Below are 288,358 nucleotides of genomic sequence, written 5' to 3' on the forward strand. Positions count from 1 at the left end.
GGGTCAAAACTAAAGAACAGTACAAAACAAGAGAACACACATGGTTAATGTTCTGAAAAAAGTATATACATATATACAGTTGATGTTGGAAGTTTACATACACCTTAGCCAAATACATTTAAACTCAGTTTTTCACAATTCCCGACATTTAATCCATAAAAAATTCCCTGTTTTATATCAGTTAGGATCACCATTTTATTTTAAGAATGTGAAATGTCAGAATAATATTAGAGAGAATGATTTATTTCATATTTTATTTCTTTCATCACATTCCCAGTGGGTCAGAAGTTTACATACACTCAATTAGTATTTGGTAGCAGTGCCTTAAAATTGTTTAAACCTCTTAGGGATCCCTTAACGCTCCAAGCCCGTTAGCGGGATAGATTTGACAACATCCAGTGAAATTGCAGAGCGCCAAATTCAAACTACAGAATTAATAAATATTCAACATTCACAAAAATATAAGTGTAATACATCAAAACAAAGCTTAACTTCTTGTTAATCCAGCCGTTGTGTCAGATTTTTAGAAGGCTTTACAGCGAAAGCACACCATGCGATTATCTGAGGACAGCACCCCGCAACCAGGCAGGTACGACACAAAAGTCAGAAATAATGAAATAATAAATGCTTTACCTTTGAAAATCTTCAGCTTTTTGCAATCCCAAATGTCTCAGTGACACAATGAATGGTCATTTTGTTTGATAAATTCCTTCTTTATGTCCCCAAAATGTCCATATATTTGGCGCATTTGATTCAGAAAGAAACCGGTTCCAACTCGCCCAACATGACTACAAAGTATCTAATAGGTTACCTGTAAACTTGGTCCAAACATTTCAAACAACATTTGTAATCCAACCTCAGGTACCCTAAAATGTAAATAATCGATCAAATTTAAGACGGGATAAACAGTTTCCAATATCGAAGAAAAACAACACGGACTGCACTCTTGTTCACGCGCACCAAAAGACTAGAGACCTTCTGAGTGACACATAGAAAGAATAGGACTACTTCTTCATTTCTCAAAAGAAAAGCATCGAACAATTTCTAAAGACTGTTGACATCTAGTGGAAGCCATAGGAACTACAATCTGGGCCCTAATAAATCAGGTTTCCCATAGAAAAGCAGTGGAAAACACAATGACCTCAAAAAATGTTTTCCCTGGATGGATTGTGCTCGGGGTTTCGCCTGCCAAATTAGTTATTTTATACTCACAGACATTATTTTATCAGTTTTAGAAACTTTGGAGTGTTTTCTATCCAATACTACCATGCATATGTTTTTCCTAGCTTCTGGGCCTGAGTAACAGGCAGTTTACTTTGGGCACGATTTCATCCGGACGTGAAAATACTGCCCCCTATCCCGAAGAAGTTTTAACCTGGGTCAAATGTTTCGGGTAGACTTCCACAAGCTTCCCACATTAAGTTGGGGGAATTTTGGCCCATTCCTCCTGACAGAGCTGGTGTAACTGAGTAAGGTTTGTAGGCCTCCTTGCACACACATACTTTTTCAGTTCTGCCCACACATTTTCTATAGGATTGAGGTCAGGGCTTTGTGATGGCCACTCCAATACCTTGACTTTGTTGTCATTAAGCCATTTTACCACAACTTTGGAAGTATGTTTGGGGTCATTGTCCATTTGGTAGACCCATTTGCGACCAAGCTTTAACTTCCTGACTAATGTCTTGAGATGTTGCTTCAATATATCCACGCACTTTTCCTTTTTCATGATGCCATCTATTTTGTGAAGTGCACCAGTCCCTCCTGCATGAAAGCACCCCCACAATATGATGCTGCCACAGTTGGGATGATGTTCTTCGGCTTGCAAGCCTCCCCCTTTTTCTTCCAAACATAATGATGGTCATTATGGCCAAACAGTTCTATTTTTGTTTCATCAGACCAGAGGACATTTCTCCAAAAAGTACGATCTTTGTCCCCATGTGCAGTTGCAAACTGTAGTCTGGCTTTTTTTATGGTGGTTTTGGAGCAGTGGCTTCTTCCTTGCTGAGCGGCCTTTAGGTTATGTCAATATAGGACTCGTTTTACTGTGGATATAGATACTTTGTACCTGTTTCCTCCAGCATCTTCACAAGGTCCTTTGCTGTTGTTCTGGGAATGATTTGCACTTTTCACACCAAAGTACGTTCATCTCTGGGAGACAGAACGCATCTCCTCCCTGAGCGGCTTGACGGCTGCATGGTCCCATGGTGTTCATTTTCCTGAGCTTTCGCATTCAGCGTAACACAGGCGAATAGCACTGTCCATGACCATAATCCCCAAGTCTAACAATATTTTACCGACATGTTTAACCTCTATGGGCTAGGTGGGACGCTAGCGTGCCACCCGTGGTGCACTCCATCAACAGCAGGTGCATTTCAAGAGCGGCAAATTTGAATCCAAATAAATGTCAAAATTCAAATTTTTCAAACATACAACTATTTTACACCCTTTGAAAGATAAACATCTCCTTAATCTAACCACGTTTTACGATTTCAAAAAGGTTTTACGGCAAAAGCATAAATTTAGAGTATGTTAGGACAGTACATTTACAAGAGTTGTGTGTAATGTTTTGTCAAGTCAAAGACAGGGTCACCAAAACCATAAAACCAGCTAAAATGATGCACTAACCTTTTACAATCTCCATCAGATGACACTCCTAGGACATTATGTTAGACAATGCATGCATTTTTAGTTCTATCAAGTTCATATTTATATCCAAAAACAGCGTTTTACTATGGCATTGATGTTGAGGAAATCGTTTCCCTCCAATAACCGGCAGTCAAGTCAGCGTCACAAATTAAATAATTAAAATTAGAAAACATTGGTAAAATATTATATTGTCATTTAAAGAATTATAGATTTACATCTCTTGAACGCAATCAACTTGCCAGATTTAAAAATAACCTTACTGGGAAATCACACTTTGCAATAATCTGAGCACTGCGCCCAGAAAAATACGCGTTGCGATACAGACTAGACGTCATGTTGGGGAGATCTAAAATCGAAAATACTATGTAAATAATCCATTACCTTTGATTCTCTTCATCAGATGTCACTTCCAGGTATCACAGGTCCATAACGAATGTAGTTTTGTTCAAAAAAGCTCATCATTTATGTCCAAAAATCTCCGTCTTGTTAGCACATGATCTAAGCCAGCCGGACTTCTCGTCATGAACGAGGGGAAAAAATATATTTCCGTTCGTTCAAACATGTCAAACGTTGTATAGCATAAATCATTAGGGCCTTTTTTAACCAGAACATGAATAATATTCAAGGTGGACGAATGCATACTCTTTTATAACGTATTGGAACGAGGGTACCCAACATGAACTCGCGCGCCAGGTGTCTAATGGGACATCATCGTTCCATGGCTCTTGTTCGGTCAGATCTCCCTCCAGAAGACTCAAAACACTTTGTAAAGGCTGGTGACATCTAGTGGAAGCAATAGGAAGTGCCAAAATATTCCTCAGCCCCTGTGTTTTTCAATGGGATAGGTTTAAAGGTAAACAACACATCAGGTTTCCACTTCCTGTCAGAAAATGTCTCAGGGTTTTGCCTGCCAAATGAGTTCTGTTATACTCACAGACACCATTCAAACAGTTTTAGAAACTTTAGAGTGTTTTCTATCCATATATAATAAGTATATGCATATTCTAGTTACTGGGTAGGATTAGTAACCAGATTAAATCGGGTACATTTTTTTATCCAGACGTGCAAATGCTGCCCCCTAGCCCTAACAGGTTAATTATTCAAGGATCCTTTCTCTTCTCTGTGCTGGAGTTCGTTTATGAAAACAAAAGAAGCCATGCACCCTTGATGGGCTATCAGCAGGACAATAGACTCTTACCAAGTCCACCAATTGCATTGTTTTCTAACCACGTCTGGATGGATCCATAACAAATTACTATGGGAATAAATATCACTGAATGACAAAAAATTTGAATTTAGTAAGCTAATGAAGGCAACAAATTCTTGCTTAAAGGAACATCCAAAGTCATCCAATTGTTATAATAGGATTTGACCACACATCTACCCACGTGTGGTCAACTATTTCAGCACCATTTTGCGCTGCTCTGAGACAAGCATGGTGTCTGGTCTTGATAAATCAATGAGATTTTTATTTTCTCTGAATCTCCATTTGGGTATTGGTTAGACTACAATTAGGGTGTGAAAATGTTAGGATTATTTTGCTCTTCATTCACAGTCACTTAGTAGCCTGCTACCGACTGGTCACGTTGTACAGCACCATATTTTCCTAACGGAACCATTGAGGGTTTCGTTTTTCTTGGAATAGAAACACCATAATATTAAAACCTGTTGGGGCTAGGGGGCAGTATTTGCACGGCCGGATAAAAAAACGTACCCAATTTAATCTGGTTACTACTCCTGGCCAGTAACTAGAATATGCATATAATTAGTAGATTTGGATAGAAAACACCCTAAAGTTTCTAAAACTGTTTGAATGGTGTCTGTGAGTATAACAGAACTCATATGGCAGTCAAAACCCTGAGACAAATCCTGACAGGAAACTGAAATCTGATGTGTGGAAATCACTTCAAACATTTGCCATTGAAACACACAGGGGCTTATTAATCATTTAGCACTTCCTATGGCTTCCACTAGATGTCCCCAGTCTTTACAAAGTGGTTTGAGTCTTCTCCGGTGAAAACTAACCCAAAGAGAGGCTGTGGAGCTTGGTCACAGGTGGAGGGCCATTTACTACAATGACGCGGCCGCCCATGGCTACCCTCCCCTTTCGAAACATTTAGTAAGACAATGCATTCATCCGCCTTGAATATTATTGAAGCTCTGGTTGAAAAAGGCCCTAAAGATTTATGTTATACAACGTTTGACATGTTTGAATGAACTTAAATATATTTTTTTTGCACATTCGTGACGAGAAGTCCCACGCACCACGGTACATTTTGAGTAGCCTTCGGAACGCGCTAACAAGAAGGAACTATTGAGACATCAATTATTAACTTTTTCAAACAAAACTACATTTGTTGTGGACCTGGGATTCCTGGAAGTGCCTTCTGATGAAGATAATCAAAGGTAAGGGAATATTTACAATAGTATTTTTGATGGTTGATGTTTCCAAGATGGCTCTAACATGTATAGCCTAGCCTATTTTTCTGGGCATACCACGTCGTTTATTGCAAAGTGTGATTTCCCAGTAAAGTTATTTTTAAATCTGGCAAAGCGGTGGCATTCACGAGATGTTAATCTATAATTCTTTGAATGACAATATTACATTTTAACAATGTTTTCGAATAGTAATTTTGTAAATTGTAGCGCTGTTTCACCGGAAGCATTTGAGGGAAAAGATTTTCTGAACGTCACGCGCTGATGTAAAATGCTGTTTTTATATATAAATATGAACTTTATCGAACAAAAAATGCATGTATTGTGTAACATGATGTCCTAGGAGTGTCATCTGATGAAGATTGACAAAGGTTAGTGCTGCATTTAGCTGTGTTTTGGGTATTTGTGATGCATCTAGTTGCTTTGAAAATGGCTGTGTGATTATTTCTGGCTGGGTTCTCTCCTAACATAATCTAATGTTTTGCTTTTGCTGTAAAGCCTTTTTGAAATCGGACAATGTGGTTCGATTCAGGAGAGGTGTATCTATAAAACGGTGTAAAATAGTCATATGTTTGAGAAATTGAAGTTATAGCATTTATGAGGTTTTGCATTTCTCGCGACGCGATTCCACTGGCTGTTGATTAGGGTGGGACGCAAGCGTCCCACTGGCCCAGAGAGCTTAAGCAAATTAATTAAGCAAAATTTCTTAAAATCAATCCTATGTTCTTACAAAAAATGTTTTTAAATTCTCTAGTACAGCCAATATTAAAAACAGTCAAATGCGTCTCAAAGATGCCCTCTGGTGGTCAAACTAGCACTAACTAGCATTAATGGCAAAAATGGCTGACACTTAAATAATGTGCCATGGAAATCTGCGGCAGCCCGCAAGCTGTGCTGCAATACGCCACAACTTTTAAAGGAAGAACCACTGTACTTAAAACCGGAAATCAACCAATCTTCTGCTGTTCACGCAATGGAAAGGTCAAATGCTTTACTATGTAAAAATTGTAAGTGCATGGGTTATGGAGAAAAACAACATTTTGCAGTTGGAGATAGGGGTGAGGGCTAGTGGGTCAGGGCAGGTGTGATGCAGTTGATGTTTGTACAGTATGATGTCGTTGTGTGTATGTGTGTTTTGTATTGATGATAAAATATAAAATACAATCTTATAAAAAGTAGAATGTCAAAACTTGCTTCAGAATCACTCCACCTAACAGTTTGGAATACAAAAGCTGAATATTATACACCATTCCCCAAAGAGGACCTCGAAGTTCCCCTGTACTCCCCTACACCCGCCCTCCATCCCACCCTCTTTCCCTCCATTCCTTACTATTGTAATGTGGAAGGAAAGAGAAAAGTGTTGAGAGCCTTGTTTTCAGCAGCTGCTGTGTGTGTGCCTGTTGAGGTTTTCCTAATTACCTCCCAAAGGAGCTCTGCTGCTGTCAGATAGAAAGAGAGGGAGAGGAATAGAGAAGAAGAGAGAGAGGTTAGAGAGAGGAGAGAGAGATGTGCATGCAATCCCTCTAAGCCCTGTGCTCCATGTTGGCTGTCACTTCAGCTATCTTAGTATAACGTGTACATCTCCAGTATGCGCTTTAAAAAAAATATAGGCTTCTCCAAAGAGGCTAGATCTAATGGGTCATAAGATAAGCATATAATAACTCTCATCATGCTGTGTTACTGTAGTTTGTGAAATGTTTATGTCAAAATCAGAATAATGGCATAACCAATTATATTTGTAGAACATTTCTCTGCAGGTCTAAGCAAGCAATGTCATGACATGATTGCTAAACCTCCGGAGGCCATATCGGTCTTGACCAGACCATGGTCAGAACACCAGGGTTCCTCTTAAAGTAGCTAATATGTATCGAGTGTATGTATGGTTCTTTGAGATATCATGTGGTATTTGAACATGACTGTGTCAACAGACTAGCTCACTCACTCTGAAACTGGTCTTCACGTGTCACTTTTACCTTCCGTTGGCATTGTTGTTAGCATTGTTTTCAGCCTGCGACACCAGAAGCAGCTAACAGAGGCAGAAATCAGAAGCACAAGACACTATCAGTTGAGAGCACTTCAGAGAAACACTTGAAATTGACTTGAAGCGTAAAATAACACTTGCTTCACTGACGTATTACTTCTGCGGCCAGTGTAGCAAGTGTCATTGATTACAGTTTTAACTGTGGATCACAGGCATGAGAAAAATGCATGTGCAACGCTTGGGCAAATCGTTTTGTGTCGTATGCCACTTACTTAACCCAGAGGACACATCCACTCAGGGATTCCAATATACAGTTGAAGTCGGAAGTTTACATTAACCTTAGCCAAATACATTTAAACTCAGTTTTTAACAATTCCTGACATTTAATCCAAGTAAAAATTCCCTGTCTTCGGTCAGTTAGGATCACCACTTTATTTTAAGAATGTGAAATGTCAGAATAATAGTAGAGAGAAGGATTTATTTCATTTTTTTCTTTCATCACATTCCCAGTGGGTCAGAAGTTTACATACACTCAATTAGTATTTGGTAGCATTGCCTTTAAATTATTTAACTTGGGTCAAACGTTTTGGGTAGCCTTCCACAAGCTTCCCACAATAAGTTGGGTGAATTTTGTTTGGCCCATTCCTCCAGACAGAGCTGGTGTAACTGAGTCAGGTTTGTAGGCCTCCTTGCTCGCACATGCTTTTTCAGTTCTGCCCACAAATTTTCGAAGGTATTGAGGTCAGAGCTTTGTGATGGCCACTCTGATACCTTGACTTTGTTGTCGTTAAGCTATTTTGCCACAACTTTGGAAGTATGCTTGGGGTCATTGTCCATTTGGAAGACAGATATGCGACCAAGCTTTAACTTCCTGACTGATGTCTTGAGATGTTGCTTCAATATATCCACATCATTTTCCGTCCTCATGATGCCATCTATTTTGTGAAGTGCACCAGTCCCTCCTGCAGCAAAGCACCCCACAACATGATGCTGCCACCCCCATGCTTCACGGTTGGAATGGTGTTCTTCGGCTTGCAAGCCTCTCCCTTTTTCCTCCAAACATAACAATGGTCATTATGGCCAAACAGTTCTATTTTTGTTTCATCAGACCAGAGGACATTTCTCCAAAAAGTACGATCTTTGTCCCCATGTGCAGTTGCAAACCGTAGTCTGGCTTTTTTATGGTGGTTTTGGAGCAGTGGCTTCTTCCTTGCTGAGTGGCCTTTCAGGTTATGTCGATATAGGACTCGTTTTACTGTGGATATAGATACCTTTGTACCTGTTTCCTCCAGCATCTTCACAAGGTCCTTTGCTGTTGTTCTGGGATTGATTTGCACTTTTCGCACCAAAGTACGTTCATCTCTAGGAGACAGAACGTGTCTCCTTCCTGAGCGGTATGATGGCTGCGTGGTCCCATGGTGTTTATACTTGTGTACTATTGTTTGAACAGATGAACGTGGTACCTTCAGGCGTTTGGAAATTGCTCCCAAGGATGAACCAGACTTATAGAGGTCTACAATTGTTTTCTGACGTCTTGGCTGATTTCTTTTGATTTTCCCATGATGTCAAGGAAAGAGGCACTGAGTTTGAAGGTAGGCCTTGAAATACATCCACAGGTACACCTCTAATTGACTCAAATTATGCCAATTAGCCTATCAGATGTTTCTAAAGCCATGACATCATATTCTGGAATTTTCCAAGCTGTTTAAACCTGTTAGTGACCCCTTAACACGCGAATCCCGTTAGCGGGATTGATTTGACCACAGCCAGTGAAAAATCAGAGCGCCAAATTCAAAACAGCAAAAATCTCATAATTAAAATTTCTCACACATATAAGTATTATACACCATTTTAAAGATAAGATTCTCCTTAATCTAACCACATTGTCCAATTTCAAAAAGGCTTTACGGTGAAAGCAAAACATTAGATTATGTTAGGACATCACCTAAACAAGAAAAGCCATACAGCCATTTTCCTAGCAAGGAGAGACGTCACAAAAACCAGAAATACAGCTAAAATGAAGCACTAACCTTTGATGATCTTCATCAGATGGCACTCATAGGACTTCATGTTACACAATACATGTATGTTTTGCTCGATAAAGTTCATATTTATATCCAAAAACCCCATTTTACATTGGCACGTAATGTTCAGAAATGTTTTCCCTCCAAATCTATCGGTGAATGAGCACAATGAGCACACATATTACAGAAATACTCATCATAAACTTTGATCAATATACAAGTGTTATGCACAGAATTATAGATACACTTCTCCTAAATGCAACCACTTTGTCAGATTTTAAACAAGGTTCACGGCGAAAGCACAATTTGCAATAATCTGAGTACAGCCCAGAAGACACCAACAACAAGCAAACAGAAACTTGCCATCTTGGAGTTAATAAAACTAAGGAATTACATTATAAATATTCACTTCCCTTTGATTATCTTCATCAGAATGCACTCCCAGGAATCCCAGCTCCACAATAAATGTTCGATAAAGTTTATCTTTATGTCCAAATACATCCATTTTGTTCGCGCGTTCGGTTCACTATCCAAATCCACAACGCGCATGCTTACTTAGTCCAGACGAAAGTCAAAACAGTTATACTACAGTTTGTAGAAACATGTCAAACGATGTATAGAATCAATCTTTAGGTTGTTTTTAACATACATCTTCAATAAAATTCCAACCGGACCTATTCGTTCTCTTTAGGAATGAATATGAACTCAGCTCGCTCCCAAAGGCGACGCGCGTGACTGAACCCATGCCTTATAATGGGACACCTACTTCCTTGGGCTGTTATTCCCTTCAACTTCCCCATACAATCCTCAAACAAGGTTCTAAAGACTGTTGACATCTAGTGGAAGCTTTAGGAAGTGCAAAATGAACCCTAAGTCACTGTATACTGTAAAGGCAATCTCTTGAAAAAACTACAACCTCAGATTTCCCACTCCCTGGTTGGAGTTTTCTCAGGTTTTTGCCTGCCATATGAGTTCTGTTATACTCACAGACATCATTCAAACAGTTTTAGAAACTTCAGAGTGTTTTCTATCCATATCTACTAATAATATGCATATTCTACCTCCTGGGCCCAAGTAGCAGGCAGTTTAATTTGGGTATGTTTTTCATCCGGCCGTGAAAATACTGCCCCCTATCCTTAAGAGGTTTTAAAGGCACAGTCAACTTAGTGTATGTAAACTTCTGACCCACTGGAATTGTGATACAGTGAATTATAAGTGAAATAATCTGTCTGTAAACAATTGTTGGAAAAACTACTTGTGTCATGCACAAAGTAGATGTCCTAACCGACTTGCCAAAACTATAATTTGTTAACAATAAATGTGTGGAGTGGTTGAAAAACAAGTTTTAATGACTCCAACCTAAGCGTATGTAAACTTCCGACTTCAACTGTATATTCATGTTAATAATGTTCAAATGCAAACATACCGTATATGTGTCAGAAAACGCAATTGTTATAGTGTAATCAGCTGTAAAAATGTGAGGGAGCCCAATGCTATTTCATCAGATGGGGACCCTATCGAGTCTAGCATTTTTTGGGAGACAATTATTGTCATAGCATGCAAAACATTTTCACTTCTATACTGTATAATGAAAACGTACAGTTATGAGTATAATTACTGTTCCCTGATGGAGGGAAGGAGGTATAACATACTGAGGGCAGTCAACAACCAATCATATTCACCAGAAGAAAACTGAATTCATGCCCAACTGGCCAAAGGATGCCAAGCGCGCCCTTTAGAAGCTCCGTCTTCCTGGCTATAATACCAGGTTTCGCATGAATTTTCTCAATTCAGTACCACTCTTCAGTGAGCCCAAATCCCCTGACGGCATGTGGCTAAAATATGTTATACCTCATTCCTTCCTTCAGGGAACAGTGGTTATATTCATAACTGTAAGGTTCCCTTTCAGTCGGTCACTCGGTATAACTCTATGGAGGCCGGATAAATGCGCAACCTGCGCACTGCCTAACACCTACTCCCGGACCCAGCCATAAGAACACTATGAGCCACACTGGGAGCAGTTACATCCAAGCGATAAAACCTCAAACAGGTATGTGGTGAACCCCAACTCGCTGCAGCACAGATATCACCAATCGTCATGCCCATGAACAATGCCCAAGAAGCCGCAACACCCCTAGTGGAGTATTTAGCCTTTTATTAGCCAAAGCTGCAGCTCTTCATGGGGTCCACACAAAACATGTCAAAATACATAACATTAATAGATAATTACAGCTGAAGGACAGAACTACACTAAACAACAATACATAAACGCAACATGTAATGTTCTGGTCCCATATTTTGTGAGATGAAATAAAAGATCCCAGCAATTTTCCATTTGCACAAAAGCTTATTTATCTCAAATTTTGTGTGCAAATTAGTTTACATCCCTGTTAGTGAGAATTTTATCCTTTGTCAAGATAATCCATCCAACTGATAGGTGTGGCATATCAAGAAGCTGATTAAACATCATGATCATTACACAGGTGCACCTTGTGCTGGGGGCAATAAAAGGCCACTCTAAAATGTGCAGTTCTGTCACAAAACACAATGCCACAGATGTCTCAAGTTTTGATGGAGCAATTGGCATGCTGACTGTAGGAATGTCCAACAGAGCTCTTGCCAGAGAATTGAATGTTCATTTCTCTACCATAAGCCGTTTTAGTGAATTTGGTAGTACGTCCAACCGGCCTCACAGCTGCAGAACACGTGGACCTCCACATCTTGCTTCTTTACCTATCGTCAGAGGGGGGGATGCAGAGGAGTATTTATGTCTGTAATAAAGCTATTTTGTAGGGAAAAACTCATTCTGATTGGCTTGGCCTGGCTCCCCAGTGGGTCGGCTCCCAAGCGGGTGGGCCTATCCCCTCCCAGGCCCACCCATGGGAAATCCATAGATTAGGGCGTAATTTATTTATTTCAATTGACTGATTTCCTTATATGAACTGTAACTCTGCAAAATCTTGGAAATTGTTGCATGTTGCGTTTATATTTTTATTCAGTATACATCAATTAAATACAATATAAAACAACAATACATAGCATTAATAAACAGGTATAGAGCTACTGTACATACATTTAAAATAAGAATACACAATCATATTATTATGCCTTAGCAATCCATGCAACATGTACTCATAATAATGGCTATACTGTAGTCATCCACTTCATTCGAGTTGCTTACTGTTACAATTGCAGGCCCTGAGTACCCGCAAATAGTACCTGCAAAACACCAGTCTCAACTTCAGCAGTGAAGAGGTGACTCCGGGATGCTGGCCTTCTAGGCAGAGTTCCTCTGTCCAGTGTCTGTGTTCTTTTGCCCGTGTTAATCTTTTATTTTTATTGGCCAGTCTGAGATATGTCTTTTTCCTTTGCAACTCTGCCTAGAAGGCCAGCATCCCGGAGTCGCCTCTTCACTGTCAATGTTGAGACTGGTGTTTGCAGGTACTATTTAATGAAGCTGCCAGTTGAGGACTTGTGAGGCTTGTGAGGTTTCTCTAGCTAGACACTCTAATGCACTTGTCCTTTTGCTCAGATGTGCACTGGGGCCTCCCACTCCTCTTTCTATTCTGGTTAGGGCCAGTTTGCCCTGTTCTGTGAAGGGAGTAGTACACAGCGTTGTACGAGATCTTCAGTTTCTTGGCAATTTCTCGCATGAAATAGCCTTCATTTCTCAGAACAAGAGTTTCAGAAGAAAGTGCTTTGTTTCTGGCCATTTTGAGCCTATAATCGAACCCACAAATGCCGATGCTCCAGATACTCAACTAGTCTAAAGAAGGCCAGTTTTATTGGTTCTTTAATCAGGACGCCAGTTTTCAGCTGTGCTAACAGATGCAAAAGGATTTTCAAATGATCGATTAGCCTTTCAAAATGATAAACTTGGACTTGCTAACACAGGAGTGATGGTTGCTGATAATGGACCTCTGTACGCATAAGTAGATATTCCAAAAAAAATCTGCCGTTTCCAGCTACAATAGTCATTTACAACATTAACAATGTCTACACTGTATTTCTGGTCAATTTGATATTATTTTAATGGACAAAAAGTTATATTTTCTTTCAAAAACAAGGATATTTCTAAGTGACCCCAAACTTTCTAACGTAGTGTATATATTGAAATAATTTATGTCCAAATATGGATGTAGCACCTAGAGATTGTTAAGTCAATCAAAAGTGTGCAATTTTGAGCATGTGTCCATTAGGCAAATTGATCTTTTTTCTTATCAGCGTGAATTAGATTGAGCAATAAAAGCCCCACTTTAATTCCATAGGCTGGGATCTAAACTATACAGCTGTTGCAAGAGCACATTTTTTCACTGGCTGTCCACTGGTTTCAAAAACAAGTCTCTGACTTGTGGTCAGACTCACTCAGGTAGAACAAATTTAAACTTGCGCCTTTTTTCAATGCTGATTTGAATGTCATTGAGAAATCAAAGAAGTGTCAAAGATTTTTTTTCGCAACCATCCTTTTGGAATTTAAAAGTAATCTTCGAAGTAATCATCAAGTTTTTAAAAAGTATCTGCAATCTGATTACAATATTTTTGCTGGTAACGTAACGGATTACAGTTACCGTTTTATTTAATCCATTATATGTAATGGATTACATGTAATCCATTACTCCCCAACTTTAGAAATGCCTCAGTGCTAGCAAAACAGTCCGTAGCTCTAGGTAATTGATATGCAGCGCCCTACGCACTGTTGACCAAATCTCCCATTCCGAGTAGCCCACACACAGCGCTCCCCATCCCAGTAAGGATGCGTCTGTCGTGATCACCCTGCAGAACACTACCCCGTCCATGAGAACCTCCTGCAACAGCAATCGCGGCCCCCTCCAAGGGGTCAATGCCCTTAGGCATTGGAGAGATGCGTCCAAATGAGTAGCAATCACCCAGCGCTGAAATAGAAGCGTCAACAGAAGTCCCAGCGGCACCACAGCTATCATATAGGCTATCAGACTCAATAACTGCAGGCACAAGCGAAAAGGCAACCAATGCCCCAGCTGAATCCGTGCCAGACAGAGCAGGAATGCGTCCCTCCTCTGTTGGGACAAAACGCATGATTCAGAACTGAGTCCAGAACGAGGCTTAGAAACTGAATGCGCTTAGCTGGAGTCAAACAACTTTTCTTGTGATTCACTATGAACCCCAGAGACTGAATATGGGAAACCAGCGTGGCATTGTGGAACTCCACCTGTTCCCTCGACTCCGCTAAGACCAGCCAATCGTCCAGATAATACTCTGATCGCCTGGCACTGCACCATAGAAAATGTGCAGGGCGACAGGGAGAGCCCAAAAAGCAGCACCATAAACTCATAGGCCCACCCTTGAAAAGATCCCTCCGAAACTTTCTGTGGGGAGGATGTAGAGCCACATGAAAATACGCATCCTTCAGATCTATGGACAGAAACAAATCGTTGGCACGCACCGACTGCAATAGCTGGCGAAGTGTGAGCATTTTTAACTTGCAAACCTTAAGGTGCTTGTTTAAAACACGCAAGCCCAGGATGGGACGCAACTTTTCATTGCTCTTGGGAACTAAAAACTACGGGCTGTAATAACCACTCTGTACTTCTGACACAGGGACCACCCGATGGCCTGCTTTTGAAAATAGCACACTGCCAGTCTCCCATACATTATCTCCTGAAGGGGCAGAGGACCACCATGAGGGACTGGCATAATTAGGTGTTTTTTATGCTTGTTTTCATATCCAACACTCTTGAAAACTGTGTGTCAGTGTGGAGAAGGAACTGTGTTTATTATCCCCACACCTTGATGATACCGCACTCTCAATACCCCTGAACACCGAGGGACTTTGGGTAGAAACAATTTGCTTTCGTGGTACCGCTGTTCTGATACCCGGTCCATACTGGGTTTGGGGACTTCGGCAACCACTATCTTGCCTCCATTGACCCGAGAAACTTGGGAACACTGTTGCCACAGTAAATGCTTGGGGCTTCCCCGGCTCCAGGGTCTTATTCCATTCCTGCAGCAAATCAATATGATACATCTGCAGCATTGTGACAACATTTAACTACCAGATCGCCACACCCTTAGGCTAGTACACTTTGTCCAGCTGATCCGCCAAGAACCGGCACTGTTTATTCAGATGCACCATGTTAGGATTAGCCCCTTGTTAGCCTCTGGAGCTAAGTAACACTCCGGCTTCCCATCCATCTGTGGTGTGCAAATGAGCTCTGCCTCCTCCATACCCTCTACATTCATGAACTCTCCAAAAGCACCAGCCTGGCTGAATGAGGGGAATCCCAGGTCGCCTTTAGAACATTGGGTGAAATCTTTAAAACAGGGGTTAGCGACACCTCACCTCTGCTGGGACAGGAGGTAAATACCAATCCTGGAGGAACTCCGTTGCGGGGGAGAAGACGGCCCTACGACAGAGATCCATCTCCCGGCTAAATCCAAAGCCGGGGCTTTAGGCTGCCCCGGACTGATGTCATCCAATTAATACTCTGAAGACCCTCCAGAGCCAACCAGGGATAGTATATCTTCCCCGGAATCCAGATTCTAAACACTTTCAGAGAAACTGGAATGAGATGGTTAGCCTTTTTGAACTTACTCTTACCACTGCCCACAGACTACACCAGCAGAGCAGAAAGTAGTGGGTTTTCAGAAAATACAAATCCTACCCAAGCAAGGAAGCATTAGCTACACAAGTAGAGCAGAATGTAGTTAGCAAACACAAAAACAGGTACCAAGACCCAAAACTCGCAACATCTAGAGGACGAGTACACTCTCCCCACTAACAGACACCTAAGTCAGATCCGAATCTTGTAGTCTTCGTGTGCTTGAAAAGTTTATAAATTGCGTGACAAGTTCTTCCTTCAGGTGAGCTAAAGGGAGAAGAATTTAGGAAATTAATGTGAGCCCCGCCATTATAGCTAGGAAGGTGGGGCTTCCGAGGGTGGGCTCCACATCCATTGGCCCGTTGGGCGTGATTTCAGTTTTCTTCTGGTGAATATGATTGGTTGTTGACTCCTTATAGTATGTTATACCGAGGGACTGACTGAAAGGGAACAACTCAATTCATTCATGTCCCTCCAGAACATGTTTTTTCCACACTCAATTTCAATACAGGTAGTCCTGCATATTTCTAAAGTGTAGGAAGTCTCTTTCCTGTGGACTGCTTAGGTTTGGGTGGTCCATCGTTTGTGCCACCCAAACAGAGAAGCGAGGTGAGAAGCAGAAGAATAATACGAAAATCAGTTCTGAAAAATCTCAAGGTAAATTTCAGCTTTGTAAATTCACTCATGGAAATGAAATGGGCCCTATTTATTTATGTCAGGGTTATTACATTGGCGGTGTATTATTTCTCCGAGCCCCTTGCAGCCGGCATTAGTAAATGTGTGCTGACAGCAGAGGTTACCTTGAGCCAGCCGCTGGACCCGGGGGCTGTATGTCTTCATTTACCCTAGTATCTGCAGATGCCAGGAAAAAGGGAAAGTTATTTTCTGTGCCTAGCCCGCGGGGAAAACTGAGGCTAATGATCTTGGCCATGTTGATTGTTACCTTGCTCCTAGAATAGCAGTGCTTTTAGAGGAGCTGCATGAGTGTATAGAGAGAGAGAGACAGAAAGGACAGAAAGAGAGAGATTGAGAGCGAGACGAGAGAGAGGGGGGGTGGCACACTGGCCCACCGCTAGGGTCGAAACCTCTGAACCCTGGTAGCCCAGAGACGTCAGGCCACTCTGTGATTGCTCTGCACATATGGGTGCCCCTATTAATCATCTGTCTGACTGCTATGTGGAAAGACTTTGGAGATCACGCTTTACATGAAGGTAACATGTAGTTACAGTGGTTCCTCCATTAAAAGTTGTCATACTGTGGCGCACCTTGCGTGCTGCCACAGCATTCTGTGGCACGTCTTTGAATTGTCAGACATTTTTTCTGTTACTGCACGTTATTGCTAGTTTGACCACCAGCGGGCATCGTTGAGAAGCATTTGATAGTATTCCGTATTGGCATTACCAGAGCATTTAAAACCTTTTTTGTAATAACATAGTATATGGGATTGATTTTAAGAAATGCGGCTTAATTAATTTGATTAAAATTATGGTGTTTCTATTCAGAGAAAAACTAAAAAACGAAACCTTCGTTAGGATGGAATGGACGTCGGGAGTAGGCTACAGGATTGGAGGATTCTAAATTGTTCCAATATTTCTGTGAATTGGAAATTTATTCCCATAGTAATTCGTTATGGATCCATAACTAAATCAACATCTGCATTTTGAAAGAGTATTTTTTTATCCTTTTTTATTAACGAAATGTGTTTATTCGTATATTAGGCAACTGTCCAGTCTACAATACATACTGTAGTAAACATGGGAATGTGCCTAATTCCTTACATAAGGGAGAGCAGGCCATGACTGTACTTTAGAATGCAGGGCACGCGGAAGACCGGTGTTATTTCATAGTTGTGATGTCTTCACTATTATTCTACAATGTAGAAAATAGTAAAAGTAAAGAAAAATCCTTGAATGAGTAGGTGTCAAATTTTGACTGGAACTTGCTTAAATAATTTGATTAATATTATGGTGTTTCTATTACATGAAAAATAGATAACTCTGGGTTTCTGTTAGAATGGAAAATATGGCGCTGTCCAACGTGACAGTTGGACAGCGCCAACTGTCTGGGCTATTTAGCTAAAGAACCCCTGTGTCGTGCGGACGAGAGACACAGGGGTTCAAATCCTCGATGGGGAGGAAGGAGTAGGCTAAATTGTTTGCCTTCATTAGACAATTTTGTTGCAATATTTCTGTAAATCAGTGATATTTATTGCCATAGTAATTCGTTATGGATCCATAACTAAATCAACATCTGCATTTTGAAAGAGTATTTTTTTATCATTATTTTATTAACGAAATCTGCTTATTAGGCTACTGTCCAGCCTACAATACATACTGTAGTAAACATGGGAAAGTGCCTAATTCCTTACTCAACACTAGGGAGACTCATTTCGCCTATGGTAGACCTACGATATATCAAAACATATTTTCAACGACGTGACTCCCTGCCAATAATTACATTTAAAGGATTGGAGGACTCTAAATTAATATCTAAGGGGCATTTTCCGTTAGGATCTGTGAGAATATCTAAGGGGCTTTTATATAATTCTAAATGAGTTAATAATAATCGCTTTGTTTAAAAAGTAACAATATTTTGGAGATTTCATTTTCATTTAATCTAGTGTGAGGCGAGAAACGCAATTCTTTAACATGGGTGAGACATTCTCACTAATTTGTAAATAAAGCCAGTTATTTAGAATTATTTATTTCTGGAGAAACATAACTTGATTATTTAGCAGACATCACTTGCTTATATTCAGTCAACACATATCTTAAGAATTGAACATTTTCGTTTCTCCATGCTTGTTTCAGAGCAGCGCGAAACGGTCCACAGCGGGAACCCGCCACATATGTTTACTCTGCCTGTCGGAGAGCTCACAGGTGTGCCTGGCATGGATTGTGACTCCATCTTGGTCCTTGCCCTTTCCAATGCGTCAATGATTCCAATGATTCGTCTGACAAACAAAGTACATTGCATCCTGCAGGCCCAGGCATGGATCAAAGCTGGTGAGACATTCAATAACGTCATCTTCACAGACGAATCAACCGTGTCCCTTGAGCAATTTGCTACAGAAAAAAGGAAGAAGATCAAGAAGATAAACAAAAGCATAAAGATGTTGATGAAGAAATGCTGTTTTGAGTTAGAAATGAGTACTTAAGCATCGAATACATGGCAAGTTGAGGGATTTTCACAACAGTAGCCGGGCTGTAAAAAAATCTATTGTCTTGCTAATAGAAAACATTTGCATGATGGGCTACATTCTTTATTGTAAGCACAATGTCACACATATTTTGTATCTTCTTTCCAATTACTTTTAGAGTTTGGGATTTACAAATGTGCGCTTTTAATTATCGGTTACATTGTTTTAGTTAGAACGTGCAGACTTTTTTTTCTTTAAATGATTGTTTTATGTAGGATGCTACATTTTTGACCAGTTGCAATTGTAAGTAGGCCTAATAAAACAAATCCTACTTCTACTAGGCTGTTGAGCCTCATAGCCTACCTCAGCCAGTTATGTTATTTTATATAGGTCTAGGCTCCGAAGAAATAGACTCCAATTAAGCCCTGTTGTTTGTAAAGTCAAAATAATATGAAGATTATTGAAATTAATGTGTAGGTTCTCACATTTTAGTCATTTTAGCAGACGCTCTTATCCAGAGCGACTTACAGTAGTGAATGCATACATTTCATGCATTTTTTTTGTTTGTTTTTTTGTACTGGCCCCCCGTGGGAATCGAACCCACAACCCTGGCCTTGCACACACCATGCTGGTGTTGCAAACACCATGCTCTACCAACTGTTGCACACCATCTGTTGGTGTGCAACACTTGTGTATCTCTCATGTCACACATCAAATTGAAACATATTGTCATTCTCTGCAGAGGAACGTTATTGTATTTGGCGCGAAGAAAGTGTCCACTTTAGGCCAGGGATTATAGGCCTGTTGAGGGAAAGCTCTAGTGTAAATCCCTGTAAAATGGATACCTTCTATACAGGGTTCTAGCGTGATCTGCCCAGAAGAGTGTAGCCTACCGTCTATAGAAATATAATGACTATGAGGGCAGTTTCTAATTAGCAAAGCTGGTTTCATGAATTACAAAGAGTTATGGGATATTAGAACCCCGTTGTCTTAACCTTGTAATCTTCAACTTACATGTTAACTAGCCGGCTAGATGGATTTTGTCTTTTTCGTGGCATTATCTTAAATTGCAATTTTATTCCACCAACCTTATGATCTGCTTCAGACTGCTTCCATTCTGCCTAAGCAACGTAGCTACTGTAACGGCCGTCGTTCAAATGAGACCAAGGTGCAGCAGAGGCTGTGTTCATCTTACAAGAAGTTTAATGAAAAAAGAGAACACAATACAAAACCAAACCAAAAAACTACCAGCCACAGTTCTGTCATGAAAGAAACTAAACAGAAAACAATCACCCACCAACCCCAAAGGAAAAACAGGCTGCCTATGTATGACTCCCAATCAGCAACAACGAGCTACAGCTGTTCCTGATTGGGAGCCACACACGGCCAACCAAAGAAACAAACCAACATAGAAAAATAAACATAGAACGCCCACCCATGTAACACCCTGGCCTAACCAAAATAGATTAAAAAAAAACCTCTCTATGGCCAGGGCGTTACAGCTACAATGCTTGAGCTGGTCCCATGGTTGATTCAGAGTGGTAGACCCTCTGCATTATTGTGACTCCATTGTCTTAACCTTCCCATCTTAAACCTAAGCATGGGAAAACTCAAAATGTCTGACAGTTAGTGGAGGCTCTTCAGAGGAGAGCGAATTTCATAAATATAGTGAAAAATTAAAGGTATCCTTTTTAGATATACAGTTGAAGTCGGAAGTTTACATACACTTAGGTTGGAGTCATTAAAACTCGTTTTACAACCAGTCCACAAATGTCTTGTTAACAAACAATATTTTTGGCAAGTCGGTTAGGACATCTACTTTGTGCATGACACAAGTAATTTTTCCAAAAATTGTTTACAGACAGATTATTTCACTTATAATTCACTGTATCACGATTCAAGTGGGTCAGAAGTTTACATACACTAAGTTAACTGTGCCTTTTAAAACCTGTTGGTGATAGGGGGCAGTATTTGCACGGCCGGATAAAAAAACGTACCCGATTTAATCTGGTTACTACTCCTGCCCAGTAACTAGAATATGCATATAATTGTTTGATTTGGATAGAAAACACCCTAAAGTTTCTAAAACTGTTTGAATGGTGTCTGTGAGTATAACAGAACTCATATGGCAGGCCAAAACCTGAGAAGATTCCAAACAGGAAGCGCCCTCTCTGACCATTTCTTGGCCTTCTTTGTCATCTCTATCCAAAACAAAGGATCTCTGCTGTAACGTGACATTTTCTACGGCTCCCATAGGCTCTCAGAAGGCGCCAGAACGTTGAATCATGACTCTGCAGTTACTGGCTGAAAAACAGAAGCGCATTTGGTAAGTGGTCGATCTGAGAACAATGAGACGGGTGCGCGCGTGCACAAGACAACTCCATTTTTTAACGAAAACAGGGTTTCCCGGTCGGAATATTATCGCTATTTTATGAGAAAAATCGCATAAAAATTGATTTTAAACAGCGTTTGACATGCTTCGAAGTACGGTAATGGAATATTTAGAATTTTTTTGTCACGATACGGGAGTGCATTCTGATGAAGAACAGCAAAGGTAATCCAATTTTTCTTATAGTAAATCTGAGTTTGGTGAGTACCAAACTTGGTGGGTGTCAAAATAGCTAGCCTGTGATGGCCGGGCTATCTACTCAGAATATTGCAAAATGTGCTTTCACCGAAAAGCTATTTTAAAATCGGACACCGCGATTGCATAAAGGAGTTCTGTATCTATAATTCTTAAAATAATTGTTATGTTTTTTGTGAACGTTTATCGTGAGTAATTTAGTAAATTCACCGGAAGTGTTCGGTGGGAATGCTAGTCACATGCTAGTCACATGCTAATGTAAAAAGCTGTTTTTTGATATAAATATGAACTTGATTGAACAAAACATGCATGTATTGTATAAAATAATGTCCTAGGTGTGTCATCTGATGAAGATCATCAAAGGTTAGTGCTGCATTTAGCTGTGGTTTTGGTTTTTGTGACATTATATGCTAGCTTGAAAAATGGGTGTCTGATTATTTCTGGCTGGGTACTCTGCTGACATAATCTAATGTTTTGCTTTCGTTGTAAAGCCTTTTTGAAATCGGACAGTGTGGTTAGATAAAGGAGAGTCTTATCTTTCAAATGGTGTAAAATAGTCATATGTTTGAGAAATTGAAGTAATAACATTTCTAAGGTATTTGAATATCGCGCCACTGGATTCCACTGGCTGTTGACTAGGGTGGGACGCAAACGTCCCACCTAGCCCAGAGAGGTTAACAGCTTGGAAAATTCCAGAAAATGATGTCATGGCTTTGGAAACTTCTGATAGGCTAATTGACATCATTTGAGTCAATTGGAGGTGTACCTGTGGATGTATTTCAAGGCCTACCTTCAAACTCAGTGCTTCTTTGCTTGACATCATGGGAAAATCAAAAGAAATCAGCCAAGGCGTCAGAAAGAAAAGTCTGGTTCATCCTTGGGAGCAATTTCCAAACGCCTGAAGGTACCACGTTCTTCTGTACAAATAATAGTATGCAGGTATAAACACCATGGGACTACGCGGCCGTCATACAGCTCAGGAAGGAGACGCATTCGGTCTCCTAGAGATTAACGTAATTTGGTGTGAAAAGTGCAAATCAATCCCAGAACAATAGCAAAGGACCTTGTGAAGACGCTGGAGGAAACAAAAGTATCTATATCCACAGTAAAACGAGTCCTATATCGACATAACCTGAAATGCCACTCAGCAAGGAAGAAGCCACTGCTCCAAAACCGCCATAAAAAAGCCAGACTACGGTTTGCAACTGCATATGGGGACAAAGATCGTACTTTTTGGAGAAATGTCCTCTGGTCTGATGAAACAAAAACAGCTCATTAATGACGATCATTATGTTTCGAGGAAAAAGGGGGAAGCTTGCAAGTCAAAGAACACCATCCCAACCGTGAAGCATGGGGGTGGCAGCATCATGTTGTGGGGGTGCTTTGCTGCAGTAGGGACTGGTGCACTTCACAAAATAGATGGCATCATGAGGACGGAAAAGTATGTGGATATATTGAAGCAACATCTCAAGACATCAGTCAGGAAGTTAAAGCTTGGGTCTTCCAAATGGATATGGGTCTTCACCATGGACAATGACCCCAGGCATACTTCCAAATTTGTGGCAAAAAAGGGCTTAATGACAACAAAGTCAAGGTACTGGAGTGGCCATCACAAAGCCCTAACCTCAACCCTATGGAAAATGTGTGGGCGGAACTGAAAAAGCGTGTGCAATCAAGGAGGCCTACAAACCTGATTCAGTTACACCAGCTCTGTCAGGGGGAATGGGCCAAAATTCACCCAACTTATTGTGGGAAGCTTGCAATGCTACCAAATACTAATTGAGTGTATGTAAACTTCTGACCCACTGGGAATGTGATGAGAGACATAAAAGCTGAAATAAATCATTCTCTCTACTATCATTCTGACATTTCACATTCTTAAAATAAAGTGGTGATCCTAACTGACCTAAGACAGGGAATGTTTACTAAGATTAAATGTCAGGAATTGTGAAAAACTGAGTTTAAATGTATTTGGCTAAGGTGTATGTAAACTTCTGACTTTAACTGATATATACACTTCTCAAAAAAATAAAGGGAACACTTAAACAACACAATGTAACTCCAAGTCAATCACACTTCTGTGAAATCAAACTGTCCACTTAGGAAGCAACACTGATTGACAATACATTTCACATGCTGTTGTGCAAATGGAATAGACAACAGGTGGAAATTATAGGCAATTAGCAAGACACCCCCAATAAAGGAGTGGTTCGGCAGGTGGTGACCACAGACCACTTCTCAGTTCTTATGCTTCCTGGCAGATGTTTTGGTCACTTTTGAATGCTGGCGGTGCTTTCACTCTAGTGGTAGCATGAGACGGAGTCTACAACCCACACAAGTGGCTCAGGTAGTGCAGCTCATCCAGGATGGCACATCATTGCAAGCTGTGGCAAGAAGGTTTGCTGTGTCTGTCAGCGTAGTGTCCAGAGCATGGAGGCGCTACCAGGAGACAGGCCAGTACATCAGGAGACGTGGAGGAGGCCGTAGGAGGGCAACAACCCGGCAGCAGGACCGCTACCTCCACCTTTGTGCAAGGAGGAGCAGGAGGAGCACTGCCAGAGCCCTGCAAAATGACCTCCAGCAGGCCACAAATGTGCATGTGTCTGCTCAAATGGTCAGAAACAGACTCCATGAGGGTGGTATGAGTGCCCGACGTCCACAGGTGGGGGTTGTGCTTACAGCCCAACACCGTGCAGGACGTTTGGCATTTGCCAGAGAACACCAAGATTGGCAAATTCGCCACTGGCACCCTGTGCTCTTCACAGATAAAGCAGGTTCACACTGAGCACATGTGACAGATGTGACAGAGTCTGGAGACACCGTGGAGAATGTTCTACTGCCTGCAACATCCTCCAGCATGACCGGTTTGGCGGTGGGTCAGTCATGCTGTGGGGTGGCATTTCTTTGGGGGGCCGCACAGCCCTCCATGTGCTCGCCAGAGGTAGCCTGACGGCCATTAGGTACCGAGATGAGATCCTCAGACCCCTTGTGAGACCATATGCTGGTGCGGTTGGCCCTGGGTTCTTCCTAATGCAAACAATGCTAGACCTCATGTGGCTGGAGTGTGTCAGCAGTTCCTGCAAGAGGAAGGCATTGATGCTATGGACTGGCCCGCCCGTTCCCCAGACCTGAATCCAATTGAGCACATCTGGGACATCATGTCTCGCTATATCCACCAACGCCACGTTGCACCACAGACTGTCCAGGAGTTGGCAGATGCTTTAGTCCAGGTCTGGGAGGAGATCCCTCAGGAGACCATCTGCCACCTCATCAGGAGCATGCCCAGGCGTTGTAGGGAGGTCATACAGGCACGTGGACGCCACACACACACTACTGAGCCTCATTTTGACTTGTTTTAAGGACATTACATCAAAGTTGGATCAGCCTGTAGTGTGGTTTTCCACTTTAATTTTGAGTGTGACTCCAAATCCAGTCCTCCATGGGTTGATAAATTGGATTTCCATTGATTATTTTTGTGTGATTTTGTTGTCAGCACATTCAACTATGTAAAGAAAAAGTATTTAATAAGATTATTTCATTCATTCAGATCTAGGATGTGTTATTTTAGTGTTCCCTTTATTTTTTTGAGCAGTATATATATATTTTTTAAGAACATTAACTGTGTGTAGGTAGATGTCGAAAGATAGATACAAACGATTTGTTGCAATTTGGGGAGGGGGGGTCACACGTAGCTCAAGTTGGGGAGGGGGGGATTTCACACCTAGCTCGGCTATTAAACAATCCTTTAGTAAAGGTTGAATATTCTATTGGTCAGCTGATTGCCCATCCTGCTAGCTTGTGAAAACTAATAATAATACTTTTCCACATGTTAAAGTGTTTTTAGCCACAATCGGCCCCAACCCCAATTAATGCATTTGCGCAAAGTTGATAGCGTGCTGGACTTTGGGCTAGAATGTTGAGGTTTTGAAACCTGCTCCCTGCATGTTTCATTACATTATTATTCCAGTCTCAGAGCAAATAGCCAGGATTGTTAGTCCCATCTGGTTCCTCGCTATCTTCCACTCGTCATTCAGCACGCTCGTGGAAAATCTGGCAGGATGTACTGTTTTTTATACTGTATATATGAATTACAAAGCAGCCTTTACTTAAATCATGTTTCTAGTTTATTGCATAGTTACAATGTGTAATCATTGATGTCCCAGGAGCAGGAGTGGGAAACACTGTTGAAGTGTATAATTGTATACATGCATGCAGCCACAGCATCATTCACAGAATGGAGTTTGAAACACCTGGTATTGGATATGACAGAAAAAAAACTTGCTAAATTGTGATTTTCGTAAATTAACTTTATGACAAAAAAATATGCACAATCGTTTGTCTCAACATTAACTAACATATTCCTCTCAATTGTACATTTTTTACTTGACCCGTTATGACGTTATAACTACTTACATTTGCTTCCCCCGTAATGTTATGTCAGCTATCTTTGCTGAAGAAAGTCACCAGGGAGCGGTGGCTCGCATCAAATTCGTCATTGGAACCACTCGATATGATTGGTCATATAAAAACCTTGGGACCCAAATGCATAATGAGTGCTCTAACTCCCCCTTGTGGTGGTCTGGAGCAATGAAGCCGTGACACTGGGTACCTCTAAGTCCTGTGGCGTAAGCTCACAACTATTAAAGGAGGAACCACTGTACCTTGAATATTGTAATGTATTTGTGTGATAACAAGCAGTAACTACACCGGTCACTAATTTAAGTTTCCTTTCATGAATTAAATTGTTTTACTTTATCAATAGTTTATGCACATTTAATTAGGTATTCCTTTTAAATGAATAGAAAGTGATGCCTTTTTGGGAAAGAAATGACAGGGAACATAATAAATGACAGGGAACAATCTGATGACCTTGGCATTTTTTTTCAAGTGACTATAGAAAAGGCTGCGCCCATTTTGTCAGGAGCAATGACCTGAAACATCAGCATATTATGTAACCATATAGCTTTTGTCACATGCACCAAATACAACATGCTTACTTACAAGCCCTAAACCAACAATGCTGTTGAAGTAATATGGTTCATCAGGTTCAATAATCAGGTTCATAATAATCAGGTTCAATAATCAGGTTCATCTGCCTTACCTAAAGCAGATTATTGTGGGAAGCTGCTATAGACCACCAAGTGCTAACCGTCAGCATCTGGATAACGTGTGAAATCATTGATAATGTATGTAATATCAACAGAGAGGTATGTTTTCTGGGTGATTTAAATATTGACTATGTTTCATTAAGCTGCCCACTCAAGAAAAAGCTTCAAACGGTAACCAGTGCCTGCAACCTGGTTCAGGTTATCAGTCAACCTACCAGGGTAGTTACAAACACTGCTTGAAAGCAGTGTCCAGATCTATCGGATGTAGTGTTCACAATATAGTAGCCATATCTAGGAAAACCACATTTCCAAAGGCTGGGCCTAATATAGTGTAGAAGAGGTCATACAATACGTTTTGTAGTGATTCCTATGTTGATGATGTAAAGAATATTTGCTAGTCTGTGGTGTGTAATGAGGAGCAACCAGATACTGCACTTGCGCATTTATGAAATTGTTTATCACAGTTACTAATGAGCATGTACCCATTAAGAAAATTACTGTAAAAAAATGTAAATACCCGTGGATTGATGAGGAATTGAAAAGTCTGGCTGCACAACCGATAGGGAAACGTACTGCAAATTGAGAAATCATGTGACTAAACTGAATAAAAATAAGAGGAAACTACACTATAAAGATAAATGACAAAGATTGATAGTAAAAAGCTTTGGAGCACCTTAAATTACATTTTTGGAAAAAAGGCAAACTCAGCTCCATCATTCATTGAATCAGATGGCTCATTCATCACAAAACCAACTGATATTGCCAACTACTTAAATTACTTTTTCATTGGCAAGATTAACTAACTTAGGCATGACATGCCAGCAACAAACGCGGACACTACACATCCAAGTATATGACCAAATTGAAATATTGAATTCTGTAAAGTGAGTGTCCGCGTAAGAGGTGGAAAAAGTATTGTTGTCTATCAACAATGACAAGCCACAGGGGACTGACAACTTGGAAAATTACTGAGGATAATAGCGGACAATATTGCCACTCCTATTTGCCATATCTTCGATTTAAGCCTACTAGAAAGTGTGTGCCCTCAGGCCTGGAGGGAAGCAAAAGTCTTTCCACTACCCAAGAATTGTAAAAATAAATAAACTTTACTGGCTCAAATAGCTGACCAATCAGCCTGTTACCAACCCTTAGTAAGGGTTGGTAACACAAAATTATTGTGTTTGACCAGATATAAATGCTATTTTACAGTAAACAAATTGACAACAGACTTTCAGCATGCTCATAGGGAAGGACATTCAACAAGCACAGCACTTACACAATTAACGGATGATCGGCTGAGAGAAAATGATAATAAAATGATTGTGGGGGCTGTTTTGACATTTTTTGCTCATAGTTTGCTGCTGGAAATACATATGTGTTATGGCTTTACAACCCTGCTATATTGTAGATAAAGAGTTACCTGTCTAACAGAGGGTGTTCTTTAATGGAAGCCTCTCCAACATAATCCAGGTAGAAACAGGAATTCCCCAGGGCAGCTGTCTAGGCCACTTACTTTTTTCAATCTTTACTAACGATATGCCACTGGCTTTGTCACATCTGCTCCTGCAACACCCTCTACTGCCCATCCTGTGTCTCCTTGACCTGCCGCCACTCACCCAGTACTCTTTCCCTCTCCCTCTCTGTGTGTGTGTGCGTGCGCGTGCGTGAGTGATTGTGTGGGCGGAGACAGGAGTGCTGGAGTCAGAGCAGATCCCCACCAGCTGCAACCTGTTCCATAATCAAGACTTCTACAAATACTCTGTCCTGACACTTCCACACTGCGAGATCATAATCTCTGCTCAGTCAGTCTACGTTTCTATCCATTTGTTTATATTCAGATCCTGTTGTGCCTGTTTTCCTTGCCTGACACTGTTTTCCTCTCCGCTACAGTTCTGCCTGCTCTGACTCTGACCCCTGACTCCCGTCCCACCCCTCATCATCCTGCTACTCTGTCCTGAATTCCCCACTCTAGTACTCCCTTGGATTCCCCTCCGGACCTGCTTACCCTGTCTCAACCCCTCTCGACTAAGCCTCTGCACCTGGTTTCCAGCAACCCGCCCGAGCTTCCCCTGACCTGCACCTCATCTCCCCGGGTTTCAATAAATACCTTGGTTATTTCATCCCAGTCTCCTTGTCTGAGTCTGCTCTTGGGTTCCTCTCCGCGTAACAGGCTTTGAGTAAAGCCAGCGTGTCTATGTATGAGGATGACTCAACACTATACACGTTAGCTACTACAGCAACTGAAATTACTGCAACACTTAACAACGACCTGCAGTTAGTTTCAGAATGGGTGGCAAGAATAAGTTAGTCCTAAATGTTTCAAATGTTCTTCAGCTTGCAAGCCTCCCCCTTTTTCCTCCTAACATAACGATGGTCATTATGGCCGAACAGTTTTATTTTTGTTTCATCAGACCAGAGGACATTTCTCCAAAAAGTATGATCTTTGTCCCCATGTGCAGTTGCAATACGTAGTCTGGCTTTTTTATGGTGGTTTTGGAGCAGTGGCTTCTTCCTTGCTGAGCGGCCTTTCAGGTTATGTCGATATAGGACTCGTTTTACTGTGGAAATAGTTACTTTTGTACCTGTTTCCTCCAGCATCTTCTCAAGGTCCTTTGCTGTTGTTCTGGGATTGATTTGCACTTTTCGCACCAAAGTACATTCATCTCTAGGAGACGGAACGTGTCTCCTTCCTGAGCGGTGTGATGGCTGCGTGGTCCCATGGTGTTTATACTTGCGTACTATTGTTTTATTGTTTGTACAGATGAATGTGGTACCTTCAGGCATTTGGAAATTGCTCCCAAGGATGAGCCAGACTTGTGGAGGTCTACAATTGTTTTCTGAGGTCTTGGCTGATTTCTTTTGATTTTCCTATGATGTCAATCAAAGAGGCACTGAGTTTGAAGGTAGACCTTGAAATACATACACAGGTACACCTCCAATTGACTCAAATGATGTCAATTAGCCTATCAGAAGCTTCTAAAGGCATGACAGAATTTTCTGGAATTTTCCAAGACGTTTAAAGGCACAGTCAACTTATTGTATGTAAACTTCTGACCCACTGGAATTGTGATACAGTGAATTTTAACCTCTCTGGGCTCGGCGGGACGAATTCGTCCCACCTACGCAACAGCCAGTTGAATCCCGTGGCGCGATTTTCAAATACCTTAGAAATGCTATTACTTCAATTTCTCAAACATATGACTATTTTACAGCATTTTAAAGACAAGACTCTCGTTAATCTAACCACACTGTCCGATTTCAAAAAGGCTTTACAACGAAAGCAAAACATTAGATTATGTCAGCAGAGTACCCAGCCAGAAATAATCAGACACCCATTTTTCAAGCGAGCATATAATGTCACAAAAACCCAGAAGACAGCTAAATGCAGCACTAACCTTTGATGATCTTCATCAGATGACACACCTAGGACATTATGTTATACAATACATGCATGTTTTGTTCAATCAAGTTCATATTTATATCAAAAACCAGCTTTTTACATTAGCATGTGACGTTCAGAACTAGCATACCCCCGCAAACTTCCGGGGAATTTACTAACAATTTACTAAATTACTCTCACAAAAAACATAACAATTATTTTAAGAATTATAGATACAGAACTCCTTTGTGCAATCGAGGTGTCCGATTTTAAAATAGCTTTTCGGTGAAAGCACATTTTGCAATATTCTCAGTAGATAGCCCAGCCATCACGGCTAGCCATTTAGACACCCACCAAGTTTAGCCCTGACCAAAGTCAGATTTACTATTACAAAAGTTTGATTACCTTTGTTGTCTTCGTCAGAATGCACTCCCAGGACTGCTACTTCAATAACAAATGTTGGTTTGGTCCAAAATAATCCATCGTTATATCCGAATAGCGGCGTTTTGTTCGTGCGTTCCAGACACTATCCGAAATAGTAAAGAAGTGTCGCGCGCATGGCGCAATTCGTGACAATAAAATTCTAAATATTCCATTACCGTACTTCGAAGCATGTCAACCGCTGTTTAAAATCAATTTTTACGACATTTTTCTCGTAGAAAAGCGATAATATTCCGACAGGGAATCTTCTTTTCGGCAAACAGAGGAAAAAATCCCAAAGGCGGGGGCGGTCAGGGTCACGCGCATAAGCCCAGTGTCCCTTGATCGGCCACTTGAGAAAGGCGATAATGTGTTTCAGCCTGGGGCTGGGATGACGTCATTCTGTTTTTTCCCGGGCTCTGAGCGCCTATGGACGACGTGGGAAGTGTCACGTTAGAGCAGAGATCCTTAGTAAATGATAGAGATGGAAAAGAAGTTCAAGAAATGGTCAGACAGGCCACTTCCTGTAAAGGAATCTCTCAGGTTTTGACCTGCCATTTGAGTTCTGTTATACTCACAGACACCATTCAAACAGTTTTAGAAAATGTAGGGTGTTTTCTATCCATATGTAATAAGTATATGCATATTCTAGTTACTGGGTAGGAGTGGTAACCAGATTAAATCGGGTATGTTTTTTATCCAGCCGTGTCAATACTGCCCCCTAGCCCTAACAGGTTAATGCCATTTTTCTAGTAAAAAAGCGATAATATTCCGACCGGGAATCTCCGTTTAGGTAAACAGAAGAAAGAAAACAAAGCATGGGGTCGACGCGGGCACGAGCCTGAGTCTCACAGTACTGTAACCAGCCACTACCCAAACGCGCTACTTTTTTTCAGCCAGAGCCTGCAAAGCCACGATTCAGCTTTTTGCCGCCTTCTGAGAGCCTATGGCAGCCGTAGGAAGTGTCACGTAACAGCAGAGATCCTTTGTAATGGATAGAGATGGCAAAGAAGGCCAAGAAATGGTCAGACAGGGTACTTCCTGTTCAGAATCTTCTCAGGTTTTGACCTGCCATTTGAGTTCTGTCATACTCACAGACACCATTCAAACAGTTTTAGAAACTTTAGAGTGTTTTCTATCCAAAGCCAATAATTATATGCATATTCTCGTTACTGGGCAGGAGTAGTAACCAGATTAAATCGGGTACGTTTTTTTATCCAGCCGTGTCAATACTGCCCCCTAGCCCTAACAGGATAAGTGAAATAATGTGTCTGTAAACAATTGTTGGAAAAATTACTTGTGTCATGCACAAAGTAGATGTCCTAACCGACTTGCCAAAACTATAGCTTGTTAACCTCTCTGGCGCAGGTGGGACGAATTCGTCCCACCTACGTAACAGCCACTTGTATCCAGTGGCGCGATTTTTGAATCGTTTGAAATACTATTACTTCAATTTCTCAAACTTATGACTATTTCACAGCTATTTAAAGACAAGACTCTCGTTTATCTAACCACACTGTCCGATTTCAAAAAGGCTTTACAACGAAAGCAAAACATTAGATTATGTCAGGAGAGTGCCCAGCCAGAAATAATCAGACACCCATTTTTCAAGCTAGCATATAATGTCACATAAACCCAGAAGACAGCTAAATGCAGCACTAACCTTTTATGATCTTCATCAGATGACACACCTAGGACATTATGTTAAACAATACATGCATGTCTGTTCAATCAAGTTCATATTTATATCAAAAAACTGCTTTTTACATTAGCATGTGACGTTCAGAAAAAGCAAACTTCCGGGGAATTTACTAACAGTTTGCTAAATTACTCACGATAAACGTTCACAAAAAGCATAACAATTATTTTAAGAATTATAGATACATTACTCCTCTATGCACTCGATATGTCCGATTTTAAAATAGCTTTTCGGATGAAGCACATTTTGCTATATTCTAAGTACATAGCCCAGCCATCAAGGGCTAGCTATTTAGACACCCGGCAAGTTTAGCACTCACCAATATCAGATTTACTATTATAAAAGTTTGATTACCTTTTGTTGTCTTCGTCAGAATGCACTCCCAGGACTTCTACTTCAATAACAAATGTAGGTTTGGTCCCAAATAATCCATCTTTATATCCAAATAGCGTCGTTTTGTTCGTGCGTTCTAGACACTATCAGAATGGTAAACCACGGTCGTGCGCATGGCGCAGAACGTGACAAAAAAATTCTAAATATTCCATTACCGTACTTCGAAGCATGTCAACCGCTGTTTAAAATCAATTTTTATGCAATTTATCTCGTAGAAAGCGATAATATTCCGACCGGGAATCTGCAATAAGCTAAACAGCCTAATGAAAATACTCCACGGGGGCTAATCGCGCACGCGCCTCATTCCATTGTCACTTAATGGGACACTTGGATAAGGCGATAATCTGTTTCAGCCTGAGGCTGCCTCGTCATCCTTCAGGATTTTCCCGGGTCCTGAGAGCCTATTGGAGCCCTGGGAATTGTCACGTTACAGCTAAGATCCTTACTCTTCAATAAACAGATGCAAGACGCACGACTCCTTGTCAGACAGGCCACTTCCTGCATGAAACCTTGTCAGGTTTTTGCCTGCCGTAGGAGTTCTGTTATACTCACAGACATCATTCAAACAGTTTTAGAAACTTTAGGGTGTTTTCTATCCAAACCTGAACAATAATATGCATATTCTAGCTTCTGAGTTGGTGTAGGAGGCAGTTAAAAATGGGCACATATTTTTTCCAAAATTCTCAATACTGCCCCCTAGCCCAAACAGGTTAAGAATACATTTGTGGAGTGGTTGAAAAATTAGTTTTAATGACTCCAACCTAAGTGTATGTAAACATCCAACTCCAACTGTACACATTTTTATTTATTTGAATCTTGTTTAACTAGGTAAGTCAGTTAAGAACAAATTGTTATTTTCAATGACGGCCTCGGAAGAGTGGGTTAACTGCCTTGTTCAGGTGCAGAACGACAGATTTTTAACTTGTCAGCTCGGGGATTCGATCTTGCAACCTTTCAGTTACTTGTCCAACACTAACAACTAGGCTACCTGCTGCCCCACATGCATACACACACATGATATCATCCGCACTATACACACACGTACACATGGATTGTGTTTTGTAGATATGTGGAAATCGAGTATGGACCTGAGGGCAAACACTTAGTGTGTTGTGAATTCTGTAATGGATGTTTTGTAATGTTTTAAAATTGTATAACTTCTTTAATTTTGCCGGACCCCGGGAAGAGTAGCTGCTGCTTTTGGAATGGGGATCCATAATAAATGCAGTTCAATAAATAGATTTAAAAAATAATAATTATAAACTAAAGTAAAAAAATTAAATAACAATAACGTGTATTGCTGGATTCTGTGTTAATACTTGGAACACTGCTATCCTAGAGACTGGTTTTTACATCAGAAGTTAATGGTTATCTGTAGGAGCCAGATGGCTTTGGAATGTGCTGGGTGGATGGGAGAAAGTCACAGGATTGCTATAGGGGATACAGATGGACATCTGTGGATTAGGCAAATGAGAGGTTGAGGTCAGGTCAGATCCCCTTAAGGGAGCAATTTTGGTTTATTACCCTATTACTTCATCTTCCTGTCGAACCATAATAGATGTAAGGATTGGAGAGAAGGAGGAGTGCCTAAATTGGAGTATATATGCTTGTGGTGGTGGAAACATGTTTTGTTTAATGCAGCTGTATTGATCCTCTGGGAAGCATTACACTTGGTTAAGCTTTCATAGTGTCTGTTGAGTTATTTACTCTGAGAATTAGAACCTAACACTATATACAGGGGGTACAGGTACCGAGTCAATGTGTGGGGGTACAGGTTAGTCGAGGTAATTTGTACATGTAGGTAAGGGTAAAGTGACTATGCATAGATAATAAACAGCAAGTAGCAGCAGTGTAAAAACAAAGGGGGTTAAACAGCTTTGTGCAGACAAACTCATGAACATGATCTGTTGTATCACAACTGATGTGTCAAATGCATTGTACATCAGCGTTACAAAACCATTATTGAACTAAGCTATTGGTTAACCACTCTGGAGTAAACATTTAGATGTTTTTGGCAAAAAGGAAAATCCTTGACCTTTCCCTCATTCACATTAGCATTTTTCCCAGAATTACCACATCTACTGTAGCTCCCTTGCCCTCAGGATCTCCCCTTCATAACAATGGCAGAGGTGCAGACCATTGTGGATGGAGGAGCTGCGCTAGAATTTTAGCCCCACTGCCTAAATGAAGGGTTATTAGAGGTAAACACAGGCTGACAGTTTGTCCACTAAACCTGCGGGTGGACATTAACTGAGGAAGCTAATGGAGACATTTGTAATCAGGCTCTCCTGCTTGACGCTGATCTCTTACTCCCGGCTCATCGGCCTGTTTCAACACATTTGTAATGGGAATTCTACAGTGGAAATGTTTCACTCTGGTTAAATTACAATCCATATACTGTATCCCTGCAGCTCTGGCAGCAGACTCCTTCTCCTAACCCCAGCGGACTAACTTACTTTCCCTCCCTGCTGGCGATTCATTCAACATGCTAAACCCCAACTATCTCGCCTTTTTTGCCCTTTTCTTTATCTTTTTGTCTCTTCTCTCTGGTCTCCGGGTCCCCACGGCAGCCGCAGGTGCATTCAGGGGCACATAGGGACTGCCAAGGGCCCTGAATGGAGCCCTTTATAGGTCCATTCAATGGCTCCCTGTTCCCGCCATCATAGGAAACCACTATTATGGCTGTTATGATCTAGAGCCCTGGCATTTGCTCCCCTAGTGACGCTGGCTAAGGGACATGCTGTGGGGTTTATGATGGTACATTTTAATCAGGCCCCAGTTAGGGGGAGTGATGAGCTCTACAGCAGAGTCTCACAACTCAATCGCTGGTTGAAAACTGTTTTCTGCCCCTCCCAAAAGATAGAATTTGTAGATAATTGGCCCTCTTTCTGGGACTCACCCACAAACAGGACCAAGCCTGGCCTGTTGAGGAGTGACGGACTCCATCCTAGCTGGAGGGGTGCTCTCATCTTATCTACGAACATAGACAGGGCTCTAACTCCTCTAGCTCCACAATGAAATAGGGTGCAGGCCAGGCAGCAGGCTGTTAGCCAGCCTGCCAGCTTAGTGGAGTCTGCCACTAGCACAGTCAGCGTAGTCAGCTCAGCTTTCCCCATTGAGACCGTGTCTGTGCCTCGATCTAGGTTGGGCAAAATTAAAAATGGCGGTGTTCGCTTTAGCAATCTCACTAGTATAAAGACCTCCTCCATTCCTGCCATTATTGAAAGAGATTGTGATACCTCACATCTCAAAATTGGGTTACTTAATGTTAGATCCCTCACTTCCAAGGCAGTTATAGTCAATGAACTAATCACTGATAATAATCTTGATGTGATTGGCCTGACTGAAACATGGCTTAAGCCTGATGAATTTACTGTGTTAAATGAGGCCTCACCCCCTGGTTACACTAGTGACCATACCCCCCGTGCATCCGGCAAAGGCGGAGGTGTTGCTAACATTTACGATAGCAAATTTCAATTTACAAAAAAAAAAAAAAATGACGTTTTCGTCTTTTGAGCTTCTAGTCATGAAATCTATGCAGCCTACTCACTCACTTTTTATAGCTACTGTTTACAGGCCTCCTGGGCCATATGCAGTGTTCCTCACTGAGTTCCCTGAATTCCTATCGGATCTTGTAGTCATAGCAGATAATATTCTAATTTTTGGTGACTTTAACATTCACATGGAAAAGTCCACAGACCCACTCCAAAAGGCTTTCGGAGCCATCATCGACTCAGTGGGTTTTGTCCAACATGTCTCTGGACCTACTCACTGCCACAGTCATACTCTGGACCTAGTTTTGTCCCATGGAATAAATGTTGTGGATCTTAATGTTTTTCCTCATAATCCTGGACTATCGGACCACCATTTTATTACGTTTGCAATCGCAACAAATAATCTGCTCAGACCCCAACCAAGGAGCATTAAAAGTCGTGCTATAAATTCTCAGACAACCCAAAGATTCCTTGATGCCCTTCCAGACTGCCTCTGCCTACCCAAGGACGTCAGAGGACAAAAATCAGTTAACCACCTAACCGAGGAACTCAATTTAACCTTGCGCAATACCCTAGATGCAGTTGCACCCCTAAAAACTAAAAACATCTGTCATAAGAAACTAGCTCCCTGGTATACAGAAAATACACGAGCTCTGAAGCAAGCTTCCAGAAAATTGGAACGGAAATGGCGCCACACCAAACTGGAAGTCTTCCGACTAGCTTGGAAAGACAGTACCGTGCAGTATCGAAGAGCCCTCACTGATGCTCGATCATCCTATTTTTCCAACTTAATTGAGGAAAATAAGAACAATCCTAAATTTCTTTTTGATACTGTCGCAAAGCTAACTAAAAAGCAGCCTTCGCAAATGGAGGATGGCTTTCACTTCAGCAGTAATAAATGTATGAACTTCTTTAAGGAAAATATCATGATCATTAGAAAGCAAATTACAGACTCCTCTTTAAATCTGGGTATTCCTCCAAAGCTCCATTGTCCTGAGTCTACACAACTCTGCCAGGACCTAGGATCAAGGGAGATACTAAAGTGTTTTAGTACTATATCTCTTGACACAATGATGAAAATAATCATGGCCTCCAAACCCTCAAGTTGCATACTGGACCCTATTCCAACTAAACTACTGAAAGAGCTGCTTCCTGTGCTTGGCCCTCCTATGTTGAACATAATAAACGGCTCTCTATCCACCGGATGTGTACCAAGCTCACTAAAAGTGGCAGTAATAAAGACTCTCTTGAAAAAGCCGAATCTTGATCCAGAAATTATAAAAAACTATCGGCCTATATCGAATCTTCCATTCCTCTCAAAAATTGTAGAAAAAGCTGCCTTCCTGAAGACAAACAATGTATACGAAACGTTTCAGTCTGGTTTTAGACCCCATCATAGCACTGAGACTGCACTTGTGAAGGTGGTAAATGACCTTTTAATGACGTCAGACCGAGGCTCTGCATCTGTCCTCGTGCTCCTAGATCTTAGTGCCGCTTTTGATACCATCGATCACCACATTCTTTTGGAGAGATTGGAAACCCAAATTGGTCTACATGGACAAGTTCTGGCCTGGTTTAGATCTTATCTGTCGGAAAGATATCAGTTTGTGTCTGTGAATGGTTTGTCCTCTGACAAATCAATTGTAAATTTCGGTGTTCCTCAAGGTTCCGTTTTAGGACCACTATTGTTTTCACTATATATTTTACCTCTTGGGGATGTCATTCGAAAACATAATGTTAAATTTCACTGCTATGCGGACGACACACAGCTGTACATTTCAATGAAACATGGTGAAGCCCCAAAATTGCCCTCGCTAGAAGCCTGTGTTTCAGACATAAAGAAGTGGATGGCTGCAAACTTTCTACTTTTAAACTCGGACAAAACAGAGATGCTTGTTCTAGGTCCCAAGAAACAAAGAGATCTTCTGTTGAATCTGACAATTAATCTGGATGGTTGTACAGTCGTCTCAAATAAAACTATGAAGGACCTCGGCGTTACTCTGGACCCTGATCTCTCTTTTGAAGAACATATCAAGACTGTTTCAAGGACAGCTTTTTTCCATCTACGTAACATTGCAAAAATCAGAAATTTTCTGTCCAAAAATGACGCTGAAAAATTAATCCATGCTTTTGTTACTTCTAGGCTGGACTACTGCAATGCTCTACTTTCAGGCTACCCGGATAAAGCACTAAATAAACTTCAGTTAGTGCTAAATACGGCTGCTAGAATCCTGACTAGAACCAAAAAATGTGATCATATTACTCCAGTGCTAGCCTCCCTACACTGGCTTCCTGTTAAGGCAAGGGCTGATTTCAAGGTTTTACTGCTAACCTACAAAGCATTACATGGGCTTGCTCCTACCTATTTTTCCGATTTGGTCCTGCCGTACATACCTACACGTACGCTACGGTCACAAGACGCAGGCCTCCTAATTGTCCCTAGAATTTCTAAGCAAACGGCTGGAGGTAGGGCTTTCTCCTATAGAGCTCCATTTTTATGGAATGGTCTGCCTACCAATGTGAGAGACGCAGACTCAGTCTCAACCTTTAAGTCTTTACTGAAGACTTATCTCTTCAGTAGGTCCTATGATTAAGTATAGTCTGGCCCAGGAGTGTGAAGGTGAACGGAAAGGCTGGAGCAACGAACCGCCCTTGCTGTCTCTGCCTTGCCGGTTCCCCTCTTTCCACTGGGATTCTCTGCCTCTAACCCTTTTACAGGGGCTGAGTCACTGGCTTACTGGTGTTCTTCCATGCCGTCCATGGGAGGGGTGCGTCACTTGAGTGGGTTGAGTCACTGACGTGGTCTTCCTGTCTGGGTTGGCGCCCCCCCTTGGGTTGTGCCATGGCGGAGATCGTTGTGGGCTATACTCGGCCTTGTCTTAGGACGGTAAGTTGGTGGTTGGAGACATCCCTCTAGTGGTGTGGGGGCTGTGCTTTGGCAAAGTGGGTGGGGTTATATCCTGCCTGTTTCATCGGATGGGGCCACAGTGTCTTCTGATCCCTCCTGTCTCAGCCTCCATTATTTATGCTGCAGTAGTTTATGTGTCGGGGGGCTAGGGTCAGTCTGTTACATCTGGAGTATTTCTCTTGTCTTATCCGGTGTCCTGTGTGAATTTAAATATGCTCTCTCTAATTCTCTCTTTCTGTCTTTCTCTCGGAGGACCTGAGCCCTAGGACCATGCCTCAGGACTACCTGGTATGATGACTCCTTGCTGTCCCCAGTCCACCTGGCCGTGCTGCTGCTCCAGTTTCAACTGTTCTGCCTGCGGCTATGGAACCCTGACCTGTTCACCGGACGTGCTTGTTGCACCCTCGACAACTACTATGATTATTATTATTTGACCATACTGGTCATTTATGAACATTTTAACATTTTAACATCTTGACCATGTTCTGTTATAATATACACCCTGCACAGCCAGAAGAGGACTGGCCACCCCTCATAGCCTGGTTCCTCTCTAGGTTTCTTCCTAGGTTTTTGGCCTTTCTAGGGAGTTTTTCCTAGGGAGTTTTTCCTAGCCACCGTGCTTCTTTCACATGCTTTGCTTGCTGTTTAGGGTTTTAGGCTGGGTTTCTGTACAGCACTTTGAGATATCAGCTGATGTACGAAGGGCTATATAAAAATAAATTTGATTTGATTTGATCTGCCTGGACAAGCTAGATATGTAACTACAGCACCCGGGGCATGATAACAGAATGGGAATGACCAGGGAAGCAAGACACCCTGCTTAGCTAGGATTTATGGGGAATATGATCAGGGAGAACAATTTGTCAGCACATTGTCGCTACTAGCTACAATACCAGGGCTGACTGTATGGAGAACCAACTGCCTGGCTGGGAACTTATAGCTACTGGGTCGTTCCATTTGACTGCACCCCTTTTGATTTGAACGAAACTTTTCATACTTTTTTCCATTGGTAGAAGTGGTCAGAAAGTGACGGTTGAGTTTGATATCATTTAAAAGCTTACAAACAGGAGTGTCAAACTATTTAATAATTTATATAATTTTTTTATAACAATTTGTACAAAAATGTAACCTTTGACATCAATTATCTAAAAACGTGTAAACTTCTCATATGTTGTAGCTTTAAACCCTAACTTACATAATCTGAGGTGTATGTATTGTGCCCACCATCGATTGAGACACAGCATATGCTTGAATACACGGTGGGTTTCATTTCAATCATAGAAATATAATTCATAGAATGGGCCTATCCCGTCAGACCAATGACTGTATATATGAGTGGTATGATGATAGCAGCACAAAACATAGTACAGACATTATTGGGCACAGACAACAGCACAAAGGCAAGAAGCAGCGAAACAGCCACAACGGGCAGTAAGAGTGTCCATGATTGAGTCTTTGAATGAAGAGATGGAGATAAAACTGTCCAGTTTGAGTGTTTTTTGCAGCTCGTTCCAATCCCTAGCTGCAGCAAATTGAAAAGAGGAGCGACCCAGGGATGTGTGTGCTTTGGGGACCTTTAACAGAATGTGACTAGCAAAACGGATGTTGTATGTGGAGGATGAGGGCTGCAGTAGGCATCTCAGATAGGGGGGAGTGAAGCCTAAGAGGGTTTTATAAATAAGCATCAACCAGTGGATCTTGCGACGGATATGCAGAGATGACCAGTTAACAGGGGAGTATAGAGTGCAGCGATGTGTCCTATAAGAAGCGTTGGTGGCAAATCTGATGGCCGAATGGTAAAGAACATCTAGCCGCTCGAGAGCACCCTTACCTGCCGATCTATAAATTACGTCTCCGTAATCTAGCATGGGTAGGATGGCCATCTGAATCAGGGTTAGTTTGCAGCTGGGGTGAAACAGGAGCAATTACGATAGAGGAAACCAAGTTTAGATTTAACCTTAGCCTGCAGCTTTGATATGTGCTGAGAGAAGGACAGTGTACCGTCTAGCCATACTCCCAAGTACTTGTATGAGGTGACTACCTCAAGCTCTAAACCCTCAGAGGTACTAATCACACCGGTGGGGAGAGTGGCATTCTTCTTACCAAACTACATTACCTTTGTTTTGGAGGTGTTCAGAACAGGGTTATGGGCAGAGAAAGCTTATTGGACACTATTTGCTGTAGAGCGTTTAACCTCTATGGGCTAGGTGGGACGCAGGCGTCCCCCCCGTGGTGCACTCCATCAACAGCAGGTGCATTTCAAGAGCGGCAAATTTGAATCCAAATAAATGTCAAAATTCAAATTTTTCAAACATACAACTATTTTACACCCTTTGAAAGATAAACATCTCCTTAATCTAACCACGTTTTACGATTTCAAAAAGGTTTTACGGCGAAAGCATAAATTTAGAGTATGTTAGGACAGTACATTTACAAGAGTTGTGTGTAATGTTTTGTCAATTCAAAGACAGGGTCACCAAAACCATAAAACCAGCTAAAATGATGCACTAACCTTTTACAATCTCCATCAGATGACACTCCTAGGACATTATGTTAGACAATGCATGCATTTTTAGTTCTATCAAGTTCATATTTATATCCAAAAACAGCGTTTTACTATGGCATTGATGTTGAGGAAATCGTTTCCCTCCAATAACCGGCAGTCAAGTCAGCATCACAAATTAAATAATTAAAATTAGAAAACATTGGTAAAATATTATATTGTCATTTAAAGAATTATAGATTTACATCTCTTGAACGCAATCAACTTGCCAGATTTAAAAATAACCTTACTGGGAAATCACACTTTGCAATAATCTGAGCACTGCGCCCAGAAAAATACGCGTTGCGATACAGACTAGTCGTCATGTTGGGGAGATCTAAAATCGAAAATACTATGTAAATAATCCATTACCTTTGATTCTCTTCATCAGATGTCACTTCCAGGTATCACAGGTTCATAACGAATGTAGTTTTGTTCAAAAAAGCTCATCATTTATGTCCAAAAATCTCCGTCTTGTTAGCACATGATCTAAGCCCGCCGGACTTCACTTCATGAACGAGGGGAAAAAATATATTTACGTTCGTTCAAACATGTCAAACGTTGTATAGCATAAATCATTAGGGCCTTTTTTAACCAGAACATGAATAATATTCAAGGTGGACGAATGCATACTCTTTTATAACGTATTGGAACGAGGGTACCCAACATGAACTCGCGCGCCAGGTGTCTAATGGGCCATCATCGTTCCATGGCTCTTGTTCGGTCAGATCTCCCTCCAGAAGACTCAAAACACTTTGTAAAGGCTGGTGACATCTAGTGGAAGCAATAGGAAGTGCCAAAATATTCCTCAGCCCCTGTGTTTTTCAATGGCATAGGTTTAAAGGTAATACAACACATCAGGTATCCACTTCCTGTCAGAATTTGTCTCAGGGTTTTGCCTGCCAAATGAGTTCTGTTATACTCACAGACACCATTCAAACAGTTTTAGAAACTTTAGAGTGTTTTCTATCCAAACCTGAACAATAATATGCATATTCTAGCTTCTGAGTTGGTGTAGGAGGCAGTTAAAAATGGGCACATATTTTTTGCAAAATTCTCAATACTGCCCCCTAGCCCCAACAGGTTTTAACCATTTCCAAGAACATCTTGGGGTTAAACCCACAGAGAGAGAACTGTTCCTTAAAGTAACTAACTTTGGCCTTCCGGATAGCCTGAGTGCACTTATTTCTCATTTGCCTGAATGAGAGCCAGTCGGCCTGAGTATGTGTGCGCCAAGCCTTTCACCAAATGGAATTCTTGAGGTGGAGTAACTCTGCCAGATCACTGTCAAACCAGGGGCTGAACTTGTTTTTCATTCTCATATTCTTTATGGGGTGTGTTTGCTAACAATACCACTGAAAATATCAAAAAAGATGGTCCAAGTGTCTTCGACAGAGGGGATCAAGCTGATTCTATACCAATTTACAGAGGCCAGGTCATGAAGGAAGGCTTGCTCGTTAAAGTTTTTTAGTAAGCATCTATTACAAATCAGGACAGGTCGTTTCACTGAGCAGCCATTATGAATACAGGCTGTGATCACTAAGATCATTGCGGAAAACACCAGACTGATATCTATCAGGATCGTTTGTGAGGATAGCATCAAGTAGAGTAGCCTTTTCTAGGTGTTTGGAGTCATACTTTGTGGGATTAGTAATAATCTGAGATAGATTTAGGGAGTCCCATTGCTTTAGGACTTGGTCAGGTTGTTTAAGCATGTCCCAGTTTAGGTCATCTAACAGGGCAAATTTAGACTTAGTGTAAGAGGCCAGGAGAAAGGTTAGTACGGTACAGGCTGTTGCTGATGGTGGACGATAACACCCAGCAACAGTCAACAAAGAGCTATTTGAAAGTTTAATGCTTAAAACCAGCAAATCAAATTGTTTCGGGACAGACATGGTGGAGACAACTGAGCACTGAAGGCGTCCCTTTGCCACTCCACCACCTTTGGAAGATCTGTCTTGCCGAAAAAGGTTATAACCAGAAAGGTTAACATCAGTGTTCAAAATGCTCTTTCTTAACCACGTCTCAGTAATGACCAACACGTCTGGATTGGAGCTGTGAACCCACTCTTCAATTGATCAATTTCAGGTAATGGAAGATTAACCGGGTAATTTAAATCAACGGATATCCCCATTCAAGTCAACATTCTCTGATGTCTGGAGCTCCAAACATCTTTGTGGTACCATCTGAAAGTTGACATTTAATTGTATTCCCATTTTAGTACATTTATCAGCTAAAACATGACACCCACCCTGGCATGTAAAATAGGGTCTAAGCAACAAGTTTACGTGTTTTTAGATCATTGACGTTAAATGTAGAAAAATTACAACCAAAAAATTATAGAAATTAAAAAATAGTCTGACAACCCTTTTTGTAAGCTTTTAATTTAAACTCAAACTCAACTGTATCATATTTTTCCAGTGATGAAGTCATGGATGTCTCATGGTATGGTGGGGTATGGAAAATGGGTCAACTTTGGGCACCTCTATCTCCTAAATGTTTTGTCATTCAGGTCCAAAAAAAGTAACTTTCTGGCCACTTCTACCATAGGCAAATATGCATAGAAAATGTATTTCAAATCAAAAGGGGTGCGGTCAAAAAGTTATTGAAATGAATTGGAACTACCCTACTGAAGGTCTCTGCAGTAAAGTAGTCCTTATGTGTAGAACTTTCGACACTGGCTCAGAGGATTTGATAGTGCAGCTGACAATGACAAATTTACTCTGATTTCCAATAGTGCATGAGACGCCTATCAATTATTGATAGTGTGGCGGATGAATCAGAATTAGTTGGGTAACATAGATAATTAAGATGCTTTATTTGTATAATATGCTTATGTGAGATACTTGTCATTAGAATGGCGTGCCCTTTGGACTCTGGTGTTGACAGTTGTACTTTTCCCTTAGCTAGGGCTCAGTCACTTGGGGCCCAGAGAGGGGAGAAGTCAGAATGAAACATTGTCTTCATATGTGAATGTGTCTTTACCTATTCTTAACCTGTTGGGGCTACAGGTTAGCAATGAACCCCGAGTCGGGATTGCTAACAAGGCTGGAAATTCAAAACATCAAAAATCTAATAATTTCAATTTCTCAAACAATCAACTATTTTACACAATTTAAATGATAAACATCTCCTTAATCTAACCACATTGTTCGATTTTCAAAGAGGCTTTACGGCAAAAGCATAAAGTTAGATTATGTTAGGACAGTACATAGCCACAAAAGTACAAACATCCATTTTCAATTCAAGGTCAGGCGTCACCAAAAGCAGAAACCAGCTTGAATTATGCACTAACTTTTGTCAATCTCCATCAGATGACACTCCTAGGACATTATGTTATACAATACATGCATTTTTTGTTCCATCAAGTTCATATTTATATCCAAAAACAGCATTTTACAGTAGCGTGAAATTCAGATTTTTTTCTTCTCAGAAATGCTTCCGGTGAACATAACAAAATTACTATTCGAAAACATTGGTAAATTATAATATTGTCATTCAAAGAATAATATATTATCATCTCGTAATTGCTACCGAATGGCCAGATCTCAAAATAACTTTACTGGGAAATCACATTTTGCAATAAACGGGGTGCTATGCTAAGAACAACAGGCTATGCTATACAGTTAGCATCATCTAAAATCGATAATAACATTGTAAATACCCCCTTACCTTTGATTATCTCCATCAGAAGGCAGGATCCCAGGTCCGGAAGGCATTCCAGGTCCGGAACAAATGTGGTTTCTTTTGACAAAGTTCATAATTTATGTCCAAATAACACCAAGTACTTAGCGTTCATTATGCTCCCACAAAACGTGGTTGGGGGGCTGGTAAAATCACGCCGAAAAGCAAAAAAAAACCTAGTAAATAATCTATTTATGTTCGTTCAAACATGTCAAATGTTGTTTAGCATTAATCTTTTGGTCCATTTTTAACGTTAAACATCAGTAATATTTTCACACAACCTATCCTATGTCTAGATAAAAAATGATGACAAACTCACGTTTCTCAGATTTATGCGCAGGCGCAAAAAAATGAAGTGATGACATGTCAACTTCCTTGGATTCTAATTTGCTCTCTGTTTATCATAGACGCTTCAAACAACTTTATAAAGATCGTTGACATCTAGTGGAAGCCGTAGGTGTTGCGAAATGAATCCTTTCTCACTATGGTATCTATAAAACAATGACACTAAATAGTACAGTCACAAAATTCACATTTTTTTGGATCTATTTTTCACAGGTTTTTGCCTGCAATATGAGTTTTGTTATACTTACAGACACCATTCAAACTGAAAATTCAGAGTGTTTTCTATCCGAATGTGTTAATAATATGCATATCCTAGCTTCTGAGTTGGTGTAGGAGGCAGTTAAAAATGGGCACATATTTTTTTCAAAATGTCTCAATACTGCCCCCGAGCCCCAACAGGTTTTAAACCATGTGAAGGGATGGCGTGAATAATGGGGAACCAATTACTTGTCTCCACAATGTCTGTGCGCAAGTCACTCCATCCTTTTCTATGTTGTGAGGTGTATATGGCAGTGTCTGGGACCATTGTATGTCCTCTCTCTAGATCTTGCACTTATCCTGGGATAGTGTCTGACCTAGAGGCTCACTCCCCTCAGTGAGCTTGTCCAGGAGTGGAGTCATGAGGGGGTTTACTCGAGATGGGAGTATCTAGAGTTGTCAATTGATTTATGCCATTGGATGAGCTAATGGTTCTGTTCTATACCGTACCAAGGAGAGACGGTTTCAGTTTGGGGTAGGAGGACTAGATACTGGTCTATACAATGAACACTGTTGATACAGCAGTTGCTGTCTGCTATGTTTTATAGATATCTTTCATACAGAACTTAACCTTTGTGAACTGTTCCTAAGATCTGTTGTTCGTCATGTACGTTGAGAGGGGTGGGTCTTGGGTATAAAAGATCTTTGTACTTTTGTGTAATCACTTTTCAATGGCATCATTGAAGGTCAAGTGCTTTTGCAAAAGCATCTTAATTATTAGAGATGTAGTTTTAAGTATAACTGACTTGTTTGTGAAGTATGTAACTCTCCTCATTTGGTAATGCAGAAATTAGCCACCACAATAGTTATCATCAATAAATATCAATAGGCCAAGAAGAATCACCTGGAATTCCGTATGGTGTATGTTTTCTCCAACCAGATGGCTGTCACAGCCTATGATGATGAAGAGTGACAGCAGCAATTGATACAGTATGTCCACAAAGGACACAAGAACATGCTAGGTAAATCTATTTTCATGATCAGTGGGTTAATCCTGTAAGGAATTATGGCAGTCCACCCCACCTTATATATTCATGAAGGTCATTCTTCACCAGTTTCAGGAAATGCTTCCAAGTCCTCATTGCCAATGCTGTTTTGAATGAAGGTGCAATTCGTTAATTATTAATTGATACATGCACTTATGCCCCACAGAGATGATGATGATAGGCCTTCAGGAATTCCAGAAAATTCCAAATGGAAGAAGTCCTCTAACATTCGTCTTTGCGTCTGAAAAACAATGTAAGGAACGTAAAAATTACAGCGTTGTTGTACACTAATGGGCCAAGACAATCTATTGATGTTAACCACATACTGGACACGAGTATCCAAGCGTATCTGCACTGATCCTTTATAAAAAAGACAACAACAAAGGGACAGTTCTCCTTTACCAGATGCATTACCCCATAACTCCCATATGGACGAAGGGGTCTTAGCGCTGGCACTCTCACTCAATCTAAATTGCCTCTATGGATTTACAAAATGTACTGATCCTGCCAAAGATTCCATTGCTTTATTAAGTCTCTTATGGGGATACCACTGAAGCAACATGTAATGGACAGGCTGCCAGAGGAGAATGTGAGGAATGGGTGTATTCATTACTCGCTCTTTGTTGATGCAGTTGTAAAGTGGGCCGCGAGATTAAGTGACAAAGTTTGTGGACTGCTCAAATATGTTTTTTTAGGGAGAATTTGAATGACTGAGTGAGTAGGCCAACGAAGAGACCTTGATGCTTCACACCCTTACATGCAACATATTGATGTTCAATGTCACACTTCAATATGTTTGAACAAGGCTGAGCAGTTCATCTACTGCATGTCTCTATGCAGACATGTCTTTATATGCTTAATTAGAGATATGACCAACATCTGTGCTAGTAAAATTGTGCTATATTTGGTAACAGTCATGCATAAATGCCAGATGCTGTGCCAGTTCTGTGAAATGGAATAGCTCATAAAAATTACACTGTTGAGCAGGCAGCAAAATACCAGTTATCAAGGGCAACCTGGTTCCTGGTTGCTTAAGATCCTGATATTGGACATGAACTGTAGGCATAATCAATGTAATTGTGGTGTGGTGGTAATAAATGGCTCATTAGCTGCAGACAAATTCAGTATTACTTCTTCGGGATCGGTGTCCCGCTAGCAGTACAATTTCCGGTCCAACTGGAGGGCGTGTAATTCAAATAAATTATAATAGTTATTATAGTGGTTAGACATTTAGGTACATATACGTGTCTTATATCGGCTGAAAGCTTAAATTGTTGTTAATCTAACTGTACTGTCCAATTTACAGTAGCTATTACAGCGAAAACATGCCGTGCAATTGTTTAAGGACGGTGCACACATCAAAATATATTTTCCACTGGCACAGGTTTCATACATTCACAAATAAAGATTAAATATTCACTTACTTTTGAAAATCTTCCTCTGATTTGTCATCCAAAGGGTCCCAGAGATAACATGTAGTGTCGGGTTGTTAGATAAAATCCTTTTTTATATTCCAAAAAGTCTGTATAGTTGACGCTATTGAATTGAGTAATCCACTCGTTCAACTTGCAGAGAAAGGAATCCGAAAATCTATACCTAAACTTTGTTTCAACAAGTCAAAATATGTTTGTATTTACTCCTCAAACAGCCTAAAATGTAATCAAACTATAGTATATATTTCTGAAAGAAGTATGTTCAATAGGAAACTGATTTTAGTAGGTGCGCAACTTCATCATGGCGCGTGATGACACAGATTTTGAAGACTGTGTCTTCATACAAAAACTATTATTCCTTATTCATTTTTGAAGTTACAAGCCTGAAACATTGAACATAGATCGCTGACACGCTGTGGAAGCAATAGGAATTGCATTCAGGGAGCTATTTTACAATATGAGCTTTCTCTTGCATTTCTAAGATGATGGTCTCTGACAAAAAATAATTATTGTTGGTTTTTCTTTGGATTTTCTTTTCTCCTACCATATCTATTGTGTTATATTCTCCTACATTATTTTAACATTTCTACAAACTTCAACGTGTTTTCTTTCAAATGGTACCAATAATATGCATATCCTAGCTTCAGGGCCTGGCTACAGGCAGTTCTCTTTGGGCAGGTCATTCAGGCAGAAATGGAGAAAAAGGGGCCTGATGCTTAACAAGTTAAATATTGTCGCCCATTAGATTTGACATAAAAATCCACACATCCATGCCATTAAGCAAGCACTGATAGTACAGTAGGGCGAGCAAAGGATTGAGGCAGCAACTAAAGAGTAAATCCTTCAAATGTGTGCTTTCAACATAATTAATGAGCTTTTAGTTAAATAAAGGTTAAATAAAAATAAAATACTGGGGGTCACAGTGTTTAAAGTTGGCCAAGATTATTAAAAAAAGACTAAGTGAATCTGCTCAGCCTTCCTTTCTGGTTCCCCCGTAATAAAACATGGACATGTCCCTGTGCTGAACTCATCATTTCTATAGCAAATCAACTACATGGCAACACTCGGTTAGCATTAGCTATATGCTAACACACAGTTAGTATCAGCTATATAGCAACACTCAGTTACCTTCAGCTATATGCTAAAACTAAAGCAAATAAACTACATGCTTATACTCAGCTATGTTCTAACATTCAGTTGGCTGCCTCACTCCCTGTTTTCTATTGATCATATCACTATGGCTACGGTTTCAGATAGTGAATCACTGTAAATATGTCTCCATTGATTTGTTTTGGTGTCTGCAACTATGACCAACGACTCACTAAGAGGACGTAACATGACACTCAATCGTGTCTCCGAAGCCAAGGAATTTGAACCCTCGGAGTGAATGTAAACATCGTTCTAAAAATTCTGCCAATGATTATCAAAAGGGAACATTCAAGGTTGGGAAATATAATCAGTGTTGACATGTCAGGATGTGTGGCTCTGAATCAAGATGCTTCTTATGGTTTCATATTTCATAAGCTATGGTTCAAGCATTCTGCAATTAGGAGACAAACACCAGCAACATAATGTACAACATCAATGGACGTCTTCAAATTCAAATAATCAGAAGAATCCATTTCAGTGCAATCCTGTCCTTCAGGACTCAATGGCTTATGCTGTGAGATCATCTATGCCCAGGTAAACATTTCAATAAAATAGAAAATACTACATTTAGTATTGAAACATATCTGACATCAATAGATTCTAAGAAACAATGCTGCAATCTAAGAATCTAAGTAAGGATGTTTCTCTCACAGAGGATGTTTTGTCATGCTGATAGAATTTTAGATCAAATCAGTACACATTACTTTGAATGTCAACAAGGCAAGCCACTTAATGGAAATTACGTAAACACCGAGCACTATGCCAGCCAATTACATTTGACAACATGGAAGAAGCACTTGCTCTGAGATTAAAAACGTGTTTACAAAGTGTCAAGCTTTGATGGGATAAAAATGCTTTGACACCAAGAGCTGTTAGTCTCAAATAGTGTCCAAAAATTCTGAAAAGGCATTCACATTGTCATCAAGAATGTATTTCAGACCTTTTGAAACGCTTTGCGGAGACAACACAAATGATGTGAGAAACATTGTTGTTTCTCGTAAAAACTTGTAAGGGTCGTGAAGCTGTCTCTGTGTTTTACGTATCCCGCACTGATGCTGGAGACTGCGCTTTGCCGACGGAGACAGGAAATATAGTGCTGTCAACGTCCTCAAGGGAAGAGTCAAACAAGGATTTAAAGAACGGTGAGTCTGCCTGATCAACACATACCAAACTTTCTCCACAGCGCTCTCCCTTTGTTCCCCACCTTCCACCATGAATTATTCATATGCAGAGCATCCATTTTAATATGAATCACTTTGGCAACGGGACAGTGACGTTATTAGGCTGTGTTAATGAATCCATCCTGCTCGCTAGCTGGCTGGCTGACGCCAGTTTCCGTTTGTTTTTGTTTCAACGAAGGAGACCATGCTCTGAAGTATGTGACTGACATTTTGTAAGGCTATGGCAGAGATGTAGGAAGGTGGTTCAAAATAGGTCTGCAAAGCACTGATGTCAGAGAGTCTTTGACAGTATACTCAGAGCGGTGGGTGTGAAAATGACTTCAGTGAGCTCCTTCCACAAAGGAAGGAAGATTGAGGTTGCATGTGTGGAACAAAAATAAGGGTCAGAGTAAAAGGGTGACCCTTTCCTGTAGTTGTTAGCTGAGTATCACGGACAAGGCGCCAATCATCAAGTTGACTTCTCCTCGAAAAACCTCCACAACATGTTGATCTACAAGTAGGAGAGTGATTCAACAACTCCATTGTTTTTTTTCCCCCCTCCACCGTTGCAGTGACGTGATTGTTTTTTTTGTTCAACATGTCTCTGAATAGCATTGTATGGGTTTTCGTCTCAAGGAATTTCGAGGAGCACTCAAAATTCCTTTGAAATCCCTGGCCTCGCATAGCCCCACTCGGCATTGGTAAAAAAAAATCTCTGATGTGCTAATGGTATACTTTGCACTCATGCATGACAAGATGTTTTAATTGACTCAGCCTTTATTCAAACTTTCTGCTTACTACTTGGAGAGTGCTGTGTATCAGTGGACATGTTTAGACTCCTCCAAAGGGAGAAAAAGCAGCATTAGAAAGAAGAGGCAGAGGTAATCAGTAATGCAGTTTCCTATGTCGATTTTTCTTCCCCACACCTGCTGAGTTCAGTCGGCAGAATTTGTTGAGTGGAATAATTATCTTCGATTTTTTTAAATTATTCTTCATTAAATAAACAAAGAGCTTTTTCCTTTTTTTAACGGGGAGTGTGTTGAAATGCAGCCATGTTCCACTCAGACGCTCATGGCGACATAATTTCTATGTATTCATGCCACATGGTGAGAGGGCCCTCCTCTTGTTTCAAAGACAGGGAGGTACATTCCTCTTGTTTAAGGGTGATGAGAATCCCTGAGTCTGGTGGAGTCACATCAGTCTCTCTGGCTGTGTTTTCTGATCCGGTGGTTTTGCGTTAATAACTCACCCCCCCACACATAGTGGCAGCCCTCCCTGTCAGGGATCAAGCTACACAAGAGAGGAGAGAGAAGATTGTGTGCTGGAGATGAAATAAATCATGGACTTGTATAAGGGCAAATCACTGGGCTAAAGAAGTTGCTGGCCCATATACCATATTCTGTTTTGTCCTTATGTTAGGCCCTGATCTGGCTATGCCATATGGCTGTGGGTTACACTTGGTAATTTGGCAGACAAGATTTGTTTATAATTCCCGTGGCATTATTTGATAATGTTTTATAGTAAGAAGAATAGAATTGAGCATAGCTGAATAAAATAGGAAGGATATTTTTCACAAACGACTTCTGAGAGAGTGCGCACATGCTGTGTTTATAAGCGCACAGGGCGAGACCCAGATGCAGACACGGGAGGCAGATAGTTAGAGTCTCTGATATTTATTATAATCCAAGGGGCAGGCAAGAGAATGATTGTGGACAGGCAAAAGATCATAACGAGGTCAGAGTCCAGGACTTGAACCCACAACCCTAGCATTACAAACACCATGCTCTAGACTGGAGTTATGTCATCAGAGCACGCAACAGAACATTGTAATGTCTACACTTGGTTTATTGTTTATCCTGTTAGGGCTAGGGGGCAGTATTGACACGGCTGGATAAAAAACATACCCGATTTAATCTGGTTACCACTCCTACCCAGTAACGAGAATATGCATATACTTATTACATATGGATAGAAAACACCCTACATTTTCTAAAACTATTTGAATGGTGTCTGTGAGTATAACAGAACTCATTTGGCAGGCAAAACCCTGAGACATTTTCTGACAGGAAGTGGATACCTGATGTGTTGTATTACCTTTAAACCTATGCCATTGAAAAACACAGGGGCTGAGGAATATTTTGGCACTTCCTATTGCTTCCACTAGATGTCACCAGCCTTTACAAAGTGTTTTGAGTCTTCTGGAGGGAGGTCTGACCGAACAAGAGCCATGGAACGATGATGGCCCATTAGACACCTGGCGCGCGAGTTCATGTTGGGTACCCTCGTTCCAATACGTTATAAAAGAGAATGCATTCGTCCACCTTGAATATTATTCATGTTCTGGTTAAAAAAGGCCCTAATGATTTATGCTATACAACGTTTGACATGTTTGAACGAACGTAAATATATTTTTTCCCCTCGTTCATGAAGTGAAGTCCGGCGGGCTTAGATCATGTGCTAACAAGACAGAGATTTTTGGACATAAATGATGAGCTTTTTTGAACAAAACTACATTCGTTATGGACCTGTGATACCTGGAAGTGACATCTGATGAAGAGAATCAAAGGTAATGGATTATTTACATAGTATTTTCGATTTTAGATCTCCCCAACATGACGTCTAGTCTGTATCGCAACGCGTATTTTTCTGGGCGCAGTGCTCAGATTATTGCAAAGTGTGATTTCCCAGTAAGGTTATTTTTAAATCTGGCAAGTTGATTGCGTTCAAGAGATGTAAATCTATAATTCTTTAAATGACAATATAATATTTTACCAATGTTTTCTAATTTTAATTATTTAATTTGTGGTGCTGACTTGACTGCCGGTTATTGGAGGGAAACGATTTCCTCAACATCAATGCCATAGTAAAACGCTGTTTTTGGATATAAATATGAACTTGATAGAACTAAAAATGCATGCATTGTCTAACATAATGTCCTAGGAGTGTCATCTGATGGAGATTGTAAAAGGTTAGTGCATCATTTTAGCTGGTTTTATGGTTTTGGTGACCCTGTCTTTGAATTGACAAAACATTACACACAACTCTTGTAAATGTACTGTCCTAACATACTCTAAATTTATGCTTTCGCCGTAAAACCTTTTTGAAATCGTAAAACGTGGTTAGATTAAGGAGATGTTTATCTTTCAAAGGGTGTAAAATAGTTGTATGTTTGAAAAATTTGAATTTTGACATTTATTTGGATTCAAATTTGCCGCTCTTGAAATGCACCTGCTGTTGATGGAGTGCACCACGGGTGGGACGCTTGCGTCCCACCTAGCCCATAGAGGTTAGACACCCGGCAAGTTTAGCACTCACCATAATCATATTTACTATTATAAAAGTTTGATTACCTTTTGTTGTCTTCGTCAGAATGCACTCCCAGGACGTCTACTTCAATAACAAATGTTGGTTTGGTCCAAAATAATCCATCGTTATATCCGAATAGCGGCGTTTTGTTCGTGCGTTCCAGACACTATTCGAAATGGTAAAGAAGTGTCGCGCGCATGGCGCAATTCGTGACAATAAAATTCGAAATATTCCATTACCGTACTTCGAAGCATGTCAACCGCTGTTTAAAATCAATTTTTACGCCATTTTTCTCGTAGAAAAGCGATAATATTCCGACAGGGAATCTCCTTTTCGGCAAACAGAGGAAAAAATCACAAAGGCGGGGGCGGTCGGGTCATGCGCATAAGCCCAGAGTCCCTTGATCGGCCACTTGAGAAAGGCGATAATGTGTTTCAGCCTGGGGCTGGAATGACGACATTCTGTTTTTTCCCGGGCTCTGAGCGCCTATGGACGACGTGGGAAGTGTCACGTTAGAGCAGAGATCCTTAGTAAAAGATAGAGATGGAAAAGAAGTTCAAGAAATGGTCAGACAGGCCACTTCCTGTAAAGGAATCTCTCAGGTTTTGACCTGCCATTTGAGTTCTGTTATACTCACAGACACCATTCAAACAGTTTTATAAACTTTAGGGTGTTTTCTATCCATATGTAATAAGTATATGCATATTCTAGTTACTGGGTAGGAGTGGTAACCAGATTAAATCGGGTATGTTTTTTATCCAGCCGTGTCAATACTGCCCCCTAGCCCTAACAGGTTAACACTACAAACAAAAGGAGCTGATCAAATGCATGCGAAGGGAGCTTAAAGGGACCAAATTCGGTCTCAATGACCAATTTCCAAGGGAGATAAACGAACGTCGTAAGAGACTGTATCCGGTACAAAAACAACAAAGGGAGAATGGTAAGCGTGCCTTTATCATTGTGGACAAACTCTTTATAGATGGACAGCTATTCCGAGACAGCTCCATAACACCATGGCTGTACTAAATTCTACAGGGACTTCAGGTTACGAAAAAAAAGAAGGTATGGGAACTGTAAAAATAGCTGAACATTATGAAGTGGATATAAACACACACATACTCAATTACATGCTTGCTTACACATACACACACACACACCTGATCTTGCTCTTCTCTCACACACTTTCTCTCTTTTCTTCTCTCCCTCTCTCTCTATTGTTGAGAACGGTTTTATAATTTAATGTGTTTATTGTTTGTCTCTTTTTTATGTATTTGTCTACAAGTTTATATATGTTTACAACAAGCAAGGGGAAGATATCAGAATAGGGGCCTTGGGGAATAATGACATATTGTACGGAATACATTTGTACTGTAGTGAAGCCTTTTCTAGAGTAATGCAAGGTCTCTTTCATGATCATGTGAAACGGCAATTGCTGTGGAAATGCTGGGATGAGGTTTTCAATTATGTTAACCTGTTATGGATAGGGGGCAGTATTTTCACAGCCGGATAAAAAACGTACCCGATTTAATCTGATTATTACTCCTGCCCAGAAACTAGAATATGCATATAATTATTAGCTTTGGATAGAAAACACTCCAAAGTTTCTAAAACTGTTTGAATGGTGTCTGTGAGTATAACAGAACTCATTTGGCAGGCCAAAACCTGAGAAGATTCTGTACAGGAAGTACCCTGTCTGACCATTTCTTGGCCTTCTTTGCCATCTCTATCCATTACAGAGGATCTCTGCTGTTACGTGACACTTCCTACGGCTCACATGGTCTCTCATAAGGCGGCAAAAAGCTGAATCGTGGCTTTGCAGGCTCTGGTTGAAACAAAGTAGCGCGTTTGGGTAGTGGCTGGTTACAGTACTGTGAGATTCAGGTGCGTGCCCGCGTCGACAGAATGCTTTGTTTTCTTTCCTCTGTTTACCTAAACGCACATTCCCGGTCGGAATATTATCGCTTTTTTACGAGAAAAATGGCATAAAAATTGATTTTAAACAGCGGTTGACATGCTTCGAAGTACGGTAATGGAATATTTAGAAATCTTTTGTCACGAATTGCGCCATGCTCGTAACCCTTATTTACACTTCGGATAGTGTCTAGAACGCACGAACAAAACGCCGCTATTTGGATATAACGATGGATTATTTTGGACCAAACCAACATTTGTTATTGAAGTAGCAGTCCTGGGAGTGCATTCTGACGAAGAACACCAAAGGTAATCAAACTTTTGTAATAGTAAATCGAAGTTTGGTCAGGGCTAAACTTGGTTGGTGTCTAAATAGCTAGCCGTGATGGCTGGGCTATCTACTGAGAATATTGCAAAATGTGCTACTGTTTTTCAGCCATGGCCTGCAAAGTCATCATTCAACGTTCTGGCGCCTTCTGAGAGCCTATGGGAGCGTTAGAAAATGTCACGTTACAGCAGAGATCCCTGTTTTAGATAAAGAGGATCAAGAAGGCCAAGAAATAGTCAGAGAGGGCGCTTCCTGTTTGGAATCTTCTCAGGTTTTGGCCTGCCAAATGAGTTCTGTTATACTCACAGACACCATTCAAACAGTTTTAGAAACTTTGGAGTGTTTTCTATCCAAAGCTAGTAATTATATGCATATTCTAGTTTCTGGGCAGGAGTAATAATCAGATTAAACCGGGTACGTTTTTTATCCGGCCGGGAAAATACTTCCCCCTATCCATAACAAGTTAAATGACTATTGCAGCTGGAAACGGCAGATTTTTTATGGAATATCTACATAGGCGTACAGAGGCCCATTATCAGCAACCATCACTCTTGTGTTCCAATGGCACGTTGTGTTGATCATTAGAAAACGTTTTTGCAATTATGTTAGCACAGATGAAAACTGTTGTTCTGATTAAAGAAGTAATAAAACTGGCCTTCTTTAGACTAGTTGAGTATCTGGAGCATAAGCATTTGTGAGTTCGATCACAAGCTCAAAATTGCCAGAAACAAAGACCTTTCTTCTGAAAGTCATCAGTCTATTCTTCTTCTGAGAAATGAAGGCCAACATCCCATAGTCGCCTCTTCACTGTTGACGTTGAGACTGGTGTTTTGCAGGTACTATTTAATGAAGCTGCCAGTTGAGGACTTGTGAGGCGTCTGTTTCTCAAACTAGACACTCTAATGTACTTGTCCTCTTGCTCAGTTCTGCACCGGGGCCTCCCACTACTCTTCCTAATCTGGTTAAAGCCTATGTAGATATTCCATAAAAAATACTCAGTTTCCAGCTACAATAGTTATTTACAACATTAACAATGTCTACACTGTATTTCTGATCAATTTGATGTTATTTTAATGGACAAAAAATGTACTTTTCTTTCAAAAACAAGGACATTTCTAAGTGACCCCAAACTTTTGAACGGTAGTGTATATGCCACTATAATTACACTTAACCTACAGTTAACATGATCAGAAATGTTAAAACACCATAAGATTATGCACCTGGTAGACAACAGTATTCCATGTCCTCGCATCAATGTTAACATTTACCTGTCCTTAGTATTCATCCTCATCCACCTCAGATGTGATTCCCTTTTGGACAATAAAATGTGAGAGGAAAATAACTTTGATTTGTCTGGGCGGCTGTCTTTAAATTTCTTTCGAGCAATTCACGGTGGCGCAATCATCTTTTAATGGCCTGGCTTTGCAGGAGCGCGTAGTGGCCTTTGGCTGATAGTCCTGCCCAGTGATTCGGCTCTGGATTACTCTGGTCTCAAGTTACATCCACAGGCTATTGACTTCAGCCACAGACACTATCCAATCAATATTTGAGAGTGCACTATAGCAGTTGTAACACCATTGCAATTTCATTGATCCCTCTTCAATTCCACATAAGGTTAGAGAAAGAATAAAGTTTTCTTTGAGTGAAACTAGACTCCCAAGGCTATAGTTTATAGGCAATTTTCAGCCAGCGGGAACAATCTTCTGAGAGTGGTCTTACAGCTTGTAGCTCTGTTATCATCGCATAGTTGTTCACATTTCTGAAAATCCTTACCTTTTTGTAAAGGGAGCCTGTCTCTGAGAACTTGGCTTGTGGCTTACTATAAAGATATTTTTACAAAGAAAACACCCCATTGTAAAGTATTTCAGGTTAGTTTTGTCTTTGAATATACATAGTGCAATCATTTCTAATGTTTGTGGGCAAGAAAACAGTCTATGACACACCAAATGCAAGTGATCAACATTTAGGCCATGCCAGTTTGCGACATCATATGGTTCTAACCAGCTAAATAAATCTTTGCATGTTGGCTAGGGGGCAATTCCATGGTAACAGAGTGATGCTGAGAGTCAGATTTCTCACTTTAAAAGGCATGTCAAACAAAAACAAAGTTAAACAAACCATACAACTCTATACACAAGAACTGCTTTTAACAATTTCTAAAGAAAATTTTGCAAAAGCACATTTACTTGAAGAACAGTACAGATGCTAAGTTTGGTAACAGAATGATATCACAAACAGCCAAAACCGCCATAATGTTCTTCAATGGACATTGTAAAAAATCTAGGTCTGTCTCATTCTGTTACTGTAGAATTGCCCTAGGTTAAATACCTATTTCTGAACTCAAAACCCCTTTCCGAAAAATATGTGATACTCGTTTTATTGACCAACATGGTTAGATAGCTGATGAACTAGCCTCAGGATGCAATACCAGACAAACAACGTTGTGATGCTGACCGAAAACCATCAAAACCTCATTCAGTCGGAGTCTGACACATCACCTTGTTTTTCCCTCTGTGTCATAGAGAAATGTGCTGCTCCTCAACAGCATATCGATGTGTAGAGCACCATGAAATGATGTGTCAATACAGTACTCCATGTGAGCGAAGCCACCTGTGAATAATGTGAAACCCTAGCAGAGGCAGAAAGGATCTTGACACATTATATTGCTAAGTGTGTGAATTGGACCATATTGTTGTCCTGCCTGAGCATTTGAAATGCAACCAGTGCTTTTGACTGTCAGGGAAAACGTATGTGAGTACAAAGTACATATTTTCTTAGGGATGTAGTGGAATAAAAGTAAAAGTTGTCAAAAATATAAATAGTAAAGTACAGATACCCCAAAAAATGACTGAAGTAGTACTTTAAAGTATTTTTACTTAAGTACTTTACACCACTGGTCAGTAAGCACAATCCACTCAATGGAAAACGAGATGCTGTTTATAAAGTACATTTTCTGGGCTGCCAGATGTGTATTTGCATTTAGGAACAACCCTTAATGTAGGCTGGCATGTAGAAAAGGCAATCAAGAAAAAAAAATTGTAACATACCATACAATTCTGTCTGCTAGTAAAAGCATTTAGCGGTATATAGAATGTTGGACAATGCATTGCATAATGATGAGCTACTGTACTCAATAGTACAGTTACTGCATATTTTATAATATAGTTGTTATAATATACAGTTTTGTTCAGTACTGTATATTAACTACCTTTGCATTATTAACAATTTACAGTGGGGGAAAAAAGTATTTGATCCCCTGCTGATTTTGTATGTTTGCCCACTGACAAATAAATGATCAGTCTATAATTTTAATGGTAGGTTTATTTGAACAGTGAGAGACAGAATAACAACAAAAATATCCAGAGAAACGCATGTCAAAAATGTTATAAATTGATTTGCATTTTAATGAGGGAAATAAGTATTTGACCCCCTCTCAATCAGAAAGATTTCTGGCTCCCAGGTGTCTTTTATTCAGGTAACGAGCTGAGATTAGGAGCACACTCTTAAAGGGAGTGCTCCTAATCTCAGTTTGTTACCTGAATAAAAGACACCTGTCCACAGAAGCAATCAATCAATCAGATTCCAAACTCTCCACTATGGCCAAGACCAAAGAGCTCTCCAAGGATGTCAGGGACAAGATTGTAGACCTACAGTAGGCTGTAATGGGCTACAAGAACATCGCCAAGCAGCTTGGTGAGAAGGTGACAACATTTGGTGTGATTATTCGCAAATGGAAGAAACACAAAAGAACTGTCAATATCCCTCGGCCTGGGGCTCCATGCAAGATCTCACCTCGTGGAGTTGCAATGATCATGACAACGGGGATGAATCAGCCCAGAACTACACTGGAGTACCTTGTCAATGATCTCAAGGCAGCTGGGACCATAGTCACCAAGAAAACAATTGGTAACACACTACGCCGTGAAGGACTGAAATCCCGCAAGGTGCCCCTGCTCAAGAATACATCCCCCTGCTCAAGAATACAAGGTCTGAAGTTTGCCAATGAACATCTGAATGATTCAGAGGACAACTGGGTGAAAGTGTTGTGGTCAGATGAGACCAAAATGGAGCTCTTTGGCATCAACTCAACTCGCCGTGTTTGGAGGAGGAGGAATGCTGCCTATGACCCCAAGAACACCATCTCCACCGTCAAACATGGAGATGGAAACATTATGCTTTGGGGGTGTTTTTCTGCTAAGGGGACAGGACAACTTCACCGCATCAAAGGGACGATGGACGGGGCCATGTACCGTCAAATCTTGGGTGAGAACCTCCTTCCCTCAGCCAGGGCACTGAAAATGGGTCGTGGATGGGTATTCCAGCATGACAATGACCCAAAACACACGGCCAAGGCAACAAAGGAGTGGCTCAAGAAGATTCACATTAAAGGTTCTTGAGTGGCCTAGCCAGTCTCCAGACCTTAATCCCATAGAAAATCTGTGGAGGGAGCTGAAGGTTCGAGTTGCCAAACGTCAGCCTCGAAACCTTAATGACTTGGAGAAGATCTGCAAAGAGGAGTGGGACAAAATCCCTCCTGAGATGTGTGCAAACCTGGTGGCCAACTACAAGAAACATCTGACCTCTGTGATTGCCAACAAGGGTTTTGCCAGCAAGTACTAAGTCATGTTTTGCAGAGGGGTCAAATACTTATTTCCCTCATTAAAATGCAAATCATTTTATAACATTTTTGACATGTGTTTTTCTGGATGTTTTTGTTGTTATTCTGTCTCTCACTGTTCAAATAAACCTACCATTAAAATTATAGACTGATCATTTCTTTGTCAGTGGGCAAACGTACAAAATCAGCAGGGGATCAAATACTTTTTTCCCTCACTGTAGGTTAAACACTATGAATCAAAATGTCATAAAAACAAACATTTACTCCTATAACCCTTGTATTTGTCCTCTGTTTCTCTGAGCAAGTCGACACAGGAAGTGAAAAAAAACACTGCCTTAGGGATGTAGCAGGGCCTCCAGATTGGGCCGCCATTGAAACGTGCCCAGCCAAGGTGACGTGGCGCCACACTAATCTGTATCTGTGCTGATGGAGAGGATAAGGTTAGAGAAGACCTCAGGTGCAAGACCCAGAGCAGCTGTTCCTGGGCCAGCTACACATTTGCTGGCTGCGATCGGACAGCCCTCTCCAGCTGAGCATGGGTCTGTTGTCTGTGCTATATTTGATACGGCTGTGGTTAATTAATAGGCTTCTATTAATAAGAATGGGAGCTGTTAGAGATCTCTTTCCTCACAGCTCCCTGTTGTAGAGTAGAACAGCCTGACAGCCATTTGCACTGCATTATTGATGAAGCCAATGGCTCTCAAAGAATTAGAGTTTTGTTTCTTTCTCTGTATTACCATTACATTTCTTGGTAATTTTTACTTGATTGTATCACATACATTTGCATAATTGTTTTAAGACTTTATGTAAAACCTGGTGGGGTCATGGTATGAAAAAAGGTTTCACTTCCTTTTGCTATCCATTCTGAGTTGCTGATATCCTCCTGGGGTTGGATGAAGCTGTGCTGTGATTTAGCCAATGCAACAAATGTCCCTTGTCAGACTCCCCCAGTTTAAGCCAATGGTATGAGTGCTAAGTTGAAGAGTGTGGGCAGTTGGCTAATGGACACAGTCAATTAATTCCTAATACAGAGGTGAGCGAATTTCAGGACATCTAGAGACAACATTACCCTCCCAAAATCCCCTCCTCAATCGGTCCAGCAGCAGTCTTCAATTTGGTCAGTGATTCCGTTCAGCTGACTGGCTCCACTTACCTTTTGTGACCCATTAAGGAATCAGGAGAAGCTATGGTGATCTGGGGCATTTCTGGACCGCTAAGTGGTTGAGTGAGCACAAGGATTTTCTAACTTCATTTTGACAAAATGTATGTTCCCGTAATTGATGACCCACCATTCCTAGACGTCTGAAAATGTTGTGATTGCTAACTGAGGTATAAAGCACAAAATTGGCTCAACAGAAGGAAATGTGGTAACAGCTGAGTCAAAATGACTGGTTGACAAGCGGGCTGACCCTTATCTAAAAAATGAATGGGCAAATAACAGTCATTATGTAGCCTACAGCTGATGTATTAGTTTGATACAACAGCGACTGGCTCCAGAAACAGGAAAATCATCCATTAGAACATTTGGCAATCTGATTAACATCTTTCACTCATCCACACATCCTTGTACTGCCGTTCCTAGATCAGAATCACATGTTTACTTGATGACAGTTGGCTCTGCCCATGCAAGGACTAGCTGCCCACGACAGGCACTGTTGAGCTGACTCCATAAGCCTGCCTCGGGGTATGGTGCAGTACTGTTGTTGCCATGGCGCAGAGATAACCTCTCATAAGGATCATTTGTCTCCTGAATTTCTGTTCAGAACACCCGCTGGCCAAGCCTTATATTCTCTCAATAACATTTATATGGATTTAAAGCCCTCAATCCTGTTGTAATTCTCTGAGTGCCAAGAAACTATTCCAGGGTTTTGGCAAGTTGTATTTGGTATAACTGTTTTAAATGGAGGGCCCTGGGTCATCAACATGTTAATATTGTCTGCTCTGGCTCGTCAAACCATGTTAATTCGGTCTTTGATGTTAGCTATTAGTTAGGCTTATTGTCAATTTCATGGAGAGTAGTTTAGTAGTCCTATTACAGTGCCTTCAGAAAGTATTCACACACTTTTTCCACATTTTGTTGTGTTACAGCCTGAATTTAAAATGGATTAAATTGAGATGTGTTCTTACTGGCATGCACACAATACCCCATAATATCAGTGGTTTAATGTTTTTAGAATATTTTACAAATTAATACAAAATTAACCTGTTGGGGGTAGGGGGCAGTATTTACACGGCCGGATAAAAAACGTACCCGATTTAATCTGGTTATTACTACTGCCCAGAAACTAGAATATGCATATAATTATTGGCTTTTGATAGAAAACCCCCTAAAGTTTCTAAAACTGTTTGAATGGTGTCTGTGAGTATAACAGAACTCATATGGCAGGCAAAAACCTGAGAAGATTCTGTACAGGAAGTGGCCTGTCTGACCATTCCTTGAGCTTCTTGCCTCTGTTTATTGAAGACTGAGGATCTTTGCTGTAACATGACACTTCCTACGGCTCCCATAGGCTCTCAGAAGGCGGGAAAAAGCTGAATGATGTAATTCCAGCCCCAGGCTGAAACACATTTGCGCTTTTGGCAAGTGGCCGATCAGAGGACAATGGGCTTAGGCGCGTGCACGAGTCGACCCCATGCTTTATTTTCTTTCGTCTTTTTACCTAAAGGCAGATTCCCGGTCGGAATATTATCCCTTTTTTATGAGAAAAATGGCATAAAAATTGATTTTAAACAGCGGTTGACATGTTTCGAAGTACGGTAATGGAATATTTAGAATTTTTTTTGTCACGAAATGCGTCGTGCTCGTCACCCTTCTTTAACCTTTCGGATAGTGTCTTGAACGCACGAACAAAACGCCGCTGTTTGGATATAACTATGGATTATTTGGGACCAAACCAACATTTGTTATTGAAGTAGAAGTCCTGGGAGTGCATTCTGATGAAGAACACCGAAGGTAATAACATTTTTCTTATAGTAAATCTGACTTTGGTGAGTGCTAAACTTGCTGGGTGTCTAAATGGCTAGCCCTGTGATGCCGGGCTATCTACTTAGAATATTGCAAAATGTGCATTCACCGAAAAGCTATTTTAAAATCGGACATATCGAGTGCATAGAGGAGTTCTGTATCTATAATTCTTAAAATAATTGTTATGCTTTTTGTGAACATTTATCGTGAGTAATTTAGTACATTTTTTGTAAATTCACCGGAAGTTTGCGGGGGGTATGCTAGTTCTGAACGTCACATGCTAATGTAAAAAGCTGGTTTTTGATATAAATATGAACTTGATTGAACAAAACATGCATGTATTGTATAACATAATGTCCTAGGTGTGTCATCTGATGAAGATCATCAAAGGTTAGTGCTGCATTTAGCTGTCTTCTGGGTTTTTGTGACATTATATGCTAGCTTGAAAAATGGGTGTCTGATTATTTCTGGCTGGGTACTCTGCTGACATAATCTAATGTTTTGCTTTCGTTGTAAAGCCTTTTTGAAATCGGACAGTGTGGTTAGATTAACGAGAGTCTTGTCTTTAAAATGGTGTTAAATAGTCATATGTTTGAGAAATTGAAGTAATAGCATTTCTAAGGTATTTGAATAACCCGCCACAGGATTCCACTGGCTGTTACGTAGGTGGGACGATTTCGTCCCACTGGCCCTAGAGAAGTTAAAAGCTGAAATGTCTTGAGTCAATAAGTGTAAGAACTGATGCTGGAGATGAGAAGCAGGTACAGTGAGTTGAACATTTAACTTCTTGGTGACAGGGGGCAGTATTCCGAAATATAGATGAATAACGTGCCCAAATTAAACTGCCTGCTACTCGGGCCCAGAAGGTAGGATATGCATATTATTAGTAGATTTGGATAGAACACACTCTGAAGTTTCTAAAACTGTTGGAATGATGTCTGTGAGTATAACAGAACTCATATGGCAGGCAAAAACCTGAGAAAAAATCCAACCAGGAAGTGACTTGTAGTTATTCTATCTAATCCCTATACAAACTGCAGTGTCTGTGTGGTCATTTTGCACTTCCTAAGGCTTCCACTAGATGTCAACAGTCTTTAGAACCTTGTTTTATGCTTCTACTGTTACTGGGCAGAGAATAAGAGCTGACTCAAGCCTGGGACCAACGAGTTGTTTACTGCGCTAGCACACATTCCTTCTTTTTCCTCTGTAATGAATATGCTATTGTCCGGTTGGAATATTATCGAAGATTTATGATAAAAAGACCCTAAGGATTGATTGTAAACATTGTTTGACATGTTTCTACGAACGGTAATGGAACTATTTGACTTTGCGTCTCTGGTTTTGCGCTTGCGCGTTATGTTTTGGAATAGTGATCTGAACGCGCGAACAAAACTGAGGTATTTGGACATAAATATGGAGTTTATCGAACAAAACAAACATTTCTTGTGAAAGTGGGAGTCCTGGGAGTGCATTCCGACGAAGATCAGCAAAGGTAAGTGAAGATTTATAATACTAATTCTGAGTTTAGTTCACTCAAGAACTTGGCGGGTAACTGTATAGCTTGCTTTGATGGCTGAGCTCTGTACTCAGAATATTGAAAAATGTGCTTTTGCCCGTAAAGCTATTTTAAAATCTGACACAGAGGTTGCATTAAGGAGAAGTGTATCTATAATTCTTTCAATAACTGTTGTAAATTCTATCACCGTTTATGATGAGTATTTTTGTAAATTGATGTGCTCATTCACCGGAAGTTTTGGAGGGAATACATTTTCTGAACATCATGCGCCAATGTAAAATGGGGTTTATGAATATAAATATGAACTTTATTGAGCAAAACACACATGTATTTTGTAACATTGAGTCCTGGGAGTGTCATCTGATGAAGATCATCAAAGGTTAGTGATTCATTTTAGCTGTATTTCTGGTTTTTGTGATGCCTCTCCTTGCTTGGAAAATGGCTGTGTGGTTTTTCTTGTTTAGCCGCTGTCCTAACATAATCTAATGTTATGCTTTCGCCGTAAAGCCTTTTCGAAATCGGACACTGTGGTTGGATTAAGGAGAATCTTATCTTTAAAATGGTGTGTAATACTTGTATGTTTGAGAAATTTGAATTAGCGTCCCACATGTCCCAGAGAGGTTAATGAACGGACAAGTGACAGAACAACAACAGCGTCAGAACAAAACGAGGGAACAAAATGACAATAACGCTGAAGCGAGGAACAACTTCGGGAACAGACAGATATACAGTAAGGGATGTAATGAAAGCAGGTGATTGAGTCCGTAGTGCTGGGCAGCCTTGCACCCTCAAGCACCAGGGAGGGAGAGCGCATTCCTGGAAAAAAACCCTCACCAATGCCCATTACAGCCCAAAAGGAATGTGGACAAACTCAAACATCTTCAGGCCCGAGCAAGAGAATCCCCCAGAGCCAGAACGCTCTGCTTAAAGACATTGTTTAAAAAAATTCTTCTTCCTGATTTTTTGTTTTTAGCAACAAGGGAGGACTTTGGTGCATCAAGTGACACTGAGACAAATGACACTGAGAAGTCCGGACTAGGGCTGGTCACGACCGTATTATGGCGCCATAGTGAAATGGCAGCAGTTTTACAGGCGCCCAATCAATTGCGCTATGTGGGTTTTTTTGTGTTATTTGTAACTTATTTTGTACATAATGTTTCTGCCACCGTATCTTACGGCAAAAAAGAGCTTCAGGATATCAGGACAGCGATCATTCACCTCTGATTAGACAAAGATTTTTTCTTCAACAAGCAAGACGCACAGGATATTCTCCAAACACCCGACAGAGCCAACATCCCCGTTATTTGTAAGAGGAAGTGATGCAGGTACAGAGGACAAAGAGCCAGATGCCTGGTCAGGACCCGGAAAAGGCAAGTGGGAAAGCTGCCATTACCATCAATACTACTCACCAACATGCAATCATTGGACAATAAACTAGATGAGGTACGATCACGAATATCCTACCAAAGGGACATCAAAAACTGCAATATCTTATGTTTCACGGAATCGTGGCTGAATAACGACATGGATTTTCAGCTAGCGGGATATACGCTGCACCGGCAAGATAGAACAGCACACTCCGGTAAGACGAGGGGGGGCGGTCTGTGCATATTTGTAAACAACAGCTGGTGCACGAAATCTAAGGAAGTCTCTAGATTTTGCTCGCCTGAAGTAGAGTATATTGTGATAAATTGCAGGCCACACCACTTGCCTAGAGAGTTTTCAGCTATACTTTTCGTGGCTGTTTATATACCACCAGAGACAGATGCTGGCACTAAGACCGCACTCAGTCAGCTGTACTGTATAAGGAAATAAGCAAACATAAAACCACTCACCCAGTGGCGGCGCTACTAGTGGCTGGAGACTTTAATGCAGGGAAACTTAAATCAGTTCTAGCAAATTTCCATCAACATGTTAACCTGTTAGGGCTAGGGGGCAGTATTGACACGGCTGGATAAAAAACGTACCCGATTTAATCTGGTTACTACTCCTGCCCAGTAACTAGAATATGCATATAATTATTGGCTTTGGATAGAAAACACCCTAAAGTTTCTAAAACTGTTTGAATGGTGTCTGTGAGTATAACAGAACTCATATGGCAGGCAAAAACCTGAGAAGATTTCATGCAGGAAGTGGCCTGTCTGACAAGGTGTCGTTCTTCTTGCCTCTGTTTATTGAAGACTGAGGATCTCTGCTATAATGTGACACTTCCTACGGCTCCCATAGGCTCTCAGAAGGCGGCAAAAAGCTGAATCGTGGCTTTGCAGGCTGTGGCTGAAAAAAAGTAGAGCGTTTGGTTAGTGGCTGGTTACAGTGCTGTGAGACTCAGGCGCGTGCCCGCGTCGATTGAATTCTTTGTTTTCTTTCCTCTGTTTACCTAAACGCAGATTCCCGGTCGGAATATTATCGCTTTTTTACGAGAAAAATGGCATAAAAATGGATTTTAAACAGCGGTTGACATGCTTCGAAGTACGGTAATGGAATATTTAGAATTTTTTTTGTCACGAATTGCGCCATGCTCGTGACCCTTATTTACACTTCGGATAGTGTCTTGAACGCACGAACAAAACCCCGCTATTTGGATATAACGATGGATTATTTTGGACCAAACCAACATTTGTTATTGAAGTAGCAGTCCTGGGAGTGCATTCTGACGAAGAACATCAAAGGTAATCAAACTTCTGTAATAGTAAATCTGAGTTTGGTCAGGGCTAAACTTGGTGGGTGTCTAAATAGCTAGCCGTGATGGCTGGGCTATCTACTGAGAATATTGCAAAATGTGCTTTCACCGAAAAGCTATTTTAAAATCGGACACCTCGATTGCACAAAGGAGTTCTGTATCTATAATTCTTAAAATAATTGTTATGTTTTTTGTGAACGTTTATCGTGAGTAATTTAGTAAATTCACCGGAAGTGTTCGGTCGGAATGCTAGTTCTGAACGTCACATGCTAATGTAAAAAGCTGGTTTTTGATATAAATATGAACTTGATTGAACAAAACATGCATGTATTGTGTAACATAATGTCCTAGGTGTGTCATCTGATGAAGATCATCAAAGGTTAGTGCTGCATTTAGCTGTCTTCTAGGTTTTTGTGACATTATATGCTAGCTTGAAAAATGGGTGTCTGTTTATTTCTGGCTGGGTACTCTGCTGACATAATCTAATGTTTTGCTTTCGTTGTAAAGCCTTTTTGAAATCGGACAGTGTGGTTAGATTAACGAGAGTCTTGTCTTTAAATTGGTGTAAAATAGTCATATGTTTGAGAAATTGAAGTAATAGCATTTCTAAGATATTTGAAAATCGCGCCACGGGATTACACTGGCTGTTGCGTAGGTGGGACGATTTCGTCCCGCCTAGCCCAGAGAGGTTAACCTGTTAGGGCTAGGGGGCAGCATTTGCACGTCTGGATAAAACAAATGTACCCGATTTAATCTGGTTACTAATCCTACCCAGTAACTAGAATATGCATATACTTATTATATATGGATAGAAAACACTCTAAAGTTTCTAAAACTGTTTGAATGGTGTCTGTGAGTATAACAGAACTCATTTGGCAGGCAAAACCCTGAGACATTTTCTGACAGGAAGTGGATACCTGATGTGTTGTATTGACTTTAAACCTATCCCATTGAAAAACACAGGGGCTGAGGAATATTTTGGCACTTCCTATTGCTTCCACTAGATGTCACCAGCCTTTACAAAGTGTTTTGAGTCTTCTGGAGGGAGATCTGACCGAACAAGAGCCATGGAACGATGATGTCCCATTAGACACCTGGCGCGCGAGTTCATGTTGGGTACCCTCGTTCCAATACGTTATAAAAGAGTATGCATTCGTCCACCTTGAATATTATTCATGTTCTGGTTAAAAAAGGCCCTAATGATTTATGCTATACAACGTTTGACATGTTTGAACGAACGTAAATATATTTTTTCCCCTCGTTCATGACGAGAAGTCCGGCTGGCTTAGATCATGTGCTAACAAGACGGAGATTTTTGGACATAAATGATGAGCTTTTTTGAACAAAACTACATTCGTTATGGACCTGTGATACCTGGAAGTGACATCTGATGAAGAGAATCAAAGGTAATGGATTATTTACATAGTATTTTCGATTTTAGATCTCCCCAACATGACGTCTAGTCTGTATCGCAACGCGTATTTTTCTGGGCGCAGTGCTCAGATTATTGCAAAGTGTGATTTCCCAGTAAGGTTATTTTTAAATCTGGCAAGTTGATTGCGTTCAAGAGATGTAAATTTATAATTCTTTAAATGACAATATAATATTTTACCAATGTTTTCTAATTTTAATTATTTAATTTGTGACGCTGACTTGACTGCCGGTTATTGGAGGGAAACGATTTCCTCAACATCAATGCCATAGTAAAACGCTGTTTTTGGATATAAATATGAACTTGATAGAACTAAAAATGCATGCATTGTCTAACATAATGTCCTAGGAGTGTCATCTGATGGAGATTGTAAAAGGTTAGTGCATCATTTTAGCTGGTTTTATGGTTTTGGTGACCCTGTCTTTGACTTGACAAAACATTACACACAACTCTTGTAAATGTACTGTCCTAACATACTCTAAATTGATGCTTTCGCCGTAAAACCTTTTTGAAATCGTAAAACGTGGTTAGATTAAGGAGATGTTTATCTTTCAAAGGGTGTAAAATAGTTGTATGTTTGAAAAATTTGAATTTTGACATTTATTTGGATTCAAATTTGCCGCTCTTGAAATGCACCTGCTGTTGATGGAGTGCACCACAGGTGGCACGCTAGCGTCCCACCTAGCCCATAGAGGTTAAATGTGCAACCAGAGGGAAAACAATTCTAGATCACCTGTACTCCACACACTTCCTCGCCCTCCATTTGATAAATCCGAACACAAATCTATCCTCCTGATTCCTGCTTACAAGCAAAAATTAAAGCAGGACTCGGTCTATTAAAAAAGTGGCCAGATGAAGCAGAGGACTGTTTTGCTATCACAGACTGGAACATGTTCCGGGATTCTTCCGATGGCATTGAGGAGTACACCACATCAGTCACTGGCTTTATCAATATGTGCATCGAGGACATCGTCCTCACAGTGAGTGTACATACATACCCCAACCAGAAGCCATGGATTTCAGGCAACATTCGCACTGAGCTAAAGGGTAGAGTTGCCGCTTTCAAGGTGGGGGACTCTAACCCGGGAAGCTTACAAGAAATCCTGCTACGCCCTGCGACGAACCATCAAACAGGCAAAGCGTCAATACAGGGTTAAGATTGAATCATACTACAAGGGCTCCGACGCTCGTCTTATGTGACAGGGTTTGCAAACTATTACAGACTACAAAGGGAAGCACAGCCGTGAGCTGCCCAGTGACACGGACCTACCAGAAGAGCTAAATCCCTTCTATGCTCGCTTCGAGGCAAGCAAAACTGAGGCATGCATGAGAGCATCAGCTGTTCCGGACGACTGTGTGATCATGCGCTCCGTAGCCGACGTGAGTAAGACCTTTAAACAGGTCAACATACACAAGGCTGTGGGGACAGACGGTATTACCAGGACATGTGCTCCGGGCATGTGCTGACCAAATGGCAGGTGTCTTCACTGACATTTTCAACATGTCCCTGATTGAGTTGGTAATACCAACATGTTTCAAGCAGACCATCATAGTCCCTGTGCTGAAGAACAGAAAGGCAACCTGCTTAAATGACTACAGACCCGTAGCACTCATGTCCGTAGCCATGAAGTGCTTTGAAAGGTCAGTAATGGCTCACATCAACACCATTATCCCAGAAAGCCTAGACCCACTCCAATTTGCATACCGCCCAAACAGATCCACCGATGATGCAATCTCTATTGCACTCCACACTGCCCTTTCCCACCTGGACAAAAGGAACACTTATGTGAGAATTCTATTCATTGACTACAGCACAGTGTTCAACACCATATACCCTCAAGCTCATCACTAAGCTAAGGATCCTGGGACTAAACACCTCCCTCTGCAACTGGATCCTGGACTTCCTGATGGGCCGCCCCCAGGTGGTGTGGGTAGGTAGCAACACATCTGCCACTCTGATCCTCAGCACTGGAGCTCCCCAGCGGTTCGTCCTCAGTCCCCTCCTGTACTCCCTGTTCACCCACGACTGCATGGCCAGGCACGACTCCAACACCATCATTAAGTTTGCAGACGACACAACAGTGGTAGGCCTGATCACCGACAATGACGAGACAGCCTATAGGGAGGAGGTCAGAGATCTGGCCGGGTGGTGCCAGAATAACAACCTATCCCTCAACAAGACTAAGGAGATGATTGTGGACTACAGGAAAAGGAGGACCGAGCACGCCCCCATTCTCATCGACGGGGCTGTAGTGGAGCAGGTTGAGAGCTTCAAGTTCCTCGGTGTCCACATCAACAACAAACTAGAATGGTCCAAACACACCAAGACAGTCGTGAAGAGGGCACGATAAAGCCTATTCCCCCTCAGGAAACCAAAAAGATTTGGTATGGGTCCTGAGATCCTCAAAAGGTTCTACAGCTGCAACATCGAGAGCATCCTGACTGGTTGCATTACTGCCTGGTACGGCAATTGCTCGGCCTCTGACTGCAAGGCACTACAGAGGGTAGTGCGTACGGCCCAGTACATCACTGGGGCTAAGCTGCCTGCCATCCAGGACCTCTACACCAGGCAGTGTCAGAGGAAGGCCCTAAAAATTGTCAAAGACCCAGCCACCCCAGTCATAGACTGTTCTCTCTACTACCGCATGGCAAGCGGTAGCGGAATGCCAAGTTTAGGACAAAAAGGCTTCTCAACAGTTTTTACCCCCAAGCCATAAGACTCCTGAACAGGTAATCAAATGGCTACCCGGACTATTTGCATTGTGTGCCCCCCCAACCCCTCTTTTTACGCTGCTGCTACTCTCTGTTTATCATATATGCATAGTCACTTTAACTATAAATTCATGTACATACTACCTCAATTGGGCCGACCAACCAGTACTCCCGCACATTGCCTAACCGGGCTATCTGCATTGTGTCCCACCCACCACCCGCCAACCCCTCTTTTGCGCTACTGCTACTCTCTGTTCATCATATATGCATAGTCACTTTAACCATATCTACATGTACATACTACCTCAATCAGCCTGACTAACCGGTGTCTGTATGTGGCCTCGCTACTTTTATTGCCTTGCTACTCTATATAGCCTGTCTTTTTACTGTTGTTTTATTTCTTTACCTACCTATTGTTCGCATTAATAACTTTTTTGCACTATTGGTTAGAGCCTGTAAGTAAGCATTTCACTGTAAGGTCTGTTGTATTCGGCGCACATGACAAATACATTTTGATTTGATTACCGGCACACTGGCAGTCAGGAGTCATGACCACAGTCAAATTCCATGTGACCTTTGCGTAACGAGGCTTCTCCAAAACTGTGCTCTGATGCCAATGATGGTCATTAGTAGGCTATCAAACTTGCTAACGGCCAGTAGCTAAAGGCCTGCTACTCAGCCCTCTCTTGTCCCTCTAATCATTCTGACATCAATGCAAATGCAATCAAAAATCAAACACTTCATGGATCCTCTGTTGCGCAGCGAGAGCCAGCTCCTCATAGTTGGTTGACACATTGAATGAAGTGCAACATTTCTATAGGCTATGCTATTAAAAAGAGGATCTCATCAGCTTTTTATAGGCTAGGCCTACTATATTTATTTCTCAACTTTCCTAATATTAAGCACATTGCTATGCTTTACAACTGGAGTAGCATGAAAACGAACCACAGAAAAGTGTCCTCCATTCTCTGTTCAAGTGCATACAGATCACGTCTTTTTTCCCCCTGCCCCGACAGGTGCATGATAATGGCCCATTCTAAATCAAAACTAATTTCACACATATTATTTAGTATATGTAAAGACAAAATCAAATTTAGAACAGTCTGATGAAGGAGAATGATGCCCAGCCTGTGCAGTATAAGGCAAGAAATAGCGCATACATTTTTTGCTACTTTTTCAAATCATAGTCACATGCATCATGTAGCCTGCCTAGACCATAGGCCTATATGTTTTAATAGGGTTTGTATAACAACTAAAGTGGCCAAATAACTCTAAAAGTAGCCTATAGACCTAGGGCTTTTGGAACTGGGTTGGAGAGCCCATAACCCAAAGAGCTTATAGTGAAACATCTGTTCTTATAAGCCCAATCATTGCGCAATCGCGTGTGAAAACAGTTTTGACTGGCTACTATTTAAAAGAGGATCCCAGCTTTTCTCTACGGTATTTATTGCTCAATTCTTAAAAATGAAGCACATTCACATTAATCTGCTTTACAGCCAGTGTAGCCTAACTGGCATATTAAAAACATAACTGCAGGAAGCGCTTCCTCCATTAGCTATTCGAGTGCAGGCTACTGATAAAAACATTTTTGTGGGCCATTTTAAATAAAAAATAATTCCACACATACAGTACCAGTCAAAAGTTTGGACACATTTACTCATTCAAGGGTTTTTCTTAATTTTACTATTTTCTACATTGTAGAATAATAGTGAAGACATCAAAACTATGAAATAACACATATGGAATCATGTAGAAACCCAAAAACTGTTAACCTTTTCATACATGAGTTCCAAATATCTCTAACAGGTCACCCCAGCATGAGTTTTTTTATGCACGTGATGTTAGAATGTTCTCTCCATTCCAGAATGTGATTGTTACGCATCAGTACATTTAATCCGCGCTGGACCTCAAACCAAGGCACGCAGCCTGTGTTTATTTATAGGCTGTTTCAACTGGTCAATTTAAAATGATTTTCAAACAAGTTTTTATTTTCAAAGAACAGTTTGAATTGAGGTGTGTTCCGCCTCCTCATTCATTCACATAAAAATAGTAATTTTTACTTTTGCGGACAATTCCTTTTTTTGACATTTCTGACCCGGACAAAATTCCCCAAGCACTTCCCAATTGTTTGTGCAGTTCAAGTCTGCAGACATTTGCACATCTCCAATCAGAACAGGATCTGCACACACGTGTTCACATTTTCCGTCTGTTGCCCGCATCACAGTCATTGTTGTTTTCATCAATAATAATAACTTTGATTGAAATGCACACATTTCCAATGTAAGTGTCTTATTACGTTATAATACTTTATGTATGTCGTTTCTACTGTAGCTTACTGTATGTATGGAGCATAATATATTTGTGTATATTCCTTATAACCACGGACACGCGAGTTAACGTAACTCATTTCATAACCTTTATGGTGTTATATTCAATCATGCTTAGGTAGCTAGCTACATTCTTCTATTAGCTCTGTAAAACAATGCTAATTGTGGCAGAGAAGTATTAGCTTGTGTTGTATTTTGAGCTACCCTGGCCTTATGACTCCCAAGTGGCGCAGCGGTCTACGGCACTGCATCTCAGTGCTAGAGGCATCACTGCAGACACCCTGGTTTGAATCCAGGCTGTATCACAACCGGCCGTGATTGGGAGTCCCATAGGGCGGCGCACAATTGGCCTAGCGTTGTCCGGGTTTGGCCGGTGTAGGCCGTCGTTAATAATTTCATGTTAAATTACTTGCCTAGTTAAATAATGGTTAAATAAATAAAAAATATATGACCATGGTTTGTTTTCATTTGGCCTATTTAGCATAGCTCTGTCCTGCCTTGCCTTGCCCCCTTCTGGAGCTCAAAAGTTACTTTTTCTTACTGTTATAACTCAAATTTGTGATTTTGTCAATGCAGTGTTTATTATGTTACTTCTTTGTAATATTGTTTTATTTCTCTATCCTTATATTGTATTCTAATTACTAATAATTCCTCTTTATTCTGTACTTTCAGAATCCACAAACAGTATTTGCCAATATCATAACTGGAACTGGAGCTGGACATCATTCGAGCTGAAGATTGAGACCAGCTTTTGTATGCCAGCGTACACTCCTTAACAGTTTTACTGGATGAAAACACATAGTCCAATATATAATACTTGTCTATTTTATTGCAGTATTGGTGGTGGTTGGTTGAACAACAACAAAAACTTACTTTACTAGAGGAAAGAAAATGAATATGCATAACCCATATTTCATATTCATGCAGTGACTGAACAACAACTGCATTTCCACCCCCACCTCTGAAAGGCATAGTATCATGGCAGGTCACCTGTCAAGTCACCTGTCAGGTCAGTCAGTCACTAATTGAGGCAGATGTGCTCAATAGTGTTTGAGCATATGATACTCGCCAAAGCATGGTGAAATACATAGAGGAGTATCACAAACTAAACACATGTATTTTGTCAACTTCCTCTGCTTACTTCTCCTGGTGCCAGACAGGCAGACTTTGCAGTGCCTCCGTGTGCGAATACCTTGAGCAGCAGTTTGAGGGACTTTGCAGGGAAAATGCCGTGCAGTGAAGCGTATGGGGATTGTTCGCAGCAGGACGACCCCCAGTGGATGGGCACCGAGAGGTGTGGTGCTCCTCCAGCAGCTCTCTCATGATGTTCTCTCTGTACATTTGCTAGCTATTTACTTTACATATGAGGGAGTGGGGAGGATGAGGGAAGGGATAGGATGACGAGGCAGTGGGTAGGTGGGTGAGATATTGGTCATTGAGAGCAGCAGTGTCGATCAGATGGAAAAATATCTTCGTATGCCACTTGGTCGTTTCCCAAGTGCATTCCACAAAGCTGTTCATCATGTCCGCCTTATCCACTGCCCCCATTTTGAGGTTATAGTCAAGCACACAGTCTGGTTTGATTTTTTCTCTCTCCCGTCAGGTGGTCCACTTTCCCTGTGGCTGACATGGTTGCTGTATGGACAGTGTAGAGGACATGGAAGTCTCGTTTGTCATGCCACTTTACTGCCAGCTGTTGACCGTTCTCCTTGAACTCCACCTCCCCTCTCTGCATCTTCCTGCATCCGAATGCCGGCATCCCCCCTTCCTGTTCGACCTAACTGTGCCACAGGCCCCTGTGCTGTTGGAGAGCAGATGCTGGAAGAGTTTGGGACTGCTGTACTAATTGTCCACATACAAAGTGTGTCCCTTGCCGAGATGATGAGCCAGCATGGTCATAACCACGGACCCGGACACCCCAAGCCCCTTATAATGTTGGATGTCAGTGGTGGACCCTGTGTAAACTATAATGTCCTGGAGAAATCCTATCTTCACGTCGCACATGAATGACAAAGAACTTGACCCCAAACCTGTGCCTTTTGGAGGGAATATATTGACGGACCACCAGCATGCCTTTCCATAACATCAGGGACTCATCAATGCATAGGTTCTTGTAAGGCACAAAGACCCGACCAAATGCTGATGTCAAGCTGGTAAGAACGTTTCTTATTTTGTATAACGGGTCATTTAGGATGGCAGTAGCATTGTTGACGAAATGCAGGCATCGCAGCAGAACTAGGAAGTGGTCTTGGGAAAAGAGGGTGGCAAAGAAGGGAGTTGCAAACATAGGATCTGTGCTCCAGTATTCTCTTAGGGAGTTCTTCTTTACTATCCCCATGAGAAGGACTGTCACCAGGAAGGTATACATTTCATTAATTGTGGTTTTTACCCATTTAGCGAGTTTCCCCCCCACTGTCTCTCTCTTCTCCTGTAGCTCCAAGGCATAGTGATTAGTCTACTCGACTATGTCTCCCACCAGCTCCTCTGTCAGAAACAACTTGAAGCACTCTGCCTCAGATGGAAATGGCAAGGGGCATTGCAATCCAGACTGGGACTCATCAAAGGAAACAGCAGGGCCAGGAGGGGTGAGATGGCTGGCGGCCTTCCAGCTACCACAGAACTCCTGTACTTCCACTGTCGGTTTGCCTCCATCACCATCAGCATCTTCAAAGGGACCTGGGACTTCGTCAGAGAACAAGGGGTCATCAGATTCAGGGTTCTCAATGGCTACAAGGTTAGGGGGCAGCTCCTCACTGTCACTGTCATGGTCAGAATTTAAAAAAATCTCCAGAATTTCCACATTTGTGAGTTGTCTCCTTTTGAAAGACATTGCTAATGCTACAGCTTAGCTCACTAGCTACATACATGAACAACAACACTGAATGGCTCAGAGTGGGAATGAGAGGTTACGTGATTGACTACCAGCACACGCTACTTGTATCAATAAATCACAATCAGAAAATATTTTGTGTGGTAATTATTTACATATGTACTGTTTTATTCACATATTTCCAAGTACCGGTTACAAATCATGCATTCCGATTCTTGCATAGATTGTAATGGGCACATATTATGTGTGTAAAATACATTTTTGAAGGTTGTACTGATTATGATGAGCTAAGCTAATTCCAGCTGTGTGTGGAGCCATATTTGTTGACATGCAATACATTCTGGGTTTCACGTAATCGTCTGTCAGACCAAAGATGTTATAACAAAATGGGTTAACTCATTTTTTGAGAACTTCCGGAAGTGAATGGTGGGATGTGAACAATGATAGATGACATACCCCCTTCAACATGCATACTATAAACAGACCAAACTCATCTTGTCTTCTCTTATAATCTTTGGTTTCTGTGAGAGAAAAAAGCATGGCAGCGCGCAGAAACTACCCATCGTGCTTTTCCAACAATCTTGAAGGAGTTCCCACATATGTCGAGCACTTGTTGGCTGCTTTTCCTTCACTCTGCGGTCCAACTCATCCCAAACCATCTCAATTTGTAAGGACAGACGCTGGAGACGAGAAGCAAGTACAGGGAGTGAACATTTAATAAAACACGGACAGGAACAGAATACGGACAGTGTCTGGACAGGGGGAAACAAAAACAACAATAACGGCTGACACGGGGATGAAACAGAGGGGAAAGGTAATCAAAACATGAAGGAGTCCAGGTGAGTCCAATGAGCGCAGATGTGCGTATTGATGGTGACAGTTATGCGTAATGAAGGACAGCCTGGCTCTCTCGAGCGCCAGAGAGGGGAAGCGGGAGCAAATCAAATCAAATGTATTTATAAAGCCCTTCTTACATCAGCTGTTGTTACAAAGTGCTGTACAGAAACCCAGCCTAAAACCCCAAACAGCAATCAATGCAGGTGTAGAAGCACAGTGGCTAGGAAAAACTCCCTAGAAAGCCCAGAAACTAGGAAGAAACCTAGAGAGGAACCAGGCTATGAGGGGTGGCCAGTCCTCTTCTGGCTGTACTGGGTGGAGATTATAACAGAACATGGCCAAGATATTCAAATGTTCATAGATGACCAGCAAAATAATAATAATCACAGTGGTTGTCGAGGGTGCCACAGGTCAGCAGCTCAGCAGTAAATGTCAGTTGGCTTTTCATAGCCGATCATTCAGAGTATCTCTACCACTCCTGCTGTCTTTAGAGAGTTGAAAACAGCAGGTCTGGGACAGGAAGCACGTCCGGTGAACAGGTCAGGGTTCCATAGCCGCAGGCAGAACAGTTGAAACTGGAGCAGGAGCACAGCCAGGTGGACTGGGGACAGCAAGGAGTCATCAGGCCAGGAAGTCCTGAGGCATGGTCCTAGGGCTCAGGTCCTCCGAGAGAGAGAAAGGAAGAAACAGAGAAAAGGAGAGAAACAGAGATTTAGAGCGAGCATACTTCAATTCACACAGGACACCGGAAAAGGCAGGAGAAATACTCCAGATATAACAGACTGACCCTAGCCCCCCGACACAAACTACTGCAGAATAAATACTGGAGGCTGAGACAGGAGGGGTCAGGAGACACTGTGGCCCCATCCAACGATACCCCCGGACAGACCAAACAGGCAGGATATAACCCCACCCACTTTGCCAAAGCACAACCCCCACACCACTAGAGGGATATCTTCAACCACCACTTACCATCCTGAGACAAGGCCGAGTATAGCCCACAAAGATCTCCGCCACGGCACAACCCAAGGGGTGGCGCCAACCCGGACAGGAAGATCATGTCAGTGACTCAACCCACTCAAGTGATGCACCCCTCCTAGGGACAGCATGGAAGAGCACCAGTAAGCCAGTGACTCAGCCCCTGTAATAGGGTTAGAGGTAGAGAATCCCAGTGAAGAGAGAGGAACCGGCCAGGCAGAGACAGCAAGGGCGGTTCGTTGCTCCAGTGCCTTTCCGTTCACCTTCACAGTCCTGGGCCAGACTACACTCAATCATAGGACCTACTGAAGAGATGAGTCTTCAATAAAGACTTAAAGGTTGAGACCGAGTCTGCGTCTCTCACATGGATAGGCAGACATTTCCATAAAAATGGAGCTCTATTGGAGAAAGCCCTGCTTCCAGCTGTTTGCTTAGAAATTCTAGGGACAGTAAGGAGGCCTGCGTCTTGTCACCATAGCGTACGTGTAGGTATGTACGGCAGGACCAAATCGGAGAGATAGGTAGGAGCAAGCCCATGTAATGCTTTGTAGGTTAGCAGTAAAACCTTGAAATCAGCCCTTGCCTTAACAGGAAGCCAGTGTAGAGAGGCTAGCACTGGAGTATTATGATCAACTTTTTGGGTTCTAGTCAAAGTTCTAGCAGCCGTGTTTAGCACTAAATGAAGTTTATTTAGTGCTTTATCCAGGTAGCCGGAAAGTAGAGCATTGCAGTAGTCTAACCTAGAAGTGGCAAAAGCATGGATACATTTTTCTGCATCATTTTTGGACAGAACGTATCTGATTATTGCAATGTTACGTAGATGGAAAAAAGCTGTCCTGGAAACAGTCTTGATATGTTCATCAAAAGAGAGATCAGGGTCTAGAGTAACACCGAGGTCCTTCACAGTTTTATTTGAGACGACTGTACAACCATCAAGATTAATTGTCAGATTCAACAAAGATCTCTTTGTTTCTTGGGACCTAGAACAAGCATCTCTGTTTTGTCCGAGTTTAAAAGTAGAACATTTGCCGCCAGCCACTTCCTTATGTCTGAAAAACAGGCTTCCAGGGAGGGCAATATTGGGGCTTCACCATGTTTCATCGAAATGTACAGCTGTGTGTCATCCGCATAGCAGTGAAAGTTAACATTATGTTTCCGAATGACATCACCAAGAGGTAAAATATATAGTGAAAACAATAGTGGTCCTTAACAAGCGCATTCGTGAAAAAGCACTGTCGTTGCACCAATGTGTACCTAACCATAAACATCAATGCATTTCTTAAAATCAATACACAAGTATATATTTTTAAACCTGCATATTTTGTTAATATTGTCTGCTAACATGAATATCTTTTAACTAGGGAAATTCTGTCACTTCTCTTGTGTTCTGTGCAAGCAGAGTCAGGGTATATGCAGCAGTTTGGGCTGCCTGGCTCGTTGCGAACTGTGTGAAGACCATTTCTTCCTAACAAAGACCGTAATTAATTTGCCGGAATTGTACATAATTATGACATAACATTGAAGGTTGTGCAATGTAACAGAAATATTTAGACTTAGGGATGCCACTCGTTAGATAAAATACGGAACGGTTCTGTATTTCACTGAAAGATTAAATATTTTGTTTTCGAAATGATAGTTTCCGGATTTGACCATATTAATGACCTAAGGCTCGTATTTATGTGTGTTATTATATTATAATTAAGTCTATGAATCGATTTTTGATAGAGCAGTCTGTCTGAGTGGTGGTAGGCAGCAGCAGGTTCGTAAGCATTCATTCAAACAGTGCTTCAAGCATTGCGCTGTTTATGACTTCAAGCCTATCAACTCCCGAGATTAGGCTGGCAATACTATAGTGCCTATAAGAACATTCAATAGTCAAAGGTATATGAAATACAAATGGTATAGACTGAAATAGTCCTATAATTCCTATAATAACTACAACCTAAAACTTATTACCTGGGAATATTGAACACTCATGTTAAAAGGAACCACCAGCTTTCATATGTTCTCATGTTCTGAGCAAGGAATTTAAACGTTAGCTTTTTACATGGCACATATTGCACTTTTACTTTCTTCTCCGAAACTTTGTTTTTGCATTATTTAAACCAAACTGAACGTTTCATTATTTATTTGAGACTAAATAGATTTTATCGATGTATTATATCAAGTTAAAATATAAGTGTTCATTCAGTATTGTTGTAATTGTCATTATTACAAATATATAAATAACAATTGGACGATTAATCGGTTTGGCTTTTTTTAATCCTCTAATAATCGGTATCGGTATCAGCGTTGAAAAATCATAATCGGTCAACCTCTGAATCAAACCCCCTATTATTTTGCATGTCTTAAACAAGGGATACTCAGGGTCCCAGACACAATTCAGGTCTATTTCAAGATGTCAGCCAGCCTGCTCTGACGGAGCTCAGACCATACGGGTTGATGCAAGGCCCAGGGTTATTGAAGATATTAAGATTATGGTCAACAGATTACCTCCGTTCACTGAAAAGTAATTTGCCTCCCCTTCTGGCCAGACAGGCTGTGTCGAAAGCCCTGTGTTCGCATCTGGCAACCCATTAAATTAATAATCTCCCTTCTCTCACCGTCAACGGGCAAATCTCCCTAGACAGGTCTGAGTGACCTCACAGCTCCACCAAGCACAGACAGTGTGGTCGCTAGATTGGGTGAAAAAAAACACAACCTTACACACATGGAAGAATGTGGGATCTAACTGTTATAATTAAAATGCACTTGTGGAGACAGTAATTCATCACCAGAGAAGCGGCATGCTTTCTTCCTAATTATTATGTAGTATTGTCTGTGATCAACAGTAAGTAAGTACGTTTTTCTCTGAGGCAATTATCTCTCCACTCTGTTTATTTATTTCACTGTTTTGAGAGATTAGCCTAATACATATGTATGATTAAAGTAGCCAGGTCCTTTGTTACTTCATGTAGAACTAATTAGAATTTAATGACAGCTTTTTATGGTTGAAAATCTGGCAATTAATCACTATTCTATGAATAATATATGACTACATTTATCACTTATATTATGGTAATGTACAGGAATTTATGAATTGAACTGCTGACAAACCTCTAATTTATTGTGGAGTGTGTGTCTAGAATGTCTTGTTCACAGTGCCCTGGGATGCTGCAAATGGCCGAGACCATTTCAGTTGCTCTTGTTGAGGTAGAAGTTAAGCCATTTTACAGTGGCTTTTGTCACTGACCGTCTCAACTCTCAGAGCGTACAAAGTATTAAGTTGGCTCTGATGGCGAAGAGCAATCAAAGACAAAAAGGCCTGAACAAAACAATGAAATCTCTCTCATCTCTACCTGTTGACTAGGCAACAACACATCCGTCACGCTGACCCTCAACACGACGGCCCCTCAGGGGTGCGTGCTTAGTCTCCTCCTGTATTCCCTGTTCACCCACGACTGCGTGGCCACGCACGACCATCATTAAGTAGGCATGATCACCGACGACGATGAGATAGCCTATAGGGAGGAGGTCAGACACCTGACAGTGTGGTACCAGCACAACAACCTCTCCCTCAACGTGAGCAAGACAAAGGCGCTGATCGTAATCTACAGGAAAAGGGTCTGTAGTGAAACGGGTCAAGAGCTTGAAGTTCCTTGGTGTCCACATCACTAAGGACCTATCACGGTCCAAACACACCAAGACAGTCGTGAAGAGGGCACGACCACACCTATTCTGCCTCAGGAGGCTGAAAGGATTTGGTTTGGGACCTCAGATCCTTAAAAGTTCTACAGCTGTACCATCAAGAGCATCCTGACTGGTTGCATCACCGCTTGGTATGGCAACTGCTAGGCATCCGACCACAATGCGCTACAGAGGGTAGTGCATACAGCCCAGTACATCACTGGGGCTGAGCTCCTTGCCAACCAGAACCTCTATACCAGGCGGTGTCAGAGGAAGGCCCTAAAAATTGTCAAAGACTCCAGCCACTCAAGTCATAGATTGTTCTCTCGGCTACCGCACGGCAAGCGGTACCGGAGCACCAATTCTGGGACCAAAAGGCTCCTTAACAGCTTCTACCCCCAAGTCATAAGACTGCTGAACAGTTAATTAAATGGCTACCCGGACTATTAGCATTGACCCCCTTATTTTATTCTAATTTATTTTTTGCACAGACTCTCTTGCACATGCTTAATGTACACTCACTGGAGTCTAACCACACACACACACACACACACACACACACACACACACACACACACACCACACACTCCTTCACACATGCTGCTACAACTCTGTTTATTATCTATGCATAGTCACTTTACCCCTACCTACATTTACATATTAACTCAATTACCTTGACTAACTCACACCCCTGCACACTGACTCTGTACCAGTAGCCCTTGCATATAGCCTCGTTATTGTTATTTTAATGTGTTATTATTTAGCACTTTTTTCTTTCTTCATTTAAAAAAAACTGCATTGTTGGTTAAGGGCTCTTAAGCAAGCATTTCAAGGTAAAGTCTACACCTGTGACAGTAAAATCTGATTTGATCAAATGGTCAGGTCAGGTGGCTAAATCCTTTACCATTCCACTCTGTCTACACTTCATAGAATCACTCAACATGCTGTCGCCACTGGGGAATTCTAACTGTGGCCAGATCTAACATGCAATGTGTAACACATTAGTCTGAGGCCAGTCGATATCACAGCACTGGCTGTGATTGACTCTGTGGACCACCGTTCTTCAGCATCAGCATGTTTCGGCCACAGTTTTATAATTACCCATTTGACCTTTTCTGAACAACGTTATTCATCCAATCAAGGGTGCAGACCAGACAAAAAGCCACCAGAAATAATTTGATTGTCCTCAGTATATTATCAGTCCGTTACTTGTTTTCATAAAGTAATGATTAACCTCTTGACGTTACCCTACGATAGGGGGCACCACAGCGCATTTTGGAAAAAATTCGTGCCCATTTTCAACGGCCTACTAATCAGACTCAGAAGCTAGGATATGCATATAATTAATACCTGTGGATAGAAAACACCCTAAAGTTTCTAAAACTGTTTGAATGGTGTCTGTGAGTATAACAGAACTCATATGGCAGTCAAAACCCCGAGACCGATTGAACCAGGAAGTGGAATTCTGAATTGTGGACTCAACTTCACGTCGTTGCCTATTATTCACACCGTGAGATATCGTTCATTGAGTACTTCCTATTGCTTCCACAAGATGTCGCCAGTCTTTACAAAGTGTTTTGAGCCTTCTACTGTCGAAACTCAGTGAATGAGACGCGTTGGAAATTGGTCACAGGGGGAGGGCCATCACCATTATGACGCCGGCGGCCCTGTCTACCCCCACCTTTGGAAACGTTTTGAAACACAATGAAATCATCCCCCTCGAATCTTATTGGCTCTCTTGTTGAAACAGGCCCTGAAGATTTATGTTATACAACGTTTGACATGTTTGAACGAACCTAAATGGGAAAAAAATGTTTTATTTCGAAACGGCTGTGGCGCGCACGGCAGAGTAGTTGGATACACCGTTCGGACGCGCTAACAACAGCAAGCTAATGGAACATAAAGGATGGACTTTTTCGACCGAAAATACATCTGTTGTGGACCTGGGATTCCTGGAAGTGCTTTCTGATGAAGACAACTAAAGGTAAGGGATTATTGACAATATTATACAACATTAGATGTGATATGCGATTGTTCCAAGATGGCGCCGAGCTGTATTTACTAGCTCATTTTCTGAGTATCGCATCCCCTTTTATCGCTAAGTGTGATTACCCAGTAAAGTTATTTTTAAATCTGGTATGACAGGTGCTTTCAAGAGATATTCATCTATAAATCTTAGAATGACAATATTACATTTTAAACATGTTTTCGAATAGTAATTCAGTAATTTGTAGCTCTGTTTCCCCGGATTGCATTTGACGGGAAAATAGTTAGTCAACGTCAGACGCCGATGTAAAATGCTGTTTTCATATATAAATATGAACTTTATTGAACAAAAGAATGCATGCATTGTGTAACATGATGTCCTAGGTGTGTCATCTGATGAAGTTTGTAAAAGGTTAGTGCTGCATTTAGCTGTTTTTTGGTTATTTGTGATGCATGTGGTTGGTCGGAAAATGGCTATGTTGCTGCTTTTACGATGGACTCCTCTAACATAATCTAATGATTAGCTTTTCCTGTAAAAGCTTTTTGAAATCGGACGACGTGGGTCGATTCAGGAGAGGTGTATCTATAAAACGATATGCGACAGTCCTATATTTGAAAAAATATATATATATTACATTTCGTTATGCTAATGTCGCTACGAGTTTTCCCTGGATTTTGATCCCGCTGACGGGACGAGACGCTGAAGAGGTTTTAAGTGTGTTCATGGAAAGTTTCATTTATGGCAGATAATTCTATCCTTTCAGGACTTTGCCTTATAAAAGAAGCTCTACCAGTAGCTTAATTTGTGTCTCCATCCTAACCTTCAGATCTAAAAACTCAGATAGTGTTTTAGTTTGTGAAAAGGATATTTCACTCTGTGATCAAAGGATACTTCACCCCAAGATCTAAGTTTGTCAGGAGTTTCTTTAACCTCATAAGTAGAACGGATTTCATATTCCTCGCCAGCTGTTGTATCATGCATGCAAAGAAATCTGCAGGCCTCATTTAAATGAATGACATAGATGGGCACAAACTAATGGATTTGTTGTATATACAGTTGAAGTTGTACGTTTACATACACACAGCCAAATACATTTAAACTCAGTTTTTCACAATTCCTGACATTAAATCCTAGTAAATATTCCCTGTCTTAGATCAGTTAGGATCACCACTTTATTTTAAGAATGTGAAATGTCCAAATAATAGTTGAGAGAATGATTTATTTCAGCTTTTATTTCTTTCATCACATTCCCAGTGGGTCAGAAGTTTACATACACTCAATTAGTATTTGTTAGCATTGCCTTTAAATTGTTTAACTTGGGTCAAACCTTTCAGGTAGCCTTCCACAAGCTTCCAAAAATAATGGCTGAATGTTGGCCCATTCCTCCTGACAGAGCTGGTATAACTGAGTCAGGTTTGTAGGCCTCCTTGCTTGCACACACTTTTTCAGTTCTGCCCACACATTTTCTATAGGATTGAGTTCAGGGCTTTGTGATGGCCACTCTGATACCTTGACTTTGTTGTCCTTAAGCCATTTTGCCACAACTTTGGAAGTATGCTTGGGGTCATTGTCCATTTGAAAGACCCATTTGCGGCCAAGCTTTAACTTCCTGACTGACGTCTTGAGATGTTGCTTCAACATATCCACATCATTTTCTGTCCTCATGATGCCATCAATTTTGTGAAGTGCACCAGTCCCTCCTGCAGCAAAGAACCCACACAACATGTTGCTGCCACCCCCATGCTTCACGGTTGGGATGGTGTTCTTCGGCTTGCAAGCATCCCCCTTTTCTCTCCAAACATAACGATGGTCATTATGGTCAAGCAGATCCATTTTTGTTTCATCAGACCAGAGGACATTTCTCCAAAAAGTACGATCTTTGTCCCCATATGCAGTTGCAAACCGTAGTCTGGCATTTTTATGGTGGTTTTGGAGCAGTGGCTGCTTCTTTGCTGAGCGGCCTTTCAGGTTATGTCGATATATGACTCGTTTTACTGTGGATATAGATACTTTTGTACCTGTTTCCTCCAGAATCTTCACAAGGTCCTTTGCTGTTGTTCTGGGATTGATTTGCACTTTTCACACCAAAGTACGTTCATCTCTAGGAGACAGAACCCGTCTCCTTCCTGAGTGGTATGTTGGCTGCGTACTATTGTTTGTACAGATGAATGCGGTACCTTCAGGCATTTGGAAATTGCTCCCAAGGATGAACCAGACTTGTGGAGGTCTACAATTTTTTTTCTGATGTCTTGGCTGATTTCTTTTGATTTTCCCATGATGTCAAGCAAAGAGGCACTGAGTTTGAAGGTAGGCCTTGAAATACATCGACAGATACACCTCCAATTGACTCAAATGATGTCAATTAGCCTATCAGAAGATTCTAAAGCCATGACATCATTTTCTGGAATTTTCCAAGCTGTTAAAAGGCACAATCAACTTAGTGTATGTAAACTTCTGACCCACTGGAATTGTGATACAGTGAGTTATAAGTGAAATAATCCGTTTGTAAACAATTGTTGAAAAAATTACTTGTGTCATTCACAAAGTAGATGTCCTAACTGACTTGCCAAAACCATAGTTTGTTAACAAGAAATGTTTGGAGTGGTTGAAAAATGAGTTTTAACCTGTCTGGGCTAGGGGGCAGTATTTTCACGGCCGGATGAAAAACGTACCCAATTTAAACAGGTTACTACTCTGGCCCAGAAGCTAGAATATGCATATTATTAGTAGATTTAGATAGAAAACACTCTGAAGTTTCTAAAACTGTTTGGTGTCTGTGAGTATAACATAACTCATATGGCAGGCAAAAACCTGAGAAAATTCCAAGCAGGAAGTGGAAAGTCTGAGAATTGTAGTTCTTCTTTTGATTCTCTATCGAAACTACAGTGTCTGTGGGGGACGTTGCACTTCCTAAGGCTTCCATTGGCTGTCTAAAGCCTTCAGAAAGTGGTTTGAGCATTTTCCTGTCACTGGGCAGATAATAGGAGCTCCGTTTCTGAGTGGACTGCCTGGCAACAAAGGGATTGGATATGCTCGGTCCCGCGAGCGCACCCCTCCTTCTTTTTCTTCTTGAATGAATATGCTATTGTCCGGTTGGAATATTATCGCAATTTTACGTTAAAAATACCATAAAGATTTGTATTTTTTACTATCTAATTTTGCTCTGTGTTAGGCTCAAAATCAGGATCCCACCATTTTAACTTATCTATGACAAACAACAAGACTTCCACGTTATGCATAAGCAAGATGACAATTCCATGATGGTTTGTCACATCCTGACCCTTGTAAGAGGTAATTTGCCATAGTAGATTGGTCAGGGCGTGACAGGTGGTTGTTTTGGGTGGTTTTGAGTTTTCTATTTATGTGTGGGGTTTCTCTAGATTTCTATTTCTATGTTTTGTTTTCTATGTTTTGGCTGGGTATGGTTTCCAATCAGAGGCAGGTGTCGTTCGTTGTCTCTGATTGGAAGCCATACTGAGGCAGCCTGTTTTTCCTTTGGGTTTTGTAGGTAGTTGTTTTCTGTTTTGTCGATGTACCTGACGGAACTGTTGGCTGTCGTTTTTGTTATTTTTGTTTAAGTGTCATCATAAATAAAGGAAATATGAGCACTTTACAAGCTGCGCCTTGGTCCCCTTTTCGACGACCCCTGTGACAGAACTACCCACCGTAAAAGGACCAAGCAGCGTGAGAGAAGGTACCTGGAGTCGTGGACGCGGGAAGAAATCCTGGATGGGAAGGGACCCTGGAGCCAGGCTGGGGAGTATCGTCGCCTGAAGGAGGAATTCGAGGAAGCGACGATATTATGAGGCGCTGTATCCTCCAATAGGCAAGGCGGAGAGGCAGCGCATACGGGGAGTTTGTCGAGTGTATCGGAGAGAGCCATGGAGTAAACAGGAGCCAGTCTGGGAGTCAAGAGCGGAGCTCGACGCTAGATTCCGGAGAGAGGTACTGGCGGAAAGGGCACTGCGGAACTGGCATGCAGAGGGGCGAGCAATGCAGTATGGTGTGATGCGCACTCTGTCACCCATACGCACTTACAGTTCGGTGCAGTCGGTACAAGCTCCTCAACATTGCCGTGCGAGAGTTGGCCGGCAGCCAGGAAGAAGTACGCCGGCTCAACGTATCTGGTCTCCAGTGTGGCTGTTCGGCCCAGGATATCCTACACCTGCTCCACGCATGGTACCCCGCATTCCCCAGCACAGCCCAGTTCGTCCTGTGCCAGCGCCCCGCCCTTGCTGGGCTAGAGCCAGCATCGAGCCAGGACGGGTTGTGCTAGCCCTAAGTGCCAGACCTCCAGTAAGCCTCCATGGCCCAGTACGTGGGGAGCCTGCTCCGCGCACTCTTCCTCCAGTGCGCCCCACTATCCCAGTCAGCCCGGAGCCTCCAGCGACGCTCCTCAGCCCGGAGACTCCAGCGACGCCTCTCAGCCCGGGGTCTCCAGCGACGCCTCTCAGCCCGGGGCCTCCAGCGACGCCTCGCAGCCCGGAGCCTCCAGCGGCGCTCTTCAGTCCGGAGCCTCAAGCGGCGGCCTGCAGCCCAGATCCTCCAGCGGCGGCCTGCAGCCCAGATCCTCCAGCGGCGGCCTGCAGCCCAGATCCTCCAGCAGCCGCCTGCAGCACAGAAAGGGAGGGAAGGGAGGGTGACAAACGTCTATGGCGGCTCATATGCTACACCCAGACCCTCCTCTCCCTCCGATAATGATCCACAGGCCAGTGTTACAGAAGCGGAAGGATCTGCGGGCGGAACGGGGGTTAAGCCCTGAGCCGGAGCCACCTCTGTTGCTGGAGGATCGGAGGGAGAGGAGGGTCTGGGTGTAGCATATGAGCCGCCATAGACGTTTGTCACCCTCCCTTCCCTCCCTTTCTGTTTGGGGTTGTTTTTGTTGGTTTTTGTTTGGGTGCAGTCGGGGTCTGCACCTTTGGCGGGGTAATGTCACGCCCTGACCCTTGTAAGTGTCACGTCCTGACCAGCAGAGGGCGTATTGCTTAGTCTTGGTCAGGATGTGGCAGGTGGTTTGTGTTTGTTAAATGTTGTGTTGGTGATTGGGACTTCCAATTGAAGGCAGGTGTGTATAGTTGCCTTTGATTGGAAGTCCTATATAGGTGTGTGTGTTTTTCTTTGGGGTTGTGGGGAATTGATTTTGCACTGCGTTTTGTATAGCCTGCAAGACTGTCCATGTCGTGAGTACTGTCTAGTGTTGTTTTTCAAGTGGATGCCTTACATGTTTTGTCAGTAATAAACATGTGTCCACAATCCCGCTGCGCCTTGGTCCTTCTCTCTCCCATGCGACATATTCGCCGAAGAGTACAACATTTTCTGTGACAGTAAGAGGTTATTTGCCATAGTAGAGTGGTCAGGGCGTGACAGGTGGTTGTTTTGGGTGGTTTTGTGTTTTCTGTTTATATGTGGGGTTTTTCTAGATTTCTATGTTTTGGCTGGGTATGGTTTTGAATCAGAGGCAGGTGTCTTTCGTTGTCTCTGATTGGAAGCCATACTTAGGCAGCCTGTTTTTCCTTTGGGTTTTGTGGGTAGTTGTTTTGTCGATGTACCTGACGGAACTGTTGGCTGTCGTTTTTGTTATTTTTGTTTAAAACCTCTTACATCTAGATGTTCCGCTAGCGGAACACCTGCTCCAATATCCAATGATAGGCGTGGCGCGAATGACAAATTCCTCAAAAATACTAAAACTTCAATTTTTCAAACATATGACTATTTCACAGCATTTTAAAGACAAGACTCTCCTTTATCTAACCACACTGTCCGATTTCAAAAAGGCTTTACAGCGAAAGCAAAACATTAGATTATGTCAGCAGAGTACCCAGCCAGAAATAATCAGACACCCATTTTTCAAGCTAGCATATAATGTCACAAAAAACAAAACCACAGCTAAATGCAGCACTAACCTTTGATGATCTTCATCAGATGACACACCTAGGACATTATGTTATACAATACATGCATGTTTTGTTCAATCAAGTTCATATTTATATCAAAAACCAGCTTTTTACATTAGCATGTGACGTTCAGAACTAGCATACCCCCCGCAAACCTCTGGTGAATTTACTAAATTACTCACGATAAACGTTCACAAAAAAAACAAACAATTATTTTAAGAATTATAGATACAGAACTCCTTTGTGCAATCGAGGTGTCCGATTTTAAAATAGCTTTTCGGTGAAAGCACATTTTGCAATATTCTGAGTAGATAGCCCAGCCATCACGGCTACCTTTTTAGACACCCACCAAGTTTAGCCCTGACCAAACTCCGATTTACTATTATAAAAGTTTGATTACCTTTGGTGTTCTTCATCAGAATGCACTCCCAGGACTGCTACTTCAATAACAAATGTTGGTTTGGTTCAAAATAATCCATCGTTATATCCAAATAGCGGCGTTTTGTTCGTGCGTTCAAGACACTCTCCGAAGTGTAAATAAGGGTCACGAGTATGGCGCATTTCGTGACAAAAGATTTCTAAATATTCATTACCGTACTTCGAAGCATGTCAACCGCTGTTTAAAATAAATTTTTATTAAATTTTTCTCGTAAAAAAGCGATAATATTCCGACCGGGAATCTGCGTTTAGGTAAACAGACGAAAGAAAACAAAGCATGGGGTCGACTCGGGCACGCGCCTGAGTCTCACAGTACTGTAACCAGCCACTATCCAAACGCGCTACTTTTTTTCAGCCACGATTCAGCTTTTTGCCACCTTCTGAGAGCCCATGGGAGCCGTAGGAAGTGTCACGTAACAGTAGAGATCCTCTGTAATGGATAGAGATAATCAAGAAGGGCAAGAAATTGTCAGACAGGGCACTTCCTGCATGGAATCTTCTCAGGTTTTGGCCTGCCAAATGAGTTCTGTTATACTCACAGACACCATTCAAACAGTTTTAGAAACTTTGGAGTGTTTTCTATCCACAGTTAATAATTATATGCATATTCTCGTTTCTGGGCAGGAGTAATAATCAGATTAAATCGGGTACGTTTTTTTTCCGGCTGTGAAAATACTGCCCCCTAGCCATAACAGGTTAAGTGTCATCATAAATAAAGGAAATATGAGCACTTTACACGCTGCGCCTTGGTCCCCTTTCGACGACCCCTGTGACATGGTTAATTTACCAATAGAGACCTAAAAAGTAATTTAGCAGTTTAATGATTGCAGGTCCTCCTCCTCTATTCCATCACTTTCTGCTATTGTTTACTTCTGTTTCCCTCATATCCTGGCCACTGACTGTGAGAATAGCTGTAAAACAGAATATATTCCCTGAAATATTTCAATTTGGGATGAAAGACGCTTTCTTTTTACTATAAGTGAACTGATTGGCTTGCCTAATTGTCAAAGCTGTGGGTAACTGGTGAAAGGAGTCAGGCGCATGGACAAGGTATTTAATTCAAGAAAACATAAACACAATACTGTGGTGCTGAAAAATACCCGTACCACGAAATAAACGGGCGTAATAACATAACCCGGTAACAATATACCAGCCGTCAGATACAGCCTTATAATAAAACAAACACACACACAAACATGGGGAAACCAGAGGGTTAAATAATGAACATGTAATGGGGGAAGACAAAACAAATGGAAAATGAAAAGTGGATTGGTGATGGCTAGAAGGCCGGTGCCGCCGAACGCCGCTCGTACAAGGAGAGGGACCGACTCCGGCGGAAGTCGTGACAGTACCCCCCCTTTGACGCACAGCTCCAGCAGTGCGCCGACACCAGCCTAGGAGACGACCCTTAGGGCGAGGCGCAGGGCGATCTGGATGGAGACGGTGGAAATCCCGCAGCATCGAAGGGTCCAATACGTCCTCCACCGGCACCCAGCATCTCTCCTCTGGACCGTACCCCTCCCACTCCACGAGGTACTGAAGGCCCCTCGCTCGACGCCTCGAGTCCAGTACGGATCGGACTGCATACGTCGGGGCCCCCTCGATGTCCAGAGGGGGCCCCGACGTATGTCCAGAGGGGGCCCCTCCCGCACCTCAGTCTCCTGGAGTGGACCAGCTACCACCGGCCTGAGAGGGAGACATATGGAACGAGGAGTTAATACAGTAATCTGGGGAAGCTGTAAACTGTAACAAACCTCGTTCACTCTCCTCAGGACTTTGAATGGCCCCACAAACCGCGGACCCAGATTCCAGCAGGGCATGCGGAGGGGCAGGTTTCGGGTCGAGAGTCAGACCGGGTCCCCCGGTGCGAACACCGGGGCCTCACTGCGGTGGCAGTCTGCGCTGGCTTTCTGACGCCTCACGGCCCGCTGAAGGTGCACATGAGCGGCGTCCCACGTCTCCTCCGAGTGCCTAAACCAATCATCCACCGCAGGAGCCTCGATCTGGCTCTGATGCCATGGCGCCAGAACCGGCTAGTACCCCAGTACGCACTGGAAAGGGGAGAGGTTGGTAGAGGAGTGGCGGAGCGAGTTCTGGGCCATCGCTGCCCAGGGTATGAACGCCGCCCACTCCCCCGGCCGGTCCTGGCAATAAGACCACAGAAATCTACCCACATCCTGGTTTACTCTCTCCACCTGCCCGTTACTCTCAGGGTGAAAACCTGAGGTAAGGCTGACTGAGATCCCCAGACGTTCCATGAACGCCCTCCAGACCCTTGACGTGAACTGGGACCTCGACCAGATACTATGTCCTCAGGCACCCCGTAGTGCCGGAAGACGTGTGTGAATAGGGCCTCCGCAGTCTGTAGGGCTGTAGGGAGACCAGGCAAAGGGAGGAGACGCCAGGACTTAGAAAACCGATCCACAACGACCAGGATCGTGGTGTTACCCTGTGAGGGAGGCAGATCCCTCAGGAAGTCCACCGACAGGTGCGACCACGGCCATTGTGGAACGGGTAAGGGTTCTAACTTCCGTCTGGGCAGGTGCCTAGGGGCCTTGCACTGGGCGCACACCAAGCAGGAGGAAACAAACCCTCACATCCTTAGCCAAGGTGGACCTCCAGTAACACAGCGCACTGTCCGACCGATGCCCGGATGACCAGAGGAGGGTGACGTGTGGGCCCAATAGATCAAACGGTCGCAGACAACAAACGGAACGTACAGACGCCCAGCTGGACACTGGGGGGGAGTGGGCTCTGTACGTAACACCCGCTCGATGTCCGCGTCCAGCTGCCAGACTACCAGTGCCACCAGGCAAGAGGCCGGGAGTATGGGAGTGGGATCCATGGACTGCTCCTCTGTGTCATACATCCGGGACAGTGCGTCTGCCTTCACGTTCTGGGAACTTGGTCTGTAGGCCAGGATGAAAACAAAACGGGTAAAGAACATGGCCCACCTTGCCTGGCGAGGGTTCAGTCTCCTCGCCGCCCGGATGTACTCCAGATCGCGGTGGTTCGTCCAGATGAGAAAAGGGTGTTTAGCCCCCTCAAGCCAATGTCTCCATGCCTTCAAAGCCTTGATGACAGCCAACAACTCCCGGTCCCCCACGTCATTGTTTCGCTCCGCCGGGCTGAGCTTCTTGAAAAAGAAGGCACAGGGGCGGAGCTTGAGTGGCGTACCCGAGCGCTGCGAGAGCACGGCTCCTATCCCAGCCTCGGACGCGTCCACCTCCACTATGAATGCCAAAGAGGGATCCGGATAAGCCAGCACGGGAGCCAAGGTAAACAGAGCCCTCAGCTGACCAAAAGCCCTGTCCGCCTCAGCTGACCACTGCAAACGCACCGGTCCCCCTTCAGCATTGAGGTAATGGGAGCCGCTACCTGACCAAAGCCCCGGATAAACCTCCGGTAGTAGTTGGCAAACCTTAGAAACAGCTGCACTTCCTTTACCGTGGTGAGAGTTGGCCAATTACGCACGGCTGTAATGCGGTCACTCTCCATCTCCACCCCTGAAGTGGAAATGCGGTACCCTAGGAAGGAGACGGACTGTTGGAAAAACAGGCATTTCTCAGCCTTGACGTACAGGTCATGCTCCAACAGTCAACCAAGCACCCTGCACACCAGGGACACATGCTCGGCGCGTGTAGTGGAGTATATCAGAATGTCGTCGATATACACCACTACACCCTGCCCGTGCAGGTCCCAGATAATCTCATCTACAAAGGCCTGGAAGACTGATGGAGCATTCAGCAACCCGTACGGCATGACGAGGTACGAATAGTGCCCTGAGGTGGTACTAAATGCCGTCTTCCACTTGTCCCCCTCCCGGATACGCACCAGGTTGTAAGCGCTCCGGAGATCCAATTTTGTGAAGAAGCGCACCCCGTGCATTGACTCGATCGCACTGGCTATGAGAGGCAGCGGGTAACTGTACCTCACATGGATTTGGTTGATGCCTCAATTGTCAATACACGGGAGCAGACCTCCATCCTTCTTCACAAAAACGAAACTCGAGTAGGCGGGTGAAGTGGAGGGCCGAATGTACCCCTGCCCCAGAAATTCGGAGACATATGTTTCCATAGCCACCGTCTCCTCTTGCGACAGGGGATACACGTGACTCCTGGGAAGTGCTGCGTCTACCAGGAGATTTATCGCAAAATCCCCCCGTCGATGGGGTGGTAATTGAGTCGCCTTCTACTTTTACAGAAGGCGAGAGCCAAATCGGCATATTCAGAGGGGATGCGCACGGTGGAGACCTGGTCTGGACTTTCCACCGTAGTAGCACCGACGGAGACCCCTAAACACCTCCCTGAGCACTTTCGTGACCACCCCGTAAGAACCCTCTGTTGCCACGAAATAGTGGGGTCATGACAGGCCAACCAGGGTAGGCCCAGCACCACGGGAAACGTAGGAGAATCAATAAGGAATAGACTGATTCTCTCCTTGTGACCCTCCTGCGTAACCATGCCTAGTGGAGCGGTGGCCTCCCTAATTAGCCCTGACCCTAATGGTCAACTATCTAGGGAGTGCACAGGTAATGGCATATACACAGGAACAATGGGGATCCCTAAAGTATGGGCAAATAATCTGTCAATAAAATTCCCAGCTGCACCTGAATCTACGAGCGCCTTGTGCTGGGAATGCGGGGAAAACTCAGGAAAATGAATAAACAAAAACATGTGAGCAACAGGAGGCTCTGGGTGAGCCTGGTGCCGACTCACCTGGGGTGACACGAGAGTACCCTGCCTGCTGCCTCGACTCCCAGAGGAACCTCCCCAGCACCGACCGGCAGTGTGCTCTCTGCGGCCACAGATGGTGCATGGAACGGCCCATCCGCTGGTCGCCCTAACTGCAGCACTTCCCAGCTCCATGGGCGTCGGAGCGGTGGTGCTGGGGGATGGATCCAACAGACCACGATCTGGACGTCTGCAGGTAGCCAGCAGGTTATCCAGCCGGATGGACAGGTCCACCAGCTGGTCGAATGTGAGAGTGGTGTCCCTGCAGGCCAACTCCCGACAGACGTCCTCGCGCAGACTGCACCGGTAGCGATCGATCAGGGCCCTGTCGTTCCATCCCGCGCCAACGCGAACTCCTGTGCGCTCCTCGTCCCCTGCCTCAGGTGGACGAGACGTTCACCTGCCGCTCTACCCTCAGGCAAAAATTCATAGACTGCCCAGGGTGAAATCCTTGAAGTGGTCCAACAACGCTTCTTCTTCCCCCCATACTGCGTTGGCCCACTCCAGGGCTTTCCCTGAGAGGCAGGAGACGAGGGCGACGACACTCTCTCAGCCCGAAGGAGCCGGGTAGACGGTTGCCAGGTAGAGCTCTAGCTGGAGCAAGAACCCCTGACAACCCGCCGCCGTTCCATCATACTCCTTCGGGAGGGTGAGCCGTATCCCACTGGGCCCGGGTGAAGGAGGGGTAAGTGATGGTGAGACTGGTGGTGCTGGTGGAGCTGGTGGAGACGCTCGAGGGACTCCTCTTCTCTCCCAGCGCTCCATGGTTTGTAGCACATGATCCATGGCCCTGCCAAGATGCTGCAGCATGGCAGCGTGCTGCTGGACTCGCTCCTCAACCCCTACTGCTGGGGCACCTGCTCCTGCTGACTCCATTCCTTTTAGGTGCGTGTTTCTGTCAAGGCTGTGGGTAACTGGTGAAAGGAGTCAGGCGCAGGAGAGCTGAGATGCGTGGACAAGGTATTTAATTCAAGAAAACACCAGTATAAACACAATACTATGGTGCTGGAAAAATACCAGTACCACGAAATAAACGGGCGTAATAACAAAACCCGGTAACAATATACCAGCCGTCAGATACAGCCTTACAATAAAACAAACACGCACACAAACATGAGGGAAACCAGAGGGTTAAATAATGAACATGTAATGGGGGAATTGAAACCAGGTGTGTAAAAAACAAAGACAAAACAAATGGAAAATGAAAAGTGGATCGGTGATGGCTTGAAGGCTGGTGACGTCGACCGCCGAACGCCGCTCGAACAAGGAGAGGGACCGACTCCGGCGGAAGTCGTGACACTAATGAAGTGTGTGAACAAGCATTCCTTAGCTGTAGTTGGTCGTGGAATTTATAGATGTAGTTAGGAGATTTGTTTTAAATCAGAAATAATATAGAAAAGGGACTGACAACGGATTTGTGTCTGAATTTCTGCTGCAGTAGTTTGTGTCGGGGGGCTAGGGTCAGTCTGTTATATCTGGAGTATTTCTCCTGTCTTATCCGGTGTCCTGTGTGAACTTAAGTATGCTCTCTCTAATTCTCTCTTTCTTCCTTTCTCTCTCTCGGAGAGATAACTCCTTGCTGTCCCCAGTCCACCTGGCCGTGCTGCTGCTCCAGTTTCAACTGTTCTGTCTGCGGCTATGGAACCCTGACCTGTTCACCGGACGTGCTACCTGTCCCAGACCTGCTATTTTCAACTCTCTAGAGACAGCAGGAGCGGTAGAGATACTCTCAATGATCGGCTATGAAAAGATGACATTTACTCCTGAGGTGCTGACTTGTTGCACACTCGACAACTACTGTGATTATTATTATTTGACCATGCTGGTCATTTATGAACATTTGAACATCTTGGCCAGGTTCTGTTATAATCTCCACCCGGCACAGCCAGAAGAGGAGGGCCACCCCTCATAGCCTGGTTCCTCTCTAGGTTTCTTCCTAGGTTTTGGCCTTTCTAGGGAGTTTTTCCTAGCCACCGTGCTTCTACACTTGCATTGCTTGCTGTTTGGGGTTTTAGGCTGGGTTTCTGTACAGCACTTTGATATATCAGCTGATGTAAGAAGGGCTATATAATACATTTGATTTGAATTTCACCGTGATGGTAAAACAAGTGTTTACGTACTGTAAGTGGAAATACATATATTTTTGCAAACACGCTTTTGGAAATTCTTAAAAGGGACACAATGTTTCATTTTGAGGAAGTTACTTAAATAAGTTATTGATTAAAAATTAGACAACTTGCATCCAACACCTTTTCTGGTACTTGCAAAACAGCCCTTTCCCCATCCCCACAGCATACATTAACATTAAAGAACCAATACATATAAACACAGGCATTGCAGTTTCACAGTTTCTCCTCTCCATATCAACACTGTTAGATCTGACAACAAGGCACTGGCTCCATTTTCATCCCAAGCCCTTTTCCCACATTTAAGACTGGTTCCTCCCATATACAAACACTGAGAGATACCGTACTAATGTCTATTCACATCAATACACCGATTATTTTTTTCTCTGGGTTTACCCTCCTCTTCATTCTGTGACCCCACCCTCTCATCACGCTGCATGCTGGGTAAATCTTGAGTGTGTGGCGACACTCTGATGTACTGCACAAAGTCCTGAGTCGCACCCTCCCTCCAAATTGCCTTCGATGTACGAATTGTAAAATAAAAAATGTAATCAAGAAAAGAGCCTGAAAGCAACACAGTATGGGTGGCAGTAGTAAATCTAAATCATGGAAACCTAATTAGAGCTGATCCATTATGGTCCCGACGACGGGTGACTTATTTTTGTGCGGTTGCATTATTTATCACTGTTATAATTTTTGTCTCGTTGGATCGCGCCATTCTTGCAGCCACCCGTTTCACAAAATATGGATTATGCACTTTCCAGTGTAACAAGGGGAGATATCATGCTGATGAATTAAGTGGCTGTGTCATTTATGGAGTATAAATGGAATGAATCCCAGAATAGAGGAGTCTTTCATCTTTTCAGATAAGACTGTCCTGATTACATCTAAATGTAGAGCAACATTTAGAAGACTATCAATCAAGCCTACGAAAGGAATGATGCCCTATAATGGCTGTCTCCTTTAAATTTCCTGTTACACCTCTCTCAGCTAATGTTCCCATCCTCGTGTCCAACCACCCTCCACTTCCCCCTCCCATCCATGTGGGCCGTGCCACACTGTGCCAAGTTCCCTCCCCCCTGGGAGCTCGCCTTTGCATCTAGGGCTCTTTGAGTATCTTTTTAGCCTCCAATTCCAATACATTTGTTCCACTCTACCAGATCTCATTCATTTTTGTTCTCTAAGCGTCGTGCCCCACGCCTCCCTTGGGGCATGCGTTTGAAATGCTGCAAGTCTCTTTTTCCCCCCAGTACAGTAACTGGGGCACTCAACCTTAAAACAAACTAAAGGCCTTACCACACAGTACGTCTTAATCAGTGTATTACAATTATTACATGTAACGCTCTGGGATTTGACCAAATAAAAATCTTGACATCAACCTGGCCATATTGTACGATTTGCCTCAGTTCTGTTGTCACATTCTGGGATTGTCTTGCGAGGTTACGTCAACTGTGACGTAGGCTACGTTAACTGGGCGTAACAAGCATGGCGTTGTAAGAACAACAACAAGCTGTTGCTATGTTGATGATTGACAGACACTGCTCCTCCTACCTCTGTGGCTCCTTATAATGAAAAGTTCAAATTGAAGAGGCACATCACAACATGGAAACGCTTAATGCCGAAATAAAGCACCATAGCTCGAATGCGATATGCACCTCCACAAAACATTGGCATTACTCAATACAAGCATTGCAATTTTGACATTCCAGGTGTGTTCATGTTATTTGTAACTACACAAAGCCCATTACTTGCGCCAAGTTTTTATTTTACAATGTTTGAACTCTATAGACAAATTTAGAATAAAAAATGCATGGCGTCATTGCAGGCCGTGTTCCTATTGGTCAGTCACTGGGATCGGCTCGTAACACCAGCCACACTACACGATAAAGAACATACATTTCTGACACTGCCAGAACTTTATCAGAGCCTACGACCGGTGGTACTTAATCGTCAGAACTAGACCCTGTCATACTGAACAAGCCGAGATGTCCGACAATCGTTTATGACCTAAGAATTTGCCCACGATGTGGAGATTTTGTCTGGGGTGGCAAAGTGATCCGTTTACAAAGGAGACGTTTTGTCAATGTCATGACTTATTTGCTCCTCTCTAGTCTCTTGCATTTTTGGAGGGATGATACATTTTTCTGTGGCACCAGGAAAATCAAAGTGTGTGTGTGCATTTGAATGAGTGTGCGTATGCACGTTTGAATGAATATGTATGTGTGTGTGTGTGTGTGTGTGTGTGTGTGTGTGTGTGTGTGTGTGTGTGTATGTGTGTGTGTGTGTGTGGAGCTGGCAGGAACAGGAGAAATGAATTGTATTAGAGGCTGGTTCACATCATTGATGATGTTTGTCCCAGATTAAATCCCCAAAGGAGGGGCGATTAGAATGTGTAGCTGTTAAGCTTTGTCATGTCACACTTTTCTCATCACATGTAATTCCTACACACTGCCTGGTATTCATAGAATACCATACCGCTGGTGATTATGGTTTCTGTAAATACTATATGTACATGTAGAGTGCATGCAATGATATGAATGAAATATCATGCCAAATGTTTTTCATATTTTTACCAGCATGTTGCTTATGATGACTATGGATCATCATGATGCATTAATTTAATGTTGTGTCTTTCACCAGGTCCTCAAGCCCTGTATATTGCATTGGTAAACCAGCTCATAGATATTCCATGTTCAGCACCCCGCTGGGTAACGCACAGCAGCCATTTTCAACAAGGACTCTCACTATACATAAATTCATGAGGGATCACAGCCAATTCCAACATGGAAAAGAAAATAAAGCTAGACATAAGATTTAGAGGTTTAAAATGTTAAAGGGGAAGTTTGTTAGACGGTGAAGAACCATTTAAAATACTGAACTTCCCCTTTAACACTGTTTCACTCTGCATCTTAAATCGCCACAGCAGGCCAGGATATTTCTGTTTAACAGCCAAACCAAATGACAGCACCCCACACTGCACAGTATATCCATGTCACTACTGCTTCGGGGCATCGGAGGAAAGGGTGCCTCCAACTGGCCTGCTAACACCACTTTCAGCAGGAATTTGATTTTGCCTGAGGGCCACCCATCAAAGTATTAACAGGGCCCAAGCTTGTTTAGCCCTAGTAATTTTCCAGCAGAGATGGTGTCAACTTCTTTATATTTCTCTGAAGCAGACTCTAGAGGCGAAAGAAAAGCACACCTATTTAGGCGAGGTGCTGGCTAACGGAGTAGAACACTTGAGAGCCGCACACTCTAGGAGCTCAGATGCAATCATTTAATAGCCAACGTTTTTGACAGACAAGCAGACTTGCCTCTCACCTCAGAGAAAACACAAACCGCAAACAGCATACTTATGTCACATGTGGAATGAGGCAACAGTAATATGGCTAGACTCAAGTAACAGTAATAAGACTGAAGTAAAAGCCTAAATGTCATCTGGCCCAAAACGGAGCTCATGACACCGTCATCATAATTCAGTCATTTGTTGTAGGTTACTGAAGAGGGATGCTTATGGAAAGAGACATTTTGTTGACCTTATTAATTCAGCTTTTTTACAGCGAGTTTTCTAAGCATTTGACTGAAAGAAAACAAGGGATGTTGTTGGACAGAGTACCGTATGGTTGTAGATTTAAAGGGGAAGTCTGTCCAATTTACAAATAATATTTAACTGGCAAGTAATGAAATCTATGGATCCTGAGTTTGCCAATGATCATGGTCGATTATTACTCACCACCAATATGGCTTACATTAGCCTACTTTCACACAGATTAGCATTAGCTTAGAATCATCACTTCATTACATCATAGGACCCGAAGTACAGTAGCATGCTCCAAACAGCATAGATAAATCCATTCAATTTCAGTTTCAATAAAACACTCAAGCTTGCCCAGTTAAAAGAGATCTGCATCATTGCATCCTGACCATAACATTTCACATTATTTTTTTTTAACATTTTAGTCATTTAGCAGACACTCTTATCCAGAGCGACTTACAGTAGTGAATGCATACATTTCAATCCATTTCAAGCATTTTTTTTTTTGTACTGGCCCCCCGTGGGAATCAAACCCACAACCCTGGCGTTGCACACACCATGTTGGTGCTGCAAACACCATGCTCTACCAACTGAGCCACAGGGAAGACACTCCTGAAAACAGCGATCCTGAAATCAGCTGTCCTTAAAACAGTCTCTTGATTGGCCTCCCTCGGGCAGAGTCTGCAGTTCAACCCTTAAAGCTTGAGTACACTGGGATGACATAAGACGATCTAATACATTTGGAATCATGCAAAGCTTATTCTGCCATCTACAAACTGTGATTGTTGCGGAACTCCCAGAGATGCAGGTGCGTCCCTTTAAAGATCAACAGTTGAATGTCAACCTCTGATTACGAACCTGGTGTCTGTAGTTAGAGCAGACCCAGACGGAACAACATGTGGGTTTCTTATATCAGACATCAAGAAATACCTTATTTACATAAATATTCAGAACCTATCGCACGCTATCTAACAGCAGTTGTTTGTATGGAAATGTTTTGTAGCCTTTATTTTGTCTCATTTCAACAGAAGTAAATGAACTTGGCTAACTTTCGCCAGTTGATGTATCATTAGAGAGACAGCTGGCAAGAAGTTGGCTAATGTTATCAAGCTAGCTAGCTCACTAACGTAATCTATTATTTTGCATCACTCACACTAGAACTGAATCAAATGACAAAACCAGTGGCCAAACGATTGAAGACCGATATTCTTTTTCAGTGCGATGTGAGGTTTTATTAGTCAGCACAGCAATGTAATGTACTGAGCTGTCAGTTTCCCGAGCTAATTCCCTACTTTTCACACTGACATAGTAATAAACAGCTCTACAGGCTTCAGTGTCACAGTAGCTACAGGACAGAAACGTAAGGTTAAAGCTATGGTCTGGCATCTGGGAATAATGGTTATTTAAATTATTGAACCATAGATTCCATTCTTGGATAATATAAAGTCTAAATGTACACCAAAGTAATTATTTTTCACGCCTCATCTTAGGAGGATCTTTTGGTCAGGCAGCCAGGGAAGACCAGTCTGTGACAGAGCTGAGGGGAATTTTTGCAGATACAACACTTTATTCTCTCTGTGCAGCAAACACTGGACAAGCCAGATGCTTGAAATATTGAAACTATTAAAAGGCAGTCTGACAAACCACCAAAGTTGATTTCCAAACTGTATCAAGAGTTGAAAGAGGCTTTTCCTGATGACACAAAACATGTCAAACAAAAATGTGAGGAAGACCTGGTAGGAGCTATTGATGAATGGATACAGATATGTTTGAATGCCCAGTCATGTTCATGTACTGTAATCTCAGACAAAGTATTGCAGTTTAAGACCATCCACAGAACACACTTTATGCCAGTGAAACTGAATAACATGCACTGAAATGTCATTCCTGTGCTGGGGACATGTCATCCCCCTGTGCAGGGGACATGTTGACATACAGTATCAGTCAAATATATGGACACACCTACTCATTCAAGGGTTTTTCTTTATTTTTTACAATTTTCTACATTGTAAAATAATAGTGAAGACATCAAAACTATGAAATAAAACATGGAATCATGTAACCCAAAAAATATATTTTAGATTTTAGATTCTTCAAAGTTGCCACCCTTTGACTTGATGACAGCTTTAAATTCTCTCAATCAGCTTTATGAGGTAGTCACGTGGATTACTTCTCAAACAATCTTGAAGGAGTTCCCACATATGCTGAGCACTTGTTGGCTGCTTTTCCTTCACTCTGCAGTCCAACTCATCCCAAACCATCTAAATTGGGTTGGGGTTGGGTGACATTGGAGACCAGGTCAGCTGATGCAGCACTCCATAACTCTCCTTCAAATAGCCCTTACACAACTTGGAGGTGTGTTTTGGGTCATTGCCCTGTTGAAAAACAAACAATAGTCCTACGAAGTGCAAACCAGATGGGATGGCGTATCACTGCAGAATGCTGTGGTAGCCATGCTGGTTAAATGTGCCTTGAATTCTAAATAAATCACACAGTGTCACCAGCAAATCATCAAATCAAATGTATTTATATAGCCCTTCTTACATCAGCTGATATCAAAGTGCTGTACAGAAACCCAACCTAAAACCCCAAACAGCAAGCAATGCAGGTGTAGAAGATCGGTGGCTAGGAAAAACTCCCTAGAAAGGCCAAAACCTAGGAAGAAACCTAGAGAGGAACCAGGCTATGAGGGGTGGCCAGTCCTCTTCTGGCTGTGCTGGGTGGAGATTATAACAGCACATGGCCTAGATGTTCAAATGTTCATAAATGACCAGCATTGTCAAATAATAATAATCATAGTAGTTGTCGAGGGTGCAACAAGTCAGTAACACAAGAGTAAGTGTCAGTTGGCTTTTCCATAGCCGATCTTTGAGAGTATCTCTACCGCTCCTGCTGTCTCTAGAGAGTTGAAAACAGCAGGTCTGGGACAGGTAGCACGTCCTGTGAATAGCTCAGGGTTCCAGCAGGTCTGGGACAGGTAGCACGTCCGGTGAACAGGTCAGGGTTCCATAGCTGCAGGCAGAACAGTTGGAACTGGAGCAGCAGCACGGCCAGGTGAACTGGGGACAGCAAGGAGTCATCAAGCCAGGTAGTCCTGAGGCATGGTCCTCGGGCTCAGGTCCTCCGAGAGAGAGAAAGAAAGAAAGAGAAAGAGAGAATTAGAGAGAGCATATTTAAATTCACACAGGACACCGGAAAAGACAAGAGAAATACTCCAGATGTGACAGACTGACCCTAGCCCCCCGACACATAAACTACTGCAGCATAAATACTGGCGGCTGAGACAGGAGGGGTCAGGAGACACTGTGGCCCCATCCAATGAAACCCCCAGACAGGGCCAAACAGGTTGGATATAACCCCACCCACTTTGCCAAAGCACAGCCTCCACACCACTGGAGGGATATCTCCAACCACCAACATACCATCGCGGGACAAGGCCGAGTATAGCCCACAAAGATCTCCGCCACGGCACAGCCCAAGGGGGGGCGCCAACCCAGACAGGAAGACCACGTCAGTGACTCAACCCACTCAAGTGACGCACCCCTCCCAGGGACGGCATGGAAGAACACCAGCAAGCCAGTGACTCAGCCCCCGTAATAGGGGTAGAGGCAGAGAATCCCAGTGGAAAGAGGGGAAACCGGCCAGGCAGAGACAGCAAGGGCGGTTCGTTGCTCCAGCCTTTCCGTTCACCTTCACACCCCTGGGCCAGACTACACTTAATCATAGGACCTACTGAAGAGATATGTCTTCAGTAAAGACTTAAAGGTTGAGACTGAGTCTGCGTCTCTCACATGGGTCGGCAGACTATTCCATAAAAATGGAGCTCTATAGGAGAAAGCCCTGCCTCCAGCTGTTTGCTTAGAAATTCTAGGAACAATTAGGAGGCCCGCGTCTTGTGACCGTAGTGTACGTGTAGGTATGTACGGCAGGACCAAATCGGAAATATAGGTAGGAGCAAGCCCATGTAATGCTTTGTAGGTTAGGAGTAAAACCTTGAAATCAGCCCTTGCCTTAACCTGTTATGGCTAGGGGGCAGTATTTTCACGGCTGGATAAAAAATGTACCCGATTTAATCTGGTTACTACTCCTGCCCAGTAACTAGAATATGCATATAATTATTGGCTTTGGATAGAAAACACTCCAAAGTTTCTAAAACTGTTTGAATGGTGTCTGTGAGTATAACAGAACTCAAATGGCAGGTCAAGTGGCCTGTCTGACCATTTCTTGAACTTCTTTGCCATCTCTATCTTTTACAAAGGATCTCTGCTCTAATGTGACACTTCCTACGTCTTCCATGGGCGCTCAGAGCCCGGGAAAAAACAGAATGTCGTCATCCCAGCCCCAGGCTGAAACACATTATCGCCTTTCTCAAGTGGCCGATCAAGGGACTGTGGGCTTAGGCGCGTGCCCTGGCCGCCCCCGTCTTTGTGATTTTTCCTCTGTTTGCCGAAAAGGAGATTCCCGGTCGGAATATTATCGCTTTTTTACGAGATAAATTGCATAAAAATTGATTTTAAACAGCGGTTGACATGCTTCGAAGTACGGTAATGGAATATTTAGATTTTTTTTGTCACGAATTGCGCCATGCGCACGACCCTGATTCACCATTTCGGATAGTGTCTGGGACGCACGAACAAAACGCCGCTATTCGGATATAACGATGGATTATTTTGGACCAAACCAACATTTGTTATTGAAGTAGCAGTCCTGGGAGTGCATTCTGACGAAGACAACAAAAGGTAATCAAACTTTTATAATAGTAAATCTGATTTTGGTGAAGGCTAAACTTGCCGGGTGTCTAAATAGCTAGCCCGTGATGGCTGGGCTATGTACTTAGAATATTGCAAAATGTGCTTTCACCAAAAAGCTATTTTAAAATCGGACATATCGAGTGCATAGAGGAGTTCTGTATCTATAATTCTTAAAATAATTGTTATGCTTTTTGTGAACGTTTATCGTGAGTAATTTAGTAAATTGTTAGCAAATTCCCCGGAAGTATGCTAGTTATGAACGGCACATGCTAATGTAAAAAGCTGTTTTTTGATTTAAATATGAACTTGATTGAACAAAACATGCATGTATTGTATAACATAATGTCCTAGGTGTGTCATCTGATGAAGATCATCAAAGGTTAGTTATACATTATGTTATACAATACATGCATGTTTTGTTCAATCAAGTTCATATTTATATCAAAAACCAGCTTTTTACATTAGCATGTGACGTTCAGAACTAGCATACTTCCGGTGAATTTAGTAAATTACTCACGATAAACATTCACAAAAAAGATAACAATTATTTTAAGAATTATAGATACATTACTCCTTTATGCACTCGCTATGTCCTATTTTAAAATAGCTTTTCGGCAAAAGCACATTTTGCAATATTCTGAGTAGATAGCCCAGCCATCACGGCTAGCTAATTTGACACCCACCAAGTTTGGCCCTCACCAAACTCCGATTTACTATTAGAAAAATTTGATTACCTTTGCTGTTCTTCGTCAGAATGCACTCCCAGGACTTCTACTTCAATAACAAATGTTGGTTTGGTTCAAAATAATCCATAGTTATGTTCAAATATACTCTGTTTTGTTTGTGCGTTCAAGACACTATCCGAAGGGTAAAGAAGGGTGACGCGCCCGACGCGTTTCGTGACAAAAAAAAATCTAAATATTCCATTACCGTACTTCGAAGCATGTCAACCGCTGTTTAAAATCAACTTTTATGTGATTTTTCTCGTAAAAAAGCAATAATATTCAGACCGGGAAACCCTGTTTTAGTTCAAAGACGAAAAAATAAAAACATGGTGTCGCCTCGTGCACGCGCCTCAGTCTCATGGTTCTCTGATCGACCACTATCCAAATGCGCTACTGTTTTTCAGCCAGGGCCTGCAAAGACATCATTCAGCGGTTTGCCGCCTTCTGAGAGCCTATGGGAGCCGTAGGAAGTGTCACGTTACAGCAGAGATCCTCAGTTTTCAATAAAGAGAGTGTAGAAGCCCAAGAAATGGTCAGACAGGGCACTTCCTGTAAGGAATCTTCTCAGGTTTTTGCCTGCCATATGAGTTATGTTATACTCACAGACACTATTCAAACAGTTTCAGATACTATAGGGTGTTTTCTATCCAAAGCCAATAATTATATGCATATTCTAGTTTCTGGGCAGTAGTAATAACCAGATTAAATCGGGTATGTTTTTTATCCGGCCGTGCAAATACTGGTCCCTACCCTAGAGAGGTTAATGCTTCTTGGTTGGGGTCTGAGCAGATTATTTGTTGCGATTGCGAACGTAATAAAATGGTGGTCCGATAGTCCAGGATTATGAGGAAAAACATTAAGATCCACAACATTTATTACATGGGACAAAACTAGGTCCAGAGTATGACTGTGGCAGTGAGTAGGTCCAGAGACATGTTGGACAAAACCCACTGAGTCGATGATGGCTCCGAAAGCCTTTTGGAGTGGGTCTGTGGACTTTTCCATGTGAATATTAAAGTCACCAAAAATTAGAATATTATCTGCGATGACTACAAGGTCCGATAGGAATCCAGGGAACTCAGTGAGGAACGCTGCATATGGCCCAGGAGGCCTGTAAACAGTAGCTATAAAAAGTGATTGAGTAGGCTGCATAGATTTCATGACTAGAAGCTCAAAAGTCGAAAACGTCGTTGTTGGTTTTTTTGGGGTAAATTTAAATTTGCTATCATAAATGTTAGCAACACCTCCGCCTTTGCGGGATGCGCGGGGGATATGGTCACTAGTGTAACCAGGGGGCGAGGCCTCATTTAACACAGTAAATTCATCAGGCTTAAGCCATGTTTCAGTCAGGCCAATCACATCAAGATTATGATCAGTGATTAGTTCATTGACTATAACTGCCTTTGAAGTGAGGGATCTAACATTAAGTAGTCCTATTTTGAGATGTGAGGTATCACAATCTCTTTCAATAATGACAGGAATGGAGGAGGTCTTTATACTAGTGAGATTGCTAAAGCGAACACCGCCATCTTTAATTTTGTCCAACCTAGATCGAGGTACAGACACGGTCTCAATGGGGATAGCTGAGCTGACTACACTGACTGTGCTAGTGGCAGACTCCACTAAGCTGGCTAACAGCCTGCTGCCTGGCCTGCACCCTATTTCATTGTGGAGCTAGAGGAGTTAGAGCCCTGTATATGTTCGTAGATAAGATGAGAGCACACCTCCAGCTAGGATGGAGTCCGTCACTCCTCAACAGGCCAGGCTTGGTCCTGTTTGTGGGTGAGTCCCAGAAAGAGGGCCAATTATCTACAAATTCTATCTTTGGGAGGGGCAGAAAACAGTTTTCAACCAGCAATTGAGTTGTGAGACTGCTGTAGAGCTCATCACTCCCCCTAACTGGGAGGGGGCCAGAGACAATTAATCGATGCCGACACATCTTTCTAGCTGATTTACATGCTGAAGCTATGTTGCGCTTGGTGACCTCTGACTGTTTCATCCTAACATCGTTGGTGCCGACGTGGATAACAATATCCCTATACTCTCTACACTCGCCAGTTTTAGCTTTAGCCAGCACCGTCTTTAGATTAGCCTTAACGTCGGTAGCCCTGCCCCCTGGTAAACAGTGTATGATCGCTGGATGATTAGTTTTTAGTCTAATACTGCGGGTAATGGAGTCGCCAATGACTAGGGTTTTCAATTTGTCAGAGCTAATGGTGAGAGGCTTCGGTGTCTCAGACCCCATAACGGGAGGAGCAGAGACCAGAGAAGTTTTGGCCTCCGACTCCGACTCGCTTAATGGGGAGAACCGGTTGAAAGTTTCTGTCGGCTGAATAAGCGACACCGGTTGAGCATTCCTACAGCGTTTCCCTCCAGAAGCCATGAGAAAGTTGTCCGGCTGCGGGGACCGTGCGAGGGGGTTTATACTAACGTTACTATCTGTACTTACTGGTGGCACAGACGCTGTTTCATCCTTTCCTACACTGAAATTACCCTTGCCTAACGATTGCGTCTGAAGCTGGGCTTGCAGCACAGCTATCCTCGCCGTAAGGCGATCGTTCTCCTGTATATTATAAGTACAACGACTGCAATTAGAAGGCATCATGTTAATGTTACTTAGCTTCGGCTGTTTGAAGTCCTGACAAACCATGTCCAGATAAAACCTCCGGGGTGAAAAAGTTGAATGAAAAAAGTTGAGTGAGGGAAAAACTAAAAATATACGGTAATGAAAAAGTAAAAACCGTGAAGTAGTCAGGTAGCAAAGTAAGATCGGCAACAAAACGCACAGCAGCACGTAAACAAGTCTGCAAGTTGTGACCGGAAACAGGAAAAAAGCCCCCCCACACCATCACAACTCCTCCTCCGTGCTTCACGGTGGGAACCACACATGCAGAGATCATCCGTTCACCTACTCTGCATCTCACAAAGCAACGGTGGTTGGAACCAAAAATCTCAAATTTGGTCTCATCAGACCAAAGGACAGATTTCCCCCAGTCTAATGTCCATTGCTCGTGTTTCTTTGCCCAAGCAAGTCTCTTATTATTATTGGTGTCCTTTAGTAGTGGTTTCTTTGCAGCAACTCAACCACGAAGGCCTGATTCACGCAGTCTCCTCTGAACAGTTGATGTTGAGATGTGTCTGTTACTTGAACTCTGTGAAGCATATATTTGGGCTGCAATCTGAGGTCCTCATGAGAGCCAGTTTCATCATAGCGCTTGATGATTTTTGCGACTGCACTTGAAGAAACTTTCAAAGTTATTGACATTTTCCATATTAACTTACCTTCATGTCTTAAAGTAATGATGGACTGTCGTTTCTCTTTCCTTATTTGAGCTGTTTTTGCCTTGATATGGACTTTGTCTTTTACCAAATAGGGCTCTTCTGTATACCACCCCTTCCTTGTCACATCACAACTGATTGGCTTAAACGCATTAGGAAGGAAAGAAATTTCACAAATGAACTTTTAACAAAGCACACCTGTTAATTGAAATACATTCCAGGTGACTACCTCATGAAGATGGTACAGAGAATGCCAAGAGTGTGCAAAACTGTCATCAAGGCAAAGGGTGGCAAATTTGAAGAATCTCAAATATAAAATATATTTGGATTTGTTTAACACTTTTTTGGTTACTACATGATTCCATATGTGTTATTTCATAGTTTTGATGTTTTCACTATTATTCTACAATGTAGGTCCTGTGTGCCTCAGTTGGTAGAGCATGGTGTTTGCAACGCCAGGGTTGTGGGTTTGATTCCCACGGGGGACCAGTACGGAAAAGAAAGATGTATGAAATGTATGCATTCACTACTGTAAGTTGCTCTGGATAAGAGCGTCTGCTAAATGCGTGAAATGTAAATGTAAAACTCTTGAATGAGTAGGTGTGTCCAAACTTTTGACTGGTACTGTTTGTTATGGTCTTGTCAAGGCTGGCTGAAATATGGCAAAGAGTTTGATCTTTTACCTCAGCATGTCTACCGACTCTCCCTTTTCCCTGTTTTTGTTTGCATTGAAATGTTGATACTGGAGACTGTTGTCAGAAGAAACTGTGTAACCAAGCATATATAGCGGCTAAGAAATGCATTGCCATTAATTGGAAGGTTGGTTATCCTCCCACAATGTCACAATGGATGGCAGAAATGTCAAGTTATGTATCACTAGATTTGCTTTATTACAAGATTAAGGGTATACTGGGCCTTGGCCTAACACCTGAAACCAATAATGAATGTTTCACTAAGATCCCAAAGTTGCGTGGGGTGTGTTGGGCTGGGTCCTGCAGGGTGGTGGACCTTTAGGAACAGGATGGCTGACCCAGCTATATTGTATGCAAGTAAAAAGAGCTCTACAGTACTATTAGGCCTATGAGATTAATTATATGGAGAATGTGCTGTTTTTGTTTGTTAAAATGTGTGTAGGTGTTTTACTTATTTATTTTTAACCTTACCCTGGGAAATCATTTTAAAAAAGGTGGGAAGGAAATTGTGTTGGGAGTTATTGACAATACTGGTGGGGGTCGGGTGTGCAGAAGATGATATAGAGGATGTCTTAATAAAGACAATCAAAGGTCTTTGTACTTTATTTTTTTATAGAGTTGTTCATTTGTTAGGGTATTAGTTAAAGGTGAATTACCTTTGATCTATACTGAACAAAAATATAAACCCAACAGCAACAATTTCAACAATTTTACTGAGTTACTGTCACGCCTGCTCTCACTCCAACTCCCCCTCCCTGGCGCTCGAAGGCGCCAGGCTCCCCAGCATCACGCACACCTGCCACCATCAGTACGTACACCTGCCTTTCCCCGTCACGCGCATCAGCGTATTATTGGACTAACCTGGACTCAATCATCTGTTTATTACCTCCCCTATATTTGTTCCATGCTGCGGCATTGATTGTCGAATGTCATTGTTTTGCCCGTGTGCTGACGCTGTGCCTGTCTTGATTCATGTCCGTTTCTTGATAAATGTTGACTCCCCGTACCTGCTTCTGATCTCTGGCGTCGGTTCTTGCAGAATGCTGCAGCCATCTAACAAAGCATTGGGGAGTGCTGGCGTTACGGTTGGTGGCGACGTCTTGTCCAGGGGCCGCCGCCGATGGAACCGGGGGTGCCTAAGCCAGCTCGAGAGGTTTTCTTGTCCCAGTTGGCTCGGCAGGCGCCCATCCCACGTCAGGCCTCAGCCGGATTGCCAGGGTTTTACAGTAATATCTAACAAGTAATCTAACAAATTCACAACAACTACTTTATACATAAAAATGTAAAGGGATGAATAGAATATGTACAGTTGAAGTCGGATGTTTACATACACTTAGGTTGCAGTCATTAAAACTCGTTTTACAACCACTCCAAAAATTTCTTGTTAACAAACTATAATTTTGGCAAGTCAGTTAGGACATCTACTTTGTGCATGACACAAGTCATTTTTCCAACAAATGTTTACAGACAGATTATTTCACTTATAACTCACTGAATCACAATTCCAATGGGTCAGAAGTTTACATACACTAAGTTGACTGTGCCTTTTAACAGCTTGGAACATTACAGAAAATTGTCATGGCTTTAGAATCTTCTGATAGGCTAATTGACATCATTTGAGTCATTTGGAGGTGTACCTGTGGATGTATTTCAAGGCCTACGTTCAAACTCAGTGCCTCATTGCTTGACATCATGGGAAAATCTAAAGAAATCAGCCAAGACTTCATAAAATAAATTGTAGACCTCCACAAATCTGGTTCATCCTTGGGAGGAATTTCCAAACGCCTGAAGGTACCACATTCATGGGATCACGCAGCCATCATACCACTCAGGAAGGAGACTCGTTCTGTCTCCTAGAGAAGAATGTAATTTGATGTGAAAAGTGCAAATCAATCCCAGAACAACAACAAAGCACCTTGTGAAGATGCTGGAGGAAACAGGTACAAACGTATCTATACTGCTCAAAAAAATAAAGGGAACACTTAAACAACACAATGTAACTCCAAGTCAATCACATTTCTGTGAAATCAAATTGTCCACTTAGGAAGCAACACTGTTTGACAATAAATTTCACATGCTGTTGTGCAAATGGAATAGACAACAGGTGGAAATTATAGGCAATTAGCAAGACACCCCCAATAAAGGAGTGGTTCTGCAGGTGGTAACCACAGACCACTTCTAAGTTCCTATGCTTCCTGGCTGATGTTTTGGTCACTTTTGAATGCTGGGGGTGCTTTCACTCTAGCGGTTGCATGAGACGGAGTCTACAACTCACACAAGTGGCTCAGGTAGTGCAGCTCATCCAGGATGGCACATCAATGCGAGCTGTGGCAAGAAGGTTTGCTGTGTCTGTCAGCGTAGTGTCCAGATCATGGAGGCACTACCAGGAGACAGGCCCGTACATCAGGAGACGTGGAGGAGGCCGTAGGAGGGCAACAACCCAGCAGCAGGACCGCTACCTCTGCCTTTGTGCAAGGAGGAGCAGGAGGAGCACTGCCAGAGCCCTGCAAAATGACCTCCAGCAGGCTACAAATATGCATGTGTCTGCTCAAACGGTCAGAAACAGACTCCATGAGGGTGGTATGAGGGCCTGATGTCCACGGGTGGGGGTTGTGCTTACATCCCAACACCGTGCAGGACGTTTGGCATTTTCCAGAGAACACCAAATTGGCAAATTCGCCACTGGCGCCCTGTGCGCTTCACAGATGAAAGCAGGTTCACACTGAGCACATGTGACAGACGTGACAGTCTGGAGACGCCGTGGAGAACGTTCTGCTGCCTGCAACATCCTCCAGCATGACCGGTTTGGCGGTGGGTCAGTCATGGTGTGGGGTGGCATTTCTTTGGGGGGCCGCACAGCCCTCCATGTGCTCGCCAGAGGTAGCCTGACTGCCATTAGGTACTGAGATGAGATCCTCAGACCCCTTGTGAGACCATATGCTGGTGCGGTTGGCCCTGGGTTCCTCCTAATGCAAGACAATGCTAGACCTCATGTGGCTGGGAAGGCATTGATGCTATGGACTGGCCCGCCTGTTCCCCAGACCTGAATCCAATTGAGCACATCTGGGACATCATGTCTCGCTCCATCCACCAACGCCACGTTGCACCACAGACTGTCCAGGAGTTGGCAGATGCTTTAGTCCAGGTCTGGGAGGAGATCCCTCAGGAGACCATCCGCCACCTCATCAGGAGCATGCCCAGGCGTTGTAGGGAGGTCATACAGGCACGTGGAGGCCACACACACTACTGAGCCTCGTTTTGACTTGTTTTAAGGACATTACATCAAAGTTGGATCAGCCTGTAGTGTGGTTTTCCACTTTAGTTTTGAGTGTGACTCCAAATCCAGACCTCCATGGGTTGATAAATTGGATTTCCATTGATTATTTTTGTGTGATTTTGTTGTCAGCACATTCAACTATGTAAAGAAAAAAGTATTTAATAAGATTATTTCCTTCATTTAGATCTAGGATGTGTTATTTTAGTGTTCCCTTTATCTTTTTGAGCAGTGTACAAATACCTCATAAATGCTATAACTTCAATTTCTCAAACATATGACTATTTTACACCATTTTAAAGACAAGACTCTCGTTAATCTAACCACATTGTCCGATTTCAAAAAGGCTTCACAGCGAAAGCAAAACATTAGATTATGTCAGGAGAGTACCCTGCCAAAAATAATCACACAGCCATTTTCAAAGCAAGCATATATGTCACAAAAACCAAAACCACAGCTAAATGCAGCACTAACCTTTGATGATCTTCATCAGATGACACTCCTAGGACATTATGTTATACAATACATGCATATTTTGTTCAATCAAGTTCATATTTATATCAAAAACCAGCTTTTTACATTAGCATTTGATGTTCAGAACTAGCATACCCACTGCAAACTTCCGGTGAATTTACTAAATTACTCACGATTAACGTTCACAAAATACATAACAATTATTTTAAGAATTATAGATACAGAACTCCTTTATGCAATCGCGGTGTCAGATTTTAAAATAGCTTTTCGGCGACAGCACATTTTGCAAAATTCTGAGTAGATAGCCCGGCCATCACGGCTAGCTATTTTGCCACCCACCAAGTTTGGCCCTCACCAAACTCAGATTTACTATAAGAAAAATTGGATTACCTTTACTGTTCTTTGTCAGAATGCACTCCCAGGACTTCTACAACAAATGTTGTTTTGGTTCCAAATAATCCATAGTTATATTCAAATAGCTCCGTTTTGTTTGTGCGTTCAAGTCAGTATCTGAAGGGTGACGCGTGAGCGCATTTCGTGACAAAAAAAATTCAAAATATTCCATTACCGTACTTCGAAGCATGTCAAACTCTGTTTAAAATCAATTTTTAAGCTATTTTTCTCGTAAAATAGCGATAATATTTCAACCGGGCGACGTTGTATTCATTCAAAGACTGAAAGAAAAACATGGAGTCATCTCGTGGATGCGAATCTCCAGTGTCATTGTTCCCTGCCTGACCACTCACAAAAACTCCTGCTGTTTTTCGCCCAGAGACTGCAGAGACGTCATTCCACTTTCTGGCGCCTTCTGAGAGCCAATGGAAGCCTTAGAAAATGTCACGTTACAGCAGAGATGCTGTATTTTTGATAGAGATGCCACAGAAGGAGAACAAATTGTCAGACTGGGCACTTCCTGTATGAAATCTTCTCAGGTTTTGGCCTGCCATATGAGTTCTGTTATACTCACAGACACCATTCAAACAGTTTTAGAAACTTTAGAGTGTTTTCTATCTAAATCTAATTATATGCATATTCTCTTTTCTGTGCAAGAGTAGTAACCAGTTTAAATCGGGTATGTTTTTTATCCGGTCGTGCAAATACTGCCCCCTAGCCCCAACAAGGCCTACTGCTTAATAGGAAATGATCAACACAATACAGTGTTAACATACTGTACGTTAACACATTGCAATCATAGTTTCATCATTTCACAAAGTATTTCTTTTAGGGGCAATGTTTCATTTAATTTCACTTCATGACGTCAACACATTACATGTTATTCAGCCACAACGTGCACTTATACAACTTTGTTACAGTATACACATTTAATTTTCAATTTAAACAGACCTCTTAAAAAATCTACAGGTTTGCTTACACTTAACCTGAGGGGGGAACTACAGCCTTCAGCTCACAGATGAGGCAAAGTCACCACAGTAATCAACAGTCTAAGTGTATTCATACGTCATTAACCTTCAACCTTATCCACCAACTCTCAGTGGCTGTCTGATGGACATTAGCCAAGTGATCTTAGTCACAGCGTTTGCAATATGTCACAGGTCAGGACTTTTAACTTGCTGCTTGGTACACACACACCTACAAGACTGTGCCCACATACCAGGCTCAAGACTCATTTGTCAGAGAAATATAGTTTCTTTCACAGACCAGATAAGAGCTACACTGCTCAATCTTGGCCTGTTCGACAATGATCACTTTTACTAACAGAAAAAGTACTTGTATAACTACCTCAAAGTGTGGAATCTGGAATCATATCATCAAAATGAAAAATGGATTGTATCTGGGTTTCAAAGGAGATATGGTTTTGTGGTAGCTGTTGCCTTTAGTTTTTTCTGTCCTTTGAATAAAGTGAGTCCACAGTCACAGATACACAAACAGGGTGTTGTGGTTAACTCAGATACCTTATGAAATTATGTCGAAGGGATCAGGAAAGTGCCAGCTCCAGCTCACAAATCATTTTCTATTTGTGTGTGTTCTGGGGCCAATTTCAGATTTTATCTTTACTTCCTCTTTTAAATAACACAATTTTCAAAGCACTATAATTTAGTGGCTCAAGCCTTGGAAATATCATGTCCTAAAATGTATTTATGTAAACAATATTTACTTGGTTTCCCTCCTTACTTCCCTCCGTTCCAATTGAACGGTTGCCAAGGCGATGCTTTTGGACGCTGTGTATGATTGGATCAGCGTAGATCTCTCTTGGTCTCCAGTAATTGTGGCCCTGCATCCTTTCTCCCTGCTTATCTCCTGCATCTCCAACAGCAGTTTAATGGGGATTTTGAACTGTGACCTGTAAAGGGCCCCAGATTACACACTTCTGTCAGCCCTCGTTACTGCATTTCCAACAATTGTCCTGTTTTCCGCAGCCTCTGCTGTATATTTTAGAGCTGAAACGGCCACTTGCAGTGGCCAGCATCAATTCAATTAACTGGAAGGGTTGGCCAAGGGCCAAGCTGAGGCCTCGGTGGCACTGGGAGAGCCACATGTAACAGCCAGCACAAAATACATGTTTTAAGTGAGAAGTAGGCCTGAAGCCAAAAAAGAAATAAAATGCATATGCGTACCACAATGTCTACTCCACCCATGCTCTACCAAGGATTTCCAGCACACAGCATTGACGTACTACAGTAGCTTTGTCAGTCTATTGTACTTCAAACAACGTGTATGCAGGTTGCTTAGGATTCAAACCTTCTCCGCCTAATTCATAGAGGAGGTGCTCTCACAATAATATGATTTGTATCGCATACAATGGTGTATTATGATGATTTAAGATACACTTTACATATTTCAATAAAAAGACCAAAAGCATAGCAGACAATTTGTAAAACCTCACAATAGTACAATATTTGTATTAATTTTCATGGAGAGAATATCTCTTGAAAATAAATATTTAAATGGTTAACATTTAACAGGAATTATAATGGAATATTTTTTTATCTAAAGTTTAGCAATATCAATCAACTTTAGAATCACAAACAAGAACCACCCCCCCCTCAAAAAAAAAAAAATATATCACTATGGCTCGAGAGACATCCCAAAAATACTGTATATCACTATGGCTCGATTCAGTTGACGTGCAAAACATATTCTCCTTAGCAGCTATAGCAGGTTTTATATTCTCATATTCTCTCCTTTCCTCTCATCTTGATTGCGCTGCATGCCACTGATTTAAGAAGCCAGATTGACTCGCTGCTAGGTATTTGACTTTGTCTACTCCACTCGTGTTAACAGTTATTTTCTGCCAAAGGAGTGGCAGCTCCTGCCACATGCTTGTCAATGAGCAAAGACTTGTGGTGTCAATATCTCTTAGTCCTGGGCCAGATACACATCTAAATGGCAGCAGGAGCACGGGCTCCATTAATAAATTTAATCTGATCTTAATTTATATATATAGTTTTCCCACACTACTTTAATTTATGCATGTCCAGACATCATATTTAGCCTCACAATTAAGTGTTTTTAAAATGTTATTTTCAGGACAACCAGGGATACAAAACTATTTGACATAAACAGTTTTATTGACAAAAAAATAAGATCTGCCAAGCTAAAATCTCATAAAAATGAATTTGTAAGAAAATGTTTCCTTAGTGGAAAATGAATATCCAACTACTCAGTGACAACAGTGTGGAGTTTGTGACAGTAACTATGTGAGCTTATTGCATTATTATAGACACAAAGTGCTGGGATATCCTATGATTGTCTACTGTATGTAGAATAACTCCTTACCTTCTAACGAATCTTGTGATTGTCATAGAGCAAAACATGTGCGTGTTTGTGAGAGTCTCAGCTTTTCATAGATGGGATCAGAATAGTTTGTAGCTCAAACTATTCAGACTCTACAGACGTTTGTGTGATAAAAACAGGATCCGCCCTTTAATCACAAACACCGCTCTAGCTCAAGTCTGTAGCTCAGGGGGGTTAGAAGGGGTTCTTCTAAGAGTTAGAAGTCCAAAACGTGCCGGAGTATTAACAGAGAAACTCGGTCAGACAGGGGTCTCCTTTTGAAAGGCCTGTCACTTATGCCGGGTGTACACTATACAATCTTGGCCTCGATTTAGCTGTCCCAGGCAAGTTTTTCGAGATCAGAGACAAAATCCCCATGTCATTCCCTTCTCGGGGTTAGCGACTGTCCCCGATGCTCATTTAATGTGATCGGGTAAGAGACACAATCTGAGGACTACCGATCTCGTCTTTGAGCAGTCCCCAACATGTTTGATTTTATCGGCACAAAATCTGCAATGCTCTTGTAGTGTGACAAGTTTTTAGAACGGTTATCAGAAATAGCCAATGACAGCTACGTAGATATGTTTTTAGAACGGTGCTCAGAAATAGCCAAAGAGAGCTCGCCAGATGTCACAACGTCCACAGAAGTTGGCGCCACTCCCCGGTCGGGCGGTGCTCGGCGGTCGTCGTCACCGGCCTACTAGCTGCCACCGATCCATGTTTCATGTGTTTGTTAGTTATGTCTGTTTTGTGCACACCTATTTTGTGTTTGTAATTGGTGGGAGGGTATTTAGTTTGTCAGTTTCTTGTTTGGGGTTGTGCGGGATTGTTTCGTGTCTGCTGTTTGTAGGTTGGGGAATTTATTTTCCTGTCATTTTTAAATCTTATCGTTTAGGCGTTAGGGTTGCTGGGCTGCGTCCCGAATATTTTAGAAGATTGTGCTGGTCTTCCGTTATTGGAATTTTCCCTGCCTTGTCGGCTTTATATTTTGGACTGGTTTTTCCCCTTTATTAAAATACTACGTGTTTCACGTACCTGAGTCTCCTGTGCCTGACTTCACCCCTTCCTGCAGAACTATCTTATGACACCAGAGAAGAAGCCATTGAGATGATAATTTTTTCGCATTCACCTAAAATGTGTAGATTCTTGAGCAGGAGCAATGAATACTACTAGTATGCATTTGTACTTGCTTTTAACCAAAGCCAAAGTGTAAAATTGTTACTGCTCTGAAGTGCACAAGCAATGTTATTAAATTCGAAATGTTGGCTAGACATTTCAACTCTGTATGGCAAGCGTGAATGTCTGACTGAAAACTTTCATGAGGCTTCTTTGAGCGACAGCTCATTATAGATATGTTATATCTAATCACAATATTGTTTTTGCGAGACAGCGTGGTATCAACATTCCTCACAACTAAGTGAAGAATCTTAGTGTGTGACCCCCGTCTGTGCCAAATCGTTTAGTGTGCGCACCACTACGCTTGCAAGACAAAACAAAATACAGGAAAGACGGTTGTTTAATGTGAGAGGCTCAGCAATGTTAGTATTTTAAAAGTCGTGTAGTATCCACCCAGCTTCAGGGCATGCTGTGTGGTATAACAATGAGGCAAGGTTGCATGTGTCTGAAACCACTGCAATATATCGTAACTGTTTAACCTGTTGGGGCAAGGGGGCAGTATTTGCACGGCCGGATAAAAAACGTACCCGATTTAATCTGGTTACTACTCCTGCCCAGTAACTAGAATATGCATATAATTATTGGCTTTGGATATAAAACACCCTAAAGTTTCTAAAACTGTTTGAATGGTGTCTGTGAGTATAACAGAACTCATTTGGCAGGCCAAAACCTGAAAAGATTCCTTACAGGAAGTGGCCTGTCTGACCATTTCTTGCCCTCCTTGATCATCTCTAACAAATACAGGGGATCTCTGGCATGACGTGACACTTCCTACGGCTCCCATGGGCTCTCAGAAGGCGGGAAAAAGCTGAACGATGTAATTCCATCCCCAGGCTGAAACACATTAGCGCGTTTGGCAAGTGCTCTATCAGAGGGCCATTAGACTGAGGCTCGTGCATGAGGGGATAGCATGCTTTTACTTTCGCTCTCTTTGTAATAAAAACGATTTCCCGGTCGGAATATTATCGCTTTTTTACGAGAAAAATGGCATAAAAATTGATTTTAAACAGCGGTTGACATGCTTCGAAGTACGGTAATGGAATATTTAGAAATTTTTTGACACGAAATGCGCCGTGCTCGTAACCCTTATTTACCCTTCGGATAGTGTCTTGAACGCACGAACAAAACGCTGCTATTTGGATATAACAATGGATTATTTGGGACCAAACCAACATTTGTTATTGAAGTAGAAGTCCTGGGAGTGCATTCTGACGAAGACAGCAAAGGTAATAACATTTTTCTTATAGTAAATCTGACTTTGGTGAATGCTAAACTTGCTGGGTGTCTAAATAGCTAGCCCTGTGATGCCGGGCTATCTACTTAGAATATTGCAAAATGTGCTTTCACCGAAAAGCTATTTTAAAATCGGACATATCGAGTGCATAGAGGAGTTCTGTATCTATAATTCTTAAAATAATTGTTATGTTTTTTGTGAACGTTTATCGTGAATAATTTAGTAAATTCACCGGCAGTGTTCGGTGGGAATGCTAGTCACATGCTAGTCACATGCTAATGTAAAAAGCTGGTTTTTGATATAAATATGAACTTGATTGAACAAAACATGCATGTATTGTATAACATAATGTCCTAGGGTTGTCATCTGATGAAGATCATCAAAGGTTAGTGCTGCATTTAGCTGTGGTTTGGGTTTATGTGACATTATATGCTAGCTTGAAAAATGGGTGTCTGATTATTTCTGGCTGGGTACTCTGCTGACATAATCTAATGTTTTGCTTTCGTTGTAAAGCCTTTTTGAAATTGGACAGCGTGGTTAGATTAACAAGAGTCTTGTCTTTAAAATGGTGTAAAATAGTCATATGTTTGAAAAATTGAAGTTTTTGCATTTTTGAGGTATTTGAATATCGCGCCACGGGATTACACTGGCTGTTGAGCCCATAGAGGTTAAGAGGGCTGTAAGGGAGACAGGATGTAAGGCACTCAAATGTAATGAACTTTTTCTATAATGTCTAACTTTGTTTTTGATAGCTAAATCAGTCAAGCTGTTAATAATACAGTTAATTATAGCTTGGCAGGCTCTTTCCATATTTTTTATCATCTTTATTTCAATATCAATTTATTAAAAGAAAACTGTCCGTCGATTGGATTTCAACATTTGTCACTAGATGCTGTCCTGAAGAGAAAAAACACTCCAGTTTTTTTTGCCTGCCTCGTGTGGCCAACTTTGCCAACATATTCTGTAACTTGTACGGTCATCACCTTGTACCTGAATTTCATATAATTTCCACAAGAGAAAGTTAGGTGTATTCCTGTTTGTGCAAACCAAGCGTCCCACCTAGCCCATAGAGGTTAAAGGTAAGGTTGCAGAATATATATTCCACAAATTTAACAGCGTAGATTGATTATATTCCATCCAAACTGTCTTTGTGCAAAAGTTTATACAAAAAATAATAAGAATTATACACTTCTATTTTCGCAATTTGAATTACATTTGTCAAAAACTCATAAACAAACAATACATTGCGGCTTTGACATCAAGAAATGAACAGACTGCTGGTGGCTTTGATGCATTCGTATTATTCCTCAGTGTTCCGGTGATTGAGGCGAATCGGGTAAGTAGGTACTAAAGTTAGTTATTTCACCTTTATTTAGGCAGCCCAGTTGAGAACAAGTTCTCATTTACAACTGCGACCTGGCCAAGATAAAGCAAAGCAGTGCGACACAAACAACACAGAGTTACACATGGGATAAACAAACGTACAGTCAATAACACAATAGAACAATCTATATAGAGTGTGTGCAAATGTAGTAAGATTAGGGAGGTAAGGCAACAAATAGGCCATACTGCCAAAATAATTACAATTTAGCATTAACACTGGAGTGATAGATGTGCAGAAGATGATGTACAAGTAGAGATACTGGGGTCCAAAGGAGCAAAAAAATAAAAAATAACAATATGGGGATGAGGTAGTTGGGTGGGCCATTTACAGATGGGCTGTGTACAGGTGCAATGATCGGTAAGCTGCTCTGACAGCTGATGCTTAAAGTTAGTGAGGGAGATATAAGTCTCCAGCTTCAGTGATTTTATCAATTCGTTCCAGTCGAGATCTGGAAGGAAAGGCGGACAAAGGAGGAGTTGGCTTTGGGGAAGACCAGTGAAATGTACCTGCTGGAGTGCGTGCTACGGATGGGCGTTGCTATGGTGACCAGTGAGCTGAGATAAGGTGGGGCTTTACCTAGCAAAGATTTATAGATGAGCTGGAGCCAGTGGGTTTGGCGATGAATATGAAGCGAGGGTCAGCCAACAAGAGCATACAGGTCACAGAGGTGGGTAGTATATGGGGCTTTGGTGACAAAACGGATGACATTGTGATAGACTACATCCAATTTGCTGAGTAGAGTGTTGGAGGCTATTTTGTAAATGACATCGCCGAAGTCAAGGATCGGTAGGATAGTCAGTTTTACGAGGGTATATTTAGCAGCATAAGTGAAGGAGGCTTTGCTGCTTAATAGGAAGCCGATTCTAGATTTAATTTTGGATTGGAGATGCTTAATGTGAGTCTGGAAGGAGAGTTTACAGTCTAACCAGACACCTAGGTATTTGTAGTTGTCCACATATTCTAAGTCAGAACCGTCCAGAGTAGTGATGCTAGACAGGCGGGCGGGTGTGTGCAGCGATCGGTTGAAGAGCATGCATTTAGTTTTACTTGCATTTAAGAGCAGTTGGAGGCCACGGAAGGAGTGTTGTATGGCATTGAAGCTCGTCTGGAGGTTTGTTAACACAGTGTCCAAAGAAGGGCCAGAAGTATACAGAATGGTGTCATCTGCATAGAGGTGGAACAGAGAATCACCAGCAGCAAGAGCGACATCATTGATATATACAGAGAAAAGAGTCGGCCCAAGAATTGAACCCTGTGGCACCCCCATAGAGACTGCCAGAGGTTCGGACAACAGGCCCTCCGACTTGACACACTGAACTCTATCTGAGAAGTAGTTGGTGAACCAGGCGAGGCAGTCATTTGAGAAACCAAGGCTGTTGAGTCTGCCGATAAGAATGTGGTGATTGGCAGAGTCGAAAGCCTTGGCCAGGTCGATGAATACGGCTGCACAGTATCGTCTCTTATCGATGGCGGTTATGATATCGTTTAGGTCCTTGAGCGTGGCTGAGGTGCACCCATGACCAGCTCGGAAACCATATTACATAGCGGAGAAGGTATGGTGGGATTCAAAATGGTTGGTGATCAGTTTGTTAACTTGGCTTTTGAAGACTTTAGAAAGGCAGGGTAGGATAGATATAGTGTCTCCCCCTTTGAAGAGGGGGATGACCGCGGCAACTTTCCAATCGTTAGGGATCTCAGAATGAAAGAGGTTGAACAGGCTAGTAATAGGGGTTGCAACAATTGCGGCGGATAATTTTAGAAAGAGAGGGTCCAGATTGTCTAGCCCAGCTGATTTGCAGGGGTCCAGATTTTGCAGCTCTTTCAGAACATCTGTTTGTCATGTTATGTTGCTATAAAAAAATTAAGATAGCCAGCTATCTAAGTACACCGGGCCATGCAAAACAAACTATCCCACTCGGATCTAGCATGGTGTTTGGGGATGGAATAAGCTAGCAAGCAAACTACAACTAAAACACTGTACGTTTTGCAGAAATGAATGGTCAAATGAATGGTCAAATACCAATCGGATTAATGTAATTGTTTATTTCAAGTTGTCTTTGTTTTTGCTGAACTGCTTGATCCTTATTGGCAGATATAATGCAGGATATCATTGTAACATTCGCCAATGTTTGTGTTAGCCATTATACCTGGATTTACTGTTACTGCTGCTAGTAACATTAGCCCTCAGATGTGTTTAACTATAGCTACCATCAGCCAACAACAGAGTTTAAGCCAGATTGATTATAGACCTTAAATGTCTACTATGATGGTAAAGGTTTATTTTGATTTTGTGTAACTGTACGAGAAATGTTGCTGTGCTGAACTGCTAATAAGTTATGTGTTTCAAGGCTGCTAGTGGTTAGCTAGTAGAGGTAAGCCAGCAGAGGGTGTAAAACGGGCTGTATAAGTGCTACAACAATTTTTTGGGCCAATACAGAAAAAATAAATCACAGGCTATATAGAGTGCCAAAATATATTTTTCTAAAACAATGACGACTCGGTATGATGTGGGTCTTTTAGTTGGAAGGATGAAACCAATCAGAATGTTTAACAGCAAATACGTTATGCAATCTTCCCTTTAAGCTGTTTATAAAACTCTAAATAGCCTGCTTCATGCTGACTTTATTCCAGAAGAGTCCGCCCCTTCACTGAGGAATGCTCCAACTAACAGGACTGGATGTGTGTGGAACTGATTATGTTTACGGAGAGAGAGAGAGATAGCCTCAAGATACTAGGGACAAACAGTGGGGAGGCTTGTGGGAGACTACAGATGTCAACCAGACATGTCAACTGTACTGTGACACTTTTGTCTACCATGACACGTCTTCATGATATTTTAACCTAACAAGAGGAAGCAGAGATAGCCAACATAAAAGGATGGCATCATAAGCCCCGTTTCCAAATTAGGGGCCAAATTATGGCTGGCTCAAATAGAATCTTCAAATTTGAGCTGGGTCAAGGGAAACCCAGACCAGCGCAGCCCAGTTTCACAACTGGTGCCAGCTGGATTAGAATTTGGGCTGGTGATGCTGTTACTATGCAACCACCAGCTGATCACTGCTGGATGCTGACAACGTTTATCTAGCTCGTCTGGGCTTGTTACTGATAGCTAGCACATGGACAAGCAATACTACAGTAGTCAGACATGACACAAATTACCACCACAGCTGGTTCCTTTCTTCATTTTTTCACTACACAATAAACGTTTATTAGAACAGCCAGCCCTCTAATGCCAGCTATCCAACGTTAACTAGCAAATCAGAGTTTAAATGCTAGCTAAGCTAGCTAACGTGAACTAGCAGGAATTTTAGCTGGCCAGGTCGTATTGAAAGTTAGCTAGCTAGCTACATAATATCAAACCTGACATCTGGTTTGCTTGGTTAGCTAGCTAGCTAATAGCCAATGCCATGGCAAGCAAGGTAGGAATTAAGCTAGCTAGCCTGTTATGCTAGCGATGATGCTAGCAATTTAGCTAGTTAATGTTACTAAGCTAAATACATGGCTCATGAGTCTGACTTGCACTGTCAGGACCATGGGGTAACATTAATTACAGCATAGTGAGGGGGAATTCAAGTCTTCAACATCTTGCTAGCTAGCTAGCTAGCAACATGACATCATTTCAAATTTCTGGAAGCAGTGGTGGAAATACAATTTGAGCTAGCCCACCAAAGCCAGCCCAACCCGGGTTGACAAAGAGCCAATGGAAATGGGGCTATAATGGCCATGTGGTATAGAGCAATCAGTTCTTTATACGTTGACCAGACACATAATTACTGAGAATATAAGTTATTATAACTCTAATGAAAATGTAAATATAGAAGTGATAATAATAATATATATAATGTATATAAATATATATATAAATATATGCTTGCCTACGGAGCTGTGAGGGGAACGGCACCTCCATACCTTCAGGCTCTGATCAGGCCCTACACCCAAACAAGGGCACTGCGTTCATCCACCTCTGGCCTGCTGGCCCCCCAACCTCTGAGGAAGCACAGTTCCCGCTCAGCCCAGTCAAAACTGTTCGCTGCTCTGGCACCCCAATGGTGGAACAAGCTCCCTCACGACGCCAGGACAGCGGAGTCAATCACCACCTTCCGGAGACACCTGAAACCCCACCTCTTTAAGGAATACCTGGGATAGGATAAAGTAATCCTTCTAACCCCCCCCCCCCCCCCCCTTAAAAGATTTAGATGCATTATTGTAAAGTGGTTGTTCCACTGGATATCATAAGGTGAATGCACCAATTTGTAAGTCGCTCTGGATAAGAGCGTCTGCTAAATAACTTAAATGTAATGTAAATATAATTCCATTTGATGGGGAATACAATTCTTCTCAGATATAAATTAAACATTCGTTATTTTCCTGATGCTAGTGCAAACAACAAAACAAACACAAAAAACAAGAGAGCGGGAGATGTTTCGGAGAGGGAATGTAGGAAATCAGAAGGCGCAGAAGAGGGTAGCTAGTGAGTCATTTAAGGAGGAGAGATGGGTCTGGCCCCTGTAGACGCCATCCTCCCATCCTTCAGCCCTCCACCTGCCACGTGGTTTAAGGGGTCTTCCATGTTGCTGGCCCTAATTGGGGCACCTTCCACGGGTTTGGGGAGACAGAGGGTCCCAGACCCATACAGGGAAGCTAGCATCATGCAGTTGGTGGCGAGAGAAGCACAAAGAGAAAATATAAAGGGCCCCATATCAAAGCCTCCTCCAAGCAACATGAAACAAAGTTGAGGCTGGGAAAAGAGCAAGCTTCTGAGACTATTTACTCTTCCAACTTGACTGCCTACCTGCCTGCGCTGAGAGGATAAGGAGAGACGAGCTGAATAGTAACAAGGCAGTGAGCCTCCACTCTCTGTCTCTCTTTTTTTTAACTCTCTCTGTCCCTCGCTCTCGCCTCCTCCTCCCATGCAGCTGGTTTGTGTTCATCTCCGTCTCTAATGATCCACTTAAATTCCATCTCTCCATCAGAAGTGTGCTGTGTTGCGATATGTGCCCCGGTTCACCAGAATATGTTCTGGCGGGGAGGTCAACAGTCCATGACCCTTGCTATATCCTAACATTCCCCCGATTAGTCAGTCTAGATGGGTGTTCCGCTTTGCTTCCCCCACCACCCCTTAACGGAATATTTTACCCCCCTTTCTCCAGGAATGTCCAGGCCCTGTTACGTGGGGCCCAAGGTGAGATGGCGGCCAAACATTTCTATTTGCCACTGTGGGGACTTGTGTGCTTAAGGGATTGATTAAGCCTCCCATCAGGCCACTGTTTGCACACTTTCTGATCCCCTAATAGGAATGGGGGTGGCCAGGGAAAGAGCAAAGACATTTAGCTGGCTAGGGGTGTATGAAGGGAAAAAGCTTTTTGAAAAAAATATCCCCATCTCCTCCTCTTTCCAAAGTTTCATTACACCATTTTATTTGAAATGAATACAGTTCATCTCATTTCAAACAATCTACTAAATAAGCGAAGCCTTTAGGCTCTCTGGTCAGAGAGCTGGGGAGTTTTCTGAAATTTCCTCCTTTTTTACATTGCCATATATCCTGTAAAATAGTGAATTAAGTGTAAAATGGGCAGTTTCTCCCCTAAAAAAAAACTCCTAATGCTGACAGAATGAACTGCTTTAAGTTAGAAGGGCTGATGAAGAGACATTTTTAGTCAGGAGCATACTTTGCCATTCAACTCCCTAATTAACCATCATGAGGTCCTGCTTCCAGAATATCCACTAGCATAATGTGGGCTTACATAAAGAACTAGGTATGCACTGTTACATGGAATGTTATTACTTGCAGATGAGTGAGAGAAAAGAAGAACACTAAAGTAGATTAGTAGGTTTGAATTGAACACTTCCTCTATTGAATGTGCTGTTTCCGACGTGTGCTGTTTCCGACAAGGACTTGGCTTGTGTGTTTCCATAGTTGAGAAAGGCATTCAGACACAATAATACTGTAAGAGGTGCGTTCAAGGCCTTGAACTGAAAGCGCATTCTAAAGTGTTGGCACAACACATTTAAGAGCTAGTTACAATTGTTTGTTGACACTACTGTGCCGTGCATTTATTGTCTTAAACCTACAGGAACAAAAACTATCTTTGCAAAAATAATGACTTATGTAGAAGAATTAGAGCATAAACTACAAATGTAATCCTGCTGTGTAACTCTTTGTACTGAAACGGGTGTTTAAACTTGGAGGATGGTGGGGATGGCATAGAGCTAGAACATCATTCGCTCTCTGTCAGTATTAGCCAGTGTAATGAAAGAGAGCGGTGGTTGTGTGTGTGAAGGCAGGAGGGCAAGGAGGCCATCCACCATGACATGAACGCCTGCCAGGCTGAAGAAAGAAACGCCAAGAAAGCAATGGAAAATGACTGTCAATCACTCTGTCAATCTACTGTGTGTGTGTGTGCCTATCCATCTGTTCATCCATGCATCCTTCCATCAATCTTTCTGTCTGCATTGTATGTGTGTGTGTTTGCATGTGTACGTGCATGTGTATGTAAATGCATGCGAGTAAACACACGTGGACATTTGTGATCGCAACAGGGTTGGTAATGTTTCCATGTTGGTACAAGTCAGATGTTAAATCTGTTGAGGTGTAAGGGGCAGTATTTTCACGGCCGGATGAAAACGTACCCAAATTAAACTGGTTACTACTCTGGCCCAGAAACTAGAGTATGCATATTATTAGTAGAGTTGGATAGGAAACACTCTGAAGTTTCTAAAACTGTTTGAATGGTGTCTGTGAGTATAACAGAACTCATATGGCAGGCAGAAACCTGAGAAAATTCCAAGCAGGAAGTGGCCTGTCTGAGAATTTGTAGTTCCTCTTTTGATTCTCTATCGAAACTACAGTATCTGTGGTTACGTTGCACTTTCTAAGGCTTCCATTGGCTCTCTAAAGCCTTCAGAAAGTGGATTGAGGTGTCTTCTGTCTCTGGGCAGAGTATAGTAGCTCAGTTTCTCAGTGGTCTGCCTGGTGACAAAGAGATTGGATATGCGCGTTCACTCGCGCACGCTGTTTTTTCTTTTACTCTTTGAATGAATACATTATTGTCCGTTTGGAATATTATCGCTATTTTACGAGAAAAATACCATAAAAATTGATTTTAAACAGCGTTTGACATGCTTCTAAGTACGGTAATAGAACATTTAGAATTTTTTTGTCTCAAAATGCGCTCGCGCGTTACCCTTTGGATAGTGACCTGAACGCACGAACAAAACGGAGGTATTTGGATATAACTATGGATTATTTGGAACAAAAACAACATTTCTTGTGGAAGTAGCAGTCCTGGAAGTGCATTCTTATGGAGATCAGCAAAGGTAATACAATATTTCTAATAGTAATTCTGAGTTTAGTGTGCCCCGAACTTGGCGGGTGTCAAAATAGCTAGCCGTGATGGCTGAGCTATGTACTCAGAATATTGAAAAATGTGCTTTCGCCGAAAAGCTATTTTAAAATCTGACATAGCAATTGCATAAAGTAGTTCTGTATCTATAATTCTTAAAATAATTGTTATGTATTTTGTCAACGTTTATGATGAGTAATTTAGTATTTTCTGAACATCACACGCCAATGTAAAAAGCTGTTTTTTTATATAAATATGAACTTGATTGAACAAAACATGCATGTATTGTATAACATAATGTCCTAGGAGTGTCATCTGATGAAGATCATCAAAGGTTAGTGCTTCATTTAGTTGTGTTTTGGGTTTTTGTGACATATATGCTTGCTTGGAAAATGGCTGTGTGATTATTTTGGTCTATGTACTCTCCTAACATAATCTAATGTTTTGCTTTCGCTGTAAAGCCTTTTTGAAATCGGACAATGTAGGTTAGATTAACGAGAGTCTTATCTTTAAAATGGTGTAAAACAGTCGTATGTTTGAAAAATTGAAATTATTGCATTTTTTTGGTTTTTGTATTTCGCGCCACGCTGTTCCATTGGATATTGGCTATTCGCTAGCGGAACGTCTAGCCTCAACAGGCTAAACTGAGTTTTTATGGATATAAAGAAGGACTTTATCGAACAAAGGACCATTTTTAATGTAACTGGGACCTTTTGGAGTGCCAACAGAAGACTTTTGTGTCACAACTCGCTGGTTGAAAATGATTTGTTATGCATTTGTGTGCTGGGCCCTGTCCTCAGATAATCGCATGGTTTGCTTTCGCCATAAAGCCTTTTTGAAATCTGACATGGCAGCTGGATTAACAACAAGTTAAGCTTTATTTTTATGTATTGCACTTCTGATTTCATGAAAGTTAAATATTTATAGTAATTTAATTTGAATTTTGCGCTCTGCAATTTCACCGGATGTTGGCCAGATGGGACGCTAGTGTCCCAATGATCCGCAAGATGTTAACACAGTGTCGAAAGAAGGGCCAGAGGTATACAGAATGGTATCCTCTGCGTAGAGGTGGATCAGAGAATCACCAGCAGCAAGAGCGACATCATTGATGTATACAGAAAAGAGAGTCGGCCCGAGAACTGAACCCTGTAGCACCCCCATAGAGACTGCCAGAGGTCCAGACAACAGGCCCTCCGATTTGACACACTGAACTCTATCTGAGAAGTAGTTGGTGAACAAGGCAAGGCAATCATTTAAGAAACCAAGGCTGTTGAGTCTGCCGATAAGAATGTGGTGATTGACAGAATCGAAAGCCTTGGCCAGGTCGATGAATATGGCTGCACAGTAATGTCTCTTATCAATGGCGGTTATGATATCGTTTAGGACCTTGAGCGTGGCTGAGGTGCACCCATGACCAGCTCGGAAACCAGATTGCATAGCAGAGAAGGTACGTGGGATTCAAAATGGTCAGTGATCTGTTTCTTAACCTCTACCTACTCAACAGCCAGTTGAATCCTGTGGCGCGTTATTCAAATACCTTAGATATGCTATTACTTCAATTTTTCAAAAATATGACTATTTTACACAATTTTAAAGATAAGACTCTCGTTAATCTAACCACACTGTCCGATTTCAAAAAGGCTTTACAACGAAAGCAAAACATTAGATTATGTCAGCAGAGTACCGAGCCAGAAATAATCAGACACCCATTTTTCAAGCTAGCATATAATGTCACATAAACCCAAACCACAGCTAAATGTAGCACTAACCTTTGATGATCTTCATCGGATGACAACCCTAGGACATTATGTTATACAATACATGCATGTTTTGTTCAATCAAGTTCATATTTATATCAAAAACCAGCTTTTTACATTAGCATGTGACTAGCATTCCCACCGAACACTGCCGGTGAATTTACTAAATTATTCACGATAAACGTTCACAAAAAGCATAACAATTATTTTAAGAATTATAGATACAGAACTCCTCTATGCACTCGATATGTCCGATTTTAAAATAGCTTTTCGGTGAAAGCACATTTTGCAATATTCTCAGTAGATAGCCCGGCATCACAGGGCTAGTTATTTAGACACCCAGCAAGTTTAGCACTCATCAAAGTCAGATTTACTATAAGAAAAATGTTATTACCTTTGTTGTCTTCGTCAGAATGCACTCCCAGGACTTCTACTTCAATAACAAATGTTGGTTTGGTCCAAAATAATCCATCGTTATATCCAAATAGCGGCATTTTGTTCGTGCGTTCTAGACACTATCCTAAAGGGTAAATAAGGGTGGCGAGCATGGCGCAATTCGTGACAAAAAAATTATAAATATTCCATTACCGTACTTCGAAGCATGTCAACCGCTGTTTAAAATCAATTTTTATGCCATTTTTCTCATAAAAAAGCGATAATATTCCGACCGGGAATCTGCTTTTAGGTAAACAGACAAAGGAAAAGAAAGCATTCGGTCGAAGCGGGCACGCGCCTAAGCCCATAGTACTCTGAGTGGCCACTTGCCAAAAGCAATAAAGTGTTTCAGCCAGAGCCTGCCTCGATATCGTTCAGCTTTTTCCCGGGCTCTGAGACCCTATGGAAGCCGTAGGAAGTGTCACGTTATTGCACAGATCCTGAGTCTTCAATAAAAAGAGCCAAGATGAAACACTACTTCTCAGACAGGCCACTTCCTGCTTGAAATCTTCTCAGGTTTTGGCCTGCCATATGAGTTCTGTTATACTCACAGACACCATTCAAACAGTTTTAGAAACGTTAGGGTGTTTTCTATCCAAAGCCAATAATTATATGCATATTCTAGTTACTGGGCAGGAGTAGTAACCAGATTAAATCGGGTACGTTTTTTATCCAGCCGTGTCAATACTGCCCCCTAGCCCTAACAGTTTAACTTGGCTTTCGAAGACCTTAGAAAGGCAGGGTAGGATAGATATAGGTCTGTAGCAGTTTGGGTCTAGAGTGTCTCTCCCTTTGAAGAGGGGGATGACTGCGGCAGCTTTCCAATCTTTGGGAATCTCAGACGATACGAGAGGTTGAACAGGCTAGTAATAACTGCCAAAGGTCCTTCAACAAAGTACTGAGTAAAGGGTGTGAATACCTATTATTATTATTATTTTTTTATAAATTTCCCAAAAATTCTACAAACCTGTTTTTGCTTTATCATTATTGACTATTGTGTGTAGATTGAAGAGGGACATTTTTTTTATTCAATCAATTTTAGAATAAGGCTATAATGTGACAGTTTGGAAAAAGTGAAGGGGTCTGAATACTTTACAAATGCACTGTATGTGTATATCAGGAAATGTACAAGGTGAACTTGTAATTACACAGAGTTTACAAAACACCTCCCTAATATTGAGTTGCACCCCCCTGCCCCCTTTTGCCCTCAGAAAAGCCTAAACTTAAAAAAAGAAAAAAAGAAAAAAACATTCATCAGTAATAAGGTCCTCAATCAGCTTTCTGAATTGCCCTAGAGAAACCAGAATATCAAATTTAACAACATTTTGAAGATTGTTCCACAAATAAGGTACAAGAAAACTAAAAGCTGATTTACCTAACTCAGTAGAGACCAAAGGAATTTCCAGAGTTAGCCACCCCTGAGACCGGGTGTGGTAACTTGTATTTCTAAAGTTTAGTACAGTGGGACTTTTTGTAAAAGGACTTTATAAATGAAAACATAGCAATGTATCAACCTACATACTGGTAGAGAATGCAGTGATGAGTACTAAAATTGTCGCCTGTAATAAAGCGCAATGTGCTATGATAAACTCCATCTAACGGCTTTAATGAAGTGGCAGCTGCATTCATATAGATTATGTCGACATAGTATAAGACCGATAGGAACGTGGACTGAATAATCTGCATTCTACTATTTAGCGAGTCAAGACCTATTTTTATAGAAGCCGATATTTTATTTTTTGCTTCTTAATTAACTCATCAATATGCTTCTTAAAAGACAGTTTTTCATCTATCAAGATGCCCAGATATTTGTAAGCAGGTACACAATTAATATGGACACCATCCAGAGTTATTTTTATGTGCTCTAGAGAACAACATATACTTAATTTAACCTGTATTCAGTACTAATTTCAGGTCAAAAGTTTAAAGTTTTTCTGTAACACAATGAAGGCAGAATTTAGTTCAGATGGAGTCTGGTCAACCGTGGGAGCAATAGCATAAACAACAGTGTCATCGGCATACAAGTGCAAGTTCCAATTTTTACAGACAATGTTTCCCACATTTATGTCTATTTGGATGGATGTCCATTAGCCTGGCTGACTCGTGACACATGCGACTACACAGCGAGCTGTGACTTACTGGTCTGGAAACTCTGGCTTGTAAAAGCGGCAGGTTAGCTCAAATTTGAAATTGCTTTGAGCAACTTTTTGATTGGTTCTCATATGCACGCTATTTGCATGCTCCATGCTTCCTCATCAATTTGCTACGCCGCACTAGAGATGTAAACAGGCCAAGCTAAAGTTAGGTTAGGGTCTCCCTAAAACTGTTGGGAGACAAGTCAGTGATAGAGCTTTCTGAAAAGGAATAGAGACGACACTATGACATAGTAACAAACAACTTAGGGATTTAATTAAAATAGGAGCAACTTGGCATTTCGAGCATTTGTGCGAGGGGAGGATGTATTAGCGGTCTTGCCAACAGGCTTTGTGGAAAAGCTTCATTTACCAGCTAGCTAACTAGTTCTAGTCTTCAAGTTAAGCTAACAAGAGGTAGGCCTGTGCGTTTTGCAAATTTCTTTAATAAAAAGTAGACCTATGGCATACCCCCTCAATTTGCGTCTTGGTTTTAACTTAACACGGTGGTAGGCTATTTAAAGAGTGCATGGTGGGTGGAGGAATTGACCGACAAATCTCAGGATATAGCAACCTATAGCCTAATTTCGTCTGTCAAACCGTTAGGCATTCCTATTATTTCTTAAATAAGAAGAAATAGGCTCCAACACAAAGCCCTCTTATTGTTAGTAAAGACTAATTAAAATGAAAAGGGTTGAAAGGAATTATGCGTACTCGAATTTGCCTACTTTCAGCACCATGAGCTGTCCATAAATCACACACAATGGCGCCGGAGGGGAGGGCTGCCGTCTTATCAGCTCTTAACCAACCATGCTATTTAAAAAAAAAAAAATCACGTTGTTCGCAACTTGTTCTGAACATAATGTTGCTGCTACCGTCTCTTATGACTGAAAAGAGCTACTGGACATCAGAACTGCGATTGCTCAAACTGAATGAAGAGTTCTTCCAGCTAACAGTACACATTAACTTGACATTAGGTCTATGCAGTTTTACTACACGATAAAAAAAAATAAAAGCCACGTTTGACATGATTACCTAGACATACAGAACAGCTCCAATAGGCAGATGTGTGATATATGGCAAACCAATACAAACTCATCGCTCGGCATGTCCAGTCTACTCATTTATCTCAGCCAATCATGGTTAGCGGGAAGGTTGCTCACTTTTTCTGTGGCTAAACCAACTGGGCTCATAATTTAACAATTTTATTTGTATTTACAGATGGCATACAAGTTTGATATTAAGGCACATGAAAGTTCACATGTTTGAGAAGGTATTTCTGCCAAAAAACACATTTTGATAAAAATAAAAAAATAATGTTCAAACAGCTATCCTGTGAAGTCGTGACTTGCGACATACGCCTAATTTTCCGGAATCGGGTCACATATGTGAACAACAGCTGGTGCACGATATCTAAGGAAGTCTCAAGGTTTTGCTCATCTCTGGTAGAGTATCTCATGATAAGCTGTACCTAGAGAGTTTTCATCTGTATTTTTCGTAGCTGTCTACATACCACCACAGACTGATGCTGGCACTAAAACCACGCTCAATGAGCTGTATATTGCCATAGGCAAACAGGAAAACGCTCATCCAGAGGTGGCACTCCTAGTGGCCGGGGACTTTAATGCAGGGAAACTTAAATCAGTTTTACCTTATTTCTATCAGCATGTTAAATGTGCAACCAGAGGAAAAAAATTCTATACCACCTTTACTCCACACACAGAGACATGTACAAGGCTCTCCCTCACCCTCCATTTGGCAAATCTGACTATAATTCTATCCTCTTGATTCCTGCTTACAAGCAACCATATCTTACGGCAAAAAAGAGCTTCTGGATATCAGGACAACGATCACTCACCTCGGATTAGACAAAGATTTTTTCTACAACAAAGACAATGCACAAAACATTCTCCAAACACCCCACAGGACCGACATCCCCGTTATTTGCAAGAGGAAGCGACGCAGGTACAGAGGACAAAGAGCCGGATGCCTGGTCAGGACCAGGTGAAGGCGACTGGGAAAGCTGCCGTTACCGTCAATACTACTCGCCAATGTGCAATCATTGGACAATAAATTAGACAAGGTACGATCACGAATATCCTACCAACAGGATATTACAGTTTTTGATGTCCCATGTTTCACGGAATCGTGGCTGAATGACGACATGGATATTCAGCTAGCGGGATATACGCTGCACCGGCAAGATAGAACAGCACACTCCGGTAAGACGAGGGGACGAGCGGGCGGTCTGTGCATATTTGTAATCAACAGCTGGTGCACAAAATCTAAGGAAGTCTCTAGATTTGTTCGCCTGAAATAGAGTATATTGTGATAAATTGCAGGCCACACTACTTGCCTAGAGAGTTTTCAGCTATACTTTTCATGGCTGTTTATTTACCACAACATACAGATGCTGGCACTAAGACCGCACTCAGTCAGCTGTTTAACCTGTTAGGGCTAGGGGGCAGCATTTGCACGTCTGGATAAAAAAAATGTACCCGATTTAATCTGGTTACTAATCCTACCCAGTAACTAGAATATGCATATACTTATTATATATGGATAGAAAACACTCTAAAGTTTCTAAAACTGTTTGAATGGTGTCTGTGAGTATAACAGAACTCATTTGGCAGGCAAAACCCTGAGACATTTTCTGACAGGAAGTGGATACCTGATGTGTTGTATTGACTTTAAACCTATCCCATTGAAAAACACAGGGGTTTAGGAATATTTTGGCACTTCCTATTGCTTCCACTAGATGTCACCAGCCTTTACAAAGTGTTTTGAGTCTTCTGGAGGGAGATCTGACCGAACAAGAGCCATGGAACGATGATGTCCCATTAGACACCTGGCGCGCGAGTTCATGTTGGGTACCCTCATTCCAATACGTTATAAAAGAGTATGCATTCGTCCACCTTGAATATTATTCATGTTCTGGTTAAAAAAGGCCCTAATGATTTATGCTATACAACGTTTGACATGTTTGAACGAACGGAAATATATTTTTTCCCCTCGTTCATGACGAGAAGTCCGGCTGGCTTAGATCATGTGCTAACAAGACGGAGATTTTTGGACATAAATGATGAGCTTTTTTGAACAAAACTACATTCGTTATGGACCTGTGATACCTGGAAGTGACATCTGATGAAGAGAATCAAAGGTAATGGATTATTTACATAGTATTTTCGATTTTAGATCTCCCCAACATGACGTCTAGTCTGTATCGCAACGCGTATTTTTCTGGGCGCAGTGCTCAGATTATTGCAAAGTGTGATTTCCCAGTAAGGTTATTTTTAAATCTGGCAAGTTGATTGCGTTCAAGAGATGTAAATCTATAATTCTTTAAATGACAATATAATATTTTACCAATGTTTTCTAATTTTAATTATTTAATTTGTGACGCTGACTTGACTGCCGGTTATTGGAGGGAAACGATTTCCTCAACATCAATGCCATAGTAAAACGCTGTTTTTGGATATAAATATGAACTTGATAGAACTAAAAATGCATGCATTGTCTAACATAATGTCCTAGGAGTGTCATCTGATGGAGATTGTAAAAGGTTAGTGCATCATTTTAGCTGGTTTTATGGTTTTGGTGACCCTGTCTTTGACTTGACAAAACATTACACACAACTCTTGTAAATGTACTGTCCTAACATACTCTAAATTTATGCTTTCGCCGTAAAACCTTTTTGAAATCGTAAAACGTGGTTAGATTAAGGAGATGTTTATCTTTCAAATGGTGTAAAATAGTTGTATTTTTGAAAAATTTGAATTTTGACATTTATTTGGATTCAAATTTGCCGCTCTTGAAATGCACCTGCTGTTGATGGAGTGCACCACGGGTGGCACGCTAGCGTCCCACCTAGCCCATAGAGGATAAGGAAATAAGCAAACAGGAAACAACTCACCCAGAGGCGGCGCTCCTAGTGGCAGGAGACTTTAATGCAGGGAAACTTAAATCAGTTCTACCAAATTTCTATCAACATGTTAAATGTGCAACCAGAGGGAAATACAATCTAGATCGCCTGTACTCCACACACAGAGACGCGTGCAAAGCTCTCCCTCGCCCTCCATTTGGTAAATCCGACCACAACTCTATCCTCCTGATTCCTGCTTACAAGCAAAAAATAAAGCAGGAAGCACCAGTGACTCGGTCTATAAAACAGTGGTCAGATGAAGCAGATGCTAAACTACAGGACTGTTTTGCTATCACAGACTGGAACATGTTCCAGGATTCTTCCGATGGCATTGAGGAGTACACCACATCAGTCACAGCCTTTATGAATAAGTGCATCGATTATGTCGTCCCCACAGTGACTGTACGTACATACCCCAATCAGAAGCCATGGATTACAGGCAACATTCGCACTGAGCTAAAGGGTAGAGCTGCCACTTTCAAGGTGCGGGACTCTAACCCGGAAGCTTCCAAGAAATCCTGCTATGCCTTGCGACAAACCATCAAACAGGAAAACGTCAATACATGGCTAAGATTGAATCACACTACACCGGCTCCGACGCTCGTCTTATGTGACAGGGCTTGCAAACTATTACAGACTACAAAGGGAAGCACAGCCGCGAGCTGCCCAGTGACACGAGCCTACCAGATGAGCTAAATCACTTCTATGCTTGCTTTGAGGCAAGCAACACTGAGGCATGCATGAGAGCATCAGCTGTTCTGGATGACTGTGATCACGCTCTCCGTAGCTGACGTGAGTAAGACCTTTAAACAGGTCAACATACACAAGGCTGTGGGGCCAGACGGATAACCAGGACATGTGCTCCGGGCATGTGTTGACCAACTGGCAGGTGTCTTCACTGACATTTTCAACATGTCCCTGATTGAGTCTGTAATACCAACATGTTTCAAGCAGACCACCATAGTCCCTGTGCCCAAGAACACAAAGGCAACCTGCCTAAATGACTACAGCCACGTAGCACTCATGTCCTTAGCCATTAAGTGCTTTGAAAGGTTGGTAATGGATCACATCAACACCATTATCCCAGAAACCCTAGACCCACTCAATTTGCATACCGCCCAAACAGATCCACAGATGATGCAATCTCTATTGCACTCCACACTGCCCTTTCCCACCTGTACAAAATGAACACTTATGTGAGAATGCTATTCATTGACTACAGCTCAGCATTCAACACCATAGTACCATCAAAGCTCATCACTAAGCTAAGGATCCTGGGACTAAACACCTCCCTCTGCAACTGGATCCTGGACTTCTTGACGGGACGCCCCCAGGTGGTGAGGGTAGGTAGCAACACATCTGCCACACTGATCCTCAACACTGGCGCTCCACAGGGGTGCGTGCTCAGTCCCCTCCTGTACTCCCTGTTCACCCACGACTGTATGGCCAGGCATGTCTCCAACACCATCATTAAGTTTGCAGACGACACAACAGTGGTAGGCCTGATCACAGACAACGACGAGACAGCCTATAGGGAGGAGGTCAGAGACCTGGCCGTGTGGTGCCAGAATAACAACATATCCCTCAACGTAGCCAAGACTAAGGAGATGATTGTGGACTACAGGAAAAGTAGGACCGAGCACACCCCCATTCTCATCGACGTGGCTGTAGTGGAGCAGATTGAGAGCTTCAAGTTCCTCAGTGTCCACATCAACAACAAACTAGAATGGTCCAAACACACCAAGACAGTCGTGAAGAGGGCATGACAAAGCCTATTCCCCCTCAGGAAACTAAAAAGTTTTGGCATGGGTCCTGAGATCCTCAAAAAGTTCTACAGCTGCAACATCGAGAGCATCCTAACTGGTTGCATCACTGCCTGGTACGGCAATTGCTCGGCCTCTGACTGCAAGGCACTACAGAGGGTAGTGTGTACGGCCCACTACATCACTGGGGCTAAGCTGCCTGCCATCCAGGACCTCTACACCAGGCGGTGTCAGAGGAAGGTCCTAAAAATTGTCAAACATCCCAGCCACCCCAGTCATAGACTGTTCTCTCTGCTACCGCATAGTAAGCAGTACCGGAGTGCCAAGTCTAGGACAAAAAGGCTTCTCAACAGTTTTTACCCCCAAGCCATAAGACTCCTGAACAGGTAATCAAATGGCTACCCAGACTATTTGCATTGTGTGCCCCCCCCAACCCATCTTTTTACACTGCTGCTACTCTCTGTTTATCATATATGCAGAGTCACTTTAACTATACATTCATGTACATACTACCTCAAATGGGCCGACCAACCAGTGCTTCCACACATTGGCTAACTGCATTGTGTCCCGCCACCCACCACCCCCTCTTTTACACTACTGCTACTCTCTGTTCATCATATATTCATAGTCACTTTAACCATTTCTACATACTACCTCAATCAGCCTGACTAACTGGTGTCTGCATGTAGCCTCTCTACTGTATATAGTCTGTCTTTTTACATTTACATTTTAGTCATTTAGTAGATGCTCTTATCCAGAGTGACTTACAGTAGTGAATGCATACATTATTATATTTTTTTCCCCCTACTGGTCCCCCATGGGAATCAAACCCACAACCCTGGCGTTGCAAACACCATGCTCTACCAACTGAGCCACATGGGACCTTTTTTTACAGTTGTTTTATTTCTTACCTTACCTATTGTTCACCTAACATCTTTTTTGCACTATTGGTTAGAGCCTGTAAGTAAGCATTTCCCTGTAAGGTCTACACCTGTTGTATTCGGCGCACGTGACAAATTTTAATTTGAATTGATTTGAGCTTCAAGTTCCTTTGTGTCCACATCAACAACAAACTAACATGGTCCAAGCACACCAAGACAGTCGTGAAGAGTGCACAACAAAATCTATTCCCCCTCAAGAGACTGAAAAGATTTGGCATGGGTCCTCAGATCCTCAAAAGTAAATTTTTCTGCTAGTAAGCGCAGTTGGGCTGCTAAACACTCCCTTGTCTAGACTAGATTTGACTAAGTCATAATTGTGTTTGACACTGGTGTTAGGTGATGACCTATAACCACTGTCTACTTCCAATTCTGACCTAGAATCTTGACACTTACTTTATGTTACTCAAATCTGGCTTATTGTGAGGTAAATAACTCAGATTAATAGGCCTACGTCATGGGCAAGAAACATATTGGTTTCAATAAAATCTATTATAGTAGTAGCAAGCTATCAAAGTTGACCTCCGGTCCTCCTCATCTTCGCGCTCTCCTTCACAAACTGAACAGAACATAGGCTAGCACAAGAGAGTGCATTTTTTGGACTATGCCTAATCAAATATTATATTCTGAAAAATCCTTTGACTCCTCCTGAACTGCCACTGTAGGCCTACACAGCACAGCCATGGGTTAGGCAGGACACCAAAAAGTTTTTGATTAGCAAGACCAGAGCAGGCCGTGGCTTGGGATTGGAATATCTATTGCAGTGTGTAATGCAGCCTAGTTTTATTTACACCATCCCAGCAGCTGTCTTAGAAATATTACTTTGCTCTGTGCTTGTCCGAGCATGCACTTCATAGCCTATAGTGTATGGATTATTTGATTAATACCAATCTACCAATCAACTGGGACCGCTGGCTGGGCATTTCTTTCTTTAAAAACACAATTCAAGAGAGTTACGAAGTACGATCACAACGTTACACATGAATACTGGCATGCATGAGTATACCTGTGCATAATTGAATACACTGTATGTTTGAATCCAATTGCACCGCTATCCTTCCTCAATGCATTCGCCAAGGCTCCTATCAATGGACAGGGTCTGATTCATATGGAATACATTACAAATACGTTATAGGATGTCTGTGTTCTGACTTTCGTGTCAGAGTGGAATACAGGATACCGCCTCGGTGGACCTGTTGCAGAAGTCTTTCAGCACGTTGGAAATAATTGAAGCGGTCAGTCCAGTTGAAAGGCAGAAAGACAGTGTGAGAGCGAATATATGTGTGTGTGTGTGTGTGTGAGAGAGAGAGAGGAATAAACAACCTTCCACAAAGGTTTCTGGGTGCTTCCCAATTATACCCACAGTCCTCTCTGGCGCTGAACCCCAATTACGGCCCGAGAGGAGAGCAGAGCCGCATTAGCCTGAGAAACTGTCACCCTCTACCAGGACTGGAGACATGAAGAGCATAGCATATAGACACATACACACATAAATAACTTCCTGCCATACACACTGTAGTAGTTGTGTGTTCTGATCTTGTTTGCCTCATCTACTGTATGAAGCCTTACCTACTGTATAAAGTTGTATTTATTGTCAGGGAAAGGTATGTGGTTGCCTTGTCAGTAGTATGTATTGTAGCCTGGATACCAGTGAATTGTGCCATCATGCCACTGCTTGTCATGACAAACATGACAAGGAGTTAACATGATAGCATAAACAGATCTGGGAACAGGCTAGCTAGATATATTGTAGAGTACTTTAAATGAATCAAGTTCTTAACTGAAGAAGTGCTGATGTTTAGATCTGTGTGTTTTTGGAGACCACTTGTGTGTAATAAACACTGATTGTCCTTCTTGTGGGTGTAACGTCTGCTTCCAACTCACACTCTCAAACATGTAGATCCCCTCTAACGCAGCTCACTTTCCAGCCCACTTTCCAGGTCACACTCTCAAACACATAGATCCCCTGAACGCAGCTCACTCTACAGATCCCAATCACCTGAATTCGGATCACCTGTTCACACACCTGTATGTCATTATCACATACTATTTAGTTCAGTTCTTTGCACCCCATCATTGTGAGGTATTGTTTGTTATGTGACACTCTTCTATTTGGAGCGCTGGGTGTCCTGTAATTTAATTCTCCCGTATGATTATTTTTGCCTATTCCCTGCCTGTACTTTAGCCTATCAGATTTCCTGTTATCAACCTATTGCCTGATCTCCCAGATGACGTTACTAGCCTTTTCCCTGCCTGTACTGTTGCCTTTTTGGACCCCCTGTGTATGACCTTCTGCCTACCTCTGGACCCAGCTACCTGTCTCCTCCTGTGGTCCTTTACAATAAACACCTGCTGCACCCTGCGCTTGAAAATGGCTCTGTCTCCCATCGTGTTCATTACAGTAGGATCTTGTGTATCTGAAATGTAGTCTTCTTTTTTTACATATTTCACATTCTGTATGCTATCACACTATCATATTAAATCCTATCCACTACATGGTATCAATGGTGAGTTAGATAAACTCTTGCCACAAAAGTCCATCGGTGCCACAAAATTACAACAATTATATGGTATCTATTATTCCTAATATTATGAGAACTGATTTATTACTTTATTTAACCACTGTTTGGAGTTGTTGGTGCCATCTTTTGTTTAGTCGATGTCCACGCCCCCACAAATAATGTAATTGGCATAATACAAAAAATCCCCATATTTATATCACGTTTTAGGTAAGACCCAGATGCAGACAACGTCAAAGTAACAGTTTATTTATTGAATAGTGGCAGGCAAAAAGCAGGTCAAGGGCAGGCAGAGGTTGGTAAACCAGATAGGTGGGGTAAAGGTACAGGATGGCAGGCAGGCTCAGGGTCAGGGCAAGCAAAGGTCAGTAATCCAGAAAGGTGGGGCAAAGGTACAGGATGGCAGGCAGGCTCAGGGCAAGCAAAGGTCAGTAATCCAGGAAGGTGGGGCAAAGGTACAGGACGGCAGGCAGGCAGAATGGTCCATACCGGGAAAACTAGGGAAACAGGAACAATCGGAAGACAGGAGCAGAGGAGAAAATGCTGGTATGCTTGACGAAACAAAACAAACTGGCAATAAAAAGAGAACACAGGGATAAATACATGGGATAATGGGGAAGATGGGCGACACCTGGAGGGGGTGGAGACCATCACAAAGACAGGTGAAACAGATCAGGGTGTGACAGTTTAAGATGGAGATTCTTTTTTTTTGCCAATGTTGGCCTTCCACATCTGTGTTGGAAGGTGGCAGAGCTACAGCGGTGTTTGACAGACCAGGAGACATCCCAAAAATCTTCATACAAAAACGTCTGTAGTGTCCAAACAGTTTGTACTAGAAGTATGACTAATATGGCCCCACCATCGAAAGGTGAGACACTCATGAACACTTGTTGTTTTGCTCTAGGACACCCACAAGCCTCACTAGACTCATCTGGATGTAGCCTGGTACCCGTTTAAAAATGTATGGAAGTATACATGGAAGTACTTTAGTGACCCCCCAAAAAAGGGGTTAAATATGGGTAAAAGAAATCTATAATTTCCATCATTTCTTATATCTCTCAGATATGACATATATTTCAAAACAAACTTCCTTTTATGTATCTGTTTTGCCTTATTCAATGCGTTTCTGAACTATTAGCAGTAAGGCGAAATTCAATGTTTAATCCAATCATTTTTTAATTAAAAACAAAAATAAATGACCTTAGACCTTTGATCGCATTGTTACTTTCTTACACAAATGAAAATTATTGTGTGGTATTTTTTTCTGTTCACAGCCCAAGGATTTTTATGTATATCCATGTTTATGCATTTGATCACTTGTCTGAAGATTTTTGTAATATTGTGTATTTAACCCTCCCTCTCCTTTTATCCCCACACTGCCTGTTTCATTTAACCACATAGAACAGTTTGATTGATATATTCATTTTGCATTCCCTGTTCACCCCTAAAGCAATACTTTCCCCCCTTATATGTACGCCAGAGCACTCCACCATCAGCAAATAGCATTTGTGCTTCAGCAGGACATTATTCAAAATGGGCCTTTAGTAAATGCCCCTGCCTCAGCCATGGTTGTTTGGGATTAATTTGATGGAATGGGAGTTCTAAATATGCAAAAACATTTGTTTTATGGAGCAGGGTCTCGGTTCATTTTTCGGACTTGTTTCTTTGGGAGAGATGTACTCTTCTGAAAATGTGCAGGGAATTGACACAGCTTTTGTGTTATAGGGCAGCTCAAATCGGAATATCCGTTGTCGTGTGTGTTAAAAATTACAATTTCGCCATGGACAACACTGTGAAATGACTGCTCAGTCAATGACCATTGACTCAGCTTTGGTACCATGGACAGCAGCATTAACTGACTTTGCATGGACTTGGTACCACGGATAGTGCCATTACATGACTTTGCATATGATGGTACCCTGGACAGCATAATCAGGCTCCATGCCGTTGCATAGGGTGGTACCATGGACAGCACCATTACATGCCCTCTCATAGACTTCGTACCACAGACGGCGTCATCACATACCTTTTCATAGGACAGTGCCACGACAGTGACATTACGTTGCATATGGTGGTACCATAGACAGTGTCATTACATGCCTTTGCATACTTGGTACAGCTCCATTGCTCACAGTGCAATGGAAAGCAAAAGTGCTATTGGTACCATGATGACTAAGGATATAAACCATGCCACATTCACACCACTGAGTAAGCTAAGCCATCAAACAACTGCTAGTGGTCAATGAGAGTGCCTGTATAGAGAAACTATCAAGCTCCAGTACTCCAGAAAATCTCACTTCCACCCCATCTTATATTTGTTGCTGGTCTTCGCAGGCAGCTTTATGGACACCTGAGCAGTGGGCCTACTGCAAATCCCTGACAACTTCAAGAGTTGCTAAAACCCAGCCAGGACTCTGGCCTAATGATCCATCTTATACTCTTTGTTGTTGGAAGGCTCCAAGTTAATCCATCTTTCAATTCTCACTTTAGATTTGGTTTCCCACTGATAAAGAATGAACGCCCAACTGGCTCCCAGCAACCTTTCCAACGGTCTCCTTGTCTCCTTGTTCTGATTATGTATTGTTAGATGCTGACGGTTGACCCTCTATTTCCTCCCACAAAGTGACCTTTCTCTGTTACTGTGAGGAGAGGGAGAGAGTTTTGTTTATGCTGCAAACAGTACGCATGAAAACACACTCATTGCTAACGCAGAATACCAGCATGAAAGACCCATCTGGCACCCTTTTGAAGTCAAACATTCAAACCAACTTTAAGAAAAAAAAAATCTCTATCTACTTTGAATGGGTATTGTCACATTGCCTCATTCAATGTGTTCTACTGTTCAGATCTGAACATACCAAGCCAAGGTCATCATGGTCCTTTCTGCCATGGCTCTTCCCTCCGTCTCGACACAATCCATCTTCACCTCGTAATTTGTTGCCATTGTTATATCTAGAGGATGTTTGTGGTTACAGTAAATATGGGATATCTACAGTATCCAGGTAACCCAGAGTAATGCTACACTACCCTCCTCTCCCTGTGGCTGAACCTAGTCTCACTACCTCATCCAGGAGTCTGTCAGTTAGCGCTGCTTCTCACGTCTTACCACTGTCCATCTATCTGACAACCAGCCCCCTGAGTGGAAGAGAGAGGTACCGCCATATGGTAAGGCCCACAGTACTGTTATACTGAAGTTGAGCCCTGGGTGATTCAGCTGGGACCAGACTGAAGAGGGAGAGGTCATGGTAAAAACGGTGAAAGGTTTACAGTGGGAATAGGGGTTATAATGGGTTAGGATAAAGAGTGGGAGTGACAGGTTGGATCAGGGTTAAAGTGGAGGATAGTTTGCAATCTGGAGCAGGGATACTGTAGAGGCCGTAGGTCAGGGTCAGGGCTTTACTAGGTGGTCTTTTCTTTACAAGATTTACGGAAAATTATAGCTAGTCCTTCTCCCTCTGCCCGATATGCTCAGGGAATCGGATAGATAGCTTCAATATGTAAATGAGCTCATGGATTACTCAACGTTATATATTACTGCCTTATTATAGGTATGAAATATTTTCCCTTCAAGACATATTCAGACAATCTCTGTCTAGACTCCTCTAGTGTGGCTCCCATCATCACCAGTCTGGAACTCTCTCTCAGGCAGCCAGTCTATAAATGTGGAGTAAATGATAAAGCCTCAGAATTTATACTGTGTGTAAGGCCTCTTGGGACTGGCCATCTTTCATTTGCTTTTCCCCCCACCAAGGATGATATTGCAGGAACTGCACATTCAATGGGGCATGTTCCCTGGCACTCACTTCATTAAAATCCGAGCGGGATCTCCCAGTCTGTCACCGGAGGATTTACTGGCTTATAAAAGGGTTTTATCTCATGTATTCTCTGCCCCCTTTTTTCGCCGGTCATGCTCACATGACATGAAAAATAAGATAAGAAGAAATCAAAGGATAAAAACACAGTAGGTGCTATCATTTCGCTATCTGTTTCATATTTGAAAGCATCGGACACTTTTGGAAAATGATTTCGGAGGGAGGAGGTTTTCTCAGATAGGACAGAATACATACACTTTTATGTCGCTTATCATACACCTCAAGGCATCTACTGTCTTGACAGTTGAATGGGTGACGTTTTCTTAGGGCCTCAAAGTATATAATCTGAGCATGACAACGACATTCTTATTCACCTGTTGGGAAATAGAATAATCTGATAGATTGATCATGTCCTATTCACCATTTACCCTTTTTTATTTCACACAAAATACAGGCCTCTTCCTGGAACTGACAGTTATCGTATTCCATCATAGCCTGTCCATTGTAGAGCTTAATGCTTTTACTGTTTTCTGCCAGATTATCCTGTCTTCAGGCCTGTGAATAAATCTTATACCGGCATTCTGAGGATAGCTTCAAGTGGAGGTCTCCCTTGGGCACAGCTCTAGGATCAGTCTAGGACCTTCATCTTTCCCATAAGGGGAGGAAAATTCACTGCTGACCAATGCTTAATGCAACTAGACCCAACTTCACCCTCCACTGTGGATAGGGGACAAAGATATAGCAGGTTTTTAGGGGCTAGACTTCAGACTGCAAGTATCAGCCTGGGGTTCATTACAAGCCAAAGGGCATAAAAGTGGAAGAAAATAACAAACTGCCTGGCAACAGAGGAGGAAGGAGGCCACAGACAACCTATCCCTCTGAGCAACAAAGAAACCCAGGCTACCTCACAGAATGAGTGAGGACTGAGCTAATGAAAGCAAAAAGGAGAAACATGGGTCTGGGGTAGTGAACCTGAACTATGATCCTTGGCATAGAAACAACTCTTTCTGGACAATAAATCGACAGCAATAAATGTATCATCGATGACAAGCATTCTTGATCTCCATTATGTAATGCCTTCGCCTACTAGAAGTTGAGAAAGAAAATCTCCATATAAATCTAGCCAGACTGCTGACACAATGGAGGAGGCTCTAAACCTGTTTTGCATGGAGCACGTTTTATTAAGGAGTAAATCCACTCCCAAGTCTTGAAGGGGGGTCCTCATTGACACGTCTTCAAATGTTACACTAATGCTTATTTAGTCTTGGGCAAACAAACTTGTTCACGTGGTCTTCTTATTACGCGCTCAATGGAAATAAACAGGCAGCTTTGCCTCTGTCGTCAGCTGTGTGTGAATGCATTAACCTCTTGGGGCTAGGTGGGACGCTAGCGTGCCACCTGTGGTGCACTCCATCAACAGCAGGTGCATTTCAAGAGCGGCAAATTTGAATCCAAATAAATGTCAAAATTCAAATTTTTCAAAAATACAACTATGTTACACCATTTGAAAGATAAACATCTCCTTAATCTAACCACGTTTTACGATTTCAAAAAGGTTTTACGGCGAAAGCATAAATTTAGAGTATGTTAGGACAGTACATTTACAAGAGTTGTGTGTAATGTTTTGTCAAGTCAAAGACAGGGTCACCAAAACCATAAAACCAGCTAAAATGATACACTAACCTTTTACAATCTCCATCAGATGACACTCCTAGGACATTATGTTAGACAATGCATGCATTTTTAGTTCTATCAAGTTCATATTTATATACAAAAACAGCGTTTTACTATGGCATTGATGTTGAGGAAATCGTTTCCCTCCAATAACCGGCAGTCAAGTCAGCGTCACAAATTAAATAATTAAAATTAGAAAACATTGGTAAAATATTATATTGTCATTTAAAGAATTATAGATTTACATCTTTTGAACGCAATCAACTTGCCAGATTTAAAAATAACCTTACTGGGAAATCACACTTTGCAATAATCTGAGCACTGTGCCCAGAAAAATACGCGTTGCGATACAGACTAGACGTCATGTTGGGGAGATCTAAAATCGAAAATACTATGTAAATAATCCATTACCTTTGATTCTCTTCATCAGATGTCACTTCCAGGTATCACAGGTCCATAACGAATGTAGTTTTGTTCAAAAAAGCTCATCATTTATGTCCAAAAATCTCCGTCTCGTTAGCACATGATGTAAGCCAGCCGGACTTCTCGTCATGAACGAGGGGAAAAAATATATTTCCGTTCGTTCAAACATGTCAAACGTTGTATAGCATAAATCATTAGGGCCTTTTTTAACCAGAACATGAATAATATTCAAGGTGGACGAATGCATAGCCTTTTATAACGTATTGGAACGAGGGTACCCAACATGAAGTAGCGCGCCAGGTGTCTAATGGGACATCACCGTTCCATGGCTCTTGTTCGGTCAGATCTCCCTCCAGAAGACTCAAAACACTTTGTAAAGGCTGGTGACATCTAGTGGAAGCAATAGGAAGTGCCAAAATATTCCTAAACCCCTGTGTTTTTCAATGGGATAGGTTTAAAATCAATACAACACATCAGGTATCCACTTCCTGTCAGAAAATGTCTCAGGGTTTTGCCTGCCAAATGAGTTCTGTTATACTCACAGACACCATTCAAACAGTTTTGGAAACTTTAGAGTGTTTTCTATCCATATATAATAAGTATATGCATATTCTAGTTACTGGGTAGGATTAGTAACCAGATTAAATCGGGTAAATTTTTTTTATCCAGACGTGCAAATGCTGCCCCCTAGACCCAACAGGTTAAAAGTTCCCTTTCACAACATTAGCAGCCCTCTTGATCAGACCGCTGACAGATCTGTGGCAGACACCAAGCGTCTTTTTATACCGTCCGAATGAGTCATCCAGCTGAGCCGCTGTCGTCATCAGCACCACCACCGCCGCCACCCCACCATGAGACTGCAGTCTGCCATGAAAAATGTAAGCAGGCTAATTCCTATGGAATATCATGAACTTTTTATAAAGGTGTTCACAGTAGCTCAACTTGGTGTGGTAATAACAGAGTTGAATGCAGTTTCCTGTACTGAGGTAATATTTTCATATACTGTATACTGTATGTCTCACATGCCAATTGTAATAAGACTATGCAATTTGTATATTAACCTCTTGGCGTTCCCCTAGGATAGGGGGCGCTAAAGCGATTTTTGGAAAGAATTTGTGCCCATTTTAAACGACCTCCTACTCAAACTCAGAAGATAGGATATGCATATTATTAATACTTGTGGATAGAAAACACCCTAAAGTTTCTAAAACTGTTTGAATGGTGTCTGTGTATAACAGAACTCATATGGCAGTCAAAACCCCGAGACAGATGGAAACAGGAAGTGGAATTCTGAATTGCGAACTCAACTTAATCACGTTGCCTATTAATCACACCTTTAGCTATGGTTCATTGAGCACTTCCTATTGCCTCCACTAGATGTCCCCAGTCTTCACAAATTGGTTTGAGCCTTCTACTGTTAAAATTGAATGAATGAGACGCTGTGGAACGTGGTCACACGGAGAGGGCCATCACCATTATGACGCCGGCGCCCCTGGTTACCCTCCACCTTTCGAAACGTTTTGAAACACAATGCAATCGTCCCCCTCGATTCTTATTGGCTCTCTTGTTGAAAAACGGCCTGAAGATTTATGTTATACAACGTTTGACATGTTTGAACGAACCTAAATGGGGAAAAAATGCATTTTCTCGAAATGGCTGTCCCGTGGCCGACGAAGCATTTGGATCAGCCTTCAGACGCACTAACAAGAACAAGCTCTTGGAACATAAAGGAGTCATTTTTTCGAACGAAAATACATTTGTTGTGGACCTGACAATAGTATACAAGACTAGATGTGATATGCGATTGTTCCAAGATGGCTAGCCTATTGCTATTGCTAGCCTATTGTTCTGAGTATCGCATCCCCTTTTATCGCAAAGTGTGATTACCCAGTAAAGTTATTAAATCTGGCATTACAGGTGCTTTCAAGAGATATTCATCTATAAATCTTAGAATGACAATATTACATTTTAAAAATGTTTTCGAATAGTAATTTAGTAAATTGTAGCTCTGTTTCATCGGATGCATTTGAGGGAAAATAGTTAGTCAACGTTACGCACCGATGTAAAATGCTGTTTTTATATATAAATATGAAGTTTATCGAACAAAATAATGCATGTATTGTGTAACATGATGTCCTAGGTGTGTCATCTGATGAAGATTGTCAAAGGTTAGTGCTGCATTTAGCTGTTTTTTGATTATTTGTGATGCATGTGGTTGGTCGGAAAATGGCTATGTGGCTACTTTTACGATATACTCCTCTAACATAATCTAATGTTTTGCTTTTGCTGTAAAGCCTTTTTGAAATCGGACAACGTGGTTCGATTCAGGAGAGGTGTATCTATAAAACGATATAATTTGAAAAAAAAAAAATAATAATAATAATAATTAAATTTTGTTATGCTAATGGCGATATGATTTTTCGCTGGATGTCGACGGAGGCCGCACAGGGGTAAACAAAGCCTGTTAAATAATTAGGTCTGAGAATTGAATAACAAAGGCATGTTTTTTGGAAAATGTATGAATTTAAATACAAGGCATACGCTTAAGTTAACCTATTACATCTAGACGTTCCGCTAGCGGAACACCTGCTCCAATATCCAATGATGGGCGTGGCGTGAATTACAAATTCCTCTAAAATCCGAAAACTTCAATTTTTCAAACATATGACTATTTTACAGCATTTTAAAGACAAGACTCTCGTTAATCTAACCACACTGTCCGATTTCAAAAAGGCTTTACAACGAAAGCAAAACATTAGATTATGTCAGCAGAGTACCCAGCCAGAAATAATCAGACACCCATTTTTCAAGCTAGCATATAATGTCACAAAAAACAAAACCACAGCTAAATGCAGCACTAACCTTTGATGATCTTCATCAGATGACAACCCTAGGACATTATGTTATACAATGCATGCATGTTTTGTTCAATCAAGTTCATATTTATATCAAAAACCAGCTTTTTTACATTAGCATGTGACGTTCAGAACTAGCATACCCCCCGCAAACATCCGGTGAATTTACTAAATTACTCACGATAAACGTTCACAAAAAACATAACAATTATTTTAAGAATTATAGATACAGAACTCCTCTATGCACTCGATATGTCCGATTTTAAAATAGCTTTTCGGTGAAAGCACATTTTGCAATATTCTCAGTAGATAGCCCAGCCATCACGGCTAGCCATTTAGACACCGACCAAGTTTAGCCCTGATCAAACTCCGATTTACTATTACAAAAGTTTCATTACCTTTGTTGTCTTTGTCAGAATGCACTCCCAGGACTGCTACTTCAATAACAAATGTTGGTTTGGTCCAAAATAATCCATCGTTATATCCAAATTGCGGCGTTTTGTTCGTGCGTTCCAAGACACTATCCGAAATGGTAAATCAGGGTCGTGAGCATGGCGCAATTCGTGACAAAAGATTTCTAAATATTCCATTACCGTACTTCGAAGCATGTCAACCGCTGTTTAAAATCCCTTTTCATGCCATTTTTCTCGTAAAAAAGCGATAATATTCCGACCGGGAATCTCCGTTTAGCTAAACAGAGGAAAGAAAACAAAGCTTTCGGTCGACGCGGGCACGAGCCTGAGTCTCACAGTACTGTAACCAGCCACTACCCAAACGCGCTACTTTGTTTCAGCGAGAGCCTGCAAAGCCACGATTCAGCATTTTGCGACCTTCTGAGAGTCCATGTGAGCCGTAGAAAGTGTCACTTAAGAGCAGAGATCCCCTGTAATAGATAGAGAAAGTCAACAAGGCCAAGAAATGGTCAGACAGGGTACTTCCTGTACAGAATCTTCTCAGGTTTTGGCCTGCCAAATGAGTTCTGTTATACTCACAGACACCATTCAAACCGTTTTAGAAACTTTGGAGTGTTTTCTATCCAAAGCTAATAATTATATGCATATTCTAGTTTCTGGGCAGGAGTACTAATCAGATTAAATCGGGTACGTTTTTTATCCGTCCGTGAAAATACTGCCCCCTAGCCATAACAGGTTAAAAGGCAATACTGGCATTAACAAAGCATTACGTATCTAGGTATGATCAGAGAGAGTGAGTTCAAGGTCTGATTGTGCATTTCCATACAGGATTCAACCCAGTGGAACTTTTCAGTTCCATCTACACGGTCTGGCAACCGTATCTCACTGGGCTATAGCTCCGAATGACCTGCTTTCACTCGGGGCCAAAGCCAGGCCACTGGTGCTTTCAGCTTGAATTTACATAATGCCTAACTGTGAACTTTAACACCTTCTCACAACGCAACTGTTTTGATTAGCAGAGGTTGTTGATTCTGCTCTTCACAAGTCCTCACTGTCAACCCTAGCTATAGAAACACAATTTCTCTAGTACAGTGAGGGGAAAAAAGTATTTGATCCCCTGCTGATTTTGTACGTTTGCCCACTGACAAAGAAATGATCAGTCTATAATTTTAATGGTAGGTTTATTTGAACAGTGAGAGACCGAATAACAACAAAAAAATCCAGAAAAAACGCATGTCAAAAATGTTATAAATTGATTTGCATTTTAATGAGAGAAATAAGTATATGACCCCCTCTCAATCAGAAAGATTTCTGGCTCCCAGGTGTCTTTTATACAGGTAACGAGCTGAGATTAGGAGCACACTCTTAAAGGGAGTGCTCCTAACCGCAGCTTGTTACCTGTAAAAAAGACACCTGTCCACAGAAGCAATCAATCAGATTCCAAACTCTCCACTATGGCCAAGACCAAAGAGCTCTCCATGGATGTCAGGGACAAGATTGTAGACCTACAACAAGGCTGGAATGGGCTACGAGAACATCGCCAAGCAGCTTGGTGAGAAGGTGACAACATTTGGTGCGATTATTCGCAAATGGAAGAAACACAAAAGAACTGTCAATTTCCCTCGGCCTGGGGCTCCATGCAAGATCTCACCTCGTGGAGTTGCAATGATCATGAGAACGGTGAGGAATCAGCCCAGAACTACACGGGAGGATCTTGTCAATGATCTCAAGGCAGCTGGGACCATAGTCACCAAGAAAACAATTGGTAACATAATACGCCGTGAAGGACTGAAATCCTGCAGCGCCCACAAGGTCCCCCTGCTCAAGGAAGCACATATACATGCCCGTCTGAAGTTTGACAATGAACATCTGAAGGATTCAGAGGACAACTGGGTGAAAGTGTTGTGGTCAGATGAGACCAAAATGGAGCTCTTTGGCATCAACTCAACTCGCTGTGTTTGGAGAAGGAGGAATGCTGCCTATAACCCCAAGAACACCATCCCCACCGTCAAACATGGAGGTGGAAACATTATGCTTTGGGGGTGTTTTTCTGCTAAGGGGACAGGACAACTTCACCGCATCAAAGGGACGATGGACGGGGCCATGTACCGTCAAATCTTGGGTGAGAACCTCCTTCCCTCAGCCAGGGCATTGAAAATGGGTCATGAATGGGTATTCCAGCATGACAATGACCCAAAACACACGGCCAAGGCAACAAAGGAGTGGCTGAAGAAGAAGCACATTAAGGTCCTGGAGTGGCCTAGCCAGTCTCCAGACCTTAATCCCATAGAAAATCTGTGGAGGGAGCTGAAGGTTTGAGTTGCCAAACGTCAGCCTCGAAACCTTAATGACTTGGAGAAGATCTGCAAAGAGGAGTGGGACAAAATCCTTCCTGAGATGTGTGCAAACCTGGTGGCCAACTACAAGAAACGTCTGACCTCTGATTGCCAACAAGGGTTTTGCCACCAAGTACTAAGTCATGTTTTGCAGAGGGGTCAAATACTTGTTTCCCTCATTAAAATGCAAATCAATTTAACATTTTTGACATGTGTTTTTCTAGATTTTTTTTTTGTTATTCTGTCTCTCACTGTTCAAATAAACCTACCATTAAAATTATAGACTGATCATTTCTTTTTCAGTGGGCAAACGTTCAAAATCAGCAGGGGATCAAATACTTCTTTCCCTCACTGTACAACATAAGGGTGTAGGCTCGGCCCTGATTTATGCGGTCTCTGTCACCTAGAGCTGCATGGCAAATAGTCCAGGAACACAAGGAAAGCACAAAGGACAATACCCAAGGACTAGTCAGCTTTCCCCCCTCTGACGGGCCAAAATGTAACTGTTACAGTATCCAGAGAACTGACTATTGAATGTGTGATGGATAGCAGACATGGATACTACATTATTCTTTCGGAAACTTGTTTACTGAGGATAATTCTATGTATGTATGATCTCTGTGCTACAGTGCCTTGCAAAAGTATTCATCCCCTTGGCATTTTTCCTATTTTGTTGCATTACAAGCTGTAATTTGAATGGATTTTTATTTGGATTTCATGTAATGGATAGTCCAAATTGGTGAAGTGAAATGTTTTTTTCGTTTTTTTTTTCTCAAAAATGTAAAAAATAAATAAAAATAAAGTGGTGCATGCATATGTATTCACTCCCTTTGCTATGAAGCCCCTAAATTAGATCTGGTGCAACCAATTACATTCAGATGTCACATAATTATTTAAATAAAGTCCACCTGTGTGCAATCTAAGTGTCACATGATCTCAGAATATATACACCTGTTCCGAAAGGCCACAGAGTCTGCAACACCACTAAGCAAGGGGCCCCACCAAGCAAGCGTCACCATGAAGACCAAGGAGCTCTCCAAACAGGTTAGGTACAAAGTTGTGGAGAAGTACAGATCAGGGTTGGGTTATAAAAAATATCTGAAACTTTGAACATCCCACAGAGCACCATTAAATCCATTATAAAAAAAATTGAAAGAATATGGTACCACAACAAACCTGCCAAGTGAGGGCCACCCACCAAAACTCACAGACCAGACAAGGAGGGCATTAATCAGAGAGGCAACAAAGGGACCAAAGATAACACCGAAGGAGCTGCAAAGCTCCACAGCGGAGATTGGAGTATCTATCCATAGGACCACTTTAAGCCGTACACTCCACGGAGCTGGGCTTTACGGAAGAGTGACCAGAAAAAAAGCCATTGCTTAAAGAAAAAAATAAGCAAACACGTTTGGTGTTAGCCAAAAGGCATGTGGGAGACTCCCCAAACATATGGAAGAAAGTACTCTGGTCAGATGAGACTTTTTGGCCATCAAGGAAAACACTGTCTGGCACAAACCCAACACCTCTCATCACTCAGAGAACACCATCCCCACAGTGAAGCATGGTGGTGGCAGCATCATGCTGTGGGGATGTTTTTCATCGGCAGGGATTGGGAAACTGGTCAGAATTGAGGGAATGATGGCGCTAAATACAGGGAAATTCTTGAGGGAAACCTGTTTCAGTCTTCCAGAGATTTGAGACTGGACAGAGGTTCACCTTCCAGCAGGACAATGACCCTAAGCATACTGCTAAAGCAACACTTGAGCGGTTTAAGGGGAAACATTTAAATGTCTTGGAATGGCCTAGTCAAAGCCCAGACCTCAATTCAATTGAGAATCTGTTGTATGACTTAAATATTACTGTACACCAGCAGAACCCATCCAACTTCAAGGAGCTGGAGCAGTTTTTTCTTGAAGAATGGGCAAAATCCCAGTGGCTAGATATGCCAAGCTTATAGAGACTTGCAGCTGCAATTTCTGCAAAAGGTGGCTCTACAAAATATTGACTTTGGGGGGTGAATAGTTATGCACACTCAAGTTTTCAGTTTTTTTGTGCTATTTCTTGTTTGTTTCACAATAAAAAATATTTTGCATCTTCAAAGTGGTAGGCATGTTGTGTAAATCAAATGATACAAACCCACAAAAAAATCTATTTTAATTCCAGGTTGTAAGGCAACAAAATAGGAAAAAGGCCAAGGGGGTGAATACTTTCGCAAGCCACTAACTTATATCTGTTAGTGCTGAGCGATTTCTGCTTTTTGAGCTTGGTTCAATTATCCAAAATAAATCCGTTTTCGATTTCATAAAAAAATGCTATAAGAGTATAACAATTATTAAAAGTCCCATGATGGTAGTGACTGCCAATTCCTGCTTATCACCTTATTTATTATTTCATTCCAAGTCATCATATCATCTCTATAGAGCTGCTGCCTGTGCGGTCTGACAAAATCACTATTTTAGTAGTTCTTCAAAGTAAATAATGCATACTTTTATGACTGCTGAAGACCAAGTATGTATTTCAGGATCGCGAAGCAACTGCTTTCTTTCCCTCTTGATAGTGTGTTCTCTCTTCTCTCAGTCTCCGTGTCTGCTTCGCACAGACCGGAGAAGTTTAAGCAGACGTGCAATGGATTATGGTCATTGTAGTTACATTAAGTACCATATTTTCTGCGCTAAACTATGTACAGTATCGGCCTGTTGGAAAATACAACTCCCTGCTACATCACACAGTTCAGGCTTGATCTGATTTATCTCTACAGAAACTGCCCATCGAGCTCACAGGAAAAAAATATTGAACTGACATTGGTCAATTAGTTGTTTAAAAACAGAAAATTAACCAACATTTTCATTAATTGTTCAACACTAATATATGTACAGGGTGATATCTAAATTACTCTATGCAAAGAAAGGGGTTTTATGGTCCTCTCAGGATTTCTGTCTTATTTACATTGGTCTCATTCCCCGCACAAGCCTTCAGATGATGTGACACTCTGTGGAGATTGGACCTTGGTCGTCAGGCTACTGTAAACTTGATATTGTTCGATTGGTCAATGGTGGTTGGTTTTGGGTTGAGGTTACAACTTCAGATGTTATCATTGGAATTAAATGCCTTTGTTCTCTCTCTTATCCAGTATCCTTTTCACGGAGGAAGGTTGTATGATCAATTCTCATTTCCTAGGCTTTTAGACCCCTAGCCTAGTAGACATCTATCTAATCATGCTTAGAATGATGCCTTGTAATACTTGTTAATGTGTTGTAACTTAATTTTATGCCTTGAAAATGTAATCAATCATTTTACAAAGTTATTAAATACACTTCTATTTAGAATTCCATTCTCATACATTTCTTGATTGCCTATAACTAACTCAATTATAGTCTCCTATTTATTTCATTTTTAAATTATATATATTTTTTAACCTTTTATTTAACTAGGCAAGCCAGTTAAGAACAAATTCTTATTTACAATGACGGCCTACCCCGGCCAAACCCGGACGACGCTGGGCCAATTGCGTGCTGCCCTATGGGACTCCCAATCACGGCCGGATATGATACAACCTGGATGGAGTCAGATATGGAGTCAGAAACAATTTGATAGGCTATTTGGCTTATTACATGAGGTAAATATAATATACATATATCAAACAATACTCCACTGCAAGGGTGTATACACTAGTGTAACGCTGGTGTTACAGTTGAAAAGTAGCAAAATACTATTTTATAAACATCTTGAGCTTTGGATTCAAAATCTGAATTGTTAACTATACTGCATACTGTAAAAGTGAACTTCATATCACATCATCAGATCAACGGGATGTTATTACAACAGCACCCCTGGTTCTCTGAGGTGTTACAGAATGGGGGATTGTGAGAGCAACACACATAATTGAGAAACACAAAATAAACCCTGCATTCAGTTTAGGAGAGTCAGGTCGGGGGCTGGGCCGCCACCCAGTTCTACACAATAGATGCAGTAAAGAGGTCAATGAAACGCAGACCGTGGGGGATAGATGAAGGGCGTTGGATTTGCGCACATTCAACAAATCTGATCTAACGGAGTGGATATTCATCAAGTCCATCATGATTGAAGTATTGTAATGGGCCCAAAATGTAGTTTCTAAAGTCCGATATGGATATATTTGGCTGTTTTCGCTCCATAGCATTTAGACGTTGTTCCTTTTCAGGTTTAGAAGAAGTCTGCTAAATGCTAACTTCCATTTCGTATAAATTGGTAACATAGCTAGCGTACAGAAATCGGTTGTGGTAGTCAAAGTATTTTTTAACTGCAATGCATTTGATTGGTGATGATGACATCCAGGCATTATACTCAGATTTTTACCTCAACATAGTGTGAAATACACATAAACAATGTCCTAAATGTAGGCTAATTTTGATGGGGGGCAATGAGGAGATATGGGATAGTCCCAGTCGCTATTAGATAGAATGTCGTGGCCTGCCCGCCTGTGGAGAAAACAACCTGTGGTTACCTAGGTTACCCCATTGGCTCACAGCAAACACTTTACCTTTTTCAAATGCAAATGTCTTGTTGTCTGGGGCGCAACTTTGCTTTAGAACTGGGGGGGCATAACCTAACGTGGGGTCTGGGGGTCCTCCCTCAGATTTTTGGTGGGCATCTAAAGCTAATTTCATGCATTTCTACACAATCCAATCTGACCCATGGCCCTTCTAGCCGTCTCTATTTAGAACAACAAAAGATAAGCAAAAGTTCCCCCCATCTATGGTAGAAAAATGAGATTTTGTTTTAATACTGTTTATGCATTGAAGAAAGGTTTCTCAGTAGTCCCTCATCTGTGTCTGTGTGAAGTGAGTTGGCCTCTGGGGTTTGGGGTAACAACTGATTTTATGATGGTCTTGTCCTCTCTCGGAGACTGCAATCCAATGATTGAATTGGTGTTTGTGTACTATGATGTACCAGGGAGGAGATGGCTCTGGTATGGATAGCTGTCACGTCCTGGCCAGTATAAGGTTAATTGGTATTGTAGTTTGGTCAGGACGTGGCAGAGGTTATTCGTTTTATGTGGTTCGGGGTGGTGTGTTTGTTGAAGGGGCATTTGATTTAAGTATTCCGGGGCTTTTGGGCACTGTTTGGTTTTCATGTATTCTATGTTGAGTCTAGTGTGTCTGTTTCTATGTTTGGTTAATTGGGGTTGGGACTCTCAGTTGAAGGCAGGTGTTGTCTATTTGCCTTTGATTGAGAGTCCCATATATTAGGGTGTGTTTGTGTTTGTCATTTGTGGGAGATTGTTCCGTGTTTAGTGTGTGTCAACATTACAGGACTGTCAGTTTATCGTTCGTTCTCTTTTGTTATTTTGTGTTCATTTTGGAGTTAATAAATGTTCAAAATGAACAACCGCATGCCTGCTGCGTTTTGGTCCTCCTTCACCGACGATAACCTTGTTTTAGGGGCCAAACCCCTCGTTTCTATACAATAGGAACAGTCTTCACAGCAAATGCTATCTGGCTAGTGGATACTCCTTTATCACATAGCAAAGCTCACCTTTTGACCCAGTCCACACATCTGTTGTTTGTAATGTAGACTAAGAGGTTGTATCTTTGCTATAAAGGGTGTAACCCAACTCTGTTTCATTGGGTTCTCAGTGATCTACCGGGGAGGGGTGGAACCAGCCATGACTAAGCATTTTTAGATCTACTATATAAGAACTCTGAATTGTCTGTATTGTGGAGCTCTCGGCATTACACTTCAGAGTGTGCGGTCGACCAGCTTCATTATTGCAATAATTAATCAATATTAAAATAAAGAAGATTGTTTTAAGAAATGACAGTCTCCCTCACTTGGTTAGAATTTCCACCACACATCAGGTAAGCAATCATTGTTAAATATGTTAAAGTGATTGATAACACTGAACTAGATCAAAGGTAATTCAATAATCAATATTATGTTGCACATTTAACCAATAGCCTAACAAATGTAACAACAAATCAAGCACAAATACTTTTGATTGTCTTTATTAAGATATCCTCTATATCAAATTTCCACCAAACTGCCCAGGCAGTCCGTGCCACCTGCACGCCCGACCCCCACCAGTCTAGTCAATACCTCAACTCTCTCCCAAAACACATTTTCCCCCACATTTTTATTTTTACTTCAAAGGGAAAGGTTTGGAAACAAAAGTAAAACATAAAAAAATACAACTACACATATACATTAACACACATTACATCCTCCATATCATTAATCTCATTGGCCTAATAGTATTGTAGAGCCATTTTTACACACTATAGCCGGGTTGTATTGTATTCCATATAAGGCATCCAGACTGAATTATACTGTTGCACAGTATACATTTCTGCCATCCATTGTGACATTGTGGGAGGATAACCAACCTTCCAATTAATGGCAATGCATTTCTTCGATGCTTGGTTACACAGTTTAGTTTGGTAACAGTCTCCAGAATGAACAACAGCCAGCCTTCACAAGGTCATAACATACGCAAATATGTCCCCTTTCGTGTTTTACATCTCCAGCAGAGGAATGATATTTCTGAGTGTATGTTATTCAGTTACACAAGCAAGTACGTTCTATGGATGGTCTTAAACTGCAGTAATTTATGTCTGAGATTATATAAACAGTGGCAACCCATCATTCAGGGCAGGTGGGGCAGATATTGTTTGTTTTTTTTGGGGGGGGGGGGGGGCTTGCTTGTTTTGCTTGTTATTTTGGCATTAATACGTGTCACATATCAGTTTGCAAACAATATTTAAAAAAAACAACATTAATTGAGTTAATAAACCGCATACAAACATTCTCTTTTTTTCTTTCTTGAGAAAGGCATCTCCAAAATGCAGGTGTTTCAGCCTAGCTCAGTGCTTTCTGTGGTGGTGGGGCGAGCCAACAGAAAATACAGAGCGTTGCACCTGATTGGCTCATATTTTTGTCATGATTGGCTCAGTTTTCTGTCACTCATGGGACAGTTTGTCACCCCCAAGTCTAAGGTTAGAGCTCAAAAAATGATGTCCCTTGGGTTCTGCCCTAGTTATATTAGAAGTGCCCTTCCAAGAAGGCTCAAGGTCATTGGCCACAGATAGAAATCAAATCACGTTATCTACAGTAGCTTTGATTGGACTGATCATGTCAACATCTTACTTTCAAAGGCTTAGCTAGCAGTCATCATAAATCAAGTCGACAATCTACTGGCAAATCCTTTTTAATCCTTGTCAAATGATGAGAAATAATTAAGAGAAATTACAGATAAAATGTATCGGTGCTCATCGGCCATTGGACATAAAGATTACACAAGTTGGAAATCGCAAATTCAACAATGAGTCGTTTGGAAGGAATCAGTGGCTAACTGCAAGCAGTGCAAAGCAATCAGTAACAGTAACCTGCTATTCAATGGAGTGGCTGTGTTTTTTTTTTCTCCAAGTTCCCACCATAAATCCAGAGAATGCCAGACTTTGATGACAAAGTTGGATGACAAAACTGCAGCGCCACCTTCATGTTTAAGTGAGCACATCACAAGCCAAGGTGAGTCCAAAAATGTATTGTATGCTGCTGCATAAATGATGTAATATGCAAAGGAGATATGTATACTATAGCTAAGAAAGTAATACTAAGTGTATGTTGTGTAGTAAGCGGTTAGTAGCCTATGTGCCTCACCCTAATCATTTGCTCTATTTTCACGTCTTAATTTCGGCTAACGTTTGTAACGAGTGCGCTGAGAGTCGGGAAGCAAGTACAGGGAGTGAGTCATTTCTGTGGCTTGTAACTCTAATGAACTTATCCTCTGCAGCAGAGGTAACTCTGGGTCTTCCTTTCCTTTGACGGTCCTCATGAGACAGTTTCACCATAGTGCTTGATGGTTTTTGCAAATGCAGAAACTTAAAGTTTTTGAAATTTTCCGTATTGACTGACCTTCATGTCATAAAGTAATGATAGACTGTCATTTATTTGTCTTTGCTTATTTGAGCTGTTCTCATAATATGGACTGGCTTTTCACCAAATAGGGCTATCTTCTATATACCAACCCTACCTTGTCACAACACAATTGATTGCCTCAAACGCATTAAGAATTAAAACAATTCCACATATTAACTTTTAACAAGGCACACCTGTTAATTGAAATGCATTAAAGGTGACTACCTCATTAAGCTGGTTGAGAGAATGCCAAGAGTGTGCAAAGCGGTCATCAAGGCAAACTTTGAAGAATCTCAAATATAATTATTTTTTTGATTTGGTTATTACATGATTCCATGTGTTATTTCATAGTTGATGTCTACACTGTTATTCTCCAATGTAGAAAATAGTGAAAATAAAGAAAATCCCTCGAATTAGGTGTGTGCAAACTTGTATGTAGTAGATATAAATTCTGTCAAAATAAATGTGTTTTTTGTGTATGTTTTGCGAGGGTTCCTGTCAAGAAGTGACATGAAAATGACAGTACTGCCAGCCTTGTAAGAAAATCTCTCTCCCTTTTTCCTCTGTCTCCCTCTCTTTCCCTGTCTCCTTCCCTCCCATTGTTTTCTCCCCCCCCTCTCTACCTCTGTCCACGACCTTTCTGACTGCATCTCCTTTCCTACCACCACTGACCCTAGAAGAAAAGGTGGCCCTGTCCTGTCTGTCTAGCTAAGGCATGTGAGGACTGGAATACCAATGACTCTCATCTAAAGCTAATCAATTCTCAGAGGTAGATCTGCTGTGTGCCTGTGATATCACACCCCTGATTACTGTCTCCAAAAGCAAGACAATCAATAGCCCCAAAATGTTAATGTCAAACTGAAAGCCTCGCTTTCTAAAATGCTCCAACCTTGTTGCCCCCTACGACCTATGAAGGTTTGAAATACACATCGAACAGATTTTGAGACAGTTCTTTTGAGAAGTGTAGTGCATTAGAAATACTTTATTGGCATAACATTCCAGAATATTCTGTCAGTTCTGTATATACTAACTTCCTCTGCATTAATACAATGAGATATTGAATGATAAGACATAATGTGAAGAGAGTATGATGCTGCATCTACTCAGGCCCTGTCATTAATAACCTCTTCAGCGTCTCATCCCGTCACCGGGATCAAAATCCAGCGAAAAATCATATCGCCAATTAGCATTAAAAAAAAATCATAATTTTTTTTTTTTTAAAGTAATATATATATATATTTTTTTTTATAGATACACCTCTCCTGAATAAACCCACGTCGTCCGATTTCAAAAAGGTTTTACAGGAAAAGCAAATCATTAGATTATGTTAGATGAGTCCATCGTAAAAAGCAGCTTCATAGCCATTTTCCGACCAACCACTTGCATCACATATAATCAAAAAACAGCTAAATGCAGCACTAACCTTTTACAAACTTCATCAGATGGCACCCCTAGGACATCATGTTATACAATGCATGCATTCTTTTGTTCAATAAAGGTCATATTTATATATAAAAACAGCATTTTACATCTCTGTCTGAGGTTGACTAAATAATTTCCCCTCAAAAGCGTCCCGGTAAACAATGCTACATTTCCCTAAATTACTATCCTATAACGATTTTTTAAATTTATATTGTCAATCTAACATTTATAGATGAGAATCTCTTGAGAACACCTGTCATACCAGATTTTAAATTAACTTTACTGGGTAATCACACTTTGCGATAAAAGGAGATGCGATACTCAGAAAATGAGCTAATATACAGAGCTCAGGCGCCATCTTGGAAACAATCGCATGTCACATCTCATCTTGTATAATATTGTCAATAATCACCTACCTTTAGTTGTCTTCATCAGAAAGCATCCCAGGTCCACAACAGATGTATTTTCGGTCAAAAAGTCCATACTTCACGTTCCATTAGCCTGATGTTGGTAGCGCGTCCTATGGCTCTCTCCAAGCGCAGGGCTGAAGTTCCGGATAAAATGCGATTCTCCCGCATGTAGGTTCGTTCAAACATGTCAAACGTTGTAAAACATTAATCTTCAGGGCCTGTAACACCAAGAGAGCCAATAAGATTCGAGGGGGATGATTTCATTGGCTTTAAAACCGTTTCCAAAGGTGGGGGCAGACATGGCCGCCGGCGTCATAATGGTGATGGCCCATCCCGTGTGACCAATTTCCAACTCGTCTCATTCACTGAGTTTTGACTCTATAAGGCTCAAACCACTGTGAAAAGACTGGCGACATCTAGTGGAAGCAATAGGAAGTGCTCACTGAACCATGGTTAACGGTGTTATTTATAGGGAAAGATGAGAAGTCGAGTCCACAATTCAGAATTCCACTTCCTGTTTCAATCGGTCTCGGGGTTTTGACTGCCATTTGAGTTCTGTTATACTCACAGACACCATTCAAACAGTTTTAGAAACTTTAGAGTGTTTTCTATCCATATATAATAAGTACATGCATGCCCTAGCTTCTGAGTTTGATTAGTAGGCCGTTGAAAATGGGAACGATTTTTTTTCAAAATGCGCTGTGGCGCCCCCTATCCTCATTCTTCTGAAGTAGTGGAGAAATGATGGGGCACTAGACTTACACTGAGTGTACAAAACATTAGGAACTCTTATGATCCCTTATTGTTGTCACATGTTAAATCCACTTCAATCAGTGTCGATAAAGGGGAGAATACAGGTTCAAAAAGGATTTTCAAGTCTTGAAACAATAAAGACATGGATTGTGTATGTGTGCCATTCAGATGGTGAAACAGAACAAAAGAGTTAAGTGCGCATGAACGGGGTATTGTAGAAGGTGCAAGGCCTACCGGTTTGTGTCAAGAACTGCAACGCTGCTGGGTTTTTCACACAACAGTTTCCAGTGTATCAAGAATGGTCCACCACCCAAAGGACATCCAGCCAACTTGACACCACTGTGAGAAGCATTGGAGTCAACATAAGCCAGCATCCCTGTGGAACGCTTTCGACACCTTGTAGAGTCCATGCACTGACGAATTGAGGCTATTCTGAGGGCAAAAAGGGGTGCAACTCAAAATCAGGAAGGTGTTCCTAATGTTTTGTACACTCAGTGTATATCAAAGCATTGACGCAAAAGAGGCTGGGATGTATAAATAATAGCCCTAAGCTAGGGATGTGAATACATGCAATCACTTCATACACTTAGATACATCAAGATGTCATGATATAATTGGCTTTGCCACATAACTGACAAAGTCATATGGTGGTTGAAACTTGTGTGCGTCTAATCACTTCTGTAAAGAGTGCTAAAGAAGTTCTCCAATCATTAATATAAACATTTTCACCATAAAAAAAGCAAACTACCGATATAGTATATCAGTGGATTCGGTGAGAAATCTCAAAACACGACTTCAGAGCAACATTTAACTAAGCAGCTTACTATCAGTGTTTTACTTCTGACAACACTGGGTGAGAGATTTCATAATTTTCCTTTTGATATTTTTCTTTTCATTCTAAATCACTTCTTTATTGTGCCCATGTTCACTGACAAAGAAGAGTGGGCATGAAAAACAGAAGTCGGAGGATGAAAAATTATTATTTCTCTCGAGCTTCATGCCTGGCAGTTGTACAGCAGAAACATATACTGTCTTTGTAGTCCAATTCAAATCGCTGCCTAAACTTCAAAGAACCGTCTGAGCTACAAAGAGATTTGAAAGATCTATATCTGTATCTTTACATAATGCAACATCTGTACTGCATTTTCCCAATGACGTTACATCGCTAATGTTCTAACTGCTCTATGTCATAAATACTATACCAGTATGGATGATTGAATTAATAAGCTGAATGATAGTCAGGCCATTTCTAGCTCCGCAACCTGAAGTTGTGTTTCTGGGTTAGCTGCAGTCTCTGCCATAGAACATGTATTAGCCATTTACATTTAAGTCATTTAGCAGACGCTCTTATCTAGAGCGACTTACAAATTGGTGCATTCACCTTATGATATCAAGTGGAACAACCACTTTACAATAGTGCATCTAAATCTTTTAGGGGGGGTGGGGGGGTTAGAAGGATTACTTTATCCTATCCTAGGTATTCCTTAAAGAGGTGGGGTTTCAGGTGTCTCCGGAAGGTGGTGATTGACTCCGCTGTCCTGGCGTCGTGAGGGAGCTTGTTCCACCATAGGGGTGCCAGAGCAGCGAACAGTTTTGACTGGGCTGAGCGGGAACTGTGCTTCCTCAGAGGTAGGGGGGCCAGCAGGCCAGAGGTGGATGAGCGCAGTGCCCTCGTTTGGGTGTAGGGACTGGTCAGAGCCTGAAGGTACGGAGGTGCCGTTCCCCTCACGGCTCCGTAGGCAAGCACCATGGTCTTGTAGCGGATGCGAGCTTCAACTGGAAGCCAGTGGAGAGAGCGGAGGAGCGGGGTGACGTGAGAGAACTTGGGAAGGTTGAACACCAGACGGGCTGCGGCGTTCTGGATGAGTTGTAGGGGTTTAATGTCACACGCAGGGAGCCCAGCCAACAGCGAGTTGCAGTAATCCAGACGGGAGGTGACAAGTGCCTGGATTAGGACCTGCGCCGCTTCCTGTGTGAGGCAGGGTCGTACGCTGCGAATGTTGTAGAGCATGAACCTACAGGATCGGGTCACCGCCTTGATGTTAGTGGAGAATGACAGGGTGTTGTCCAGGGTCACGCCAAGGTTCTTAGCACTCTAGGAGGAGGACACAATGGAGTTGTCAACCGTGATGGCGAGATCATGGAACGGGCAGTCCTTCCCCGGGAGGAAAAGCAGCTCCGCCTTGCCGAGGTTCAGCTTGAGGTGGTGATCCGTCATCCACACTGATATGTCTGCCAGAAATGCAGAGATGCGATTCGCCACCTGGTTATCAGAAGGGGGAAAGGAGAAGATTAATTGTGTGTCGTCTGCATAGCAATGATAGGAGAGACCATGTGAGGATATGACAGAGCCAAGTGACTTGGTGTATAGCGAGAATAGGAGAGGGCCCAGAACAGAGCCCTGGGGGACACCAGTGGTGAGAGCACGTGGTGCGGAGACAGATTCTCGCCACGCCACCTGGTAGGAGCGACCTGTCAGGTAGGACGCAATCCAAGCGTGGGCCGCGCCGGAGATGCCCAACTCGGAGAGGGTGGAGAGGAGGATCTGGTGCTTCACAGTATCAAAGGCAGCAGATAGGTCTAGAAGGATGAGAGCAGAGGAGAGAGAGTTAGCTTTAGCAGTGCGGAGAGCCTCCGTGACACAGAGAAGAGCGGTCTCAGTTGAATGACCAGTCTTGAAACCTGACTGATTTGGATCAAGAAGGTCATTGTGAGAGAGATAGCAAGAGAGCTGGCCAAGGACGGCACGTTGAGCAACCGTAGTAAAAAAAAAATTGATACCCAAACACACAGCTAAGTAGTTTCCTCCCTCTCTGAATTCCACAAATGTCACTGCTTGTGGCCTAATACAATTTCAACAGGACCCTACAAATACTATCAGGTTTTCTTTCCCTCCAAACCGCCTGTAAACTGTCAGGTAATGAAGGAGAGCGCTTTCCATATGGGATTATAATGATGACAGAACTACTTGAGTTTGCTTTTTAAATTTCGTGGTTGCAAATTGAGTTTCGGGGTTGCAAGTACGATTAGTAAATGTGTAATTTAATGTGTGAAAGATTTAACAACGGTCAAAAACTTGTAACTTGACGTTTGAATAAATTCAATAAGATTTGCAAGCATAATTTATTATCAGAATTATTGCAAATCCATTTACGACTATGAATATTCTGCTGTGAATCAAAAATACATTTGCAGATTTTCAATCTGCACGCACTCTGAATTCTCTCACTGTTGTCATGTTGTAGAAATCAAATCAAATGTATTTATATAGCCCTTCGTACATCAGCTGATATCTCAAAGTGCTGTACAGAAACCCAGCCTAAAACCCCAAACAGCAAGCAATGCATGTGAAATAAGCACGGTGGCTAGGAAAAACTCCAGAGGAAAAACTCCCTAGAAAGGACAAAAACCTAGGAAGAAACCTAGAGAGGAACCAGGCTAGAAAGGTTTGTAAATTTGAAGGAAGAGATTTGCAAGTAAAATCTTGATTTGCACTCTGGGGCAGGACCTTTTACTCCTGACCAACCAGTTCCCTCTGTCAAAACCACAGCCGTCTAACCATTGGCTGGATTGTTCCATCAATCAAATATTAGGAAGTACCTGCGCACATGAGCAAGAGAAGATGAGGTAAAGAAAACCAAAACGATCTACTTGAAGGTAATCGTCTCTTATCTGTGTACATAGATTTTTTGGGGGTGTGAAAAGTCATAACAGTAGTTTGCTTATCATGTGAAATATCATGATATAATTGTACATTTCAGACGAATTCCAGACCAGCCTTTGGATTGACAGCCGCTGTTGCGTTAGCTATCTGGCCACTGACATTCATCCTAGCTTTACCAGGCAATTTTAGATCCGAGGGGAAAACAAATCTAGTTAACCATCTGATTGATAGTTTATATAAATACCATTTAATGTTAGCTAGCTAAATGGAAACTGCTAGGGGGATGGTAGCCAACATCACTTCACCGTGTAGCTAACGTTAAATAGGTTTCTTGAAAAGAAAAACTACAGCTATAATTTAAAGACTTGTTTCTGACTTTTGAACACTTTTTGTCAAACTACTTCATTCCACTGCTTGTTTATTTATTAATTGGTGACAGAAAAGTCTAATGCTCTTCCCAATTCCACTGCAAATAGACTACTAGACTGTGTTGGTTGGGTATTGTATTGTCATGAGTGTCCTGTGAGAATCCAAATAGGTCAGATCAGGTTTGCAATGATTAACTTCAACCAGATCCCCTCTCACCCGCAGAGGGTGAAGGAGGGAACACCTCACGCCCTGTTGTAAATCAAGGAGACAAGATTTAGGTCTCCCTCTCCAAGTTCACCAAAGGAATGTGTCTTTGTTTCAAGAGACTTTTCCTACTGAAACTCTAACACGTTCTAAAGCAAATACTGGAACAATATTTCTAACATGGGGAATGGTCAGAGGCGATCTACAGAACACTAATGTAATTTTGTGATATCATAAAAAAAGTTATAAAGGACATACTGTAACTTGAAATTATACCCACTACATGTGTGAAGTGTCCATCCTATGCATTGTAAATGAAATATGAAAAAATGATGAAAGTATTTTTAAGAGAGGGATGTGATTTGAGGAAATATAAGAGTTTCACATAACTTTGTACAAGTCACACCCCCGAGTGAGGTCAGAGAGTGTGTCAGCCTGACGAAACTGCCCCTCTCGAACAAACTGCATAAATGATGGGAAACAAAATTAACATAACAGACCAGAGAGACGTAGAGCTGCAGCTGCACGTTTAGTGGTCTGAACTTTCACGATAAACTCACCTCCCGGACAATCACTGGTATGGCTGATTCGCTGTCCTAAGTAAAGTATCTTCGAAAGTGAATTTAAATTTAAGTGGGACCATTCTACTACTCTGTTCAAACCATCATATTACGCTACTCTCATCACCCCATTAGGAACCATCGACACGGCTGTCTAGCCTATCTTCAAAGAAGCGTCTTCCAGATCGAATGGAAGGAGAATAAACTCTGTAGTTCTGTTCAGGACAACATGACAAGCCACCAGATACCGGACAACTACAGAGAGGAACTACAGTAGAAGACGTGTTTGAACCATTTTTGTACAATCGAAGCCTTACAAGCGTGTCACGAAAAGGCCCCAACCCCCTTTCCAAGGTGATCCGGTTCAGAGAGAGATACACGGCATAAATATATTAACGATTTCTTACTCCAAGCGGGCGGCGGTTCGTGTACAAAGTATAGGAGTACTTTAACCTCTTATGGCTAGGGGGCAGTATTTTCACGGCTGGATAAAAAACGTACCCAATTTAATCTGGTTACTAATCCTACCCAGTAACTAGAATATGCATATACTTATTATATATGGATAGAAAACACCCTAAAGTTTCTAAAACTGTTTGAATGGTGTCTGTGAGTATAACAGAACTCAAATGGCAGGTCAAAACCTGAGAGATTCCTTTACAGGAAGTGGCCTATCTGACCATTTCTGGAACTTCTTTGCCATCTCTATCTTTTACTAAGGATCTCTGCTCTAACGTGACACTTCCTACGTCGTCCATAGGTGCTCAGAGCCCGGGAAAAACCTGAATGTCGTCATCCCAGCCCCAGGCTGAAACACATTATCGCCTTTCTCAAGTGGCTGATCAAGGGACTGTGGGCTTAGGCGCGTGACCTGGTCGCCCCCGTCTGTGATTTTTTTCCTCTGTTTGCCGAAAAAGGAGATTCCCGGTCGGAATATTATCGCTTTTCTACGAGAAAAATGGCATAAAAATTGATTTTAAACAGCGGTTGACATGCTTCGAAGTACGGTAATGGAATATTTAGAATTTTTCTGTCACGAATTGCGCCATGCGCACGACCCTGATTTAACATTTCGGATAGTTTCTGGGACGCACGAACAAAACGTTGCTATTCGGATATAACGATGGATTATTTTGGACCAACCCAACATTTGTTATTGAAGTGGCAGTCCTGGGAGTGCATTCTGACGAAGACAACAAAAGGTAATCAAACTTTTATAATAGTAAATGTGATATTGGTGAGTGCTAAACTTGCCGGGTGTCTAAATAGCTAGCCCGTGATGGCTGGGCTATGTACTTAGAATATTGCAAAATGTGCTTTCACCAAAAAGCTATTTTAAAATCGGACATATCGAGTGCATAGAGGAGTTCTGTATCTATAATTCTTAAAATAATTGTTATGCTTTATCGTGAGTAATTTAGTAAATTGTTAGCAAATTCCTCCGGAAGTTTGCGGGGGGTATGCTAGTTCTGAACGTCACATGCTAATGTAAAAAGCTGTTTTTTTATATAAATATGAACTTGATTGAACAAAACATGCATGTATTGTATAACATAATGTCCTAGGTGTGTCATCTGATGAAGATCATCAAAGGTTAGTGCTGCATTTAGCTGTCTTCTGGGCTTTTGTGACATTATATGCTAGCTTGAAAAATGGGTGTCTGATTATTTCTGGCTTGGTACTCTGCTGACATAATCTAATGTTTTGCTTTCGCTGTAAAGCCTTTTTGAAATCGGACAGTGTGGTTAGATAAAGGAGAGTCTTGTCTTTAAAATGCTGTGAAATAGTCATATGTTTGAAAAATTGAAGTTTTTGTATTTTTGAGGAATTTGTAATTCGCGCCACGCCTATCATTGGATATTGGAGCAGGTGTTCCGCTAGCGGAACATCTAGATGTAAGAGGTTAAGTGAGAGTAGTTTCTAAATGTACCAAAGTTAAGTGTCTCTGTCTCTCTCTCTCTCTCTCTCGCCCGCTCCATGTCTTTTAGAACAAGCAGCCTTATTGTTGTCAGTCCGGTAGGGACCTGTTTTTAACGTATTAAGTGTGTATGTTTATCCTGTTACCATTTAATTAGCTAGTAAATAAATAATTCAACCAATTGGTGTAGTACTGAATCATAAGTAAGGCTCAGGTTTTTGCAGATGCAAGGAGGTATTATTTGGCTGATGTGCACATTTACATGAGTGTTTGATTAGCCTTGTTAGTCAAGTTACTGACTGATGAGGTGTATTGCTTTTCATGTTTTTGTTATTGCATTTCAGGTGGAGAGGGAGTAAGATCACTAGAAAGCAGCATGCTGCCAGACCACCAATTGACACTAGAGGTATTAGTCAATGCTTATGAATTGGATATTGTATGTGAACTGCCCATTTAGATCAATGATACTAACAAAATGGTAGGATTGTAAAGCAACATATGAAGTAAATGCTAACACAGCTTTGGTAATGAAAGGTACAAAATTATACTTCATTCCACTGCCTGTTTATTTATTGGTGACTGAAAAAGTAACAAAAACCTGTACACTCCTGTGTAAAGAACCTATGGCTGTCATGACTTCAATTGACTAAATACAGTAACCATTTTCTTTATTAATCTATGAGGGTTTGTCATGATTTCCAGGCGCCTGGTGGAGGTGAATAAAACAATACTCCAAGGCAGGTCATATCCCTGCATCCAGTTTGAGGCCTGCTACAGGCAGGAACATGGAGCATTCCATGTCAGTAAGTCATGCATATTTAAAAATATGTATAGCTAATACTCCGCTCATGAGGAGTGGAGAAGACCTAAACCTGTCTACTCCTGGAGTAACTCCCTGTCAGAGATACTGTGATTAGATAGTTTTGCAGGAGGCCCTGGGCCAATGGGAGGTCAGGGGTGAGGGCTTAGTGTTCAGAGGGAGTGAGAGCGAAGTTATAGACATGAAGATAAAACCTGAACCAAAGATTAAGGCTACCTTCAAACCAAAATGCATGAAACACATGTCCAACAAGGCTGTGTAGTGGGGAAAAACTTTATTTTACGCCTCCCATTGAAAACCAGAGCGCTGCATCTTTTTCTCATCCTTTTGTCTTTTGGACCCTTATAATCCTCAATCAACAATATAAATGTTAACTTTTGCTTTCTCTTTCAAGAGCATTTAGTACCTTTATCCATCTCTCTACAGGTGCTAAAGAGACATAATATTCCAAAGCCTTCAGCCCAACTACTGTACCTGCGATCTCTCCAGAGAACAGAGAAGTAAGCTCTGCTGGTGGTAATATACTTTATGCACTACGTAAACCTCCTTTACTATGGTAATGACATATAGCATATTCTAAACTGGGTGGCTCAAGCCCTGAATGCTGATTGGCTGACAGCTGTGGTATATCAGACCGTATACTACATGTATGACAACATTTATTTTTACTGCACTAATTACGTTGGTATCCAGTTTATAATAGCAATAAGGCACCTAGGGTTTGTGGTATATGGCCAATATATCACAGCTAAGAGCTGCATATAGGCACTCCTTGCGTCATAAGAACAGCTCTTAGTCACAGTATATTGACCATATACCACACCCACTTGGGACGTATTGCTTATTATCTAGGGCAACTGGTTGGATTGGATTTACTGTACTCACTAAAACTCATGCACTCTCCTCCCTCCAAGTCTCCTAGACTTTCATAAAAACGAACACGTCATCCCCCTATTCCCAGTCTGCTGGAACATGGAACTCTAGAACAGCACATCAAAAAACCTGCAAACCTGTTGTCAGCTATCAGCAGACAGTTTCCTAAGGAAGGATACAACTATCAAGGGTATAAATGGTCATATTTGGGAGATGACCATCAAATGCAATAAAGTTATGTATAAAGTACTCATGTTCATTTTTTTGAAGGTTACTTACTTACTACTGCTTTCTAGTGATCTTACTCCCACTCCACCTGAAATACAATAACAAAAACATGAATAACTGTACGCCTAGTCAGTCAGTAACTAGGCTAATTAACACATCAGCCAAATGATATCCAACCAATACAGCCTAGTAGTCTATTTGCAGTGGAATTGGGAGGGGCATTTTTCAGTTAATGGTAAAGCTAGGATGAATGTCAGAGGCCAGATAGCTAACGCAACAGCGAACGTCAATGCAAAGGCTGGTCTGGAGTTCATCTGAAATGTAGCATTATATTTCACATGATAAGCAAACTACTGTCATGACTTTTCACCCCAAAATCGATGTACACAGATAAGAGAAGATTACCTTCTCATCCTCTCTTGCTCATGTGGGTAGCTACTTCCTGATATTTGATTGATGGAACAATCTAGCCAATGGTTAGGTGGCTGTAGTTTTGGCAGAGGGAACTGATTGGACAGGAGTAAAAGGTCCTGCCCCAGAGCAAGGTTTTACTTGCAAATCTCTTCCTACAAATTTACAAAACTTTCTACAATGTGACAACAGTGAGAGAACTCTGAGAGAGCGCAGTTTCAAAATCTGCAGTGTATTTTTGATTCACAGCAGAATATTCATAGTCGTACAAGCTTGCAAAATTAAATTACACATTTGCGAATTGTACTTGCAAGCACAACTCAATTTATGACCACAAAATTTTAAATACAAACTCAAGCAGTTCTGTCATCATTATAATACAACATTTCAGTGCAGGCTTTTTTGCGGAAAAGCAAATCACCAAAGGGACGAATTATAAATGGATCAAGTAAGTGGGAGGTAGCTGGGCGACTGGTATGAGTTGGTCCCAACATCGGAAGAAGAGTGTGAAAGTAGCCATTTGAGGCAATTTATTGTGATCTATGAACTGTACATGACACAGACAACATTTTGAAATCATTATACTCCTTTAGTGTGCTCTAAAATTTGGAGTATGTCTACATTCTGAAATACAATTTTTCACATTAATTTATTCAACATTAAAAATACTAGTATGAATATCTCAAAAGTCCCATACTCGATTCTGATTATTTTTAGACATTGTTTGGAACAATATACTCTTCAAACACGAAAATATGACCCATTTTATACATAGAAATTGACATTATAGGTCATAATAGCCAAGAGCGTCACGTGGACGCAATTTTTTTTTTACATTATTAAACCATTTTTAAAGTCATGTCCCCCTTTTCCTGACTTTTCCTGAATAAGTCTATAGAGCAGTGTCATTGTTTTGCTATTTGGTATTTTTGTTATTTTATTAAGATCCTCATTAGCTGTGGCAAAAGCAACAGCTACTCTTCCTGGGGTCCCAACAAAACATGAAATATGACATAATACAGAACATTAATAGACAAGAATATTATTGTTACTCTTATTATTATTGCTAAATCCTGCACAGTTTAAACACTTGCTCACCAATCCCCCCCCCCCCCCCTTCCCCAAAACATGTAAATATTGGACTATAAATTGTGCCTTCCAGTATTATACTTATGCTAAAATCTTTATTCTATTCTACTGAGACATTTACTTTATGTTCATATTCTTATCTCGTATTATTTCTTAGTGTTGTTGCATTGTCGAAAAGGATCCTGCAAGTAAGCATTATAAGCAGTTTTAAGAGGACATGTCATATTTTCCTCATTCAACGGCAGTCAGTTTGCACAGCTGATGATGGACCCTCGAAACAACACCTAAACTACAAGTGCCTTCGGAAAGTATTCAGACCACTTGAATTTTGTTACGTTCAGCCTTATTCTGAAATTGATTTAGTTTTTTTCCCCATAATGATGAAGCAAAAACAGTTTTTTAGAAATTTTTGCAAATGTATTACAAATTCAAAATTGAAATATCACATTTAAATAATTATTCAGACCCTTTACTCAGTACTTTGATGAAGCACCTTTTACAGCGATTACAGCATCGAGTCTTCTTGGGTATGACGCTACAAGCTTGGCACACCTGTATTTTGGGAGTTTCTCCCATTCTTCTCTACAGATCTTCTCAAACTCTGTCAGGTTGGATGGGGAGCGTCGCTGCACAGCTAATTTCAGGTCTCTCCAGACATGTTCGATTGGGTTCAAGACCGGCTCTGGCTGGGCCACTCAAGGACATTCAGAGACTTGTCCCGAAGCCACTCCTGCATTGTCTTGGCAGTGTAATTAGGGTTGTTGTCCTGTTGGAAGGTGAACCTTCACCCCAGTCTGAGGTCCTGAGCACTCTGGAGCAAGTTTCCATCAAGGATGTCTCTGTACTTTGCGCCGTTCATCTTTGCCTTGGTCCTGACTAGTCTCCCAGTCCCTGCCGCTGAAAAACATCCCCACAGCATGATGCTGCCACCACCATGCTTCACCGTAGGGATGGTGCCAGGTTTCCTCCAGATGTGACGCTTTGCAATCAGGCCAAAGAGGTCAATCTTGGTTTCATCAGACAGGAGAATCTTGTTTCTCATGGTCTAAGAGGCTTTAGGTGCCTTTTGGCAAACTCCAAGCGGGCTGTCATGTGCCTTTTTCTGAGGAGTGGCTTCCATCTAGGCCACTCTACCATAAAAGCCTGATTGGTGGAATGCTGCAGAGATGGTTGTCCTTCTGGATGGTTCTCCCATCTCCACAGAGGAACTCTAGAGCTCTGTCAGAGGGACCACCAGAGGGTCACCTCCCTGGCCAAGGACCTTCTCCCCTGTTTGGTCAGTTTGGCCGTACGACCAGCTATAGGAAGAGTGTTGGTGGTTCCAAACTTCTTCCATTTAAGAATGATGGAGGCCACTGTTTTTTCTTGGGGACCTTCAATGCTGCAGACATTTTTTGGTACCCTTCCCCAGATCTCTGCCTCGACACAATCCTGTCTCGGAGCTCTACGGACAATTCCTTTGACCTCACGGCTTGGTTTTTGGTCTGACATGAACTGTAAACTGCGGGACCTTAAATAGACATTTGTGTGTCTTTCCAAATAATGTCCAATCAATTTAATTTGCCACAGGTGGACTCCAATCAAGTTGTAGAAACATCTCAAGGATGATCAATGGAAACACAACAATTTTGAGTCTCATAGTAAAGGGTCTGAATACTTATGTAAATAAGGTATTTCTGTTTTGTTTTTTTTATAAATTTGCTAACATTTCTAAAACCTGTTTTCACTTCGTCATGGGGTATTTTATGAGGATTTTTTATTTATATAATCCAAGTTAGAATAGGGCTGTAACGTGACAAAATGAGGAAAAAGTCAAGGGGTCTGAATACTTTCCGAATTCACTATATATTGAAACTAATTTCAGACATATAATAATAGAGAGCCTAAAGTCAATTAAAATTGACAATAGTCTGATGGGTGAGAATATTATAAATTCTATATGAAGAATCTGATTAACAGCACAGCTTGGAATTGACACAGAGGCAGGAAAACGGATCCAAAAAGGGACTTTTTAAAAATTATCCTACAGAGTAACAAGCAGGTAAAATGTTTTGATGTCTTTGTAGTATCAGAAAGAGCAGATTCTGCTGTTTCCAAACAACCTAACCTTGCCAAAAAACTTAAAAATGATCACTTGAGCTCTATTTCAAAATATAACTTCTCCACCGTTATTTACGCTCACCACCTGCACTCACAACACTCAAAGCACAGTAATATATTTAAACTCAAAATATGCCATTCTGTTCTTTTGAAATGCATTTTCTTGGTTTCATGTTCCTTCAGACCTGCCCTTAACAAATTAATAATAAATTATACTGTCACAACCCTCCTTTAGGATTGCACATTCAGCAAATCACCAGCAGAAGGAGTTTCATTTTCACTGTGTTGGTGGTGCTCATATAATTGATCATTACTTCAAAGTAGCAGAGCCCACTCTGGAAATTGTATGTACAGTCGTGGCCAAAAGTTTTGAGAATGACACAAATATTAATTTCCACAAAGTTTGCTGCTTTGGTGTCTTTGAGATATTTTGAAGCTTCCAGTCTGTTATTCGAACTCAATCAGCATAACAGAGTGATCTCCAGCCTTGTCCTCGTCAACACTCACACCTGTGTTAACGAGAGAATCACTGACATGATGTCAGCTGGTCCTTTTGTGGCAGGGCTGAAATGCAGTGGAAATGTTTTTGGGGGATTCAGTTCATTTGCATGGCAAAGAGGGACTTTGCAATTATTTGCAATTCATCTGATCACTCTTCATAACATTCTGGACTATATGCAAATTGCCATCATACAAATTGAGGCAGCAGTCTTTGTGGAAATTAATATTTGTCATTCTCAAAACTTTGGCCACGACTGTACTTGTTGAGTATATTGTTTTAAACTATGTCTAAAAATTAACAAGATCAACAATGGTACATATTTTGAATGTTGAATAAATTAATGTGATATTTGATTTATTTCACAATCTAGATATACTCCATATTTCAGAGCACACTATAAGTACTATAATGACACCAAGATGTTGTCTGTATCAAATACGGTTCACGGATCATAGGGTCTTACAGGAGGCATGAATAGGTTCCTCCCAATGCAGTTCTATGTGAGAATTGCCAGAACAATCTGAGATACCAAAAAATGTTTTCGGGCCACACTGGTGTACAGACTGTCTTTACATTCATATCGGGCTATCTGTAGTTCACGTGGTATATGTGCTGGTCAATTGATCACACTGACTAGACACTAATGTGATATGATTGATGAAGTTAGACACCTACATTACACTAGAATAATTCATTACCAGTACTCAAAACTACCCCAAACTATCCTAAACAACCTCAAAATACTAGAAACAACCACAAACTGTCATTCCCAAACAACCACCTGTTTAGTGATAGCTTGTGGAGGTTTTTGTGTATAATTTTAGGGTGACATGTTGCTAGGTGAGAGACCTGGGCTGCTCTACATCAGCTGAATCCTTGTTTTGACAGAACAGGTGACAGCTGTGACAAAAATGTTTTCAGTTTTAATGACCAAAATGAATGAACTGCATGTGAAGTTGCACTGTGTGACGCCTGGTGGGGGAAATCAACGTTTGGAACTCCAGCAGTGGAAGATAATGCTTATCTCAGTGGTGAAGATCAGTCACATACTTATGTAAGGGGGCCGAAAGACGTACATAAACTCTTGTGGGTGCTCTATTTCCAATGCAGTGCATAGTTTGGCTTGCTTATCAACACATCTCACTGTCAAGTATAGCCAGGAAACCTCAGGTACTATAGGCTACAGTAGCTGGAGAGTTGTTAGTTTCTTCTTCAGTTGTGTTCAACACAACTAGTAACACTATTAAAAAACAACACTACTGGTTAACAAATAACACAATTCTAAAATGTGGGAAGAGGATAAGAACTCCACACCACATGGCTAATCAGACCATTATGTTGTTTGTCAGTGTATCATTCAAAATACAAAGCAATTATCAAACTGATTTCCAAACCCCAATTTTGGTGTAGCAGCTGAAAGGTGCGAAGCGCAACTATTCATGAAAGCAATTAAATCCCCAACTCTGCATAGCAAAGGAACAGAAAACAACCTTTTAATACTAAACAAAATAGCAAGTAGTGGTTTAACTATGCCAGCCTTGCCTAATTACGATAATAGCTAAATGTGCCACATAGTTCAAAATACATTCTGTTGCTTGTTAATGGAACAGGTTGCAAGAGGGGCTGTTTGTGTGCATGGTAGCACACATAATTACACAAGATAGTGGCTAGAATATGAGCTTCTCAGAGATAACAAGGTGTCATCCCTGTAAAGCGGTTGACATGTTATTCTACGACACAGGGACACAGACATCTTCATTAGGCCTGTCATCTGACGAAATAAAATTCTGCTGTCTCAAAATGAGGTTTCCAGGAAGTAACAAGGAAAATTATTTTCCCCAGTGGATGCTGAGCTCTCATAACTACTCCTATTAATGGTGTTAAATCAGGTTTAATGCTTTTTGGTAGGTCAGGCAAACCTTGTGTCTCCTGATGCAAGCGTGGCGCAGACAGGATATTTACCTCCTCCATTTTCTTTCGAGACAGCAGCTTGTTACTTATTGCGTTCCATTATTATTGCCTCCAACTGGGGGAAATTTATTTAGATTAAACTGCACTGTTGTTTTCTTAATACATTTCGGGGGGGGTGGAGGAATAATATCAAATTGTCGAAGGTTGTATGAGGAACAAAATATTACCATAAAATTGTTATGACCTCCAAGAAATGAAGCAATATCCAGCTGATTCCCACAGACACTGCAGCAAAGTCAATTAAAGCCAAGATTGCGGTGTACTTTTGAATGGATAAAAATGTCTAACGAACTCAAGTACTAGAGTTTTTCATCAACACAAAGCAATTTTTTCCCGAGGCATCGCTAAACTGACAGGAGTGTCAACAATGATCCAAAGGTTAATGAGAATATTAGACAAGGGTATGGAAGAGTCCTTGAGCTGAACTGAGCTGAGTGGGGAGCCAATGTATCAACGCCAAAGTGAGGATGATTATTTTAAACATTTCTCCGCATAGACTCTTGACCGTGGACTCCCACCAAATAATCCTTCCAGCACAACCTGAAGCAGTGCTATGGTATGTGTATTGCTCTTTTGTCCGGAATTTGTAATGATATGTTGGTTATTGAGCAAGACCTAAGCCATTTTCACCATCCGTCCAAAACAATATTTTGTCAATGTAGTGATAACCTGGCAACTTAACTGCCAATATGTGTTGATCATTTAAAAAACATAAACTCGACAGACATGAAGGACTAGTCTTTTTCAGGAGCAGAACAACAGATTTTTACCTTGTCAGCTCAGGGATTTGATCTAGCAACCTTTCGGTTACTGGTCCAACACTCTAACCACTAGGCTGCTTTCCCCACTACCTAACTCCCCGTTAGAACAATATAACTTACTAAAACACTGTCTAATATTTCACAATGTCATGGTATTGTACACATGCAGGAAAACACTATTAGTAAATAAAAAAATTAAAAACATAAGTGAAGTGATATTGTAACAGTTCCAGCTTGAGCCATTTAATGCTGGTGGTAGGGAATTTAGTTGCCTAGGCGACAAAGCATCCAGGATTGCAGAAGCACAGGGTGGATAAGAGCTTAAATATATATTTTTATGAGATTGTATAAATGGGAGAAGGAAGGTGCATGGAGAATAATGGTGTCATGGTAGATTTACATAATGACTTGAGGGAGGTAAGGGGTGGCAGGTACAGTAGTGCTAACAACACATTTAAATGCTCTCTCTCCACTCTGGATGGTCATTTTGGTGACATGTTAATGTGATCCTTCACAACAGGATCATTACATAATCCAGCACAAATAGCCGGGAGTGATGCAAATGGGGGTTAATCGTAGAAAAAACTTGACGGTATTACTAGTTTGTGTAAAAATGTACGATTGTAGGTTTATTTGTATGATATAGTAATTGGTATGGTTACTGTAGTGGAAACAAAGTTTAGGGTTGGGCTCAATTCAGAATTGAATTGAGAATGCCTCATATTTCCATTCAATTCTTGAATTTTAATTGCATTTGAATTTAAGTAGTAAACAGGATACAGAAATGCAATTAGATTTTAAATTAAAGGAAATACAATCGAATTCAAATGCCTTTTTTTATTCTATATTATTAGGTGTCGTCTATACAAATATACAGTGCCTTCAGAAAGTATTCATACTCCTTGACTTATTCCACATTTTGTTGTGTTACAGCCTGAATTCAAAATGAAGTAAAAAAAAATCTCACCCATCTACACACAATACCCTTTATAGACAAAGTGACAATTTATTGAAAATATCTCATTTACATAAGTATTCACATCCCTGAGTCAATACCTGGGTGTCAGAAGGAGAAAAGTAGTTGTGTCATTCACACAGCAATGATAGGAGAGACCATGTGAGGATATGACAGCAGAGTGACTTGGTGTATAGAGAAAAGAGGAAAGGGCCTAGAACCGAGCCTTGGGGGACAACAGTAGTGAGAGTACGTGGTGCAGACAGATCCACGTCACCTGGTAGGAGCAGCCTGCCAGGTAGGATGAAATCCAATAGTGTACTGAGCCTGAGATGCCCAGACCTGCGAGGGGGGATTGGAAGATCTGATGGTTCACAGTGTCGAAGGCAGTGGATAGATCTAGGAGGATGAGAACAGAAGTGAGAGTCCACTTTGGCAGTCAGGAGAGCCTCAGTCACACAGAGTAGCAGACTCGGTTGAGTGACCCATATTGAAGCCTGACTGGCTATGGTCAAGATTATTCTGAGAGACAATGAGAGAGTTGATCAGAGACAGCACACTCAATTGTTTTGAAAATAAAATAAAGGGATACAGGTCTAGAGTGTTGATTTCCTGGAGGGGAGTGACTCGGGACATTTTGAAGTCAGAGGGGATGCAGCCAGTGGTGAGTTGAGGGAAGTGAGGTCTCCAGAGATGGTCTGGAGCAGGGGATAGGGTCGAGCGAGCAGGTTGTCGGGTGGCTAGACCTCACTAGTTGCAGGATTTCATGTGGAGTAAAAGGGGAAAAAAAATGTTTTTCTAAATTCTTGCTCAGCTACCCACAGCCCTGTTCTGTAAGCTCGCAATGAGTCACTCAGCTATGGATCAGGAGGGAAGGGGACAGTGCTACTCATAGGATGCAGAAAGGGAGGAGAGTAGGGTCAAAGAGGTACAAATCAGGAGACAGGATGGATAAGGATTTAGCAGAAGGGAGAGAGATGATAGGATAGAAGAGGAGAGAGGGCAAACATTGTGACAGCGCATGACCATCTGGGTAAGGGCTGAGTGGCTAGGGTTGGAGGAAAGGGAGACAGAAAAGGAAACAAAGGGATCAGAGACCAGGAGGAGTCTTTCGGTGAGATTTGTAGTCGAACAGCGTATAGTGTCACGATTCTCTAAGACAGAACCCAGAAGCAGACCAGGACAAGGTGAGTAAAATTAAAGTGAGTATTTATTGGTAGTCTTGATGTGTATATTGAGTAATCCAGGAGACGGAGTGGCAGCGGAGGTGAGTTGATGAGAGTAAATAGGTTGATCCAATGAAGTCACTGTATCCACCGACGGCCAGGCAAGGGAGTTGAATGTTCCGGGAGAATGACTGTAGACAGAGTAAACGGGAGTAGCCAGCAACAAGTACAAAACAACAAAACTAGCTCGGGAACCATGAGGCTGATACGCTGACACAACATACTGTTCGTTGCTAACGATCCGGCAGGGAATGGATGTCAGCTCAGGGCTTAAGAAGAGGTGATGATCAGGACCAGGTGTGCAGAAGGTTGATGAGATGCAGGTGCGGGTAATTACTAGATCTCCCGCCTAACTTCGTTGCCTAGCAACCAGACAGGGTGCGTTCAGGAACCGTAGACAACACTCCAAACAAAAAACAGTCAGCTCAGGCAGAAACAGACTCAGGAAGCGGGATTCCTGACATATAGTAAAGATGAGGTCAACCATATTGCTTGTGAGTTTGAGGGGATTGGGAAAGGGTGAGGTACATTTTTTATTTTTAATTGAACCTTTTTTTAACTAAGCATGTCAGTTAACCTGTTGGGGATAGGGGCAGTATTTACACGGCCGGATAAAAAACGTACCCAATTTAATCTGGTTACTACTCCTGCCCAGTAACTAGAATATGCATATAATTATTGGCTTTGGATAGAAAACACCCTAAAGTGTCTAAAACTGTTTGAATGGTGTCTGTGAGTATAACAGAACTCATATGGCAGGCAAAAACCTGAGAAGATTCTGAACAGGAAGTGGCCTGTCTGACAAGTTGTTGTTCATCTTGGCTCTTTTTATTGAAGACTGAGGATCTTTGCTGTAACGTGACACTTCCTACGGCTCCCATAGGCTCTCAGAAACCGGGAAAAAGCTGAATGATATCGAACAGTTTTAGAAAATTTAGGGTGTTTTCTATCCATATGTAATAAGTATATGCATATTCTAGTTACTGGGTAGGAGTGGTAACCAGATTAAATCGGGTATGTTTTTTATCCAGCCGTGTCAATACTGCCCCCTAGCCCTAACAGGTTAAGCTTGAGTGGACAGTGACAGCATGGAATTAAAATGAGTTGGATAGGTGAGAGGTAGAAAATAGAAAATCTCCAGTTAGGCGAAATGTGTAGCCCGGTGCCACCACCGCGGTGACCAGATGCTCTTGGACTATGAGAGAAAACCTAGTCAGATGAAGCGAGCAGCTGGAGTAGTAGTGTTCTTTGGGGCAATTCATGTCTCCGTCAGGGCCAAAGTGTCAAAGAACTGAAGGGAAGCATAGGATGAGATGAAGGTGGCATTCTTGACTGCAGATCAGAAGTTCCAAACGCTGCCAGAGACCTGGAATTCTACATGGGTTGTGCGAGCAGGTTACAGTAAATTAGAAGGATTGCAGCCAAGGGGTGGGGAGTGTCTGTTAAGCCTACAGGGAGCTTAGCAAATAGGTATAGAAAACACACATAGTTGCCAAAGCTGCAAAAGAGCAAAATGAGATCGGAAAATAACTAGGTAAGATACTCAAGTGAGAGACTAGTGTGGAGCCTTCCTCTCTTTCCTTCATCGACGAACACCGCCAAACAACTCTTAGTTTTGCCAACGAGACCATACTGACACGATCACCGCTTATATGGCTGCCATTGACTAATCAGGGGAGACTGAAATACTAACAATAATTACTAATTGCCTAAAAGAGGTGAAGGGCACACCTCCCAGTAGTAATTGCTGATTGCCTAGGAGAGGACAAACTCTTAAAATGAATGACTAAGGAAAGCAAAACCTGTACACAAATATTCAAAGTTATTATATTTCATTTATCACTTACATTTTTTTCAATATAGGGAAAATACTACATTTCCCAGAATGGATTAGTTTAACCCTCAAGTTGACTCTGAGGCCTTCAAAAATGCTTTGTTGACTATGAACTTGCTTGTTTAGCCAACTGTGGGACAGACTATGTTTGTTCCCACACTCGGGATTATGACTCTCTATTGGTTACACAGACTCTTGGCCTCCCATCCTATTCTAACAACCTCTCGCCGGCTTTGTATTCATGTTATCTGATGAAATTGTTGTACACGTCCTGACCAGCAGAGGGAGAAATTGTATTAGTTTTGGTCAGGACGTGGCAGAGATTTTTGTGTTACATGTGAGTGGGTTGTTGGACTCCCAATTGAAGGCAGGTGTGTTGAGTTGCCTTTGATTGGGAGTCCTATAAACAGGTGTGTGTTTTTCTTTGGGGTTGTGGGTAGTTGTTTTTGCATTGCGTTTTGTGTGCCTGCAAAACTGTTGCTGTCTTGTTTATTGTTTTTCCTGTGGATGCTTTACTTGAGTTTATTAAAAATATGAGTATCCACATTCCCGCTGCGCCTTGGTCCATTCCTGACAACAGACCTTACACTTATTGCCATCTAATGCATATTCAAATGTCATAAATCAACACCGCAGAGCTCTCCCTGTTCTCTGCCGTGCGCTGATTGTATTAGTGCTGATGATATTTGGAAATGTGCATGTACACCCTGGCCCATCTACTGTTGCTCTGATATCTGCTTCACTGATCTCTGCTCTCGTAAAAACCTGGGTTTTCTGCACGGTAACACTAGACACTTATTACCTAAAATGGATCAATTGAAAGTGTGGGTTCGTGTTGGTCATTACTGAGACGTGGTTAAGGAAGAGTGTTTTGAACACTGATGTTAACCCTTCTGATTATAACCTTTTTCGGCAAGATAGCTCTTCCAAAGGTGGTGGAGTAGCAATCTTCACCAAGGAACACCTTCAGTGCTCGGTTGTCTCCACCAAGTCTGTCCCCAAACAATTTGATTTGCTGGTTTTAAGCATTAAACTTTCAAATAGCTCTTTATTGACTGTTGCTAGGTATTATCGTCCTCCATCAGCACCGGCCTGCACCCTACCCTACCATCGCCTTCCGGCACCGACAGAGATGGCCGCCTCGCTTCGCGTTCCTAGGAAGCTATTTCTTCTGACCTAGAACGAGTATCTCTGTTTTGTCCGAGTTTAAAAGTAAAACATTTGCCACCATCCACTTCCTTAGGTTTGTTTTTTTATGTGTTATTTCTTACATTGTTACCCCAGGAAATCTTAGGTTTTATTACATACAGTTGGGAGCAACTATTGGATATAAGAGCAACGTCAACTCTCCAATATTACGACCAGGAATACGACTTTCCCGAAGCGGATCTCCGTTTTGCCCACCACCCAGGACAATGGATCGGATCCCAGCCGGCGACCCAAAACAATGACGCCGTAGAAGGGGCAGACGGAGCGGTTTTCTTAGAGAAGTGGAGGAGTCAGGCGCAGGACACAGGGATAAAGGTAAACAAACGTGTTTACTAAAAATATCAATAAATCTTCTCATAGAAAAATACATAGTTTGGAGAAACACCTCCAACCACACAAAACAGACAAACAATCACCGACAAGACAAACAGGAAATGCAGAGGTTAAATAATGAACATGATTAGCGAAATTAAAAACAGGTGTACACAATAAAGACAAAACCGTACGCACAAGGGACACATGCTCAGCGCGGGTGGTGGAGTATATGAGAATATCATCTACATACACCACTACACCCCGCCCGTGCAGGTCCCTGAAGATCTCATCCACAAATGATTGGAAGACGGATGGAGCATTCATTAACCCATACGGCATGACGAGGTACTCATAGTGCCCAGAAGTAGTGCTAAATGCCGTCTTCCACTCATCCCCTCCCCTGATACGCACCAGGTTGTACGCGCTCCTGAGGTCCAATTTTGTGAAGAAGCGCGCCCCGAGCAATGACTCTGTCATACTGGCGATCAGAGGCAGCGGGTAACTGTATTTAACAGTAATCTGGTTCAAACCTCGATAGTCAATGCACGGGCGTAAACCTCCATCCTTCTTCTTCACAAAAAAGAAGCTCGAGGAGACAGGTGAAATGGAGGGCCGAATGTATCCCTGTCCCAGAGATTCAGCGACATATGTTTCCATAGCTGCCGTCTCCTCCTGTGACAGAGGATACACGTGACTCCTGGGAAGTGCAGCACCCTCCAGGAGATTTATCGCACAATCCCCCGGTCGATGGGGGGGTAATTGAGTCGCCTTCCTTTTACAGAAGACGATTGCCAAATCGGCATATTCGGGAGGAATGTGCATGGTGGAAACCTGGTTTGGACTTTCCACCGTAGTGGCACCTAAGGAAACACCTAAACACCTCCCTGAACACTGACAGGACCATCCCTTGAGAACCCTCTGTTGCCACGAAATAATAGGATCATGAGAAGCTAACCAGGGAAGCCCCAACACAATGGGAAACGCAGGAGCGTCAATCAGAAAGAGACTAATACTCTCTTCATGACTCCCCTGCGTCACCATAGCAATGGAAACTGTGACCTCCCTCATCAGCCCAGACCCCAAAGGACGACTATCTAGGGCATGTATAGGGAAGGGAACATCAACGGGAACAATAGGAATCCCTAATCTATTGGCCAAGGACCGATCAATAAAGTTCCCAGCTGCGCCTGAATCTACTAGCGCCTTATGCTGGGAATGCAGGGAAAACCCCGGAAATCTTATAGATAACCACATGTGAGCAACAGGGGGGTCTGGGTGAGTCGCGTGCCTACTCACCTGAGATGAACCACCAGTGTTCCGCCTACCACCTCGACTACCTGGAAAACCTCCCCAGCACCGACCAGCAGTGTGTCCTCTGCGGTCACCTCTGGTGCATGGAACGGTTTTCCCTCCGATCTCCCTAGTACCAGCCCCACCCAACTCCATCGGTGTTGGGTCTAAGGGACTGGAGGATGGAACCAACGGACCCCGATCCGGACGTCCGCGGGAGGCCAGCAGGTTATCCAGCTGGATAGATAAGTCCACCAGCTGGTCCAGGTGGAGGGTGGTGTCCCTGCAGGCTAGCTCCCTACAAATGTCCTCTCGCAAACCACACCTGTAGTGATCGATCAGGGCCCGCTCATTCCATCCCGCACCAGCCGCCAGAGTTCTAAAATCCAGTGCAAACTCCCGAGCGCTCCTCATCTCCTGCCTTAAATGTAACAAGCGCTCTCCCGCCGCTCTTCCTTCTGGTGGATGATCAAATACTGCCCGAAAGCAGCGGGAGAAGTCCTCGTAGTTATCCCGAGTCGGGTCTTCCACCTCCCAGATGGCGTTGGCCCACTCCAGGGCTTTACCAGTCAAACAGGAGATGAGGGCGCTCACTCTCTCGCGTCCCGAGGGCGGCGGCTGGACAGCCGCCAGGTAGAGCTCCAGCTGCAGTAGGAACCCCTGACACCCTGCAGCTGCTCCGTCATACGCTCCCGGGAGCGAGAGCCGAATCCCACCGGATCTAGACGGCGGTTGGATATGATCCAGAGGTCCGCCGGGCAGTGGTGTGGCTGGGTCGACGGGACATCCTTTATTCTCCACTCTCTCCATGGTCAGCAGCACGCAATCCATGACAGTCATAAGATTCTGGATCATACTCGCCTGCTGCTGAACGCGCTCCTCTATATGAATAGGAGGGCTGGCTGCTCCTGCTGACTCCATTGTGTGGTCGGTGATTCTGTAATGGTTTTCTTAGAGAAGTGGAGGAGTCAGGCGCAGGACACAGGGATAAAGGTAAACAAACGTGTTTACTAAAAATATCAATAAATCTTCTCATAGAAAAATACATAGTTTGGAGAAACACCTCCAACCACACAAAACAGACAAACAATCACCGACAAGACAAACAGGAAATGCAGAGGTTAAATAATGAACATGATTAGCGAAATTAAAAACAGGTGTACACAATAAAGACAAAACCAAACGAACAGTGAAACATCGATCGGTGGCAACTAGTAAGCCGGTGACGTCGACCGCCGAACGCCGCCCGAACAAGGAGAGGGGCCAACTTCGGCGGGAGTCGTGACAGCGGTCTTCTGGTCAGGCTCCGTAGACGGGCACATCGCGCACCGCTCCCGAGGGTAGCCTTCCAGAGAGACATCAGAGACTGTAATGTTCTTTGTTTTACGGAAACATGGCTTACTCGAGACACGCTATCAGAGTCGGTACAGCCAGCTGGTTTCTTCACGCATCGCGCTGACAGAAACAAGCATCTTTCTGGTACGAAGAAGGGCGGGGGTGTATGCCTTATGATTAACGAGACGTGGTGTGATCATAACAACATACAGGAACTCAAGTCCTTCTGTTCACCTGACTTAGAAATCCTCACAATCAAATGCCGACCGCATTATCTACCTAGAGAATTCTCTTCGATTATAATCACAGCCGCATATATCCCCCCCAAGCAGACACATTGATGGCCCTGAACGAGCTTAATTTCACTCTATGTAAACTGGAAACCACATATCCTGAGGCTGCATTTATTGTAGCTGGGGATTCTAACAAGGATAATCTGAAAACAAGTCTCCCTAAATTCTATCAGCATATCGATTGGGCTACCAGGGCTGGCAAAACCCTAGATCATTGCTATTCTAACTTCCGCGACACATATAAGGCCCTCCCCCACCCTCCTTTCGGAAAAGCTGACCACGACTCCATTTTGTTGCTTCCAGCCTATAGACAGAAACTAAAACAGGAAGCTCCCGCGCTCAGTTCTGTTCAATGCTGGTCAGACCAATCGGATTCCACGCTTAAAGATTGCTTCGATCACGTGGACTGGGATATGTTCCGCATTGCGGCAAACAACAACATTGACGAATACGCTGAGTCGGTGAGCGGGTTTATTAGCAAGTGCATCGGCAATGTCGTACCCACAGCGTCTATTAACCTGTTAGGGCTAGGGGGCAGTATTGACACGGCCGGATAAAAAACGTACCCGATTTAATCTGGTTACTACTCCTGCCCAGTAACTAGAATATGCATATAATTATTGGCTTTGGATAGAAAACACCCTAAAGTTTCTAAAACTGTTTGAATGGTGTCTGTGAGTATAACAGAACTCAAATGGCAGGCCAAAACCTGAGAAGATTCCTTACAGGAAGAGCCCTCTCTGACAAGATCTTGTTCTTCTTGTCTCTGTTTATTGAAGACTGAGGATCTTTGCTGTAACGTGACACTTCCTACGGCTCCCATAGGCTCTCAGAGCCCGGGAAAAAGCTGAATGATATCGAGGCAGCCCCAGGCTGAAACACATTATCGCTTTTGGCAAGTGGCCGATCAGAGGACAATGGCCTTAGGCGCGTGCACGAGTCGACTCCATGCTTTATTTTCTTTCGTCTTTTTACCTAAACACAGATTCCCGCTCGGAATGTTATCGCTTTTTACGAGAAAAATGGCATAAAAATTGATTTTAAACAGCGGTTGACATGCTTCGAAGTACGGTAATGGAATATTTAGACATTTTTTGTCACGAAATGCGTCGTGCGCGTCTCCCTACTTTACCATTCGGATAGTGTCTTGAACGCACGAACAAAACGCCGCTGTTTGGATATAACTATGGATTATTTTGAACCAAACCAACATTTGTTATTGAAGTAGAAGTCCTGGGAGTGCATTCTGACGAAGAACACCAAAGGTAATACAATTTTTCTTATAGTAAATCTGATTTTGGTGAGTGCTAAACTTGCTGGGTGTCTAAATAGCTAGCCCTGTGATGCTGGGCTATCTACTTAGAATATTGCAAAATGTGCTTTCACCGAAAAGCTATTTTAAAATCGGACATATCGAGTGCATAGAGGAGTTCTGTATCTATAATTCTTAAAATAATTGTTATGCTTTTTGTGAACGTTTATCGTGAGTAATTTAGTAAATGTTTAGTAAATTTTTAGTAAATTCACCGGAAGTATGCTAGTTCTGAACGTCACATGCTAATGTAAAAAGCTGGTTTTTGATATAAATATGAACTTGATTGAACAAAACATGCATGTATTGTATAACATAATGTCCTAGGGTTGTCATCTGATGAAGATCATCAAAGGTTAGTGCTGCATTTAGCTGTGGTTTGGGTTTATGTGACATTATATGCTAGCTTGAAAAATGGGTGTCTGATTATTTCTGGCTGGGTACTCTGCTGACATAATCTAATGTTTTGCTTTCGTTGTAAAGCCTTTTTGAAATCGGACAGTGTGGTTAGATTAACGAGAGTCTTGTCTTTAAAATGGTGTAAAATAGTCATATGTTTGAGAAATTGAAGTAATAGCATTTCTAAGGATTTGAATAACGCGCCACAGGATTCCACTGGCTGTTACGTAGGTGAGACGATTTCGTCCCGCCTAGCCCAGAGAGGTTAACTGTAACGCGGGTCGTATAAAGGGGACCAAGGCGCAGCATGTAGAGTGCTCATACTTTACTTTAATGAAAACACTTAAAACAAAACGACAGGTAACTAACAAAACGGAAAATAACTACCCACACCAACACAGGAAAAACAGGCTGCCTAAGTATGGCTTACAATCAGAGACAACGATAGACAGCTGCCTCTGATTGTAAACCATACCTGGCCAAAACATAGAAAAGAAAAACATAGAATGCCCACCCACCTATCACACCCTGACCTAACTAAACAGAGAAAACACAGCTATCCTAGGTCAGAGCGTGACATAAACAGCCATCACTAACATTGAGTGGCTGCTGCCAACATACTGACTCAACTCCAGCCACTTTAATAATGGAAAAATTGATGTAATAAATGTATCACTAGCCACTTTAGACAATGCCACTTCATATAATGTTTACATACCCTACATTACTCATCTCATATGTATATACTGTACTCTATACCATGTACTGCATCTTGCCATCTTCATGTAATGTATCACTAGCCACTTTAAACAATGACACTTTTATATGTTTATATATCCTACATTATTCATCTCTTATGTATATACTGTACTCTATACCATCCACTGCCTATGCCGTTCTATACCATCACTCATTCATATATTTTTTTATGTACATATTCTTATTCAGTCCTTTACACTTGTGTGTATATAAGGTAATTGTTGTGAAATTGTTAGGTTAGATTACTCGTTGGATATTGCTGCATTGTCGAAACTAGAAGCACAAGCATTTCGCTACACTTGCATTAACATCTGCTAACCATGTGTATGTGACATACAATTTGATCTGATTTGATTTGACCTGCTCTAAGCTCTCTCCTGGCCCCTTACACTAAGTCTGAATTTGTCTTGCTAGGTGACCTAAACTAGAACATGCTTAAACCACCTCACTAAATCCTAAAGCAGTGGGACTCCCTAAATCTTTCTTAGATTATTACCAATCCCACAAGGTATGACTCCGAACACCCAGAAAAGCCTATTCTCCTTGATGGTATCCTCACAAATAATCCTGATAGGTATTAGTCTAGTGTTTTCTGTAATGACCTTAGTGATCACTGTTTTACAGCCTGTGTTCGTAATGGCTGCTCAGTGAAATGACCTGTCCTGATTTGTCATACACACTTGCTAAAAAACTTTAACGAGCAAGCCTTCCTTCATGACATGGCCTCTGTAAATTGATATAGAATCAGCTTGATCCCCTCTGTCGAAGACGCTTGGACCTTCTTTTTTTATATTTTCAGTGGTATTGTTAACAAACACACCCCCATAAAGAAAATGAGAATTAAAAACAGGTTCAGTCCCTGGTTCGACCATGATCTTGCAGAGTTACACTTCAAGAACTCCATTTAGCAAAAGGCTCGGCACACACATACTCAGGCTGACTGGCTGTCATTCAGGCAAATGAGAAATAAGTGCACTCTGGCTATCCAGAGGCCAAAGTTAGTTACTTTAAGGAGCAGTTCTCTCTCTGTGGGTTTAACCCCAAGAAGTTCTGGAAAATGGTTAAAGACCTGGAGAATAAACCCTCATCCTCACAGCTGCCCATGTCCCTTAATGTTGATGATGTGGCTGTTACTGACAATGAGCACCTCCCTCACCTCCCACCCCTTCTAATGCCCCGATGGTCCTCCCTCTTTTTCCCCTGCCCTGCTACAAAGTTTCTCCCTGCAGGTGGTCACTGAGTCCGAGGTGCTAAAGGAGCTCCTTAAACTTGACCCCCAAAAAAACATCTAGGTCAGATGGTTTAGACCCTTTGTGTAATGTTCCTCCCCTATCATCACCAAGCCCATCTCTGACCTTTTAAACCTGTCTCTCCTCTCTAGGGAGGTTCCCATTGCTTGGAAGGCAGCCACAGTTTGTCCTTTATTTAAAGGAGGCGATCAAGCTGATCCTAAATTTCTATTTTGCTCTGTTTATCAAAAGTGTTGGAAAAACTTGGCAATAATCAATTCTTGCTTCTATAGTATTCTCTCTGGTATGCAGTCTGGTTTCTGCTCACGTTATGGATGTGTCACTGCAAACTTAAAGGTCCTCAATGATGTCACCATTGCCCTTGAGTCTAAGCAATGTTGTGCTGCTATTTTTATTGACTTGGCCAAAGCTTTTGATACGGTAGACCATTCCATTCTTGTGGGCCGGCAAGGAGTATTGGTGTCTCTGAAGGGGCTTTGGCCTGGTTTGCAAACTTCCTCTCTCAAAGAGTGCAGTGTATAAAGTCAGAATATATGATGTCTCAGCCACTGCCTGTCACCAAGGGAGTACCCCAAGGCTCAATCCTTGGCCCCACATTCTTCTCAATTTACATCAACGACATAGCTCAAGCAGTATGAAGCGCTCTCATCCTTTTATATGCACATGGCTGACGTTTTACATTCTCCCAACCAATTGTGCTATTTTGTAATTTTTTTTGTGTAACTTCTTTTTGAACTTATTGTGTTCATAATGTTGCTGTTATCGTCTCTTATGACCGAAAATAACTTCTGGACATCAGAAAAGCGATTACTCACCGCGGTTTGGAAGAAACTTTTTCCAATAATGAGTCTGACGAGAAGGATATGCTGATTTCACTGGAACAGGCCCAGATCCATGCCTTTTGAATGAAGAAAAGATGCCGGAAAAGAGGCCGCAGATCGGGCACCCTTCTGAGAATCCGGAGGCGATCGAGTAAACTCCCATTGCCTTCCATTCTTCTTGCTAACATGCAGTCATTGGAAAATAAAATTGATGACCTACGATTAAGATAATCCTACCAACGGACATGAAAAACTGTAAGATCTTATGTTTCACCGAGACGTGGCTGAACGAAGATACAAACAATATGGAGCCAGCTGGATTTTCCATGCACCGGCAGAACAGAGATGCTACCTCTGGTAAGACGAGGGGTGGGGGTGTGTGTCTTTTTGTCAATAACAGCTGGTGCGCGATGTCTAATATTAAAGAAGTCTCGAGGTATTGCTCGCCTGAGGTAGAGTACCTTATGATAAGCAGTTAAACTTAAATCAGTTTTACCAAATTTTCACCAGCATGTCACATGTGCAACCAGGGGGGAAAAAATCCTAGACCTCCTTTACTTCACACACAGAGTTGCATACAAAGCTCTCCCCCGACCTCCATTTGGCAAATCTGACCATAATTCTATCCTCCTGATTTCTGCTTACAAGTAAAAACTAAAGCAGCAAGCACCAGTGACTCGCTCAATACGCAAGTGGTCAGATGACACGGATGTTACACTACAGGACTGTTTTGCTAGCACAGACTTGAATAACTTCTGGGATTCATCCAATGGCATTGAGCAATACACCACCTCAGTCATCGGTTTCATCAATAAGTGCATCGATGACGTCATCCCCACAGTGACTGTACGTACATATCCCAACCAGAAACCATAGATTACAGGCAACATCCGCATCGAGCTAAAGGCTAGACCTGACGCTTTCAAGGAGCGGGAGACTAATAGAGTATATGAACATTGTTAACCTGTTGGGGGTAGGGGGCAGTACTGACACGGCCGGATAAAAAACGTACCCGATTTAATCTGGTTACTACTCCTGCCCAGTAACTAGAATATGCATATAATTATTGGCTTTGGATAGAAAACACCCTAAAGTTTCTAAAACTGTTTGAATGGTGTCTGTGAGTATAACAGAACTCATATGGCAGGCAAAAACCTGAGAAGATTCCTTACAGGAAGTGCCCTCTCTGACAAGATCTTGTTCTTCTTGTCTCTGTTTATTGAAGACTGAGGATCTTTGCTGTAACGTGACACTTCCTACGGCTCCCATAGGCTCTCAGAGCCCGGGAAAAAGCTGAATGATATCGAGGCAGCCCCAGGCTGAAACACATTATCGCTTTTGGCAAGTGGCCGATCAGAGGACAATGGCCTTAGGCGCGTGCACGAGTCGACTCCATGCTTTATTTTCTTTCGTCTTTTTACCTAAACACAGATTCCCGGTCGGAATGTTATCGCTTTTTTACGAGAAAAATGGCATAAAAATAGATTTTAAACAGCGGTTGACATGCTTCGAAGTACGGTAATGGAATATTTAGACATTTTTTGTCACGAAATGCGTCGTGCGCGTCTCCCTTCTTTACCATTCGGATAGTGTCTTGAACGCACGAACAAAACGCCGTTGTTTGGATATAACTATGGATTATTTTGAACCAAACCAACATTTGTTATTGAAGTAGAAGTCCTGGGAGTGCATTCTGACGAAGAACACCAAAGGTAATAACATTTTTCTTATAGTAAATCTGATTTTGGTGAGTGCTAAACTTGCTGGGTGTCTAAATAGCTAGCCCTGTGATACTGGGCTATCTACTTAGAATATTGCAAAATGTGCTTTCACCGAAAAGCTATTTTAAAATCGGACATATCGAGTGCATAGAGGAGTTCTGTATCTATAATTCTTAAAATAATTGTTATGCTTTTTGTGAACGTTTATCGTGAGTAATTTAGTAAATTTTTAGTACATTTTTAGTAAATTTACCGGAAGTTTGCTAGTTTTGCACGCCCAATTTTTCAGTTTTTTATTTGTTAAAAAAGTTTGAAATATCCAATAAATTTCGTTCCACTTCATGATTGTGTCCCACTTGTTGTTGATTCTTCACAAAAAAGTACAGTTTTATATCTTTATGTTTGAAGCCTGAAATGTGGCAAAAGGTCGAAAAGTTCAAGGGGGCCGAATACTTTCGCAAGGCACTGTATTACCTCAACTTACCAGTGCCTCCGCCCATTGACTTTGTACCGGTACCCCCCGTGTATAGTCTCGCTATTGTTATTTTACTGCTGCTCTTTAATTACTTGTTACTTTTATTTCTTATTCTTACTCTTATTTTTTAAACTGCATTGTTGGTTAGGGGCTCATAAGTAAGCATTTCACTGTACCTGTTGCATTCGGCGCATTTGACTAATAACATTTGATTTGATTTCTGGTCTTCCCATCAATGACCGTTGGTGAGCAGGCAAGAGGGGAGGCTACAGGTTAGGTATTCGCCAGAGCCCCATTGATGGGTATGACAGCGTAGATCAGCTCCTGGCCCCTCATCAAAGATACTGGTCGGTCACACAAAAACAAGCACTTTATCAATGGTGGTTATGATTAGCATCGTGGAACCAACCTGATCCATGCATTCACCTTTCTATTTCACTTAAGATATCATGACAGCGATCCGGCTGGTTCCACCAGGCTAGGTTATGAAGGTGAATTGGGACAAAACTCAAAACTGTTTTGACCTTTGACCAGGTCAAATGTCACCAACCTAATTCAAGTGTCCTCCCTGTTCCATTTATAGGAATGCTCACAGCGAGGGCATGTCTGTGTGATGCTGAGGATCCCCCCCTTGCGGGTCTTCTCTATGTTACATGTTCGGCCGCTAACTGCACATCTCTCGAACAACTGCAGCAGGAGATCATCATAAACAATGTATTACCTCATCTGAGGTGGTGTTGACTGGGAGGGCCTGTGACAGGGTGATACAATACACAGTAAATAGCATTTTGTTATAAAGAATGAACAAAGATTTCTGATAATGCACTTCACAACCAAAATGACTCTACTACTTGTATCTGCTTGGCTGGGTCATTACTTACTAGTTTATCAAATTGGGTATTTTTTAAGGCAACTTTTCACATAACATACATTACTGTTGTTGATGAAGTCATCTGTGTCATCAGGGCAGTAACTCGGGTCAAGCTAATTCTCAAATCAAATCAAATGTTATTGGTCACATACACATGGTTAGCAGATGTTAATGCGAGTGTAGCGAAATGTTTGTGCTTTTGGTTCCGACAGTGCAGTAGTATCTCACAAGTTATCTAACAATTCCCCAACAACTACCTAATACACACAAATCTAAAAGAGGTGAATGAGAATATCTACATATAAATATATGGATGAGCGATGTAAGATATGTAAACATTAATCTTACGGCTGAAATCCCGTTAACGGGATCGATATGACAACAGCCAGTGAAAGTGCAGAGCGCCAAATTCAAAACAGCAAAAAATCTCATAATTAAAATTCATCATTTTAAAGATAATATTCTCATTAATACAACTACAGTGTCCGATTTCAAAAAGGCTTTACAGCGAAAGCACACCAAATGATTATGTTAGGTCAGCACCTAGTCACAAAAAAACATACAGCCATTTTCCAGCCAAAGAGAGGAGTCACAAAAAGCAGAAAGACGTAAAATTAATCACTAACCTTTGATGATCTTCATCAGATGGCACTCATAGGACTTCATGTTACACAATACGTGTATGTTTTGTTCGATAAAGTTCATATTTATATCCAAAAATCTCAGTTTACATTGGCGCGTTATGTTCAGTAATGTTTTGCCTCCAAAACCCCCGATGACTTTGCAGAGAGCCACATCAATTTACAGAAATACTTATCAAAAACTTTGATAAAATATACAAGTGTTATGCACAGAATTAAAGATACACTTCTTCTTAATGCAACTGCTGTGTCAGATTTCAAAAAAGCTTTACGGCGAAAGCAAACTTTGCAATAATCTGAGTACAGCGCTCAGACATCAAAACAATCCATACAGATACCCGCCATTTTGGAGTCAACAGAAGTCACAAATACCATTAGAAATATTCACTTACTTTTGATGATCTTCATCGGAATGCACTCGCAGGCATCCCAGTTCCACAATAAATGTTTCTTTTGTTCGATAAAGTCCATCCTTTATGTCCAAATACCTCCTTTTTGTTTGCACGTTCAATCGAGTAATCCAAATGCACTGTGCTCGCGCAGTTAGTTCAGACGAAAAGTCAAAAAAGTTATATTACAGTTCGTAGAAACATTTCAAACGATGTATAGAGTCAATCTTTAGGATGTTTTTATCATAAATCTTCCATAATATTTCAACCGGACTATTCCTTTGTCTTCAGAAATGAAAAGGAACACACCTAATTCTCACGGGAGGACGCGCGATTGAGCTCATGTCATTTTCTCAGTCATCTGATTCCAAATGGCTCTTATTCTCTCCCCATTCACAGTAGAAGCATGAAACAACATTCTAAAGATGGTTGACATCTAGTGGAAGCCTTAGGAAGTGCAACATGACCCCACAGACACTGTATACTTGATAGGCAATCACTTGAAAAACTACAAACCTCAGATTTCCACACTTCCTGGTTGGATTTTTTCTCTGGTTTTTGCCTGCCATATGATTTCTGTTATACTCACAGACATCATTCGAACAGTTTTAGAAATTTCTGAGTGTTTTCTATCCAAATCTACTAATAATATGCAAATCTTAGCTTCTGGGACTGAGTAGCAGGCAGTTTACTCTGGGCACCTTCTTCATCCAAGCTACTCAGTACTGCCACCCATCCATAACAAGTTAAAGTGGCATTATTTAAAGTTGCATTGTTTAAAATGACTAGTGATCCATTTGTTAACCTCTTGGGGCTAGGTGGGACGCTAGCGTGCCACCCGTGGTGCACTCCATCAACAGCAGGTGCATTTCAAGAGCGGCAAATTTGAATCCAAATAAATGTCAAAATTCAAATTTTTCAAAAATACAACTATGTTACACCATTTGAAAGATAAACATCTCCTTAATCTAACCACGTTTTACGATTTCAAAAAGGTTTTACGGCGAAAGCATAAATTTAGAGTATGTTAGGACAGTACATTTACAAGAGTTGTGTGTAATGTTTTGTCAAGTCAAAGACAGGGTCACCAAAACCATAAAACCAGCTAAAATGATGCACTAACCTTTTACAATCTCCATCAGATGACACTCCTAGGACATTATGTTAGACAATGCATGCATTTTTAGTTCTATCAAGTTCATATTTATATCCAAAAACAGCGTTTTACTATGGCATTGATGTTGAGGAAATCGTTTCCCTCCAATAACCGGCAGTCAAGTCAGCGTAACAAATTAAATAATTAAAATTAGAAAACATTGGTAAAATATTATATTGTCATTTAAAGAATTATAGATTTACATCTCTTGAACGCAATCAACTTGCCAGATTTAAAAATAACCTTACTGGGAAATCACACTTTGCAATAATCTGAGCACTGCGCCCAGAAAAATACGCGTTGCGATACAGACTAGACGTCATGTTGGGGAGATCTAAAATCGAAAATACTATGTAAATAATCCATTACCTTTGATTCTCTTCATCAGATGTTACTTCCAGGTATCACAGGTCCATAACGAATGTAGTTTTGTTCAAAAAAGCTCATCATTTATGTCCAAAAATCTCCGTCTCGTTAGCACATGATGTAAGCCAGCCGGACTTCTCGTCATGAACGAGGGGAAAAAATATATTTCCGTTCGTTCAAACATGTCAAACGTTGTATAGCATAAATCATTAGGGCCTTTTTTAACCAGAACATGAATAATATTCAAGGTGGACGAATGCATACTCTTTTATAACGTATTGGAACGAGGGTACCCAACATGAACTCGCGCGCAAGGTGTCTAATGGGCCATCATCGTTCCATGGCTCTTGTTCGGTCAGATCTCCCTCCAGAAGACTCAAAACACTTTGTAAAGGCTGGTGACATCTAGTGGAAGCAATAGGAAGTGCCAAAATATTCCTAAACCCCTGTGTTTTTCAATGGGATAGGTTTAAAGTCAATACAACACATCAGGTATCCACTTCCTGTCAGAAAATGTCTCAGGGTTTTGCCTGCCAAATGAGTTCTGTTATACTCACAGACACCATTCAAACAGTTTTGGAAACTTTAGAGTGTTTTCTATCCATATATAATAAGTATATGCATATTCTAGTTACTGGGTAGGATTAGTAACCAGATTAAATCGGGTACATTTTTTTTATCCAGACGTGCAAATGCTGCCCCCTAGACCCAACAGGTTAAAGTGGCCCATGTTTGGCTCTCCATGTAGGCAGCAAGCTCTCTGAGTTAGTGATTGCTCTTTAGCAGTCTGATGGCCTTGAGATAGAAGCGATTCTACAGTCCCTTGGTCCCAGCATTGATGCACCTGTACTGACCTCACCTTCTGAATGGTAGCGGTGTGAACAGGCAGTGGCCCAGGTGATTGTTGTCTTTGATTATCTTTTTTGCCTTCCTGTGACATCGGGTGCTACAGGTGTGATGGAGGGCAGGTACCCCCCCTTGGGTTGTGCCATGGCGGAGATCGTTGTGGGCTATACTCGGCCTTGTCTTAGGACGGTAAGTTGGTGGTTGGAGACATCCCTCTAGTGGTGTGGGGGCTGTGCTTTGGCAAAGTGGGTGGGGTTATATCCTGCCTGTTTGGCCCTGTCCGGGGGTATCATCGGATGGGGCCACAGTGTCTTCTGATCCCTCCTGTCGCAGCCTCCAGTATTTATGCTGCAGTAGTTTATGTGTCGGGGGGCTAGGGTCAGTCTGTTACATCTGGAGTATTTCTCTTGTCTTATCCGGTGTCCTGTGTGAATTTAAATATGCTCTCTCTAATTCTCTCTTTCTCTCTTTCTGTCTTTCTCTCGGAGGACCTGAGCCCTAGGACCATGCCTCAGGACTACATGGTATGATGACTCCTTGCTGTCCCCAGTTCACCTGGCCGTGCTGCTGCTCCAGTTTCAACTGTTCTGCCTGCGGCTATGGAACCCTGACCTGTTCACCGGACGTGCTTGTTGCACCCTCGACAACTACTATGATTATTATTATTTGACCATGCTGGTCATTTATGAACATTTTAACATCTTTATCATTTTAACAGCCAGAAGAGGACTGGCCACCCCTCATAGCCTGGTTCCTCTCTAGGTATCTTCCTAGGTTTTTGGCCTTTCTAGGGAGTTTTTCCTAGCCACCGTGCTTCTTTCACATGCATTGCTTGCTGTTTGGGGTTTTAGGCTGGGTTTCTGTACAGCACTTTGAGATATCAGCTGATGTACGAAGGGCTATATAAATAAATTTGATTTTGATTTGATTTGAGGTAGTTTTCCCCCGGTGATGCGTTGTGCAGACCGCACCACCCTCTGGAGAGCCTTGCGGTTGCTGGCATTTCAGTTGCCGTACCAGGCGGTAATACAGCCCGACAGGATGCTCTCAATTGTGAATCTGTAAAAGTTTGAGTGTTTTTGGTGCCAAGGCAAATTTCTTCAGTCTCCTGAGGTTGAAGAGGTGCTGTTGCGCCTTCTTCGCCACACTGGCTGTGTGGGTGGACCATTTCAGTTTGTCAGTGATGTGTACGGCGAGGAACTTGAAGAGTTCCACCTTCTCCACAGCGGTCCTGTCGATGTGGATAGGGGGGTGCTCCATCTGCTGTTCCTGAAGTCCATGATCAGCTCCTTTGTTTTGTTGATGTTGGGTGAGAAGTTATTTTCATGGCACCACACTCCCAGGGCCCTCACCTCCTCCCTGTAGGCTGTCTCGTCATTATTGGCAATCAGGCCTACTACTGTCTTGTCGTCTGCAAACTTTGTCTGACTGGTATGCAGGTTTATAGGAGAAGGACATTCCATTAAAATAATCTCTCGACCCAAACTCAAAGAAGGGTCCCGGAACTTGTCAAAGTTTTGGGAAAAATCCACAGATGGTGACTCACACCCTGCTTGAGTCCACTCACTGCACATTGCAGCACTGGTTTCAAAACAACATCAATCTCGGAAACAATCAAGTCAATGGTTGACAAGTTCAGAACCACAAACTGGGCATTCGTCATGGTAGCCCCCCCTGAGGACAACAATGCAAATAGTAATAGTGAAACTTTCAAAACAACACAGATATAACGATCGTGAAAAATGTAGCGCACATAGGCACTCATACAAAACAATATCCCACATCGCAGGTGGGAAAATGACACACTAAGTATGATCCCCAATTAGAGGTAACAATTATCAGCTGCCTCCAATTGGGAACCATACACACACACACACACACACACCAACATAGAAATATAATACCTAGAAACCCCCTAGTCACGCCCTGACCTAAAACACCATAGAGAACCCCGAGGGCTCTCTATGGTCAGGGCGTGACAGACACACTAGAGGAGACCAACTCATTTAGAAGACAAACAAATCTTGAGATATGTATAGTTTTGATCTTAATCTGTATTGTATAAACAGCATAAACTGGGTGTGGTTCTTCTGAGTGCCACTCATATCAGAGTTTTGCTGATAGGACTTGTGTGTCTCCAAGACCCAGTCTCTTCGTGGGCAGAACATGGACATGTTAGTAACCTTTCAAGACTGTCAGAAATGTTCTTTTTTCCAACACAAAAGCAAAGTCATATGATATCAGCAGCTGTGCTAAAGTATTCGCCAACTGTCGCTGGATACATTTTCTCAGTCTCTTGGAGCCTTCTTACAAGATAAAAAGTGCTTCTTGCTGGCGACTGCTTAACCTGTTGGGTCTAGGGGGCAGCATTTGCACGTCTGGATAAAAAAAATGTACCCGATTTAATCTGGTTACTAATCCTACCCAGTAACTAGAATATGCATATACGTATTATATATGGATAGAAAACACTCTAAAGTTTCCAAAACTGTTTGAATGGTGTCTGTGAGTATAACAGAACTCATTTGGCAGGCAAAACCCTGAGACATTTTCTGACAGGAAGTGGATACCTGATGTGTTGTATTGACTTTAAACCTATCCCATTGAAAAACACAGGGGTTTAGGAATATTTTGGCACTTCCTATTGCTTCCACTAGATGTCACCAGCCTTTACAAAGTGTTTTGAGTCTTCTGGAGGGAGATCTGACCGAACAAGAGCCATGGAACGGTGATGTCCCATTAGACACCTGGCGCGCTACTTCATGTTGGGTACCCTCGTTCCAATACGTTATAAAAGAGTATGCATTCGTCCACCTTGAATATTATTCATGTTCTGGTTAAAAAAGGCCCTAATGATTTATGCTATACAACGTTTGACATGTTTGAACGAACGGAAATATATTTTTTCCCCTCGTTCATGACGAGAAGTCCGGCTGGCTTACATCATGTGCTAACGAGACGGAGATTTTTGGACATAAATGATGAGCTTTTTTGAACAAAACTACATTCGTTATGGACCTGTGATACCTGGAAGTGACATCTGATGAAGAGAATCAAAGGTAATGGATTATTTACATAGTATTTTCGATTTTAGATCTCCCCAACATGACGTCTAGTCTGTATCGCAACGCGTATTTTTCTGGGCGCAGTGCTCAGATTATTGCAAAGTGTGATTTCCCAGTAAGGTTATTTTTAAATCTGGCAAGTTGATTGCGTTCAAGAGATGTAAATCTATAATTCTTTAAATGACAATATAATATTTTAACAATGTTTTCTAATTTTAATTATTTAATTTCTGACGCTGACTTGACTGCCGGTTATTGGAGGGAAACGATTTCCTCAACATCAATGCCATAGTAAAACGCTGTTTTTGGATATAAAAATGAACTTGATAGAACTAAAAATGCATGCATTGTCTAACATAATGTCCTAGGAGTGTCATCTGATGGAGATTGTAAAAGGTTAGTGCATCATTTTAGCTGGTTTTATGGTTTTGGTGACCCTGTCTTTGACTTGACAAAACATTACACACAACTCTTGTAAATGTACTGTCCTAACATACTCTAAATTTATGCTTTCGCCGTAAAACCTTTTTGAAATCGTAAAACGTGGTTAGATTAAGGAGATGTTTATCTTTCAAATGGTGTAACATAGTTGTATTTTTGAAAAATTTGAATTTTGACATTTATTTGGATTCAAATTTGCCGCTCTTGAAATGCACCTGCTGTTGATGGAGTGCACCACGGGTGGCACGCTAGCGTCCCACCTAGCCCCAAGAGGTTAAACCTTCCAGATGTCAGAAGTGCTCTTCCTTCAAACTGAAAGAGGCTTCCTTGGATCCTGAAATTTAAAGAGCCCAGCACTTTCTACTAGAATGCTAATTGTCTTGCATTTGATTTGAGCAAACTTCAGAAACCAGACTAATAGTTCAGCTATTAAAATGATGACAGCTGTTACTTTGGACAAAGCCTTAAAAACCTGCTGTTTCCGAAGGCGGACGTAGGCACAATAGTTGTGCTTTCACAGAAGGAACAAGAGTGAGGCTTTTTCAAGTTCCTTTTAATCAACGTGCACAAAGGAAACCCCACTGATGGTTTTCTGGGGGAAAAGCGGCAAATTCAGCAAAAAATTAAAGTACAACAGTTCTATTGAAAAGATTTGGATACACCATTGTCACTCTAGTAATTGAATTCCTCAGTGCTCAAAGTCACAGCTCAAACTCAAGGTGTGGTTCTAAGTATACATAAGGCTCTTCGGATACCAATCCAATATAAATAACAATGGAAATCCATCTCAATATATGTATGTGAGGAAACTGAAAATGGATGTGCTACATTGCAAGGAGTTGGTAGAACTTCTTGTTCAGAGAAACTAAATACTCCCCTTATTGATTGTCATCATATGTTGAGAAGCAAGGACAACCTCCAGAGACCTTGATGTGTAAGCCGATTTTCTCCCTGGCCTCATTCCTAAATATGTTTCATTGAGTTGTTGATTGAATGCTGATATGGGGCTCTCATCATCTGATTGTTTGCCAGCTGTAATTTCTGTTTCAATCTAATCAAATTAATTGGCAACAGTCAAGAGATTCATTAAAACTGTGCATTTATTTCCCATAATCTGGACCCTTATTAAATTAATTTAATACAAACAAATTGTTTGATTAGTCAAATTTGGTCACATTTAATTGTGCCAGCCTTAATGCGAATTTATACACAAGACAATGATCTGAATGTTAGTGTCTAAAACAAATGTGTTGATTTGCTGTCATAGTTATATGCTTGTGACTGGTCATTGATGCCCATCCAGACCCTACAGACTGTGATATTTGAGTGTAGAAATTGCTCATGAATAGAAGTGAGTTTGTGAGGTCATGTTGCCATAAAAGTGCTTTGTTTAAAAATGCTGGTAAAAATGTATGGGGTAACACATGACATTTTGCATTTTGGGACACCCTAAAATCCAAAAACAATTAGTTAATTTGTCACGCATGAATTAGTGTGGAATGATATTTACAATCCCCAAGATATAGGGGCTGTGTATCAGGAACTAATTACACGCTTATTACCAACCAATTAGGGACAATGGAGCGCATGTGAGCCTACTGGAGAGAAATTTGACATCCTTCATTATCCTAAATAATTTACCAAAATCTAGAATTTTGTTCCTAAATCAAGTAAATTCACTACCTATATAGCTACCATTTTCTTTGTGTTCTGGCTCCTCCCCATGTCCCATCAACATATTATTCTCGTTTTGAGTGTGCCATTATCACAAAGCTACAGTAGTTGAAGTGGTCTCTGTCCTGATTTGTCCATGCAGCAGCTTTGTTGTAATGAGGCCCATGGAGGTTTGGTTTCAGGCTTTGTTAAATTCACCCTGTGGTTCTCTCTCTCCTCAACCAGACACACGGCCACTTTTCTGTCCCAGCTCTAATCCGCTCTCTCCCTCTTCGCATCCCCAAGGTAAGGGAAATAGTGGGAACAACAGTGGGCCCCGACTCAGCCGTGCATGTTGGGTAGTGGAATTCTTGATCCTGGTCTTGGCAATTCTTCTTACTTGGGAATTGTACGTTTAAGACACTGAGGAGCCGAGTTCAGAATAGGGGAGGCTTTTCAAAGGCAGACATAGGGGATTTTCCTTTTAAATCCCAGGCTCCTGAATGTGCTAAGATTGGATACAGTTGGGATAAAAGCAATAAATGGGATAAATTACCCTCACGGTAACCAAGAACATAAATCTGTTATTTCGATTGCCAATTTGGAGTATGATACAAAAACAATTATGGGAATAATAATCTACAGTGCCTTGCAAAAGTTTCACCCACTTGGCGTTTTTCCTATTTTGTTGCATTACAACCTGTAATTTACATCGATTTTTATTTGGATTTCATGTAATGGACATACACAAAATAGTCCAAATTGGTAAAGTGAAATGAAAAAAAAATACTTAAAAAAAAAGAAATTGCCAAAAGGCATGTGGGAGACTCCCCAAACATATGGAGGAAGGTGCTCTGGTCAGATGAGACTAAAATAGGGCTTTCATTGATGGCTAAAAAGCTCAATGTCTGGCCCAAACCCAACACCTCTCATCACCCCGAGAACACCATCCCCACAGTGAAGCACGGTGGTGGCAGCATCATGCTGTGGGGATGTTTTTCATCGGCAGGGACTGGGAAACTGGTCAAAATTGAACGAATGATGGATGGCGCTAAATATAGGGAAATTCTTGAGGGAAACCTGTTTCAGTCTTCCAGAGATTTGAGGCTGGGGTGAAGGTTCACCTTCCAGCAGGACAATGACCCTAAGCATACTGCTAAAGCAACACTTGAGTGGTTTAAGGGGAAGCATTTAAATGTCTTGGAATGGCCTAGTCAAAGCCCAGACCTCAATCCAATTGAGAATCTGTGGTATGACTTAAAGATTGCTGTACACCAGCAGAACCCATCCAACATCAAGGAGCTGGAGCAGTTTTGCCTTGAAGAATGGGCAAAAATCCCAGTGGCTATATGTGCCAAGCTTATAGAGACATACCCCAAGAGACTTACAGCTGTAATTGTTGCAAAAGGTGGCTCTACAATGTATTGACTTTTTTTTTGGGGGGGGGGGGGGGGGGGTGAATAGTTATGCACACTCAAGTTTTCTGTTTTGTTGTGTTATTTCTTGTTTGTTTCACCCCAAAATATTTTGCATCTTCAAAGTGGTAGGCATGTTGTGTAAATCAAATGATACAAACGCCCCAAAATACATTTTAATTCCAGGTTGTAAGGCAACAAAATAGAAAAAAATGCGAAGGGGGGTGAATACTTTCGCAATCCACTGTACTTATGGTTCCACTTGGAGGGCAAGAACAAGAAGAAACTCTCAACAAAAACATTTTCACTCAGAGAATTAGGGGTATACATGTAATATATTGAGGCACTGCTGTAGAATATAGAGGGTTCAACGCATGAATAGCTGGGTGCACATTTTTCTGATCTCTTTTTGAGAAATCACTTTGATGGTTATCCACTTGTTTGTTTACATTTTCATCTACCACCCTGGATTTTCCTGGAGTCAATTTCCTGGGGTTGTGTAATGTTTTGGTTTTAAAATGCTGTCTTTACTCTGCCTTAGATTGTCAGAGGAAAATAAAGCCAAATCATTGTTAAAATAATGATATTTTGAAAAGTAGCTTGATGACTCTGTTGCTGACAGTCAAGCTTATGTTTGTTATTATTTGTGTTTGGGCTCTTTTAGTGCATTTTGCCCCATTTTTGTCATGTGGTTGCTATTCAAGAGTTGAAAGTTTCATCACAATTTTGTTTTGAACGTTCGTTTTGTACTGATGCCCAACTGAGCATTCTTGTCAATGCATTGTCAATGAGCACTGATGAAGATACAGAAATACAATGGCATTCAAAATTAGGCAAATAATTTGTAGGAAAACCTTTTGTCATCATTAGCTAGTTTGCTAAGATTGAGGGGAAGTCACCTCATTTTAACTAGCTAATGCTAGCTAGCTATTTTTAACAAACCTTTCTAGCTAATGACAAAATTTCCATCTGTCTAAAGTACATTTGACAACATGATAATGATGGTAAAGTTGTTTCCTACTAAACATTTGACTAGTTCAGCATTGTCATCATATTTCCAGGCACTATAGTGTAATTTACACTATACAGTTGTTAGACTCTGTCCAGAATGACTGAGTTTATCATAACTTTAGGGCACCACTATTGTGCCAGCGGTAGAGGGCGGCTTGAGAATGTTCATAACAATGGTATGCCTCGACCGAGTGACAGAGGTGTAACCTATGCTAGAATGACTATGTATGCGGATGATTCCACTTTCTATATGTCAGCATCCAAAGTCAGTGAGCTCAATGAAATTCTAAATAAGGAGTTACAGTCAGTATCAGAATGGCTGAAAACCTAACGTATTGTATTTGGTTCAAAACATTCTGTAAGACCAAAACTTCAACTAGAGTACATAAAGAGTGTGATCATTGAGCAAGTTAAGGAAGCTTAACTCCTAGGTATAACATTGGATGGTCAATTATCATGGACAAGTCATATTTACAAAGTTGCTATGAAGAATGGGGAGGGGTGTGTGTGTTATTAAAAGCTGTTTGGTGTTTGACACAAATCAACTGTACTAGTTGTTCAGGCTCTGGTCTTGTCCCATCTTGATTTATGTCCGGTAATATGTTAGAATGCAGCAAAGAAAGACCTAGCAAAGCTTCAGCTGGCTAAAAACAGAGCAGCACGCCTTGCCCTTAACTGTACATACAGAACTAACATCAACAAAATAAAGATTAACTGATTCTCTTCTAGTTTTTATGATAAATATTACTGTGCTTAACCTGTTGGGGGTAGGGGGCAGTATTGACACGGCCGGATAAAAAACGTACCCGATTTAATCTGGTTACTACTCCTGCCAAGTAATTAGAATATGCATATAATTATTGGCTTTGGATAGAAAACACCCTAAAGTTTCTAAAACTGTTTGAATGGTGTCTGTGAGTATAACAGAACTCATATGGCAGGCAAAAACCTGAGAGGATTCTGAACAGGAAGTGGCCTGTCTGACAAGTTGTTGTTCATCTTGGCTCTTTTTATTGAAGACTGAGGATCTTTGCTGTAACGTGACACTTCCTACGGCTCCCATAGGCTCTCAGAGCCCGGGAAAAAGCTGAATGATATCGAGGCAGCCCCAGGCTGAAACACATTTACGCTTTTGGCAAGTGGCCGATCAGAGGACAATGGGCTTAGGCGCGTGCCCGAGTCGACCCCATGCTTTATTTTCTTTCGTCTGTTTACCTAAATGCAGATTCCCGGGTCGGAATATTATCGCTTTTTTACGAGAAAAATGGCATAAAAATGGATTTTAACCTCTCTGGGCTAGGCGGGACGAATTCGTCCCACCTACGCAACAGCCAGTGTAATCCAGTGGCGCGATTTTCAAATACCTTAGAAATGCTATTACTTCAATTTCTCAAACATATGACTATTTTACAACATTTTAAAGACAAGACTCTCGTTAATCTAACCACACTGTCCGATTTCAAAAAGGCTTTACAACGAAAGTAAAACATTAGATTATGTCAGCAGAGTACCCAGCCAGAAATAATCAGACACCCATTTTTCAAGTTAGCATATAATGTCACAAAAACCCAGAAGACAGCTAAATGCAGCACTAACCTTTGATGATCTTCATCAGATGACACACATAGGACATTATGTTATACAATACATGCATGTTTTGTTCAATGAAGTTCATATTTATATCAAAAACCAGCTTTTTACATTAGCATGTGACGTTCAGAACTAGCATACCCCCCGCAAACCTCCGGTGAATTTACTAAATTACTCACGATAAACGTTCACAAAAAAACATAACAATTATTTTAAGAATTATAGATACAGAAGTCCTTTGTGCAATCGAGATGTCCGATTTTAAAATAGCTTTTCGGTGAAAGCACATTTTGCAATATTCTCAGTAGATAGCCCAGCCATCACGGCTAGCCATTTAGACACCGACCAAGTTTAGCCCTGAGCAAACTCCGATTTACTATTACAAAAGTTTGATTACCTTTGTTGTCTTCGTCAGAATGCACTCCCAGGACTGCTACTTCAATAACAAATGTTGGTTTGGTCCAAAATAATCCATCGTTATATCCAAATAACGGCGTTTTGTTCGTGCGTTCCAAGACACTATCCGAAGTGTAAATAAGGGTCACGAGCATGGCCCAATTCGTGACAAAAAATTCTAAATATTCCTATACCGTACTTCGAAGCATGTCAACCGCTGTTTAAAATCCATTTTTATGCCATTTTTCTCGTAAAAAAGCAATAATATTCTGACCGGGAATCTGCGTTTAGGTAAACAGAGGAAAGAAAACAAAGTGTTCGGTCGACGCGGGCACGCGCTTGAGTCTCACAGTACTGTAACCAGCCACTACCCAAACGCGCTACTTTTTTTCAGCCAGAGCCTGCAAAGCCATGATTCAGCTTTTTGCCGCCTTCTGAGAGCCCATTGGAGCCGTAGGAAGTGTCACGTAACAGCAGAGATCCTTTGTTTTGGATAGAGATGACAAAGAAGGCCAAGAAATGGTCAGACAGGGTACTTCCTGTACAGAATCTTCTCAGGTTTTGACCTGCCATTTGAGTTCTGTTATACTCACAGACACCATTCAAACAGTTTTAGAAACTTTGGAGTGTTTTCTATCCAAAGCCAATAATTATATGCATATTCTAGTTACTGGGCAGGAGTAGTAACCAGATTAAATCGGGTACGTTTTTTATCCAGCCGTGTCAATACTGCCCCCTAGCCCTAACAGGTTAAACAGCGGTTGACATGCTTCGAAATACGGTAATGGAATATTTAAAAAACAAATGTCACGAAATGCGCCATGCTCGTCACCCTTCTTTACCCTTTCGGATAGTGTCTTGAACGCACGAACAAAACGCCGCTATTTGGATATAACGATGGATTATTTGGGACCAAACCAACATTTGTTATTGAAGTAGAAGCCCTGGGAGTGCATTCTGACGAAGAACACCAAAGGTAATAACATTTTTCTTATAGTAAATCTGACTTTTGTGAGTGCTAAACTTGCTGGGTGTCTAAATAGCTAGCCCTGTGATGCCGGGCTATCTACTTAGAATATTGCAAAATGTGCTTTCACCGAAAAGCTATTTTAAAATCGGACATATCGAGTGCATAGAGGAGTTCTGTATCTATAATTCTTAAAATAATTGTTATGCTTTTTGTGAACGTTTATCGTGAGTAATTTAGTAAAATCACCGGAAGTTTGCGGGGGGTATGCTAGTTCTGAACGTCACATGCTAATGTAAAAAGCTGGTGTTTGATATAAATATGAACTTGATTGAACAAAACATGCATGTATTGTATAACAATGTCCTAGGTGTGTCATCTGATGAAGATCATCAAAGGTTAGTGCTGCATTTAGCTGTCTTCTGGGTTTTTGTGACATTATATGCTAGCTTGAAAAATGGGTGTCTAAATATTTCTGGCTGGGTACTCTGCTGAAATAATCTAATGTTTTGCTTTCGTTGTAAAGCCTTTTTGAAATCGGACAGTGTGGTTAGATCAACGAGAGTCTTGTCTTTAAAATGCTGTAAAATAGTCATATGTTTGAGAAATTGAAGTAATAGCATTTCTAAGGTATTTGAATAACGCGCCACAGGATTCCACTGGCTGTTACGTAGGTGGGATGATTTCGTCCCGCCGGCCCTAGAGAAGTTAAAATTCCAGATTTCAAATATTATTCAGCTCAGACACCCATACTGTGCATACCCAACAAGACATGTCACCAGGGGTCTATTCAAATTGCCCAAGTCCAAAACAAATTCCCAGCAACGCACATTTTTTACAGAGCCATGATTGCATGGAACTCCTTTCCATCTCCAATTACTCAAGCAAACAGCAAAATGACCTTTAAAAAACAACTCATGGAACGGAAGGGACTGTGAGGGGACACATACAAAAACACAAGCATAGACAGACACACTCTAACTCACACATTATTTTGTTTCTGTATTGTTTTATAATTTGTTTGTTGCATTGCTTGTATGGCGTTGTATTTTACATTTGTGGGACTTTCCTTGTCTATCAATGTATCAGTGTTTTGTTACTTGTCTTACTTTGTGTTTTTTTGGGGACCCCAGGAAGAGTAGCTGTTGCTTTCGCAAAAGCTAATGGGGATCCTAATAAACAAATGGAACAAACAGCCAAGAGGCATCACTGTTTTCTCTTGCAATTTCTAGCACCTGTTTAATGCAGAAGCAGTAAATGCTCTCTTTTTTTTGCAGATAGTATTATTTTCCCATTATTTTGTTATTTGTTTATCTCTATCTTATGTAAGTCTTACTATAGAAGTCCTGGAATATAGAATCTTGGACCTACTTGATTCAAGCCTCTGCCTCTTTCAACCCTTAATCTATTTAATCATGCTGTTGTGTCTTTGGTACCAAACCTGTTAGGGCTAGGGGGCAGTATTTGCACGGCTGGATAAAAAAAATGTACCCGATTTAATCTGGTTACTAATCCTACCCAGTAACTAGAATATGCATATACTTATTATATATGGATAGAAAACACTCTAAAGTTTCTAAAACTGTTTGAATGGTGTCTGTGAGTATAACAGAACTCATTTGGCAGGCAAAACCCTGAGACAAATTCTGACAGGAAGTGGATACCTGATGTGTTGTATTACCTTTAAACCTATGCCATTGAAAAACACAGGGGCTGAGGAATATTTTGGCACTTCCTATTGCTTCCACTAGATGTCACCAGCCTTTACAAAGTGTTTTGAGTCTTCTGGAGGGAGATCTGACCGAACAAGAGCCATGGAACGATGATGGCCCATTAGACACCTGGCGCGCGAGTTCATGTTGGGTACCCTCGTTCCAATACGTTATAAAAGAGAATGCATTCGTCCACCTTGAATATTATTCATGTTCTGGTTAAAAAAGGCCCTAATGATTTATGCTATACAACGTTTGACATGTTTGAACGAACGTAAATATATTTTTTCCCCTCGTTCATGAAGTGAAGTCCGGCGGGCTTAGATCATGTGCTAACAAGACGGAGATTTTTGGACATAAATGATGAGCTTTTTTGAACAAAACTACATTCGTTATGGACCTGTGATACCTGGAAGTGACATCTGATGAAGAGAATCAAAGGTAATGGATTATTTACATAGTATTTTCGATTTTAGATCTCCCCAACATGACGACTAGTCTGTATCGCAACGCGTATTTTTCTGGGCGCAGTGCTCAGATTATTGCAAAGTGTGATTTCCCAGTAAGGTTATTTTTAAATCTGGCAAGTTGATTGCGTTCAAGAGATGTAAATCTATAATTCTTTAAATGACAATATAATATTTTACCAATGTTTTCTAATTTTAATTATTTCATTTGTGACGCTGACTTGACTGCCGGTTATTGGAGGGAAACGATTTCCTCAACATCAATGCCATAGTAAAACGCTGTTTTTGGATATAAATATGAACTTGATAGAACTAAAAATGCATGCATTGTCTAACATAATGTCCTAGGAGTGTCATCTGATGGAGATTGTAAAAGGTTAGTGCATCATTTTAGCTGGTTTTATGGTTTTGGTGACCCTGTCTTTGAATTGACAAAACATTACACACAACTCTTGTAAATGTACTGTCCTAACATACTCTAAATTTATGCTTTCGCCGTAAAACCTTTTTGAAATCGTAAAACGTGGTTAGATTAAGGAGATGTTTATCTTTCAAAGGGTGTAAAATAGTTGTATGTTTGATAAATTTGAATTTTGACATTTATTTGGATTCAAATTTGCCGCTCTTGAAATGCACCTGCTGTTGATGGAGTGCACCACGGGTGGGACGCCTGCGTCCCACCTAGCCCATAGAGGTTAATGTGATGATGATTATTTTATCAAATCAATTAACTATGTTTAATTATTATGATGATTAAATTACTCCTGTAACAATTAACTCATTAGCAATCTTGGGGCACCATGGAAAAAGTTAATTTAACGAGTTAACATTTTCCGAATTAACTCAAAGATATAACGTTTCTCTTACATTTCAGTCATCAATCAGTCATTAATTAATTGTTACCTTTTATCAGTCTCATTCTGAATGTCGCAAAACTCTTGGATATCTGCACGAACCCCCATCATAAATGATTAATCAGCGATGTACAAAATTGGTTTAATTATTTATTTACTAGCTAACTAAATAATCACACAGAATTACATAAACACACAAACAGGGTAGCTTACACATTGATTTTCTACACAATGCAATGAAAAGTCCCTAGTGGACTAACCTGATATGACTGCTTGGTAGACAATGGAAAGGGGTGGGGACAGATAGAGCGGGAAAGACAGAATGGACCCACTACATACAGTTGATAACTATGCTCCTGGAAATGCTAATACTTTGCACATGAACAGCTGCTCATTCAAAAATAATTGCAATGTACATATTTACGCTTGTATGTCTTGTCGTCTCTCTCTGTTGAAGTTGCCCGGTCCATTTTCTGTGGAGAGTAATTCATCTGAAGTCTCTGGTTGTGTTCCCCAGAAGTCACAATGTATTTTGTAACTGGAGCTTCTCATATTTCTCGGAGGTTCTGTTATAATGGTAAGTCAGAGGTACCAATGGTCATTTGATAGGGAAATATTTCTGATCTTGTCTTCGGTCAAATTTACTAGACTATTTTACATATACAGTACAGCTGCAGACTGTATATGTGTAGTCTTTAGTGTTGTAGATTTCTTAATTATCCATTTGTAACATATTCAGGGGGGTATGCACTCTTGAAAAAGGGACGTTCCATTTTGTCATTTAGAAGGCTAAGATCACATTTAATCTTCTCACAAATAGTTTCATATTTAATCATATTAGAACCACAACATTTGGATGTGAACCTGACAACTGGGAAATATACACATTCAGAGATACAGTTTTGTTATTACTGTCCTTAGTTACATCCAAATTGGTAACAAATTTGACTTGATTGTTCTTTAAGTACCCACGGACCCTTCCAACTGCTTGGATTACAGAAATAAGACATCCAGTCTTGGATGTCACAGTACTAAAAAATCTCTCTGTTGTAAAGAAGGGATTTTTCACTTCCCTTGCATTGTGTGGGAGAGAGAGTTCCTGCAGGTATTTACGACCATCATAAAACTGCCAACTTCACCCCTCTTCCCCTCTGCGGGAGAGAGAGGGCAATGCTACCAAATACTAATTGAGTGTATGTGATCTTCTGACCCCCTGGGAATGTGATGAAAGAAATAAAAGCTGAAATAAATCATTCTCTCTACTATTTTTCTGACATTTCACATTCTTAAAATAAAGTTGTGATCCTAACTGACCTAAAACAGGGAATTTTTACTAGGATTAAATGTCAGGAATTGTGAAAACTGAGTTTAAATGTATTTGGCTAAGGTGTATGTAAACTTCCGACTTCAACTGTATATGTCACGGCTGTTTTAAGAATGGGACCAAGGCGCAGCGTGTGTATTGTTCCACATCTTTATTTAACTGTGAAACTATGCAAGACATACAATAAACTAATAAACAAAAACAGCACACCGTGACAAAAAGGTACAACATACACTAACTCAAAATACAATCTCCCACACACCCAGGTGGGAAAAACAACTACTTAAGTATGATCTCCAATTAGAGACAACGATGACCAGCTGCCTCTAATTGGAGATCATCCCAAAAACCCAACATAGAAATACAGAAACAAGAACATGACAACATAGAAAATCTAAACTAGACACAACCCCGTCACGCCCTGACCTACTCTACCATAGAAAATAAAAGCTTCTATGGTCAGGACGTGACAGGACAGGACAGTATAAGAAAGCTCAAGAAATATTTGTTGACACATATTTAACCCCTTTTTTGGGGGGCTCAAAACTTCTTCCATAGTTCCATACATTTTTTAAACGGGTACAGGGTTACCTTCAAACGAGTCCCGTGACACTTGTGGGGTCATAGAGCAAAATGGAGAACACCATTGTATTCGGGAGAATCTCCTCTTTCCATAGAGTGGTCATATTAGTTGTTCAGGCCAAATCGGATGCTAGAGGCATTTTAGTGAGAAGACCGATTTTTCGGGATGTCTCCTGGTCTGACAAAAAGCACTGTAGCTCTGCCACTTTCCACCGCAGATGTGGACGGCCGACTTAGGCAGATGCCATCTACTGTTATAATCTCCACCCGGCACAGCCAGAAGAGGACTGGCCACTCCTCAGAGCCTGATTCCTCTCTAGGTTTCTTCCTAGGTTCCAGCCTTTCCAGGGAGTTTTCCTAGCCACGGTGCTTCTACATCTGCATTGCTTACTGTTTGGTGTTTTAGACTGGGTTTCTGTATTGCACTTTGACATCGGCTGATGTTAAAAGGGCTTTATAAATACATTTGATTGATTGATGAGGTGGATTGAGACAAAGCGCAACAGATACATTATCTCTAGCTTAAACAGATGGATTTTGATGGGGATTTTGAATTATGTTAATTAGATTGACTCACAGTTACATCAATGGACTTAAAGATTAAGGAAATTATATTTTAAAGACCAGGTTGTCCCTAAAATCTAAGTACTAAGTACAATGAACAATTTAATGGTAATTTGGGGATATTTGTAAAAATTTTATTGTTACACCTCTACCAAGCAGCCTCACTGAGAGACCGGAAAGCATGGAAGAGACTGGTGTCTTGGTCTCATGGCTTTCTCCAGTGTGACATTAGTCTGGCTAATTAGATTATAATGACTCTGTGTTTTCCATTACGGGGTCAGGGGAGGACACACGTGGTGTAGAGAGTTCCAAACCACCTTTCCTGTGCCAAGAAAAGTCAGCGGGGTTGACAAAGCAGCCTGCAGATAGCTCCCCCCTCTCCTTAGCTCAGAGAGCTCACACAACAACAACCATCATTTCCCAGGGCTAAGTACAAGCTGTAAGGATCTGTCCACAGACACAGCCGCATTTGCAGGTGCTGCTAACTTTGTATGTCCGGATAAGGGCCTGCTGGATACAGTACTTTGGAGGAAAACAACAAGACAAGCTAGTTAAGCTGTGGGTGAGAAATCTAGAGATGTCAGGTTTGGACTTAGTTTGTCTGTCCAGCAAGAAAGTAAAAAACAAAGTCCATTTTAACTTTGGAACTTCTGCCTTTGCTGGCATTCATCAATCTACCCACCTCACAAGTCTTTAGACAACTTGTTGTCTTGCCAAACAAGGATCTCTCTTCACTGTAGAACAATGGACTACACAAAGTGGCAAATAAACTCTCTGAAGGAAACTGCGTAAACTGACTGAAAATTACATGGGTAGAAGTGTTGTGATGTGTGTACAATAAGACAATAATGTAAAATAATATGTGGTGCTATTTTGCTGCCCTTATTCATTCACATAAAAGTATACTGTTTGGTATCTGTACAATCAGACTGTCTTAATTCAAACGTTTAAAGAGTTTATAAAAGTGTACACAAAGCAATCTTGCAGTCTATGCTGGCGATGAATGTGGGCGGACTCAGCTCCCGAAACCGTTCCCTCACCTGAACCAATCACAGCTTTCCTGAACGGAAGCCTCACCTATTTCTGTCCCAGGACTACAAAACTGAACGTGTGAAAACAGCACCTCATGTTTAGACCTTCGACCCTGGCGTGGTTGCTGTCATTTATGAACCAAATAACAATTCAAGGCCACCCCCCGCAGTGACCTTGTCAAACACTGGACTACTGAAATCCTTTTTTGGACTCTTTGTGCATGCAGAGCTCTCTGAAGAGCATTGGGGTGCAGGCAGACTAAACATAAGAGTATCCAGCTCCATCTAACCTATATTTTCTTTGATTAAACTGTGAACGTGTAAAAACGTATCTATTACTCTATTATTAGGCATTTTTTCTCCCAAAAATACAGGCCTCTGTTAGTTTAGGACTTTTAAATAACTGCTTGTCTTTTGTCCGTTCAATCAAATGCTACTTAAATACCCAACACATTTTCCCTTCGTTTCTTAATTTGATTTAATTTACCATTTTGCCAAAATCTTCATTAATCATTCATCCTGTACATTTATTGCTTAACCCTGTTTTATAGTCATAATGAATAATCAAATTAATTATACGTTATCACATAACACCCTTTCTCTGCACATGCATTGTTGTTGTCACAGCAGGGAGCCATGAAGTGGTGGTTTCAAACAACATGAGGTAAAGGAAACACTTTACTTGACACATAGCTTCATAACACATTATGACAGAGTCATAACCATGTCATAATATGTTCATAACCCTGTCATGACATATTTTCACCTGTTGTGACAAAGTATATAGCATTATTTTATGGCTGGTTATGTGATAAGAGTGTCAAAACCCACATGTATTCAAATTTGTTTTTTCCCTGCCAAGAAGTATTACACTGTTATGAAGAAATATTCCCATACTGTCACTGTAATTGGACTAAGAAAATACACTTTATAACTGTCACATCCTGACAATAGTAAGTGGTTATTTTCTATGGTAGAGTAGGTCAGGGCGTGACAGGGGTGTTTGTCTATGTTTTGTATTTCTATGTTCAGTTTCTAGTTTTGTATTTCTATGTTGGTTTTGTTTGGTATGATCTCCAATTAGAGGCAGCTGGTCGTCGTTGTCTCTAATTGGAGGTCACATTTAAGTTGATGTTTGTCCCACCTGTTTTTGTGGGTGATTATTTGTGAGTAGTGTTTGTTTCTCCTCTGTGTCACGGTTTGTTATTTTGTAGATTTCAGTTATTTGATGTATTGCATAGTTTTCACGGATTAAATAAATATGTGGAACGAAAACACACGCTGCACTTTGGTCCGATCCTTTCGACAGCCGTGACAATAACACTTTCATGAAGCATTATGTCCATCATAATCATATAATCCAGATAGGCTTATCACATACATGCCCTTATGTCAGTCATCACTCAAAAAGAGGTTGTCTTATCCTGCTCCTGAAATCTGTTCCTGCATTCAACCCAGTCATCAGCAATAAGGCATTGGGGTAGATGCATATCTGACGTCAATGTGTACGCAATTACTATGATAATTGAATATGGTCAATTTCTGAAAATGTTATGTAAAATAAAAATACTGTTGAGAAGTAGGCTATGGTGTAATGGAATGTTTTGCCTTGTGTGGTAGGTTTTGTGGGTTTTGACACTCTTATGTAGATGTCCTAACCAGCCATAAAACCCACAAAATCATGGTAGGTTTTGTGGGTTTTAACACTATTATGTAGGTGTCATAACCAGCCATAAAATAATGCAATGTGTCACAACAGATCTAAATACATGTGTCATGACAGTGTTATGACCATTTTATGACACATGTCAGCTGTTAACCATGTCAAAACGTGTCTTAACTAATTCTGAGACTACGTGTCAATTAAAGTGTTACCGGAAACACCTTATACAGTTGGTAAATCCAGGGAGGAGGATGAGAGAACTATATATTGTCAATAATGGCTTTCTAATGAACTGATTTGAGGAAAGTCCCTACTTGAAGAGATTTCTAGTGTCCATATTAGGACAGCTGTCATATGTCCATAGGACAGTTGTCTCAATATCAACACTGTATTTCACATCAGATGACTATAAATCTGGATTATGTGCATCTGTGGAATTAAATGGAAATAACGTTTAGGAGATTCAATATATTCACTGAAGGAACTAGATGTGTTTGTCAGATTTTTGTTTATGAAAGGTATCTGCGAAACTGGAGCTCATTTCAGACAATTCATAAATTTGCGTTGTCTACTGCAATCTGCAGAAAATAACCCTCCGTCACTAGTTACAGTACAGCAATGCTGTCACACTAGAATATGACCCTGTTTTAGGTATAACATTTTTACAATAGGACATTTTGTCACATCTGCTCAACTGCTGGGGCCTTTCTTACCCACTCCAAACATACATGATCAAGGCTGGACCATCCTTCCTGAATCTTATCTTTTATGGCCTCACATTGACGAATCAAACACTGAATATAGGAACTCAAACGCTGTAGAAACTCCTTAGATCTTGAGTCCTGGAGGTCTTGTTAAACCTGTATTATAGCTGTCTGTTGAACCTGGAAGCAGTTGCTGCTCAAGGTTTAAGCCGGGATGGAAGGGCTTACCAATAGATAATGGCCAATTAAGTGTGGGAGGGCAAGGGAAAACTGAAAAGAAATGGTGCAGAGAATAAAGCCCGACGCAGCACATTTCACCTAACAAACTCCTCTTAACTGATGGAAGGAGACGTCCTCAGAGACTCATCAGTGGTAAACCACAGAAAATGACTTCACAAGCCCTTTGGAAAGCCCTGATTGCCTCTTAAAAAAAGGTGAAGCGTAATAAATTGGGGGTTGAGATAAATGCCTTGAGGAAATGATGGAGGGCTCTTTGCAGCTGTCCGATAATAGAAAATGACGGCATGGATTGTATGGACAGCTCAAGGGTCTTTGTTTGAAACCCTGGTGGAGTAATGAATTTAACCTACCTAAAGTAAACATTATTAGTTTTCCTGAAATTCGGCAAGATACTTCCCATTTTACACCCTCCTTTATCAATGTGTTCGTCCTGTTGAGTAAATGCATTTTGTAAAATAAATGTGTTAATGGATGTATTCAAATAGCAGCAACCAGTTTATATTAATTAACATGATTGAATGACCATTTCAAAGTAAACAATAATGGCCATTGAAAACGAGGGACAATAGAGCACTTAAGTTTAAATAAAAAATTATAGTTTGTTTTTGTGCTTCTACCTCTACACACAGTCATTGTTCCATAACTTTCACTACTAAAGTAATTACATTGTAACTACACAGTTAACAACTGTTGCATCACCGCCTGGTATGGCAACTGCTCGGCATCTGACCTCGGCATCTGACCGTAAGGCGCTACAGAGGGTAGGCCGTACGGCCCAGTACATCACTTGGGCCAAGCTACCTGCCATCCATGACGTATATACTAGGCGTTGTCAGAGGAAGGCCCTAAAAAAATGGTCAAAGACTCCAGTCACCCAAGTTATAGACTCTCTCTGCTACCGCACGGTAAGCGGTAACAGAGCGCCAAGTGTAGGACCAAAAGGCTCCTACCCCCAAGCCACAAGACTGCTGAACAATTAATCAAATGGGCACCTGGACCATTTACATTGACACCCTGTTTTTACACTAAGGCCACTCACTGTTTATTATCTATGCATAGTCACTATGTACAAATTACCTCACATTGACCAGTACCCCCAAACATAGATAGCCTCGTTATTGCTATTTTATTGTGTTCCATTTTTTAAAACGTTTTTATTTGTTTTACTTTATTTTATTTACTAAATGTTTTCTTAACTTTCATTGTTAGTTTAGGGCTTGTAACTAAGCATTTCACGGTAAGGTCTACATTTGTTGTATTCGGCCCATGTGACAAATACAATTTGATTTGATTTGAAAAAAATACAATATTGTTACAAGAGAAACTACAGTGCAATTACACCATTGTAAGAGGAACTCAAAGTGTTACCAATGATCTAATACATGATGGATAAAATAAAGATTAAAAAAACTTGATAAACGGAGTTCTACCTTGCAAACATCAACTCAGAGTTTCTAACTTGTTTCAATTCAGAAAAGCCTTCGGTCGGTTTTGAGAAAATCGAGCCTTGAACATGTGAGTGACCCAACTCAATATACAGTGAGGTCCAAAAGTATTAGGACAGTGACACATTTAGATTGTTTTGGCTCTGTACTCAAGCACTGAAATGATACAGTGACTATGCAGTTAAAGTGCAGACGGTCAGCTTTAATTTGAGGGTATAATTTTGTATAAATCAAACCCCAAATCAAAAGCCATGGTAAATCACACATCACTGCTGACAAACTTCATCCCATCATCAGCCAAATGTTTTGGTCAGTGTTTTTCTATTTAAACGCAAATTAAGTTACCAGTTATGGGACAGTGTGCTCTGCCACCACACTTTGTTTAAAAAATAAATAGATAGCAGCGTTTTCTTGCAACCTGTAGTGGTTTTTCATCAGGTATAGGGTAGCCTCTGCCGAGTCCCCACAACCGGATGTTACAGTTTTCAAATCAAATCAAACTTTATTTGTCACATGCGCCAAATACAAGTGTAGACCTTACTGTGAAATGCTAACTTTACAAGCCCTTAACCAACAGTGCAGTACAAGAAGAGTAAGGAAATATTTACCGAATAGACTAAAGTAAAAAAGAATAATAAAAAGTAACACAATAAGAATAACGAGGCTATATACAGGGGGTACCGGTAACAAGTCAATGTGCAGGGGTACAGGTTAGTTGAGGTAATTTGTACATGTAGGTAGGGATGAAGTGAATATGCATAGAAAATACACAACAAGTAGCAGCAGTGTAAAAAAGTGAGGGGGGGGGGGGGGTCAATGTAAATAGTCCGGTGGCGATTTTATTAATTGTTCAGCAGTCTTATGGCTTGGGGGTAGAAGCTGTTGAAGAGCCTTTTGGTCCTAGACCGCTTGCTGTGCGGTAGCAGAGAAAACTATAACTTGGGTGACTGGAGTCTCTGACAATTTTATGGGCTTTCCTCTGACACTGCCTATTATATAGGTCCTGGATGGCAGGAAGTTTGGCTCCAGTGATGTACTGGGCCGTACTCACTGCCCTCTGTAGCACCTTACGGTCAGATGCCAAGCAGTTGCCATACCAGGCAGTGATGCAACCGGTCAGGATGCTCTCGATGGTGCAGCTGTAGAACCTCTTGAGGATCCGGGGACACATGCTCCAGTCTGTGCTATTCCAGTCTGTGCTAGCAAAACAGTCCTGTAGTGTCGCATCCGTGTCATCTGACCATTTCCGTATTGAGCGAGTCACTGGTACTTCCTGCTTTAGTTTTTGCTTGTACGCAGGAATCAGGAGGATATAGTTATGGTCAGATTTGCCAAATGGAGGGCGGGGGAGAGCTTTGTATGTATCTCTGTATGTGGAGTAAAGGTGGTCTAGGATATTTTTTTCTTTGGTTGCACACATCTGATTTAAGTTTGCCTGCATTAAAGTCCCCGGCCACTAGGAGCGCCGCTTCTGGTTGAGCTTTTTCTTATTTGGTTATGGCCTTTTAAAGTTGGTTGAGAGCGGTCTTAGTGCCATCTTCATTCTGTGGTGGTAAATAAACAGCAACGAATAATATAGATGAGAACTCTCTTGGTAGATACAGCTTATCATAAGGTATTCTACCTCAGGCGAGCAATACCTCGAGACGTCTTTAATATTAGACATAGCGCACCAGCTGTTATTGACAAATAAACACACACTCTCACCCCTTGTCTTACCAGACATAGCTTCTCTGTTCTGCCGGTGCATGGAAAATCCCGCCAGCTTTATATTATTCGTACCATCGTTCAGCCATGTCTCATTCAGCCACGTCATTAATATCAGGGGAAATGGAATGGTTGCCTGTGACGTGACTTCCGCACTCTGTCTTAACTCCTCCTCAACATTTATTGGAATGTTTGAACAGTGCAGAAGAGAACCTCAAGAACCTCCCCCAACAGTTTTTTTTCTCTCATCAAGACCAGTATGTTTGGGATCTAGTTTCAGGTGTTTCTTTGACGCCTGCTACGTTAGGTATAATGTAACATAAAAGCACAATGGAACACAGAAATGGAGTCAATCCTTGTCATTGGAGGTAAACGACTGAATAACCATATATGTCTGACAAAATAGGTGACACTTACCTGCCTCTCAGGGTATATTCAGTACTTCATAAACCACTATTGGAAACATTCACCACCAGGGGTGTAGTGGAGGGTAAATGCAGTTCACTTGTGAACTGTGATGTGTGAGGTTTTCCCCACCTTTTGCAGAAAAATGCATTGAAAGTATAGGGAGCATTCATTTATTCACTGCGAATGGCAATCAGAGTTTACCTACCAATTGCTTTACTACTACATCACCGTTGAACACATTGAATAAAACCGGAATGTCAACTATTTCACTGTGGATTGTGTTATCTAAATCATTAGTATACTCCCTCTCCAGCCTCTAGGTCATCAGGCTGCTGATTATCCCGCACACCTGTCACCATTGTCAAGCGCACCAGTGCCTCATGACTCTCATCACCTCCTTGATTATCTTCCCTATATCTGTCACTCCCTTTGGTTCTTTCCTCAGGTGTTATTGACTCTGTTTCATGTTGTGTTTTGTGTTTATTGGTTTGTTTATTTATTAAAACACTCACTCCCTGTACTTGCTTCCCGACTCCCAGCGCACTCTTTACAAACGTAAATATTTTAGAAATTGTATTTCAAATAGTGAGGATCTCACCATAAAGCTTTTACAATCCTCTATATGCAGGCAGATTGTGGCTACCAACCACCCTTACACATTCAAAGTAAACCTTACATTTTCAGTCACATCTTCTACCTCCGACGCCATGCTTGTCTAGTATTCAGTAAGTGTCTCAGAGTAGGAGTGCTTTTGCATTTTAAATCATATTGCATAAGGGGGAGGAACAGATTCTCGATTGGCCCTCCTACCCTGAGACTGAGACACTGTGAATACGGGCCCATAACATTTCAACACTGAGCTTGAGTTTGTTCAGCAAAGCCATTGAATTTCCAAGGCCAGACTTCCTTGGGTTAAAACAGCGAACAATGCTGCGAAATGCGCTCTCCATTTCTCTACAACTTATTTGAGTGCCCTCTGCAAAGTAAAATGCACAGCGGTTGATACCACTACCATGGCGACATACTGGTAGACCCACCAAGGTTTCTGCCAGTTTGTTTTTATTTGGTTGGGGTTGAATGCCTTACCCTCTAGTTGCGTGAAAAGAAACATTTAATTCCATTACCCCCCCATCCCCAGAAAACACAACACAAAGCAGTAGGAACCCAACATGACAAGTGGTTTCACATTATCTTTCTGTTTGCTGGAAAGATATAGCAATTATTCCTTGTTTTCGAGAGAGCGGGAGAGAAAAAGATCCGCAACACCCGCAGAGCCCCATGTAACTACTGCCTTGCTGGATTTTCATTAAAAAAAAATGTTTCCCCCTGATCCTCAGGAGATGTAATTATTTTGCAGCCAACTTGTAAGACCATAGTTCCTGGGAATACTTCTCCCCCATCGACCAATCCTTGCGTTTATTTTTAACGGCTTGCATATTTCTCACATTACACATTTTTGTGCCGTTTCATCTGTGTGTATGAACATCATGGCAATTATGAAAACAATGAACAAGCAAAGACATCTATACTGAACAAAAATATAAACGCAACATGTAAAGTGTTGGTTTCATGGGCTGAAATTAAAGATCCCAGAAATGTTCCATATACACAAAAAGCTTATTTGTCTCAAATGTTGGGCACAAATTTGTTTACATCCCTGTTAGTGAGCATTTCTCTTTTGCCAAGATAATCCATCCACCTGACAGGTGTGGCATATCAGGAAGCTGATTAAACAACATGATCATTACACAGGTGTACCTTGTGCTGGGGGCAATAAAAGGCCACTCTAAAATGTGCAGTTTTGTCACACAACACAATGTCACAGATGTCTCAAGTTTTTAGGGAGCGTGCAATTGTCATGCTGACTGCAGGAATGTCCACCAGAGCTGTTGCCAGATAATTTAATGTTAATAAGCCGCCTCCAACGTCGTTTTAGAGAATTTGGCAGTACAGTGGTTACTCCTTTAAAAGTTGCTCGCTTGCACCGTGGGACTTAGAGGTACCCAGCGTCACGGCTTCATTGCTCCAGACCACCACAAGGGGGAGTTAGAGCACTCATTATGCATTTGGGTCCCAAGGTTTTTATATGACCAATCATATTGAGTGGTTTCAATGACGAATTTTGACGCGAGCCACCCTTGCGGCGTTCTTCACAAAGATGGCTGACAAAACATTATGGTGGAACCAGATGTAAGTTGTTATGTCATAACGAGTCAAGCAAAAAATGTACAATTGAGAGGAATATGTTAGTTAATGTAGAGACAAACGTTTGTGCATATTTTTTTGTCATAAAGTTAATTTACGAAAATCGCTATTTAGCAAGTTATCTGACTAGCTAACATTAGCCAGCTAGCTAGTGTTAAGAGAATGAATTTGTAATTCGTGTTGTTTAATGTTTTAGGGACTCCTGAGAACCAGAAAACCAGGCTGTCATCTTGTGAAACAGTGGATGTAAAGAATCTAGCTAACTAAAGCATTTACTGCAAATTAAATGTACAATTGTGTAAGCTTGCCTTGCAATGCAGCTGAAGTAACATATCTAGCTAACGATTTACTTGCATATTGTGTAGTGGAGGATAAAAATAACTGTATGTCTATGGATGTGTAGCTAGCTACAGTATGTAGCTGATCTGTGTATGGGCCCTAAAACGTTTGGTATGAATATTAGTTCAGAACCTATCTATGAACCTGAGCTATCATAGTTGTATCAACTTCAAGTCTGAATGGCATTAATGAAGCCTATGGATAGAGTAGAATACAATAACTTCTTTATGCCAAAGATGCAAGTCCTATATACACATGTACTGTAGTTATTACCACACATGAGATTACCGCATTGTAGCCTGTACATTGAATATATTTACTGATCATGTACTCTTCTTTGGCAAATAAAGGTGCGGTTCAGGTATGAATCTCTGAGACATTATTTTTCAGTCATATCAAACTACATTATTTGAATGATGCTGTGTCTGCATGTATGTATTACAATTATACACTTCAACAGTGTTTACAACTCCTGCTCCTGGGACATCAATGATTACACATTGTAACTATGCAATAGACTAGAAACATGATTGATTTGTAATTCATATATACAGAAAAAAACTATGCATATCTAACTGCATTAATCCGAGGACACAGGATCGTATTTCAATGAGATACTTAATTTCAGGTAGGAATCTGAGACATTATTTTTCAGTCATATCAAACTCCATTATTTCAATGAGATACTTAACTTCAACCAGTGGAGAATGGAGAATGTGAAACGCTTTATTGAAAGAAGTTGCTAGTGTTTTATCCAGGTGTTATAAATACATACATGCATTATAATTATGATAATTGTAATATTATAAATACAAGTTCAATCTGTACTTCAACGCACATATGGTGTGCATTATCAAACGAGGAAGAAAGACGATGTGGGGAGAGAGGTGTAAGAACAGCGGCAGACAGCATATGATTCATGAATTACAGTGCTACCCTAATATTCTCTCAATTCATCACAATTGTGGCGTCTCCTAACCAGCCTTGGGTCCCCAGTTGGCCCGAAGGATATCTTAAGAGTGGGTAAGGTGGCGATGACGGGATTGGCTTCCTCTCTCACATCAAAACATACCTGCAGACGAGAGAGCATGATTAAGCCTTGTTTTTTTCATTCTAACTTTTCTAATGTTATTCTCAGTAATCTTAAATCAGGAGGTGAAATGCAAAACTGACCTTGGATCATTAACTCTGGGACTACTACATCTCTGTCTGTATTTCAATGTAAAGCATCTCTTTAATAATACCTCCGATTGACCTGACCAAGTGACATCTCACCTATGATCATGCTGTGCCCTCTGTGTCAGCCAGTTCAGATGCGGGAAGGGTTCACCAAAACAGCTGATATACCCTAGAAGATTTAGGGAGGAGGGGGAGAGGGATGAAGTGAAGAAGAGAGACTGTTATTGTGTGTGTGTGTGTGTGTGTGTGTGGTCTCACCTGGTGTCTACACTAAGTGGCTAGAGAGTACTTTATGCTGAAAAACAGACACGAGGACAAACAATAGAAGATAATATCAATAGAAGATACTGTATGTGATGCAGACACCTATTGGAGTGTACCTGAAGCATTTAAATATAGAGGGCTATGTGTCTCACCACCTGGCTATTGCAAGGCTAACCCCAGGGAAATCATGACTTGGCAGCAACAGATAGTCCAGTGAAAATGGCTTTGTTTATGTGGTGTAAATCTGAAAATTAGCAACTGACATCTTAAGGGTTTTTTAATTAATGCATGTGAGACAGGTTCCATGTACAACAAGACAGGCAGAGATGGAGAAAAAGAACACAGAGCAGTTTAATTACCTCTGGTTATGGACACTTTTGCCAGCAATAAAGCTTCCACAGTCTGTTCCTCGGACAGTGAACATCTGGCAATATCTACATTTTCCACCCCTTAGTCAGCTCGCTCTCTGAAAGTAAAGAAAACAGCTTATTTTTTATAGATATGAAAACAATTACTGAGATATGACTGTTCAATCTAAAGCAGCAGATGTCATTTTTAGGATACGTCAATACAGCCCAGTGCTGCTTACCTGAGATGCCATCTTCGTCGGTGTCTGTTTTGACTTCCTTTGTGTTGGAAAAAAGTTGCTTACAGAACAATTCTTTTTGATTGAAAAAAAAAAAATGTTGCTCTCGACAAGAAGACACATATGTACCTCCATAGCATATAACAATTTGCCTGTGAATAACCACAACTTCATACAAACGTGCTACTGTATGCAGAATTCTTGATGCACAACCGAAGATGCTGCCATATCCTGCCAGCACGCCCACAAGCGAGTCACTCGGGAGCAGAATGATGACGCGTGTAAGAGGGAAAGGAATGAGATAGGAACAGCAATTTGTTGCAAATTATGGAGGAGGGCTAATAGCTGAACAATAGACTATTCAACTTTTACTAAAGAATAGTCTCTTAGCCGAGCTAGGTGTGAAACCCCCCCCCCATCACAGACCAGATTTGCCCTAACGACCAAGGGGTAGCTTGCTACTCAATGAAAAAAAGTAATGACTTTTCAAATAAGTTACCTTACACGTTATGTTGGCTGACAATTTGGTAGCTACACTGTCCTTACGAACCACATAGCATATCATTACAGCAGTATGTACCGGTATGTTAGCTAGCTACCTAACATTAGTAGTTATACATCAAACTTGCCAGTATATTAACTTGATTTTTCTTGTCATTCTTAGCTTAGCTTAATGGTATAGTCATTGTGCTTTCTCAATGGACATTCGGGTGCTTTCGTAAATTCGCTCTGGCTATCTATGGGCTGGACAATAGAACGAATCAAAATTCACCCAAGGCTGAAAAACGGTTTAAGAACGTTGGCTTAACTGGAACACTTGCACGAGCCCATAGCAAATTAATAGAATTGAACGTTTGCAGAGCCTGTTTTGATTGGAGTGATGCTAAGAATTCCATAAAAAATCGTATCCCTTTTTATTTTACCACTACAATCTGTTCATTGGACGAAACTGGAAAAAAACAACTTGTGTAGAAAGTAACGTCACCGATTGAAACGCTATTAGCGCGCACCCCGCTAACTAGCTAGCCATTTCACACCGGTTACACCCAACTTAAAAAAAATCTAAATATACACATTGCGAGATATTTGGCAAAATAGACAGACATGCCTATATTTCCCCCATAGGAAACAATGGGAAGACAGCAGAGTTCCAATATTATTTTTGTTGTTTACATTTTGTTGTTTACATTTCAACTATAAAACAATGTGAGCAGGTCTCATTGCCAAAAATAGCGAAGCAGGCATTGTGACGTTGAACAATAAGCTGGGAATAGAACGTTCGGAAGGCGAGTTGGTGCCACGATGCTCAATAGAACTAATAGGAGCTGGCAGGGTGAAAAATGCACTAAAATAAGGCCTGTTTTTTCACGATTACTTCAAAACGGCATTTGAGAAGTATTTTACTCACCTCCTAACCTGAATAACTCTGAGGATGGTTCTGTTGTATCCTGGAGATGACCTCATACCTAACCTGGTCAGAGTGGTCTCATTTGTGTCTGGAAGTAGCTAGCCAACGTTAGCTTGTGTGCTTGACTGCCGTTGCAAAGGCCAGAATGCTCAAATCAACCCTACTCCTCGGCCCGAACGTCCTGTGTGCGTTCCGGGAGCGAAACGGTATGAATATACCAACTAACTTTTCCCTGAATGGTAACACCATAATATTAATCAAATTAATTAAGCCAAATATCTTAAAATCAATCCCATATACTGTCTTATTACAAAAAGGTTTTAAATTCTCTGGTAATGCCAATAAGGAATACTATCAAATGCTTCTCAAAGATGCCCTCTGGTGGTCAAACTAGCAATAACTTGCAGTAACAGAAGAAATGTCTGAGAATTAAATGACGTGCCACAGAATGCTGCAGCAGCACACAGGGTGTGCCGCAGTATGACACAACTTTTAAAGGAGGAATCACTGTACGTCCAACCGGCCTTACATCCGCAGACCATGTGTAAATACTGCACCAAACACCTTAGTTTGATGTACAATTGTGCAACTAAAACATTGGCAGAAACATCAACATTCATTGAGTTATCTTAGATCCATTCTGGGGATTTTGAGGAAGTGAAATAGGCGTCTACAGTGTCTCATTGGGAGACAAACGTCATTAACCAAACATGGAATCGGTCAGGAAATACGCCTCCAACAGTGTCTCATTGGGAGACAAACGTCATTAACCAAACATGGAATCGGTCAGGAAATACGCCTCCAAGAATTGCGCACATGTTGTTACACAAAACTCAACTGACTGAAGATTAAATTGATTTCAATATTATTTAAATACATAGGCCTATGTAGCCTTTATTTTTTATGCAATCTTTTCAGTTTTCATATGAAGCCTATTTTTATTCATTCATTGTTTGTAACGATTGTAAAGACATTTGTCAACTTTTATATTTGTGGTCAACTTCAATCCGAAGTTATCGGCGGTCACAGAGAAACAGATAAACAGCTTGATTCTATGTATAGTGGAGATCTTGTGTACAGTATTAAGTGATCCAACGGCGCACTTAGCTGTTCTACGAGTGGTCTGAAGCAGTCGGCAATTAACAAACATTTTCAAGTGTAACTTTAGTAACGATGGTTGTGGGAAACAGCGCAGAGATTTAACGATGCGCCCACTAAAGTTCTAACGAGGAAATTAGCCTTAACCTGTTGTGGTATAGGGGGCAGTATTTTCACGGCCGAATAAAAAACGTACCCGATTTAATCTGGTTACTACTCCTGCCCAGAAATACAGCATCTGTGCTGTAACGTGACACTTTCTAAGGCCTCCATTGGCACTCTAAAGCCGCCAGAAAGTGGAATGGGGTGTCTGCTGTCTCTGGGCAAAGTACAGCAGCAGAGTTTGTAAGTGGTCAGCCTGGGGACAGTGAGACTGGAGATGCGCGTTCACGAGAATTCTCCATTTTTTTCTTTCAGTCTTTGAATGAATACAACATTGCCCGGTTGGAATATTATTGCTATTTTACGAGAAAAGTAGCATAAAAATTAATTTTAAACAGCGTTTGACATGCTTCTAAGTACGGTAATGGAATATTTTAAAAAATGTTGTCACGAAATGCGCTCGCGCGTCACCGTTTGGATAGTTACCTGAACGCATGAACAAAACGGCGGTATTTGGATAACTATGGATTATTTTAACTATGGATTATTTGGAACCAAAACAACATTTGTTGTTGAAGTAGAAGTCCTGGGAGTGCATTCTGACGAAGAACAGCAAAGGTAATCCAATTTTTCTAATAGTGATTCTGAGTTTAGGTGACCCCGAAGTTGGCGGATGTCAAAATAGCTAGCCGTGATGGCCGAGCTATGTACTCAGAATATTGCAAAATGTGCTTTTGCCGAAAAGCTATTTTAAAATCGGACATAGCGATTGCATAAAGGAGTTCTGTATCTATAATTCTTAAAATAATTGTTATGTATTTTGTCAACGTTTGTCAACGTTTTGTCACCATTTTAAAGACAAGACTCTCGTTAATCTAACCACACTGTCCGATTTCAAAAAGGCTTTACAACGAAAGCAAAACATTAGATTATGTCAGCAGAGTACCCAGCCAGAAATAATCAGACACCCATTTTTCAAGCTAGCATATAATGTCACATAAACCCAAAACACAGCTAAATGCAGCACTAACCTTTGATGATCTTCATCAGATGACAACCCTAGGACATTATGTTATACAATACATGCATGTTTTGTTCAATCAAGTTCATATTTATATCAAAAACCAGCTTTTTACATTAGCATGTGACTAGCATGTGACTAGCATTCCCACCGAACACTGCCGGTGAATTTACTAAATTACTCACGATAAACGTTCACAAAAAGGATAACAATTATTTTAAGAATTATAGATACAGACCTCCTCTATGCACTCGATATGTCCGATTTTAAAATAGCTTTTCGGTGAAAGCACATTTTGCAATATTCTCAGTAGATAGCCCGGCATCACAGGGCTAGCTATTTAGACACCCAGCAAGTTTAGCACTCAGAAAAGTCACATTTACTATAAGAAAAATGTTATTACCTTTGCTGTCTTCGTCAGAATGCACTCCCAGGACTTCTACTTCAATAACAAATGTTGGTTTGGTTCAAAATAATCCATAGTTATATCCAAACAGCGGCGTTTTGTTCGTGCGTTCAAGACACTATCCGAAAGGGTAAATAAGGGTGACGAGCATGGCGCAATTCGTGACAAAAAAAATCTAAATATTCCATTACCATACTTCGAAGCATGTCAACCGCTGTTTAAAATACATTTTTATGCCATTTTTCTCATAAGAAAGCGATAATATTCCGACCGGGAATCTGCGTTTAGGTAAACAGACAAAAGAAAATAAAGCATTCGGTCGACTCGGGCACGCGCCTAAGCCCATAGTACTCTGATCGGCCACTTGCCAAAAGCGATAAAGTGTTTCAGCCAGAGCCTGCCTCGATATCATTCAGCTTTTTCCCGGGCTCTGGGAGCCTATGGGAGCCGTAGGAAGTGTCATGTTAGAGCAAAGATCCTCAGTCTTCAATAAAAAGAGCCAAGATGAAACACAACTTGTCAGACAGGCCACTTCCTGCATGGAATCTTCTCAGGTTTTGGCCTGCCATTTGAGTTCTTTTATACTCACAGACACCATTCAAACAGTTTTAGAAACTTTAGGGTGTTTTCTATCCAAAGCCAATAATTATATGCATATTCTAGTTACTGAGTAGGAGTAGTAACCAGATTAAATCAGGTACGTTTTTTATCCGGCCGTGTCAATACTGCCCCCTAGCCCTAACAGGTTAAATCAATATTTTTTGTTTGGCATACGTTTTAAAGTGAAAAATGAGTCTCAGCAAATTGTCGTTAATGTGGAATTGCCTTTAAGGCTTAAACCTTTTAAATATTCTTTCAGACTCTGTAGATGATCACTGATAATGAAACCTTGATCAAAGTGCACTTCAATACAGTAGGATTCAACCTACTTAATTCAATCCAGCCAAATGTATGATCTCTTACCCAAGTGTGAAAAGGAAGAAGTGTCAGGGTCTCTTTTGTGCCACAGCTAGCTGTGTGTGTAATGTACCCTTAAGAGCTCCTTAAGAGGTATATTATGTGACTGGAGGTCTTACGATTACAGATTGTAGAAAGGGAATTAGGGTTTCTTCACCGCCTGTTACTCACAACCCAATCTCAGCAAATGGCTGATAGCTGAGTTCAAGAGCAAATGACTGTTTACCACTTGTTCTCCAGGGGTATTTATCACTGGACTGTTAGTTTTTAGCTTCATACAGTCAACGTTTCTATAGAATAGAACAATAATACAATGGTTTCACTACTGTCAGTTCTACGTCTTCAGTTTTTTTTATACATAACTTACTTAAAGCGTGAATCAGCGATCATCGTCCGCCCCACTACTTGTGTTGTGAATTCAGTTTGAATGAAAATATGGGGGTTGGCCCCGAGGTGCTCTGGACTGGGCTTTTGGGCAAGGTGTGTCTTTGTAATAAATCCCACCCACTCAAAGGACGTGGCTAAAGAGAGACAAACTTCAAGCTAGCAGCTTACTGCTAGGTTGTTTGAATGACCACGATGTTAGCTACTTTTCCAGCTTGCTGATGAAGTTGTACTGCACCAAAGTTATGGGACTGTTTTCAGAAATCAGCATGTCTCTGACTGACAACTGACACTGGTGTTCCTCGCTACTTTGTAACATTCGGCCAATGAGATAATGTCATAGCTAGGGCAGTCAGCTGCTGCTGCAGGACTCAGTGCACTAATCATGGCAGAACAACAACTGACTTATCATGAAAAATAATTGTGTTATTAGCTAGAACTACACTACTACTTTATTACACTAGCTACCTTGAGGAGGGAGTATTTATTCAGAATTGAGTGTGTGAACTGGTGTTAGGATTGGAGACGAGCTCAGCTAGCATGTTAGCTAGCTAGCTATTTTCGTGCACATTTTATATTTAATGTAAGATTCTACAACCACAAAAATTGTTAGCTAGATGTGGAATTAAGTAGTTAAGACTTGTTCAGGAAGTAAACGTCAAAATTAACAGAACTCAGGTACCGAGAGACAGGCGGGTACCGAGAGGGAGGTGAGTGGCGAGTGGTGTAATTTTACACTTGAAGGGTGAGACAGCCGCAGTGCAAGTAGCATAGTTTCATCGACTGCTGATTTCAGCTTTAATAGATTGGATTCTATTCAATTATATCAGCTGACCAATTTGGTTTATGTGTTCAATAAGGCCCTAGTTTACAGCATCCAATGGTTTTAATTATGTACATTTACTGTTGTGCAATGTTAATAGGGTTCTGTAATAACTTTTGAAAATAGAAGTCCAGTTATGTGACTATGTTGCTATTGTCCAAGCCGAAGTGCACTTTACATTTATTCCAATAGAATGCCTGTTCGTCCTTTCAATCATTGTGTTCTTTTCAAATGGAAACTGCAGACCGTTCAAGGTTGGCTTACTGTTGCAGAGCTGCGTCAATGGCGTTGTTTCAAGCTGAACAAAAACAAATCCATCCAATCCTTCCACTGTGTGAAAATGCTAAAGGGAAAGGTAAACCTCAACAATACTGGCAGCACCTAAACCGACCCTGACGTTGTCAATTGTTAAAAAAATAACTATGTGCAGAAATATTAAATCAAGAAATGTCCTCAGGGTGTCACCAGTTTTATGTGCACCTTGGAAACCACAATGCTTTATAAATGATTGAGAGTGTTATGTAAGCCACTCCAGGATGTTATTCGTACCGTGAAGGCTTTTAAAAAAAATACACATTCTCTGCTATGTGCCCCCCAAAAATACCTTTCCTCTTTCAAGCAGCAAAACTGGTGCCAGCAAGTATCTTCTGTCCGTGTTTCGTCAATCATGCTTGTGATGGAGTGTTGAGGCTTACTCCCATTCTAACCTGTTCAAACAACTGTGGCAAGTGCCTGTCAACAAGCTGATCCTGATGTGACAAGTCATCAAAACGTAAACGTTCCATCTAAGGCGCTCTCTGAGTAGACACGGAGCCCCAGTAAGCACTCTCTCAAAGAGATCGGGGAATTTTGATCAGGTGAGATTGATCAGGGGAGATTGGTACACCAACATCTGGAGCTGGTTGAAAGGAAAGAAGAAGAAGTGCTTAAGGAATGGGACCAGTGCTCAATCATTACATCACCACACCCAACACACATACAATGTGGTTATGCTTAAACCTGTTGGGGCTAGGGGGCAGTATTGAGAATTTTGAAAAAAATATGTGCCCATTTTTAACTGCCTCCTACACCAACTCAGAAGCTAGGATATGCATATTATTACCAGATTTGGATGGAAAACACTCTGAATTTTCTAAAACTGTTTGAATGGTGTCTGTAAGTAAAACAAAACTCATATGGCAGGCAAAAACCTGAGAAAAACACAATTTTGTGGCTGTACTATTTTTTCGAGTCATTGTTAATAGATCACACAGTGAGAAAGGATTCATTTCGCACTTCCTACGGCTTCCACTAGATGTCAACGATCTTTATAAAGTTGTTTGAAGTGTCTATGATGAACAGAGACCGGATGACAAGGAAGAGAAGTTGACCTCCCTGGGATGTCGTCACTTCATTATTGGCTGCACCTGCGCAATCATGTGATGCGAGACATTTTTCAAAAACGTTTTTCAAGACACAGGAGAGGTCGGGTTGAAACATTACTGATGTTTCACGTTAAAAATGGCTCTAAAGATTGATGCTAAACAACGTTTGACATGTTTGAACGAACGTAAATAGATTTTTTTTTTACTTTTCGCCGTGACTCCCCCCCCCCCCCCCACCCCGCGCTACTTTTTAGTAGCCTACCGAAGCGCTAACAACTTGGAGTTATTTGGACATCAATTATGAACTTTGTTGAAAGAAACCACATTTGTTGTGGACATGGGATTCCTGGAAGTGCCAATGGATGAAGATAATCAAAGGTAAGGGATTATTGACAATAGTAATTTTGATATTACATGGTTACAAGATGGTGCTAACCTGTATAGCCTAGCCTATTGTTCTTAGCACAGCACCCGGTTTATTGCAAATTGTGATTTCCCAGTAAAGTTATTTTGAAATCTGGCAATGCAGTAGCATTTACGAAATGTTAAACTATAATTATTTGAATGACAATATTATAATTTACCAATGTTTTCGAATAGTAATTTTGGAAATTGTAACGTTGTTCACCGGAAGCATTTGAGAGAAGAAAAAAAAATCGGAATTTCACCGCTACTGTAAAATGCTGTTTTTGGATATAAATATGAACTTGATGGAACAAAAAATGCATGTATTGTATAACATAATGTCCTAGGAGTGTCATCTGAGGAAGATTGTCAAAGGTTAGTGCATAATTTTAGCTGGTTTTAGCTTTTGGTGACGCCTGTCTTTGAATTGACAAAACATTACACACAGCTATTTTCAATGTACTCTCCTAACATAACCTAACTTTATGCTTTCGCCGTAAAGCCTCTTTGAAATCGGACAATGTGGTTGGATTTAGGAGATGTTTATCTTTCAAATGGTGAGAAATAGTTGATTGTTTGAGAAATTGAAATCGTTAGATTCTTGCAGTTTTGAATTTCCCGCCATGGTCTCTTGACAATGAATCCCATTACCGGGCACGGATCCCCAAGAGGCAGGAAGCTCTCAATATGCTCTTTGATCTTGCAGCTTACATAATATAATTAAGCAGTTTAAGCTGGCTTTCTTCACGCATACAGAAAACACTGCAATGGCGAGAGGTGGTTGTGCAAGGACGAGAGGTGACCCCATCAGCAGCCTCCATACAATACAGTGCATTCGGAAAGTATTCAGACCCCTTGACTTTTTCCACATTACAGCCTTATTCTAAAATTGATTAAATCGTTTTTTACCCTCATCAATCTACACACATAATACCCCATAATGACAAAGTGAAAACAGTTTTTTAATGTTTGCAAATGTATGAGATGTGGCAAACCTCTAGAGTGGCTGCCTGCCACTCTAGAGATTTGAGTCCCGTTCACTGCCAGCAGGAATCGGTTGGTTCCACTGCTCTCTGTGTTTTCTTACCCAGAAGCGCTGCATCCTCCTTAAGGCTTCTACAAAGAGATTCTGGAGAGGTGGCCTCACAGATATGATTCAGGACAGGCAGATGGATTATGACCAGGAACAGTAGGAAATAGAGAAGATATAGAAACTATGGGATCCATTCCATTTGATTATCACAACCATTTGAATAATTTAGAAAGTAAATGGGAAAAAGAGGGGGGTATTATGGATGGAGCATTCAGGAAAAATATAACTGTACAAATCTAGCCTTGAGTGGTGAATTTTAAGGACGGCATCATGCATTATTCATGATTATTCATTTCTGGCAATGATTGCATGAAAACAAATTGCACACTGTGTAGGGAATTGACAAACACATTACAGTGAAAGTAGAAATATTAACAAAGCAGTTCCCCGCTCCCATTCAGGTAAAAAGCTGAGGGATCGGGATGGAGAAATGTAACAACTCTCAAATTCAAAGACAGAGCTATGGATCCAAGAACTGGCCAGCCATGATATCATTATAGTTTTAACCTTTTTGAAGCTAAACTCTGCAAAAGAAAGAAATGTCCTCTCACTGTCAACTGTGTTTATTTTCAGCAAACTTAACATGTGTAAATATTTGTATGAACATAAGATTTACAACTGAGACATAAACTGGACAAGTTCCACAGACATGTGACTAACAGAAATGGAATAACGTGTCCCTGAACAAGGGGGGGGGGTCAAAATCAAAAGTAACAGTCAGTATCTGGTGTGGCCACCAGCTGCATTAAGTACTGCAGTGTGTCTTCTCATGGACTGCACCAGATTTGCCAGTTCTTGCTGTGAGATGTTACCCCACTCTCCCCCCAAGAACCTGCAAGTTCCCGGACATTTCTGGGGAGAATGGCCCTAGCCGTCACCCTCCGATCCAACAGGTCCCAGACGTGCTCAATGGGATTGAGATCCGGGCTCTTTACTGGCCATGGCAGAACACTGACATTCCTGTCTTGCAGGAAATCACACACAGAACGAGCAGTATGGCTGGTGGCATTGTCATGCTGGAGGGTGATGTCAGGATGAGCCTGCAGGAAGGGTACCACCTCCAACTCCAAATTGATCCCGCTCCAGAGTACAGGCCTCGATGTAACGCTCATTCCTTCAACGATAAACGCGAATCCGACCATCACCCCTGGTGAGAAAAAAACGCGACTTGTCAGTAAAGAGCACTTTTTGCCAGTCCTGTCTGGTCCAGCGATGGTGGGTTTGTGCCCATAGGTGATGTCTGGTGAGGACCTGCCTTACAACAGGCCTACAAGCCCTCAGTTGAGCCTCTCTCAGCCTATTGCAGACAGTCTGAGCACTGATGGAGGGATTGTACGTTCCTGGTGTAACTCGGGCAGTTGTTGTTGCCATCCTGTACCTGTCCCGCAGGTGTGATGTTCTGATGTACCGATCCTGTGCAGGTGTTGTTACACGTGGTCTGCCACTGCGAGGACGATCGGCTGTCCATCCTGTCTCCCTGTAGCGCTGTCTTAGGAGTCTCGGTACGGACATTGCAATTTATTGCCCTGGCCACATCTGCAGTCCTCATGCCTCCTTGCAGCATGCCTAAGGCACGTTCATACAGATAAGCAGGGACCCTGGGCATCTTTCTTTCAGTGTTTTTCAGAGTCAGTAGAAAGGCCTTTTTATTGTCCTAAGTGTTCATAACTGTGACCTTAATTGCCTACCGTCTGTAAGCTGTTAGTGTCTTAACGACCGTTCCACAGGTGCATGTTCATTAATTGTTTATGTTTCATTGAACAAGCATGGGAAACAGTGTTTATACCCTTTACAATGAAGATCTGTGAAGTTATTTGGATTTTTACGAATTATCTTTGAAAGACAGGGTCCTGAAAAGGGATGTTTCTTTTTTTGCTGAGTTAGATTTTTGCTGAGTTAGTGTTAGATTCAATGTACTTTGTTTACAAACATTGGAGTAAAACAAGCTTATATTTTGCGTTTTGATGGCGTACTACAGTTAACTAAGCTCATGAGGCTTTTTAAGTTATATTCTTCAAGAATCAACGAGTACAAATCATTAATTTATAAGTCAAAAAATGATGCAGCAACTTCTGATTGCCCCTTTAATGTCTCGTTTTAAGCCGGCATGTTACAAGGACTTGATAATTGTTAGTATTTGACAACTTGTCATACCATATGAATTTGAGCTCAAGTGATGATACAGAAAAGGAGCTATTTTTTGGGGAATAGTAGCTTGCAGCTGGATGATGACTGTGATGACCAGGCCTGAGTTGCTGCTCTCTCCCTAGTTATGTGTATTATAAGCATTTTTGTTGTTTACAATTTAAAAAAGACAAAACTGGCTATTTGGTGAGGTCTAGATACTTATTGTAAAGTCAGGGATGTGTGACAGAGGTGAAATTGCACCCCTACTAGGGTGTGGACTCACAACCCTCCACATCGTAATGCAACACACTCAAGAAACACCATCAATACCACTGACCCAGAAAATCCAAGGCATTTCTGAATCAGACAGTACTTCTAGGTCTCAGATGCACACACTCTGCCATAATATACACAGTATTGAAACCACTGACACATATGAAAAAGACTATTCTTGTACTGACAAGTAGTTCCCTTCATAGTGACAATATAGTACTAAAATCGAAACATAGGCCTATCCCAAGTGTCTTCTGCGGAGCACTCATTTACATTTAATGATCTGAGGCACTAAAATGGCAGCGTGACCTCACACAGTCAGCACTACTCACACACACACATTTCACATTCACACATACACTTTACAAACGCCTGAAAGAAAACTTCTGAATATACAGTATTTAAATTCCCCAAATTCACCACTCAAAGCATTGCTATCGAAATAGTTTAGGAATTCGGAAATATGGCTTTCAAATGTACAGGTTGCCAGTTGTTCCTTGACTTCGGGAGTCGCTCCATTTCCCTAAGAGGAGGCCTTTTTTTAGCCTACGTTGATGGATTAGACAGATATGACGTTAGTAAACTGTAATTAAACCCAGTCTGTCCAAATCTGTCAGATTTTTAGATACCTTCTGTCACTAATCAAAATAACGTGTGAAAAGGGGGTGTGGGGGGAGGATGGAAACCTATTTTCAGTCTGGCTGGAGGAATTAACAGAGACGGTGAGAGAGCGGCATCAGAATGTGAGAAAAAGCCTGTCACACGCGAGGCAAAAAGAAGCAGCTCTCATGCAACTGTGGGAGCAAAAGGAAGCCCACTCCCATAAAATACAACAAGGTACATTAAAGTACAAGACAGTGGAAGACCACCAGAATAAGGTCATACAATGTCATTATAACACTTTCATCTCAATGTCTGAGTGTACAGTACCAGTAAAAGGTTTGAACACACATACACACCTTTTCTTTATTTTTACTATTTTCTAAATTGTTGAATAATAGTGAAGACGTCAAAACTATGAAATAACACATTTGGTGTTAAAGTGTTAAACAAAACAAAACATATTTTATATTTGATATTCTTCAAAGTAGCCATCCCTTGCCTTGATGACAGCGTTGCACACTCTTGGCATTCTATCAACCAGCTTTATTTATTTTATTTCACCTTTATTTAACCAGGTAGGCTAGTTGAGATCAAGTTCTCATTTACAACTGCGACCTAGCCAAGATAAAGCAAAGCAGTGTGACAAAAACAACAACACAGAGTTACACATTGAATAAACAAACATACAGTCAATAATACAATAGAAAAAGTGTGTGCAAATGAGGTAGGATAAGAGTTCATGAGGTAGTCACCTGGAATGCATTTCAATTAACAGATGTGCTTTGTTAAAAGTTAATTTGTAGAATTTATTTCCTTCTTAATGCGTTTGAGCCAATCAGTTGTTTTGTGACAAGGTAGGGGTGATATACAGAATAAAGCCTTATTTGGTATAAGACCAAGTCTATATTATGGCAAGAACAGCTCAAATAAGCAAAGAGAAATGACAGCCCATCATTACTAAGAAATTAAGGTCAGTCAAAACGGAACATTTCAAGATCCTTGAAGGTTTCTTCGTGTGCAGTCGCAAAAACCATCCAGCGCTATGATGAAACTGGCTCTCATGAGGACCGCCACAGGAAAGGAAGACCCAGAGTTTCCTCTGCTGCAGTTATAAGTTCTTTAGAATTAACTGCACCTCAGATAGCCGACCAAATAAATGCTTCACAGAGTTCAAGTAACAGACACATCTCAACATCAGCTGTTCAGAGGAGACTGCATGAATCTGGCCTTCATGATCAAATTTCTGCAAAGAATCCACTACTAAAGGACAGCAATAATAAGAAGAGACTTGCTTGGGCCAAGAAACACGAGCAATGAACATTTGACCAGTGGAAATCTATCCTTTAGTCTGATGAATCCAAATTTGAGATTTTTGGTTCCAACCGCCGTATCTTTGTGAAAAGCAGAGTAAGTGAACCAATGATCTCCGCATGTGTGGTTCCACCGTGAAGCATGGAGGAGGAGGTGTGATGTGTGGGGGATCTTTGCTGGTGACACTGTCTGTGATTTATTTAGAATTCAAGGCACACTAAACCAACATGGCTACAACAGCATTCTGCAGCGATATGCCATCCCATCTGGTTTGCGCTTAGTGGGAGTATCATTTGTTTTTCAACAGGAATGACTGTAGTATTGACTGTAGGGTTTTGCGGACATGACTGTAGTATACTATAGTATTCACTGTAGTGTTTTTGCGGATATGACTGTACTATACTGTAGTATTTACTGTAGTGTTTTTGCAGACATGACTGTAGTACACAGCAGTTTTTACTGTTGGAGTTTTATGAAATGACTGCAGTATATGTAATATTTACTGTAGTATTTTTGCAGACAGGACTGTAGTATACTATAGTTTGCACTGTAGTGTTTTTGTAGACTTTACTGTAGTATTCACCGTAGAGTTTTTGCGGACATGACTGCAGCATACTGTAGTATTGACTAACGCGTTTTTGTGAACATGACTGTAGTATACTGTAGTATTTACGGCAGTGTTTTTGCAGACATTAATGTAGTATTCACTGGAGTTTTTGCGGACATGACTGCAGTATACTTTAGTATTTACGAACATGTTTTTGCGGACATGACTGTAGTTTACTCTAGAATTTACTGTAGTGTTGTTGCGGACATGACCAGTGTTCTCTAGTATTTACTGTAGTGTTTCTGCAGACATGACTACAGTATACAGTAGTATTTACTAAAGTGCTTTTGTGGACATGATGACCGTAGTATATTGTAGTAACACCTGCCAACTAGAGTTAGCTAAAATAACTACCAGACTAGGTTAATGACAGGCCACTTATTGAGTTGGGTCAACAGTTCTGAGCAATGCAACAGACCAGTCAATACCTTAGCAAAAATGTATAGTTGATATCGGCTTCTAATGGCTGCAAAATGCTAACGGCTCAGTCAAACAGCCAATTTGATTCTATTAATCTATTGATCTCTTCACTACTTGTAGTGTTAATGGACACATGTTAGTAATTGTTGCACTTTTGTGCATTCATTGCCTTTCTTATGATCACTAGACCTGCCATGCCACGCAGCCATTGATAAATTAACCTACTATAGCTCCGGCCTAGCATGCCACGTGCTCTTGCACCCCCTTTCTGGCAATTCATTGTTAACTGTTGCTATATTTATGCATAGCTTTACCAATTGATTGCTTATTTTATTTGCATATTGTCATTGATTATTGCCATTAATTAACAGCCGTTTAATTGTCCATGTTAATTTCTGTTATTGCCGTTATTATTTGAACCTTTCTGTGTCTCCTTTTAGATAAATCATACTCCATACAAAGCCAACAATTCAAGACAAAGTCTCAATTCAAGAGAAGTGTCTGATGCAACAACTGTAAATGATTCCCTGCCATGTATCATTACCTGAATCTATAAAGGCTCAAAACTGAACTGCAGCTCTGCCTCCGCCTGCTCTTTGACTGGAGTCCCACAGTAGATGGGCATCACCATAACCCTAACCTCAGTCAGTGACAGGCTAGGTAACAAAGTTCTGGTCAGTATTTCCCTGGGCACCCTTATTAGAGGAGGACATGCAGGAAATGTATACAAAACATGTTTAGGTGAGAGTTTTGTACCTGTGTGTATAGGATGTGTGTATAGGATGTACGGCGTTGTTGCTGTTGGTTTATTTCTGTGTGCAATCATTTTGTGACCATGCTGTCTTGAGGAAATGTTTGGGGTGTGGTCAATTGTTCTGAATGGTATGTGTTGAGCTTGACCATTAGTGAGTTTATTCATTTGTGACAATATTCATGATGTTCATTGTGTAATGCCACTGCAATACATTAATTTTGTTTTCAGTAGTTTTTTTTGGAGAGGCTTTGCTGGTTTGAGGTCCAGGCAGTTTATTGACAGCTCACTCCAATTTAAGTAAAGTAATTTGTATTTCTAAAATATCTATTGTTTATGTAAATGCAGTGGTTAAGTTTTTTTTATTTTCTACCATCAGATGCACAGTATTGCTTGTCACTGTTTTTGTTCATCATGTGAATTTAGTCAGCTGAATCTCTGAAAGCACTGTAGTATTTCAGAAAGCTACTGTATCTAGTGGAAGTAACAGCTCTAAGAAGTCATTTTGGTGTTCTCTTGTTAATGTGTATACCACATTAACGTGTGTGAGTGTGTGTGTGTAACAACAATGACTTCGTAGATCTGTCAAACTTGTTCTTTCTATCTGCTTCTGTGCTGTGTCCGTTCAATGGGCTGAGCCCTAGAACCTGCGTGACCTAACGTTTAGATGTTAGAACTAAGGTGTTGTCTGGTCCGTTGCATTGGCCTGTCACGAACCTATGTCTTATGTTCTCGTTGAGGAGTTCCCCTCAATAAACAGTAGGCCTAGTCTGGTAGTTGTGCCATTTTAGCTAACCCTAGTTGGCATTTGTTACTACAATATACTACAGCATAGTGTGCAAAAACAACACAGTGAATACTATAGTATACTACAGTCATTTTTGCAAACACACTACAGTGAACACGATAGTATAAAATTCATGTCCACAAAAACTCTACAGTGAAGTCTGTTACAACACTAAAGTGAATACTACACTGAGTATACAACACATTAAGGAAACCTGCTCTTTCCATGACATAGACTGACAAGGTGAATCCAAGTGAAAGCTATGATCCCTTATGTCACATTTTAAATCCACTTCAAATCAATGTAGATTAAGGTGAGACAGGTTAAATAAGTATTTTTAAGCCTTGATACAATTGAGACATGGATTGTGTATGTGTGCCACTCGGAGGGTAAAGGGGCTAGACAAAATATTGAATTGCCTTTGAACAGGGTATGGTAGTAGGTGCCAGGCACACAGATTTGTGTCAAGAACTGAAACGCTGCCTGATTTTTCACACTCAAGAATGGTCCACCACCCAAAGGAAATCCAGCCAACTTGACACAACTGTGGGAAGCATTGGAGTCAACTTGGGCCAGCATCCCTGTTGAATGCTTTCGACACCTTGTAGAGGCTGTTCTGAGGGCAGAAGGGGGTGCAACTCAATATTAGGAAGGTGTTCCTAGTCTTTGGTATACTCAATGTATAGTATATATATTTATTTAGACCATAGTATGTTATATAATTTCATGTGGGTTTTCTGTAAATGTGTAATATCTTTGAACTAGGTCCACAATGGGAATAAATGTTAATCTTTTGTGTTATTCTCAACAAATTTCTAAATGCATTGTACCAGCAGCAATGAAGGTCCCCAAGAACACAGTGGCCTCTGCCATTCTTAAATGGAAGAAGTTTGGAACTACCAAGACTTTTCCTTGAGCTGGCCGCCCAACCAAACTGAGCAATCGATGGAGAAGGGCCTTTGTCAGGGAGGTGACCAAGAACCCAATAGTCACTCTGACAGAGCTCCAGAGTTCCTCTATGGAGATGGGAGAACCTTCCAGAAGGACAACCATCTCTGCAGCACTCCACCAATCAGGCCTTTATGGTAGAGTGGCCAGACGGAAGCCACTCCTCAGTAAAAGGCACATGATGTTTTGCTATCAAAGACTGGAACATGTTCCGGGAATCTTCCGATGGCATTGAGGAGTACACCACATCAGTCATTTGCTTTATCAATAAGTGCATCGAAAATGTTGTCCCCACAGTGACTGTATGTACATACCCCAACCAGAAGCCATGGATTACGGGCAACATTCGCACTGAGCTAAAGGGTAGAGCTGCCGCTTTCAAGGTGCGGGACTCAAATCCGAAAGCTTACAAGAAATCCTGCTATGCCCTGCAACGAACCACCAACAGGCAAAGCGTCAATACAGGGCTAAGACTGAATCACACTACACCGGCTCCGACGCTCATGTTATGTGGCAGGGCTTGCAAACTATTACAGACTACAACGGGAAGCACAGCCACGAGCTGCCCAGGAGCTAAATCACGAGCTAAATCACTTCTATGCTCGCTTCTATGCTCGCTTCGAGGCAAGCAACACTGAGGCATGCATGAGAGCATCATCTGTTCCGGACGACTGTGTGATCACGCTCTCCGTAGCCGACGTGAGTAAGACCTTTAAACAGGTCAACATACACAAGGCTGCGGGGCCAGACGGATTACCAGGACGTGTGCTCCGGGCATGTTTTGACCAACTGGCAGGTGTCTTCACTGACATTTTCAACATGTCCCTGATTGAGTCTGTAATAGCAACATGTTTCAAGCAGACCACCATAGTCCCTGTGCCCAAGAAAACAAAGGCAACCTGCCTAAATGACTACAGACCCGTAGCACTCACGTCCGTAGCCATGAAGTGCTTTGAAAGGTTGGTAATGGCTCACATTATCCCAGAAACCCTAGACCCACCTCAATTTGCATACCGCCCAAACAGATCCACAGATGATGCAATCTCTATTGCACTCCACACTGCCCTTTCACACCTGGGCAAAAGGAACACTTATGTGAGAATGCTATTCATTGACTACAGCTCAGCGTTCAACACCATAGTACCCTCAAAGCTCATCACTAACCTAAGGATCCTGGGACTAAACACCTCCCTCTGCAACTGGATCCTGGACTTTTTGACGGGCCGCCCCCAGGTGGTGAGGGTAGGTAGCAACACATCTGCCACGCTGATCCTCAACACTGGAGCTCCCCAGGGGTGCGTGCTCAGTCCCCTCCTGTACTCCCTGTTCACCCACGACTGCATGGCCAGGCACGACTCCAACACCATCATTAAGTTTGCAGACGACACAACAGTGGTAGGCCTGATCCCCGACAATGACGAGACAGCCTATAGAGAGGAGGTCAGAGACCTGGCTGGGTGGTGCCAGAATAACAACCTATCCCTCAACATAGCAAAGACTAAGGAGATGATTGTGGACAACAGGAAAAGGAGGACTGAGCATGCCGCCATTCTCATCGACGGGGCTGTAGTGGAGCAGGTTGAGAGCTTCAAGTTCCTTGGTGTCCACATCAACAACAAACTAGAATGGTCCAAACACACCAAGACAGTCATGAAGAGGGCACGACAAAGCCTATTCCCCCTCAGGAAATGAAAAAGATTTGGCATGGGTCATGAGATCCTCAAAAGGTTCTACAGCTGCAACATCGAGAGCATCTTGACTGGTTGCATCACTGCCTGGTACGGCAATTGCTTGGCCTCTGACCGCAAGGCACTACAGAGGGTAGTGTGTATGGCCCAGGTTAAGCTGCCTGCCATCCAGGACCTCTACACCAGGCGGTGTCAGAGGAAGGCCCTAAAAATTGTCAAAGACCCAGCCACCCCAGTCATAGACTGTTCTCTCTACTACCTCATGGCAAGCGGTAGCGGAATGCCAAGTTTAGGACAAAAAGGCTTCTCAACAGTTTTTACCCCCAAGCCATAAGACTCCTGAACAGGTAATCAAATGGCTACCCGGACTATTTGCATTGTGTGCCCCCCCATCCCCTCTTTTTACGCTGCTGCTACTCTCTGTTTATCATATATGCATAGTCACTTTAACCATATCTACATGTACATACTACCTCAATCAGCCTGACTAACCGGTGTCTGTATGTAGCCTCGCTATTTTTATAGCCTCGCTACTGTATATAGCCTGTCTTTTTACTGTTGTTTTATTTCTTTACTTACCTATTGTTCACCTAATACCTTTTTTTCAACTATTGGTTAGAGCCTGTAAGTAAGCATTTCACTATAAGGTCTACACATCTCTGGACAGACCTGAAAATAGCTGTGGAGCGACACTCCCCATCCAATCTGACAGAATTTGAGAGGATCTCCAGAGAAGAAGGGGAGAAACTCCCCAAATATCGGTGTTCCAGGCTTATAGCAAAATACCCAAGGATACTCAAGCCTGTAATCGCTGCAAAAGGTGCTTCAACAAAGTATTGAGTGAAGGGTCTGAATACTTGTGTAAATATAATATTTCAGTTTTACATTTTTTATAAATTTGTTTTTGCTTTGTCATTATGGGTTAGTGTGGGTAGATTGATGAGGGAAAAATGTAATCAATTTGAGCCCCACACTAACGGCGCCGCCCCCCCTCCTTGAATACCTTCCCAACACCCTGCACCCCTGCTACCAGCTCCCAGTCCTTTCCCTTCCTCCCTGGTCACCCTCTGCCCCTACCACTCACTAAACACACATGCTTTGTTTGTAAATTATGTCTGAGTGTTGGAGTGTTCCCCCGGCTATCTGTACAAAAATAAAACATAGAAAATGGTGCCATCTGGTTTTTATAATAAGGAATTTAAAATGATTTATACTTTTACTTTGGATACTTAAGTATATTTTAGCAATGACATTTTTGATGCTTACGTATATTTAAAACCAAATGCTTTTACTCAAGTATTATTTTACTGTGTGATTTTCACTTTTACTTGAGTTGTTTTCTATTAAGGTATGTTTACTTTTATTCAAGTATGACAAATGGGTACTTTTTCCACCACTGAGTATTCTACAGTATACTGCAACATTTTAAGTAAGCACTACATGATCAAGGGATACTACAGTGTGTAGTGTAGTTTTCTACTCTACAATATGCTACAAAAAGCTATCGTGAGCACTACACGATCGAGGGGATATTACAGTGTGTAGTATAGTATTCTACGGTTTACTGCAAAATGTTATAGTAAGCGCTACATGATCGAGGGATACTACAGTGTGTAGTATAGTATTCTCCAGTATACAACAAAAATATATTGTAAGCACAACAAAATCGACAGATCATACAGTGTGTAGTATAGTATTCTCCATTATACTACACAATTCTAAAGTAAGCACTACACAATAAATCAAATTTCAATCAAATGTATTTATAAAGCACTTTTTACATCAGCCGATGTCACAAAGTGCTATACAGAAACCCGGCCTAAAACCCCAAACAGCAAGAAATGCAGATGTAGAAGCACGGGGGTTAGGAAAAACTCCCTAGAAAGGCAGGAACTTAGGAAGAAACCTAGAGAGGAACCAGGCTCTGAGGGGTGGCCAGTCCTCTTCTGGCTGTGCCGGGTTGAGATTATAACAGTACATGGCCATGATGTTCAAACGTTCATAGATGACCAGCATGGTCAAATAATAATAATAATCACAGTGGTTGTAGAGGGTGCAACAGCTCAGCACCTCAGGAGTAAATGTCAGTTGTCTTTTCATAGCCAAGCATTCAGAGTTAGAGACAGCAGGTGCGGTAGAGAGAGAGAGTCGAAAACAGCAGATCCGGGACAAGGTAGCACGTCCGGTGATCAGGTCAGGGTTCCATAGTCACAGGCAGAACAGTTGAAACCGGAGCAGCAGCACGACCAGATGGACTGGGGACAGCAAGGAGTCATCAGGCCAGAGGAGGGAGAGGGAGAGAGAGAGAATTAGAGGGAGCATACTTAAATTCACACAGGACACCGGATAAGACAGGAGAAATACTCCAGACATAACAGACTGACCCTAGCCCCCCGACACAAACTATTGCAGCATAAATACTGGAGGCAGAGACAAGAGGGGTCAGGAGACACTGACAGGGCCCTGCCTGGTTACCCACCGACAGGGCCAACCAGGCAGGATATAACCCCACCCACTTCGCCAAAGCACAACACTAGAGGGATATCTTCAACCACCAACTTACTACCCTGAGACAAGGCTGAGTATATAATCAAAGGATACTACAGTGTGTAGTATAGTATTCTACAATATAATACAACATTCTAAAGTAAGCACTACATAATCGAGGGATACTACGGTGTTAAGTATAGGATTCTACAGTTGACTACATAATTCTATAGTAAGTTCTATAGTATTTTTCTATGTGGGTATGTATTTCCACGAAGACTCAGCTCATAGACACATGCTGGAGAAAACCATCCTCAGCCTACAGTGACACAATGCAGGAGGACAGATTCTTGACTAAATATATGATATACTCAAAGTGCCAAAATCTGTTAACTCCCACAGCATAAAAATAAATAGAGTTTCACACTCTATATATAAATCTATATATAAACTCCCAGTCATTTATTGGGTAAAACACCAACCTTTCGGCATCACTGTGCCTTCTTCAGGGTAATGTCATGAATGCCTGAACTAGGTTATGTAGACAAACAGTGCAATTAGTGCAACCAATGACAATGGTGAGGGGTGTGTCATAATTATTAGGTTGATAAGAATGAATTGAGTGAAACTATAAAAAGACAATAGTTTACAGCATGTTGAATACATTAGACTATTGCCACATAATTAGATACATCAACATACATTACTATTTAATTGTTTCCAATTTCATACCATTTTTGTTACATGTAATCTTTTGGTTCAACCATAATGCATAAAAAGCATAATCAACAGGGGGAACATATTGGGTGTACGCTGATAAGATGTAGAAATAATATATTAATTTTGTAAGACCTTTCAAATGTTCATAAGAAGGGCCTGAGATCAGGTAATGTTTTTTAGATAGGATATCCAATAGGCCTCCCTCTGTATTAGTAGGATGTTTATGTTACCTCCTCTCTTTGGTAGAATAACATGCTCAATGCCTGTGTATTTGAGGGAGGAGATAGGATGGTTATCTTCAACAAAGTGAACTGCTCCTGGATAGTCAGTGTTCTTACACCTGATGCACTGTTTGTAGGACAAACAAAAATTGTATTTTTACGTAGGCTTTCCCACATGAACAGGTGATGAGATGTCTTGCATGAAATGATACCCCCTCCACGAAGACTCAGCCCATAGACACATGCTGGAGAAAACTATCCTCATCCTTCAGTGATACAATGCAGGAGGACAGATGCTTGACTAAATACATGATATACTTGTGTTCCACTACAGAGTACACAAAGTGCCAAAATCTGTTAACTCCCACAGCATCACCACAAGTGTGCCCATTTAGGACCCATTTAGGTCAGAGCCCTGGTGGGCACAGACAGGACAGAATGGTCCAGTGAGCATGTGCTGTAAATGGAATGATTGTCCAGGGACAGACAGCCACAAACAGTGTGACTAAAATGTCGGTAGTAACAGGGCCCCACCGCAATACCTAGCGGTCCAAGTCCAGTGCCAAGTGCTTACTCACCTCACTCTTGAAACATTTTACATGTCGATTTATCCTTTGCTATATCACTCTTAATTAGCTTGTATGTCTTGGCACATAATTCATGTTGGCTATCAAATCAATCTCTCCCGTGAACTTGTTAAATGGGAAGTGGGGTACGGGAATGAGTGGCATGCCTCAACGTCCATGTTTTATCCACGTTGAGTAGGTGTTTTGTTCGAGATGTTACATACTATTAGCCAACATGATAGGCTTGTCAGTGCATGTCGGTCTTGCCGGATTATAATATCAGCTGTCAGTTAGTGTAACGGTTTTGCCTTCATGATGATGAGAAAGAAGCTAAGTTAGGTACAGAAAGAGAGGGAAAGATAAATATTTCATGGAACTCTTGATAAAAGGCCTAACAAGCTAAATTATTGAGAGGACAAGTCTCCATTGAACTGCACCCACAGCCAAACAGTGTACCGTTAATTATTTACCTCCTTTTACTCCAAAATACCTCATCAGTTTATAAGTTAGCTGACCTATGACATCTGGGAGCGTCCCTCACCTGAGGTGAAATATGTCTTCAGACAGGGCTTGTATTGACATGGGAAAGAAGGATGACAGATTTATTTCAGCACCTTGCAGGTTTTAGAAGTCCGTATAGTGGTACGTTTAGTGGTCTTAGCTCAGTTGGTAGAGCATGGTGCTTGTAATTCCCGGGTAGTGGATACGATTCCGGGGACCACCCATACGTAAATTGTATGCATGCATGACTGTAAGTCGCTTTGGATAAAAGCGTTTGCTAAATGGCATATAATAGAAGCCATTTTCTGGAGCTTGAGTGGCTGTGGTTTGAGCCAACGGGTCTAATGAGACTGAGTGATGGATCTCTCATCTTGTTCCAAATAGAGATACACATTAAAGAACAGATATGGCAACCATAATACAAATGTTCTCTAGCTGTGCCAGTGCTCTTGGTGCTCTGTGCTCGACGGCATCATGCGAGAGCCACCTTCATAATATGTTGTGAGGCAATATTCAGAGATATGTTTAGGCTGCATTATTAGCTTCTTAGATATAGTGTAATAGATGGGTTTATTAACATGGTAATCTGCCTAGATATGATTAACATGATTGGTTAATCCTGTGGCTTATTAACTTTGATATGTTGATAGAACATGCTGCCTCGAACATGCCCCTTTGTTGTACTACCATGCCCCTTTGTTGTACTACCATGCTTTGGATTAGTAAAGTTACCAAATGGAGCTCCTCTCCAGAGATAATGGACTAGAGTCAGATGACTTGGACTCGAGTCTGACTAGTCACACATTTGCAGTGGTGGAAAAAGTACTCAGTTGTTATACTTAAGTAAAAGTAAAGATACCTTAATAGAAAATTACTCAAGTAAAAGTGAAAGCCAGCCAGTAAAATACTACTTGAGTAAAAAGTAGTTGGTTTTATGCATACTTAAGTATCAAAAGTAAAAGTATAAATCATTTCAAATTCCTTATATTAAGAAAACCACACGGCACCATTTTCTTGTTTTTTATTTACGGATAGCCAGGGGCACACTCCAACATCATTTACAAACGAACCAGATCAAAGGCAGTAGGGATGATCAGGGTTGTTCTCTTGATAACTGCGTGGATTTTAAAATTTTTCTGTCCTGATAAGCAATCAAAATGTAAAGAGTACTTTTGGGTGTCAGGGAAAATGTGTGGAGGAAATGTAGTGAAGAAAAAGTAAATAGTAAAGTCAAGTACAAATATAGCCAAAAACTACTTAAGTAGTACTTTTACTTAAGTGTTTTACACTGCTACAAATTTTCTGACGTGAGACTCGACTTGATATAAAATAACTTGACTTGGACTTGGAGCCTCAAGACTCGGGACTGAACTTTAACTTGAGACTGATGACTAGAAATGATCTGGCCAATGTTTTGTCACTCATTTTGTGGCACAGAGTCTACATGGATTACTCTACTCGCAGCCAGAGACAGTAGCCGCAGCATCACCCTTGTAAATAAAAAACATGCAAATTGCAACAGATTGGCTAGTGAAACCCACACTTGAATGGACCAGCAAACTGTCAATCAACACAGGTCGGGTGAGCTAGCAAACAGATTGCTTATTTGCTGTAGAGCTATAGGATTGGGTGCAGCTCGAATGTCAAATTGTAGGGAGAGGATTGTAATAATATATAAATATGCAGCTCCAAAAATTGCAAAAATTGTGATCAATAATATTAACTGTTTACTTTGCAAGCTCCCCAGTAATGGGGCAACAATTACTAGCATAGGCTTACTGGTCTTTTGGTGAGTAACAATTACTTGAAATTGATCATTTACTTATGAAGCTTGCATTTGGAATTTGTTGTTATAATGAATTATTAGCTACTGTGGGAAGACACTCTCAAAACTCCCACTGAGTACTTTTTTCTATTGTTGAAATATTTGCTTTTGCTTTCACAAGTTTAAATGCACAGGCCCTATGTGGTAAATCTATATTCTATTTAATATTAAAATATTTGCTAGCGTTTCCTCATTCCATCCCGTACTGTTTATTGCAACATGTAGACATTTCTCTTTCATGTTTGATAGGCCTACGATACATTTTCAATTAGCCAAACATTTCTTACCCTGCTCTGAGTTGGGCGCGATGTTTATAGTACAAATGAACATTCACAAGATTCATGAGGTAGATGTTCTGTTTATTTAATTCAATGAATGGTTCCTTTGTTCATATTTCCTGGGTTATGTCAGAGTTCTGTGTGTCTGTGTCCTATGTCTGTCATTTTTGTTGTGCATAATAGGAGGGCGCACCTCTCAGTGCGCGAATGCTTTGAGCCAGAGCGTTGAATAAGAGAAAATGATTGTTCCATGTGATGGGTTCGGTTTTCTAAACTTTAAACATCATTAATCATTAGTTATAATAGAGACATGAGGGGTGCCATAGCCGAGGGGTGCCATAGCCGAGGGTCTACACCAGGAGTTAATGGTTATCTGTAGGAGGAAGGGTTATGGTGGGTGCAATTAAGCTTGGAATTGGCTGAGTGCAGGGAAAACGGTTACATGTGGCAGTACTGATAAGGGGAGAAAGCTGTGGACAAGGGGATCGAGGTCAGGTCACGTTGAGGGAAAAGGAACCGCTTATTGCCTGTATCACTTAGTTTCCTGCCTAGCAATAAAGATGCAATGTTTAGCGATGAGGAGACTCCACCCAAATTGGGTATGTATACTGCTATGGGTGGAACCATGTCTTGGTCAGTACAGCCGTTTGATCCTCTGGGATGAATAAACTTGGGTTAAGCTTTCATAGTGTCTGTCGAGTTCTTGCTCTGATAATTAGAACCTAACACATGTAAGTGTGGTGTTGAAATATCATAAAAAATAATTACGTCTGATTAAGATGAATGTACCACTGTAACAATGGATGTGGAAATTGCCTTTTACATTGTAGAACCAGTTTATTGGTTGCAATTGCCAATTGCGTAATTGTATGGTCCAGGAGACCAGTTTGTTTGACCTGTTGGATAGATTTGATTTGGTGTTTCAAGGGGAGGCTGTATAGTCTTACCCTCTACCTGTGTTTGTTCAGATAGCCTCTGTATCAGGTTTAACCTGTCCTATTTCTTTTGGGCTATTGCCCATGTCACATCCTGACCAGTAAAGGGGTTATTTGTTATTGTAGTTTGGTCAGGACGTGGCAGGGGGTGTTTGTTTTATGTGGTTCGGGGTTTGTTGGGATATGTTCTTATGTAAGAGGGGTGTTTGTTTTATGTGTTCCGGGGTTTTTGGGTTTTGTTCTATGTTTTGTATTTCTATAGTTTTTCTATGTTGTGTATTTCTTTGTTGGCCTGGTATGGCTCTCAATCAGGAACAGCTGTACATCGTTGTTGCTGATTGGGAGTCATACTTAGGTAGCCCTTTTTCACCTGTCTTTTGTGGAAGTTGTTTTTGCATAGCTGTGTGTGTAGCCTGCAATACTGTGCGTTCGTGCGTTTTCTTGTTTTGTTTTGTTACGTGCCTCAATAAAAGTAAATATGAGCACTCAACCCGCTGCGCCTTGGTCTACTCCATACGACAACGTTACAGAACTTCCCACCACCAACGGACCAAGCAGCGGGGGAAGGAGCAGCAGAGGAACTATGTGGACTACAAGGAATCACGGACATGGGAGGAAATTCTGGACGGGGCTGGACCAGGGCACCAGGCTTGTGAATACCGTCGCCCACCGGAGGAGATAGAGGCAGCCAAGGCGGAGCGGCGCCGGTATGAGGCTTTATACACACCGATTGGGAAGCACGAGAGGCACCCCCAATAATTTTTTTTGGGGGGGCACACGGGTAGTTTGGCTGGGCCAAGCGTGAGCCCTAAGCCAACTCCCCGTGCTTATTATGGGGAGCATATGGAGTGGAGCGCGCCGGAGTATGCGAAAGTGCGCACGATCTCGCCCATGCGCACGCACAGTCCGGTGCGAGCGAACCCAGCCCCACCCAGCCTGGAAGGAGGATGCCTGCGCAGCACATCTGGCCACCGGTGCGCCTCCTAGGCCCAGGCTACCCTACGCCTGCTCTACGCACGGCAACCATCAGGCCTCTGCACAGCCCAGTTCGCCCTGTGCCAGCACTCCGCTCGTGCAGGGCTGCGATTACTATCCAGCCAGGACGTGTTGTGCAGGAGGTGCGCTCCAGACCTCCAGTGCTTACCCATGGCCCGGTGTATCCAGTTCCTGCTCCTTGTACTAGCCCTGAGGTGCGTGTCTCTAGGCTGGCGCCTCTAAAGTAGTGAATGCATACATTTCATACATTTTTTCTCCATACTGGCCCCCCGTGAAGGAAATAAAAGCTGAAATGAATCATTCTCTCCACTATTATTCTAACAATTCACATTCTTAAAATATAGTGGTGATCCTAGCTGACCTAAGACAGGGACTTTTTACTAGGATTAAATTTCAGGAATTGTGAAAAACTGAGTTTAAATGTATTTGGCTAAGGTGTATGTAAACTTCCGACTTCAACTGTACAACTCCAGCACCTACAAAAAGTACCCGGATGTGCGTATGTTCTTCAGTTTTTGTAGTTGTTAAAGGAGACAGACTTGCACTGATGGGCGGTAAACTGGATAGAGAAACTACAGCTGAACTGGTAGAACATCTTTACAGTGGAAAAGGGTGGTGTTTTCAGAAGGGCCAAATTTCATCAAAGATTTCAAAGCAAAGATCAGGATGCCTTGATGCTCAGCCCATTTTCCAGAAGGCAAGACTAGTGCCATACGCATTGAAGGAAGTGGTGGACAAAGAGTTGGATAGGCTCGAGAAGACAAATATCATCACCAAAGTCGAAAGGAGTGACTGGGCCACGCCAATAGTCATTGTTCCAAAGAGTGACAAATCCATTCGGATATATGGCGATTTTAAGGTCACCATCAACCAGGGTGTGGAAGAGGAGATTTATCCCTTACCAAACACTGAGGACTTTTTCACTACACCAGCTGGAGGGACATAATTCAGAAAATGTGATCTTTCGCAAGCGTACCAGCAGCTCCAGTTGGACACAGTTGGACACCATGGGCTGTACTGTACAGGTATCATCGCCTCAGCTATGGTGTCTCAAGTGCTCCTTAAATCATTCAGTCGGTTATGGACCAGCTCCAACAAGGAATCAAACATGTCACTTGTATCACAGCTGGTTCTAAGGAGGAACATCTGAAAAAGCTGGATGAAGTGCTCAAACATCTGGAGAAGTACAGAGTACGAGTGAAACTCTCAAAGTGCAAGTTTTTACAAAGCAGTGTGGAATACATGGGTCATCAGATTGACAAGGAAGGACTGCATCCCACAGACAAAAATAGTTGCAGCTCTTGTCAAATCAGCCAAGCCAACCAACGTAACAGAACTGAAGTCGTTACTAGGCCTGCTAAACTATTATGGCAGATTCCTATCAAACCTGTCGACCTTGCTCCAGCAGTTGCACAATCTGTTGAGAATAGAAGAACCATGGAGGTGGACTGTCGCATGCGACGCAGCATTTGAGAAAAACAAACAGCTGCTTCTACAGAGTAATGTCCTGGTGCACTATGACACCCAACGACCCTGAAGCTTCCCTGTGATGCATCACCATATGGTGTGGGCACCGTGATCTCCCACATCATGGATAATGGAGGAGAAAAACCCATCGTGCTTGAATCGCGGACGATATCAGATGCAATGAATTGCGTCCAGATTGAAAAAAAGGCCCTGTCAATCATTTTTGGAGTCAAGAAGTACCTACAGTATACGGACAAAAGTTAAGGTTAATCACAGATCACAAGCCTTCGCTGCCCATCTTGTGACCCAAGTCTGCGGTTCCAACCTAAGCGGCATTAAGAATGCAAAATGGGCACTCATAACCATGACGTACAGCTATGACATTGAATACCAGAAGTCAGCTGATCACAGTAATGCAGACGCGTTGTCATAACTACCAAGAGAAGAGAAAGACATCCGAGCTGAGGAGGGAAGCATATTCTACTTGTCACAAGTGGATGAGCTGCCAGTGTGTGCAAAAGACATTGAGAAAAGTACAAGAAAAGATCTGCTACTCAGTGTGGAAATAACCCTGTAAATGGGTGGCCAAGCTACGTGACGGATGAAGCACTGAAACTATACTTCATGCGAAGACACAACTTGTCTGAAGATCAAGGCTGTGTACTCTGCGAGGGATCATACCCCTAGCACACAGACAGAGACAGTTGGAAGACTTTCACCACGAACATCCTGGCATCCGTCGGATGAAGGCCTCATCCCGTAGCTACAATACATGACCAAAAGTATGTGGACACCTGCTGGTCGAACATCTCATTCCAAATATGGAGTTGGTCCCCCCTTTATTGCTATAACAGCCTCCACTCTTCTGGGAAGGCTTTCTACTAGATGTTGGATCATCGCTGCAGGGACTTGCTTCCATTCAGCCACAAGAGCATCAGTGAGGTCGGCACTGATGTTGGGCGATTAGGCCTGGCTCGTAGTCGGCATTCCAATTCATCCCAAAGGTGTTCGACGGGGTTGAGGTCAGGGCTCTGTGCTGGCCGGTCAAGTTCTTCCACACCGTTCTCAACAAGCCATTTCTCTTTGGACCTAGCTTTGTGCACGGGAGCATTATCATGCTGAAACAGGAACAGGCCTTCCCCAAACTGTTGGCACAAAGTTGGAAGCACAGAATCTTCTAGAATGTCATTTTATGCTGTTGCGTTAGGATTTCCAGTTGACATTTATTGATTTCTGTTCAACTGAATTGGGCTTAGCTCACAATTGTTGTAATGCTTATATATATGTGAGAAGTTACAGGGTAAAATCTTAAGGAGAAGGAGTGTAATAGATTGGTCTATTAACATGGTAATCTGCTCACTCTGACCCTACTCAGATGGTATTGCGCCGTCGCAACCTTCGCTCTCTCTCTCCTGCTACTCTCTCCTCTTCCACCCTATCATCTCTTCCCTCTGCTCAATCCTTCTCCAACCAATCTCCTGCTTCGTGGCTTGACGACTCATTGCGAGCTCACAGAACAGGGCTCCGGGCAGCCAAGCGGAAATTGAGTAAAACTAGCCTCCCTGCGGACCTGGCACCTTTTCACTCCCTCCTCTCCACATTTTCTTCCTCTGTTTCTGCTGCTAAAGCCACTTTCTACCACTCTAAATTCCAAGCATCTGCCTCTAACCCTAGGAAGTTCTTTGCCACCTTCTCCTCCCTCCTGAATCCTCCCCCCCCCCTCCTCCCTCTCTGCGGATGACTTTGTCAACCATTTTGAAAAGAAGGTTGACGACATCCGATCCGCGTTTGTTAACTTGTTATGGATAGGGGGCAGTATTTTCACGGCCGGATAAAAAACGTACCCGATTTCATCTGGTTATCACTCCTGCCCAGAAACTAGAATATTTATATAATTAGTAGCTTTGGATAGAAACCACTTAAGTTTCTAAAACTGTTTGAATGGTGTCTGTGAGTATAACAGAACTCAAATGGCAGGCCAAAACCTGAGAAGATTCTGACCATTTCTTGGCCTTCTTTGTCATCTCTATCGAAAATAGAGGATCTCTGCTGTAACGTGACACTTTCTAAGGCTCCCATAGGCTCTCAGAAGGCGCCAGAATGGGGAATGATGACTCTGCAGTCCCTGGCTGAAAAACAGTAGCGCATTTGGATAGTGGTCGATCTGAGAACAATGAAACGGGCGCACGACGTCTCCCGGTCGGAATATTATCGTTATTTTACGAGAAAAATCGCATAAAAATTGATTTTAAACAGCGTTTGACATGCTTCGAAGTACGGTAATGGAATATTTTGACATTTTTTGTCACGATATGCGCCGGCGCGTCACCCTTCAGATAGTGTCTGGAACTCAAGAACAAAACGCCGCTATTTGGATTTAACTATGGATTATTTGGAACCAAAACAACATTGGGTGTAAACTAGAAGTCCTGGGAGTGCATTCTGACGAAGAACAGCAAAGGTAATCCAATTTTTCTTATAGTAAATCTGAGTTTGGTGAATGCCAAAGTTGGTGGGTGTCAAAATAGCTAGCCATGATGGCCGGGCTATCTACACAGAATATTGCAAAATGTGCTTTCACCGAAAAGCTATTTTAAAATCAGACATAGCGATTGCATAAAGGAGTTCTGTATCTATAATTCTTAAAATAATTGTTATGTTTTTTGTGAACGTTTATCGTGAGTAATTAACCTGTTAGGGCTAGGGGGCAGTATTGACACGGCTGGATAAAAAACATACCCGATTTAATCTGGTTACCACTCCTACCCAGTAACTAGAATATGCATATACTTATTACATATGGATAGAAAACACCCTAAATTTTCTAAAACTGTTTGAATGGTGTCTGTGAGTATAACAGAACTCAAATGGCAGGTCAAAACCTGAGAGATTCCTTTACAGGAAGTGGCCTGTCTGACCATTTGTTGAACTTCTTTTCCATCTCTATCATTTACTAAGGATCTCTGCTCTAACGTGACACTTCCCACGTCGTCCATAGGCGCTCAGAGCCCGGGAAAAAACAGAATGTCGTCATTCCAGCCCCAGGCTGAAACACATTATCGCCTTTCTCAAGTGGCCGATCAAGGGACACTGGCTTATGCGCGTGACCCCGACCGCCCCCGCCTTTGGGATTTTTTCCTCTGTTTGCCGAAAAGGAGATTCCCTGTCGGAATATTATCGCTTTTCTACGAGAAAAATGTCGTAAAAATTGATTTTAAACAGCGGTTGACATGCTTCGAAGTACGGTAATGGAATACTTAGAATTTTATTGTCACGAATTGCACCATGCGCGTGACACTTCTTTACTATTTCGGATAGTGTCTGGAACGCACGAACAAAACGCCGCTATTCGGATATAACGATGGATTATTTTGGACCAAACCAACATTTGTTATTGAAGTAGCAGTCCTGGGTGTGTATTCTGACGAAGACAACAAAAGGTAATGAAACTTTTATAATAGTAAATATGATTATGGTGAGTGCTAAACTTGCCGGGTGTCTAAATAGCGAGCCCGTGATGCCTGGGCTATGTACTTAGAATATTGCAAAATGTGCTTTCACCAAAAAGCTATTTTAAAATCGGACATATCGAGTGCATAGAGGAGGTCTGTATCTATAATTCTTAAAATAATTGTTATGCTTTTTGTGAACGTTTATCGTGAGTAATTTAGTAAAATGTTAGCGAATTCCCCGGAAGTATGCTAGTTCTGAACGTCACATGCTAATGTAAAAAGCTGGTTTTTGATATAAATATGAACTTGATTGAACAAAACATGCATGTATTGTATAACATAATGTCCTAGGGTTGTCATCTGATGAAGATCATCAAAGGTGAGTGCTGCATTTAGCTGTCTTCTGGGTTTTGGTGACATTATATGCTGGCTTGAAAAATGGGTGTCTGATTATTTCTGGCTTGGTACTCTGCTGACATAATCTAATGTTTTGCTTTCGTTGTAAAGCCTTTCTGAAATCGGACAGTGTGGTTAGATTAACGAGAGTCTTGTCTTTAAATGGCTGTAAAATAGTCATATGTTTGAGAAATTGAAGTAATAGGATTTTTAAGGTTTTGAAAATCGCGCCACAGGATAGCAGTGGCTGTTACGTAGAAGCGTCCCACCTAGCCCATAGAGGCTAGCATATAATGTCACAAAAACCAAAACCACAGCTAAATGCAGCACTAACCTTTGATGATCTTCATCAGATGACACTCCTAGGACATTATGTTATACAATACATGCATGTTTTGTTCAATCAAGTTCATATTTATATCAAAAACCAGCTTTTTACATTAGCATGTGATGTTCAGAACTAGCATACCCAACAACCTGCCCGCTTGACCCTCCTCTCTTCTCCAGACCATCTCCGGAGACCTTCTCCCTTACCTCATCTCGCTCATCAACTCATCCTTGACTGCTGGCTACGTCCCTTCCGTCTTCAAGAGAGCGAGAGTTGCACCCCTTCTCAAAAAACCTACAGTCGATACCTCCGATGTCAACAACTACAGACCAGTATCCCTTCTTTCTTTTCTCTCCAAAACTCTTGAGTGCGCCGTCCTTGGCCAGCTCTCTTGCTATCTCTCTCAGAATTACCTTCTTGATCCAAATCAATCAGGTTTCAAGACTGGTCATTCAACTGAGACTGCTCTTCTCTGTGTCACGGAGGCTCTCCGCACTGCTAAAGCTAACTCTCTCTCCTCTGCTCTCATCCTTCTAGACCTCTCTGCTGCCTTTGATACTGTGAACCATCAGATCCTCCTCTCCACCCTCTCCGAGTTGGGCATCTCCGGCGCTGCTCACTCTTGGATTGCGTCCTAACTGACAGGTCGCTCCTACCAGGTTGCGTGGCGAGAATCCGTCTCCGCACCACGTGCTCTCACCACTGGTGTCCCCCAGGGCTCAGTTCTAGGCCCTCTCCTATTCTCGCTATACACCAAGTCACTTGGCTCTGTCATATCCTCACGTGGTCTCTCCTATCATTGCTACGCAGACGACACACAATTAATCTTCTCCTTTCCCCCTTCTGATAACCAGGTGGCAAAATCGCATCTCTGCATGTCTGGCAGACATATCAGTGTGGATGACGGATCACCACCTCAAGCTGAACCTCGGCAAGACGGAGCTGCTCTTCCTCCCGGGGAAGGACTGCCCGTTCCATGATCTCGCCATCACGGTTGACAACTCCATTGTGTCCTCCTCCTCCGAGAGTGCTAAGAGCCTTGGCGTGACACTGGACAACCCCCTGTCGTTCTCCGCTAACATCAAGGCGGTGACCCGATCCTGTAGGTTCATGCTCTACAACATTCGCAGAGTACGACCCTGCCTCACACAGGAAGCGGCGCAGGTCCTAATCCAGGCACTTGTCATCTCCCGTCTGGATTACTGCAACTCCCTGTTGGCGGGGCTCCCTGCCTGTGCCATTAAACCCCTACAACTCATACAGAACGCCACAGCCCGTCTGGTGTTCAACCTTCCCAAGTTCTCTCACGTCACCCCGCTCTTCCGCACACTCCACTGGCTTCCAGTTGAAGCTTGCATCTGCTACAAGACCATGGTGCTTGCCTACGGAGCTGTGAGGGGAACGGCACCTCCGTACCTTCAGGCTCTGATCAGGCCCTACACCCAAACAAGGGCACTGCGTTCATCCACCACGCCTGCTCGCCTCCCTACCTCTGCGGAAGCACAGTTCCCGCTCAGCCCAGTCAAAACTGTTTGCTGCTCTGGCACCCCAATGGTGGAACAAGCTCCCTCACGACGCCAGGACAGCAGAGTCAATCACCACCTTCCGGAGACACCTGAAACCCCACCTCTTTAAGGAATACCTGGGATAGGATTAAGTAATCCTTCTAACCCCCCCCCCCCCCCCCCCCAAAAAAAAAAAATATAGATGTACTATTGTAAAGTGGTTGTTCCACTTGATATCATAAGGTGAATGCACCAATTTGTAAGTCGCTCTGGATAAGAGCGCCTGCTAAATTACGTAAATGTAAATGTAAATGATCAGTGAGCTGCAATCGTACAAGTTAATGATCACATAAATTAAGGTTTATTTGTGTGCAGCGTTTTACAAATGCTTTGAGCAAGCATAGCCAGTGGCAAGGAAAGGCAAGAGGAAACATTTGCCTCATTCCCATTATAGAGCCAAACTCAGCCAAACTGTACTGGGCTTGGCGGGGTTATGTATCCATCCTACTGTAGTTGCTGGAACCATGCTGGAAAGAACAATGTGAAAAGAAAATATCCGAGCCAGCACAGTATGTTTCGGGTCGACCCTAAAGTGTGAATCAGGCAACAGAAAGACAAGACTGAGGAGCCCATCCTCCTTTGGCTGCAGCCTGGTCTCATAGACTAGACGTAACATAGTATAAATAAATCCAGGACACTCAAATTGGTATGATAACATAAGACAGATGGTTACTTAAGGTAAAAATAAGAATAATGCGAACATCTAGCAACCCAAAGGTTGTGAGTTCAAATCTCATTACAGGCATGCCACTAAGACATGCCACCAAATGTCTCTTCACAATCCCCAAGTCCAAAACAGACAGTGGGAGGCACACAGTACTACAGTACATAGAGCCATGTCTACATGTAACTCTGTTCCACCTCAGGTAAGTGATGCAAGCAGTAGAATCAGACTTTAAAAAAGAGATAAAAATACACCTTATGGAACAGCAGGGACTGTGGAGAGATGCACATACACATGATAAGACACGCACTCTACACACACGTGCACATGGATTTTGTATTGTAGATATGTGTACGTAGAGTAGTGGCCTGAGGGAACACACTTAATGTGTTGTGAAAAGTGTTATGAAAATACAATGCAATATTTTAAATTGTATATAACTGCCTTAATGTTGCTGGACCCCAGGATCGTTTATAAATACAAATACAAACTTTAGCATTTTAGCTAATTATTAACTTTTCAACTACTTACTACTTTTTCACTACTTCCCCTGACCCTAACACTTTTAGCTAACCCTTCCTCTAACCCTAAGCATAACTCTTTAACCTAAATCCTAAACTCAACCCTAACCCCTAGCGTAGCTAACGTTAGCCAGCTACCCACCTAGCTATAATTCGTAACTTCGTAACATATTGTACGTTTTTTAATTTTTTTAACATATTGTACACTTTGAAAATTCATAATATATCATACGAATTGTAATTGGGTGATGGACATCCGCAAATTAATACATATTATAGGAAATGGAGTGTCTCGGATTTACGTAGAGAATAATCTGAAATGCTCTGAGACCAGGTTGTTGACTAAAATACTTTGTGCACTGCCTTCACCAATTAGTCTCCAAAAGTTTTCATCAACCTATTTCTACAGTCATGAAAAGTAAATGAGACTCCAACTCAATTGGCAGTACACTGTGATCATATCTTCTTTGTTGAGTTTCATCACATTTCTTTCTGTTTCCATTCCGTTTCTCTATGCCATCAGGTTCATGGGAACTAAATAATCCTTTCCTCACATTTGTTTCAAACCGGGACAAGATGTTCTTGTTTATCCACAATGCTTTCCCGCTGGCATGGATGGGGTTCTGGTAAATGTTTTATTTGTCAGTAAAGTGGGTTTTCTAATTAACCTCATTGCGTATGCGGATTGAGGCTATCGGCAGCAGGAAACTAAACTGGTCTCCGATGTGTTGTCTATTTTATTAAGACCTAGTTCTACAGCCCAAAACATAGCCTGTGAAGTTAACTACAGTAGTCTCCAGTAAGCCTTTGCCAGAAATATACACAATGCATTGACAATATCCACAAGTTTCCCTTTGAAAATGTCCAAACATTTACTGTCATTTGTTTCACTCCCTTGCACTATAAAAACATACCATGTTACACATTTTAATGCTACATTACTGATGAAACAGCAGCAAACAATATGAACGTCATTGGCCCACTAACACAGTTTTTCTTTCACTTTCTTTGTGTCCTCTCTCTAGTCTAACAGCCAAAATAACACATTTGATGACAGCTGCACCTTTGGCATATCAATGCAGGCCCTGTAGCGGAAGACCTTGGGGGGAGACGGTTCCATCTATTATTTTGTTATCTCGTGTGGGGGAATTGAATTGGGTGAGAGCATCTATACAGTAATCATCCTGTCAGATTCTATTAATTTTGTGTTTCAGTAAGCGTGATGCAAACAACTTCCTTGGTAGACTGGCTGTGAAGATTTGTCCCATAACTGTTGAAGCGCAGATTGTTTGACATTCTATCAGTTTGTCAAGATGCTAAGGAGAGAATATTTCCTCCAGCGTATCCTTGAACATAGCTTTGTTGTCAGGCATGCTGGTAAGGAAGAAATTGAAAATATGATGGAAAGGAACATGTTAGCCTTTGTCAATATGGAATGGGAAATTTGTGGGCATGTATTGCATTCCAGTTTAGCAGAATGGCTTTTCCATGTAAAAGGACTCATGAGCACTGTAGCACAAGAACTCAGGGAACCCGAGTGTATGACTGATGTTTCCACTCTGTAAATCAGTTTTGTTAACCACATTACACATTGCAAAGAAATGTAAATGTTCAAGTTCAAAGCTGGGTGGTTGTTACAGTGACAAAACACTGATCGATAATACCCAACAAAGCTTGGGGGATGTTAATGGTTTATTATTTTGATGTATCCACTTTCTAAAAATCTGTACCAGAAAATGATGGAAAAGGTGTCTGTATTTCATTATTTTCCAAGGTAACCTTGAGTTAAAGAGTGCATTGTTGGAAAACTCAAATTTGATCACAAACCCTTGCTGTTCAATTGAAATTTGATGCAGAGTGGACAAATTGTATGAAGTATGCTCCTATGAAACTACGGCTGAACGAAATAAAACACTGTCTGTGTTTGTCTGGCCTCTTGCTTTGCGGCATCATGACCCTGATCTCATTTGATGGTAATCATCCCCAAACCTTTGACACAGAGGTTGATTTGAATAAAAATTGTGGCTAACAACACTATATTGCAAGCACTTAAAGTGACTTCTGTAACTGTGAAAGCCTTGGTTTCATGCATGTTAACATTAGAAGCCTCCTCCCTAAGTTAGTTTATTTCACTTCTTTAGCACACTCTGCCAACCCAGATGTCTTAGCCGTGTCTGAATCCTGGCTTAGGAAGACCACCAAAAACCCTGAAATTTCAATCCCTAACTATAACCTTTTCCGACAAGATAGAACTGCCAAAGGGTGCGGAGTTGCAATCTACTGCAGAGATAGCCTGCAGAGTTCTGTCTTACTATCCAGGTCTGTGCCCAAACAATTTGAGCTTCTACTTTTAAAAATCCACCTTTCCAGAAACAAGTCTCTCACCGTTGCCGCTTGGTACAAACCACCTTCTGCCCCCAGCTGTGCCCTGGACACCATATGTGAATTGATTGCCCCCCACCTATCTTCAGAGCTCATGCTGTTAAGTGACCTAAACTGGGACATGCTTAACACCCAAGGCCATCCTACAATCTAAGCTTGATGCCCTCAATCTCACACAAATTATAAATGAACCTACCAGGTACAACCCCAAATCCGTAAATACGGGCACCCTCATAGATATCATCCTAACCAACCTGCCCTTCAAATACACCTCTGCTGTCTTCAACCAGGATCTCAGCGATCACTGTCTCATTGCCTGCGTCCGTAATGGGTCTGCGGTCAAACGACCATCCCTCATCACTGTCAAACGCTCCCTAAAACACTTCAGCGAGCAGGCCTTTCTAATCGACCTGGCCTGGGTATCGTGGAAGGATATTGACCTCATTCCGTCAGTAGAGGATGCCTGGTTATTCCTTAAAAGTGCTTTAATAAGTATGCTCCACTCAAAAAATGTAGAACCAGAAACAGATATAGCCCTTGGTTCACTACAGACCTGACTGCCCTTGACCAGCACAAAAACATCCTGTGGCTTACTGCATTAGCATTGAATATCCCCTGCGATATGCAACTTTTCAGGGAAGTTAGGAACCAATATACACAGGCAGTTAGGAAAGCAAAGGCTAGCTTTTTCAAACATAAATTTCCATCCTGTAGAACAAACTCCAAAAAGTTCTGGGACACTGTAAAGTCCATGGAGAATAAGAGCACCTCCTCCCAGCTGCCCACTGCACTGAGGCTAGGAAACACTGTCACCACAGATAAATCCACAATAATTGAGAATTTCAATAAGCATTTTTCTACGGCTGGCCATGCTTTCCACCTGGCTACCCCTACCCCGGTCAACAGCCCTGCACCCCCACAGCAACTCGCCCAAGCCTCCCCCATTTCTCCTTCACCCAAATCCAGATAGCTGATGTTCTGAAAGAGCTGCAAAATCTGGACCCCTACAAATCAGCCGGGCTAGACAATCTGGACTCTCTCTTTCTAAAATTATCCGCCGAAATTGTTGCAACCCCTATTACTAGCCTGTTCAACTTCTCTTTCGTATCGTCTGAGATCCCCAAAGATTGGAAAGCTGCCGCGGTCTTCCCCCTCTTCAAAGGGGGAGACATTCTAGACCCAAACTGCTACAGACCTATTTCTATCCTACCCTGCCTTTCTAAGGTCTTCGAAAGCCAAGTTATCAAACAGATCTCCGACCATTTCGAATCCCACCATACCTTCTCCACTATGCAATCTGGTTTCTGAGCTGGTCATGGGTGCACCTCAGCCACGCTCAAGGTCCTAAACGATATCATAACCACCATCGATAAGAGACAATACTGTGCAGCTGTATTCATTGACCTGGCCAAGGCTTTCGACTCTGTCAATCACCACATTCTTATCGGCAGACTCAACAGCCTTGGTTTCTCAAATGATTGCCTCGCCTGGTTCACCAACTACTTCTCAGACAGAGTTCAGTGTGTCAAATCGGAGGGCCTGTTGTCCGGACCTCTGGCAGTCTCTATGGGGGTGCCACAGGGTTCAAGTCTCGGGCCGACTCTTTTCTCTGTATACATCAATGATGTCGTTCTTGCTGCTGCTAATTCTCTGATCCACCTCTACGTGGACGACACCATTCTGTATACTTCTGGCCCTTCTTTGGACACTGTGTTGGACACTGTGTTGGACACTAACCTCCAGACGAGCTTCAATGCCATACATCACTCCTTCCGTGGCCTCCAACTGCTCTTAAATGCAAGTACAACTAAATTCATGCTCTTCAACCGATCGCTGCCCACACCTGCCCACCTGTCCAGCATCACTACTCTGGACGGTTCTGACTTTGAATATGTGGACAACTACAAATACCTATGTGTCTGGTTAGACTGTAAAATCTCCTTCCAGATTCACATTAAGCATCTCCAATCCAAAATTAAATCTAGAATTGGCTTCCTATTTCGCAACAAAGCATCCTTCTCTCATGCTGCCAAACATAGGATAGGATAGTAAGACTATCGGTAGGATAGTCCGTAAGATGGACTATCCTACCGTTCCTTGACTTCTCATTTACAAAATAGCCTCCAAAACTCTACTCAGCAAATTAGATGCAGTCTATCACAGTGCTATCCGTTTTGTCACCAAAGCCCCATATACTACCCACCACTGTGACCTGTATGCTCTTGTTGACTGGACCTCGCTTCATATTTGTCGCCAAACCCACTGTCTCCAGGTCATCTATAAGTCTTTGCTAGGTAAAGCCCCGCCTTATGTCAGCTCACTGGTCACCATAGCAGCACCCACCTTTAGCACGCACTCCAGCAGGTATATTTCACTGGTCACCCCCAAAGCCAATTCCTCCTTTGGCCGCCTTTCCTTCCAGTTCTTTGCTGCCAATGACTGGAACGAACTGCAAAAATCACTGAAGCTGGAGACTCATATCTCCCTCACTAACTTTAAGCACCAGCTATCAGAGCAACTCATAGATTACTGCACCTGTACATAGCCCATCTGTAAATAGTCCATCCGTAAATAGCCCATCCAACTACCTTATCCCCATGCTGTCATTTATTTTATTTATTTTGCTCCTTTGCACCCCAGTATCTCTACTTGCACATCTATCACTCCAGAGTTTAATTGCTATATTGTAATTGTTTCACCACTATGGCCTATTCATTGCCTTACCTCCCTTATCCTACTTCATTTGCACACACTGTACATAGACTTTTTTCTATTGTATTATTGACTGCATGTTTGTTTATTCCATGTGTAACTCTGTTGTTTGTGTCGCACTGCTTTGCTTTATCTTGGCCAGGTCGCAGTTGTAAATGAGAACTTACTAGCCACCTGGTTAAATAAAGGTAAAATAAATACATTTTTTTTTAAAGTAATCTGTCCACAATCCACATACACAAGGTTCGACATTGGACTCATCATAGACAGGAGACACGCAGATCATGAATATGGACCTAATACATTTCTCCTAGATCCAAGATTTTGGAAATATTGTATGTTGACGTAACGTCTGTCACATTCTTCCCATGAAAGGTAACAGGCTTACTTCATCCATTTGAATATAAACCAATACTTTGCTTTTGTCTTTCTTTCCCCCTGAAGCTTAGTAGTAGGCAGACTAGGCACATCATTCACAGACTGAGTTTACTTGGCGTTCCGCATACATCCCAGACAGGAACAGGAAAACCTAGCTAGGCATGAGAGAGAATGTGAGTGGCACCTGCCACAAATATGGGTCAAAGCATGAGAGGGAGATGCCTTGTGAGTGACATCTGAGACCCAAGCACAACATCGCATGAGGCATGGCAAATGAAGACTGACACAGCAAAGTAAAAATTCACTGTTTTTGCGCCTGCTCAGTGCTCGTTGGTCTCTGTCTCTTGCTTTTGCTGATTCTACAGGTTCAAATGATTGGTCGAACAGATGAATGCCAACAGTGTGCATGAATGAACAAGTCATCACCAATAACTGCTTTGTATACGAGGGGTAAATTGGTTCAAGTGTGCCTCTAAATATTTGCCTATCAATCTAACAAATTGCGAGACTGTTGCATTTGTACCGGTACCCCCTGTATATAGCCCCACTATTGTTATTTACTGCTGCTCTTTAATTATTTGTATTTCTTATCTTTTACTTTTTGGGGGGTATTTTCTTAAAACCGCATTGTTGGTTTTAAGGGCACATGTAACAAAAATAATTTGATTTGATTTCTCATCTCATCCAACTTCTACAGTGCCTTTGGAAAGTATTCATACCTCTTGACTTGTTCTTAAGTTACAGCCTTATTCTAAAATTGATTAAATAAAACATTTTCCTCAAAGATTTAGACACAATACCCCACAATGACAAAGTCATTAAAGGTCCCCAAGAACACAGTGGCCTCCATCATTCTTAAATGGAAGAAGTTTGGAACCACCAAGACCCTTCCTAGAGCTGGCCGCCCAGCCAAACTGAGCAATCGGAGGAGAAGGGTCAGGGAGGTGACCAAGAACCCGATGGTCACTCTGACAGAAAACCAGAGTTCCACTGTAGAGATGGAAAAACCTTCCAGAAGGTAGAGTGGCCAGATGAAAGCCAGTCCTCAGTAAAAGGCACATGACAGCCCGCTTGGAGTTTGCCAATGATGAAACCAAGATTGAACTCTTTGGCTTGAATGCCAAGCGTCACATCTGGAGACAACCTGGCGTGGTGGTGGCGGCATCATGCTGTGTCAATGTTTTTCAGCGGCAGGGACTGGGAGACTAGTCAGGATAGAGGCAATGATGAACAGAGCAAAGTACAGAGGGATCCTTGATGAAAACCTGCTCCAGAGCGCTAAGGACCTCAGACTGGGGCAAAGGTTCACCTTCCAACAGGATAACGACCCTAAGTACACGGTCAAGACAACGCAGGAGTGGCTTTGGGACAAGTCTCTGAATGTCCTTGAGTGGCCCAGCCAGAGCCCGGACTTGAACACGATCGAACATCTCTGGAGAGACCTGAAAATAGCTATGCAGCAACACTCCCCATCCAACTTGATGGGGCGCTTGAGAGGATCTGCAGATGGAAATGAGAGAAACTCCCCAAATACAGGTGTGTCAAGCTTGTAGCATCCTACCCAAGAAGACTCGAGGCTGTAATCGCTGCCAAAAGTGTTTCAACAAAGTACTAAGTAAAGGGTCTGAATACTTATGTAAATGTGATATTTCCATTTTTTATTTTTAATACATTTGCAAAAATGTCCAAAAACCTAGGGTATTGTGTGTAGATTGATGAGGGGAAAAAAACTATTTTATACATTTTAGAATAAGGCTGTAACGTAATAAAATGTGGAAAAAGTCAAGGGGTCTGAATACTTTCCGAATGCACTGTACATATTTTGGAGCATGTATTTTAGCATCCCTAAACTCAAGCCTTTAGGAACTCAATCAGTAAACAGTTTGATGAATCTTGAGCTCTGATTTCCATGCCGTTACAGTATATGAAATCAATCAGTGGAGGCTGCTGAGAGGAGGACGTCTCATAATAAATGGCTTGAATGGAGAAAATGAAATAGCATCAAACACATGAAAACCATATGTTTGATGTATTTAACTTACCATTCCACCTATTCTGCTCCAGCCATTACCACGAGCCCCAATTAAGATACCACCAACCTCCTGTGTCTGAAATACAGACATGAATCTGAATGTTGCCAAAGCCAAATGCAATTACACCCCCCCCCCCCCCCCCGTTGCCCTCAGAACAGCTTCAATAGTCCGGGTGTTGAAAGCGTTCTACAGGGATGCTGGCCCATGTTGACTCCAATGCTTTGCACAGTTGTACAGTCCAGTTGATTGGATGTCCTTTGGGTTTTGGACCATTCTTGATACACATGGGAAACTGTTGAGCGTGAAAAAACCAACAGCATTGCAGTTCTTGACACAAACCGGTGCAGCTGGCACCGCGTTCAAAGGCGCTTAAATCTTTTCTCTTGCCCATTCACTCTCTGAATGGCACACATACACAATCCATGCCTGAATTGTTTCAAGTCCTAAAAATCCTTATTTAACCTGTCTCCTCCCCTGCATCTAAACTGAATGAAGTGGATTTAAAAAGTGACATCAATAAGGGATCATAGATTTCACCTGGATTCACCTGGTCAATCTATGTCATGGAAGGAGCAGGCATTCTTCATGTTTTGTACACTCAGTGTATTTGTTTGTGTTATCCAATCAGATCATGGTTTGAATACTCACTCTTGGGAGCGCCAATGTTAAAGTTCTAGTACATTGGGCTAGTTGCCCAAACACAGGTTAAGGCTCGTCTTGGGAAAAAAAAACGGATTTTCCATACAGCATTCTTTTTAGTCCAGAACTAGCCTTAGTCTGTGGCCGGGGAACTGGCCCAAAGTGTAGAGAGGCCCTAACTTGTTATGGGAATCACCCGTCATCAAACAATTTCTGATGGCTTCTTGTCACTTACACCAGAAATATTGATAACATTTTACATTTTGTATATTGATTTTAATTTAATTTAAAGCAGGTTTCTTTATCCATTAAAATATAAAATTGATCAGAAATACAGTGTAGACATTGTTAATGTTGTAAATGACTATTGTAGCTGGAAACAGCAGAATGTTTATGGAATATCTACATAGGCGTACAGAGGCCCATTATCAGCAACCATCATTCCTGTGTTCCAATGGCACATTGTGTTAGCTAATCCAAGTTTATAATTTTTAAAGGCTAATTGATCATTAGAAAACCCTTTTGCAATTATGTTAGCACAGCTGAAAACTGTTGTCCTGATTAAAGAAGCAATACAACTGGCCTTCTTTAGACTAGTTGAGTATTTTATTTAACCTTTATTTAACTAGGCAAGTCAGTTAAGAACAAATTCTTATTTTCAATGACGGCCTAGGAACAGTGCGTTAACTGCCTTGTTCAGGGGCAGAACGACAGATTTTCACCTTGTCAGCTCAGGGATTCATTCCTGCAACCTTTCAGTTACGTGTCCAACACTCTAACCACTAGGCTACCTGCCACCCCGTATCTGGAGCATCAGCATTTGTGGCTTTGATTACAGGCTCAAAATGTTGTTTCCAATAGTCATCTACAACATTAACAATGTATACACTGTATTTCTGATCAATGTTATGTTATTTTAATGGTCAGAAAATGTGCTTTTCTTTAAAAAACAAGGACATTTCAAAGTGACCCCACACTTTTCAACAGTAGTGTATATATTAGGAAAAAAGTGTTATTTGTATCCTGGTATTGACCACTCAGAATTAACAGTCAAGGCAATGAATTTCAAACCCAATGTCAAACTCAAGGAAAGGCCAATCTGGCATGTACGGGTGTGGAGACTGCAATTGCAAATCCAATTTAGGTTTGATTGATTACTGTGCTGGCTACTTAATTAGGTGAGCAAGCAGGCTAATAACTGACGTAGCTACATAGAGCACATTTCCTAGAGCCTCTCTGAACATGTCCTAGTGGCCATGTTATGATTGGCACTTATCTGTTGAGTTGTATCCTCCATAATTTGGTTAAATTGATCATCGATTAATTCCACTCCCAATTTTGCAGTCTTTGCTCAATGAACTCGGAGGAATTTTACATCTTCCCTCCATGACACATAATCTTCTGTCGGGTTTGTGAATGACAGCTCTGGAGAAAAAAAACTTGACCTTGTGATGCTTAAATCGACCAGGAATTTATGCAGGACAGAGAGCTGCTGGACAATATCATGATTTTACTGGATGCAATCCTTTTGTTGTTATCAGTAGAGACAGCCTTTTGGATGATAACCCCAGGTGAGGCTGCTACTAGATAAATAGACTCAAGTACAAAATACATTTAATTCAGGTTTACCGTCAACACCAGGTACGATGCGATGTAGATCATACTAAACCGATTGGACGATCTGCCAGCCTGCAATGGATGTCATGGTTGGATATCTCATGCAAATTGTATTTCTTCAGCAGAGTGATGTTTTGGATAGTGATGCAACTGAGCTGAAACACTAAGCATTATTTTTTTAAGTCTTAAAGGGACAGTTCACTCTAAAAATCTGTACTTGTCCACCTCAGACCTCGAAGGTAGTCTAATGTTGAAATGAGTCCATGTCCATGTGATCTGTTGTGTGGATCAGTCCTAAATGAATGAAAAAGCAAGCCACAGAATAAAACGGGGAATTTATAAAGAATCTATCGTTCCCATTCATTGAGGCATAGCTGGCATGTGATAAGGATTTATTTCCCTTGAGTTGTGAAAACATCTGACCCATTATAATTTATAAATGCCTCAAACTTAGATTAACTGTCTAAAAAAATCCCGACCTACCATCAGAACCCAAAATATAAGCTTGTTTTACTCCAATGTTTGTACACAAATAAAATGTAAACAAATACTATACAGTATAGCATCAAAACATGGTTAAAACTATAATTTGGTTAAAATCATAGACGGTCAATCTTTGCAACCATAGCTCTGTCTATGAACTTGAGAGTGAATACATTTATCCAGCCCCATCCCGCTTTTTTGTTATTGTTTCTACTGCTGATTGCTGTTTTAAGATGTAAGCCTAAATATCCATGTGCTTAGTGGTGCTACACTACAGTATAGGTCTGTCACGTCATGACATGTCATAGGGCTTAATGCATGCAGCATGGCTTTGCACTGCATCATTTTAGCACTTTTTTAACATTAAATTACCTCCAAATTAAACTATACATACAGTATAATATGCGTTTCTGCTTTCATGAAGTAGAAACTACTTCAAGTGTATAGGAAAGTACAGGAATCATCAAATCAAAATAGTCATTCCATGCAATTTCAGCAAGCCATGAAACCCACCATCTCAGATTGTTCTGAAATTGTTCCTGTAGTTAGAAACAGATGAGATTAGCATTCCTGAAACAATTTATTGAAATGTTATTCGATTTCGGAGAATTTAAGCTAATTGATTGCACCCCAATTGGACATTTTAGTTTGTAGGTTTCAGATAATATTCAATAAATATAGTACCCAACACCTGAACCATCACCAGATTCACACAGAATACATTACATAGTATGCAGAAGCAATATCACATCTTCATACTACTTTAGTCCAAATCGGATGTTGGGTACTATATTTATTGAATATTATCTGAATCCCATAAATTAAAATGACAAATGTTGGTGTAATCAATTAGCTACATTTCTCAGAGATCAAATCATATTTGAACAAAATAATGTTTCAGGAATGCTAATTGTATCTGTTACTAACTATATAACTGATTTCAGAACAATCTGAGATGGTGGGTGTCGAAATCCTCTTTCTTGTGCTTTTTGAGGTGGAACAACACCACATTCTCATATGCAGCAGGGATTTCAAGCCAAAGCAAACCATCATTAGCATGCAGTTTGCAAACACAGCAGCGTTGAACCTCTGTTTTCTGATGGTTGAAGTGCCAGGGTGGGCTGAGTGACATGGCTGACTCCAAGAGGCTGGAGTGCATTCATTAGAGACTGTTGAGTGATGTCAGAGAGACAGATGGTAATGTAAGACAATGCACTGGAGTGAGAGGTGGGGGGAAGGCGGCAGAAAGGAGATGCTGGCACATCAAAGCAGGATAGGAGACTTTTGATGCAGCAGAGGCTAGCAGGACAAGACTCAAGCCATGACAGCTAGCCAATGTGTGCTTTTGTAGAGTTGTTGTTTTGTCTGGTCCCGGGGGGAAAGTCTTACAACAGGAAAAGCAGCCATCAAACTGTGAGAACGCACGATCATGACGTGCTACCGGGGCTATGTTCAGGGTGGTGAAACGTTTAGAACGTTGCAGATAGAGCTGATTCGATTCCCTATTTTACCTGACAGACAATCTGTTCAACACAATACATTTATTTCTGAACAGGCCCTCTTGGATAGATACGCGTATGTATACAGTACATAAAGTGACAGAATGGGTCACGACCTGGAATGGTTCGAACCCTCTGCACAAAAACACTTTATACCCAATAAGCATTGTCAATACCACTGACACAGATAGGCCAAGGTGGGCAGCAGAATCCCCAAAAGATCAGATATATCCAGCAGCAATGAATGAAAAAGGGAAATATCTTACTAGTTCAGTTCTAGGCCTTGTTTCCCAGTTGCGATGTAACTTAAGCATTACAATGACTGTACCAGATGCATCGTTATTTACTATCTAACTTTTTTTATTATTACATGAATATCGACTCAGAGTATGGCAGTGACGTTCTATTTGCTAATGAAAACATTGGGTCGCTGACCATAATGTAAGTGTCAGAGTTTAATAAATCTGATACGGTAGCCAACATTCTTTTTTTGGGGGGGGGGTGTAATGTTAAATAATGCTACTATGGCTGCTTTGACTTGTGAATTGTATATTTTCTGTAACACACCTGATAGTCACTCTATGGTTTTTGTACTTCCATCTGTAAGCCCCCTACTTTGAGTCTTAGAACTGCCAGCATACAGCTGGCACGAAGGAATGTTTACCACTAAAGGAGTTGCGGTTTACTGTATATAGTATTTGTAATTTACCCCTTAAATGCATATTTGCAATTCCATTGTGTGGGTTGTTGTCTTACAGTTGAGGTAGCTTTTGTCATTGTGGCTAATCATGAGGATTCCATCTCCTTTTGTCTTTCCACTATCATCAAGCTGTAATGATAGGCATTTTAGAAAATTCAACATCTACTTTGCCTGCAAAGGTCTCCCGGCAACCACCAGAGCAGGAATGCTGTGATACAAAATCAGCATTCGGAAGGCAAAGAATGGGAAATATGCTGTGAAGCCTGTGAAGACCAGACCCAACATTGTCACACCCTGATCTGTTTCACCTGACATTGTGCTTGTCTCCGCCCCCCTCCAGTTGTCGCTCATCTTCCCCATTATCCCCTGTGTATTTATATCTGTGTTCTCTGTTTATCTGTTGCCAGTTCGTTTTGTTTTGTGAAACCTACCAGCGTTTGTTCCCCTGCGCCTGGCTGTTCTTGCTCCTGTTTTCTAGTCCTCCAGGGTTTTAACCGTTCTGCCTGCCCTGAGCCTGCCGTTTTACACCTTGCCACACCTCACTGGATTATTGACCCCAGCCTGCCCTGACCCTGAGACTGCCTGCCGTTCTGGACCTTTTGCACCCGCTCTGGATTACTGACCTCTGCCTGCCTTTTACCTGTCGTTTGCCTGCCCCTGTACTAGAAATAAAGGTTTGTTTCTTCAACACTGTCTGCATCTGGGTCATACCTGATACAACATATTGTAAGTCATAGTTTTTCATTTCAAATCAGCATCAATGGAACATTTCAGACACACACAAATGCCAAATGCAAACATTGAACAGTTTTTCAAAAGAAGTGCACAATCAAATATTGCATAATTCAAATTGAGTACTTAAAAAACACCAGAAAACACATTGTAGAATGAGTAGATCACTAAATCATCAAATTGATACCATAACTCAGAACAGTTAACCTCTTACACCTAGACGTTCCGCTAGCGGAACACCTGCTCCAATATCCAATGATAGGCGTGGCGCGAATTACAAATTCCTAAAAAATACGACTATTTCACAGCATTTTAAAGACAAGACTCTCCTTTATCTAACCACACTGTCCGATTTCAAAAAGGCTTTACAGCGAAAGAAAAACATTAGATTATGTCAGCAGAGTACCCAGCCAGAAATAATCACACCCATTTTTCAAGCTAGCATATAATGTCACAAAAACCCAGAAGACAGCTAAATGCAGCACTAACCTTTGATGATCTTCATCAGATGACACACCTAGGACATTATGTTATACAATACATGCATGTTTTGTTCAATCAAGTTCATATTTATATCAAAAAACAGCTTTTTACATTAGCATGTGACGTTCAGAACTAGCATACCCCCGCAAACTTCCGGGGAATTTACTAACAATTTACTAAATTACTCACGATAAACGTTCACAAAAAGCATAACAATTATTTTAAGAATTATAGATACAGAACTCCTCTATGCACTCGATATGTCCAATTTTAAAATAGCTTTTTGGTGAAAGCACATTTTGCAATATTCTAAGTACATAGCCCAGCCATCACGGGCTAGCTATTTAGACACCCGGCAAGTTTAGCCTTCACCAAAATCAGATTTACTATAACAAAAATGTTATTACCTTTGTTGTCTTCGTCAGAATGCACTCCCAGGACTGCTACTTCAATAACAAATGTTGGTTTGGTCCCAAATAATCCATCGTTATATCCGAATAGCGGCGTTTTGTTCGTGCGTTCCAGAAACTATCCGAAATGTTAAATCAGGGTCGTGCGCATGGCGCAATTCGTGACAAAAAAATTCTAAATATTCCATTACCGTACTTCGAAGCATGTCAACCGCTGTTTAAAACCAATTTTTATGCAATTTATCTCGTAAAAAAGCGATAATATTCCGACCGGGAATCTCCTTTTCGGCAAACAGAGGAAAAATCACAAAGACGGGGGCGGCCAGTGCACGCGCCTAAGCCCACAGTCCCTTGATCGGCCACTTGAGAAAGGCGATAATGTGTTTCAGCCTGGGGCTGGGATGACGACATTCAGGTTTTTCCCGGGCTCTGCGCGCCCATGGAAGACGTAGGAAGTGTCACGATAGAGCAGAGATCCTTTGTAAAAGATAGAGATGGCAAAGAAGTTCAAGAAATGGTCAGACAGGCCACTTCCTGTAAAGGAATCTCTCAGGTTTTGACCTGCCATTTGAGTTCTGTTATACTCAGACACCATTCAAACAGTTTTAGAAACTTTAGGGGGTTTTCTATCCAAAGCCAATAATTATATGCATATTCTAGTTACTGGGCAGGAGTAGTAACCAGATTAAATCGGGTACGTTTTTTATCCAGCCGTGAAAATACTGCCCCCTAGCCATAACAGGTTAATAAAAGGAAATCAAATTAACTACCCATGTAACAAACATTTTCCTTTTAAAAAACAGTACAAGCTCCTGCATCTTCTCTTCAACTAGGTCACCCTTGATCCAGCACCGTATGTGGGGAAGCTGTTTGAACTATTCATCCCAGGGCCGCTGTTTGCCCAGTGTGAGGAGGCCATAGCTGGATTTGTTTCCAGCTTCAATCTTGGGGGTGATTGAAGCCAAGTGGGTGACTGAAGCCTGCTTGATTGAAGCGGGGTACATTGGTCCCCCACATTTTGTTACTTTGTAGTCTTTTTCATTCAGACAGGAGATGAGTGTTACAAATTTTACAAATCAATGGGCCTGCACACTGTAGGGTGGCCGGGTGCCTATAATAGGCTTACTGCTCAAATCTTTTATGTCATGATATCTCACCATTATTTCTCAGTTTAATTTCTCATGAGTGTTCATGTTGATAAATGTTTTGGCTATGCTGGTCGACTGTAAATTATCTAATAAATATCAATACAAACAATTCATAACATACACTACCTGGTGAAAAGTATGTGGATACGCCTTCAAATTTGTGGAATTGGCTATTTCAGCCACCCCCGTTGCTGAAAGGTGTATAAAATCGAACACACAGCAATGCAATCTCCATAGCAAACATTGGCAGTAGAATGGACCGTACTGAAGAGTTCAGTGACTTTTAACATGGGATCGTCATAGGATGCCACCTTTCCAACAAGTCAGTTCGTCAAATTTCTGCCCTGCTAGAGCGGCCCCGATCAACTGTAAGAGCTGTTATTGTGAAGTGGAAAAGTTTAGGAGCAACAACGGCTCGACCGCGAAGTGGTAGGCCACACATGATCACAGAACAGGACTGCCAAGTAAAGAAAAATCATCTCCTCGGTTGCAACACTACCGAGTTCCAAACTGCCTCTGAAAGCAACGTCACCACAAGAACTGTTTGTCGGGAGCTTCATGAAATGGGTTTCCATGGCCGTGCAGCTACACACTAGCCTAAGATCACCATGCACAATTCCAAGCGTCGGCTGGAGTGGTATAAAACTTGCCGTCATTGGACTCTAGAGCAGTGGAAACGCATTCTCTGGAGGGATGAATCACGCTTCACCATCTGGCATTCGAATCTGGGTTTGGCGGATGCCAGTAGAATGCTACCTGCCCGATTTCATAGTGCCAACTGTAAAGTTTGGTCGAGGAGGAACAATGGTCTGGGGCTGTTTTTCATGGTTCGGGGTAGGCCGCTTAGTTCCAGTGAAGGGAAACCTCAACCCCATCTAACACCTTTGGGATGAATTGGAACGCCAACTGCGAGCCAGGCCTAACCACCCAACATCAGTGCCTGACCTCACTAAAGCTCTTGTGGCTGAATGGAAGCAGGTCCCCGCAGAAATGTTCCAAAATCTAGTGGTAAGCCTTCCCGGAAGAGTGGAGGCTATTATAGCAGCAAAGGGGGAACAACTCCATAATAATGCCCATGATTTTGGAATGAGATGTTCGACGAGCCATGTAGTGTATTGTCATTTATACATGACATTCTAAGCCTAAATAGTATGCTAATGCAGAGGCAGTAATAAATTGTCCAGTACACTTGTTGTATACTCATGGACATTCCCTTATGTCTAAGCGTCTAAGGGGACTCAGGCTTTAGTCATTCTTGTGAAGAAGTGTATCAGTGCACTGTATTCTGTAATTACTTACAAAACAATAGAAATGCAATTGTTTATTGCTGCTGTTTGTCTGACATCCAACAGTCCATGATCAGCTCTGTTGACCATGAGAGCATTTTGCTGAAAAAATGGGTTGGGGCATACTATTTCGGCTTGGAATGACATGTGGCTTATACTCCAAGTCGATATTCACATAATACTAAGGAATTGCCCTCAAGCATGCCCACAAATTGGGGAAAACAAACATTCTTTGCCATTGACCCCAATTGTAAAAGAGCTAACTTTGTCATATACAGAAATAACCAAACATGCCGAGAAAGCTTCTGTGTTGTTCAATGTACATGTAGCCAGGTCAAAAATCCCGACCTACGGTTTGCAATGCTCCCACATAGGGAAATAGAGCCTGCGAGAAGAGACCTTTGGTTTCAGGCTATTCGTCATGGGATAGTGGGAAATGTGGGGACCCGTTGTCCAAGTAGGCTACAGGTAGCTATGTGTCTGGAAAACATTTGTGACTTGTTTTAGGAAACTAGGCATATGTCACGCGTCAATACTTCACAGGAGAGCCATTTCAACGCAACCCCTTTTTTTAATCAAAATGCGTTTTTTGGCAGAAATGCCTTCTGGAACATGTGAACTTTCATGCCATATGTAAATAAAAATAAAATTGTTAAATTACAAGGCTAGTTGGTTTAGCCACAGAAAAAGTCAGCAAGCTTCCCGCTAGCCATGATTGGCTGAGATATTGAGTGGGCTGGACATGCCAAGAGATGAGTTTGGATTGTTCTGCCATGTAGCACGCTTCTGTCTATTTGAGCTGATCAGTATGTGTAGGTAATCCTGTCTAACACAGCTTTTAAAAACATATATTGCGTAGTACAACTGCACAAGTGTTGCTCTCCACTTTCTGGAGGACCGAGTTTTGTAATCAGTGGAATTAGATTATGATACAGAAGCTAAGGAGATGGAGAAAACACCTGTCTCTGGATTACATCTTCAAAGTAAGGACAACCATGACATCTGTGAGAAAGGGAGAAACGTCCATCCATTTATACGGGTAAGATAGTCAGACTAACTACATTTGCAGATATTACACGTCTCTAATTTGGTCAGAAAGTCATTCATTTCAAGCTGGCTCGCAAGCTAAAGTTACTTGCAAGATCTGTGTAGTAATATTACAGTGCCTTGCAAAAGTATTCACACCAAGCAAGCGGCACTATGTCGTGTCCTTGGCATCATTAAAACTGAAGACCTATTTATCAAATAACTCTGTAATTATTATTATGCAATTAAAGTGATTAATCATGTAACTGTAATTAACTAGGATGTCGGGGCACCAAGGAAAATATTCAGATTACAAAGTTATAATTTTCCTAATATAACTTTCAGATATTTTAATATCTGATCAATTTGTCTTCGAATTAATGAATTATTATTTACCTCACGTTAGTCTCATTCCAAACGTCGTAAATTGTTGGTTATCTGCATGAACCCAGTCTTCACTATGAGTCATCCATACATCAATTGTCTTAACCTCTCTGGGCTAGGTGGGACGAATTCGTCCCACCTACGTAACAGCCAGTTGAATCCTGTGGCGCGATTTTCAAAACGTTTGAAATGCTATTACTTCAATTTCTCAAACATATGACTATTTTACAGCTATTTAAAGACAAGACCCCTGTTAATCTAACCACACTGTCCGATTTCAAAAAGGCTTTACAACGAAAGCAAAACATTAGATTATGTCAGCAGACTACCCAGCCAGAAATAATCAGACACCCATTTTTCAAGCTAGCATATAATGTCACAAAAACCCAGAAGACAGCTAAATGCAGCACTAACCTTTGATGATCTTCATCAGATGACAACCCTAGGACATTATGTTATACAATACATGCATGTTTTTTCAATCAAGTTCATATTTATATCAAAAACCAGCTTTTTTACATTAGCATGTGACGTTCAGAACTAGCATACCCCCCGCAAACCTCCGGTGAATTTACGAAATTACTCACGATAAACGTTCACAAAAAGCATAACAATTATTTTAAGAATTATAGATACAGAACTCCTCTATGCACTCAATATGTCCGATTTTAAAATAGCTTTTCGGATGAAGCACATTTTGCAATATAATCAGTAGATAGCCCGGCATCACAGGGCTAGCTATTTAGACACCCAGCAAGTTTAGCATTCACCATAATCAGATTTACTATAAGAAAAATGGTCTTACCTTTCCTGTTCTTCGTCAGAATGCACTCCCAGGACTTCTACTTCAATAACAAATGTTGGTTTGGTCCCAAATAATCCATCGTTATATCCGAATAGCGTCGTTTTGTCCGTGCGTTCCAGAAACTATCCGAAATGGTAAATAACGGTCGTGCGCATGGCGCAATTCGTGACAAAAAAATTCTAAATATTCCTTTACCGTAATTCGAAACATGTCAACCGCTGTTTAAAATCAATTTTTATGCCATTTTTCTCGTAGAAAAGCGATAATATTCCGACCGGGAATCTCCTTTTTGGCAAACAGAGGGAAAAAATCACAAAGACGGGGGCGGCCAGGTCACGCGCCTAAGCCCACAGTCCCTTGATCGGCCACTTGAGAAAGGCGATAATGTGTTTCAGCCTGGGGCTGGGATGACGACATTCTGTTTTTTCCCGGGCTCTGAGCGCCCATGGACGACGTAGGAAGTGTCACGTTAGAGCAGAGATCCTTTGTAAAAGATAGAGATGGCAAAGAAGTTCCAGAAATGGTCAGACAGGCCACTTCCTGTAAAGGAATCTCTCAGGTTTTGACCTGCCATTTGAGTTCTGTTATACTCACAGACACCATTCAAACAGTTTTAGAAACTTTTGGGTGTTTTCTATCCATATATAATAACTATATGCATATTCTTGTTACTGGGTAGGATTAGTAACCAGATTAAATCGGGTACGTTTTTTATCCAGCCGTGAAAATACTGCCCCCTAGCCCCAACCAAAATCTGAGAAGGTTTCATTCAGGAAGTGGCCTGTCTGACAAGGTGTCGTTCTTCTTGTCTCTGTTTATTGAAGAGTGAGGATCTTAGCTGTCCCGTGACACTTCCTACGGCTGCCATAGGTTCTCAGAAGGCGGCAAAAAGCGGAATCGTGGCTTTGCAGGCTCTGGCTGAAAAAAAGTAGCGCGTTTGGGTAGTGGCTGGTTACAGTACTGTGAGACTCAGGCTCGTGCCCGCGTCGACCGAAAGGTTTGTTTTCATTCCTCTGTTTAGCTAAATGGACATTCCAGGTCAGAATATTATCGCTTTTTTACGAGAAAAATGGCATAAAAATGGATTTTAAACAGCGGTTGACATGCTTCGAAGTACGGTAATGGAATATTTAGATTTTTTTTGTCACGAATTGCGCCATGCGCACGACCCTTCTTTACCATTCGGATAGTGTCTGGGACACACAAACAAAACTCCGCTATTCGGATATAACGATGGATTATTTTGGACCAAACCAACATTTGTTATTGAAGTAGCAGTCCTGGGAGTGCATTCTGACGAAGACAACAAAAGGTAATCAAACTTTTATAATAGTAAATCTGATATTGGTGAGTGCTAAACTTGCCGGGTGTCTAAATAGCTAGCCCGTGATGCCTGGGCTATGTACTTAGAATATTGCAAAATGTGCTTTCACCAAAAAGACATTTTAAAATCGGACATATCGAGTGAATAGAGGAGTTATGTATCTATAATTCTTAAAATAATTGTTATGCTTTTTGTGAACGTTTATCGTGAGTAATTTAGTAAATTGTTAGCAAATTCCCCGGAAGTTTGCGGGGGGTATGCTAGTTCTGAACGTCACATGCTAATGTAAAAAGCTGTTTTTTGATATAAATATGAACTTGATTGAACAAAACATGCATGTATTGTATAACATAATGTCCTAGGTGTGTCATCTGATGAAGATCATCAAAGGTTAGTACTGCATTTAGCTGTCTTCTGGGTTTTTGTGACATTATATGCTAGCTTGAAAAATGGGTGTCTGATTATTTCTGGCTTGGTACTCTGCTGACATAATCTAATGTTTTGCTTTCGCTGTAAAGCCTTTTTGAAATCGGACAGTGTGGTTAGATAAAGGAGAGTCTTGTCTTTAAAATGCTGTGAAATAGTCATATGTTTGAAAAATTGAAGTTTTTGTATTTTTGAGGAATTTGTAATTCGCGCCACGCCTATCATTGGATATTGGAGCAGGTGTTCCGCTAGCGGAACGTCTAGATGTAAGAGGTTAACATCATTACATAGCATCCCATCATCTCACAAATAGCTTCATCCTTATTCATTAATTTTATACAACCATTAGATGTAAGTCTCATACCTGAGACTCTTCTATAAACATGGTAATGTGGCGGTATTGTCTCTCATGAGTTTCACAAAATTGTACCAAACGGACCAGTTCGTAGCTGGATTCTTCACCAATCTTTTATACCTTCTCCAGAACATAAATGTCGTTCGGTTCTCCAGTTCTGTGAGGTGTAAGAAATTCCTTTGTTCTCTCTATGAAAACTCACTCTCTCTCTATATTGTGGCCATGAGGAGATAGTCTCCTCCAGGAATTTACAACCTCTCTGACCACAGCAGCCTGGGCGTAGGAGACAGAGGGGTCAAATGTTTCAGGTAGCCTTCCACAAGTTTCCCACAATAAGTTGGCAGAGCTGGTGTAAATGAGTCAGGTTGGTAGGCCTCCTTGCTCGCACATGTTTTTCAGTTCTGCCCACAAAATGTATATAAGATTGAGGTCAGGGCTTTGTAATGGCCACTCCAATACCTTGACTTTGTTGTCCTTAATCCATTTTGCCACAACTTTGGAAGTATGCTTGGGGTCATTGTCCATTTGGAAGTCCCATTTGTGACCAAGCTTTAACTTCCTTCCTCATGATGCCATCTATTTTGTGAAGTGTGAAGTCCCTCCTGCAGCAAAGCACCCCACAACATTATGCTGCCACCCGGTTGGGATGCTGTTCTTCGGCTTGCAAGCATCCCCTTTTTCCTCCAAACATAATGATGGTCATTATGGCCAAACAGTTCTATTTTTGTTTCATCAGACCAGAGGACATTTCTCCAAAAAGTACGATCTTTGTCCCCATGTGCAGTTGCAAACCGTAGTCTGGCTTTTTTATGGCGGTTTGGAGCAGTGGCTTCTGCCTTGCTGAGCGGCCTTTCAGGTGATGTTGTTATAGGACTCGTTTTACTGTGGATATAGATACTTTTATTCCTGTTTCCTCCAGCATCTTCACAAGGTCCTTTGCTGTTGTTCTGGAATTGATTTGCACTTTTCGCACCAAAGTGCGTTCAGCTCTATGAGACAGAACGCGTCTTCTCCCTGAGCGGTATGACGGCTGCGTGGTCCCATGGTGTTTGAACTTGCGTACTTTTCTTTGTACAGATGAACGTGGTACCTTCAGGCATTTGGAAATTGCTCCCAATGAAGAACCAGACTTGTGGAAGTCTACAATTGTTTTTCTGAGGCCTGATTTCTTTTGATTTTCCCATGATGTCAAGCAACGAGGCACTGAGTTTGAAGGTAGGCCTTGAAATACATTCACAGGTACACCTCCAATTGACTCAAATTATGTCAATTAGCCTATCAGATGCTTCTAAAGCCATGACTTCATTTTCTGGAATTGTCCAAGCTGTTTGAAGGCACAATCAACCTAGTGTATGCAAAACTTCTGACCCACTGGAATTGTGATACAGTGAATTATAAGTGAAATAATCTGTCTATAAACAATTGTTGGAAAAATTACTTGTCATGCACAAAGTGGATGTCCTAATCGACTTGCCAAAACTATCGTTTTTTTCAACTGTATGTCTATCTACTCTGATTTCAGATCACTCTTGTCAGAGTGTGCCAGAGCGCAGAATAACTGACAAATTTACAAACGCTCAACACCTGTTGAATATGGCAACAACCACATGGCAATGACCACAAGATTAAGAATTGTTGACTTGACATGCATAAAGCAGCAAATGGTTACAAAAGTATCTCTAAAAGCCTTGATGTTGATCAGTTCACGGTAAGACAAATTGTCTATAAATGGAGAAAGTTCAGCACTGTTGCTACTCTCCCTAGGAGTGTCCGTCTTGCAAAGATGACTGCAAGAACACAGCGCAGAATGCTCAATGAGGTTAAGAAGAATCATAGTGTCAGCTAAAGACTTACAGAAATCTCTGGGACATGCTAACATCTCTGGTGACGAGTCTACGATACGTAAAACACTAAACAAGAATGGTGTTCATGCGAGAACGCCACGGAATAAGCCACTGCTGTCCAAAAAATACATTTCTGCATGTCTGAGGTACACAAAAGAGCACCTGGATGTTCCAGGCATAATATTCTGTGGACAGATGAAACTAAAGTCGAGTTGTTTGGAAGGAACATACAACACTATGTGTGGAGAAAAAAGGGCACAGCACAGCACACCAACATCAAAACCTCATCCCCACTGTAAAGTATGGTGGAGGGAGCATTGTGGTTTGGGGCTGCTTTGCTGCCTCAGGGCCTGGACAGCTTGCTTTCATCGAAAAAATGAAAAATGAATTCCCAAGTTTATCAAGACATTTTGTAGGAGAATGTAAGACTATCTGTCTACCAGTTGAAGCTCAACAGAAGTTGGGTGATGCAACAGGACAACAACAAAAAACACAGAAGTTAATCAACAGAATGGTTTCACCAGAAGAAAATACGCCTTCTGGAGAGTCCTGACCTCAACCCGATTGAGATGCTGTGGCATGACCTCAAAAGAGCCGTTCACACCAAACATCCCAAGAATATTGCTGATCTGACATGGTTATGTAACGAGGAATGGTCCTAAATTCCTCCAGACCATTGTGCAGGTCTGATCCGCAACTACAGAAAATGTTTGGTTGAGGTTATTGCTGCAATAAGGAGGGTCAACCAGTTATTAAATATAACGGTTCACATACTTTTTCCACCCTGCACTGTGAATGTTTACATAGTGTGTTCAATAAAGACATGAAAACATATAATTGTTTGTGTGTTATTAATTTAAGCAGACTGTGTTTGTCTATTGTTGTGACTTAGATGAAGATCAGATGAAATTTTATGACAAATCTTTGCAGAAATCCAGGTAATTCCAAAGGGTTCACATACTTTTTCTTGCACTGTAGTTCACTAGTTAGTTTTTAAGGAAGCTAATTTTCCAACTTTTTGCCTCAGGTTTGGCTGCCCTAACAAGCCTGAGTGGAATCAGGTGTTCGACGAGCAGGTATCCACATACTTTTGGTCATTTAGTGTACGTACATACAAACAGACACAGACATGACTTTCCTTTAGAGAAAAAGCTAACCTAAAGCGCCTCAACCTCGTCTCTCCCCAACACACACACGACTCAGGGGATACCATCCACACTAGCTTTCAATTTGAAAATAAACCAGCTTAATTACAAATAACTGTTGGCTGTGCCCAAAGCCCTAAATTACTTTCCATGGCAGGGGGAGAATTGGTTAGTTACATCTCATGCAATATCTATCAACTACTTAAATACAAGCAGAATGTCCAGAAGTGGAGAGCACACAACAACCCAATCAGCTGAAATGGATGGCTTCACCCAGTGTGAATCAATATGTATCCAACACATGTTGAGAATAAAGCAACGGATCAAACTGAGCTGTCTATAAACTAATCAGATTGATCATGTTGTGGGTCAGTGTAATTGGAGCAACTTCAAGCTCCGACTGTATGTAACCGATGTGAAATGGCTAGTTAGTTAGCGGTGGTGCGCGCTAATAGCGTTTCAATCGGGTGACGTCACTCGCTTTGAGACCTGAAGTAGTTGTTCCCCTTGCTCTGCAAGGGCCGTGGCTTTTGTGGCGCGATGGGTAACGATGCTTCGTGGGTGTCAGTTGTTGATGTGTGCAGAGGGTCCCTGGTTCAAGCCCAGGTTGGGGCGAGGAGAGGGACGGAAGCTATACTGTTATATGTGGAGCTTGTCTTTGGGACATCTTCAACAGAACAGGAGCCATGTCCACACACTGTAGGATTACTGAAAAGAGAAACACAAAATCTAATATGATGAATGCAAATCATACAGTTTTAGAACAGGGCAGGAGTGTATAGTCTATCATCAGAGGGCAAGGTGAGGCTATTAGGCTACCTTTGCTATCCAATCCTCTCAGATCTTCTCGAAGAGGAAGTGCATATGGGGTAGGGTGAAAAGACTCAATTTGGGATTGGGCATATAAAGGGCACCTTGAGGTTAGGTTATCAAAGTTGCTAACAGCCATATGATTGCTTGTGGATACCAATGTCACAGACTTTGGTTCACAAAGCCATATTACTTCTCCCCTGTAAAATTGTTGCCACACTTCATTCGGGCACAACATAGGCTACAGCACTTTTTACAACTGAAATCATGTCATTTTCACACAATGTTACACATGAGAAATGTGACATTGCCTTAGAGAAATATACAAACCACAACTTGCGTTGCTGGTGTGGTTCCACACTATCATGACTTTTGAGCTCTGTTTCAAATCATCTTACTGCATCCTATCTCACCACCTCCTCAATGATATTGGGGAAGAAGGTCCAAGGTCCTTCTCATCAGGACTTTGAAGGTGAGAAGAGAGCATGTGAGGAAAGAATAATTGAAAAACTCTCATCTCTGTTGCCATTCCCAAAAGTCAGTGATTGCTGTTCCTACTCCCGTTTACAACACCTCAAAAGGAGGTTGATAATTACTAGAATTAGTGGCCAGCTAATTCCTGGTGCCTGAATGGGCACACAATACAGATAAAAAAATATGTTCTAACAAAACAAGAAACAATTAACCTCCTGACTGAACGACAATGCCAGACAAAAGTCTAGGAGAAGTCAGAGTTCCATTCTTAGCAAGTCTAGGAGATTGGCAGAGTTCCATTCTTAGCATGGGGCAAATAAGGCAGACCAAC

This window comes from Salmo salar, chromosome 15, assembly GCF_965601325.2.
Source record: "Salmo salar chromosome 15, fSalSal1, whole genome shotgun sequence".
Lineage (NCBI taxonomy): Eukaryota > Metazoa > Chordata > Actinopteri > Salmoniformes > Salmonidae > Salmo > Salmo salar.